Below are 234,422 nucleotides of genomic sequence, written 5' to 3' on the forward strand. Positions count from 1 at the left end.
AGGGAGTTTTGGACGAGAATACAGATGGATACAGGTCGGCAACTGTCCTAAATGAGCAGACTATGAGCAGACTATTCTGTCTGAAAGTTCGGAGGATATAAGGCCCATGTCAAAATTCCAAGAGAAATTTAACGGCTTCTGAAGCATCATGAGTTGAGAGAGCGCCGTTGCAAGATCCGAAATCTGCAGTCGACAGCTGTCCAAGGATGGAGACAGCAACAATCCTAGTTTGTGTTTTTGGGTACGAACTTATCATATCCATCCATTGGGCGACCATTGATTCCTATTGGCATCAATCGTGAGAAGACGGACTTCAAGCTTCCAGATCTGAAGAAAATGTCACTGCCCACTTGTCTGGTGCCCACCCCTGACGGCGATCAAACAGCCATCATCTAAGTAAAGCGTGCAGGGGCAGCTAGGGGGCCCCCGCCACGGCGAGTCAATACCCCGAGCCGGACCTTGCAATTGCTATGGTTTTCCTGTCCTTTTTTTTTTTTTTTTCTTTCCCTCCAAAGTATGAAGCCACCTTGTTCATACGTCACACGTTTTAGAATGTCTCTGAAGGTTCTTTTGCCATTGCTGGCGCTTGCTGGCACCGGCCTGGGTTGGCAACACAAGACGGATGCCGAAGTTCGTGATGCTATCGCAACTAACGAGTACAGCTTGATTGCTTGTAAGTTATACTTCCACGAGGCATTACTGTTTGCGCTTAGCTCGAGAGTTTTGTTAACGTTCTGTACAGTTGTCGGCGTAAGTTTCCCGCAACATTTACAGGTTTACCCAAGCAAGAACAAAATTACTCTTTATGCTAAGCAATACTGACCATAGTAGCCATCTTCGTAAGCTTCCCAGGGCGCATTTGGCAGCTTCAGCTAACACCCGTAGTGATGCAGTGAATGCCTTGGAGCCGCATTGGGCCGCTGTCGAGGATGCAGTTCCGACCGCCTTGTCTGTCAACTGCGAGGTGTCATCCAAACTCTGCGCCGATCTAGACGTCGCCTCGTTCCCTGCAATCCGCTTTTACCGCCCCGATGGAACCAAACATCACTACCGTGGCCCTCGTAAAGGCTCAGAGTACGTAATATTTTCAGTTAGACGCTGCAATTGGCTAATTACTGACACGGGGTTATGCGAACAGGATCGGCGCTTTCGTCAACCGCATGCTTCGACCTACTATCACTCCCGTCGAAAAGGAGACCCTGTCCTCCTTCCGAAGCAGCGACGATGTCGTCTTGATCGCCCACTTTACACTAGAGGAGACTTCGCTGCGCGACCGATATGCCGACCTTGCCGAGCGCTTCCGTGACCGATATGCATTCGGCTTGACGACCATTCCCGAATCACCCGGCCGAATCGCGTGTTATAACAATGGCATGGGGGCGATGCACATGTCTTCTGAGCTGGAGGAGCCGGACGCTATGGAGAAGCTGGCTAAGAAATGCGCTGCGCCGCTTGTGCCACGTCTGACCAGGCGTAACGAGGCGGAATACATGAATGTTTGTTGCTTTTACCCTCGCAACATACTGTCATGTTTGCTGACGTTCTCACTAGGCCGGAAAGTCGCTGGTGTACTTTTTCGCGAGGGTCGAGCAGTACCTTGATGCATGGACTTCGGCCGTGGTTCCCCTGGCGAAGAAATACCACCAATACATCACGTTTGTCACGGTGGATTTGTCCGAATACCCGGAGATGCCCGCCATGTTCGGGCTACCCAATGGTATTGAGGATGCCGTGGCATTGCAGAACCCGGCGACGGGTCAAGTATTTCCTTTTACGGGAGAGATCACCATTGATGCCGTCGAGGAGTTCATTACCGACATTTCAGAGGGCAAGGTTGAGCCTTGGGATGGCAAGACCGTGCTTGAACTGGTTGAGGTAGACGAAGAGGAGGCAGAGAAGAACCCTGAGACAACTCAAGAAGAGTCAAAACCCAGCACTGAGAAGACCGAAGCAAAGTCAGAAGAGCAGGAGAGCAAGGGTCATGATGAACTCTAAGAGGCTCAGCAGGACTGCCTAGAATTATTGGTGATGGCTGGTTCCAGCGAACTCCACACCAGTTATGCTGTGTTGGTCGATACATTGTAGACCTAGCTAGAGTATAGCAAGAACCCACACAAAAGTCAGAGCATAAGAACATACATTTCATACTCATCGAACCGTCAAATAGAAACTCAACCATGTATTTTGCATAAGGTATTTCTATGGTCATCGTCGATCGGTATCAACAGAACACTTCGATATCTTTCACATTTTGGATAAGCAAAGATTCCCCGCCGGACCATGTCGTTGTTACTCTACTCACTAATTGGACAACGATCAGGTTCCAATGGCTAGGCTTTGACGCATGACATTCTCAGTCACATTATCCGGGCGGCTGGTCCAAATGTGGCATTCCGTGTGGACACTAAAGAGTACAAAGATAGCATAGATTGCGACGGAAGCTGTATGCCAAGTTCGGCCCCATGCATAATGTTCATTCTTTGGACTCGCCTCTCCTCCGAGAAAGATGAGCCGCAGTTTGACGTCGAGTGAAACTTGGAGTGTGGCTACAGCTATCCAAACTGACCACCAACTGCTCTTATTTATAATCTCAATATTTTAGCAAGCTCTATTAGAAGTTATCATACGCCTAGAGACGACCCAAACATTTATTTCTCTAGTGTCGGAGCAACCGGACCAACTCGGACAACCGTGAGGGGAGCCCAGTGTCCAGCTACCCAAAAGTTCCAGGCAGCGTCTTGGCGAACACAAAAGACATGGTTGCAATATGAAAATCACCATCTTACCACGTGTTGTACGAGCAAATATCTCTTAAATCTCGCGTGGGGCGGGGTAGCAAATGTTGGGACAAGAAAACGTCATCATCGATTATTATCGCGAAAAGCAATATTCGGAATGCGGTCAAGAAGCGCCATGCATTTGCTAGCATAGAATGGGAAGGTGACTATACCAACTTACGTCATTAGCAACGGTCAATTGGAAAAGAAATTCTGTACGCTTTTTGCTCCTCATAGGAACAAAAAAAAGATCTTCAGACTTGGCTGGTGCCATCCTGGCCTGTCCCATTGGCAGCATCTAATAGCACGCAATCGTCGTCCCATTCATACCAAGCTTGGCACTTACCAGTGAATGGATACATGATGTGTACATGATGAATTGACATATATAAACCGTGATTCGGCCCCCCCAAACGATGTAAATGATATGAACGTGCGTTCTGGTTCCTGTAACTAAGAAACCACTCGGAAGCGTTCAACAAAATGAAGGCCGCTCTCGTCACTTCTCTACTGGCTTCAGTCGCCGTGGGTCTCTCTTTTCAAAAGAGAACCCCAGTGTCATATGAGGGTTACCAGGTTCTCCGCGTTAAGACCCTGAGCCAGTTGGCTTCCGTCCAAGAGAAGCTCGCGACAGTTCCCCACGAGCAATGGAACCATGACGTCGAAACCCATATCGACATCGTGATCTCTCCCGAACAGGTTCCCAACATTGAGTCACTTGGACTGGACTACCGCGTTCTTCACAAGGACCTCGGCGAATCTATCACCGCCGAGTCCCAGGTTAAGAGCACCTACAAGCGTGATGTTGATGATCTGTCGTGGTACGACTCATACCACCCCTACACCGACCACGTCCAGTACTTCAAGGACCTTCACGAGTCTTTCCCCAACAATTCAGAATTGGTGTACTCTGGACACTCATACGAGAACCGTTCTATCCATGGCATCCATCTTTGGGGGGACGACGGCCCAGGCAAGCCTGCTGTGCTGTACCAGTGAGTGAAATCTCCAAGTGTCTCGGTCGGTCGGGTTTCGGAGATGCTAACGATAGATTAGCGGCACTGTCCATGCAAGAGAGTGGATTTCAGCCCCCGTAAGAAGAAGTGCTTTAATGGGGTGAATCAACAGCTAATTTGTATGCAGGTTGTTGAGTACATCACATTGCAGCTCATTAACGCTCATAAGAATGCCACCAATGCTTCGGACTCGTGGTTGAACTCTTATGATTGGTACGTGCTTAACAACAACATTGAGCTCAACTCAAGATTCCCATGAAAAGATTTGCAACTAAACGGCAGCAGGCACATTTTCCCAATTGTCAACCCAGACGGATTCGTCCACTCCCAGGAAGTCGACCGTCTTTGGCGCAAGACTCGCACGCCTCCCCCTCCTCCCCCTCAGAACCAGTCCTGCTACGGCACGGATATTAACAGGAACTGGGAGTACGGTTGGGATGCTAACCCGCTTGGCGCTTCAACCAACGCTTGCGCTCAGGCCTATCGCGGCCAGCGCCCTTCCGACACCATCGAGAACCAGGGTCTTGACGCCTACGTCCGAAAGCTCCGTGATACTTCCGGCATCAAGCTCTACATTGACTGGCACAGCTACGGCCAGTACATTCTCTCGCCATTTGGCTCCAAGGAGGAATGGTATGCTCCTGAGCTGGGCAAGTGGACCAAGACTGCTTCGGTTCTGAGCGAAGTGATTCGCGACAGCTCTGACCGACGCACAACCTTCACCTTTGGCCCGAGTGGTGCGACCCTTTACACCACAACTGGTGCTGCTCCGGACCACGTCTACGCCATTGGTGGTGCCGATTTCTCTTACACGATCGAGCTGCCAGACACCGGTGACCACGGCTTTGTGCTGCCGCCTGATCGTATCAGAGGTGCCGCGGAGGAACAATGGGCCGGGCAGCAGGCACTGTTCCCTCTTCTGGATGAGGTTTTCTTCGACGGCATTGGCCCTGCGTAGGGTTATGACATAGGGTCTAAGTCTTCCAGATATTGACGGTCTACAATGGAGGTGTAATATTTAATACGATCTCTATACCCAGGAAGGACAAATAGATGCGTTGACCATCCTGACAACCGCATAAGTTTCTATTATCGCGTAATAGGTGAACAGAAGGGATGTGAATTTTTGCTTCCAGGGTACCAAAATGGACGAAGCAGTTCTAAAAGATTGTTTATATCTATTTTAATGTGACCACTACGACATTGTGTGACAAACATGGCACAAAAAAATCGGGCTAGAAAATTTGTACAGATTTACTTCATCCGGGGTTTCACTACGATCCCCGCCTCCATATGTTCCACTATGACGGTAGGCTAAATAAGCCACCTCCACAATCATCACCAACCTGTCGTAAACAATAAATCAACGACAAAATTGAGTTGAAAGAGGATAACCATAATTACCACCCCGTATCAGCATCTCAATGTATCTTTTGCACAGCTTCTTAATGTTTTTCAATACAAATATAGTCTCCTACAAACACTCTGCCCGATATTCCGCAATATCGTTCAGCTTAGTTTGCAACAGGCACATCTTGGCCCATTTTAAAGTCCACAATTCTCCAAACACTAACCACATAACATTCATCATTTGATAAAATGGCATTCTCAGGATATGATTGGCTACTATCCCGCATGCCATCTCCCTGTTCCTAACTAACCCTCGATGGGATACAATTCTAGTAGATCCCACCTATAGATAGGGTAGAATATGTTAGATTAGATGACCCGCAGTCTGAACCCTGTATAGAGCCAACCACGGGCTTAAGGTCCAAAGTCCCATCCGAAACGGGCAAGAAGGGCGTGAACGCCTCCACTGCCCAGCTTTAGCCAGGTGACTCAGGATTTTATTATCGAGGATTGAGGTTTTTTCTCCCCCTCTTCAACCTCCAGGAGGAGGAGACCAGACTTGAGCTCTCGTCATTTCAAGGTTTGCTTTCCACATTAATCACCGTCCCGTACTTCCATTTGACCTTCTTTTAGATCTTTTTCTGCCAAGCCAGTTTCCGTTGGCCGAGATGGGGGAACGATCTCTTACGGCCGGGGACTGCTCCGAACCCGCTCTTGAGCAACCCAGAGAGGTAGACCAAGTCATTCCGGAGAAGACGGACGGCAATATTCAAGACACCAAGCCAGTAACATCGGCAGTACCGACCATCTTTGCAGAGAGCTCCCCTGGCAGAGATGCGTCTCTCAACGAAAACGACCTCATGGGCGCATACAGCAAGTTTGCACCCACCCAGCGCATCATCATCATCACTTTTGCCAGCGCCATCGGTCTGCTGAGCCCCCTGAGCTCCAACCTATACACTCCAGCAATTCCAGCCGTCGCGAGGGACTTGAACGTCTCCACCGATGCCATTAACTTGACCATCACTTCGTACCTCGTGCTGCAAGGAATCAGTCCCACTCTCTGGAGCGCTATTGGCGACAGCACCGGCCGCCGACTGCTTTACATTATTGCCCTGACCGTCTACCTAGGCTCCTGTGTCGGCCTCGCCCTGTCTGACACTTACCCGGCCGTCGTAGCCTTGAGGGCAGTCCAGGCCATGGGCTCGGCTTCGACCACAGCTCTCGGCGCCAGCCTGATCGGCGACCTGATCCACATCAGCCAACGCGGCTCATACATGGGCAACTATAGTGCCCTAGGCGGAGCCAGCAGCGCCTTCGGCCCCCTCCTCGGCGGCCTGTTTGCCCAGTACACCGGCTGGCGAGGCATGTTCGTATTCTTGTCGGCGCTCGCCGTGTTTCTCCTGCTCTTCACCGCTCTGCTCCTCCCCGAGACGAAGCGTGGTATCGTTGACGATGGAACGGTGCAACCGCCGCGGTACCTGAGGGTGCCGCTGAAATGGCTTGACGCACCCAAGTCCAGCCCCGAGGCCGTCGGGCAGGCGGGGGCCAAGTTTCGGATCGATTTCGGCGCCCCAGTCCGTCTGCTTGTTGAACCCGAGTGTCTATGCATCGTCCTCTTCGCCGGCGTCTGCTTCGCCGTGTGGCAGGTCACAATGGTGGCAACCGCGACGCTTTACGCGGAGCGCTACGGTTTGAACGAGCTGAGCATCGGCCTGACGTACATCTCGAACGGCGTTGGCTCCATTTGTGGCAGTGTACTCACAGGGAAGCTGTTGGACCGCGAATACAAGCAACAACTCGTGAGGGAACGGGCAGCCAGACAGACCGCAGATGACGACAGATCACCTCCTGTCGTCGAAGTGCAGCATATCGAGCTCGCGCGTATAAAGCCCATTATTATCCCCACCATTGGTTATGTGGTGTCTGTCGTCGCCCTCGGGTGGATCATCGAGTCCCATGTCCACATTGCCGCTTCCATCACGATGGCGTTCTTCGTCGGAGGTCTAAACACGATCATCTTAGCCGCATTTTGTAAGTACTAGCTCTTTTGCCCCCTCGGTAACCCATTGACTGATGCAACACGCCCACAGCAACCCTCATCGTCGACCTCTTCCGGAGCCAGAGTTTCAGTGCCACGGCGTCCATGAACCTGTCACGATGTCTCCTATCTGCTGATGGCACCGCTGCCATTGGGCCCTTGATCCGGGCCGTCGGCGTCGGCTGGGCCTTTACGATCTGCGCGGTCGCCGCGCTAGCTTCGTGTTCTTTCGCTGTGATAGAGCTTTGGAGGGGTCCACGCTGGCGCGCAAAGCGAGCGGCGGCTGCGGAACGGGAGAAGGTAGGTTGAAGATGATTTCGAATGAACATATAGCGAGCTCCTCTGCCGGCCTTTTTGTGTCGATGTTGTTGCTCTGTCTTGCGTTGCTTTCTGTCTGACACTCACCGCTCTTCTGCAGACTTACACGCGCTGCATTGTGATCCTCCCGTTTAAAGAATCAAAAATGAATTTTGTCTCCATAGTTTATGAATAAACCATAGTTATCTCAAAGAATTGCTTGGATGGATCCGTGAACGTTTGGACAGCGTGACTTCTCAGAATAGACAAGTTGAATTGTAACGACGACTGAGGAAGATCTGAAGAATCAGACCTCACCCAGGGTTATCGAAGAGATACTATCCTCTTAAGCTACCTGGTAAACACTAAAAGAGTAGATAACAATAAGCCGCTCACTTGTTATTTAGGTGCACTTAAATAAGGGTGATACATAGACACAGCATCACGCCACATCAACTATGCGTAGCCCGTAACACTCATAAGCCGAGGTGTCATCGGGATTCTTCCCCATAAAAATAGCAAAGTCAGTCTCAACCACTATATATGTTTTTCAAGGCAATCAGGCGAAGATGCGTGTTTCCTGAGCCACCTGTATGCCTCTAGCACGGCCAACCAACCCTCTGATTCCTGGTTATGGCTCGCATCACAAATGTGAGGGGCTCCATTGACTAAAACCAGGCTAGCGTCGATGCCACGGGATTTCATCTCCTTAGCCATGCGAGCAGACTGCTGCCATGGGATGAGATCGTCTGCCGTCCCATGGATCAAAAAGGTTGGGACCTTGTACTTGCCACTTTTGACCTGGGCCAGTGGGCTACATCGCTGGATCTCCTCCACGGGAGGCTGCGGTAACGCGTTCCAGTCAGTAACATCCGGTCTCTTTGAGTATGCCTGTTGTCTGCTAGGCAGGCCACCAATGACGACGGGTAGTGTCTGGGCCTTCCAGTTCATGTGTAGAACAATACGAGAACGAGCGTCGGTACGGATTCGGGGATCAGAAAGAGGTTCCCAGGCTCCGATAGCACCGTAGTTGGTGATCTTCGTGAAACGACAGGAGTCAGATAATTGTTATTTCACAGTCAACGAAATCGTAAACTTACTGGATCATCTTGCACAGCTTCTAAAACGTCGTAGTTTTCTCCCAAGTCTTCTGCTCCGAGTGGCTGAATTGGGGATCGCCACCCTAGTTCATAGCTTAGCAACTCGACACAACAAGAGGGCACAAAGAACTCAACCTACAACTATCCTCGTAATCAGTGGGACAGTAGAATGCCAAGATAGCATTCGGGGGCCTAAGACCCCTCTCTGGTGCAGTCCATCCAGTCGATAAGGCTAGTTGTCCTCCAGAGGACCATCCCACAACTACAATGTTGTCAGGATCGGGTTTGATGTTGGTATTTCTCAGTGTAATAGACGGCAACGTCTTCTGGGCCCACTCAAGTGCATCACAGACATCGACCATAGGGCCTTCAGCAAGCCGAGACTCCGGACACAGCCGATGGTCCAGACTCACTGGCAAGAATCCCATCCCAAGCATGAGACGCGTTTGCGGTGGTCTAATGTCCTTGCGGGAAAAGATGACATGACTGCCTCCATGTATCATTAGGGCTAGTCTCATTGATTATTAGTTATCCAGCGAACAAGAATATGCTGGATTCCAGACCACCTACCGACCGGCATCTTTGTAGTCGGGTCCGCATTCCGAGGGCAGTATATATCCGCAAGGATCTCTTGGGTTCCCACCCTCTTATAGGCAACTTTCTGTATGTCAGCGTCAACCGGTCTGGCTGCAATCTCGTCGACATCCGTCTTCAGTCGAGCCGATCTAGCTTTTGGAAATCCACAAATCACTCTTACCGTCTTGGCTTCGAGTGATTCTCCATCGGACCATTGCACCTCACCGAAACCTGCTTTGATGAATACTTGGCCCCATTGCTCCACATTAGCCAAGGCGTGCGATCGGCCGTCATTAAACAGCCACCAACCCTCAAGGAGACCGACAATTATGTCAAAAACATAGAGCTGCTTAACAGGCGTCATTTCAATCAGAGCAAGCGCGCCATCCTTACGGAGCATCTTGCGTAGGTTTATCAGACTTGCCGTTAGGTTCCTGGTAGCATGAATACAATTCGTGGATATAATAATGTGATATGCCTCGGTGAATTCAGCCGGAGGCTCATTCTCAATGTCCAGCAGTCCAAAGGTCATGCCTTTGACTCCTGTAAAGGACTTTCTTGCCTTTTGGATAAGGGACGCCGAAATATCAGTGAAATGATACTCAAAAGGGATACCAGCCCTCGTCAGCGCATCAATGATATGGCGAGTCGTTCCACCTGTGCCAGCTCCGACTTCTAAAATGCGAAATGCCCCAGAGCCCTCGTTGTTCTTGAGGGCTTGACACAGGAACTCCACAAGAAGATGAGTGGCAGTCACTAACATGGGCCATTCTCGGTAGAGGTCTTCAAGCCACTTCTTATTCTCCCGGTTTCCGAAGAGAACCTGGAGGGCGTCATAATTTCCAACAAGGCATGCAGCTAGGTGTGGTCCGACCGCCCGCAGAAGGTGGCGAATTGGAGCGTTCTGAGGATGTCTGCCTATGATATACTTGAATACCTGCTCCCCTGATGTAGTTTCAATGGGATCACTGGTTCTGACGAAAGCATCGCGTGAACAATGGATCAGGTGTTTGTCTTCCAGAAAGCTGTGCAGCCGACGCAAAAGCTGCTGATGACGAGGCAAGATACCCGTCAAAATTGGCATAGTATCCCCTGGCGCCAAAGCCTGCAGGTCGCAGCCCAGTTTCTTGAAAGCTTCGGATACATATGCCAGTACTAGCCGATCATCGTCAGGGTGTATATCAGACCAGTAGTTGAGGGCGTTCGTTTTTGACCCTATTTGATCAAAGTTGAACCAGGTCTCATCGAAAGACTTGTGAATGGATGTGATAGTCGGCAATTTTGATCTCTCTACTTTTATCAAACCGTCTGTCTTTGACATCATGTTTGAGTTCGTCTCAATTCGTTTTGTCGATGTCTCATCTATCGTGTTCAAGGGACGTTGCACCTCTCTCTTCCTAGCTAGGGGTGGAGTGAGAATGCCATGCCCAGCTTCTTGGTTCAAACCTAGCTGGCCATCGACATGAGAAATGATGGCGTTGATATCGTGGAAGAGCAAGAATGTAGACAAGTCAATTGATACATTCAGTGCTGCGGTGATGTCCCCAATCATTTCAGTAGCTCCCAAGGAATCAACGCCTATGTCAGGCAAGGATTCTTGGCCAGTCAGAGTATCGACTGGAACATCAGCGATACTTGCGGCAATCTTCAAAATTTCAGCACGCTTGCTGAAAACTCTGCCGTCGCTCAATGGGCTGTTCCGCCCTACTATGTTTTTCCTACCTTGGAGAGTCGTGTCTGTCTCAGTGGCAGGTGAAGAGTTCACGCTTTTAAGAGACCCACTCATAATCCGTATTAGAGAGGCTCTAGTGATCTTCGTAAAAGCCATCCCAAAAGCAGTAAAGACTGTCTTTTTGTTCTGTGCCTCAGAGACGTAAACATCGACAGACACATTGTCATCATCTTCGGAGGTCATGATCGCTAGGATAAGCCATTCCTTGTCATCAGGTGAAAAGGTTGGTCCAAATTGTACATGTTGGATCTGGTGGCATATAAACATACTATCGATCGATGTTGATCTACTAAAGTAGTTGACTAGAAAGCCTCCAAATTGTAAGAAACTGTCAATCATAGGCGAGTCGGAAAGTCGTTGATCTGGTGGGGCTGAAATTTCGGGCGAGATTCTCACTACACCCGCGGCCTCATTTCCTAGGCTGGCAATGGCTTTGATTCCTTTGAAGGCGTCTGAGTATTCAACTACTTGACTGAATGCTCGGTAGATATGCTTTCCTTGCATTGCGTCCGCTTCCAGGTGCTCCGTGATTTGCTGCCAGCGATGGTCCTTGATCAACGCATCATACCGACGGTACTCTCGAGTCATTTTCGCATCATCACGCTCATGGAGATGTACAACACCGGTCGTTGTATCTCGTGTACCCGTAACATTTTCAGATGTAATTGGTAGAGACTCTACCATAAGAGAAAACGACCAAGATGGCGACAAGCTTTCCAGGTTTCGCATTGTCAAAATGATTCTTGGAGGCTCCTCGCTCGGAGACAGGACAACTGGCGTTTTCATATCCAACTCTTCAATTGTGGGAATCCAAATTGTAGCGGACAGGTCGTTTTGGAGTGTAAGAGCAGCTCTAGAGACAGCTTCTATGTATGCTGAGGCCGGCATACTCGCAAAGCCACACATGACGTGGCCCCTGACCAGGGACTGAAAACGCTCACAGGTAGTCGAGATTTGGAAAGAAGTCTCTGTGGGGTTTTCGCCTTTGATGATAGACAAGAACTCTTCGGGTTGTGGACCTTCTGTCTTAGGGCGAGTTAGGCTTCCTGGAGAATCTTTTGAACCGATATAGGGCAGCCAATGTCGAGTCTTATGAAATTGGTAAGGAGGGAGACTTAGAGGTTTGTACTGGTGCCTCTGACTTCTGTGAAAGGGCCAGTATTGTACGCTGTGTCCAGTCTTCCATAGTTTGATGGTGGCATCTACGAGAGAATCCTGCGCAGATGAGGTAGTCATTTGCGGCGCCATGAACGAGTGGCTGTCTGGCGTTTGTACACATGCTCGAACAAGCTGTGTGGCCGCAATCCCACGTCCAGCTTCAAGCCATGTAGCTTTTGGAAACTTCTGGATCAGCCTATCGATTGCATGTTGGAAATACACGGGCTGTCTCATGTGCTCCACGACGAGCTGGGGATTCGGTGTATGACCGTTTTGTATCTCGCTGCAAATTTCAAAGTGAATTATTGGGCTCTTCCAATCCAGACTTTCAGCGAGCTCACGCAGCTGTGGTAGCACTGGCTCTGTAAATGAAGAGTGAAATCCATGTGTAACATCCAAGTTTTGATAACGGATAGAGCCTTGCAGATTCTCGTCATTATTAATCAGAGTTTTCGCGTCTCGAACTGCCTTAGCAGATCCGACGACAACGTAGTTTCTGGGGCCATTGAAACAGGCAAATTCGAGACCTTCAACCTGTTCAAGTAGTTGATTGACTTGGTCCTGATGAGCCTGCAGTGCGAGCATCAAACCCGATTCAGACCCCCAGAACTTCTCGACAAGCTCTGCCCTACCAGCCACTAACTTGAGAGTGTCAGTTAGCGACAATGCACCACATATACAAAGAGAAGTAAGTTGACCGAAGCTGTGGCCCACAACTGCATCTATCTTGAGCCCGCAGTCCATCCATGCTCTCGCACAAGAGTACTGAATGCCGAATAAGGCAGTGTGTAGAGTAACTAAGTCAGGAAGGGGTGTTCTTTGGAATATGGCAGGAAAGACTCCCTTGAAGCCAAGGCTCAGCAAGGCATCCTGGCAGGTGTCAAGATGGTGGCGGAATACTTGTGAGGATTTGTACACGTCTTCTGAGAGGCCAACATAACGGCTATCCTGGCCACCGAAGACGAGGATAATGGGTGTCGGTGATGACGATGTTGATATTGAGCCACTTACTGAAGCTAATTCGGAGAGAACCGCTTCAAGTTGAGTGATTTCGGATACTTTTGTAGATATGATGCTTTTCAGAGCATGATTCGTACGATTGGCTAAGTTGAACAGAATATCTGGAAGATGAATACCGGAAAAAATTGTGGATTTGGCATGTTGAAGCCAATCAAGCATTTTCTGGGCATACAATGATAGAGAGTTATCTGTTGAAGCAGACAGAATGAGGGGCCATTTCGATGGCGTAGCTGGCTGCTCATTCATGACCGCAAGGTTGAGCTTATTGATGGGCAGACCGCGCATCATCACAACCGCGTTACTTCCGGCAGCACCGTAGTTGTTAACACAAGCGATTTTGTTATTTGCGTCCCATAAAGTAAGCTGCCGAGGAATCTCCATTCTGTCAGGACCTAATGCCGGGATGTTTGGATTCAAAGATCGAAAGCTAGCTTGCGGAGGGATACGTTCATTTTTGAACATAAGAAGTGCTTTGATCATGCCAGCAACTCCAGAAGCGGCCTCAGCGTGGCCAATATTTCCCTTGATAGAAGAGAAGTACAGTGTTGAAGTTCTTGAGGGCCCAGCGAAAGCTTCCCGAAGGCTGCAAACCTCGATCGGATCACCTACGCTGGTGCCGGTGCCATGCGCCTCGACATATGACACGTCCTCAGGCGCAACGTTTGACAAACTGAAGACTTTTCTCAAGAGAGTTGTCTGTGACCTTGCACTGGGTACCACAATAGGCCCTCCCTCATCGTTTTGGTTCGTGGCTGAGCCGATGATGACTCCGAGGATATGATCGTCTTCTTTGAGCGCTGCGGACAGCGACTTCAAAACAACGACACCTACACCCTCGCCACGGCAATATCCATCGGCGCCCGCATCAAACGGCTTACATTGCCCGCTCGGACTGAGGAAACCTGCAGCCTTCAGATCTCGGTAGTCATGCGGACAAGTTATAATGTTTGTTCCTCCCGCAACAGCACGACTGCACTCTCCAGTTGAAATAGCGCGGCAAGCTGTGTGAATCGCCACGAGTGAAGAAGAACAGGCCGTGTCAATTGTAAGAGCAGGTCCTGTCCAACCAAAATGATGACTGATGGCACCGCTGAGATAGGACCGCCCCGTGCCCGTCGTGGCATAGGCTGTTGGGGGGTGGCAGCTGAGGTTCTCGGCATAGTTGTTCATCACTGCGCCGATATAGCATCCAAAGTCCTTTGGATCTGAATGTGCCTCCGCGCTGAGCTGACCGGACGACGCAAGAGCCTCGTAAACAACCTCCAGTAATTTTCTCTGCTGCGGATCACAAGCCGAGGCCTCTCGGGATGATTTTTTGAAAAACTTATGATCAAAAGTATCTTGAACGTCTAGAAAGTTTCCCCACCATGTCACCTTTGACACCTCTTCTGCAAGCTGGTTTAGCCCGACTCGTTCAGGAGCAGGGATGACTGTCGATTGTCCGGTCGAGATCAAATTCCATAATTCATCGACAGAGTTCGCTCCAGGAAAGACTCCCGCCATACCTACAACGGCTATTGAATGAGGTGGAAAGTCGAGATCTGAAAGCCTTCTTCTTGTGCTTGAGTGTGACTTGAAAGCCCCATTGATTATAGCAGCCCTTTCACTTCCACTGCTGCTCGGTGGGGTGTTGGGAGGGGTCTGTAAAAGTGGTCGTGGAGTGTTCGCATTGTTGGCACACTTATTGTCATATGATTTCCCCGGAGGCTTTGGAAAGTTGCTTAAGCTTAGTACCAAAAGATTCAGATTCATGGCTAAAGATGGCGGAAAATGCTGCGATGTGCCTGCCACTGCGATACAGTTACGTCCGGGTGGCAATGAGTTTGTAGCCAGTTTCAGCGTTTTATACCACTCCACAGGTTCCAGTAAGGTATTGTTTATCATGTACCGGACTAAGTTGCCTCTCGTGATAAGTTGTCCGTTAGTCGCGGACCTGACGGGAACATGTAACTGGCCTGGATCCGGAAATCTAAGGCCCAAAGTCTGGTCAAGAAATTCGACAAGTTTCTCTGCTTCCGCAGCGTAGATAGGAGAGTGGAATCGTCCATTGATTGGCACATCTTGAACGAAAAACTCTGAGGCGGTCAAGACGTTTCTCAAATCCGTGAGACGATCATGACGGGTGGTAATTGTGAATGAAGCTTCGTCGGTGATAGCAGAGATATAAGTCTAATGATGTTAGCGTGGCCTGAATCTTTCATGAGAATTGTATGTAAATAACTCGTACCTGAGGAAAATCACTAATTATTTCTCCGATTTCTTCTTTGGGTCGAGCCAAACCTTTCCTACTCCATGCGGATAGACATCTTCCTTTGACATGATTATTATCCCTATCTGCATACACTCCAATACAAAATGCTAGCTGAAGAGCATGTATAGCAGCATTGATGAGTTCCTCTTGACTTCGAGAAGTCGCAACAGTGATGGCACAGACAAAACCCACGCAGAAGCCTTGAATTCCTCCGACTTGAAGTCGTCTAAGCATTTCCTTTTGGAAGTCGACGCCGCTAAGTGATTTCGAAAATACTACATACTGCACCATCTGTAACAGAAAATTCATTGGGAAAGAAATCGTGAAGGGAACCTCCCAGTGATCACACGGAAACGACCCAGTGTTGGTAAGCCATGCTACCAAGTCTCGCAAGTATGACTCTCCATTCACTTGTACCAGCTCAGGGTCAAATTCAACCAATCTATACCAGAGCTCGGATAGTTTGGGAAAAGACTCAACCAGCTTCGATAGCTCTGGCACGGAATGCAGAAGACCATTCAACTCGTCCAGGTCCTCTGGGGATAATCGGCCCTGAGGTCCAAAGACAAGCATAGAGGGAACCGAGTTGGAGGTTTTCTCAATTGCCGAGCTCATGGCTTTTGGCTGAAGCTTTACAAAAATCAATACTCGTAAGATTGCACAAAAGTGATCTACCCAGATAGGCTTGTTGTAGCACTGTTGTTCTTGTATCCCAACCACATCATAACCACATTCCGAGGTCCTCCACAACGTGTGCAAGGTCGCGCGACAGTGTATAAAATGCAAGTTGCAAAGGGCTTCAGTCAACGAGTAAAATTTTCGTCTAAACTTCACGTTGAGTTCCAACCACCTCGTACATGACCAATGGCAGCCACACGGCACGTTTCCGAGCATTAGAGCCTGACATCAAGTGCAACAGGATAGCTCACAAGAAGAGTAACACTCCGACTCCATCCCGAAGGTTGTCACAAACAACGCAGCTCCACTAACCCTTTGATTATGCAGATGTAACTTTAAGGGGGTAGCGGAAACCTTAAAATGTGTTCGTTTGGTTTTGTATTTTGGATTTTGTCGACGGAACTTTCTTCCACTCAAGTACAACGTAGTTATCATCTTACATTGTAAATGATTTGCTTTTATATGTAAAGTATCATGCCGAGTTCCCGTCTCGGCGGCAGTGGAGTGATGCATACTTCGGGCAAGAAGCATATGCCGTGTTGAGATTAACGTGCGAACTGTTTCACCGGCCAGACGAAATAAACATCTGCTGATGCCAACCACGCGATCAAAACCTTGTTATCTATTACGCAAGAACCCTATCGCAAATACGATCATAGTTTTATTAACTATCAATTTCAACAGCTCGTAACACGTGTAACAATATCTCGACCTGTCCCCGCAACAACCCCCTGTCGCTTAGGATGATGTCCTTCCGGAGCAATGTACGTAGTTACCTGCAGTTTGCCACTTCTGACCATCATTGAGAGCCACATGTGGGCACCGCGAGACTCTTCGAGAGGCCTGTGTGTAATAATCTCGCGAAGAGAGTTCCAGTAGGCGTCTACATATTGACCTCGCCCATTGTCTATCATCCATTTGGTCACGGCTGAGGCAATTGCCTCGTCGTTGACACCGTAGTGACAGACGGGAATGTAGAATTTCACATCAGGGAACTCCTGCTGACGAAGTCCTATATCAAAATAGTAAGCGAATGTGCCCCAGAGACCCGCAGTATCAACGCCGTCAGTCGAGGCGTTGTACTGAGGTGCTCTAGGGAGATCTTTATCTTGAGGGAAATCGGGTGGGAGGTTGCAAACTGCTTTCATTAGTTCCCAGGCCTTTTCAAGAATTTTTTCAGAAACGCGGGCTTTTCCGCCCATGGTCAGCACAGATTTGACGCTTGTAAATGATGTGCGAGCCTCGACACAGTATAGCTTGAGGCGCGCATCAGCCGGACGAATGACGTCAATACCCAGCCATAACGGCGTGAGTGTCAAGCCAAGGTCTGGCGCCTCCTCCTTGATGAAAGAGAAGACAGAGCCGATGGTTGGAGTGTCGGGCACTGCGGACACGATTGCGTCTTCCCAGACACCCATGGGAGTAAGGCCAATTTGACCAAGTTTGCGGGGAAAGAAGTATGCCTTGGGAAGGATTTCATGGCCAAGAAACTCAAATCCAAGACAAAGGTTTGTCATGATCGGCCGTTCATTAGTCTCTAAGTACATGTGCTGTGCTGCGTCGTAGAACTTCCCCATGAAGTGATTGAACAGACTCATGTCGAGAGATGGAATCTGCGGAATCATGGAGTAGAGCAACTCGGTAGCTGGTTTGATGTTCAAAGGGTCCATGTAGGTGCCCGCAAATCGACTGAACGGCTCCATGACCATTCGGATCTCGGGTTTAGTGTCGGGTTCGTTCCATCTCCAACTGTATTCAATATGTGTGCCATCAAGGGAGAGTCCACTGTCTCCGCTCGTCGACCCAGAAGCGAAAGTACGAGGACAGAAACCCAGTCTTGGAACCACATAATGATGAATGAAAAGGAGAAACTCATATTGGGATTCCAGACTGTAGTCTGCATTTCGAAAAAGGGTAGCGAAGTGAGGCCCGGCCATGCTCCACCAGAAGTCGCTGTGCTCGTCCCTTGGTGGCAGCCATTTTGATACCGATGATAAAGCGGATTTTGAAATCGAGTCGTTCTGTCGTTTGTTCTTTGCAACAGCAACAGCTCTAGTCACTCGAGACTTTGTTTTATCTTTGAAGGGCTATAAACCATGATTAGAAAATGAGTCTTTTGCAGCGATTGATACAACTTACTGAATCCCACTGGGGCATTCGGACTACTGCAGATGGTTCCATTTCCCTAATAGATGACGAAAAATGATTTGAATTAACAAAGACTTAGGTAGATAGGGACTCGGTCAATCTCAACTATGGCAATGGCATGCGGATGCAATGGAGAGAGATTGCAGCAATGTGAATTTCGATACCTGGACATATTATTGACGAAAGATCAAACCTCTGGCTAACTACAATTATCTCAGATTTTCCCCTCTCAAACTCCAGGTCATACTTTGTAGGAGCACTCTTGGCTCCTACATTGTACCACTATCCTCAAACTCACATTTGATCTCCATGTTGTTGCTCTGCCCACTGAGTCAACTCCGACCTAACAAGACGACTCGGCAATTTTTCATAGGGTTTATCGGGTTCAGGGAAGTGGTAACCTGGAGGTCTTCGTAAACCCCAAAAGTAGAAGTAAACTCTGTTGACATGCAGGGCTTGCATGGGGTTCCATCATTTTCCATGGTCATTCAAAGTTCATTTACCGGGGGCTGGTGGGCCAGGTTCATCCTAGGCCGTGCAAAAGGCATACCCCGGGCACGAAGCTGTTTCTTTTCAGTTGATCCCAGTGTGCATCAAAATTCGAAACGTTATTTTTCCTATCATAACTCCATATCGGGTAGAAAAGATTATCGCAACGATGGTCGACTAACGTGACGATGTTTGCCCAGAAGAAAAGCTTCGTCTTATACTCTGAGTAGCACTTCTCAAAGACTCACCGTATGTTCCGTTAATCTCTTTGTTACTCTACCAAGAAACCAATCATGGAATCTTTTGTAAGATGGCAGAAGACCGATGGTGTAGCAGTTTACAGCAAAACTGAACTAGGGAGCTACTTCAAGGATTCATCGTTCACTGCAACCCCTTCTTCAAGGCGAATTCGCTGGTCTTTGATCGGGTCAGCTACTACTATTTTTGTGTTACTCTTGTGGATTTGGTCATCTAAAATACACAATAACGGGCTCCTTGTGGATGAGGAACTACGTTCGAAGAGCCAGCACATCGAGCAAACAGTACGACGGTATAATCTCACAGTTGGAGCGCGATGGATGAATCTAGGTTCGTTCTCATGAGACTGAGAGCCATAGGTGAGATGATTCTGATAAAAGCAATCAGATGGTGGCGTGTGGAGAGGTATCTACGTTTGCAACGGAGAAACACCTTGTCCGACACTTTTCGCTGAAGAGGGAGACATCGTGGAGTTGAACGTTCACAATGACCTCTTTGCTCAGGTATCTGTCCATTGGTCGGGAATGAATCATCGTAGGTGAGCAAATTTCTATTTTAAAAGATGTTTTGGACTCGGCTAAAGTCCCGGCACAGGTTCGGTTTTTGGAACGACGGCACAGGGGGCTTAAACCAAGTATGTGTTCCCTCCTCGTTATACTGGTTTCTAGTTCGCTTACAAGACTGAAGTATGGCCTCCTACAACGAGGGAACTTTACCTCACGATATGATACCACAGGCCATTGGGGACTGAACTGGTATGCTGACCACACCGGTCTGGGTATAATGGACGGTGCTCATGGCCTGGCTTACGTTGCGCCATCGCCAAGGCGTCTCCGTCCTTATCGTCGAATCACATCATCCCCAACTGAGTTGGCCTTGATTCACGAGGCAGAGCGGAGCGTTCGACATATGCTGGTTTGGAACTATTACCGGCGAGATGCCGGCTGGCGCGTCCTTGAGTTGAAAGGTGAAGGAACAAGCTTGAATTGTTACGACTCTATCCTAGTTAATTCCAAAGGTCGACGACATTGTCGCCACCCAGACTACCCCTCAATTGACGGGAAAAGACTAGATGAGTCTGGATGCATGATTGAAGAAGGAAACGATGGCGTTCCTTGCACTCCCACAAAAGCTGACTATGAGGTGAATTCTTACACCCATCTCTCAATTGACCGCGTTCTCAATGTGTTTACAAGATTAACAGGTGATTGAGACTCATGGAAGGTCATGGATCATGCTCAATATTCTAAATATTGGATTTGAGCATGCTATCCATTACAGCATCGACGATCACAAGATGTGGGTAGTTGCAAATGATGGCGGCTTCATCGAACCACAGCTAGTGGATGTTCTCTATATCACCAACGGGGCCCGGTATACTGTGTTAGTGAAGTTAGACCAAGAAGGAAACGATTATACAATACGCCTTGTGTCAACGAGCAATCATCAAAATCTCTATGGATACTCAATTTTTAGATACCCAGTTAGTCCCTTTGGTCCCAGACACCAATGTGTTCCAACTGACATGCTGCGTCCAAGGCATTACGATACCCGTTACATGGGTCTCCAATGGAGATTCACGATCCCCCAAGCGGTTTAAGTCCATGTGTGGAACTCAATGGCTCCATACATCATTCATGCAATATAATGAGAACATCTTCTCTTGCACCTTATCCGCCCTTGATGCCCCCAAAGGCAAACCGTACCCTTCACTTTAAAATTGATAAACAGCCGTCTCGATACGAAAAATATGTCACCGAGTTCTTCCTCAATAAGAAACCCTGGCAACTCTATCATTCACAAATGGAACCGCTGATATTCGTTGACAATGTGTCAGCTGTCGAGCCTCCAGTCGTAGGCGACCTGCCATGGGGAACCACCGTCGATGTAATCATCCAAAACACAGTCGATGAAGTTATGCCATTCTACAAGCACGGCGATCCAATGTTTTTGATAGGCTCGAATCCCAACGAAACATGGAAGTGGGACACAGCCGAGGCTGCCCTAGCAGCCGGAACCAAGCACCTCAACGTGCAAGATCCCCCACTGCAGCTAGTACACGACGTGCCACCCCTGGGCTGGGCAGTGCTTCGATGGAAGATTCAGGTTCGTGGGGCTACTATGCTACACTCCAACAAGTTCAAATACTATGCGGTGAGTCTAAAGTTTGCCTAACATCCGTTTTCCAAGCTGACCCCGCATCTAGATGGGAATGTCCGTACCCTTGCTTGAGGGCATGGATTCAGACACGTGGAGGGAAGTGCCAGAGTATGTGAAGGGTATGCCGCATGTTGAGTTTAAGCCAAAGAATGATGGCGTTTTCGGTTAAGGTTGGCTTTCAAGGCAGCGGGGTTGCTTATTATTTTCTTATGTGGCAGCAAAATCCCAAACTCTCATTGCCGGTGCGCCCGTCTTGTTTAACATAAGCTTTCACTAGTTCAGAACGTTTGGAAGTGGTATCAATCAAGACTGAGAAAGTGGTGTAGTTCATTGCAACTTAATGTGGATTCATAAGAAAAAGGGGGGTAGTCTGGAACGCTGCGGTCAATCGATGTTTAATTTGATGTCAAGGATTGGTTGTGCAAAGTAACTGGCTTGCCAGAAAACAAGCTCAACAGAGTTTTGGATGCTAATATTTTGGCTCGTCATGGATGCCATGCTGTTTTGCCTCGGCAATATTTCTGCTGGACAGCACTCCATCAACGTGTATAAGGCATCTTGGTCAACCTAATATCAATGAGTCAGCTGTGTGTCAAAAGACTTGATGATGCTTCGCATTTACATGCCCAGAAACAGAGAATGTTAAGATCTTAAGAGGACCTCGGTCTCGCTTTACATATGTACCTTCGGCAGAAGTTATTGCAGTATTAATATGCTGTCACATGTTAAATGCGTGCTGCCACCTCGTTTGCATCATGATTCTAACATCCTAGGCGGACAGACGTACAATAATTGCCAAAATATACCCTTTTGCAGGAATGATACTTGAAATAAGATTAATCTGAGATGGTGTATCCACGCGTTATCCAACCCATCTAGACTCAGGACTGGGATTTTACTGAATTTTCAGGAATTAAGACATTAAACCTTCCTTTTTTACTGTGGTTCTTTCTCTGTAGGTATGGGTATACAGGTCTTTTAAGCAACTAAAGATCTGGTATTAATGACAACATCAAAATAGACCAGAAAGCGCACCGCTTGACCAGATTTCTTTCCCAGGTTGAAATCAAGTTACTGTAACGATCTCCGAAATGTCACCCACTGCAAACATGCTCCCCACCTATGTCCCTGTTCAGAAGGTTGCGGCAAACAATGGTATTGTCTATGCTTATCGTCGCCTTGGCCCCGCCGAGGGTATTCCCCTTGTGTTACACATGCATGTGCGTCGTCCTTTGCCTGAAGAGGTCATGGTGCTAACAGTGATTAGGTGAGGGCCTCCATGGGCTACTGGGATCCCGTATTCATACGTCCACTAGCGATGAAGCGCCCTGTCATTATGTTTGATCCGCCGGCAGTTGGGCAGAGCACCGGTAACACCCAACGCACACCGACTGACAGTGAGTGCCCCCTGTCAAGCAGTGAGGTCGCGAGCTGATTGGTGCTTTAAGTAAACACCATGGGAGAGGATCTGATTGCGTTCCTTGACGCTCTTTCTCTCGATCTCATTGACCTTCTTGGGTTCTCCATTGGAAGCATGGCCTGCCAAATGGCAACGCTCTCAATGCCAGATCGAGTGAGACGTCTCATTCTTGTTGGCGCGGATCCCTCGGGGCCTATTCCAGGAGATCACTTTTGGCCCCGGACCGATCCAAATCTTGATCGATTCCTGTCTCTTCAACGGAGTGCCTCTGAGGCTGACTGGGAGGCCGCTTACACCCTCACGTTCTTCCGCAATGATGATCAAGGCAGAGCGGCCGCCGAATCTTACTTCAAACGCTTGCGGCACAGTGAGTTCAATGAAAACGCTAGCGGTGGTGCACTACCAGCATTCAACAACGTAGAAAGCTTCATGATACAATTGGCTTGTATCAAGCATTGGTGTGCACCTGGTGATAGAAACAAACACTCTTATTACAGATTGCACGAGCTTACAATGCCCGTACTAGTCATGACAGGCGACGATGACTACCTGGTCCCTACGCCTAGGAGCTATGAGCTTCTGGATGGGATCCCAAACTGCACGCTAGTCATTTGGCCTCGTGCCGGACATGCATCCATCTGGCAGTATGCCGAGAACAACGCGGCAAGGGTCAACGAGTTCTTGGATAGTAATCCTGATAATTATGTTGAACCCCGTTTGTGATTATTAATCGATGTTTACCAGGTGTTGATCTGGTGAAAGTCTGAGCTTGGATGGAAACACTCCTCACTGTAAACTAAACTGCGGGCAACTTAAAAGTTTTTCCTTTTGCATAGTGAAACAATAAATTTGTGATGGTTACCTAATCTGTTGTTCAGCAACTCTCCTAGCCCCTATGTTGATGCCTAGGTTTCCTGGATACTTCAAAGCTTGGGAAATCGACATCGATGAACTTGGCATTACCCATGGACCCGCGGTACTAGTCGACTGAAAACGATATTGGCCCTCAATGAATCCGTAAGCACCCCTGAGGTTCGACCATTGGCCAAAGCCTGCTGTTGGGATGACAAAGACTAGACGTAGATTCAGGCTACTGTGAAAAGCCTGTTTATTTGTACCTAGTATATCATACAAATCGGCTTAAGCCGAATACAATAGTCCCCATCACTTTCTCGAGGAACATTTTTGTTTCATAAATGATGTCGAAAAATCTCATTTAAAATGTTGCAGACGAAATTGATCGGATTATTTTTCTTGTTAGCAGTCTTGGTCTTTGGGAAAAATGTTCGAAAGTACAATCTGACCTTGACATATGCCTGGGACAAACAAGGTGCCCTCTGAGAAGTGATCTTTCACGGTTCTCCACTCTAACTCCGTCCCAGATGGTCACGGCCGTCCAACCTATCTCATCAATGGAGATACCCCTGGACCCGTATTAACTGTTAATGAAGGAGAGACTCTGGAAGCATTTGTGGACAACCAACTGCCCATAGAAACCACACTTCACTGGTATGAACGCCTCATTTACTGTATCCACCTGGACAAGATCTGAGACAGAAATAGGCACGGAATTTATCAAATAAATGAACCATGGAATGATGGTGTTCCAGGCGTTACTCAGGTCAGCATGTCTATACGTATGCCTTGCCTTGATAATTGCTCATTCAATAAAATCCAGTGGGCCACTGAGCCAAGAGATAACTATACCTATCGATTTACACCTGAAGGCCAGTATGGAAGCTACTTCTATGATGGTCACTTTGGGCCTGCCTTCTCTGACGTGAGTTATAATGCTGATTTCGTCTACTTCAATGTTCCCTATCGTACTTAACACTGGTTGAAATCAGGGTCAAAGAGGTCCGCTTTGGATCGTGCCAGCTGAATGGCGACCTCGGCCGTATCGTCTTATAACCAACGATGAGCATGAAATCAGAGCAATGCGCGCAGCGGAAAGTAACCCGCGCCACATTATTGTTGCCGATTGGAATGATCAACCTATGGACATGTATCTGATTCGGTTCCGGGACACGGGATATATCCCAATCTGCGCCAATAGCCTCACTTTGAACGGACGAGGCGGAACACGATGCGAGTCTGCTCATGATCTTGAAGAAGCCGGTGGGCCTGGGCGTAATGAGAGAGGCTGTCGTTACATGATTCCCGGCCATGAGTACACTAACCCTGAATATTGCACCGAAACGCATCCGAAACTAGAGATTATTCAGGCTAATCCAGGAGAAGAATGGGTTTGGATTAACTTCATTCATTCCGGTGCTCACCACTCTCTCGCAATTAGCATCGATGAGCATGAGTTCTGGGTCGTTGCGGCTGATGGTGAATTTGTTCATCCGCAGAAGGTCGTAAGAACTCATGTTAACCTTGGCGAAAGAACGAGGTATTCTCCATACCATTCGCTTGATTCAAAAAAACCAGAGTTCAATAACACTTGCTGTAGCATTCTGGTCAAGATGGATAAGCCGGCTGGGGACTATGCATTGAGGCTCCATTCACTAAGATCTGAGCAGATAATTCAGGGAGCTGGCATCTTGCGATATGCTACAACAAAGGTGACTGCTGATGAACGCAGAAGACCGTTTGCTAAACGAGGAGTCAGTCTAGCTGATGGGTATTCTGTACAGGATGTTTCGAGCAACTCTAATCGGACAGTTCCCGACACAAAGCCATGGCTACATTTGAACGGAAGCCTTGTCGACACTGAGAAGAAAGCCATGGATGAAACAAAACTATATCCGTATCCTCCTCGGTCGCCTCCTGAAAAAGCTGACTTCACTCTTAAGTTCATGGTAAATAAGACTGGTCCGTCGACTTGGGTGCTTAACGCAGCACCACATGAGTTCTTCCGTCAGAATGTTCCTCCCATATTGTGGAACGAGAAGTCACGCGGCAAGACTTCGTGGGGAAACTCACAGGGCTTTCTCAAAAATGGATCTGTCGTTGACTTAATCATTGAAAACGGAGCCGCCGTTGACGCCAGCCACCCTTTTCACAAGCATAATCACAAAGTGTTCATCATAGGCCACGGGGACGGTGGGTTTCCTTGGATGAATGTTGATGAGGCTATGAGGAACGGGGGCGAGAAGTATTTCAACCTGATCAACCCACCTTACAGAGACGGGTTCACCTCACAGGCCGGAGAAGGAAAGTTTGTCGTAGTACGGTATAGGATCTACTTCCCGGCTGTTAGCATGCTACATTGCCACATGATCCACCATTTTGCAGTAAGTCTTAGTGCCTATCACATATCCTGATCACCTGGATTCTGAATAGCATCCAATTGTAGAGCGGACAACAAGTTATCCTACTGGAGGGAATGGAAGTTATGCCTCCAGTACCCGAGGAGCTAAAACGCAAACCTCATGTGGAATTTCAAATGCCCCTGCGATATGGGCCTTTGGACTAATAAGGAGCTCTGAAAATGTTGATGGCACTATGTATGGTTTCTTGGCAGAGGTCAATGCATATGTAATGCTACATAGTTGTTATTTCTGTTAATGATCAGTACCTGGTAAAAGAAGGAACAGGCAAGTCTGCTATAGTGTCGGCACTCGTTATCGCTCTTCTTTATGAAGAGAAGAAATAGTAACGCTAGTGGTCAGTATTGGAACGGAAACGTTGAATATTTGTGTTTTAAAGTTGATGGTAGCAAACTCCCTTCTCATATTATATGTTACTTGAACTATGGAAATAACAAATCTCAGGATGTGTGACTCGGCGCCATGTGTCTGGAACTTATAACACGAAGTTTGACCATATTTTGCCTGGCTATTCCAAAACACTGATGTCAACCCACCAAGTAGCCACAAATACAAGAGCAGCGTATGCTACAAACAGGGTGTATAGCTCAATGAACCCAATTGCAAAGGGTGTCCGCTTGACCTTTCCCATGACCTCGGGAATGGGATAACGTGCTCCATTCCTTCCTCTCTTGCCCAGCAACTTGTGTCGCTCAGGGATTTGTGGTGGGTAAAGGGCATATTTGATCGGGGTGAAGCAGGCCAACGCTGTGGGAACCCATGGATGTGTAGGCCAAGCAACCTTCCGAAGAAGCCGGACACATAGAATTTCGAACCCGTGTTCGTCATGAACCACGAGGGAATGCTCACGGAAAACCCGAGAGCAGCGCATATAAGCTCCAGTACCAAAAAGAACAACGATGAGCAAATGGACCCACGCACCGCAGCCAATAATTATATGCTGAAGGCGCTTAAGTAAAGGAGCCCTTCGGTCGGGATCGCGCTCGTGATATACATTTCCGATGCTGCCCGTTGGAGTAAAGGTGGTTGTTTTACCACCTAGACTCCTGGGAAGAATGAATGATCTGAACCATGCTACTGTTGCATCTGCGGTCACATTCATTAGAAGGGTTTTTAAACCTATTAATCCACATTAAATACTCACATGGAGCCTGATAAAAATATTGAGCGGATTCCCAGATAGCTGCACGATAGCCTGATAGAACGGCTTGGTGAACATCGTGCAACCAGCGAAAAACGACAATACCACAGTGAATCCGCAGTAACATCCGCATTTCCGCGAGATCACGCCAGTAGACGAGATCAGCATTGGTCATGGACACAACTGCGGCGAGAATAAGACTCAAGGTAGCCATCTGAGTGCGTAGATGCACACTCAATCCCTGAGAGAATCCGATTAAAACCTGCCTTGGTGTCTGACTTTTGGTTCGGGAGGGCAAAAGAAAGAAGCCAAATTTGATAGCCATCTGACAACCTCCGATATACTAGCTTCAACTTAGTATGAAAGCGGCAGAGGGAACGGAGCTTCATGAACATACCCATCTGACAATCTGCTTAATGTGGGCGGCGTATGTGTCAGGCACAAGACCCCATTGAAGGGCCTCAGGGACGTAGGTTGTCTTCCAGCCTTCGGCCATAGCCATCATTGAGCTGGTGATATCCTCAGTAAGAACATCGGTTGGGAATCCGCCGATGTCGTCAATTGCCTCCCGCCTCATAACCCAACCGGAGCCAAGGTTGAACCCAGAGCCAGCCAGGCCGCATACAAGGTCCCGACAGTACCAACTGAACTTGTTGCTCTGGAAAAGAGGATCGTCACTTGGGACATTGTAAAAGTGCTGAAAGATGCATTTAGTTCCGTTGAACCTCACCTTGTTTGGGAACGATTACTAACCTGGGCTGGACATACGACTCCAACTCTCCGGTCACGCATAATGTGAGCCGTGACGCAACGGAGCCATCTCGGCTCTGGAATCATATCCGCATCGAGGCCAGCTACGAGCTCGGCAGCGCCGCCTGGCAAAAACCCAGCAAACTTGACGGCTTCATTCAGATTACCTGCTTTCCAACCTCCAAGTCTGGAGCGAGCAGTGTAATAAAGGTTGGGATGGTCGTCGGACAGTTGGCACACCCATTCCTCTAACAACTTAGACCTTCCGTCATCGGCAACGATAACCCGGAAGCGACTAATCGGATATTCGACGCTCAGCGCAGCGCGCACGGTGTCTTTGACAATGTCAATTTGCTCGTTGCACACCGTTACTATGACATCTACGGACGGTACATTATCGCCTAGTAACCGTAAGTGAGGTTGCCATCGCCCTGTGAGAGCACCAGACTTGATGATGACTTGAAGAATGCCATCAACTGGGAAGGGTCGTCAGATTAATTCTTGCGAGTCTTGGCGATGTTCACATACCTGCCAAGGATACTTCCCATACCACAAAAACCCAAGCCAGGACAAGACGGCTCGAAGAAAGATTACTCTCATTTCCAAAGTGGTAGAGAGTCCGAAATTGGATATGAGTGCCCCAAAATGAAAGGAGCTGCGGGATGAGGTTTGTCATAAAGAACAAGCGAGCAACATGCTGACGCCAGGGAGCAATATACATAACATCTTGATCCTTGACGGCAGGAGTGCGGTCAATGAAAACCGAATCTTCGTCCACAATATCATTTCTGAAGCTATATGTCGTAGGTGAGTTTAGTCGAGATTCATGGTAGCTCTCTGATGCTTTGCTGGGAGAGGGACGTTTGAGAGACCCATCCTTCTCACTCAGTAAATTGTCAAAGTTGCTCATTTCTTTTAATGGTTTCGACATGGTGCAGACCTCAAATCTGTGACGTCGCAAGACAATCGAAGTGGCGGTAATACGGATGTATACCACAAGACCTTTGAGAGAGTCACGAGCACGCATTTATCATCTCTGATCGTTTGCACAGTCTCCGTTAAATACTTCAATAGCCATGAAGAAATTTTCTTCTACAAATGCTTATCAGCAGACACGCTACTGCTCATGTGTCATTGCCGATTTCGCTGGTGACATTGTTTCTTCAACCCCCACTGAGTGGTGATATGGAGGCTGAAGCCCTGCTCACAAATGTTCTGGACCTGAGGTCGTTGTGCCCAACAGACTCCCACCTTCCCAGCAAGGCAGTTTGAATCCGAGCAAGCGGCAAAGGACTTTTGCTAGATATTGTGATTGGTTGGATGCATGGTTTGCAACTCGGACTCGAATAAGCTCTAGCAACTTCAGTAGTATGTAGGCTGGAGAGTTCCACGAATGGGTTAAGTCGTGCAGGCTTAGTGTCTTATGCGCGTCTGACGTGTGCAAGAATCAGATCCGCAAGGCGACGAAGAACGTTTTCTGGTGGGGATGAAGAGGGGGAATCTTGTCTTACTTGACCAATCGCGGCTGAAGTATCGACATTAGCGAATCGACAACGGCTCAAGCAAGTTCATGCGCCGCACAGCTGCATATCGCACTGTGTGCATCGAGATGATACGATAGAGGCATTTCACTTCACGGTATCCACTGACTACTCAACTGCGAACGGCGTTGAGTCGCGATCGGATATTGCTCTTAACGTAGCTAACAAGCCCTCTCATTACCAGACTTATTCTAGGCAACAGACATTTTCGGCTTCTGTGACATCATTCATTAACTTGGTACTACTGAACAGAGCATCAACATGATCACTGGCCCTAAGACGTGCCTGGCAATATTCTTTGTCAGTTTTGTTGTTTTACTATTTTACTTCTCAATTGATAAGCTACCACCAAGAGCGAGGTTAGAATGGCACTCGTCAGAAAATCCTTCAGTCGTAGGAAAATGGGAGCCAAGTGTTCCTGTTCCCCTAGTCCCTGTCGCTGCGGCAGTTTTGGGCCATACAGGAGAGGTTCTTTTATGGTCAGCGGATAACCCAGGCTCATTTGGAAACCAAGACCGGACGGTCTCCGCCTTGTACAATCCGAAAACAAGACTGGTATCCAGCAAGATAGTCTCTGAGACCGGACACAACATGTTTTGCCCCGGTCTATCACTCAACGTGTTGGGTGATGTGTTTGTCACCGGAGGGAGCACATTCAATCACACAACCATCTACCGCTCTGCAAATCGGTCTTGGGAAGCCGGTCCAGGTATGACCACCGGCCGTGGCTATCATGCACAGGCTACACTCTCAAATGGAAAGATATTCACCATTGGGGGCTCTTGGTCTGGTGGAGTGTTGGACAAGAACGGCGAAGTATTTGATCCAACAACGCAAACTTGGGTGTCTCTACCTGGTTGCCGGGTGGAACCAATGCTCACGGCCGACGCCAGGGGTGCATTTTCTGCAGACAATCACCCTTGGCTTTTTGCATGGAAGAACGAGTCTCTATTCCAGGCAGGTCCGTCTACGGCCATGAACTGGTATGGAACCGGTAATGCAGACTCTCTGGGTAGTCAATCCCCAGCGGCTTTCCGCGGCCACAACAACGACGCAATGAATGGCAACGCGGTCATGTATGATGCGGGCCGAGGCAAAATACTCACGTTAGGCGGAGCGCCCAGTTATGCATACTCTTCTGGAAAAGCTACCGTTCATGAAGTGACAATCTCAGAGCCATTTGGGAATGTTAGCGTGGAGGAGCTTCAACCTATGCATGCTCCTCGAGCCTATGCCAACAGTGTGGTGCTTCCTACAGGAGACATTTTCGTGAACGGTGGAGCAACCTACGCGCTACAATGGACCGATGTCAACGCAACGTGGTATCCTGAGTTATGGAACGCCAAAACAAAAAGGTTTGAGCGTCTTGCACGCATGACAACTCCTCGAACCTACCACAGCGTTGCAGTTTTGCTTCCCGACGCTACTGTGTTAACAGGTGGAGGGGGGCTCTGTTGGGAGCCATGCGAGGACATACCTCAATGGGAAGCGGGAAGCGACCATTACGACGTTCAAGTGTTTAAGCCTCCTTATCTTTTTGAGCCAAATGGGGACACTCTAGCTAGGAGGCCAAGAATTTTGACTGTATCGAACACAGAGGTGGCATTGGGCGATAACCTTATAACGCAGACGGATATAAACGTGTTAGAGTTCACTTTAATACGTTATAGTTCAGCTACTCATTCAATCAACACAGATCAGAGGCGGATAGTACTGGAATTTCTGCCCAGAGCTAGTTCTCCAAAGCTCGGTTGGAGCTACGAAGTTAAGATACCGCTCGATCCTGGGATAGTCGTGCCAGGATACTGGATGTTGTTCGCGATTACGTCGGAAGGAGTGCCTAGTATGGCAAAGACTTTACTACTTCGTATATGATGTACATAAAACAGAGACAAAGTTTAAATGTAAATTTTCCATGTGAGAAACGGTTTAAATCCTTCTAAACATAGTTTTTAGTATGCTATTCCAATTGGTGGCACTGTCTGAAAGATCAAAGAATTGTAGCAGTAAAGTAAGACACGTATAGCTTGTTCAAGGTATCCAAGAAAAATGTTCTCCTTAAACTCTACTATTCATCTTGTTCATGAGATCCTAGTGTCCACTCCTCAAGAGGGACGAGTTTTGGCAATTTGACCTCCTTATCTCTGCCCCACCTAGGCGAAAAGACCACAGAAACGGTACTACTCCCAGAGAAAATGTCGATAGCTAAGACGCTGACACCCTCGTTTGACATATCTTTCAAATTGTCTTTTCGCGAATCACCTTGAGGAACGGGCTCGAGAGTCTCGAAGACAGCATTTACCGGAGACTGGAGTATTACATCCAATGTCTTGTTATTGAGGTCCAAGCCTAAGAGCCATTAGCTAAAAATGTCAACGTCATTTGTCTGCCACTTTACTTACGAGCCGTCCTTTGGTCCTTGCTATATGAGATACTGGCATTGGTATGCATTCGCCACTGGAAGCTATGCGGTGAAGTCCCAATTTCGTCTTGAATCAACACCTGTCTTCGTTTATTGAGCATTCTCAAGCCGCGTTGAATGCGTGTCCCATTATAAGCGGCAGCCATGTTGACAATCCAATACGCTGTGGTCTCGATGAGGTCGGGATCGCCATTCATCTCCGACGATTCGAAGCGGGTTTGCGGTTGGGAATCTGCGATTTGGTTTTCGCCATTCATCACCATCGTATTCTGCCCTTCAGTTCTGCAGCGGTAATAGTCCCACCGCCTACTATCCTGGCTCTCGCCTGAGAAGTAACCTTCAGCCAAATAGTCGTCCTGACAGAGCTCACCGGCCCATCGTTCGCCCATCGCATCAAGCACGAAGTCGCCGGCATCGAGATTACCATCTGCGAGATGTCATTAGCGTTTTGTCAACTCTTACTTTCCGTCTAACATACGCGCTGCGTGGCCTATCATGCTACCTGCTTTCATCGCAATGAACAAGCCCTCAGGGTCACTCCATGTCGACCTCATAGAAACCCAAGCCCCTGCGTTGTCCGGGAATTCCCGATCTAGTGGCAAATTGTAGACCCAATTACCAGTAACTTTAGGCGTATACCATAACATGCTCAAAGGGTCAGCTGCATCAAGGCGATCTCTTTGATACAACACCAACTTTGGGTCTGCAAACTCTCTGCCATAGTACAAAAGAGCATTCGCCGTTGCAGTGAGTTTAAGAGGGCCGCAGTCTCCATAGTTAAACTTTTCAGTCATTCCGTTGTTGTAAATGTGAAATAGGGATGTGTTTCGAAAACCTTGATTCGCCGTTAGGAGTTGGTATGTGCTGCCTGTGGCAGTCTGTAGTGCGGAAGTAAGTTGAGCATGGGCTTGTGTTCCAAAATACCTAGATTCTAATCAGTACACGATTAAGTATTAACCTGGAAAGTAGAAACTTACCAGTAGTCGGGAGTCTCAGCCCAAGTCCCATCAGACTCGACAGCCTGGGCGCAATACCGCCGAGCATTATCCACAGCAAGCGGAAGCAGCCGTCGTGCGATACCCGTTTGATCTTCATGATATATGGCTAGCGCACCAATTATCATACCTCCATTAGTTACACCTAATCACATGATTAGGATTTCGAAAACTTTATGTGTAAAACAGATCGAAGGTTGCCTTACAGTTCCAGTTCGATCTTGCTGAGAGGAACCATTCAGAACGATCATAAGCCTGCAGTCCCTTTGATAAACCCAATGAGACTATGGACCACATAATGGCCTCCCTTTGTTCGACACTCCAGACATCAAAGAGCCAATCATATGCGTAACTGAAAGCGACCAAAAACTCGCCAACATCAAGCCAATGTCTGAAGATTATATCGGACATTAGCAAGGAACTCAGACTCAGTGAAAAACTATACTTACTTAGTATTCCAATTGTCTCCTTGGGTACCAAAATACTGCGATGAGTTCCCCGAGGCCACGATCAACTCTTCCCAAATTCTTTCTTTCCATCTAAGGTCATGGGAGATGCGAAAGGCATATGCCCAATGCTTGATACGAAGCTGCAACTCCCTCGCCACGTCGAGCACTCCACTTCCAGTGAGGGAACCATCAATGGAGTAAGTAATCGACGGTTTATCATGCAATTCAACCGCACGACTGAGAATGCTGCTGTTCCACGCACTTAGATAGGGATCCTTTCGAATAAGACTAGGTATTCCGTTCCACTTTTTCCTTCCTGCGAAAAGTCTTGGATGTTCTGCGACAACTTCTAGTAAGTGCTGAGACGTACTGAACTGCCAGGCATTTTCAGGTTCCGTCTCATGTCCATGCAAAAATGCTGGAGGCTCGGGTTGGCGCAAAGGACTGTAGGAAGGAATGCCATATCTGTTACGAGAAGCAAAGGCGACACCGTCTTCTTTTTTGTCAGAGGCTGGGGGATGAAAATTGTTGTAAAAGCCAATGTGATACGTCGGATCTCGGAAGGATGACTGCAAAGCCGCAAAGAAAATCAAAGAGACGAGGCACAAAGCCAGCATAAAGCGTAACGGTCTTGCTGCTTTTCTATTTGTGATATACCCAGCCATGGCTACTTCGTAGATGATTTTCTTTATGTGCCTTACTACCTACATGCTCTGCTATCAGTAAGATATGGTGAAGTAGACGAAGACGTAGCGCGATTGACTGACCTTGTTTGGCGGAATTTCCATGACAGTGAATCAGTCAATTACTGTAGCATGTTTGCCCACCGAATGTCTAAATCTGACCTGCCGAAATCGGCGATTATTTCTAGGGTTCCATTACAGCTGCTGGAATCCTTTCTCGTCTTACACACCATCTAGCCTCATGGAAGGGTTACATGGCTCGCGTAGTTACATGATGACTACAGTTACCCCTACATCCCATAGGGAAATGAATCCACCATAACAGTGTGAGACAAATATGATTACGGTGCTGCCTTTCTAGCTCATAGACCAACCACCATGAGGTTACACAAAAAGTTGATCCATTTTAAAGCCCACAGTCTCCAGTCATTGCACGCTAGATACTGTAGCTTAAGCGCCCTTGATGGCAATGCAAAAAAAACCGCAATTTTCGAGCCCGACTGGAGCTCCACTGTACTAGATATGGTATTAATGCCAATTCCGGCGAGTTGGGCGCTGCAAAACTGAGCGTTTTATCGTTAAAGTGACCGAATGCACGTTGCCACCTAGATCGCTTAAGTGGCGACAACTTATGACAAAAGGTCCCTTGGCGCATGTTACGAGACATTTCGGCCTCAAACCCTGTAGAAAGCCGGTGTGCTTCATGACTGATTGCCGTATTCGACTAGTTCGCTGTCACAAACAGGGTATGATGGAGCGAAGTCGCTACTGTTGAGCCCCTTGCTTTGTGACTCAGTTATTTGCTCTAAGGGGGTCGTAAAACGACGAGGATGATAATAGCTCTCGAGAAAACTTTATATTCCACTACTTAGATATTATCATACCGTTACACATCTTTAAATAATGACTGGATGTCTTGGTACGCATTCACTACGAAACTTGTCAGAACCTTCGTAATATTCAGAGAAAACTGTACTTTAGGGAGGCATAAACAACTAGGAGAAAGAGATGCCTCGATGTTTAACAGCTCCCACGAAGTAAAAAACTTCATATGCTCCATACGATGAGGGAAAAAATTGGATTAGTATTAGGAACACTCGTGCGGTTGTAGGAAACGAAGAAACCGTTGGAAGGGGGTCTGAAGTCGGTGTAATAGATGAATCCCTGCAGAAATTGCGCATGTACCTTGAACAACATGTTTATTACCAATGTCTAGTTTGGAAGCAGATGTAGTAGTCTATAGACGCCCGTGATTCAAATATCCGTTACGGACCAAGCTGAACGAAATTTTACCTTCTTTTTCTACGCGCTGCCAAAGCGCACTCTTACTAATCGAAATGGAAGTATTTCAACCCTACTGTAGGCGCATCGGAATGTTCAGCATACAAGGGCTTTCTGAAGCTGATGAGGAGGCAGCAAAGGGTGCCCATTGACACATCATTAACAGCACTTTTACTGCCACTTGTCGGCTTTAAACAAATGAGCTGGAAGGCAATTCCTTTGGCTGCGCTCTATTTTGTGTAAATCATGACTAAAGATATACTGCCGCACCAACTATCCTCATCAACCCGGGAAACGTACTACCGAGCACGACACTATTGCGACTTGAAATATGGAGCGATCAACGTCCCCAACATGAATGTGCAAACCTTCCTCTCGACAGTGAAGCGTAAATTGACTTTACCCCCGACAGCTGTCTTGTAACATTCCTCTACTGTGCAACCATTTTGCTCCAGTAAATCGTACTGACTTACACCTCTGCGTTCTTATTTAAGTAGCACACATCGCATTTGCATGGCACTTCAAATTGAATGGGGACGAGAGTGTTGATGCGGTACAGAGGGCGACAAGTCTATTGGTATAGTTCATATATTCAGTCAGGGTCATAAACGAAACTATCGCATGAGTCTGGCTACAGTGCCTAGCAAAAAAGAATAAATTAAACCTCTGTAGAGATGCACCTAACAATAAGAGGGTCAAGGTTTGTTGTAAGGAGGACTAGCGATAAAATTTGCTACTATGTATGAGTGCAGAATCTCACAGCCTGCAATGCCTCTATTCGACAAATCTCTAGTGGCCGTGGTTGTATAGAACCTTTTTTCAGGCGGCATTCATTATATCAAGGTTGGTGCGCAATGAGAGCCGGTCTGTCAGTGTATGCCATCACTTAGTGAGGGGGGGACAATTGAATCTTGTATGATACTAAATGTATGTCTAAATGACTTCGATCAATAGACAGTAGAATAAACTTTCGTTCGAGGAGTATGATCCCTGAATCGGAAATAGAAATCCGGGACGGGGCCAATCCAGAGCGCCAATTGCCAATAGAAAAGCTCGTTGAGGGCAAAGAAACTCATCAATGTTTCAGTAGCCATTCCGCCATCCTCAAATCGCGACAAATTGGCTTGGCAAAACCTTCTTAGAGTGCTAGAGTGCTTCTAATGGCCATAACACGACAACTCTACGCCTAGTCTCACTGGAACTGGTTCTCTTGGCGAACAACGTAACCCCCGTCGGCATATCATTTCATTGAAGTGTAGAACGGGTCAATTTTCAGAGACGCCGTCCTGCTTCCTATTAATACGCTACAGCAGCACTTCCTTAAAACTGCCCTTTAAACTTTGATTTTCTGTGTCTGCTTCTAACGCGAAATCATCCAAATCTTGATCCATCTTGTCCCAGCAGATCCCCCAGACCCGTCGTCTGGTTATGCTGACCGGCTCTTCCCTTGCCGCGCTCATAGCGCTCTCCGCGCTTTTTTGCTACCTGTATCATGAGCTGCATTATCGCCGGATCAAGCAGTTTGCACATTACCCACAGATGAAGCCTTCGTTGATATGGGGTCATCTCAAGTTAATCAAAGCCTTCCACCGGAAACGTGGTGAGAAAGGGGGGCATATTGGCAAGTGTCCTCTACTACCTAGATATTTGCGTGTCGACCATGTAATTTGATCTAACGCAGGAAATCAATGCAGATCATGTTTTTGGAGACATATGCGAATCCATGGGCAATCCTCCAGTTTTGCTTCTTGACTTTCGTCCTCTCAATAGTCCTGTACTTCTCGTCCGCAGTCACGAAATTTCGGAGCAAATAACACGGCAATCGAAAATGTGGCCCTATAGTACTCCGAAAGCTGATACAGCGCAATATTTAACGCCACTGATAGGAGAAAATTCTATGATTATTCTTTCGGTAGGGCAACCGCTTGTATCTACCTAATATGCCTATTGTCAGTTTAATTAATATCTACTGAACTTAGGGCCCCAAGTGGAAGGATATGAGGAAGCATTTCAATCTCGGATTTGCTCCCCAGCACTTGATGACTCTGCTACCCCTCATTATGGACAAAACTCAGGCCTTCCTCTCAAAGCTTGATAGCCTTGCCAGCACTGGCGAGGTTTTTGATCTTGACCCGCTCTGCACAAACCTCACGTTTGACATCATTGGTTAGTCGCATTCGCCCTTCCAATCCCACATCAACGGGTGGTTGACAGTTATTATATAGGTGCCGTAACTATGGGCGTTGACCTTGACGCGCAACTCCCCGAAGAACAGCAAGGAGATTTCATCAGAAATTACAAAGCATTACTTCAATCTTATAAGGAACCTGGCATTCTAAAATGGAGGGGGAATCCACTCATCAAACGGCGGCGCAGAGTCCTCTCACAGGCAATTGACAGCTTCTTAGCGGAAATTGTTCGTCACAAATTCGATGATATCAAGGAAGACAAAGGCTTGTCCAGCCGAAGCATCCTAGAGCTAAGTCTCAAAGAGGCCCATGCTCTAACCAAAGAGCTGATCGACAACACCATCGACCAACTCAAGACCTTCATGTTCGCAGGGCATGACACTACAAGTATTGTTCTACAATGGGCCATTTACGAACTTTCACGAACACCTCATGCTATTCAGAAGCTTCGTTTGGAATTAGAAGAGCTCTTTGGTCCCAGCCCAAATCCCGCAGCCATCCGCAACACTCTGAAAACCCACGGGGGCGAGATAATTAACGACATGATTTTTACATCGGCTGTAATCAAGGAGACTCTTCGTCTATACCCTCCCGCGGGATCTGCTCGGTTGTGCCCTCCAGGGTCAAATTTCCACATCCAACTTCCCGATGGCAGCAACATCTGTGTCGATGGTATAGTTCTTTATAATTGTGCAACTCTTGTTCAGCGAGACGCCAATGTCTATGGCAACACTAAAGACGATTTTCTACCAGAGCGATGGTTAGACAATAGAGACACACCGATTGCAAAGAACAAGGATAAAGTCGACATCAGCGGAGCCGGAGAAGGCATTCCTGCTTCTGCATGGAGGCCGTTTGGGAGAGGTCCAAGAAAATGCATTGGACAGGAACTCGCAAACATTGAGGCTAAGGTTATCTTAGCATGTGTAATCAGCAAATATGACTTTGAGAAAGTCGGACTTGGAGAAGCAATGGTCGACACAAACGGGAAACCGATTGTTAACGAGAAGGGACAGTACCATTCCAAGACACAGCTATACAACGTGAGTATCTCTTCATACCCGATATGATCAATTGACCATACTAATGAACTGATTTAGACACAGCAGATCACAGCTCGGCCAGTAGATTACATGAGGGTCCGGGTCCGGCTAAGGCATGACTTGTCCTAAGGTAACTTACATCAAGAGGTTTATAGGAAAATGGAGTTGGGTTTTTTTTTTTTTTTTCTTTTTTGGTAAACGTAAATTCTTCCGAGTAAAATATGAGTTTAAAATGATTTCAAGGGGTGATACGCACTCAACGGTGGGGTCACCATTAAGGTACTGGGCAGAAAGTATTTAAAATAATCATGCAATTCATTTTACACCTAGTTCCACCTCATTCCAAGCCTAGTTACATAGAACCCAAAAAGCCAAATGAACAACATGGACTTTGAATTCGTCATTCCATAGCTTTTTCTTTTCACCCTCATCTGCTCGCATATTCCAGCTCAACCTAGCAGACCAAGTTCTTAACCGACCGGGCAAAAGGCCTCAGTCAAGGTGGAACATGAAATTAAATGCCAATACCTTCCTCGATACTGAAAGAGAGCGCATTTCACTTGCTAACCGCCAGCCAGAGAACACGTAATCGCTTTTCACTGCGGCTAGGGGCCACACAACCCTCCGTGGGCTGAAATAAACGGCTGCTGAGATGAATTGCTCGATGCGCCGGATCTTCAGACAATCGTTACCATAAATCGCGCGTTTCACCCTTCCATATCGTAGGCAATTCAACCCTCTTCAACGTTGGAAGCTTTCATAATTCCTGTGTCTCTATGTAATTCTTAACGAGTAAAATTTGAGACATACTCACAGTAAGGGGAAGTCATTTGAAACATTGACAGTCGAATTGTCTAATGATGCGCCCATGATGTCACTCATCATGCCACAACATGATGTCACTCCATCATCGTAAACTGCATTCAGCAGAAATTGCTTTTGAATGTCAGCATTGCATTTAAGTATCAACATTTTCTCACGTAGCACATGTTCTCATAACATAACACCAAAGGAGGCTCTATCACGGCAAGCTATTTCGCGATGGCTGGATCGACAGACGACAAACAACAATCAGAACACAATGCGAAGGAACTCTCGAATGGTTACGGCCCCAGCTTTGCAACAGCTGTTCCGAAATGCCCAATCACTTATCGGAGGCCGCCAGCAGTGAATGCAGACAAAATACTTGAATCACCAGGGGTTGCACATGCAAATTTTGCTCCTTCAATGGATGAACCCGATGGGAGCGTCGAGTATTCGGAAAAGTACAAGGACTATGTCAGTCTGAGCCCCAATATCTAAAGATATGCAACATTTTGCAGTGACTGACACTTAGGTCAGACTGTCTTGCAGCAACATGTACTTTTCTGGGACCGCGATAACGACGGTGTTATCACTCCGGTGGACGTATGGGTGGGCTTCCGCGACCTGGGGTTCAATATTCCGACCTGTATTCTGGCATCTACGGTTATTCCTTTTGCTTTTTCATATGGTACTGTTATGCAGTATTCGTATATTCCTGATCCCTTCTTCCGCCTCTACGTGGGCGGTATGCACAAAGCAAAGGTGGGCGTTTCTCCCTAGTCATTTCTCTTTGTTTCCAATTTTTTGATCCAGATTACTGATGCTTAGTCACAATTTAATAGCATGGCTCCGACTCTGGCATCTACGATGGTGAAGGACGCTTCATACCACAGAAGTTTGAGGATGTGTTCACAAATTGCAGTGCGAGAAAGGACGATACCCTTACGTTTAAGGAAGTCTTTGGCCTAATGAGTCGGAACCGATGCGCGGTTGATCCGTTTGGCGTAAGTGACCGTACTACCATCTTGCAGCTGTGTGAACTCACTTACATTCCTATAAGTGGACTGCATCGTTCTTTGAATGGGTTACGACTTGGATGCTATTAGCAAAGGATGGTAAGATCCATAAGGAAGATCTTCGGCGAGTGTATGACGTGAGTGACTCTCATGGGGTATTTGTAAGCTTAACCATTGACATCTCTGCAGGGGTCCCTGTTTTGGGACATTCGGGAGAAGCGGCAATCAGGAGAGGGATGGAAGCAGGGTTGGGGGCTTGGTGGAGATGGGTTCATCGGGTATGAGCAACGACTAAATCCTCGAAAGATTATCGCCTAGCCAGGCCTCTTTCCAACTCAGGGAGGGTTCTAGACTGTACACCATTACAATAAAAGCAAAAAAATGCTGGTTGCATATCAGCAATGGAATCAACAATTGTAAGTTTGAGGCTCTAAAACAGATCAACTTTTCTTTTCCGATGTTCCTTCTTAGTTGCAACAGACATACAACCAACAATCAACATTCACAAGCCCAATATGGACATGTAAACAGCCGTTATGATTGCCACGTATGCCTACAAAACCCTCGACGCACGTCGTGTACCTATTCAGAGGCAATAACTTTACGTTCACATACTCTTAGGCTGAACTATACCCACGTACAGCCTTCAAACGAATCTCACGCTTGTGCAGGAAACGAATGATGAACGCGATGGCAATCAACGCAACCGATAGAGCAATCATACTCGGGTAACCTTTGGGGTACGAAGGAGCCTCAACCTGCTGCCAAATGATCAACGGAAGCCAAGCTTGAAAGACGTAGGCCATTTGGTTCATGGCACCAGTGACCAGGGCTCTCTCCTCGTTGTCATCGCTGCAAATCTCGTGCGCCCACGCAAACGTGAGACCACTGATTCCTCCACCAAAGCCACAGAGAATGAAACAAGCCCACTTGAGGCTGTCGGGCACGTTCCAAATAGTGAGTGGTACGTATGCGACGATCTTCACAAGGCCCGAGAAAACAATGGCTGGCCATCGTGCGCCTCTGAACAGACTATCCGAAGTCCAAGCGTAAATCAGAGTGGTAACAATACTGACGACTTCCGTTATTGTGGGATAGATGTTGACCTCTCGCACACTGTAACCTTCAGACTTCAGCCAAAGTGGGAACGCTGGCTGGGAGTTGCCGCCATTTCCGTTGTTGAAGACAATGTAGAGGATAACGAGTGTCCAGATGTGCCAGCTGGAGAAGATTTTGATGAACTTTGCCTTGGTGTAGGGAGAGCGCTGGGCCCGACCTTCCAACTGCATTCGCTTCTTCGCCAGGGCAATCTCCTCTGGGGTGAAATACCAAGCTTTCGTAATCTCTGGCAAGTCTGGAAGGAAGAAGAAACCCGAAATGGCAATTGGGAGTGATACAACGGTGTTGGTGATGAAGAGCCATTGCCATCCGTGGTAACCATGCACACCATCCAGGTTATGTGCGCCGGCCATCAGGTAGCCTGAGACCATGGAGCCAACATTTCCCATGGCATGAAATAGACAAGATCGTTTCGCTATTTCATCTTTCCGATACCATGATCCCACGATGTACTGCATACCCGGGTAAAAGGTACTCTCAGCCAGGCCGATAAAGAAGCGCAAGACGTAAATCTGGGTAGCGGTGTTGCACTTCACCAACAAAATCGTCAGGACAGACCATGTTACCTATTGAATACTTGGTCAGTATTTTTGTTTCTTTTTTTTTTCAGTGCTTAGGTCACAAATATTAAGCATACCTCGCAAAGGGGAATCCAGATAGCGGGCCGAATTCGTGTGAGTAGCATATTACTTCACCGATGTTAGTATTATTGTGGATCGCTGATTGACATCAGTCTTGTATTTACCTTGGTATCTCGCCAACCACGTAGCCGACGGTCCAGCACACTTGCATATAGTTCAATTCGTTTCCCCACAGGCCTAGATCTTCCTTCATGCCAGATACAAAGGCATTGTTGATATTGACCTTAGTTGTCAGTCAGTACCATACAGCCTATGAAAGGGATTGCGATGAATATCATACCTGATCAAGGTATTTGATGAAATATCCAAGTGATGCAAGGGTCATCAAAGCAGCATCGAGCTTGAAAAGAAATCGACGCTCTTCAGGAGACTTATCGAGCGTGTCCCAGATATACGACTTCCATGTTCGCTTCGGGGTTTCTTGAAGAACATCGGTGATAACAGGCTCAATGCTGCCTTTTTCGTTATTTTGCGACGATGTCGAGGTCTTATCGTCGACGCCAACTGGCCGAACCTGGTTTACGGAGCCCGGCATTTCGCTGAGTTAGCGAAAGCTGTGTATGACTTCCAGTTTCAGATTTTTGACCACAAACGTCAACAAACGATGCCGAGTTTCCGACGGAGTGGGACAGGCTGTAAGTATCTTCTTTCCAACTATAGCTGCGTCCTGTAAGGACGTTATATCTCTATGTCTCTATTCGCCAAGGTATCGCCACCCCATATGGAATACCACTCCTGAGGCAATAATCTGTCGCAATAGAGGGGTGATAAGTCGTCAAACTTGTCGCCCTGGACATTGCTTACGGCGGGGCTTGAACTGCTCTTCTTGTTGGTCCTAATAGATATGACAGGCTCCGGCTGATAAAACTGGCACCCGATCAAATACATCTGTCATAAGCAAAACCAAAGGTTTGAAAACTCTGACTCGGAAAAAGGGTAGCATTTGTGCACTTATCTGGCTAGACTAGGCATCAGGAAGGTGGGCAGGCTACTCCCGAGATTGATCGAGCCAGTTTGGGAGCCAGGGCAGGCAAAGGCCAACCGCATGTATGACCCTTCGTCGTTGTTCGTACCGGTAGTTGGAACAAGCCTATGATTTTGACCTTAGGACGCGGGGATTGCCCGCGAAACTATTCAGTGCCATCCAATGAGCTTACACTTCACACTAGATAAGGTGTCGGATAAACCCCGCGATGGACAATGGCACGAATCTTTTGCATAGTCACGCCATCGACGGCGACCAGTCATAAAGGAATTTTTGGCCGGGTGGCCAGTAGACGCGGAACCTCTGCAGAAGTAATTAACCCGGATGTCGGCGGTTCCTCCGGATCGTTGTTGGTGTCGTCGGGCTTTAGTCCGTCGTTATCGCTTCTAAACTCTTGGCATTTTCTCCGATTGGCCTCGCCATTATATAAAAACAAGCACGTTATCATGTAATTGGGCCTTAAAAGAACAGAGACCTTCGTAAATACGCGTGGACCTATGGCAATTAAGCATATTTCTTGATTTACCCCGATTTCCCCGGTCCCCAGTGAGTTGTGCTGCGAATTGGGTTGGAGGGGTTGAGTCCCGCCATCTCAAGGGGTGCTCGCGTCATCGTGGGGGTGTCTGAAGATCATCGGGCTAAAGCGAGAAGAGTTTGGTGTCACCCTCGAGACGCAATTGCGTGTTGAAAAATTCGTATATTCTTGCAGCTGTGCAGCTGTAGATTTCGACTTTGTCCATGCAAACAGAGGATTCCTCGTCATGGAAAAGAAGTGCCAGAACCATCACATATTACCAACTCTCATTATTCCCAAAACTGTGTGTCCGGCACACTCTCTGCCAATTTCCACCCCAGGCCTATATGATCCTGACTTGCGTTGACCCATTGATTTACTAAAAGTGAATTGTCTTCAACTGGTCCCAATGATGTTATGGTGCATGGCATGCCTGGCTGCTCCCCCTGTACCGATTGACTTGCAACAATTGGATGCTCAAATTGCTCATTATACATCGAGCAGGCTTTTTGAGTAGGGTCTTCTTCGCCAGGTGCCTGTGCTAAGGGACTAAAGCTTGTCATGGCAATCTGGAATATTACGTTCATGTCGAGCCTCATGTACGTCAAGCCTCGGAGCTTTTGAAGTGAACCTTTTGAAAGTCAACCATGTTAGCATCGTGTAGCAGCGGGAAGGGAGCTGAGTGAACTGACATAAAAGTATGCGTGCGATTTCCCAGTGGCGAGATGCCTGCCGTAGCTGCGCCATTGTAGTATCCAAAGCATCTAACAACGCCAATTTTTCCGTAGCATCAATCGGCCCTGATCGCATGAGAGCAAGACATAATAGTGACGATGCTGTCCATAAGATTGGGACAAATGTGGTTGCATCCCCTTCGAGAAACATTTGGGTTGGCCAGTCTCCATGTCTATAGAGTGCCGCTATTTGAAGAGCATGTGACATGCTGTTGCTCCATCTAAATTCGTAGCTATCCCATCCTGGCCGACTAAATGTCTGCTGGTCGCATCTGAGAGTAAGGGGCCTCAGAGGTGGTATCGTCGAAAGTATCCCAGTCCTGTAGTTTGACAATCTATTATTTCAACCGCACAAGTGATTCAAGGTCCTCGGGGGCCTTACGCATGGATCAAATGAAGAACTTCTAGTCTCAGTCGGTAACCCTCACTGCTCCCATCAACGTCACAATACCGAGGAGAAAAGAACCACGTCGGCAGTCCTAATACCAGTGAATCCCATCTTCGCTCAAGATCTTTAACACGATTTTTGAGTTCAGATTCGGATTTAGACTCCTTTAACCTCAATAGGTAACCCGCCTCTCGCGCCAAGTCAATTGCCGATAGTTTAACGAGTTGCGTCCTTCCGCTTGGGGTCTCCCCTACTTGTAAGTTGTACCAATCCTTTCCTCTAGAGTCTTTCAAACTCCTCTTAGCAGATGGTGGGAAGCTTCCGAGACTGACACTTGATAGGAGACAGGATGGAAGGAAGGTGGTCGTTAATTGGTCATCTATGCTTGGCGGCATGAAAAGTATCTGGCTGGAGTAGGTATCCATAGCCCAGATGGCCCACCATAGACAGCGTTCTTCTTCAATGTCTGGCACATAGCCTGTCGTTTCTGTGTCATTCCACCTCAAAGATGTGTCCACTTGATGTAAGCTGCACATATACGCCCATCTAACAGCCCTCGACCACGGTTTCTCAGCGTTGTTCAGTGGCAGGTACGTCCGGTGATAATATACCATGAGGTAGGCAGCTTTCAACTCTGCAATACCTATGGGCGCGCAGTTGCGTTCCAGCAGATCCAGTTTGTCTGATGACCTTTTATAGAACCGGTGTGCAAGAGCAGCCAGATCGCCGTTGGCAAATTCCAAGATGTCATGTGAGGTGGCGAAACGGCACGAAAGAGCGTGCAAAGAATTCAGCAGAGACGGCGGAATGCGGCCTTGCTCATATTGGGCGTAGAACCTTGAGGCTGAAAACAGCGAAACAGGTAATGTGACAGCTTTGAAGTAGGTTGAGATCCTTCAGTCATACATTAGCAAGATCAGTATATGGATAAATCCTCTATATCCTTACAGTTGGTATTCGATACCCGGTGGGAGAGGTCCATCCATCAAGTTGTCTTGTGGAAGATTAGCAAATGACAGGTACTTGGTGTCGGAATCGCCCTCTTTTTCTGCACAGTCCTTCCACCTGATTGCATGCAGTATTGGCTCAACGGCGAATAGAGAAGTGTTTTCGTAGCATACAACTGCGGAAAATGGACTTGGCAATGTCGATGGAGGTATTGAAAATAAGGTGCTGTTTACCAGAGAGCCTGCATTCGAAACAGACATATGGCGATAAACAGACAACTTGTCGGGTGAGGAAGGAAATTGCATTTTCCTTGATCTTCCTAGTAGCTCTTCCATTCTCGCTATTGGTTAAATGCTTCATCAGCGGGACTGTTAGCACAACAAAGCGAAAGCCGTCTTACCTAACCGGCCGCAAATGAATGCAACGTTATTTGCGCGTTTTGATCCCTTCTTTGGACCCGGCTTCTTGCGCTCCAATGGGTAAACACACGCCCGCCTCAGGGCTGTACAAGTATTGCAAGATGGTGTTTCTCTATTGCCTGTGTAAAAACGCGTCAGTTATCTAAGCCCGTGGCATAAACGAAGAATGCCTCACGTACACCTTGACTTCCTTCTGATGTGGTTAAGATACGTCAGTATTGAATTTGCTTAATACGCACATATGAGGACCTACCTTCTACAGGAAACGCACGCAGAACCTTGGGCATCTCGGGTAGAGGATGAAGAGCTAGTCGAGCTCTCCATCATTTATCTATTTACTCGAATATAAGTGCGAACAGCTGTCTATTATAGGATTCGTTTATACCAAACTTGTAAAACTCGCAAACTTTCCAATTGTCAGGGTGAAATTACGGAAGGCCACAAGCCTTCAACTGTTAATGGCTGGGAAAAATTGGATACAATAGCAAAACTAAAAGTGATCTGGGTCTGCATGGTTAATTTATATCTTTGCAAATCCATCTGATGATGTTATTCTAACTTGAACCTTGTTCTTAAGCTTCATGATGCGAGTACCTCGGATGCGAAACAGAACTTACTCGGCTGCATTTGTGCAAAAGCATTGGACAAAACACGTCATCAAGCCTATCAATCTTGTCACAGTAAAACAACGCCGAAATGACGCCCCTAAATGCTTTCCAAGTTAGATTGAATGACTTTTCGCTCGTCATTGGCGGTGTGTGTATTGAGAGGCAAATCTCTTCCAGCGTTAAACTCTCAACTGGTAAAAGCAATCAAGTATCCGTACTTACTAAAGAAATTGTTCGATACCGGCAACGCAATTACTCAGTTAGCGGATGGCCCTTGAACTCAGGGATCTCACAGCAAGGGGCAAGACTTATGGTTTTGGGGCAAAAATTGCTAGAACTGGTGTTGCACGGGGATATATACTTCCGTCTCAATTTAAACTTTAAGACGAAGAAAGCACAGAACCGCGTCGTGCCTCAGTCGTTAGACGCAATGAGTCAGTTGTTACTCTCATGATACACACCATTCGTAACTACATTGTTCTTAAACCAGAAAATCAGGAAGTTCGAGGCTTTTGGAACAGAGTCAAAGTCTCTATTGCCAATGGCCTTAGTCTCTAGGCCGCCCCGTAAAGTTTCAATCAACCTTTTATGTGTGGCATTGCAGCCAACGTAGACCGTTGCCTCTCATGATGTCCCGTAACCTGGCCAAAGAATCCAATCTTTCCATCGGTGTACAGATCAATGGTTCTAACCAGCTCCTTTGCATTCAGAGTGACAAGGACTTTTGAGAGACTATGATTTATCTTGGTATTTTGTTGAGCATCCCGCAACACATTTGGACATACTTGCTCATGTGCCAAACTACGCGCCTCACCTTGGCCTATTCACCTCAAATATCATTGAATACAAGCCCTTATAGGTAATGAAGGCATGTTTCGAATTGCGACTCCGTGCAAACATAGATAGATTTCAGTCCAATGTGCCCAGGGCAAATTTAGCGGTAAATTCCAGTATAACGATTTGTCATTCAGCCATATGTACAAAATGAAGTCAAAAAATGTCCAAGAATCAAATAGTGTTACCAAACAAGCCAGTTCGCTCTGGCGGTCAAAAGTCGCATACAAGAACCTCCAAATTCATCTCTCGCTATAAAGCCAATTTAGGCATTATACACGGCAATATACTCAGCCTGTAGCGTGCCACCTGAGATGGTGTTTGCAAGCGGCGTCGCACTACCAAAGTTGTTATTGGGAAACGCACCGCCGATAGCCAAGTTGAGTAAGATGAAATGAGGCGAGTGAACGGCCTGATTCCAGACATCGGCAGGGAGGTCCGTCTCGACAACTTGCCAGAAGAGAATGCCGTCAACAAACCAACGGACAGCCTCGAGCTCCTGGGTACGGTCGACCTCTAGAGTGTAGGTGTGGAAGTTACCCTGGCAAGGGCTGTTGGGGCACTGTCGGCTGCCGACGAGGCCATCGGTCTCCTTGCAGGGGCCGCCAGGGTTAACACCGCAGTGCATTACGCCCCAAACGCGATCAATACCGTTCACGTTCTCCATGATGTCGAACTCGCCGATTGCCGGCCAGTTCCTGAGACATTCTCAGCAGGTGCTATCTCGTTCGACGGCGTAGTTTGACTCACCAGTAGTTCCCTCTGTAGGCGGTTCCTAGAGTCCAAAATGCAGGCCAATAACCGATACCATTGCTTCCGACAACAGGCAGGTTAAGACTAGCCTGGATACGCATCTTGCCTCCAGCACGAGCCATGAAGTCGCCGCGCTGGCTCTCAATGCGGGATGAAGTCCATCTCCCGGCCGAGTCTTTGAGGGCGGTAATCTGCAGGACGCCGTTTCCGTTGAGTTTGAGATTGTTCACGCTGCTGGTGTAGGTTTGAATCTCGTTGGTGCCCCAGTTGGCTGGTCCGCCGGGGTAGCTGGTACCTGTGTCGATGATCCAGTTGGCGGTATTGGGCAAGTTGTTGGCAGAACCAACAAAGTCATCAGACCAAGTTAGGCTGAATCCCGGTATGGACGGGACTGCAGCTTGAATTACTGGAATTCCGGCGGCAAGAACTGTGAGGACTTTGTTGAAGACCATGGCTATAATTCTGGTTAGAATTGATCGATTAACAATGAAGGCGGCGACTTACTGGCTAATCTTGGTCAATCTAGACGATGAATCAAAAGGGCAATGCAAGAGTTTTCTCCTTGGAAGAAAGGCTCGCTGTACGTTTCCCCCAAGAAAAAATGTCTGGGACGTTTGTCTTCTTAAGTACTTCAGACATCTGCAGCCTTGTTGTCCAGTCTGAAGTCGTTCACGAGCACGCGCTTTAGCCATGCTCTTCTTACTATGGGGTAAATTAAGGCTGCCTCGAATCGTGACCCCTGTATAATCTAGCCATTCACGTAGGCATGCCCGCCGTGAAATCACATGGAGAGCGTCGCTATCACCGGACGTCAAACCCACGATCCTTGTCATGGTGTTGCTTTCCTGGCTACCCCACACTCCTAAGTGATAATGGTACGCTACACGGGCCAAAAGACGGGCCTTTTACGAATGGTACCTTGTGACAGGAGACACCTAGAAGCCTCTTGAAGGGCGCTCACAATAAGCTTGTGATCGTATTTATGAGCTACCATGGATGCAACGACTATGTATCGAGTCGATGGTTCGTCCGATCTCAACTAGCAGCTGCATGCCCTTGTACTTGGACGTCTTAATGAGAAGCTTGTCATGTGTTATTGGCAATTGGAAATAGCTGTTACAATTAGCTATTGATAAACGGGTGGCCGCACGTTTCCCATTAATTAGTTCAGAGTTGCTAAAGGCTTTCGCTCATGAGCCCATATCGCGGAGAAGCCGAATACAATGCTTCAGGAGTGGGCTTTTGAATAACCCCTTTATACTCAGTCAGGAGTGTCGAATAAATTTCCCAATCAATTCTGCATGGTGATCTAGTGGCTTAGTGCAGAGGGGCCTTAGAGGCACAAAAGGCTCACTGTTCGATTTTGACCCGAATGTAACCCTATACCCTTGGCAAGCTCTTCTTCACTCGGACGATTGGTAGCGAGGGTGCCTACCAGGTTCTCAACAGCTTGGTCTAGCCTTCAAGCGAAGTACAGTTTATGACATTATCACAGAATGACCGTTACATTTGAAAAGAGAGGAGATGGGGACACATGCTGCACAAAGCTGATAAACGCTTTTTTTTAAGCTTGTTTTCTGTGCCTGGCGATCAATCCATCATCGGCTCCTCTTTCCCCTCCCTATGAGAGTTTGCTTCCTGGTCAGACCCATTCTTCTCCAGAGCGCTTCAACTGCCTGATTGAGTATCTTAGCCCGTCATGTTCGGTGCTTTGCCGGCTTCATTTATAGCGACCGTCTTGTCACGCATATATTGCATTTCTGTTCTTCCTAGCTACCTATCCTAATTTGGATATCCCCTGACTCAAGGTGTCAAACTTTGGGTCCAATGCAGGATGGGACCGACGGGACAAGCATCGGCGCGGGAGACAAAACACCTAGTTCGAAGATATAGTCTTCGGGCCCGACGACATTGGCCTTTCTGGGCCCGTAACGGACCGATTATCGACATTTTAAGGCCTTTTTCGCACGTCGCTTAGCAAACGGAGCCTGGGGTAGGTGATCATGGGTGAGACAGCCTGTTAAAGCGGTAGTCAAGGATCCGTGAAATCTGGGGTAAACCTGCTCTTGGCCAGCTCCTCACATAGATGCCTATAAAACTAGATCATCCGGTAAAAGTGTTTCCCGCGAATGAGACTGTAAATTCTCACGGAAAGGGTGTTGAGATTGATGCAACCTCCGTGCCGGGCATATGTCGGTGGGAATCGCCATCACGGCCGTAATGAAGCCGATGAGGCTATCTCGCCAAGGTCCTCATCTGCGAGCTGAGCTGAATTCCATAATTACTCATGTTGCTCTTCGCGTGACAAAGCCAGCGAAATGAGATATAAGTACTGGCGTTGCTAGTACTTAGGCTTATTGCTGAGTTCATATGATGGTTTATACTTCTCATACGGAGTGCATACCGACTGAATACAAACCGCAGCTAAGATTGGATGTGGAGACTTTTCGGTTCGTCCCGAGATCGATGCGCAGTGCAGCTAAGACGTGGCTCATCTCCAGCGAAGACCAAAGGTCTGGATCTTGAAGTTGCATGGCAGCCTAGAGATTGAGGAGTTGGCCTTAGCCATTTTCCCACAATGAGGCTTTCGTCTTGGCTGCTGTCACCAAGAGAGGACAAAAACAAAACAGTTGTCGAACAAAGGGCAGCCTACCTAAGAAGATTGTCAAACTTCTTTGTAAGCCCTTTGAGACCCAGCTTTTGGGGTCTATTCAGAGTGCTGACTGTCAGCCGGCACTTAGCTGTGCAGGGGTGGACTATTGCGCCCACCCATTCAGTCCAGAAATTTTCTTTATCAAAGTTAAAATTTTCTGTCCCTAATTTCTATAGTTTCCCTGTAGGGACTGTGATGCTCTGTACTCACAAGATGCCATACTCATCATGCAAATGAGTCGGAGATTGACTAAAGTCCGAATCCGGTCGAGTCTGGTCATGAATCCTAGCACCACCGCCCCCTGGGCCAAGGCTCTTGGATTAAACCAGCGGGCCCAACCGGCAGGATTATTCCTCCGGGTGGTCCAGACTAACTGGCTCTATACTGGTGGTGAATCTGGCAGAGCGGTGCCTCGGCATAGGCTCCCAAACACACAAATCCCACGGACAGATTCTCTTCCGCGATGTGGATCCTCCCGTTTCGTTTGTTTTGTAATCCGATCTTATCCCTATTGTGGGACCATAGCCGTGCGATGGCGACAATGGAGCAATGATAAGGAGACAAAAATTTCGTTGAAGAAAGTCGTGCAACCCGTTGTTGATAATTATTTCTAATTCAACAACGACATTGCCTAGAACTCAATTGTTATCACTTACTACTACAAATCTTAAGTAGACAGCAAGTAGACTGGCCAAATTGCAAATATGTCGTACGCAGCGATAGCCAAGCCGTTGACGCTGAAATGCGGTCTCACCTTGCCAAACCGCCTCGCCAAAGCCGCGATGGCTGAGAACTGGGCCGACAAGGACGGTTTGCCAGTCGAAGCGATGAATGCCGCTTATGGCCAGTGGGCAGATGGTGAATGGGGTCTGGTCATGACGGGTATGCATTTCACACGGGTTTTTTTTTCGGAACATAAACTAACTGAACACAGGCAACGTAGCAGTTGACCTCAAGTACCTCGGTCAGCCACATGACGTCGCGTACAACGACACAATTCCCTATGAGCGCATGCTCTCCGTCTGGAAGACTTGGGCCGCTGCTTGCAACCGTAACGGCACACCCACCATCGTACAGCTTAACCATCCTGGCCGGCAATCGCCTTTTGGTGCCGGCAAGCGCAGTTTCCTCGAGAAAACCCTGGCTCCTAGTGCCGTGCCTTTGCGTTTGGGAGATGGATTCATTCCGTGGCTGATCAACTCTTTGTTGTTTGGCACCCCGCGTGAGATGACCATCGCTGACATTAAGGACGTCGTGCGTCGCTTTGCGCTGACGGCAAAGCTTGCCTCCGAGGCGGGATTTGCGGGTGTTGAGATCCATGCGGCACATGGATACTTGCTTGCGCAGTTCATGTCTGAGAAGATCAACAAGCGGACAGATGAGTATGGTGGTTCTTATGCTGGACGCGTCAAGATTGTCGTTGAGATCATCCGCGCTATCCGTGAGGTGGTTCCTAAGGAGTTCTGCGTTGGTATCAAGTTCAACTCGGTCGACCACCAGTCGCAGGCTGAACTTGCTGGCTGTATCGAGCAGTTGAAGCTGATCACCGAAGCTGGAGTTGACTTCCTCGAGATCAGCGGTGGCAGTTACGAGGACCCTGTGGTGAGTAGAGAATCAAGGGATGATAGAGAGCACTTACTCATATATAATCCAGATGGCTACCGGCATCAGCGAAGAGAAGAAGTCCGACCGCACCAAGGCCCGCGAGGCTTTCTTCCTCGAGTTCGCCAAGGCAATCCGCAAAGACTTTCCTGAAGTGCCTCTTATGGTGACGGGCGGTTTCCGTACCCGTCAAGGCATGGAAGCTGCGCTGGCAAACAACGGCTGCGACCTTATTGGCCTCGGCAGGCCTGCTGCCGTCAACCCATTGCTGCCCAAGACCGTTATCCTTGCTGCCGATGTTAAGGATGAAGATGCGAAGTTGTACACCAGGAAGATTCAGACGCCGTGGATTGCTGAGAAGATTGGTATGAAGGCCATCGGTGCGGGCGCCGACTCGGTGAGTACTCCATGCTACCTAGGTTGCTTTCTTTGAGTGGTCGTAAGCTAACAATACACAGGCCTGGTACGGCGGCCTAATTCGCAAAATGGGCCAAGAATAAATTGTTTGCTGTTAGATCTTGATTTGAAGAGGGCGTAATGTAATACCACATTATTATAAAGAGTTATATTTGGGAATAGTAATACTCAAAACACTTTAAGCGGCTTCACTCGATAAAAACACGCTGCACCTTCATCTGCATGGTCTCTCCCCCCATAAATCCTTTGACATAAGCATCTCCAACCAGAATAAAGCTGTGTCTACGGTCTGGATTATACGTGCCAGTAACCTATCCAGATGGCTATCCAATCCCAAGTCGGGGCTTCATCTTTCTTGATGCTCTTTGCTCTTTCCATCGAGTTGTACAGGGACAAATCACTTACCGCACACTGAATAACAACCACTTTCTTAAGCTCTCTCATACGCTCTAGGCACTTTAATTCTCCACCAAATGGGTTTCGGTCTTGATATTTGCACAAACGTTACGAATAAGAAGCGAAAGGGGACTCAGGCGAGCTGACGAGCAATCTTCTCTTTGGACAACGAAGATACAAGACATTGCGAGCCTTAAAACTGCCTGATCATGCCAGTGATCTATCTGTGGAGGGTTTTCCATATCCGCAAATATGATAGAGAAAGTTCAAAAACCGATTGTCTCTCAAATCTCCCTCCTGGCTTGGCGGAGCTCCCCTGAGTGATTGATCACTCTCGGGCATATTTGTCGTCAGTTGCTTCCTTTTCTCACCAGTTTTGCGACTAAAAAGTGCGACAACTCTTTTCTCAAGAACCTTTGCCTTAACCAAAGCAATTGCTGTAAGAAGCAGGGCAATTACGCCAGTCCCAATCATACAAGCGAGCGTCACCCCTGAAGGGACGTCGCTCATACTGAACAAGCCGGTCGCGAAACCGACGGGAAGGAAGACGGCGGTAACATAAGTAAATAGGCGAATATCATCAGCCCCGCGAATTTCTAATTCGCTTCGAATGTCCTCTAACCGTTTTGTGAGAGATGAGTTGTAGGTGGCGATAATCTCTCAGCATCGCTTTAGTTCCCGGATTTGGTGGTTGTTCAAATCTTCCCACACATGAATTAGACTGCGGTACTTGTGCTCGTCTCTAAGACTCCATCGTGCGGTCTCTCCCACCTTATGTCGATCTGACCAGCTCTGGATCACGCTTAGGTTCTCGTCAAGATTATCCTGTATCGCCTGCAGTAGATATTGAATCTTGTGACACAACTTGCTGGCTGACAGGTAAGCATGGTTGCTGTCTGAAGGTAGCAGAGTAAGTCGTTCCTCAAGGCTTGGCGTACGAGGGTATGTTGACACAGTCGCCTGGCCCGAGTTTAGAGATAGCTGCACAGCCGTTCTCGCTTCCTGGAAAATGGTCTCTGCAGCATGGAGCATGTTTTTTAGAGTCCTTTCAACCATGACTAGTTCCAATACCCTGCGCTGCTGCCAAGCATGCCCTTCTCCTCGCAAGATGTTCCTGACGTCAAGACTTCTAATTCTAGTTTCTTCGCTTAGATCCTCAGAGAAGTGGGACCCCTCTGTCACTTCTTGTGACCCGGTGGGATTGTGCTCTATGAAATGGCACGTCCAGTAGCGGTCCAGAAAATCTCCTTCGAATCTGAAACTTGTCACCGTCCGTCGTACCATCTTATGAGAGGAGTGGCTGTGGTGGAATAATGACTGTGGAGATGGGAACAGGATCTCATCTGCTGGTGGAAAGCATCCGTCTTCTTGGGGTTCACATCCATCTTTCCGGTCAAGATCCCAGAAAGATAAGTGCAGTTCAGTCCACCATCTATTCCATTGTGACACTGCCTTGTCAAAAAAGTATGTCTGATAGTCATTGTGGCGATCGAAGAAAGAGGCTAAAGGCTCTTTCTCCTTCTCGCACGAGGCAAGGTAGCAGATCAGCGCAGTTGTTGGTGTGGTCCTGAAAAACTGCAAGAGCCTTTTCTTAGATGTTTCGCGAGTACGCTCAAAGCTCTGTAAGTGGTCCTGGAGTTCATCGGCGCTGCGCACAATCAACCCCTCGGGTTGTAAACCGGAAATATCTTGCTTGTCGAAGGCGACATTACCCCGCTTTTTGGAGCTGCCTTTCTGTCCAACGTCGACAATGATTCCATCGATAGGACCTTGGATGTGACTTTGGATTTGGCTCAGAATGCGGACGATTCGATGCTGACATTGTGATCCAGTTGCTTCTACGTTGGAGTTGCCGGAGGACCTTTCGCTTCGCGTTGGCGTTTTTTGAGACCCATCAATTCTTTGGATCTGGATGTTGACCGGCTTCAGGTCCTTCTCATGGCCATCGCTTTTGCTGCGGCTGTCAGGCAGAGTAGATGCGAGACTGTCACGTACTCTCTTGATTTCTTTGCCAATCACACCTTGGTTGGATCCTCGCCTGTCGTGCTGCCCGAAGCTTGTAATCTCCTCTTCGCTAAATTTTGGACGAAAAGTTAAAAAGTCTGGTTCATCATATAACCAGCTGTCAGAAGACTCTGTAATGTTTTCTCTGCCGGTATGATTTTCAAATTTAGGCGTCGGTTTTCTGTCGGGGTCTTCCTTACTTGCAGTTTGGTTTATGGATAGCCTTTGAATCATTCGCTCCAGCATTTGGGAAAGCTGGGTGACCTCAACAGTAGCGATCTCCTTTGACATAATACTAGTCTGCAGTGGCAGCTTGTCAGATGAGCCACTGGGTCTTGTGCCCGTCGAGCCCCGTGGAGGAGGTTGACACTTCCACAAGATAAACGGTATGTGAAAAATAGTGGACCAATACTGATCGTGATCCTCTTTACAATCTAAAGCCACAGGCTCCTGAGCTGAATTAAACTGGCCTGCTAGGAGCCCGTTGGATGAGGATGTTTTGAGCAAAACCGATCTTGCGTGGGCGTACATATGAGCAGGTGAGTTTTCATTGATTTGCTTTCCCTGCGAGCTTAGAATCACTGCTAAGGCGAACTGGAGCGGATTTTGCCAGTCAGATTCATCGTCGCCAGTACGGTATCTCTGGTAATTCAAAGTGTTTTCCCATGTGGCGATATTGCTTTTTGTGTTAGCGTTGGTGAAAAGCCCGCACTCTGCTGCATGCAAGGTGAAAGTATCGTCAACCTCCAGAAGAGACTTCGTCTCCAAGAGGCTGCGAAATGTTGCAATCATCCCTCTTTTGGACGTCTCAGTGGTAAACCTTTGAAGGACGTTGCATTGGAATGTTTGCGAGGTGGAAAGCTGTTTCTTTGACTTTTCCCGGGCGTCGAAATCTAGTTTTGGATCTAGTCCGAGTCTTTCTGATGACTTGATAGCCCACCAGATCAAGGCGTGATCGACCAAATGAAATTTGCTGGGCACCTCGTTTCTTGACCGGGGGAACACGTGTAAACCGCTCTTGGTGTTTCCAAGCTGCTGTAGCCAAAACGCGACCGTACTTTTGAAAGCATCAGTGAGCTCTGGTACCTCCTTCCCCCCGGCCGAATCCAACAGTGCTCCGACTTTAATGATTTGGAGGGCAACGTTTGTGTGAGGGCCATGAGAAAGCGAAGTGTTATCCGTTGGTCTGCTTATTACTTTGCCGTTGGCCCAACACTGGTAATTCGCTCCCTTAGCCTCGTTTTGAACTGCTTCCACGTCTTTCTTTCCCTGGCAACTGCTCATGTCTACCGCCCAGTTGTTGCACAACCACCTGATGTGGCCGCAACACACACGCCTGATGCGCCAGTAAGTTGTGCAGATGCTGTCTCTGCAGAACTCATCTCTGAGCATACAATGACACTTGGCCAACGTCTCGTTGCTACATCCTTCCTCGATCTGTTTCAAGGCTAGAAGCAAAATTCGGAATGCGTGACTAAGGTAGCTTCTGTTAGCAACGTCACTTCATAACTATCAAGCGAGGTCATAACACACAAGCTTGCTTCAATACTGATTCGATGACTTGCGATATCCCCGCAGGTAAGCGCAATAGCAGGGTGTTCATCTGAGGCTCTTCCCTTATGTTGAACGGGGATGCTGCAAACAGACAAGATGTGCTCCACGTTCCTCCATAACACGAAATTCAGGTGTAAGTCTTCGTGTAGTTGCAGAATTCTAAATGGCGCTGCGAGTATGCTCTTTGCCTTTAAAACGTCTTCCTCTAATACCGGGGGGGCAAAGTCTGTAAGCCGAAGATCCAGGGGGATTTCCTTCAACGTATAAGCTAGAGTAATCTCTAGCTTCTCGCTCTCTTTGGCCTCTTCCCAAAGCTTTTTCTCCACAGTGACATTGCAATTTCTCTCTGAAATATGCGAGATATGGTGAGGATGGTCACCCACGAACAGCGATATGAATAAGCCTACGTTATGCTCAAGCCCTGCTGGTTTGCGATTCGACCAGGAAGAAAGGAGAAACGTGCGTTCATTGTTCCCGAAACGCACTTCTGTCCATTGATTGCCGATATCATCCTGAGGATCATCTTTCGTATTATCTCCGATCATAGCGTCATATCTAATGCCGTCGCCAGTCGAACTTTGATCTGGGGTCTCTTCACTTGAGTTATCATCCTCCAACTGTTCTTGATGCCATCGCTCTTCTGGGGAGGATTTGCTTTGGAACCCATCGTCGTTCTTGGTGAAGTTGAGATCCAAAAGACGCATGTTAACACAAAAGCTTATTTCCGGAGGAGATCCAGTTATATCCTTCTGATCCAGGTCGAATGTGTAGATTTGGTACACCGTATCGTCGCTCACTAGGTGCTGTACACTGGTAGCACTGTTTGGAGTCGCGGATCGGAAGTATGGCCAACGGTTATGGACGAACGACATGTGTGGCACCTCGCTGCCATCCGCCCCAGCATGTTTGAATTTGAGACGAAATCCGTCGTTGGGGTCACCGGACATAGAATTATGCTGTTCTAGCCGCTCTACCGCGTGGTATGGAAGAGAGCGGTTGGCACGTTCTGCAAAATCAGCACATATGAAGCCTGAGGGGTTGCCTGGGGTTTCGCCAAAATAGCGGGTGATCTGCATGAGATTCCCGTAAGCGTTGGCGCTGGCTGTAACGCCTTCGTGGCCGTAGGAGGCATACACCTTGCGATGAATAGCCTGCGCGTCGGCATCATTGGGGATGAATCTTGAAGTCTATGTGACAAAGGTCATTAGTGTTCGTGGCTTAATGGATCGCTGAAAGCAAGGACGAACCTCCATTATCGGTATTTTTACTGTGATAGAATTGAATTATAATATTTTTCGAAGTATTTGTAGCTTGCATTTGGTTGCTAGAAAGGCTCGAGACGGTAATGGATGTCAAGCTCTGCCTGTCAATGAGAAGCTTTTGCCTGCTGGGGCCAGATCATGTTTTCGAAGTTCTAATCTGCCAGTATATACGCAACAGCCTAGGTTCTCTTTTTAGAAATAGAGTCCCTTGCTCTATAGTAATTGGTACGTGGAATTGCACCCATCACAGGAGGATTGTAGTTCTTCGCGCGGCCACGTCGCTACTAATCAAACGGAGATGAGCGTGGAGGTCGCATATCTTAGCCTTCAAACATCTCCCAGAGAGAGTTGAGCGGAAAGGGAAGGGCGGTAACATTGCAGTATTTATTTACATATTAGCTTATGTATCCAAATACGAGGACGGCAACCTACCTTGGATTCCAAGCTGAGTTGCAACTGCAGGGCTGGGCATGCAGGCGCAGCCTATCATCGGTTGCAAAGTGGCACGATCGCTGGACGAATAACCACTGGATTGAGGATCATGTTATCTCTAGAGTCGTGCCATTCGCAAACGCGAAGGTGCTTTGCGGGTGGACCTCAGTCTCTTTCTTAGACTGTCGTCCAAGGCACCGTCGCATGAATCGATGAAGCTTTGTAAGACTAATAAAGCCAGCACCAAAATGGCCCCAAGGGGCTGAGAGGGCTGCACCTCAATTGCCGAAGTAGCTAGGTAAAAAGGGAAGTAGCTCTTTTCTCAAAACAATCAATCTGGAAGGCAAATCAGTTGCTGCTCATAAGCTGCATGCCCGGCGATGTTGCTATTAATAACGGTTGTTTCTGGTGTTCGCGAGAATTGCAACTGAAAGAAGGGATTAGGCGGTGTGAGGTATACTTTGGCAGATCTTCCAAAAGAAGGTAATCTGCCCGCTCGTCTAACATGATCGAAAATCATTGTGTCTAAGTATATATATTTATAGCCAATTTCTGTAAGAGTAGTTTACAAAGGCCTAAGCCTTGTAGATTGTGTCTTTAACTACCTAGTATCTAGAGCAAGCCACCTTAACTTTATACAACATTAATTAACAATGCGAAAAAAGGATTGAAACCCCTGTGGATTTCCTTATCAGGGATCCCGGAGAAGGATGTAATCGAGTACTTTTTTATCGCTTTTTTGGAGAGACGTCGCCACTCAGGCTCGCATCATATGGCTTTGATCAGAGTGGCAGAATGGCAGGTGCCACACTCAATTGACTTCATCAATTTATTCAATTGTTCTCTGTTCATGTAAATAGTCCTTATCAGAGCCAGAACCTTCCTACTAGCAGCCGTCACACCACTACACAAGAACACGCTAATCAGGGCATGATCAGAGGGACCAAAAGGCACTACACTGCAAACCGCGTTAAATCCTCAGAGTGCTAGGGGACACACTCTCTCAACGCTACTTCTGATCAAACTTTTGAAGGCTCTCATCAGGAAGCCGCTAAGGTGAGCCGTGGTTGTGGTTGTGGTTGTGTTTGTTGTTCAACCGCTGCCGGCCCGCATGCTGATTTCCCCCAACCCCGCTTCAATGTATAACAGGTCATAAAATATGAGAAGATTCCTATAGTAATGCAATCCCCTGTTCGTGAGAAATGTTTATATTTCCATATCTGTTCTAATAAAATTATTACTACAGGCAGTAGCATAGATTCTCGACTGGAATGTCTTGGTGGATATTGACATTGACAATAGCATTAACGAGTAGCATCGCTCTATCAAAGTGACTGTTAAGAATATCCTCAATTTGTGGAAGGAAATCTGTAGAAATGGCGGTCAGGGTAAACCAGTGATATTGGCCCCCGAAAACAATCTTGAAGCTGGAAAAACAAACCCGAACTCTCAGCAAAGTCCATCTCCGCCACTGCCGTCCAACGATGCCGATAATCCCCCTCACTCCCTCCATATTACTCAATCCACTTTTCCGGTATTCGGATATTTATCCTTCGTCCAACTGCGTTGTTGATTTCTCCAATTGTTAGTGGGACCTCCGATTTGGCTACCACCTGACTACTGAATTGGGGTTGTATGTAACATCACATCCCTTCCGGGAAACTCTTCATCTGGGTGTCTTGGCAGATCTATAGAACCCCACTCCGGATGTGTTGCTATTGAGTCCAAAGAATCACGTAAAGAAGGCACCCTTGACGGATATCCAAGTATAAATTTAGGCCAGAAGCAAATCTGATGCTTAACCTTGTTGCCAGATGCCATCTTTGAACTGTCTGTCACCTAAAGCCGTCTACACAAAATGAAGCTCATCAACGCCGGCACTTTAAGTGCTCTTGCCTTATTGACAAGTCTGACTCAAGCTCAGTTGTCCGATCTTTTTAACATCACAACATTTCCCAACGAGCAAAAAGAGAACGTCACGAGATGGCTCGCTGAGGCACGCAACCTTGCAGGGGCAGATCTCTCCGCCTACTACGGCCACCGCTGCATCCTTGGTCAAGTTTACCCGGTCTTGTCTAATGCAGCTCAGACTCCAGGCTTCATCGCCCCCCGCGAAGTGTTTGACCGTTTCTACTTTATCGGCCAAAGCGCTGTCTCGGCGTGGGCATTCGACACTGGGGATGGCCTGGTGGTGTTTGACGCGTTAAACAATGCCGAAGAGGCCGAAAAGATTTTGATTCCCAGCCTCGAAGCCCTTGGCTTTTCCGGCAACGACATCAAGCACCTTATCATCACGCACGAGCACTTTGACCATTATGGCGGTATGAGATACATTCAAGACAACTTTAAGCCGGCCACATACGCCTCAGCTCCAGCTTGGGAGACTTTGAAACAGGTTGAAGGCGGACCCATCCTTGACAAGACCATCTCAGAGGGCGAGGAAATCACATTCGGCAATGTGACCATCAAATTCTACGTCACGCCAGGCCACACACCTGGCAGCTTGTCCTCCATTTTCAAGGTCTCTGACGATGGAGTTGAGCATATGGCCGGCTTCTACGGTGGCGTCGGCATACCAAGTAAAGCTGCCGATAAAGACGCCCAAATCGTCTCTCTGAACCGCTTCGCAGACTTAGGAAAGGAGGCGGGTGTCGACATTCTGATTGCAAACCATCAGACTCAGGATCGGGCTTTGTATCACTTCGACCTGCTGGAGCACCGTCCTGAAGGAGCAGAGCATCCCTTTGTTATCGGTTCAGATGCTTTTGAGAGGTACCTTCGTGTAAATGCGCAGTGTGTTCGTGTCAAGGCTGCTAGAGATGGTCAAGATTTACAAGTGTAGGCTGCAGACCTCGGAGGCACCTTGACATGTCACCAAGTGCAAGACAGCTGTTTGGGCAATAATAAATATGATCATATGTACACTTTTGAGCTATTATGGCTGTATCAAAAAACTGTTGAAAATCATTCAGAGAGCGCGCCACTGGTCGACCAGTAGACGTTGTAGTTGTACCCATGCGCATCATAGAACGGACTCAGGTTCACCGTCTTCCCCCCTGCGGTCGCAGTGAAAACCAATTCGGTAGTGCTGTTTCTCTTCACCGAAGCCAAGTCCAAACTTGGGATAGCCGAAAGAGTTTCACTACCATAGTTTCCACTCAAAATCACTGGACCGTAGGCCAGAGCCGCTATCTTGGGGTCATCATTAGCCGGCACAACTTGCAGCTTCATCGGCAACTTGACTTCGACCACGTCGCCATCAGCCCAAGTACGGTCAATCGATGCATATGTGCCCGAAGTCGTTGGCACGGCTTCTCCGTTAACAGTGATCTGGGCCTCTGATGTCCATGCGGGAATGCGTACACGAAGAGTCCATTTACCAGAGCCTGAAATCTTCAACGTCGTTCTGTCGCCGCGGGGGAAGTCAGTCGTCTGCGTGACTTGTACACTTCGTTCAGTCCATCGCAGAACGGATGGAATAAAGAGATTGACGTAAAGCGCTGAGTCGTCATGGAAATAAATCGAGTCCATGAGCTTGGTGTTTGTCTCCAGACCAGTCCCCTGGCAGCACCAGAAAGAGTCGTAGTCCGTACTCCACGTGCCACCTCCCCAAGCAGGACCAACGCCACGGCGGCCGCCAGGGTTGAGAGGTGTAAAGTATGTGACATGTCCATGGTTATCAGATGGGTCCTGCTGGCCTAGCAGATGATTGAGTAGTGCCCTCTCGTAAAAGTCAAAGTACGTCGTCGCACTCGGGTTCGTCAACCATAATTCTCTTGTCAATTTGAGCATGTTATACGTGTTGCATGCCTCGCAAGTATCCTGGGCCAACCTCGTTGAAATGGCATTTGGAAGTCGAAAGTGCTCCGCTTGACTGTTTCCTCCGATGGCGTATGAATGCGCTGCGACGGTAATGTTCCACGCGTTGCGGGCGATATCCTGGTATCGACTCGTTCCAGTCGCCTTGTACTCACGCGAAGCACCAATCCACTTGGGCACCTGCGTGTTCGCATGCAATCCGTTAAGAGCATCAATGTTCGAGGCCAAAGGATCAAAGATGGCAGCGTGGTCGAAACGTTGAGCGACAGTGAGCCATCGTTGGTCACCAGTTTGGTGGAAAATGTCCGCCATGACCTCATTCATGCCACCAAACTCAGTGCTCATCATATTCTGCATCTGAGCATATGTGAGTTTCCCAGTGCGCAGGTCTACCCACGCAGCCATATCGAGGAGTACATCGCGAGCGTTGGTGTCGCCAATGTGACGCCAGACATCAAGGAGACCGGCCATGGTCTTGTGAATAGCGTAGTAGGGTACGTTGCCGTTCGATAAGGTACGCTTCTCCACTGCGTCGATCTCGGACTCAGGGAAGCCAGAAAGGTACCCGGCATTGAAGTTGACGTTCTTGTTGTTGTCTTGACACTTCCTGAGCTCGGCCGAGAAGTAAATTGCTCGGTCCTTGCATTCATCGTCGCGCAGTTGAGCATAGCAGTACGCCCAAGCGTTAAGGAAGTGACCTTGGAAATGAGTACGGAAAGGGAAATCCGGAGCATCCCAGCCGCCATTGGCTTGCGCGTTGTTTGTAGACAGGCCATGATTCTTGCGGAAGTTGTAAAGGAGACGTTCGACGTCAACTCATTTGATGTAGTTCACAGTCCGCGCTTGGTTGTCGAAGAAGCGACCATTGCTGAGGGAAACCTCACTCATGTCGAAGCCCCAGGCCGATACGCCCTTTTCTTTGTTGACAGGCGGCACTGCTTGAGCGCTTGCGCCGAATGGCGAGAGGACCAAGACAAGAGCCGCCACGCCCTGGCATGTTGGTGATTTGAGCCACATGTTTCCGGCGATAGAGGCGCTCAAGCTGTACAGATCGCAATGCGCACCACTTGCAGGATTCTTCTCGGATTGAGAGAATATCACGAAACATCAAACTGAAAAGAACCCAGTGTACTATAAATACTTGATAACATAGTGTCAGCGGGCCCAGCCGTTCCCCGTGGGGAATACGAAGTAAACTTGACCTGCATCAAAACCCCTGACCTCATGATGGTTCAAGATCCACGATTCTCTTTCGGACTACTCAACTACTGGTGCGCATCATCAGCAGTGGAGGTGAGGTTACAACCGTTAAATGGTGGCATGTTTATCTAGTAATTATGCAGGCTAACCCTTAGTTGAATCTCCCCGCATGTTGGGGTAGATGCGGGCCATGACTCGATTGGTGCGGCACCCGCAAACTAGCATTGGCTTTGAGGACACTCATAGATGTGTGATCCGATGATCGTCACATTGCATGTGACCGTTGAGAGTAATCGAAGTGGACCTGCAGAGAGGGGACGCTCGTTTCCGGAGCTACCGTTCCTGTTGATGTCATTGAGTTCGTGACACTGCAAAACCTAATTGGGAGGGTTACATTGCTTTGAGAAAGCTCTTGCAATGACGAACATGGGACAACTAAGCTGAGCTAGCCTATGCGCATGAACAACTTGCGATTTTGTTCGCCGCTTTGGTGGCCAACCACAGGCATCCTTCGCATACCTATTCGCTCCATCATAACCCGACCCTTCGTATAGGAGTGTATCGAAGTTACCATTCACCAATTTTTTTCTTTTCTTTCACGTCTCATTACATTTAGTGAATTTCTTTTTTTTACTAACTGCTTAGTCATTCCAGATGTTCAACATTTTGTACAGAGTTGACGACTTGGCAACATCTTCCACAACAGGTTGAAAAGTCATAGGTCCTTCAACATTGAGACCTCCCAAACTCCGTCGTCAAGAGGACCTTCAATCCACCCGGTACTGTGTGTCGATCAAAATACCCATACCACTTACCAATATCCTCGAATTTGGCTGGTAGAGGACCGTTAATTAGCGTGACATGCACATGGATAAAAGAAAACGTACCTTCGTGTGTAAACATCCATGAAGGATCATATGTACCATCGACCACTAAGTTTAACAGAAAAGGGTGATACTTTCTTTAGATCAGCATATTGTAATTTGCAAGAAATATTCTTGATTCATCACTTACCTTCTGAGCCATCAATTGACCTCCTCTGAGAGTGATGGTCTTCTCCATCAACATGCCGATCGGGAACTGGTTCGTGTGGAAAAAGAAATCCCCAATCAGCGCCACATTGCCGCCTTTCCTGGTCGCTTTGATACATGCGGTAATTGTATCACCACTGTCACCCTCCAAACCCAACGCTCTCATGCTCTTATGCGCCAACGACCGGGCGCTGCGAAACCCACTTGCCTCAATGCCTCGATCTAGACCAAGCGGCTCGACAGAAAGAAGGTACTCGGCGACATCTTTGTGTTTGGATACATCCACAGGAATCATACCAAATTCTTCTGCTTTGTGCAGCCGTTTCGGATCTACATCCAAAGCGTATACTCTTTTGGCTCCTCGGAACTTCGAAAGCCGCTGAATCGAAAGTCCGACTGCGCCACATCCCCATACGCCGACGACATCCCCTTCACCGACCTCCGCCAGCTCACATCCATGCCAGGCTGTGGTTGTAACATCCGCTAGGCCAACAAGTTTCTTTGCGTCAACGTCATACGGAGCCTTGACGCAAGTAAGGTCTGCATTCGGTACTCGGCACCATTCAGCCTGGTCTCCAGGATACCCACCGGTAAGGTGTGAATATCCAAAGATACCTGACAAACGATGGCCGTATAGTTGTTCCATCTCCTTTGAAGGGTTGGTCTTGTCACAGAGTGAGTACTCTTGTCGCTGGCAATAGAAGCATTCCCCGCAAGCGATGACTGGGAGTATGATAACTCGGTCGCCAGGTTTAAGGTTCTCGACGTCGGGGCCGATCTCTTCCACGATCCCAATCGCTTCGTGACCCATAATGTCGCCTTTCTTCATGGCTATGTTCATCTCTCCAGAGTACATGTGCAAGTCCGATCCGCAAATTGTACAGTGTGTGATATGTACGATGGCATCTTTAGGAGCTGTGATCATGGGCTTGGGCACTTCTTCAACGGTTATAGATTTAGTGCCTTGAAACACAGCAGCCTTCATTGTCTCGGTGGGATGGGGCTTATAAGCCGTCGAAGCAATGTGACTTGATTTGTCAGTAAGACCAACCTGAAGAAAAGTGCTCGCTCATTTCAAACAGATATACGATGTTTACCTTGCTACACTCGCCATTTTAATCTGATAGCTAATTCCCTTTGAATTGAACAGCGAAAGATTCTCGTCGCGATATAAAACAAAGGTGTCTACTGCGGGTAAACATTCATATCTGCGTAACGTTAGGAAAACATTGGCTATATATCTTCTTCATTGTTCCGTTTGCTTCCAGCGTGATGCTCCATCGAGATGGGCGGACGAGTACTTGAAGTCATACTACCGTCACTCGGTGAACCGTGCTACCCTCTACTCTGCTAAGCTTTCTCGCATTCATATGATATCAGATTGAGCCGGAGCTTCACGTCCGGCTCTTCCTGATTTAAAGTCTAAACTAAAACAACCGAGACGAACCTCAAGTTGATCAATACGATTTAATAGGCTACTTTGACTATGCCAGTTACTCATCAAAACGTCACAGACAAGGATATTCAATTGGTGTTATATGCAAAAGCCAGCAAGATCGCGATCATCTTTCAAGCTGAAGAATTCCCCCAATCGCAATCGCCAAAGCACATATGTTCAATTAAGTTACATGATCTTAATCTAATGCCAATGCTATGATTGCGAGCAATACGACCCACCTGCTCATTATTATACTAGGCGAAAATGGCATCGTTGATGTCTTCAAGAGCTGAGAGCGAAATACAGTAGTCCAGGAGAGGTTGGTATTAAGAATTGCGGAAGGATGACACATAAATATGTACTTTGCCCTACATTGACTGTGTCTTAGTTCGGCAAATCTCTGGTAAGTTTCCATGAACGAGATGCATGAGCACAATATGCTGGTCCCAGATGCCAATATATAATACTTTTCAAGGGTTCGGGCGTAGTTTATCTGGGATACTGCATCTGCGGTAAGTAAAGCAAAATCTATTGAACAAAAAGCCGATGATCCAGATGCTGCAAGCTTCAGTCAAATCTCCTTTATGTTGGTGGCTACGTCCTAGAGCGTGAAGTGTAAAAGCACATTTTCCCCCAGTCTGCTCTATTTACCAAACCATGTAGGAATCTTTTGGCTCGGTCACACCGGTCAAGTTGGCGCTGGAATTGAGTTACGGCCAGAAAACATGTTCGCCCAAGCAAAATGGGAAACGGGCAACACTCTACAAAGAGCGTCAACTAACCCACGTGAGCAGCGACTCCATACCACCACTACACAAGACGTTAACTATGGGATCTGGCAAAGCCCATTACGCCTTTTACTGTATATGGTGATATCACAAGGTTACCCGTGGAGAGGGAGAACTGAAGGGAAAACTGGTTACTCGTCTTGTGTCTCAAGTCTACTGATGAACTTCCAGCAGGAAGTGATCGCAGAACTTATACCTGTTTGTCGGGCTGCCCGTCACATGGGTAGCCCGGGTGCGGCAGGTTTGCCGGCGACTGAGCTACTTCAACCCGGGGTTCCGGCTACTGCAACAGGATGATCCAGATACTATAACAAAGTTTAAGAAGTATTGAGAAACCGCCTCTCGGCAAAGGGAAGAAACAATTGCAGCTGTTAGGCTAAAGAGTCCGGCTTGAATCATCAAACCTCGTACAAAGAGGTTCGTGCACACGAGGTTGAGGAGAACAATCTGCTAAAAGCTCTTATCTATTACAGAATCTCTAGCGCGCTTGCAAAAGAATCAAAACATATCGGGACATTTGGAGCCTCAGTACAACTAAAACGCTTGTCCGCTATAAGTATAGGCCTCCATTCTAGTTTGGTGGGTTTGCCGTGACATCAAGTGCGAAAAATGCGAAATTCTGAGCATTTGTAATCTTTTCTTCGTCCTTAAGTTCTTCACAACTATAAACTCAAGGATCAGCAGATTTTCTTGAATTATAATCCGTTTCCCGAACCATTCTTCTGGTGGTGGTGAACTCACTCTCTGACTAAGTAGGCATGATCAATGCTGCGTCTGTCTGCACCTACAACGGCATCGAGATGCTGCATTTCATGAAGCAGAATCATGCCAGCAGACGGCGTATATTCCCCACGCTTCCAATTTGAAAGCATCGTCGACTGGCTAACCTTGTTGAAGAATGAAGGGCATAGGTAGAGCAGGTTAACTCCAAGGCCTTGGTCACCGGCGTTGACCACGGCGGCTGCCTCGCTTGATGAGCATACAATGTCATCTGCGGCGGGACAGGCGTACACTAGTCTCTGGGAATCCGGATTGCCCTCATTCACAAAATCAACAGTTCCAGATTCAGGCGCTCGCAGCTCGGAAATAGCCGCCTCGTAGTGGTGTTCTTTAATGGCTTCAAGATCAGACTCGTGAGCATTGCCATCTAAGCAGGCGAACGGTAGCGTCAAGCATTAGCTAATGTCCGAAGCCGGTAAAAACCAAGTTCTACAAATCATTGGATCGATTGAAATTGAACAGGAGTGCCGATTTTTCAGAACTTACCACCAAACCATCGTGAGTACGCCGATGAAGACGTGCCCGAATCATCCAAAGCCACTATGGCATTATTCGCTAGAATCTTGGCATACTCTACCGCGTTCTCGATTGCTTCGATTTTCTCTAGGGGGCAGTACCATTTACCCTTGTAGCTTACTGATACCCAGTTGTCCAAGGACCGTTCGTAGTTCCGCAGAGGTTGATTAGGGTGTTCTGCGCCAAAAACAAAGTGCACGTCCCAGAGACTCAAAGCAGAGACAGCGAATAGTGTGACTATCCAACCGGGGGGGAACATTCTGCTAAGATACAAAAGATTTGGATTTTCAATTGATAAAGAGCGTGATTCAGAGGTGGTCTTAAAAGCAATGCCAGATGCACACAGAATGGTCGATTTCATCAGGAAGTCTGGTCTATGACGGCTGATAATCTTTTCCTACTTTAGATCCTGGTGTCTGAATCGGATAGCTTTGCCAACTATTATTCTACTACAACGATGTTGATTACAATGTCTTCCGAATGATGCCGGAGTCTAATAGCCGAATTCTCACAAAATAGATGGAAAGTTTGTGGTCCGCTGTCGCCGTAATTAAGTCCATGTTGATTTAGGCGCACCTATGGGTTAGTGGAGCACTGGATTTCCATCTGTGCCGTGTAAGCGGTCTGGTGTGAACACCGGACACTTGAAAACAAAGATTGCCGCTGGTTACTCCTGAAAACTGCATTTTTCCTAGTATATCACGGTGCCGGGGATTAGGTCATGGCGCTATATGTCACGGGCCGGTCAGTGCGATCAGCTATCACACAAAGCAAACGCTTTGGTACTGACAAATCTGTTGTCATTATCCCCTATTCCCACCATATATTTACGCCGGCCAACAGCCCACTCCGCTGCATAGTACCAAGAGACCAAGTCGTACGTTAGAAAAATAATTGCGCTACAACTTGAAACGAAGGATCGCCCGGTAGCTAGTCAGTAGAGAGGGCTTGCCTACCTGACCTCGATTAGATAGTTTAGATAGCGTTGGCCTATATCATTATTATTATTACTAATTAAATATTGGGATATGATCTATAAAGCTTAGTCATACCGTTATATTATTGTTTGTAATTGAAAGTTGTGATGTACGATTGTAAAGGCCATAAGCTGGAGAGCTGAATAAGGTATACCTACAAATAATAACAGAAATTAGACTGGTTAATGTTAAGGTGGAGGCTCGCCTTCCAGGACACTACGACATGATACTACCGCCCAGGATTCTCCTCTAGCGTCCCTTCACCGTCGAAAGCCTGGTTTTTCGAATAGCGAATTCCCAGTACCGAAAAACACGTTGACGAAATGTGAGACACTGGTCATCGGTCACTTCCATTGCCCTTTTGAATAAGTGTCTGTCACTCAAGTGCTGTTTGCTAATAGGGAACCTATTGTTCCAAAAGTGCTGATAACAGTTATTTATTAAAGTTGCTCTCTTCATGAGATTCACAAGAATAATTGCGAAAAGGTTATTAATAGAAGCCGGAAAGAAGGCCCTTGGAACTATCATCGTCCCCAAGCGAGAAGGGGTGCCCTATTCAGTGAGGAAAGCACAAATGCTACTGTACCAGGGGGTTACTGGAAGTCGCAATTAAACCGAGTTTTATCACGATTGCGGTAGAATGACCGCCACAGATTTCAAAAGCCATCAAATCAAGTGATCAGCAGTAATTTATTGCGCATGAAATATTGAGTAGCCACCTCACACCTGAATTACCAGCTCTTCTCTGCTTACTACTCGACTGCATACTAACCCCAGGCATAAGTAAATATCACGTATCTGCCTCATTTTAGTTTACTTACTCCATGAAATCAATCATCTCTTTTTGTATTGACGTTCCATAGCAATGCTATTCAAGAACGTTCGCCTTTTACTAGGTTTTCTCTTATGGGAAGGCATAGCTTCATCTCTATTACCGCGAGGGGGCGACGACTCCGGCGGACACGAATGGATTGACCACGACAAAGTCGTCGCATTCTCACAAAATGCATCTCCCGGGTTGGAAGGGCAGCTAGAGCTTCGATTTAACCCCAATCTTTTCGTTGATGGAGGCTGTGATCCATACCCAGCTGTTGATGCAAATGGAAATCTCGGGTAAGCAAGCAGAGCCATACAGAGGACACTCGATGAACCAACAGCTAATACTTAACGTAGTGCTGGCCTGAAGCCAACCAATGGTGGAAGAAGCGGCTGTGATGGTGGCGGCACTGGCCAGGTTTACGCCCGACGAGGGGACAGCCAAGGTCGTACCGCCATTATGTACAGTTACTACTTCCCTAAAGTTCGCTGGGCTGGGGGAGACTCCGGAGGCCACCGTCATTATTGGGCTAGCATCGTGGTTTGGATCCACCGCTGGGGGTGCAAGGTTGAGGATGCGACAGCAACCTGGCCTGTTGGCATCTCGTTTACCTCCGACCACTTGCAATGGAGTACAGCGAACGCTGGAGAGATATCTTTCACGTCATCGACAGTTGGAGTCGATATGCCCACACACCCTAGGATGCAAATCCACGATAACGCCATTACGCCCTTTGTGAATGGTAACGCTAACCAGGTTTTTGAGCGAACCCTTGTCGGGTGGCAATCCCTCCCGAACAAAGCCCAGCAGGCACTGAATGACGTCAAATATGAAAAAACCGAGACGCCTGTTGCAGACGATAACTTTCAGACCCTCCTAGATGCTGCGTATAGAGAGAGCTTCTACGGTGGATTGTTGGAAGAAGCGGATTGTGATGCTGGCTACGATGGGAATGACACAAGGCCTTTGGTCTAAGTAACTGCTTTGGCATCTGTGCACCAAAGGGGAAAAAAACAAGAATAAAGTCACAAGATAGTCCCTAGAGGAAATTTAAGTACAGACAGAGATGTTATACGAAACATGGGATCGACCACTGCGCATAATAGCCATAGCTTCACGGCACTGCTTAACCGTGAAAGTTGGGACAAGCTGCCGACCTCCGACCTCTGAAAGTCTAAGCGTTTGGTTGTACATGCACTTGCAGTGTACGTTACCCAAGGCATAGTTAATTTTCTCGGACATGCCCGGTACCATGAGCTGAGCGAAATATTTTGGTCTGACATATGAGGGCTGTTTATATTTGTCTGTGAGGTTTGGAATGAATCATTCCCCAATGATAAAATCTAAAAGACGCAAGTGAGTGAAATCCCAAACGTAATTTGACTGGCTGAACCCTCATAGGCCTTGCAAAAAATCGCAGCCAGGAACAATGGTTTTCTCGATAAGGAGAGTAGATAAAACGCCGATGACCAGAATACCATGATGGACAGACATACCCACCATTCATCCCTGATAAAACCCACAGGAGAACTTACGATGCCGATAGCCGGCTGGCCAGTGCAGCAGGCCCTGATCAGGCGTGCAGCAAGGCGGAACTTTATAGATTCTCCCTTCTGATCCTTATCTAAGGCATCGTTGCAGTCGCCAGATTAGTTGCGAATGTATTGACCTTGAACTGTTAGACGAGTTGCTGGTACTGCTTCTGAGAATATCATACTTAGAATGGCTACTAGAGAAGCAGTGATCTTTAGCCATAGAAGCCTTCCTAATCGTTACGTGGCCAGGGTATCCCATCGACGGCAGTTGTGCCGCTACTCTCTAAAGGCATGCGCGTACAAGTTACGCTTGAGTACGCATTTGCAGTTTACAGTTTTCTCAACAAAGCGTATGTACACGTGCGCCCCACGTGTACTTGTACCTTCTACTACAGCATCAGCAAATAGCGTTATGTATCAAATGCGATCGCTGGTTAACTTAGTCATGGTTGCAGCAGAAGCTTTGTTCACGCATTACTGCTATCTACGTAGGCACTGCAAGACTACAAGCATGCAGCTTATATTTACACTATGGTTGGACTCTGTCAGATTTCGGCAAATGTACAGCCACTGAACAGAAAAGACAATTTGTTGATTTTGACCAGGGGCTAGAAAGGGGAAAGATCAAAGCGCAAATCCATGTTTAGGTAGCCAGCTCTTTGCACATGTCCAGAACCCACGATTTGATGATCTATGGAGACGTGTCACAAGGTTGGGGACAAATGAATACAGCGAGAGGGATGGAAAAGCCTGAATTTTTGATTCTCCCGCAGTACGTCATTGTTGCTTTGCGTCATGTCCGATACAACTTCGTGTCCCCTGGTGATACTCATTCTGTGTGGGAGGTACACGTACTCCTCTACGTTGTATAACGCATTAATCAGAGGGAGAAATTTCTTCTTCTCCTACCGATGCCCCAAGAAAAGTGGCGTCGGCGCTTTTGGTGTCCTCGATGGGGTGCAATGGCCTGCGTTGCTTAACAAGGTTCCCGTTGGCATCTATGGCCATAAGTAGACCGCAGCCTCCTGAGACGTGGAAGAAAGGATTGGGGCGGAGTTCGAGCTGGCAGTCTAGTCTAGTAAATTAGTTTTGGTTGAATGTGACGAATTGATAATCTTCGATGCAGTTGCGGCTATCTGAGCTGTTCTAGTCGCGTGAGAAGACAGAAGACATTACTACATGGAAAGCCGGACAGCCCAGAAGCGGGCCCGAATTGAGGCCTACTAAGGTACTGTGTCTCCCTGGATGAGTATAATACAATAAGAAACAAATGGGAGTTCGTCAGTTACGCAAATACAAAATGCAAGAATCCGAAGAAAGACGACTTCGCATTATGCTGAATGCTCCAAGTAGATCCCTTAAACTGCATGATCATGTTCATCTTTAGGAGCGCATGCTGAGGTTGAGTATCAAGTCGTTGAACTCAAGCTACTCAACTTACACAGCGCCTTTATTTATTAGATACGTTGCCTTAAGTAGACTTTTCCTCTGCAGCTTCGTTATTTACTTCAATACCTCGAGCTAAAAGGGCGTCAATTAGACGGACGGTATATCCGACAGTATCCTAACTTCCGGCGGAACTCGCTATAGAGAAGCAGAACTTCAAAGCGGCAATAGCTCTGTTTAGAGAAGAGGCAAACATATTAAATAACTTCTTGGCTCAGAGTGTTCTTCATGTTTAAACTGAAAGCAAGGGCGGCCAGGTTCCTGACCAGCATTTCGGATACTCTGCAGCACCACTATAAGATGGCGAGAAAGCCAGGGGGAACAAGGGCAGAAATTTATACCCCTTGAAAAGGAAATGCAACAGTACGGTTTCGTTTCATTCTAGATACGCCTCAAGTTGGAGACATTACTATACAATTGCAATCCGCCGCGTCTTGGGAAAATCTCATTTTACTACTTCCCATGTTTATTCCTTACATCTTTTAAAAGAAGTCTATCGCTAATGACATTGATAACTTTGAGTATTTATACAAGCTCTCCTTAACAATTTCGTATGCTCCCGATGGCAAAATTGTGCTAGGTTGCGAAACACCTTCCAGGGTCAAAAACAGCTCCCTAAGCCACAAAAGCATTTTTATATGCTTTTCTAACAATACTTGCAGGTTGTTTCCGGGAAAATTCCGCGACTATAAGCATAGCTGCAGAGATATACATCGTCATTATCCATAACCCCATCGAATAGACCTGCGTCTAATTTACCAACAATAGGATCCGTCTTCGGGGTCTCAGAATATTTGAGGCACTACCACGCCGATGGCGGACAATACCCATACTGACAATGAAAGTGGCACAGCTCTTTGTAAGTCCCCGTTGGACTTGCTGGGAGTCGCTGTGTTCGAAACGCCTACAGAGCCTGCCACCTCAGTTGTTGTTGGTGACTCGCTCTGGACTGTGGTAGGCGCCGAAGTGGTGGTAAACACCGCTGCGGTGGTAGACTGCTGTGGATAGACGTAGGGCGTCACAGTGGTTGACACACTTGACTTCGGGGGAGCTTCCCATTGAGGTCGCAGACAAGCCAAGGACAATCTTGGGGTCTTTCTGTTGGCCTTATCGACGACGGCGCTATAACCAAACACCGTGCCGACGATAAAGGTGCGGTTAGAAGCTTCGTAATACGCATCCATGTCGCCTTTAGCAACGGCACCAGTACCAATTAGCCACGACGAGTCGGTGATTTGGTCTACTGCTAGGACCTTGGCGGTGTATTCATCCTCGAAGGCCTCCGAACTCCAAGCTAAGCAACAAGACTCGTTAGAAACGAATGCCCAAGAATCACTCTTGGAAAGACGACGTTTACTTACCGATCACATCGCCACGAATCAGACCGAGTGTGTCTTGACAACTCACAGGAACTGGGTCGAAAGTTAATGCAGAGCAAGGTACGTCGGGATCCTCTTTAAACCAGCCCTTTGTAAGGCTATCCTCAAAGTCCGCTCGGCATTCCGCGGATAGGAAGCCGCAGTCGTGATCGACTTGTGCAGTGGGATCAGGCCGCTTGCTCACGAAATAGTGTCGGCAAATGTACCATGACGGATCTATAGCCTTAGGGACACCCTTCGCCGTATTCATCAAGGCCTCAGGAACGCTAAATGTAAGCGCTGTGACCTCTGTCGACCGGTACTTAGCGACACTCTCCGGCCACGGCACGTCATGGGCGATGCGCAGGTGAGCCTGGAAGCCTTCGATTGGAGAGCCAGGATAAGGTTTCGTCCAGTCAAAGCCGCCATAGCTAGACACGTCTGATGTAGAAGGGTGCTGGAAAGCTGCCTCGACATCTGGCCACGAGATTCGAGCAGCGTTAGATTTGTTGGCGAGGAATTCTTGGTTTTCAAAATATATATAAGGCGTAAACTCGTTGGCTCCAGCAAGAACTGCAGCCAAGGCGGCCAGAAGACTGTAATGAGACATGATGCGAGTGGATTCTTTCACCTGATGATCGAAAAGTGCCCTTGAGGATTGGACGTAGCTCGAGGAGGCTACGTATAAAGACCCGGGACTTGCTGCACCATGGACTGGCTACATTCCGATGCAGTGGCCCGAGGACAATCAGATGCTCTATCTATATCCGCAAGTAGGTTTGCTGTAATTATGTACTTTGTTTTTTGCCAGTGGATCCGTAACCACTAGGTAGCCATGAAAAGTCCCTGCAGCAAGGGTTAGCAATTTCGAGATAGTTTTGTTGGTTCAATGATCCACCGGCTAGAAGTGCGGCACAGCACGCCCGACGTTGAACTTGGCCTGCGTCCGGGTATCTTCCTGCAAAGCTCAGGTAAGGCAATTTAAACCACTTTTCTTGCCTCGGTACCCGCTTGGCAAAGCTTGTCTGCTCTTTGTCCCGTCCACGTTGGCTCTCTTATTCACGGCTCTCTATCGGAAGAATCCGGTATGCTCGGGGTCTTTTTGCCAAGATTCAATTATGACACAATGGTGATCGAGTCAGCTTTTGATATATATGGTCTAGATCATAGGCTGATTCCAATCAGTGAAGCATCACGAAGACAGAGGCTCTGGGCTACCGGAGTTTGGAGCTGAGCAAAATCGGCAGCGAACGAAGCAGGGCTAGCTGCCTATAGAGTGAGCTGTCACAAGCTTCAGCCTTGATATCTACTTGATCAAATTACAGTGATGGGATATCACCCAACGGACCAAGCAACCCATTTGCGTTGTTAAATGCTCACTTGATTCAGCCCACCCCTGCGTAAAACTCCCACATCATAGCCTTTCAGTTGTTCAAACAAATACATCTCGCCAAATGAAACATCCATTCTGTTCTGCCCTTTCGTTTTCCTATTAAGCGTTATAAGCAAACTCTTTGTCAGCAAAAGTGTAACCCAACTTACACCTCAGCTACCCGAAACTTCATAACCTCACTCTCTTTCATTGCCTCTCCAGTGACATTTTAAATTTTGAGCCATCAAAACGACATTGCACAGTCTAGTATAGATACTGGTTGTTCAGACTATGCTAGATGCCAGTGCTGTTGACGCCCCCGAAAATATCTAGGAATGACTGGCCCACACACTGGAAAAAGAATGTACGGATTCTTGCAACCACTGTTTTCCAAGGTTCTTTGCATGGATCGTATTGCAGTTTGTAAGTGTTCGCTGCTGTAAGTATAAATAGCAATCAGAGTATTTGGTTTTGGTTCCAAGCTACGTTGTGCTTGGTACGGTATTCCAGTTGCTAAAGTGCTAATGTTGGATCGCGTAACTATTTGTTCCCATCTACAAATTTTAGAGTTTCCGGACCATCACCAGTATAGCAGGCATCCGAGATGATGGCTCAAACCGAGGGTGCGCGAATCAGGCTTACGGAAATCAGATATTTCCGGCACCGTTTGGTATGCACTCTATATTGAGGTATTTCTTCCTGTTGGAGTCTTTCAACACGCTACAAAAGATCCCTGCCCCATACCTTATTTGATCTGTTCCTCCTCATTCTTGTCAAGTTCAGGAACCAACACAAGAACCAACATGCGCTGTGGGCCACGTTACGGGTCAACAATGTCCGCCTCTTTACACGATTGGTAAGTTCACACCCTGGTTTTTGTTTGGTTCCAACAACATCGACTGATGAGGCCCATTCTTTGCAACAGTGATGATAACCGTACCTGAACACAAGCATCGCCGGGCCGCACTTCCGAGATCAAAACCCTCTCCACCCGTGTCCTGAGTATATACAATGCTACAGTAATGGGTTTCGCTGAGCACAAGGGGGACATCGTTCCAGCTGTCACAATGTCAGCGTTGATTGCCTTGAAGTGCCGTAGGTGAAGAAGTCAGGAGTCGGAAAGGAAACGGACTGGGAAAAGCTCGTTTTAGATATACTCTCTATTGCTCTATCTGTCCTCCTGCTTTTTGCCGGTGAGATCGTTGGCGCAGCGTTTGGTGGCGCAGCGGCGATAGCTCGCATAGCAATGTTTTTCGGTGAGGTTCTTAATCTTTCACTAACAATTGAGAGCACCAGTAGGGAACCTAGCAGCACCATTTACGACGACGATAAGGGCTCTCATCTTGGGATCGCATGAAGATGCGTCTGGACGAACATCATAGTAGGCTTCAAACAAGCGACTGGATCCAGAGGAGCATTGTCCGCAGAGAAGCTGGACATTTTTGGCCCAAAAATTGAGGCGAAAGACGCTGATATGCAAAATATTGTTAATAAATGTGATTAGATAACGACAGTAGGCTTATATTAGGCATCACGGTAGTCTTTTGTACAAGACAAAGACGTCCCCTCGGTTGTGGCGTGGCAACACAGGTCAAGATCAGCTTACAACGGTCATGCACAGAGTCGCTCAGAACATGGGGTTTGTCGCCAGCTATTGATATTTATCCCCTTTTTTTAGTTTCTGTAAATCCATCGCATCTCACTGCATTGAGATTTTGAAAATCATTTAGATTTGTGAACTCTGCAGCGTAAACTAACTCGACATTACGGATATCCAGCTGATGTAGACTTGTCGGCATGTTTGGCTGGGACTGGTCAGAACCGGGGTCCCTTGTCCCGTCATATGACCACTTAGTGGACAGAAATTCAGTTCTTATCCCTACACACGGCCTGATACAGTGGAGTTAGACCTTTTCAGGTAACTGATTCCGGGGACCCTGGCATGATGGGTTGCTCAGCGGCGGCCCTCGCCGAATCCTTTGTGTCTTAAGTCCTATTAAGCAATGTCTTCCTTCATCCAACCCGAACAGTTGTCTGATCTCCAAGACAAGCTCCCCTGACCCTTCAGACCTTACAACCGCATTTAGAGCAGTCGACTGGGGTTATGTACTGCTGAGAAATCAATATTATCCGCACGGAGTATGCCACTCAACTTTCTCGCTGAGGGGTGTATAACGAACGCACAATGTTCAGTTCGTTCGCACGCCGCTGCACGGTCATCCCTCAAACAATCAGCGCTTTTTCTCACCGGTCACCTTATGTTCAGCCTCGGAAGACCCATTTGTGTTGCGATCTGAATCACTCGCCATCAAACTGCCTGCCAATATCCACTTCATCGACAAAGAATTTGGGTTATGGGTATGAACGTGCGACAGATAAAAGACAAGTAGAAATCAGAGATAATGTTGCAGCTTATCATGGAAAAAGGCTGCCGCGGTGGACCCAACAACACGCAATGGACTCCGAGGAATATTTCCTTATCCGGGGAATCCGACACAACGGAAGCTTCGCTAAATCACCCAAAGTCACCAAACTTTGCTCAGAAAAACAAAGGGATCGTTTAGCTCGGGCCCGTAACGCTCGCCTGATTATGAGTAACACAATACCAGACATTTCTTCCGAGGCAGTGAAGCCTTATTGTATATGGTACCCCGACACCGCCACAGAAGAAACATACCGGGCACTAGCCTCTCGGTATCCCGACATGCGATATCACGTTGGACGAGCATGTGCCGTTGCGGGATATAAAACACTGTATGACGAACTCGACTTATTGCCAGATGTTTCCATTGCGGAAGAAGCTCGAGATAATGGCCACGATGACATATTTGAAACAATCACCAGTCAACCTGCCAGGTATGCTGTCATGAATGACTACACCCGAACGGTCAACCTCGAATCCCCTACTGTTGTGGTCGGACTCAACGGCGATACCGCCGTCCGATCTTCGCTACAAAATGGTCCTCCCTATTCTAGCGGCTTTCCGATCTCCTACTTTAATGAGGACCTGCCATATTCCTATCCCGACGCCTATTTCGATATACAAGAAGACTTGCATGTTGGCCATACTGGGTGGCCCAGGCCTGACGGGGCGGCATTAGAAAGTCAGTATGCTTACTTGGCGCACACACCACTGCCTCGGGATTTGCCTCCTATCAACAAAGACGTTTTGATTCTTTTGGCGGCTTGGGATGGCAATTTTGAGCGCTATTCCCGCCTACGGCGACCGGTGCTCATACGCAACGAGCTAACGGCTGTTATTCGCGGTGCCTACCACCATACCCCCTTTGCCAGATGGCTAGAGACGTGTGCCGATGAAATCTTTCCAGGCTTCTGCGAGGACATCATGCAGGCTGTTCATGCACGGTTTATCATGAACAACGACCTCTCTCGGATTGATAGTGATACCGATGGTGATACCCTTCCATCCTTTTTCTGGTGGCCTCATTGTCCGCAGGAGAGGACTTTGCGAGAGCTGGCATGGCGACGTACAGATCTCAAGCACCAAGTCACTCTCGCCTGCATAGTTGGGAACTTTTATAAACTTTTCGACGAATTGCTAGCCACAATGAAGCCCACTCAACTGCAATGGGAACTTGCGATCCAGTCCCCCATCAGCTATTTCCGAAAGCAACTAATGAGACGCGCCGAGCAAGAGGGGGACGTTGAGTTCGAGGGCGACGAGAGTGACCTGAAAGGCTACTGGGAGAATCCGTGGCCATCTGAAGACGCATGGAGCAGGAAGTATCTGCGACCGGATAAGGAGATGTATGTTGATGGTGGCACGTACGATATTTCGAAAGCGGACATTTCGAACGAGCTCGGCAACTACCATGTTGACGATCGTGACTATGTCTGTTTTTCACCGCCGCCAGATCACGATCTTTTGAGTAAAGGTATGCACCGGCAGATCTCCAGATGGCATCGTATCATCAGTACCACAGATAAGACAAGGCAGGAGGCGGCGAAGAATGAGAGGCCTTCCGTTGTGTACCCATACTTTGGTAAACCGGATCGCTACAAGACCCCAGCGCCCGAACCCAAATATCCGAAGGACTTTACATATGAAGAGGAGGAAGAGGACTAGACCGGAAATGGAACTTCGCTGCCAACGATGAAAAGCTTCCGTGATAGCTCACACCTGTGTACATGTAAGATATAATATGTCGGAGTGATCCTAGACCTCAAGGTTAGGTTAGGAGTGCGTAAATATATCATCTCATCTTCTATGCCACCGATTACGGACTGCTAATAAGCACATGGCCTGCGGAGTCTGAGCTAATGAGACGCAGGTACTGTAACTTCTAATCGAATAGCGAGTACTGTGTGCTTATAAGGCTTGGAGAAATGGCCGGTCTGTAAATGGGCAGTCTTGTACCCCTGGCCAGATTGCAGTTGACGGGATAGTTGCGAATAGCTGTTTACCGGTCCTCTTACGGGCTTTCGGATTTATGCCATCATGAGCGGCAACCATCTTTCGCGATCATTCGTGAGAGGAGATTTCGGTTGGTCCGTCACGCCGCCAGGGAATGTACTTGATATCTGACGCCTTGGTCGGGGAGTTCGGTACCCCAGAACGCGGATCGACAATGCATCCCCGCTTGGCTCCTCACCAAACCCTTTCCGAACCGAACCGAACCGAAACGCCGGACCGGGCAGGACCACCCCCGAATGTGGACCGGCGTTTGTGCGCTTGAGTGCGGGGCCGGATGATGCTGAGACATCGGCAAAGCGTTTGGACTTGTTTGCAGTCAAACTGCGCCCAGTGGAAGGAAATATAATATAGCATATGCCGTGTCCCTACTCATCTCGAATTTTCAAACATCAATCTCTTTTTCAGTGCTCGACAGTATTTGGGCATATGTCAATCACCTGAAACCACCTGCATGATACTTTTTTGAGACCTTTACAACCCGCTTCAAAATGGCCACACAAACGCAGACTGTGAGCGAGACCGAGGTTACACGGACATTTGCTGCTCAGTTTGAGACCAAAGACCTCGTCACGTTTGACACCAGCAAGCATTACGGCGACTGGCGCGATGAGTTCCATAAGAATGGCTGCGTGGTCATTAAGAATGTGATCAGTCCAGAGCGCGCCCAGTACTACTGCGATAAACAAATCGAATGGCTCAAGAAGTTTGATCTTGGCTTTGATGAAAAGGACCCATCAACATGGACTGCCGATCACCTTCCTGTCAGCTTCAAGGGAGGGTACGCGTCTCCGTCTCACTACTGAAGTTCGTCAAGCTAACATGAGTGCTAGCATGTATTCGGCATACGGTGCATCTCATGAGAAGATGGCCTGGGAAGCCCGAATGGAGCCAAAGATTGTCGAAGTCTTTGAGAAGCTGTGGGGCACCAACGAACTCATCACTTCGTTTGACGGAATGAACATTTCCATGCCGAACCGAAAAGACATTACCTGGAGTCCGTGGCCACACTGCGATCAGAACCCCGAGAGAAAAGGGTAAGCACGCGGGTCTATAGATAATCTTCCAACAAGCTAACAAATTGCAGCATGCAGGCCGTTCAAGGCCTTCTTAACTTCGCCCCCAACGGCCCTAAAGATGGTGGCTTGATGCTCATGAGGGGCTCCGCCAAGCTCTTTGACGAGTTCTTTGCACACAAGCGAGAGTCCGCGGACCACGAGGACGCCCCGCCCCCGGAAATCAAGTTCATGGATCTCTTTCTCTTCAGCGAAAAAGACGTCAAGTGGTTCGAGAGCAAAGGTTGCGAACTTTTCAAGGTCAACATGGAGCCCGGCGATTTTGTACTGTGGGATTCGCGCACCATGCATTATGCCCGATTCCCCGAGGGTGATCAGATCAGACACGTGCAGTACATTTGCATGACACCCCGCAAGTTCGCGACTGATGAGGCTCTCGAGGCCAAGAAGTTCTGCTTTGAGAACTGGTACGGCACTACACACTGGCCCCACTGGTGAGTTTTCCTCGGTTCGTCTTCCGGCTGTGCATTAGTTAACAATCGGTAGCAACATCCGTCCTTCGCAAGATAAACCAAAGAGGAATGGCGAGGTGTGCCCTAAATACCGATCGGAGCCGTTCGAGAAACCTGAGATCACGGACAGGCTGCTGAAGTTGGCTGGTGTTAAGCCGTATTGAATACGACGGCACAAGTTCCAAGACCTGAATACTATAAATTAGAATAAATTGGGAATTGTACAAGAATGCAACATTAAAAATAATTAACCACTGCTTTCATCCTCCACAATGATGAACATAAAGGATTAACCAAAAACATGTCTTGTAATTGGTGGATTCACATTTACCGAGCCAAGCTCATCGGCCGATCGCCGGCCGATGCCCGCTGCAGTTGAGACTAGGCAAGTTTACAAAGCACACAGGAAACGGCGTGCCTGAAAGTCGCATTAATAATGGGAACACACGGGGGGGAGTCATGACACTTAAGTAATTGGCCGGGAATAGGCAAACTGTTGCGTAAACACGGTGGCCGGCAAGGTTGATTCTTGCCGATGGGTTCCTGGGCCGAACTCGGAAAATATGTCGATCTTGGCGCGGGGCCGGCCTTTAATAAATGAATCTAGTCCTGAGCGATCAGCAATGGAAAAAATTTGAGGATTCTCGTTGGTGACCACGTCTGGTGCTTTCTTGTTGTTACTTTGACAGTTTGTGTTGTTCTTGGAGATAGAGCTTCGATTTCGAGATAATATCCCTTGAACCAATTGACTTTTTTTGCGTTCCATCATGGAGGAGAAATCGCGTTCAACTCAATATGAATCCCAACCACCGGGCGCAGCACCCGATCGCCAAGACCAGCTTCCTGTTGATTCCGCAGATGCCCCCTCTGGTCGGAGCCTCAGCCGTAGCGCGTCTCGGCCGAGTGCCATTATCGATACGCCCCCAGATGGAGGCTTAAGGGCATGGATGGTTGGTTAGTATCGTCGTCTATGCAATGATTGCATCATTCGGGGGGGGTTAAACTAATTGGTAATAGTACTGAGTACGCATCTGGTAACAATGAATACCTGGTGAGTTATTCGGCCGATGGACAAATACAACCACGCTGACAAGTCAAAGGGGCGTGGCCAACTCATTCGGAGTCTTCCAACCGTATTTCACCACTTTATTCGAGCGCTCGCCGTCCGACGTATCATGGATTGGTTCATTCGAAGTCTTTCTCTTGTTCTTCGTGGGCACGTTCACTGGACGATGGACTGACATGGGTTTCTTCCGACCGCTCTTCATCGTCGGCTCCGCGCTTGTTGTGCTGGGGATGATCGGCGCCTCGTTCTGCACGACATACTGGCAATTCTTCCTCGCACAGGGTATTTGCCTGGGCCTTGGCAATGGATGTCTCTTCTGCCCGACTATGGCTGTTACATCTACGTACTTTGCGAAACGTCGCGCTCTCGCGTTCGGAATTACCGCGGCTGGGGCTACCATCGGTGGACTAGCATTCCCTAGTATGGTTCGACAACTGCTGCCGCAGATTGGACTCGGCTGGACAATGAGGACAATTGCCTTGATCCAGCTGGTGACGCTGGCCGTCGCCGGGCTCCTCATCAAGACTAGAATACCTCCGCGACAGGCAGCGCCCTTGGTTGAGTGGGGTGCGTTCAAGGAATCCGAATACAGCTTTTACGCTGTCGGTGCGTTTATGGTAAGAACACATTTCACATCGATCGAGTTTACAGCTCATGCTCATGTTTGACAGTGTTTCTGGGGAATCTACTTTGCATTCCATTACCTCGCGGCTTATTCTCGCGATATCATGGGGCTGTCTTACACAGACTCGTTGGACCTCTTGTTAGTCCTGAACGGTGTCGGTGCGTTTGGCCGAATCATCCCAAGCCAGATCGCCGACATGGTTGGCACAATCAACATTTTCGCACCCATGGCCTTCATGACCGGCACCATCATGTACTGCTGGATGGCAGTCACCAACACTACGGGCTTGTATGTGTGGTCGGTGTTCTACGGTTTCTCAGTGGGAGGTGTGCAAGCGCTGTTCCCGGCAGTTTTGAGTAGCTTGACCACAGACCCTCAGAAGCAGGGCACCCGTATGGGCATGGTGTTTACCATTGTTAGTTTTGCAAGTTTGACCGGCTCGCCGATTGCGGGAGCCATCATCGATGCGCAGGGAGGGAAATACTCGGGGGCACAAGCTTTCGCGGGAACTTGTCTTATCCTAGGCATGACCTGCGTTCTTACTGCGAGAGTCTGCAAGACGAGGAAGATGGGAGTTGGTGCGCTAGCTTGGGTCAAAGTTTGATCCGACGATAATAAATAGATTAATTGATCGTCCTCCTTCAAAGGGCATAAGGTCAACGTGTCTTGGAAATAGACAAGCTATAATTCTCAATGGGAAAAAAGTCATATGTACTACATTAATTATATACAGTAGAATTCGGTTTATCTATCCCTTACTCGACGCCGTTGAAAGCAATCAAGTTGGGAGAGCCACTGCGCAGTCCAGTAGCGGCACCCTCCGTAGCAAGCTCCAGGATGCGAGCCTTCAGAGCTGCGGGAGTTCCAATGTTCTCAACCACGGCAAGGTACAATGCAAGGCCAACAACGTGGGGAGTGGCCATAGAAGTACCGGTGTTGGAAGCAGTGGCAGTGTTGGAGCCAATGTACGCCGACAGCACTCCAGTTCCAGGAGCAAGAATGTCAACGGCGTCACCGTAGTTGGAGTAAGTGTCTTCTCTCCAGTTGGAGTTAATGGCACCGACAGTGAGAGCCTCGGGAGCGGACGCAGGGGAGCGGGTGGAGGCAGGAAGGTTCTCGTTACCAGATGCAACAACGCTGAGCACGCCGGCCTCGAAGGCAGCTTTAACGGCGTTGTTGTAGGCTACGGAAGAAGGACCACCTGGATGTTGTCAGCATAAATTCGGTGTGACCTGATTCGCGGATAGTCTTACCCAAAGACATGTTAATGACGGAGCGGCTCTCGCGGCCCTTGGCAATGATATCCTGAACAGCCCACTGGTAGCCCTGGAGGATGATGGAAGTCGTCGATTCCCGGCCGATGAAGACCTTGACATCAATCAAAGTAGCCTTCTTGGCAACACCGTAGGTCTTGCCACCAATGGTGCCAGCAACGTGGGTGCCGTGACCGAAAGTGTCGTCAAAGACACCACCGGCACCGTTGTAGCCTTGCTCGGCACGGCCCTCGAACTCGGTGTGGTTGACGTTGATACCACTGTCGACAATGTATGCGTAGGTACCCTCGCCGGCAGAGTCATCATAGCGGTACGTCCTTGAGCCAGAAGTGCGGCTCGAAATGGAACCGAGACCCCAGGTGGCGCCGGTCTGGCTGGTGACGGCCTCCAGAGTGAAGATTTGTTCGGGCTCAATGTCGGCAACCTAGGTTTGGTTAGAGGATTGTCTCTCATGTGCAGTTACTTGGAGGAATCATACATCAGGGTTGTTCTTCAGCTCCTCGATGGTAGCATCATCGAAGTGGCCAGAGTAGCCGTGGAACTTGCCAATGTCCCACTTGTTCTCAACACCTGCGGTGTCGCGGCGGGAAAGGCTGCGCTTGTGAACGGCATCAACCCAGCTCATGTGAGTGTCGATGTCGCGGGTCGAGATGCCCGTCTTCAGGGTAACGATGAATTTGCCAGCGACATTGGGTGCGGTCTCAGTCTGGGGCGTCGGAGCGGCCGCTCCGAAGGGGACCAGAGCGGCGACAAGGGCTGCGAAGTTCTTGAAGTTGACCATTGTGGCGGCTGGACCTTGGTTGATACGGTGCTAAGAAAAACTAGAAGTAGGAGACGTGAGAGACTGCTAGAGTGAGGGACAGCACACATCAGGATGGAGGGGCAGAGCGGCTCATATTTGTGTGTCTGGCTGAAAGCCTTGGTCATGACTAGGACGCCGTGAGGCGAGATACCCATGCAAGAAGCAAATAGACCAAAATCTCACATAAACTCACAGAGATCCGGGGTCGTGACGTACACCGCGGTACATTCCAGGAAAACCCACCGCGGCATTTCCTACCTGTCATCTCATGAAGGGTTCCTTCGAGCGGGAAGGGAGCGGCCAAGATGAAGCCAAGAGGCTCCACGAACTGGCGATGGATGCCAAAGTACGGGGGCAAACCCAATCAAAAGGTAACAACAACCAACAAGGCCCACTGCTAACTCGTATAATTAGTAGTTAATATAGAGAGCCTGCTAGGCTGCCGCATGATACGCCCATCGCCTTGCACGATTCCCATGTATTTCCATGTATGGCCGATTAAGGAAACCTTGGTGTTGGTGGCTTGTAGTGGCATTGTTCACAATGGGGTTCCGGAGCATTTTAGAAGTAGCTTAGCAGGGTTCTTTGAAGCGCGATGTCACCTCATCTCAAAAAGAGCTGCCTTAATGGGAATCGGGACCGAAATCGCAGCTGTCATGGACGCTTGTTCTTCACATAAGGCTTGGCGAGAGAAAGGGGGAATGCAGATTTTTGACACATGGAGAGAGAGATCGGCATTCAAGTCGTCGGTAGGAGAAGGCCGTGTGTGCCTTGCATGTTCCTGGCGATGTCGGCGGTGGCCGATGGGTTAACGGTTTTGACTCGGTAGTCTTGGCCCCGGCCTTTCTGTGCCGTACTAAGCTTAATAACCTTGTTCCTTTTAAGCGTGGAGCCTCAGAGGGCAGATCAAGCTGTTGGACATGAGAGATGCGCTAAGAGTGGGATTTAATATTGTACTGCGAATCTCGCCCTTTCACCTCGGTTCCACGTCTAGCCGTTTCACACAAATCTCGGCAACATCGCTTGCAGTTCTGTCCTTCAGTTGATTGTGTGACCTAAATAGCAATATAATAATGAGTTGTGTATTTGTTAGTACATTGGATAGATAGTAGACCGATGCGAGGTTCCGACAACTAGTGGCCTGTTGATGACAAACAAGAAAATGCGCACAGCCCGAAAGGACATAGAGGCTTAACAGCCACAGAAGGCTGTAGGATTCAGAGCCATGGCGATGGCGATGACAGGAACCTCATCCCGACTAGGCATCTTCTTTCATATTGTCAGAACTGTGGCAAAGCTCATATAGGAAGGAGATATTGACATATGCTGCATTTCCGTTCCACTCAAATTTAAAGAAAGATCATTTGTCTCATGTTGATGGCGGAGCAGGGCGAATAGGAAGCAAACTGGATACCCAGGGCATAAACATCCCCGTAAAATGGAGCCTCGGCAGCCAAGGACTAAGCCCACACACAAGAAATATGAGTGCCCCTGGGTGAAGCCAAGCACAAAATCAAGCTTCGAGGCTTGAGTGATTCCTTTTTAAATCCTATGTAGGAGTCAGTTCCAGCCAAGAATTCAAGCCACCAGAGGCCTGCTGAGTTCGGTTAGAGGTTTTTTGGTGATTCACCTGGCATTCTTCCGTCTTGACTATTTCAGGAGCGCCAGCTGTTGTGCCAGTCAACCACGCCCATTCATCGCCAAAAATAAGACTTCAATGCATCAACTTTGTAATTTGTTGTGAAAGTGTATGTATCTTTTGGATGTTTAGGCCGTCAAGTCTCCCTCAAATCATCCACCCACCGGGCTGAGATCTGCGGGCAGAAAAGTATAACCACAACTGAGTCAACAGGCGTAAACTGTGGGTGGCAGGCCTCGCCGGCCCGTCACGTGGGCTGACGGCCGCCACCACTGGTCTTAGCCAGCCTCCACAGCCCTCTAGCCAGTTAGTTAGTTCTTCCACCAACAACACCACTTTTCCCATTCTGAGCGTTCTGTGCCGGTTCTCGCCCACATAAACCTTGTGTTCCACGCCAATGGAAGATAAACATTGAGAATCCCGATAGAGTATAAACTCTAAATGTACGACTGGAATTTCTCTCCAAGTATATTACTACTTCTTATGTTGAGTCAAACGCTGCGAGCCTACATGTCTAGGGGCTGGAAGCATTCAGCTTGCTCCAACTGGTGAGCAGCAAAATACCCTCATGGAACGGACAGGAAGCGGCATGTTACTCGGGCTATGGAAAACGCAAAAACTACTGCACTGATAAAATAAAAATTGGCCTTATGACTCATGACTCTAAACGACATCCTATCGATTTGGCTAATTCTCTCGACTGCAACAACAAAAACGCGACCGCAAGGAATTTGAAAGGTTCGACAACGTGAGAACCATCGTATTATCACAGTGCTACAGGTGCCCAACAATTGGGCATTTCCAGGTTCCCACCCATGGCACTCCCTATATAAGCTACTCGAGTCATTCAATTAGGTAGCTTAGACTGGGGTTACCAGCTACGACTGCACCATAGCCGGAAGGATTGTGGCAGAGTACCTAGGTAGCGCAGCACAGCACGGGAGGATCACAATTGTCAGGATTCGTCTCCTGTACGATTTCCACCCGTAGATACAGGGATTCTCCGCCATCAGCGGGTGTGGCGTGATAGGCATACCCATACAACCGTGAGGAAGCCCAATGACGAAGTACTCTGTAAGCGCTAAGAAACTACCTTTACCGGATGTCGATTCCATAAATGACAGAATGTATGCTGACTGAGGGCCAGTGGGGACTCAAAGGATTCGGGAGCCTCAAAGGCCTTTATCTAGACGTATCGAAACGTCGCGGGTGATGATTGAAAAGCTATTCATCCAGCCCGACCCTCGCTCACGGTCGAGGGTGAAGTGCCTTCGCCAAATACCAAAGAACACGATGTACGAAACACGAGAAATTACAGTGGCTAAGCGTCAGAGAGAATCATAAATATAGTAAGTTTAAAATGGGTTCTGGTAGAAGATTAAATGATTAAGTCGTTACATCTCATAAAACCTGCAAGTCGCCTTGAAAATTACCACGCCATGAGGCTCGCGAGCAGGACTCCAATCACGATCGCCGCCTTCGAGTTGCCTCCAAGCCTCGGAGCAGCATTATCGTCCGAGTTGGGCGTGCCGGCGGTGTCGCTTTCCTTCGCCGCCGACGGAACTGGCGTGTAGTCCGCCGCGATACCTTCGATCGGGTGCGCGTAGGCCTGCGCAGGCGTCGTAGTAGCCACCCATGCGATTGTCGTCGAGAGTTCGACGGGGTTGTACACGGTGACGGTGGCGGTTTGGCTGAGGTCGAAGTTGCTGTAGCATGTACCGCCGTAGGCAGGACGGTCGCGATCGGCGGTCTTGGTGGGTGCAGCGAAAGTGAAGCCTCTGAGTATCTGAGTATTAGTCCTGGGATTTCCCTCATCACGTCGCAAGCGGAGATGGTCAAGACATACGACGCGCAACACGCAATGTAACCGTTGGACCAAGTACTGCTCTCCGTGTTCCAGCCACTGGGACACACGAGCGGGCTCATGACGGGTGCCATGGAGCTGGATTTGAACATGACCGAAGAGTATCCATTGACCCATTCCGTGGGATAGCATGATGTAATGGTTGAATTTGGGAGCGGCACAGGCTCATTGATCCAGATCTTCTCCAGGGCGCCAACCAGCATCGTCAGGTGGTTCTCGGTGCATTCTGCGGGCGGTGTAAAAGTCGTCGTGAGTGCTACTGTGGTCGCGACCTGCTTGTCGCGAAGCTCGAGCCCGGCTGCTGTCGCAATGGGTGTAATGGTCATGGGCGACGCCGGGACGACGGGAGTTGCGAGTACAGCGGCCATTTTGACAAACGTAGATGGTGAATTAACGTAGAACGAGCGTGGTAAGAATGGACGTAGTAAGAATGAGCGTAGGTTAAACGACGGGATGATTTTCAGGCTGATCGTCGCCGGTGTAAAGTTAAAAGAGTGGAAGATAGTTGGTTAAAGGAACGACTTGCGGTGATGCAGAAGGCCAAGGCGACGGGAAGGAAGAGTCAAGAAATGGAAGACATGGATGCAGGGTAAACACAAGAGTTTTGTCGAAAATCTTGCTTGGGATGCCATCCGCTTAGGATGCGACTCCGTTTCATTTAGATCGCCACATAAGTGGCTCGGAGCACCGGTACCCTCTCGGAAACCTCCCGCGAAGTTGGAATTCATGATATGCCCGTCGGGAGTTGCATGGAAACCTGCGGGGATGCTCCACTTCACAGCCATCATGGCAGCCATCATTGCTTCCAACATTCATGGGTTGATACTATGTATTGTCTTTGAAACAAAGAAACATCCAAGTGTGAGTAGTTGTTTGTTCAACCGCCAAGAACGAGATACAAACATGTCAAGCACAGGCTCGATTTTCTCGCCTTTCATTAACACACTCGCCATAACTTTCAATGTCCGAACAATCTTGTGCATTAGCGTCAGGAGTTAGACCGACTACTAGTGTTGGTAGTTACGCAATACCACGTGGAGACCTCCGAGTATTCCACAAATGACGATTGGTCCTTGGAATACCCCCTGGCGGACGCAACGGCAATTCAACGTTGCAATAGCGGTAAAAAGGGGCGAACACTGGGGATTTTGTGGGTGTCAACACATTTCAAGTATTGTCCGATCACCCGCTGCCAAAGGCCGCACGATCTAAGACGTAGTGAGGAGAAGTCCGTTGTATGAGTAGCGTGAGCCAACATAGCCTCTTCTCTGAGGACAGACTCATGAATGGGATTGTTTTACTGTAGACTATGCTGCTCCGTTCCCTGTGATACGCACATTTGTTTGTTTTCGGTAAAGAAGTAGTCCAATCTCGGTAGTCTTTGACTTTGCCAATTGAGCTTCTACTCATGCGCACTGTTGCTGAGCTGTTTTGTGGAGTTGTCATTTTTACTCTTGTTGTTCGTTTTTTTTTATAAAAAAAACCTAAAATAAAAAAGACTGACATTAAAATTACCTAGAAGTCGATAGCATGAGCCGTGTAATTTTCAGCCTATAAACATTCGCCGGTGTTCTCCCATCCCATGTCAAGGCACACTTGGACACTTCAGTTTGAGAGGCTATTGTCATCTCTTCACTGGCCGCCGCCGTGTGGTACGTGACGGAGTTATTCCCATTCCCAGCCCCAGATCAATCATCCACTTTTCCAACTGCCATTTGCGGAGGCAGATACTCCAACGGGAACTCGACTTGGCCATAGGCGAGCCAGCCTTTAGAGGTGATCTAAGTCGACCCACTGCTCGCTGGATACTTGAATGCCCATCCACCAATGGCAAAATTACCTTGGGGCATAATCAACTGGGACATTGGATCGTCATGTCAAGGAGTAAATCTTGGATAGAATGGAGAGGGCGCAGTCCTAAGATTAGAGCTATTTGAAATGGAGCGCTCGAGATTCTCCAGCCCAGTTTTCATATTCCAAAGTGCCCATAATTTTAGTGCAACAAACAACAAGAAAAACGAGAAGAAAAAGTTGATCTCACTAGACGTTAACGCTTACATCTTGATTTTGTTTTCATTTTTAACAGAGGTGCACATTTACACGTTCAGTACAATACCCGTGCCTCAAGACAATTGTCAAGCATAGTCAACAAGACTGAAAAAACATGGAAACAATTGTCACTCAGATCAAGCTACGGATGAACTCATGTTTGTCCTGCGATAGAGCATTACAGACGAACTCGTATTAATCATTTTCCTACTCTCACTTCATCCTTTCTTCCTCTCTTTTTTTTTTTTTTTTTTTTTTTTTTTTTTCCATGGCAAGCTCATTTGATCTGCTGAAGCACTTTCAGATGAATTCAAAAACGAACTATCTGAGTCCGAAGACAAATGGTTCCTCAAATGCCATGTTTTAGACATTGACAAGGTGTTTTCATTCCTTTTTCAACTGTATCCCAAGTCTCATCTACAAAAACAATTGATTGTTAAGTACCCTGAAACACTGCAATGTCAAAACCGTGAAATGTAACGCGGTGCTACGATACATTTCAAGAAAAACAAGTCCCGAAATGAATGACTTGAATTTTTAAACTACCAAGACTTGCCTATATCAATCGTTGATACCCCCGCGCACTAAATCTTGTGCCGGGGTTGAGACACCAGAATCAATGGATTTTATTTGCTTTCTAGCCAGATACTTGAGAAATTCCGAAACACTTTGAATGTCGTTTCCTTAGATCACCAACATCCTCAAGCTTATGAACGCTTTAAATCATCCAGGTTGCTTAAGAGACACGTCCAAAAGAGCTGCAGTACTCTATACATCCCTCTCAGGCCATGGCGGTTGTCCAGAGTCAGAATCAAAATAAAAAGAAGGCGCTCATATGTATATTCCAGGTCACTTGGAAAGAGTTGTATTACTGCTACACTCCAGTCTCTGTTCTCCAGGCTCTCTCCGCTTCTTCATAAGCGTCGTAGTCAAATAGCTTGCGCTGAGAAACGGGACAGAAGAACCTGATGGGAAAGGGAGCTTCTATTTTCTCTCCCAACAGCCCGACCATCATTTCATCTCTTTTTTCCTGCTCTGCGCCGTCGGAAAGATGAAATACGTCCCGTTGTTTGAACGTCTCGGCTTGAATCCAACTACCTCTTTCCATCCGCAAGCGCTGGTACACTTTGGCGACTTTTGGAAGCATGCTAGTCTTGTTCCCATCGGACACATTACCCAGCAAGTGGCCTAGTAGAGCGCCATCTTCAAGACTTGAATTCGCCCCTTGTGCCAAGTAGGGCAGCATGGGATGACAACAATCACCGGCCATGAAGAAAGTGCCTGAGGTGCTAGCCCATTGAGGCAAAGGTTCCGTCCACATCAGCTTCCACTTCGTCACTTGCTTGCTTGCCTGGAGGAGCTTCACCAGCAAAGGGTCCCACGACAATGCGGAGCTGATTTCCAGCAGAGATCCATTGGTCTGAGATACTCCTTCGGGCAGAGTATCAGGCATAAGAAAGACCAAGTTGAGAATCTTGCCTCCGCGAAGCGAGTATCCCACGACGTGAGATGACGGGCCCAGCCAAATATTCAACGCAGGCTGGCTAATAAACTCTTGAAGTTCGTTTCGGTAAGGACCATCAATTTCATCCGCATGAATTGATAGTCTATAGGCCATGTCGCCTGTAGCAAGTGGTGCATGCTCCCGTCCGGCAAATTCATCACGGATTGTGGACCACAAGCCGTCTGCGAGTAAAACCACATCTCCATGGACAGTTGAACCATCATTCATAGTTACCAAAGCTTCATTAAAGTCGACTGCGTCCACTCGGCGCCCAAGTTTAGTTACGACGCCTAAACACGTGCATTTGGCGATCATAGCCCTCTGTAGATCGGCGCGATGAATATGGAGGATTGGCGAGCTACAGCGGTCTCGCATCAATTGCTGAAGGTTGGGCTCATGAGCCAACAGTTTTGTCCCATCGTAGCGTCGCACACTCATCGTTCTGGGCACTGTCGTTGTTAGGCCATCTAGAATCCCCCATCGTTCTAGGAGTCGAGCCCCATTAGGAGTCACTTGCAAGCCTGCCTAAAAGAACAAGTATGTTAGAAAATGAGACTGTGATGAGCTATTGAGAAATGACCTACACCGATCTCTTTCAACTCATCCACAGCCTCGCATATTGTAACGCGATGCGATGGATTAGCAAGCTTGGTGGATAACGCCGCTGACAGGCCAGCGAGCCCTGCACCAACAATGACGAGGTGAATTCCGTTTTCATGTGTTGACGCTGGCATTGTGAATGTGTGTGTACCCATATATCCGTGCAACTATATTTGTGCTGTTCGTTTGAGTGCAAGCGTCTATCTCTTCCCATGAGATAGATGCATGGGAAAGGGCTGAGGAAAGCCGTATGGAATCGGCGTGGGGAAATGGATGATGACGAATGAACCTTGCCGACATGTGATACTTTGCGGACATGTGATACTTTGCGGGATAATTTGCGCCAAGATAATACCTTTCCTGAGATGAGACGTTCTAGAAGCAGATCTATAAACCATTGCCTTCGTTGGCGAAACCGAGTCCCTGGGTTGCAAAGTTTAAAGTCTGGTCCCCTCAAAGCTATCTCATCTTCTTGCCTTGTTTTCCGTCAACCGAAAAAAACAGTCAAAGTCCCCGAATAACGCGGTCTTTGTTTCCTTTCCGTTCACGTAAAGTTTTGGTGTTCTTCTCGCACGGAAGAAGTTTTACTCGTTGTGCCTGAGCGATTCCATCCACTAGATGCCAAGTTCCAGATTGTTTACTCTTGATACTAGAGCAAAGATCAAGATTCGTCATTAACTAGAGTTTCCTACCATTCTGTTTCACCACAACTCTGGTTTCACTCAAGAAGCACAGGCATGTCCCAATCGTTCAATATCCGACTTTGACAACCGAGGCTATACCCCACTGTCGCCAGAGCACATGCAACGCTCAGACACCGCTGTCAACTTTCGACGCCAAGAAAATATCTCAAGGGGGATTATTAAGTTGTCGTTGGACCCTATATCCTTTTTTTGGAAATCTGATCGTTGCGAGGATCGCCGCCGTAGGTCTTGTCCCGACTCGCAAACGGTTTTTCCGATAGTCCCTCATCCATGGACCCGTCACCACTGCTAAAATTATGCAGTCTTGGAGACACAGCTGGCCTCAACCTGCCATCTATCTACGGGCCGAAATGTGTCAGCCCCATCATGTGCATCCCCGCTTGTAACCTGACTGTCACGGAAACCCACCGACGAGCTGCGCAGCCTTAAACTTAAAATGACGCCCACCAAGCCATTTGTGCAACATGTAACATGATCGGCTTCGTGTTGCTGGACCGTCTTGTAGAAGCGAGTCACATGCCGCAACGTATAACCTCCGAGATACGCTCTCGATAGACTTTCTGGTCATTCCCCTACCGTGGTTCCGGTATAGACGTGCTGGCTGGTCCACTTCTTTTTTCCCAATGGATACAAACTCGGTGCTTTGTGTCCTGGCGTGATGACAAAATTGCTCTATATTTTACTTTCTCTGTTGAGGCACACCTTCCGCTGGTTGACATGGAGTCGGGGTTCTTTGACGGAACCATTTATGCCTCAGTTCAACCTGCGGTGTCAGCTTGTCTCCGGTTGTTACAAAGAAGCCAAGCATTATTGCTGACACTTGGGTGAATAATGTTATTTACCTTGAGGAAGTCATATCTGTTTTGAATATGAATAACATAATCGGTTGGACTCTAAAAAGTCTTCGTCCAAATTTACGAGTCGGCCAAAGTCATGAAGGCTATAGACAGAGAACAGTTTTGCTACCAGATGCACCACTACGTTCGAACAGGCTGACCAGCCTGCGTGGAACGTGCCATAAAGTCATCATAGAATGAAGGCTACCGGAAAGTCAGATATGAATTGTTAGCATATAGTCACATTGTCCTTCAATAAGGTACACCTCGATCAGGCCTTTCTGACACAGAGCAAAGCCCTAGCAGGGGCCTTGTAACCTGCTTCCTGGGTTGACCGTTGTAGTTTGGTGGCTTGATAGAATTTGTACAACACTGATGTATTTTTTATTCACTATGAATGAACCTTTGTGCTAATGCTGCAATGTTTACAAGGTCTAGCTTCTATTGGGGTCGCTGTTGATCCCCTCGGATTATAGAACCACCTCAACAATGCCCACCAGGCTCCTCACTGGCCATATTTTATTGACTCGTAGACCAGCCTTGGTGACCAGATCCTTGATTTGTGACGCAGTTCTCTCAATACCGTTATTCTCAGCCATCATGATCAGCCCGAGCACATGGTTGTATTGACACCAATACCCATAGTTGGCGGGCAAGGGTGCAGGGGCAGAAGGAATATCGGCAGACCCGCAAGTGGTGTTCAGCACACAATCCGCGATGAGGATCCTGGAATTGGGCCGCATAGCTGATTTCAGTGCCCTGAGGATCTCAAGACAAGGTTCGTCCGACCAATCATGACTAGGGTCGTCAGCTCGAACCCTTTCGGAAACAATCAGAAGGAGGCTTTTGACTTACAAAATGCGACGCAGCCAATAAACATCCGCACCGACAGTGGGGTTAGCTTTGAAGAAATCATGTTCCACAAAGCTGACCTGGTTGTTTTCCAGAGCCCATGGTGCGAGCTGGGGGAAAATCTCATTTCTCCCCTGGCTAATGACCTCTGGGCGATCTTGGACGACGAAACGGAGACGAGGGTGTACTTTGAGGAGTTGAAGTGCAAATCCACCTTTCCAGCGTTAGTCGAAAAAGGACTTGTAATGATCAAAGCGCAGATCCCACTTACCAACTCCACCACCGACATCAACAACGGTGGCGCCCTCTCCAAGCTCACCCCAAGGATAGTCAAAGGTATGAGGATGGCTGTTGACGGACCCACTACCGATCATGGCTTTACCAAAGTTACTTAGCTCCGGCCGATCGACCATCCCGAACTCATCTGGTTTCTTAAGGTTGTCTTCATGGAAACGTGAGAAGAAGCCAGGGTAGCCTACACCAAGGCCAGCCTCCCGTTTGAGTTCTTCGACTGTGGTTTTCTCAGCGAACCAGTCGAACTGTGTCTTGTTCGTGCCATAAGCGATTTGAAAGGCGGTTTCATCTTTTTCGTATGAGCCTCCTGTGGGACCCAGGAGATATTTGCCGAGATATTCAGAGGTAAAAGAGTGCATACTCCTGCAAATCATATTAGTCTAATTGGTTTTTTCCATAGCCATCTTCTGATGTATACTTACGCCAGCTGCACAAGAGCCTGCAGTGGCTCATTGTTAGCGAGGACCTGTGAGATCCGGTTGTTTGTAAAGTATCCGTCTCGCGGCTCTTGGAAAATATGAATAGTGCACAAAGTCCGCATCAGGCGAGCTGAAGATGAAGTGAGCATAAGTTCACAATCTTTGAAGTGAAGGCGTCTGGTGGTGTTTGGACGAGCATACCTAACTTTCGAGATTCAATGCCAGTCTGGTGGGACAGTTCATCGATGTGTAACCCCTGTTCGCCGGCGATTGCCAGCTTGTCCGGGATCTTCATCTCAGAGGCTAGTATCATAGCTCTAGCCTGAACTGCCAGCGTCATGACCTGCTGGATTCTGTGTGCAGGTTCCGCGACAAGGGCTATTAGTGCGCCAGCGGCCGCTTCAATTGTTCTCTGGGCATCAAAGAGGGAATGACTTGGCACAGTACGTCTTTCATCAGCCTCAGCTTTAGAAACGTTGCGTTCTTTGTCCCATTCCTGTGTAACAGTGATAACAGAGTCGCGAAGAAGATCAACCAGCTGCAACAGCTGCTGAGACTCTGATTCTGTGCGCAGTAAACGAGCCATGATGAGGTGTATTACTTGAGTGATTGGGGCGTATTATTGACTTTAAAATTCACTCAGGTGGCAATTGAGTGATGCAGAAACGTGTTGAAGATGTCTGGTACTGAGCTGGATAAGGGAGCGATGAATTGAGATTTCAGGATCTTTGATGGAGGGAGACAATCTCACCAACAGAACGCACATGCGAGTGAGGCTTTTGTAGGCAGGATGACCGCGAAGAACAAAAACTGACTAGCCTCAAGTGTCTATTTCCCACAGAGACAGACTCGAAACTTTTTAAGCTCAAAGTTCTTAGAAAATAACATTAAGGGCGTTTAGATGTTACATCCAAATCAATGCAGCTCTGGTCCCCGAAGATTGACATGTTGTCCCAGAGGCAAACAAACTAGCCGACCGAAACATACAGAGTTTCAATGTATATGGAACAAGATTTTGGCACCATTCTGTATCCACAATCAAGTTTCAAAGAATTTGATAGCAAGATATTCCTTGATAGGGAAATATATCGTGCACTTGGCAAATTGCCGTTCAACAATAACACAGCCAATCCTTTAATAGACATAATCTCTTCAATATCTCGACATTCATGATTGTTTTTTCATTCTCTCACGTTGCACTTCGTTTCCAGTCCTCTTAAGCATTCAACATATTGATCTTAAATTTCAACATGTCTCTAAAAGCCGTCATTTTTGGGCCCCAGGCTTCTGAGGGTCTTGGCAACCCAGCTTTGGGTGAGATCAGATCAGCGATGCGAGAACTTAGTCATCTTCAGCCGCTCATGGAAGCCGTCCGGAATCTACCAACTTTATTCAAATCTTTGGTCAACCATAATCCGTCCCTTGAGCAGACCCCTGGTGGGTGGAGTGCCATCCAAATGGTTCGTTGGATGAACCAGGAGTTCGACGACATCAGTGCCCACACCAAGTGCTCCTGGAATTCTATCGCAGCCCCAATATCAGTTCTTGTCAACATCGTCCAGTATAGTCAATATCTACATAACAGCGGCACTGCTCATGGACAGGTTCTTGATCAGATCAAAGAGGGCGGGTGTCAAGGGTTCTGTCTTGGGCTGCTATCAGCTGCCGCAACAGCAATATCCACGGACGAAAAGGCTCTTGCATTGAATGGCGCTGCCGCCATCCAGCTTGCTTTTTGTATGGGAGTGTACGCAGATTTCGATCAGATCTCGCTTAAGTCCGGAAGTACAACAGCTTTTGTTCTCCGACGACAAGGCGGGTCGGAGCTCGACATGAGCCGTGTAAGATCGATGCTGTCTGAAATCGACGTAAGTATACATTGGTGGCTTGAGTGGTTTAATTGCTAACATTAGAAATCCAGAGCGAAGCATATGCTGCATCTCCCACTGACCGAAAGAGTGATGCGACTGAATCACATGTAAGTTTACCTCATATTATCCGACTTGTCCTGCAAAGTGTTAATCTTCGCAAACAGACCAAGCCGTATATTGCGACTAGAATTGATCGCGAAAGCTGCACTGTTGTTATGCCAAATGCTTCGGCAGCACAAATCCAGAGATACATCCCACCAGATATGTATACTTTGCGACCTTTGAACCTCCAAGCTCGATATCATTCGCAAGCCATGAGCCAAAGACGCGATTGCCTTCTGCGCTTCTATAATAAAGAACAAGCCCTAAGATTTCCTGGGTCAACGCAATTACTGGCTCCTGTGTATTCCAACTCCGACGGCTCGGTTCTCGGAGATCAGCCAATACACGAGCTTATACTGGGGTGCATCATGACGAAGATGGCTGACTGGCACTTGGTTGTTTCTAAAATGGCGAAGAAACTAAGTGTCTTACCAGAACCAAGCAAAGTGCTCGAACTAGGCATTGTACGATCTCTGGCGAGCTCTCGACTGCCGGGCCTCACTGCAATCAGGCCATCTTTTGGTCTTTCGACACATTCTGGCTCTACATCAAGTCAGCCAACTACAAGAACATTTCCAGACATCGCGGTTGCTATCGTTGGTATGGGATGTAGATTCCCCGGCGCGGAGTCTTTGGAAGATCTCTGGGGCATCATCAACTCTGGGCAGTCATTATGCCAAGAAATTCCAATGGAGAGATTCGATACAAATGATCTTAGAAGAACGCCGAAGGTCAAACGGTTTTTCGCAAATCTCATCGATGATGTCGAGAGTTTTGATCATCGCATGTTCCAAAAAACAAGTCGTGAGGCGGCTTCGATGGATCCTCAACAACGACTCCTTCTCCAAGTCGCTTACCATACTCTCGAGTCTGCAAACTACTTTAACGGCCCCATGCCGCTCAATAAAGATATTGGGTGTTATATCGGAGTCTGCGCCAACGACTACGCCGATAACGTAGCGTCTCATCCTCCTAACGCTTTCTCAACCCTTGGGACACTCAGAGCTTTCCTTGCTGGGAGAATTAGTCACTACTTTGGTTGGACTGGAGAGTCCTCAACCATCGACACCGCTTGTTCATCATCAGCTGTTGCGATCAACAAAGCGTGCACCGACATCATCGCTGGGAAATGCAAAGCTGCATTGGCCGGGGGTGCGAACATCTTTACAAGCCCTAACTATTTCCAAAACCTTCATGCCGGAAAGTTTCTCAGTCCCACTGGGCAATGCAAATCATTCGATGCAAGCGCTGATGGCTATTGTCGAGGAGAAGGCGTGGGTTTGGTCATGCTAAAGAAGTTGTCAGAGGCACAAGCGGCTGGAGACGAGATTCTGGCCGTGATTCCAGGCTCCGCTGTGAGGCAAAATAGCAACGAGACGTACATCACCGTACCACACGGACCCTCCCAGTCGGATCTCTACGAGGAGGTACTGAAATATTCAAAGATGGCACCCGAAGACGTCACCTACGTCGAGGCTCATGGGACCGGTACACCTGTTGGTGATCCAATTGAGTTTGAGAGCATTCGTCGTGTATTTGGAGGTCAACAACTTCAGCGGAACCGCCAGAACCTCCTCCATGTCGGCTCCATCAAAGCCAATATCGGTCATACTGAAAGTGCATCTGGTGTTGCCGCTGTTATCAAGGCTGTGTTGATGATACACCACAAGCGCATTCCACCTCAAGCCAATTTCGTTTCGTTAAATCCTCAGATCAAGCTCTCAGAGTCTGACGGAATGGCAATCACCAAGACTGGCATGGAATGGAAGTCGTCAGGTCCTCTCACTGTATGTGTCAACAACTATGGAGCTTCGGGAAGCAATGCAGCTCTCATCGTTACGGAGCCGCCCCCTCGGTCTACAAGAATAGTCCATTCGAGTGGTGAAGCTGTTTCACAAGCAGTTTCTTTCCCATTCAGAATGACGGCTTTCAGCCAGGACTCTTTAGCAGCTAATATTTCCGCCCTCCGGAAGTACATAGATGAAAAATCGGCTGTGGAGAAGGGAATGACAGATCATGCCCTCCTCGCAGACATCGCATACAATCTGGCGTCGAAACAAAACCTATCACTGCCCTTTGCAACTCTCTTCACGGCAACGAGTGTACAGCAGCTCAGAGAAACTCTTCACACACATGACTCGTCAAATGTGTTACGTTTACCGCTTCCAGAAAAGGCCAGACCCATAATCATGGCATTTGGTGGTCAGACGTCAAAGTCTGTCGCTCTCGATGAAAGTCTCTACCGCTCTTGTGGCCTTCTTCGATTCCATCTCGACCAGTGCCAAAGAGAACTAAAACAACTCGGCTTCCCGGGTATCTTTCCTCAAATCTTCCAGGCTGAGCCGATTGAAGACCCCGTGATTCTGCATTCGGCCCTTTTCAGTCTTCAATACTCATTCGCAAAGTCCTGGATTGACTCAGGAATCACCATCGCTAGGGTGGTTGGTCATAGTTTTGGCGAGCTAACCGCCATGTGTGTGTCTGGGATTTTGTCACTATCTGATGGTTTGAATCTTGCAGCAGGAAGAGCCCGTTTGATGAGCGAGAAATGGGGCCCAGAGACGGGATCTATGCTCATGGTTGAGGCTGATACGGAGATCTTATCCGAGGTCTTTTCTGCGCTGAATGTCGAAGTGGCCTGTCGCAACGCTCCGCAACTGACGGTCATTTCAGGCTCGTTATCCGAGATTGAACAAGCACAAAACCTGATCAAGCAAAACCCAAAGTTGAGCCATTGCAAGACTCGGATACTCAACGTGCCATATGCTTTTCATTCGAGGTTTACGGAGCCAATTCTGGATGATCTCGAATCCCTGGCTGCTAGTCTGACTTTCCGTGAGCCGACTATCCCCTTTGAGACATGCCTTGACGAGGCGACACAGGATCTCCCCTGGGCCCAACGTATCAGAGAACATACACGTCGACCGGTCTTTTTTACCCAGGCTGTTCAAAGACTGCACGGTAAACTCAACGGCTGCTTTTGGCTGGAGGCTGGCGCAAACTCTGGCATTACTACAATGGCTAGGCGAGCACTAGGCGAGAAAGCATCGGAACACAGCTTTAGCGGCCTTAGCTCACGCGAAGGGGCAGCGCTAAGAGATTCCCTCGCTCAAGCTACTCTTGACCTGTGGGCAGATTCACACTCAGTTACATTCTGGGAGTTTCATCCTAGCCAGAAGGGGAGCTACTCATGCCTTCCACTGCTACCACCGTATCAATTTGAACGATCTCGTCACTGGCTTGAGTGGACCGACTCGGGAGTCGGCCAGGAAACGCAGTCTTCTAACTTGGATACGTCAAGCAGTGAAAACTCTCGTCGTCTATTGACTCTGAAGACACAAACCGAAAAGTCTCTCGAGTTCATTGTTGACCCCGAGCATGAGACGTGGAAGCGTCTAGTCCAGGGTCACGCAGTGGTTGGACAGCCTTTGTGCCCGGCTCCAATGTTCATGGAACTGGCATCTGAAGCAGCTCTCAAAGCCCTGGGGTACGACGTAAAGCCCGAGACGCTCTCAGTTACCTGGAGAAATCTTCAAATGGACGAAGCACTTGGAGCAAGTACCGATTGCCTGATCCATCTCTTCTTGCAACAGATTGAGAGTTCACGGTCATGGAGCTTCAGTTTTGTGTCTTGGCCTCGCAAGGATCCAGGCGCAAAGCCGGTAAAGCATGCGTCTGGCGAGGTTAGGCTTCTGGCTGCTGAGGATGCTAAGGAGACCCCTCGATTCGCTCACTACGAAACAGCGCTCCGACATACAATTCCACAGATCCAGACAGCGGACGCTTCTGAGACTGTAGGACTCAGAGGACCACTCGTATACTCAGTCTTCTCACGCGTTGTCACGTATGACAATGATTACAAAGGTATCTGGGATGTCGTCGCAAAGGGTAGTGAAGCAATCGGTCGCGTTCGACTCTCATCAGACTCCCAGGTTCAAGGCTTCGAGAATATGATCACCAACCCTCTAGCTATGGACAATTTTGTCCAGGTGTCTGGCATTCATGTCAACTCTCTCAGCGGCATGTGTTCCGACAACGAGGTGTTTGTGTGCACAAGAATTGGAAAGGTTGAGATTGGCCCCGAGTTTTCTACCGCTTCAAACAGGCGGTGGACCGTCCTTTCTATGTATCGTGATTGCGACGGGAAGAATATTGATAACGATATATATGTCTATGATGATGCCACCGAAAGAATCGTTGTTACTATCCACGGAGCTCGATTCTCTCGGGTGCTTATCAAGTCTCTTAATCGAGCATTAGCTTCGAGAAACGGAGAAGTTCGGAGCAACACCAACCAAAAGCCACCTACTCCTGAGCCAGCAAGCCCAAGGATCAAGCCGCAACATCAGTCTTTCAGTGCTGCAAAACCCCCTCAAGCGCCCAATGTTGACTCTGTCCGCGAAGATGAGGTCTTTGCTTTACTCGCTAGAGTGGCAGAAATAGATCTGAGTGCCTTGAGCAACGACGCATCGCTGGCAGACTTGGGAATTGACTCTCTCTTGTCAACTGAAGTGCTTACTGAAGTGAACGAAAAGTTCTCGATCGAGTTGTCTGACACCGAGTACCAAAATATGGTGTTTGTCCGCGACTTGGTGCAAGGAATACGTCGCCATCGACCATCAAAGGACATCAGCGGAACGCTGCCTAGCCCGCCATTGAGTGACTCCGGTTCATGCAGCGAGCCCGATGACCAGAAAAGCACGAGTGCATCGACGCCGACGAGTGTTTCGGGTGACGCAGCCGCCGGGCTCTGCATAACGAGCAATCCTCACGCTCATCACGGAAAGACTGCGATTCAACTGCATGACGCATACGAGACGTTCCAACATGTTAAGGCTGCCTCGGACGAATACACAAACTCGTATGGCGCTCCCGGATTCTGGGGTGAGGTGTACCCCTATCAGGCTGCGCTGGTCGTTCAATATGTTGTGGAAGCTTTTCCACAGCTTGGTTGCGATTTGTCAACTTTCAAAGAAGGCGATGAGCTTCCCCCGATTGAGTACTCTCAAAAGAATGCCTTGCTTGCATTGCAGCTCTTTGAAATCCTGGCAGACGCGTCACTGATCCGTCGCCGTGGAAAAACATGGGTTCGAACCAATAAGCCACTTCCGTCGAAGCCTTCATCAGAGCAGCTGCAGCAGATTCTCAAGCTGTTTCCCCGTCACGCATCTGAACATAAGCTGCTCGATGTTACTGCAAAGCCGTTGGCTGATTGCATGACTGGAGCGGCAGACCCCTTGACCCTAGTTTTCCGGAACAAGGAGAATGCCACTCTGCTTGAGGATGTGTATACAAATGCGCCGTTTTACCTAGCAGCTGGCAAGCAACTCTGTTCTTTTGTAGAAGGTACTTTGTCAAAAACGGCGGCCAAGGCCAGCGGGGAACCGATTCAGATCCTTGAAATTGGTGGCGGAACTGCTTCGACTACCAAGCATGTACTCCGAACGCTGTGCGATGCAGGAATCCCATTCGTCTACACCTTTACGGACGTGGCTGCGGCCCTCGTTGGGAGGGCTAAGCAAAAACTACCTGGGTTCTTGAGCTCGGCTTCAGGAAAGCTAGAATTCCGAACCTTGAATGTCACCAAAGAGCCAGCGCCTGAACTATTGAACAAATTCCATCTCGTTATTTCCACGAATTGCGTTCATGCCACCGCTGATCTTACAACATCACTTACAAACATTAAAAAGATGCTCGTGGCTGACGGAATGGTGTCGCTTGTTGAATTTACAAAGAACTTATTTTGGTTCGATCTCGTGTTTGGACGTAAGATATTGACAATACCTAGAGCAAGCTGATCGCATCGCTAACTTTGTTTTAGTCATGGATGGGTGGTGGTCAATGACAGACGGTAGGGAACACGTCCTTGCGGATGAGTATTTCTGGCAAAAGAGCTTCCAAAATGCCGGCTTTGAGCATGTTGATTGGACTGGAGGTGATCAGGCAGAGTCTAATATGCTCCGCATCATCACCGGATTTAAGACTTGTTCTAAGCCCAAGCCTGTTGTCTCGGGGAAGAGATTTGAGGTGGAAACCATCATGTTTAAGCAGACAGGCGAGAACCGGCTGTTCGCAGATGTCTATCTCCCGCCAGCAAATCACTCAACATCGAAGGTTTGGTCCGTCGGTAAGTGATCAACAAGTCTTTGGCATTTCGACTGTATGGAGGAAAGTTGAGCTAACTGAAGCATATTGAAGCTCTTTTATTCCATGGAGGGGGTTATATCACCTTATCACGACGTGACATCAACCTGAAGTATATCCAGCAACTGCACGATGACGGCATATTGCCCATCTCAGTCGATTACAGACTTTGCCCTGAGTCGAACATCCTTGAAGGTGCAATGGCTGACGCCTGTTCTGCTTTGGAATGGGCTCGACAAGAACTGCCATCCATCAAACTTGGACGGCCTGACCTCAAAATTGGACCAAAAGTGTTTGCAATTGGCTGGTCCAGCGGTGGCCATCTGGCAATGACACTCGCCTGGACTGCTCTTGAGCAAAGGCTGTTTCCACCGCAGGCAATTCTTGCATTTTATTGCCCGTCCTTCCTTGAAAGTGAATGTAAGCAAACCAGCACTTCCTACTTACTGTTGGCGAAGCATTACTAACATCGACTTATCAGCATGGACCAAGCCGAACTTCCCCTCTGATACTCATGGCCTTGCGAACGAACCATATGATCTGTTCGAGGGTGTGCAAAATTACCCAATAACAGAATATCGGGCTAAGAAGAGTAATCAACCCGTCATGCCCGGGAAATGGCTGGCCCCAAATGACCCTCGTTCGAGGATTATATTACACGGAAACTGGAAAGGACAACTACTTCCCTTGTGGCTTAACGGGGTGCCAAGTGAATGGCAACTTCTACATTCCGAGTCTCAAGGGATTTCACAATCGAAGAAAGACTACGAGGCAATGGAAATCCCATCGCCAGAACGGGTTGCATCCATCAGCCCACATGCTCAAGTTCTAAAGGGAACGTATCGAACGCCCACATTCATGATACATGGTACAGAAGACGACTTGATTCCCTTCCAGCAGACCCAAGCGATGAGTGAATTGTTGGTTCGCAATGGGATTGAATCAGAGCTCGCACTTGTTGAAAACGGCCAGCACTTGTTAGATCTCCAGGATGACCCGGAGAAAAAGATTGAAAAAGAAATTGGAAAGGGTTTTGCCTTCTTGAGAAGGTTTCTTTAGACATAGAATGGAGATAGACTTGGAAACATAAAACTATAATTGAGGACAACTCTGAAACAGTGCTGCTAAAGTCGTACCACATTCGTAGGGTGAAGGCCTGCAGCGATTTTGGTGCAAACTCAGTTAAAAAGCTAGGAGGTAGGTATGTAAAGTATAATCTAGCCTTATGGTAAGATCTTATCCGTTCTTAATGCACAATCTTGCAAGACAATTCTCTACGATCCCGAGTAAAGATGAACAGTTTAATGAGATATCTCCTGCTTCTTAATGGTAAGAAAGCTTGAAGCACGATACCTTGGCTCTCGGGACAGGACTGCCGGTCTCGCACTAATGCAAGTAGACCAAGCTCTTCAATGTCTTATCCTTGTAAAAGACGCGAAGAAGAGGAGTATATTCTTGCCGAGGCGTCCAAAGTGCATGTGCATTACACATAAACTTCACTCGCAGGTAATTGCATATGATCAACAATGCATGAAAACATGCAGGTTACTAAAGGTTCCAGGGAAAGCATTTGAATAACCAAAAAAAGAAAGAAATGTTCAATTTCAATGCAAAGTCGCCTAATCATAACATGCAATGCTATCCTATAACGTCCCACACCCACTTCTGGGCACCCCCCACATTTGGGCACCCCATTTACACCAAAAACGCCGTTTTTCGAAATTCTATATTAAACTAAATACTTTACTTATTAAAGAGAATAAATATATGTTAAATAGATTAAGACTTAATTATAATACTTAAGTAGCTATATACTAGTATTATTAATAATAAGTATTATAAATTCAAGGTTTAATATTTATAATACTAATTTACCTAGCCTATATCTTAATATATAAAATAGGTAGAGATATTTAACTAATATGATTAGAATTTTTAAGTAAGATATAGTAGATTTATATATTCTTATACTTAGTAAAAAATTCTTTAAGCTTAGAATAATATTTTAAAATTTCCCTTAAGAAAAGTTTCTATTATAGAATTTTAACCCTTAATTATACTATATTTACTAAAGTAATACTTTTAAATCTCTTTTAGATATAATTATATACTTTTAATAAGTATAAATATTAATTTCCTAGATTTTTTAAATAAGTATAACGTACATGATAAGCGAGTGAGACAGACAAGCGAGTGAGACAGTAAACCAGACCTTCGCGACAATAATATCGAAATCTATAACAAGAAATCTTAGATTGATTAATACTACTCGGATTCCTGTTCTTCGGATGTTTCCTCAATAAATTGACATGTTCTCGCGTTGTGGCCTGTATTCCCGCATACGCCACACCGACGATGAGTCGTCTCAGACCTCACTTTGCGACCACTACTCCGTCGCGTTTCCTCTTGTAGTTGCGTGTCTGCCTCTCTTTGCGACTGTATATCCTCTCCAGTAGATATAGTAAGACTTCCTCCTTTCTGTAGACGTGTTTTCTTAGCCCTTCGACGCCGACTTAATATTGCATTCTCCTCTCGAAGGATTTGAACCTCTGACTCTAGTAATGCTACCCGATGCCCTAGTCCTTCTGTCCCTCTGGCTAGCTTACTCACAGCACTATAAATTGATGCTGGAGAGCTGCTTCGGTGGCGTGAGATTCGACTCTTAATAAAAGTAGACTGTGATCTTGCTTCGCTTGGGTTGCTCGGCGTCCTAGAGATCCAAGGGTCTGGTGTCTGAGGGACCCCCTCCTCAGGCGTTGGCGTTCGGAACTTTACATCCAGCTTTGAGAGAACACTTTCTGCATTCAAAGGGACAAGTCCAGCTCCTCGGAAACCTCCCTGGATATTTTTCCTCGTAAAAGACTGCTTAAAAGCTTCGTGAAATGCTGCAAAGAAATCTTCCTTCGAGATATGGGTTATGCCTCGCCGCATCTTATTCTCAATTTGCCGACCGTAGGCATTCTTTAACGGCTGAAAACAACCAACATCTAAGGGTTGAAGTAGATGAGACGAGTGAGCCGGCATGCACAGTGTAATAATGTTGTTTTCTTGACAAAAGAGCTCGAAGGCTGCGGAGTGGTGACTTTCATGACCATCAACAACGAGGAGGCGATATTTCCCAGACGTACGTGGTTTTGTATAAATGTCGAAGTGTCTGATCCAGTCAATACCTCTCTCGTTTGTTGTCCATCCATTTTCAGACGTTGCAATAGCCCAATCGCCCGGAAGAGAGGTTTCTGTATACCAGCTTGAGAGGTGATACTGGCCTGCAACGATGATGTATGGCGGGATGCTCTCCCCTTGGGAATTAATAGCCTGGATAACTGTAACCCATTCCCTATTGCCAGGCTGTGTCATCTTCGTATTTGAACGCCTTTCAGCACTTGTAATAACCATTCCAGAAGCAATAACGCCCATCATAAAGCCGGTCTCATCAAAGTTGTAGATATCAGCATCAGCAATACCATACTTCGCAATTGTATTCTTCACAAGCGAAAACCAGCCACGAATCACCTCTGGATCTTCGTATTGAGCTCTCTTATAGTCATACTTGCGAAAGAAACGCGTCCTAAGCTGTGGTTGTCGCTTGACGAAATTAGAAGCCTAGCGCTTCCCAACTGGAGGCGCGTCGCGCTCTGCGAGAAGTCGATTGGCCATTTCTTCCACACCACTCAGCCGGGGAGGAAATGATCGCGCATCTAGGTCGAGAATATACTCAACTATTGTCTTCTCTTCTAAATCTGATAAATTCCGTGAATTAGGCATGCTGTCGCGTCGTGAGACTATTCCCTTTAGTCGCCGGCTTAATGTTGCGTGACTGACTGTATAGAGTGCACCTGCGGCCCGAGCACTAAGTTTTGGGTCATTTCTCATTGCTTGAAGGGCAATTTGTAACCTTCTTTCAATACTAGCTGATTCCATGATTTATTGTAGAGGAAAAGGTGCCGGTCGCGTCAAGGTGCGACGGTCGCGGTTTACTGTCTCACTCGCTTGTCTGTCTCACTCGCTTATCATGTACGTTATATGAGCGAAAATATATTTTTCTAATGTTAAGGAATACTAGTAAGTTACTAGTATCTACTAACATTTTAAAGCTTTTAGTTTTAAACTTCTATATTATAACTATTATTATATTTAAACCTTTATAAAAAATTAGATGGCTATAATTATACTTAACATAGTTTATATATATTTTCCTTTCTTAGTAAGTATAGTAGTTAGTTTAATATAGAATTTCGAAAAACGGCGTTTTTGGTGTAAATGGGGTGCCCAAATGTGGGGGGTGCCCAGAAGTGGGTGTGGGACGTTACCCAAAAAGTCCGATCATCATCTAAGTTTTAGCCAGTCTCCAGGGCCATTCCCATATTAAAAAGCAATTGCTTCGTCCAAGCACAACGGTTTCTTATCCTCCACTTGGTTCTTGTTCCTGCAGCAGTCGACAGCCGAGCAGAAGGCCTCGTCATCTTGACTTGCCTTGGCGGTCTTGGGAACTTGTTGCTGGGCGGGCCAGATCTGTGTGCCGAGCTCCTGCTCCTTTTTGAAGTGTTCAGTGACGTTCTCGCGCACTCTTTGTTGGAAGAAGAGGGGACCCTTCTCCATCTCGGGGTGCATCTCGCCGTTGACGAAGACGCCGGCGTTGAGGTTCTTTTGGGCGTTGTCGCAGAGGTACTTGTCTTCGGACATGATGCGCTTGTACATGTCGCTGATGACGGTAAAGTCCTCGTCGCTGGAGTTCTTGTTGCGGAAGACCTCGTATCTCATTACTGATTTCTTGGGGCCGCTGGGGACAAAGCGCTGAATGAAGAAGAAATGAGGGCTGTCAAGGTGTTAGATACTGTGTGTGGCTTCTATGGCTGGGAACCAAATACTTACGAGACGTTCATGGAAGCGTTAGGCCAGAAGTATGTGGCGGCAACGCGGAAGCCCTTGGAAATCTGTTCGGCAGTGGGCTGTCCAAAATGTTGGATGTAGGCGTCCTTGGTGTTGACGTAGTAGGAGTTGAGATCGGCAATGGAAGGAATGTCAGGGTGGGCAACCTTGCAGTGGTAGCACTCGTTGTAGTTGTCGGCAAGGATCTTCCAGTTGTACTCGCCCTCCATTTCCCAGCTGTGGTCGAACTGGTAATCCTCGAAGTTGTAGAACTGGAATCTCTCCTGCTCGTCGATACCGGAGAAGTCGTCTGTCCAGGCGACCTCAGGCTTGGGGTTGGCGTCCATGTTGATCCAGACGAATCCGTTGCGGTCGACGTGAACATGGATGGGGAAAAGACCGTTCTTGGACTTGTCGAAACCCTCAAGGTCCTGGTAGCCAGGGGCCTTTGCAAGGTTGCCGCTCAGACCATAGGACCAGCCGTGGTACTTGCAAGAGAACATGAAGCTGTTTCCGCCATCACCAGTGACGACGGGGAAGGCTCTGTGTCTGCAAATGTTGTGGAAGGCGTTGATGCTTCCCTTGCGGTCCTGGACGATGATGAACTGGTAGCCAGCGACATCATACTTAATCCAGTCACCAGGTTTGGGCACTCTGGCCTTGTGGGTAATGAGGAGCCATTTCCTGGAGAAGATGGCGCGGCGCTCGAGCTCGTACATCTCCTGAGATGTATACCATGAAGCGGGAAGGGCTCTAACCGCGTTCTTCTCATCCTGAGGTGGTACAGCAGCCCCACCAAGTCCGATGTAGTTCTTTAGGAAGGACATTGTATAATGTGGATAAAGATCTGATCAGGTGACCCTGTGATAAAAAAAAGGTGTATGATAAGAGGAGTTATAGGAAAAACCGATGGCAAACTTCAGATGAAGTTGTCTGGTATTCTTGGAAGCTTGGGCTTGCTTGTGTGTGAATTGCTTATTGATTATTATCCTCTCATTCTCGGAGACGACTGTCCTTCTATATACTCATGATGAATACGGTTGATCAAAGCCAATCTGTATCTGTCTCACACACCCTTATCGAATCTCCCATGACTCTTGCACCGCTGTCTCCATACCGGGAGACCGATCACTTGGCTTGGGCGCGGCATTGAGTTTCACTACACCGGCCGGACAAGCTGGCTATCACGATCTGGAGGCTGAAAGCTAGCAAGTGGCTGATTACACGGGTTGATCAACCCGATCACATGACCGGCATTTTCGAATCTCTTGGCCGCTTTTTTGTTATCAGACGCCCATGGTGCGCATGGTGCGGAGACAACGGAACTTGGGGGGGTTGAACGGGTGCGGAGAAAGCAGTCCGACCCCCCTCCGGTGCTGGGAGAGCTCTTTTTGATGGCGCCTTTACCCCGGAAATCCACCCCCATAATCACTTGATGTGATCATTCGTGTCTGGGAGCCCATCCATTTCGTGTGGCACACCCACTTTAAGGTTAAGCAGCGTCAAATATTACCTAATTAGTGGAGGATTCACGACCCGTTCTGCTCATCGCTGCATGCACCCTCTGGTGGCGTGGCACACACACACCAAACACCCAGATACCCTTTTCTGAAATCATCGTGACATTATCATGCCCACTTGCCTCCTCACAATGTTACAGTTACTGCACCGTCGGAGCAGAAAAGCCCAGACCGCTTCCTGTACCGGTCAGGCCTTCACGCATATGTACCTGCGTTCATCGACGATGACAGTCTGGCAGGATTGAGCAGGCCAGTTTTGGAAGACTGAGATTACACACCGGCAGTTACAAATTTGCAGACGGTAGTATTTTGGGCCGCTTTATCGTTGTCAGGCATGGGTATCGTCGTCGTCCTTCGTGCTTGTGTTACAGTTCGTGATTGTGGATGATGATGGTGGTGGTGTTGTTGTTGTAGTTGTGGGTAGTTTGTATTGTCAGTCCTTGATTGTTCGCAACCACCCCCATCTAGCTTGAATCTTCGCTTCAACTCTTATCGAAGAACCCCTACTTCTACGTGCTTTGACAGGGTGTATAAAGTTTCCTAGCAGATGCATACGAAGTAAACATGTTCTGATTATTTTCTATTATTGGACTGGATAAGATAAGCGGGTAACCCCCATTGGGGCTACAGACGACGTTGCATACCGTTGTCGATTCATGTTGTTTACCGTCCTCTTATCAATACTTCTGGTGATTACGGTCGCCGTGATTCGTCAATTGACGCCGCCAACGTTGTGCTTGGTGAAAGGGGCCTGACGCATCATGGTTGCATCCATGTGTCAGTGAAAAAACAACAGCACGGCACACGGCACACGGGTCACAATAGGGGTCCTCGGGGTTCTAGAACGCGGGACATGGGCCTTATCCCGTCCCTACTGCATGATGGAACAGAGGTTAATGGGATTCAGCATCGGTACTCCGTCCAGGGAGGCAGACAGCGGATGAAGGTGAGGGGGCCTAGACTATCTTGCTATCTGACACTTTGACATGGGTCTGTGGTTGTTACGATTCAGCTCATGCGGGGTTGGCCCCTCGCTGATGTGGGTGTCAAGCTCCACGACGAAACATATCAGCCTTTTGCCTGGTATCGGTGATAAAGCCGACCACTTCTTCTTTAAACGTCCGCCCCCGGACTAGATCGTTCGATAGCTAGAATCCTCTCCTGCGAGGTAAACCACTTAGATAGGAGCTAAACACAAATCACGTGATCGGCGGCGCCGGGTCGTCTGCCGACATCGGGTCCAGTTCCGAGGGCAGTCCCCTACTTTTACGCGGGGAACTGCCCACGATTCCGCTTCGTGACCAGGAATCACTAGATCACCAGTGCATCATTGAGAACATATCTTCTGCCGTCTTCCTATACCGTTTTACTGGCCAGTTGCCGAGACCGTTCTTGTTCAGTTGCGAAGAAAGGAAAAAAAAGGCGCTCCTCCAACGCCTTTCTCCTCTCCCCCCCAACAACCCTTCCACCAATCACTCCCCCCCCTCCACACCATGTCATCAGGAAAACCATCATATCTCATTGTTGGGGCGGGTGTGTTTGGCGTGTCAACCGCCTACCACCTTATCCAGAAGTATCCGGATGCATCGGTTACCCTGGTTGACAGGGATGCGTTTGACGCCGAAGAGCGTGTGGCAGCCTCTTGGGACTGGAATAAGGTAGTCCGCGCCGACTACGACGACTTTGTTTATTGCAAGCTAGCTCTTGAAGCGCAAGACATTTTCAAGAACGACCCCCTCTGGAAGCCCTATTTCCACCAGACGGGTGTCTACTGGATCTGCCGTAGCGACTACGCCCAGAATGTCATCAGCCATCACCACAAGCTTGGTCGCAAGGACGACATCATTGCACTCCCTATTGAAGAAGCCAAAAAGCTTTATAACGGATTGTTCGCGGATGCTGATTACACCGGTGCCAAAGAGGTGCTTGTGAACCGAGCCAGCGGCTGGGCCGCGGCTGGAGACTCTCTGAGGGCCGTCACTCGCAAGTCCATAGAGTTGGGCGTCAAATATGTGGTTGCTGAGACTGCATCACTCAACTTTGACGGCAAGGGAACTTGTACTGGACTTACTACAGCAACTGGACAGTCACTGACCGCCTCGCACGTAATTCTCTGCACGGGCGCGTATACGTCGAAACTGTTGGAATTCAGCGCTGAAAAGAGCGGTATCGCCAATCTCTCGGCAGGGGACAGGATTCTCGCAGCAGGCATCACTACCGGAATGGCACAACTAGACGAAGAGGAGTACAAGAAATACGCTAATATGCCTGTCGGTTTTCAAGGGTACACTGCGGTACATGGTAAGCCAAATCCCTCCCCCTTGCAAAAAGGAAAAAAAAAAAAAAAAAAACCCTACCGGATCGGCCGCTTAATAATTGCTACAGGCAAGCCGTTTATCGGCAGTATCCCACCCACAAAAGATAGGGAGCTCAAGTGGTGGGGAGCCAAGATCTTCTCCAACACACGAGAAGTGCTTCCTGGCCGCAAGGTGTCGGCGCCGCCGCCTGTGAAAGACTATGCTCAATGGAAGGTTTCCAAGCAACTCAAGCAAGATATTATTGACCAACGTAATCTGTGGTATGGAAAGAAGAGCGAGAACTGGAATATGACGAAGCACCGCATCTGCTGGTAAGTTATCTATCTTATCGCAACTGACCAGGGGTGGGTGGGAGCTGACTTGAAGATAGGGATGCCTTCACAACCAGCTCAGACTTTATCATCTCTCCCCACTCAGGCGCAAAGGGTCTGTATCTTGCAACCTGCGGCTCATTCCACGGTTTCAAGTTCTTCCCTGTCCTTGGCAAGTATGTAGTCCAGATGCTGGAGGGAGAGCTATCTCCTGAGCTGGAAGGACGGTGGGCGTGGGATCGGGAACGTCCGGACTCTTCAGACAACTGCGAGTATCCTAACTCTGAATTGAACGATCTCGTGGATACAGTCTCGAGATTGTAAGGTAATTTTTTTTTATAAAACAAAAAGAGAGAAAAAAAAAAACCAACAACCAAATAATGAGTGTTTCTCAGCGGCATTCGGTAAGGTAGAGGGTGCATCTAGATAGAGAGCCATATTATCGACAGACTAGAAACACTTTTACTCACATTGTCCTAGTGAATTATTACGTAACATACACGTGACTCGGATCAATCCTATCTTTGGACCATGTTTAGTGTGGCATTTGCCGTTTCTTATCGCATGGCCAGCCTTGCATCGGGACATGTATAGGGAAAGGTGTATGTGAAGGGGTGTGTGTGTGTGAGTGTGTGAGGGGTAGGGGGCCATTCCTCCTCCACTCGTTGGAGCGCCATGCATGCGGGGTTTGTGGCAAGTGATTAACTATTTAGTTGGAAGCACATACCTCCCAGTGGTTGTTCAATGACTTCACGTCGTCTTTTCTGGGTGAGAGATCCCTCCCAGTGCCGACATGCCACCGCCAGAGGAGGGTGTTAGTTCTATCAGTTCTCGGGGTAGACGGCGCTCGCATCATGCTTGCCTCACATGCAGGTCTGTTTAATCTCCATTATCTCATTCTGCCCCCGTCTTATCTCACCACGAGGGAGAGAGGGGGGCTGGGCCGAACGGGAACGGGAACGGGCGCTGACATATGAGAATCACAATAGGCGAAAAAAGACAAGATGTCCCGGGGAGAAGCCGGCTTGTTCGAGCTGCGTGCGGCTCCAGCAGTCATGTTCTTATCCGGCCATGAGGCCGTCCCAGAGTGGACGATCGGTAAGTCTCGGGAAAACCTCCCACTCACCACACACGTTCGGGATTTCGCGCCCTAAACCGTTATTAGGATGAGAGGCTTCAACACTTGGAAGAAAAACTGGATCTCCTCCTCAGTGGAGGCGGCTTGTAATACGACACCGCGTGCGAAATGCTACGTTTAGACGATCTGACCCGGTTCTTAGGATGAACCATCCCCCGCGGCAACGACAGCAGTCTCTCGAGGCCGTTACCGACACTTCAGAGAAGTCATATTCGGTAACTCCGCCGGCGCGGAAGCAGAGTTATCCCTCTGATAACTCTTCAACCGCCGTCGTGTTCGATCCCGACGACATGGAAACCGGCCTTGACTTGTACTTCAAGTATTGTCACAGGCAACCGATTTGGTGCTTCGAGCGAGACGAGATCGGCGACTACAGGACACTTCCAGAAGACCTTGCCAGCAGCATCTTGGCTCTCACTTCTCGGTTCTCCGATAGGCGTGATCATCTCCAGCTTTTCAGTAACAATGCAAAGACTCTCATCATGCTTCGAATCGCGAATGGCACAGTAGACATCACGACTATTGAGAGCCTGTGTCTCCTTTCATATTCTTCATTTATAGGTATGCGGTGCATGACTTACGTGAGATCAAACATGCCCCTAACTGACTGGTCCAGACGGAAACGTCCATCTTGGCCAGTTCCACCTAGGCCTTTCTCTTCAGCTCTGCCGGTCGGCGATGCTTGATAACGAATCTGTATATCTCGCCGATGATCCCACGACAGACCGGAAGAAGCGCCTTTTCTGGAGCCTCCAACTGCTTGAGCAATCTTACGGCCGGCAAGATGGTCTTTTGAGTGTGCCGACTGACATATGGCGGCCAGAGTACTCTACGGGCGGCGGAAGCCAGATGGAGCAGGAATCCAGGGCGCCGCCTCTACCTGTGGATAATCTCGGAACATCAACACCCAGTGAGCCGGGAATCTGGAACACGAGTGTCCGCTTGGGATGGGTTTGGAGCCAAGTGAGAAAATATGTCTCCGACTGCTCCCACAACATCCTGAAGGAACCTTGGCGACATGACTCGATGTATGCCAAAGTCCTCTCTGACTTCATGGAGACGGAAAACCGGATCCCGATGTGTCACCGATACGATTCCGTCAAGTTTTACGAGCGCAAGATCGATGAGTTGAAGATGAACCGTGATTACTGGGCCTGTTGGCTAAAGGAGCAGTTTACGTACCATGCAATTCCGACCGTCCTGAACCACCCATTTCTCTATATTGTCGGAGCACAGCACAATCCCAATCTGGGAATCCCAAACACTTTTTGGAGGAGGTCGTCAGAACAGGCCCTGCTTCACGCCACGTGGATCGTTCGAATGATAGAAATGGTTGTCGACAAACAAGTGCCTCTGGTAGACCCGTTCTTTGGACATGTTGCCGCGATAGCAGCCACGGTGCACCTATACTACTGCTGTGCTGCGGCTCCGAGGTTGAAGCACAAGTCCAACACGGACTTTGCCAAGTGTAGAAGGTTTTTGAAAAGTTTCATACCTTGTTCTGCCGCCTGTAATGCTCTTGTAAGTCACCCAACAAAAGCTCGTCGGGCGAATAAGCAACGAACAAAGTACCAACTGAGAATCTCTCCAGGACCGCAATCTTGATAAAATGACACGCATCGCTGCCGGCTCCGAGACGATGGACGTCGAAGACTGGATGCCGTCAAAAATCTATCTCAGCGTACCCCTTATGTGGGAAATTCTACAGTTCAACTCGACGACTGACTCGCAGGAGATCCCCAGTGCGGGTCTCCTCGATGCGTCTCTGACCCCAGCAGTTCCCCCCATTGACACCAGCGAGAGTTCGACTCTTGAGATCATCGTTGCGACATCGCCCGAAATTACGATCAACACTGCAGACGGAGGACAGGAAGCGCCCACGTTATCCTACAAACCATCCCACAAGCAAACCGTCTCCTCTTCTTCTACTTCTTCTTCGACAGCACCTACATCTTCACGGCAGAACGTCTTTGACACTCCCAACGTGGAGCAGATTGACAGTCTGACCTTCAACACCACGCCCTGGCTGTACGCGGACTCTTCGCAACTTATTAATATTGCAGAATTACCCGATCTCCAGTCGGAGCCAGGTAACGCGTGGTGGGAAGGAGACAATTTCAACAACATCATGTTTAATCAATTTTAGCGTTGCATTTTTTTGTTTGTTTTGTTTGTTTGTTTCTTCATGATGGCGTTTAGTGTACACAAAGATGTCATTATAGAGGGAAAGAACATGGACTGGGCATTGACGCCATGATGGCCTGTTTGCATGTTTTGTTAGTATTGACTGGGGGGTTTTCATGACGGCCGACAAGATGACGATCCTCAAAATTCAACTATAATTATCTGCTCCTCACTTTGAAAGTCCCAACATTGTGCGCTTTCATACCTGTTAACTATGTCCGATATAGGCTGACGAGTTCAGAGCTCCATTTCCAAACTTTCTGGGTCCTGAACTGCAACATAGCCTGGCTAGATCGTCGACCCGGAGTATTCATTAGGCAATACAATATTGGCTTCCTCCTCAGAAGGAAACCCAGCCCCATGCACAGAAAGCTCATTACGGAACGGCGCGCCTCTTGAGCCCAGGCTTCATGGGTGGATCCTGCGGAGTGAACAGGGGTTATCCTTCAGCGCCTGGCGTCTGCAACTGAGGAGTCATGGGAGGGGGACTACGGAGTCTAGCCGGGGTCGGAGGTGGCTGAGAAATGGCCGTTGAATGATAGGAGCAACGGTGAGGCAATGCGAGATGTATAGGGAGGAGTTCTAAAGACCATTACAACTTAGCGAGAACGGGTGTTCGTCTCGTCCCACGTTGCTAGCCATTCGTCTGCAGTTTAAAAAACGTCACTTAGCAGCAAATCATTTCTTGGTTAGCGTTGTTCCCCGGATATTTAGTCTCCTTTTTTTTGCCACATTCAGGGTCTACAGCAGCATGCTCCAAGCGCCATGGCATCCTGTCTGTACGTGGCTGGTCTCATATTCGTCTTTTGGTGACAAGGTTTTTTCTATTTGTGTGATGGACTCACGGACGGAGCGGATGGTGGGGTGGATGACAGGTGGCTTTCCCGCCTTGGTTTTACAGTAATCATGCTCGTTTGGTTGGATCCCGCATATTCGAGTTTCGCCCTCTTTTTTTTCCAACAGAGGAGGGGCGGGTATCTGATAATTTCCGACAACGGAGGTTGATACGATCACGATGGGTGGTGGGTTGGAAGCGTCAGCCGAGAGGGGGAGGCTTCGTCCCACGTTTTACGGCACCCTGCTGTGACGCACGGAATCCATCCATCCATCCAACAATGCCTGATAAGCCTTACTTACATTCGACTCGTGTGTCGGCAGAAAAGGTGGCCTAGGCCCTGGTCTACAACGCATCGACTACCTTTTCCGACGGCCAAAGAATGCTGGCCGCACCCGGGGGGAGGGGCTTCACAGAAGACAGGGTTCGGGAGCTACCCGGGTTATCAGCTCCTACAGGGGGAAATGACCGTATTAACGACCGAATTAGGTGTAAGTGATTGCTTAGTGGCGATGAGAACGTGGCATTGGGAAGCATGCGTAAAGGCCTTGGCCACGCGCGTCGAGATACGGTCGGCATCGGTTTCCTTATGCCGATCACATGACCGCTCGGCACCGACTTACCGGGGGTCAGCGTGTGGTTACTATCAATAGCCGACTGAGTTTCTAAGGGACCTTATCATAACATGATGCAACTAGTTGAATGCGGGGTTTGGAGACAAGAGTTGCGACGAGAGCTACATCGTCGATATAAGTCATCGTACAAGATGTAGAGAATTACATAGTTTGAGGTTGTTTTTCATCATCCTTTACTCCATCATTCATCGACATCGTGATATCATTCTATAGGTCCGCTGACCATGGCTTCTTCACAGCGTGTCGTCATTATTGGAGCTGGTATCGTCGGCACGAATATTGCTGATGAGCTGGTCTCTCGCGGATGGACCGATATCACCGTCGTCGAGCAAGGGCCTTTGGATATGCCAGGGGGCTCGACATCACACGCCCCAGGCCTCGTATTCCAGACCAACGGCTCAAAAACCTTGAGCTATTTCGCCAAATACACCGTGCAGAAGCTTCTGTCACTAGAATGCTTCAACCAAGTCGGTGGCCTAGAGGTGGCGGAGACCCCTGAGAGACTCGAAGACCTTAAACGGAAGCACGGATACGCCTCATCATGGGGTATCGAGGCACACCTAATTAGTGCCGATGAGTGTCGGAGGCTGTACCCCCTTTTGAACAAAGACATAATTCTTGGCGGCCTGCACATCCCCACCGACGGCCTGGCGTTGGCTGCCCGCGCGGTTCAGCTGCTTATTGAGCGCACACGGAAAGCCGGGGTTAGATACCTTGACCGAACCCCAGTGACCGGCATTGCCCAGAAAGACGGACATGTCACCGGTGTGATCACGAAAAACGGCACGATCGCCGCTGACATTGTGCTATCTTGTGCCGGCTTCTGGGGAGTCGAGGTGGGAGCAATGATTGGCCTTCCCATCCCCCTCCTCCCAGTTGGCCACCAATATGCAAAGACAACTCCTGTGCCCGTACAAAAAGGGAAGAATTCAGAGCCCAACGGCGTAGGTCTGCCTATCCTTCGCCACCAGGACCGCGATCTTTACTATCGTGAACACGGCGATGCATACGGCATTGGTTTCTATGGCCACCGTCCCTTGCCGGTCGTTGCCGCTTCTCTGGGGGAGACTCCCAGGCATGTCGACGAGCACAATATGCCGTCGCGCCTGGATTTCACCCCCAAGGACTTTGAGCCTGCATGGGAGTTGACTCAGAAGCTGCTCCCTGCGTTGAAAGAATCCAAGATCGCTTATGGATTCAACGGCATTATGTCGTTCACTCCCGACGGAGGACCACTCGTCGGAAGGGCACCGAACCTTGAGGGTTTCTGGGTGGCGGAAGCAGTCTGGGTGACACACTCTGCTGGAGTAGCTCGCGCCGTCGCCGAGCTCCTTACAACGGGCAGAGCCGAGATTGATCTCTCCGAATGCGACATCTCCCGGTTTGAGCAGGTTCAACTCACACCCTCCTATGTCAGCGAAACCTGCCAGCAAAACTTTGTCGAAGTTTACGATGTTTTGCATCCCCTCCAGCCCCGAGAGTCACCGCGCAACCTGCGCATCAGTCCGTTCCATGCCCGCCAGAGAGAACTCGGGGCTTACTTCCTGGAGGCTGGCGGATGGGAGCGTCCACAGTGGTATGAGGCGAACGCGAATCTGGTGAAGCAGTTGCCAGACAAGTGGAAGCCTAGAGATCGTGATGCTTGGTCTGCAAGATATTACTCTCCGATTGCTGCTGCCGAGGCTTGGAAGACTCGGACGGCGGCTGCCATGTACGACTTGACACCCATTCGTCGCTTGGAGGTGTCTGGACCGGGAGCGTTAGAGTTGCTTCAGAGAGCAACAACTAGCGATGTCTCGAAGAAGCCTGGCAGCGTTACTTTCACTCTGCTCCTTGATGGACGCGGAGGCATCAAGAGCGACATTTTCGTGGCGAGACTTCTGGACGATTTGTTCCAGCTTGCCGTCAACGGGCCAATAGATCAAGCTTACCTAGCTAGAGAAGCTCGCTTGCAAGCGAAGAAGAACCCATCCAACTGGGCTCAGGTACGGGATGTTACGGGAGGCACTTGCGGTATTGGCCTATGGGGCCCTCGATCCGCTGATATCGTGGCAGCCATCAGCTCAGACGACTTTACCAGCCAGGGACTTCCTGACTCTAGCGTGAAAGCAGCCGTCATCTCTGGTATTCCGGTTCTGGCAATCAGGCTATCGTTTGTTGGTGAACAGGGCTGGGAGATTTACACCAGTGCTGAGAACGGTCAAAGACTCTGGGATGTCATCTTCAAGGCCGGCCAACCTCACGGAGTCGTCGCAGCCGGCCGCAGTGCATTCAACGCCTTGCGGCTGGAGGCAGGATTCCGGAGTTACGGTTCCGATGTCACTTCCGAGAACAACCCGTTTGAAGCTGGTCTCGACTTTGCAATCGACTCCGGCAAGCAAGGCTACGTTGGTCATGATGCCATCAAGGAACTTTCCCGATCATCTCCCTCTCGGAGATTAAGATGCCTCACAGTCGACGACGGCAAGTCAGTTGTCCTCGGCAAGGAGCCGGTATTTTCCAATGGCAAAGCTGTGGGCTATGTCACCAATGCCGCATTCGGGTATACCGTTGGTAAGCCGATTGCTTATAGCTATCTGCCGAGCTCTCTTAAAGAAGGAGATAGCGTGGAGATTGAGTACTTTGGACGACGGATCAAAGCAACTGTCACCGCAGAGCCTCTCCACAAGTCTGGCTCCGGTGTGAGTGAAGCATCGAGGGTACCAATTAGGTCCCGTTTGTAATTATGATAGCATTTTTGAGCCTGTTTTAAGCATGAATCATGACACACGTTTACCTTTCGAGAGGGTCCCGTTGCTTATTGAAACACTGTTAGTTGTAGAAGTAGTATATATCATGATAACAACGTATGGAGCTTAGAGGTCTGGCAAGCCTTCGCACCAACTAACATGACAATGGTATGGGTCTACAGTAAAATTGCCACTAGCATTTGACAAACAATCGCAACCCGGTCCCCCATACTCTAGCTGCCGCAATCATAAGAGCGCAAAGGACCATGACCGTTCCGCCCCATATTTGAGCAAAGACATACCGGCCACCTGATCGATCAATGATTGCGCCGGCTGTAGGAGGTCCTGCCATTGTGGCAAAGGCTAAAATCGTGCATACCATGCCGAACCGAGTTCCCATCTTGCTGGGATCCTTGGTCAAACTTGCGAGGGCACTGACAAACATTCCCTGAGATGAGCTGACTGCCACGCCATATACGGCTGAAAAGGCATACATTGCTGCGCGATCGCGGACCCCAATCCAGCCATATAGCAAACATCCTACAGAGCTGACCAAAAGGAAGAACATGTTGACAGGTCCGATAAAGGTATCAGCCAGCCAGCCAAATATAGGGCGAGCGGGTATTCCGACGGCATTCGTGATAAGCAGAAGGCTTACGGATGATGTAGATGAAAACCCGATGATATCTCTAGCATAGCTGTTGATCTATAAAGGAATTTAGCAAACTCGAGGTTCCTTGACGATTTCGTGTCCAGTATTCTTACATAGAAGAACCCGAAGTAGAGGGCCCAAAAGTAGAAGAAGCAGCCGCATGAAAAAAGAACGTATGTGGGCTCTTTGAAGGCGCTCCACTCAATGAGAGGCCCTGATTTCCTTGGTGCCAGTCTCGGCTTGAGTAGAAGATTCATGACAATTACCAGAAACAAAGCCACAAACCCAGCGCACCGAACTGCCCACGGGAACCCAATCTTCGGCGTCAAGTACTGAACGGTAGCGGGAAAGACAGTACTCCCAGTTCCCGTCCCGGCTGCGGAGATGGTCAAGGCGATGGCTCTCCTCCTCTTGAAGTAGGAACTGATTACTGAAATAGTAGGCATGAACATCAGGCCCAGCCCTATGCCGGTGCATATACCCTGAGCCAAAAGAATCTCCCAGTACTTCTCCGTCAGGCTCGTCATAAACGTACCAAATATCGCAAGCAGCGAACCTGCGAGAACGGCCTGCCTCGGGTATCCTGCATCTGCAAGCCGACCGGAAATGGCGCATAGGGAGAAGGCGATGAAGATTTGGATGGACCCGATCCAGGAGACTTGGGCCTTTGGCAAGCCGAGGGTTTCGGTGTAGTAAAGCTGATACACGCCGTATGTCGAAGGGTATCCCCATGTCATCGCGCTAGGTTCGAATGGCATTAGATCTGTTCACTCTCATACGGCACTATGAGAAACCAACTTGACGCAATGGCCCGATATGACCTGGGACCATGCAGTCCAGCCGCCGTCCGGGTACTCGAATTCATCTTCTGCAAGCTGTACTGGGGCTTGAGCGGCTTCTTGGTCCCTGGTTTCGGGCTTGTCTGCCACAGACTGTTGCATGGTCGGGTAATAAATTCCTCTAATGGGGTCCCTCGCTCCGATGGAAGATTGAGAGGGCAGACATGAGAAACAGCATTATAATAAACCTATTCCAGGCGCGGACGACCTGATAATGTATTTTGAGCATTGCTGGCAGTTTATTACACATTTTCAGTCTAATTACCACTCAATGATGCAACCCGATATTGATGCAAGGATATCTGTCAGCATAAAGGAAGAGTATTAGGAGCCGCCGAGCCTTCGTTGGATGCTCAAAACAGTGGGTCTGTCGTACCATGAGCGCGCCCTTGGGTTGACAATGGCAACCGGGCAATTCCAACCGATCGCAGATCTCTCGACATTTACCAGTGAGCTTGGATATGAGATCAATGATTTGAGTCGCCGCATATGGCTTCTGCTACTTTACTCTTGGATGATAGGCCATGTTAGGCTTCGGGTAAGGCCACAAAAACGAGTCTGCAAAGGCTGTCATCCTTGAATCTTGCAGAATCCATCTGGATCAACTCGGCCTGGAAAGATAGTAGATTTCAACAATTGTAGTCAAATCTTCGGCAAACCCTGGATTATAGTGCAATTTGAACGATTAAACGTATGGTATTGGCACACAGAGTAGTAGGTGAGACGCTCCGCTGTTTTCAAGTGCTTGGTGGCATCCTTTTTCTTTCACTAGACAGCTGGTCTCCGTGGTGCCTTGGCTCATCTACGAAAACACGCTTGGCAGGATGAGATTCGGATATTAATATTACGTCATGAATCAGAACATTATCTGATAGAAAATTGAAGGATCAATTAAAATGATTGTGAGGTGAAAAACCGCACAAATGGAGAAGAGTTCAGACACTCAGAACAGACATCTCATCTCTTCATGAGCCACTAGTAAAATCATCACAATCTTAACACAACGCCGAGAGAGAAACCTATTAACATCAAGATCGGCGAAAGGTGTGCCATCATGTACGCGAACAATCCTGTATGAGTGATAGGTCTTGAGCGCCAGTCTTCTTGATGCACAGCTGTGGGAGACTGCTTCATGAAATAGAATACCGTAAGAATTCCTCGTTATTATCGCGGATTCTGGATAATCATTGGCTTCCCTTGCAGTTAAACGAAATAAATCGAGGCAACTTTTGAGTTACGGGTGTGGTTAAAAGAACGAACTAGTAAATTGAGCACCGTAGCCTCGGGGTATTTGAAAGCTTCCATTTGCTTCGGATCATTAACGGGTACCACGATCGCAAAACAGAGAAAAAAAAAAAAGATCCAAGCCTCGTGCGCAAATGAAATAGCCATGCAATACATTACTCCTTGAGAAAGTTGTTTGAAATCATCCGTTCGGCCACAACTGGGTTGATATTTATCCTGTACCGCCACTCAAAGTTGAAATGGGATCATCCAAGGCTGCTGCTCCGTGAGAAAGACATTCTATGGAACTAATGTTTTCTGAAGCAAACAATGCAGGAAATTTGCGTTTTAAAAGACAACTAATATCCCACGGTAGACTTTCACTCAATAAGCCGGACGAGTACCGGCCGTAATACTCCGGGCGGAGCATCGTGGAAACCAGGATGCTGACGTAGTCCCATTCCCAAGACACATGTTCGGATCGGGCAGTGGATCACGCGAGGTGCTTGGCTCGGCATTTCCATCAACCAAGCCTTATAGCCAATGCTTCTTTGCTGGAGCGCTTCCAATGGCATTCAAATACCATCAATGGCTAGGTATTCGTCTTTATGATGTCACCTCGATCATGGTCTATGTATAGCTACCGATAGATAACTAACCAGTTATTCTCAGGTCACTTATCAAGGTGCAAAGCCAATATTGACCCAAGAATTGGCCCTAACTCACTACGTACACTGGTAGAGCAACCGTGACAAACGCAGCGAACTGGCGGGAATACCAAGATAAGATAGGCACTCATCTTTCCGAGTCTTCGTAACGCAGAAGCTCGGCGTGCAAACTTTCATGGTCCAAGTGGTGTGATATCCTGGACAGCTATAGCCAGTAAGACAACGCGATTACAGCACATGCTCAACCAGCCAAGAGCTTCGAATGCCCCGGAATCTACTCCAGTTCTTCCGCAGTGAGACCCCTCCCTGAAGAAACCCCGGTTGCGCCTCTACTTACGGCCTCGCCACCTGATGTTTCGTCAATGCTGGCGAGACCGATACTGGCCGTCTACGGCGGGGGATCGGCCTAACCGCTCTCGGCAGGCGTTGTCAGTGGCTTTTCCTAGTGGTGTGCAGCCTTTGCCGGCGGTCCTGTCATACCTGTGTGATGCCATCAGCGTCGCACGCGCATCCAAGTTAGCACAGGCTGTTTTTACACAGCAGAAACATCATCCCGCTTGCGCTTTATTAGCGTCCGCTGGTTTTTCCATTCCACTTGAGCGGACTTGGCGGGACTTGGCGACTGACATCATACATATCAAGGCCTTTTTGGCAGCTGTTTCTTCTCGCGGCATTGCATTCATAATTGATGATAAAATCTAGGTGAAATTCCCGCCAAGGTGAGCCAAGAAGGCCAAGATGATCCTAACGCTTGATGTATGGATCCTTTCCCTCTGGCGCAGCCAGTTAAACATCTTACTTGGGCACATCTATGCCGCAACCCCTTCAGCTCGCAGGCAAAAGATATGCGGCATGAAGCAACGACGCAAGTGTGCTCCCATCGGTTGTAGTCTCGGTGCTTGACCGTTCGCTTGAGGGCTATCTGCGCATGGTAAGGACAATATGATGATCAACTCCCCTCATAAGCAGCCTGGCTCCCGGGACAAGGACGGTGTCTGCTTTCCACGTTTTATCTTCACTCCAATGATTGCTTAGTTTGCTACTAACCATTGTGTTGACATGCTAACCAGCCCTTGTTGACTTGCCTTCAACTTTGGTCTGTGGGCAATAGTCTGTCCCATTAACGGACAATTCTTCACAGCTCTTGTCTGTTTTTCGGGTTAACCCGGAAATATCATCATCATCTCAATCCTCTCATCACCTCCGCCGACTGGCTTGAAACCAATTCACTCTATCCATTTTAAAACGGATCTAGACGACATTCTAGAGTGCGGTGCCTGCCATGGGGAAATCCAAGGCAGCCAAGCCTGATGAAGACCACGTCTCTGGTCAATCAAATAAACCACTCTCTCAGCCAGCACACGCTCTGTCCTATCAGCAAGTCGCCGAAGAACTCCGCGCCAACGCCCTAGATGGCCTTTCCGCCGCTGACGCCGAGGCCCGTCTGGCGGAATACGGCAACAATGATCTCGGCGAATCTGAGGGCGTACAGCCTTTGAAAATCGTAATCGCTCAGATAGCGAACGCCATGACCATGGTGAGTCTCGCATAACAAGGGCAAGCCTTTCGTGGTCTAATGAGGCTCAGGTCTTGATTCTTGCCATGGCCGTTAGTTTCGGCATCGGGTCATTGATTGAAGGTGGTGTCGTCACATTTGTCATTCTTTTGAATGTCATTGTGGGCTTTTTCCAAGAATATTCTGCCGAGAAGACCATGGATTCCCTTCGTTCCCTAAGCTCTCCGACTGCCAACATCATCCGCGACGGTGAGTCACGGGTTGTGCCATCTGGGGAAATCGTACCTGGTGATCTTGTTGAGATCAAGACCGGCGATACTATTCCGGCTGATGTAAGGTGAGATGTTCCATCTTCCTTCACTTCCTGGAAGCAACTAAGAATGCCACTAGACTTATTGAGGCTGTCAACTTCGAAACCGACGAGGCTCTGTTAACGGGTGAATCTCTCCCGGTACGCAAGAACGAATCTGCTACTTTTCCCGATAACACGGGCCCGGGAGACCGTCTCAACGTTGCATACAGCTCCTCCAACGTCACGAAAGGGCGGGCCAAGGGAATAGTGTTCGCGACAGGCGTCTATACCGAAATCGGTGCCATCGCCTCCGCCTTGCGCAAGAAAGACTCCAAAGTCCGTGAGGTCAAGCGCAAGCCTAACGGCCATGCGAGTCCTCATAGATACCTCGAGGCGTACACACTGACTTTTACTGACGCCATCGGCCGGTTCTTGGGCGTCAACGTGGGCACCCCGCTGCAGAAGAAGCTTTCTAAGCTGGCCATACTCTTGTTCGGCATTGCTATTATCTGCGCTATTATTGTGTTAGCCGCCAACAAGTTTAATGCTAACCAGGAGGTCATCATCTATGCTGTTGCCACCGGCTTGTCCATGATCCCCGCGAGCTTGGTCGTCGTACTTACCATCACCATGGCAGCCGGCACCAAACGTATGGTTAAGCGTCATGTTATTGTACGCAACCTCAAGTCCTTGGAAGCCCTCGGCGCCGTGACAGATATTTGCTCCGATAAGACGGGTACCCTTACCCAAGGCAAGATGTTGGCCCGTGGCGCCTGGCTCCCAGGAATGGGAACCTATACCGTCGAGAACTCCTCGACGCCTTTCGATCCCACGATAGGTGACATTCGGTTCGATGAAAGATCACCGAGGCATCTGGACTTCAAGAAGGGTGGTTCCGCCTGTGGAAACATTGTCGAACCTGAGAAACTTCTGGAAAACAGCCAAACCGGACTCTCAGCCTTCCTTCACGTCGCCTCGCTCGCCAACCTTGCCACAATCACCAAGAAGGATGATCAGTGGGTGGCACGCGGCGACCCTACCGAGATTGCCATACAAGTGTTCGCCTCTCGTTTCGACTGGAACCGCCTGCGACTGACCACCGGCGACAATGCCGAGTGGAGTGAGATTGCCGAGCTGCCCTTTGACTCCGACGTCAAGCGCATGTCCGTCATAATGAAGCACAACTTTACGAACGAATACTTTGCTTACACCAAGGGCGCCGTCGAACGAGTGATTCAAACCTGTAGCAAATACACACCACAAGACTCCGGCGAGCTCGCTGACATGACGTCAGAATTCCGCGAGGAGATTCTTCGCAACATGGAAGCTCTCGCCGGTCTTGGCCTCCGTGTGCTTGCTCTCGCTAGCAAGCCGTACAACGGCAAACCTAACAAAGGCGACGAGGTTAATCGTGAATCTGTTGAAAGCGACTTGGTCTTCCGCGGTCTCATTGGCCTCTACGATCCGCCTCGTCCAGAGTCCGCACCGGCAGTTCGACAATGTCATGAAGCTGGCATCTCGGTCCATATGCTAACTGGTGACCACCCTGAAACAGCAAAGGCTATCGCTGTTGAAGTTGGCATTTTGCCGTCCCGTATGGAGCGTGTGGCAAGGAACGTCGCGGACGCGATGGTTATGACGGCCTCGCAGTTTGATGCGTTGAGCGACGACGACGTTGATAGGCTTCCGGTGCTCCCGCTTGTTATTGCACGATGTGCGCCCAGCACCAAAGTTAGGATGATCGAGGCTCTTCATCGTAGGAAGAAGTTCTGCGCCATGGTAAGTTCGTACTCGGATGTTTTCAGTTGCGGCAGATGGCTAATGGCTCTTAGACTGGAGACGGCGTCAACGACTCCCCTTCTCTTCGTCGTGCCGACGTTGGCATCGCTATGGGTCAATCCGGATCCGATGTGGCCAAAGACGCTTCGGATATCGTGCTGACAGATGACAACTTTGCCTCTATTGTTGCCGCTATCGAAGAGGGCCGCCGCATCTTTGACAACATTCAGAAGTTCGTGCTTCATGTCCTTGCCGAAAACATTGCTCAGGCCGGCACCCTTCTTGTCGGTCTTGCGTTCAAAGATGCCAGAGGACTCTCAGTCTTTCCACTTGCACCTGTTGAAATCGTCTGGATCATCATGGCGACATCAGGCATGCCTGACATGGGTCTTGGGTTCGAACGCGCCGTTCCTGACATTATGCGCCGGCCACCGCAGTCTCTCAAGACAGGCATTTTCACAAAGGAGTTTCTGGTCGACATGGTCGTTTACGGCTTATGGATTGCCGCTCTGTGCCTGTCAAGTTTTACCCTCGTGGTACACGGTTTCGGCAACGGACAGCTGGGAGAAAACTGCAACGAGACATACGGCGAGACGTGCGATGTCGTATTCCGGGCCCGAGCCACAACCTTTGCTTGCCTGACATGGTTTGCGCTCTTTTTGGCCTGGGAGATGATTGACATGCGCCGTTCATTCTTCCGCATGCAACCGGGGTCCAAGAAATACTTTACTCAATGGATGATTGATGTCTGGAGGAACCAGTTTCTATTCTGGGCCATCATCCTGGGATTCGTCACTCTTTTTCCATTGCTCTACATTCCGGTGATCAACACAGTAGTTTTTAAGCATAAGGGGATCTCCTGGGAATGGGCGATTGTTTTCGTGGCCGCAGCGATGTTTTTCGCCGGTGTCGAGTCGTGGAAATGGGCCAAGAGGATTTACTTTAGAAGGCAAAGCCGAAAGGCGCACGGCATCGCCTGGAAAGACATGGATATTGAGCAACGGGTATTTGGCGAATACCTCGGTGGTCCTTCAGACGATGAACATAGGACAGAAGTTGGGGATGATGATCACTACACTGAGAAGGAAGGTCTAGAAAAGTAAAGGATCAGAGGCCTGGTAACACCAGAGTCTGTGACATCAGCTTTAGGCAGCCGTAAATGCAAGCGAGAGTACATGTTAGCTTAGCAGGAATCCCTGCTCGAGAAGCAAATTAATTTCCTGCGTAGGGCACTTGGAACACGAGGAACATCTTCCAATATGGTTGGGCAGACTGACCTAATCCTACCCGTTTACTGGCAAAGGCTATGTACCTCAAGCGAAGGCGCCAATTACTAATTGAAGGGATTGTAGTAGCCTAATAGAGGAAATACAGGTCATTATCTTGCCAAGCTACCTATTTTGTAAGGGTGGAATCCTTCATGTATGCGTGAATGGCTTTTTTAAGTGGCGCAGGGCGGCCCGTAGGATCTACTTCTACTCCACTGCGGGTGTCTAAGTTGCCCAGTTACAATCTGTTTCAATAAACCAACGTTACATTGGCCCTAGATGGTTAAGGCATTTAGAGACCACGATGCCCGGCGGTATTCGTGAACCTAAAGAACTTCTTTTCACTCCGTAGGTGAACGGATATCACTCCCCAATAGCCGTGATAATGCGTTTACCATCGTTGCCCACCCTGCTCTCGGGCATCCTCTTCGCCCTCGAAGCGACAACTGCCCAGGCCGCACCAGCAACCAGACAGGCATCCGGCTCGCTCGCCTTTCTTCCACAACAACCCCTGTTGACATTCAAGTATTCAACCTCGAGTGCAAATGCAAAGAACTGGGTAGGCGTCTATCATGCGTCTGGCGGCGGCCCTGATAAGGAGGAATTCGTGGAACAGTCCCTGGCATGGGCCTACGCACCGCAGGGCGAGGGAACAGTGAAGATTTCGGCGACAGATCTGCTCCCGGGCGATTACAAGGCTTTCTTCCTAGCCAACGACGGGTACAAGTGGCTTTCGGAACCGGTCATCTTCCAAGTGCCCTTTGCCAACCGTCCGGTAGCCTTCATTGTTAACGAGATCACTTTGCCCAATGCACGCCAAGGCGACAAGTACGAGGCCAAGATTAGTGGACTGAGAATTGACGGCGGGAGCTCTACAGTCAAGTACAGCAAAGTCCAGGGCGACGACTGGGTAAAGGTTTCCGCTGATGGCACCATCTCCGGCACACCGAATGTCTCCAAAACTTCGAAAGCAACCGTCGAGATTACCGCGTCCGACGGATCCTCCGCTCGTCTGCAAGCAACCGTTCCAGTTCGCGCATCCGGCACTTCCCTGGTTGGTAACCTTGCCGTCATGACCTATAACCTCTGGCACGGAGGTACGCAGGTAAACGGCTATCACGCCAAGCAGGTACGATTCCTCGCCTCGAGCGGTGCGGATGTCGTAGGCGTCCAAGAAAGCACGGGTGGGCATGCCCAGCGCCTCGGTGATGCTCTGGGATGGTACTCCTGGCAGGGGAGCGATGTTGGTATCATCAGCAAGTATCCCATTACCACGACGCATGTTCACGATTCGTGGGGCGGGTATGTCGAGATCGCCCTTGGTGAGGATAAGGTGGTATTGTGGAACGTGCATTTGGGATACACCCCTTACGGGCCGTACGACTTCTGCTTCGACAAGATGTCAGTTGACAAGGTCCTGAAGAGAGAGGAGGAGTCGAAGCGCACACCACAGATCAAGTCTGTCGTCAAGGCTATGCAGACTCAGCTCGCGAACGCGGACAAAGTCCCGGTGTTGTTGGTCGGGGACTTCAACGCGCCCTCGCACATGGACTGGACGGATGCCTTGAAGGATAAGCACTGCGGCCAAGGATACGTTCCTTGGCCGACATCGATAGAGCCTACGAATGCCGGGCTGGTTGACTCGTTCCGTGTTGCTCACCCAGACCCTAAGAAAGAGTTGGGTATTACGTGGTCGCCTATTTTCTTGACGAATGAGGGGCGACCGGAGCCGATGGATCGAATTGATTTTGTGTATCACAAGGGGAAGAAATTGGCAGTGGCCGACTCGAAGCATTTGGTTGTGGGTAGCCCCAAGCCTGAACCAAACCATGCGGACAATGAGTGGACTTCAGATCATGCTGCTGTATTGACGAACTATTTGTTTTCGAAATGAGGTTGGGGGGTTAGCGATGCTGTTTGATGGGACCAAGATGAGCATGTTGAATAAAAGGAATTGGCAATATTGAGTCAAGGTGCAAAAAATTTAGGTGCCTCACTATCGTCAGTTTCTTACAATAATTTGTTTAGGCCTTGATGAACATTTTGAGTTTTATGAGTATATTTGGATTCCTGCCAAAACAGGAACGGCTTGTTTGATGCTCATCTCATTCCATCGTCGATCTCTTTCTACACTTATGGATCATCAGCATGAAATTAAGTGATAACCCTAAGTTGAGTAGGATATTTGAAAAGCGTCGACCAAATATGAACTCAGTCACATCGGAAAGAATGAGAAATTGGCTGTATGAGATGATACATATATAGTAATGTTTTGCTGCTGTTCAACTCGGAGCTGCGAAACTTCATGCTGCCAGTAACAACAAACCTATCTCTCACTCATCAGTTCATCAATTCAATTGACCGTTTCTGATCTTTGAGTTCTCTTCAAATTGAATGAATATGACGCTATCTAGGTAGCTCACCGAAGACTCATCGAAGAGACGTTCAACAACAGTATCGTCAACATAGACCATAAAAGCCTTCATTTAGGTCACACCAGTATTTAGATTGCTTCACGTCTTGGGGAAACCTTACTCGTATTGCTTAATGTTTTACTGTCAAAGCCATCTAGGTAGACAGACAGTAGCATGTGATCACAGTCTGCCATCCAATGAGATTGTGCATCAATGTTGGCTGATATGACGTATGCAGAATTTGTGGGGCAATGATGTAAACCTGAAGCCATCAAGTATTTGTACAACCTCATCTTCCAACACTCCCCATACGCAAATCAGCTGTATTACCACACAACAAGTCGAACCAGACCATCTCATTATCACAACCCCAAAGTAAAAAGAAAACCCATCATGCCTGTCTGGAGCTCTTCGTCGGTATCTTTCTCTTCCTCCGTTTCTTGGAACGGCAAGACGGAGAGCCAGCGCTACGCCAAGCAGACACAACGCACACCTGAAGGCACAACCATAAAGAGCGCCTCACAAAGATCTGGAGAGCCGGTGTACACTGAAACCCTCGAGTACGATTCTCACGGCCGTCCCATCGTTGAGGGCCGTGTTCTCCGTGGTGGACCACAGCAGGCCGGCCGTATCGAAGATGTTTCTGACCGAAAGTAACGGCGCCTCATACCCAAACTACTAAATGGAACTGAGGGATGAAGGGATGTTAGGTGGGAGGTTGTATGATACCAACAGGCGATGCGATTGCAACGCATAGTTGGGGCGGTCGGCGAAGTCATAACTACAATGCACATTACATATTTTACAATGGCGATAGTTCAATATCATTTTTCAATTCCAATCCTGTCTTGTGCTCAGATTAACGAATTAGTGCGTTTTCTAACATGATATAGAGTATGTAATGATAATCGTAACTGCATTAATATTTCATACGCTCATCCCTAGGACGAAACGGCTAATTAACATATCCTAAATCTTGACAACAACCTTGCCAAAGTGCTTCTGGTCCCACTGGTACTGGTACGCATCCTTGACCTCCTCGAAACCAAAGATCTTCTCGTCAACGACAGGATGAATCTTGTTGGCGTCAATGGCCTGGTTCATCTCCTCGAACTGCTGCTTCGAGCCGACGAAGATTCCGCGGACGGTGCAGATGTTGGACAGCGCATCCAGCAGCGTAGGCTGGTCCTTGGTGTCCTGGCCGTGCGACAGGAAACCAATAATGGAAATCACACCCTCCAACTTGACGGCCTTGAGGGACTGCGCGACGGTGCCGGGGCCACCGACCTCGATGATGTGGTCAACGCCGGCGTTGTTGGGCGTCAGAGACTTGGCCACCTCGCCCCAGTTGGGCGTCTCCTTGTAGTTGATGACGTGGTGAGCGCCGAGCTTCTTCAGCTTCTCGCCCTTCTCCTTGGACGAGGTAGTCGCAATGACTTGTGCGCCGGCAGCAAGGGCGAACTGGATAGCGGACAGACTGACACCGCCAGTGCCCTGCGTGAGAACAAAGTCACCAGGCTTGAGGGCCTTGGACTGAAGACCGTACAGCGCGTTCCAAGCGGTCAATGGCGCGCAGGGGAGGGTGCTTGCCTCGACGGAGTTGAGGGTCTTGGGGGCCTTGACAAGGCCGTACTCGGGGAAGACGGCATACTGGCGGAGGGTACCGTCGAGGGCACCACCGAGACCGCTGCTCACGGCGAGGGGCGTGATGGGGTTAGACTGGTGGTGCTGGTTGAAGAGAGTGCAGATGTCGTCGCCCTCGGAGAATTGAGTGACCTTGGGGCCGACTGCGAGGACACGGCCGGCGCCATCAGAAGCCGGGACACGGGGGAAGTTGACGGGGAAGGGGTAAAGGCCCTGGATACGGTTAGGAATGAGGCTGATATGGGGAAGTAGCTGAACGCACCTTGGGAATGGCGAGGTCACGGAAGTTAAGGGAGACGGCCTCGATCTGGACGAGGACGTCGTAGTCACCGATCTTGGGAAGGGGGACGTCCTTCTTGAGCTCGAGGGTTTCCCAGTTATCCTTGCCGATGCCGGTGAGGGACCAGGCGTTGGTGCTTGTGGGAGCCATTATGAATGTCGAGATTTTGGTCAGGTTGCTTCACACAGGTTGAATCCCAAGGTATCTTGAGTATGGTTGTTTCAAAAACGAACAAGTTGAAAGATGAGACGATGTCCTTTCTTTTGAATACATAGCCGTGGGTTCGAGCACCGAGCTCCCAGCACAGCAAACATGACGCAATGACAACTCATGCTGTCATTATGGGGTCGCGATGCGACACTGCTTGACTGTATTTTTACTGACTCGGCCGCTATGCCACCCCCTGTCGCGGCCCCATTCCGCCCTTTTGGCTTCTACGTAGTAGCTTTCGTTCGGACCATTCGGGATTTTATTCTGGGGGTGGTGGTTCGCTTTAGGTGAGCCGTTCGCCGATGTGATCAATCCGGAAACTGATCGCACGTGAAATGATCTGTCAACGCTTGTCTAGTGGCGTGCAGTACCGACAAGGTGTCGATGATCAGCTCATGGGGTGCGGAGAAGATTTCTTTATTTTCTTGTGAATGATTTGTAAACTTCTTCGGCCTTGAACTTGATTCCAGAAGCGTCCAAGTGCCGAGGCCAAAGGTTCCACCTGGGCAACAGAAAATGGCCGTCTGTCCAAGTCCACAGTAAAGTCGGCCATTTGTTCTGTTGCCCGCGTGGGGGTGTCTGCAGGTACATGCGTCTTAAGCTTGCGTCCCGCCAAGTTGGAAGCGGAGTACGACAAACGGGGGTAACGTGAAGATCTCGGCTGCCAAATGGCTCGCGGGTTTGCGAATAGCTTCATTCGAGCAGCCAAACAAAGGGAGCTTGCCGTGACATTGAACCATCACTTTAAAGAAACATTGAACTATTTCTTCCACAAAAACAGCATTGCACCCAACAGGCCGGTTGATCCCACCGTTGTCCTGTCCCACAGTTCTGGGTGGACTTCTGCACTAATGCAGTCTAGACTCTCCAATTCGTCCATGAACCGCGGGTCTTGAATCTCGCATCATAATCTGCCAAAAGTCAAAGTGGATCTTGTAATTTCTTCAAGAATGTTCTAGGGTATGGAGTCATAGGCTCAATCCATTGTTTCTTATCTAAGCTGAGTGGGTTGGATGACTTGAAAGGTCTGCCCAGGAAATTCTGCAGCCAATAGCTTGTGACTTTAACATTCCGGTTGAGAAGTTTGAATGGTCACATCTTCGATCAGACGTTGGCCTCCGCCAAAGTCTTTGGTTATTCTCAAATAGTACACAAGCTTAAACTCATTACCAAGGTATCGAAGTGTGCAATAGCGCCGTGTCTCCGATGCCATTGTGTGGGCTTTGAAGGGCAGGTCTGGTTTAACTCTGTCCCACGCTTGTGTGCAAATTGACTAAACTAGCCAATCAATAAATCTAAAGTACACAGATCCCGAGAGAATTCTACACTAAAGACTTATAGTCAGTTTCCACCTATCAGTCCCTAGACGGTTTTATACGATTATAAAGTTATCATGGAATAGGTAACATGGTGGCAATGTGGGGGCCAATACGCCGGAATAAACACTGAGGAGCATGAAAGGGATGAGAAGGATGGCTATCCTTGCGCAGATGAGCAGAGCCGAGATCCAGACATGGGCGGGATCGTTTTCCCATGCAACCTCAATATCGAGAAGATGGAGTTTGTGTGATCCCCAGTTGAAACTCAATCAAATTGCAGTGCGCTAGAATCCGAAGTACAGGACTGAAATTGCATGCGTACGATAACAAGGGTAACATCTGTCAACATGAAGCCGTCGGGAAGCTCTATAAGATGATTAAGCTGGGGTTTTCGCTCATTAGCTTGCCGCTTTTCCGTGGTGATTGGATCGGACCAGGTTTCAGATTGACGAGCAAATATGACCCGGTGTTTACAACGACTACGCGGTCTGCTTGTTCGATTACCCTGTTTCTCCACGGAAGTAATAAGACGTTCTCGGCAGTAGGGGATGAATCTGTCTAAAAGATAAAAAACCAGCAAAGGCTGGCCTGCAAAGGTCACCTGGCTGAACACTCATGTTGTAGTCGCTCGATATCAACGATCACATTTACAGTCTTTACCTCCAGCAAACGCAATGCATGTCGCTCGCTTCTTGATGCCGGCCGTGTTGGCCTCTGTGGCCGCGGCCGAGACAAAGTTCTGCGGCGCTCCCAACGACTTCGAGGTCCTTATGGGCACGCCGTGGATCGTTTACTCGATGAACTACAACTACAAATCCATCAGCGGATCGTGCTGCACTGGATACTACGGAACGTCAGGCGAGGGCGACGCACAGCGGATTAAATGGAGTAGCATCTGGGACATTAACCCGACCGTGAACAAGGACGTCGTCAAGGGATACTCCTTCATCGGACTCACCCAAAGCCTGGAGACGAGGCTGAGTGACATTAAGAGCATCCCTAGTACCTATGACTGGACTGTCTCCAACACTTCTGCCTATAAAGGTGAGCGCTTCGGCATACGGGCTCTCAAATTCAGTGCTGACTAGTGCTCAGGTAACGTCGTCTACGACTTCATGACTTCCGACACAAAGGGCGACAGCACGTCTAGCAATGCGCAGGAGCTCATGCTCTGGCTTCGTTACGAAGGAGGACAGGTCCCCATCGGCTGGGCCGAAGGACCGACTGCGACAATCGACGGGCTCTTCGGTAAGGACGGCTGGAAGCTTTACCAGGGCAAGAATACCGACACGGGCATCACGGTGTCGTCGCTGCTCGTGCCGCAGGACAGCCAGTTTGGAGATCTGCAGGGTGGCTCATTCGAAGGTGACATCAAGGACTGGCTCGTTGCGCTGGCAAAGCAGGGCGTCTTCTCCGAAAGCACCTACGTCAATGTTGGAAATGCCGGCATGGAGCCGTACTGGGGCACCGTCACGTTCAACAACACCCTCGGTTTGAGGATCAACCTTTAAAAGGTCGGAGAGTGTACACGCGTCTGTTATTTTCAACTTATAAGATTCCTATCACAATTTGCTTCCGTAAATAGCCTATTCTCTCACAGTAATGAGACCGCTCATGACCTTGGTCGCCTTTCCTCCAAGATGCAGGGTCTGCAGCTTGCGTGAGCCGTCCGATCCTTGGCTTACCACGGCGTCGACATAGATGTTGCTCTTGCGACCCATCTCGACGCCCTGGGTAATCTCAAAGCTGATGGACTCGCCCGATAGCTCGTGCAAGCTCAGGTAGCTGGACAACGCACACGCGGCGCTGCCCGTCGCGGGGTCCTCCATACCAGGTTCAATCAGGCGGGTTCTGATCTTCTGTACGACGCGCCCATCAACAGTCTCAGTGCCAAGGCGTACGAAAAAGTACCGTGAGATGAAAGTTTTGCGCCAGCCTTCATCTACTAGTTCATTTTGATGAAAATCAACCGACCCAGGCTTGAGCGACCCAAGAAGCTCAAGCGAAGGGAGCTCGGTGAGGACAAAAGTCATGCCGTTGACAATACTGAAGACGGGCGCGTTGATCTCTGCAGCAGCAATCTCATTCTTTGAGTCACTAAAAGGGCCAGGGCCAAGATCCCTTAGGCGCTTCTGATGGAGGCGAACATTATGCGGGATCTCTGCCCTCACAGAATCATCACCGGTCTCTTCGATGGAGATCGGCCCAGCTTTAGCGTGAAGCTTATTGACGCCCTTTACCTTCAAAGAGACGGCGGTGCCGACGGTCGGGTGGCCGGCAAAGGGCAGCTCCTCAGTCGGCGTGAAGATGTCGAATCGCCGCTCCTTGGATGAGGTGTCATCGACCTCGTGCACAAAGGTCGTCTCTGAGTAGTTGAATTCTCTGGCAACAGCTTGCTTCTGCTCTTGCGTCAAAGTGACACCGGGCGGGATGGTAACAATGGCCAGGGGGTTCCCCTCAAAGGGTTTGTCCGTGAAAACGTCGACAGTGGTGTAGGGTAGCTCCATGACTGTTAGCGTTGCAGTGGGTGTTTTGTACCGTAAATAGGGCTCAAATGACAGCTTTGACGGGGCGTACTCCGCAGAATAGGGGCTTGGGCGAGCGTCCTAGAGAGGCTACTGTTGGGGTCTTTAAGGGGTGTGTAACGAATGATTCAAGCAAGCTTCTCCAAATCGTAGGGCCTCTGCTGCTATTTGTACGTCGGTCACGCCTTATGCGCCTTTCGACGTCAACTCCACTCACGCTGTCGTGGTGACTCACTAGGGGTCTTGCATTAGTAAACGTCTACTATGGAGTGAAATGAGATACTGACATAGATTGTAAAAGAGATGCGGGGTATTTCAGCCCCGGGTTATTCTTCATGTCACGGCAGGGCGGAAATATGACGGTTTTCATCATGGGGGAAACTGTCCAAAACGCCTTTTCTTATGATAGTATTATCGTTAGCATCTGTGGCCGTGGCTATGATGTTTTTTGACCTTGAATGATATACATTGTTCATAAATACCGCATCACGCCATCCACATATGGAGATGCCGTTGGATTGACTCATTCATCGCGTCTAGCAACTCATATCAATCATCATGGCTACCGGACGGAGAAACGTTTACATCAATGACAGCACAGGACCAATTCGCCCTGTCGCCGACACTTCTCTGGTGCAAGCATTCCATCAACAGCTCCCCTCATTCGCACGGACACCGCTCGTCTCGCTCGACGATGTGGCCAAAGAACTCGGTGTAAAGGCCGTGTTCCTCAAAGATGAAAGCAACAGGCTTGGTCTTCCCGCTTTCAAGATCTTGGGCGCTTCATGGGGAACATACCGAGCGATCACAACTGAGCTGGGTCTGCCTGCCGATACGCCTCTGGCCGAAGTCGCGAAAGCTGCCCAGGAACACTCCATCTCGCTTTATGCAGCGACTGAGGGCAACCATGGCAGAGCCATTGCCGCAATGGCCAAGATCCTTGGGATTCCTGCGCACATTTATGTTCCCAGCAGCGTCAACGGCGAGGCCGTCACGCTTATTGCATCCGAAGGTGCGAATGTGATTTCGAGCGATTCCCATTATGACGACGCCGTCTTGGAGGCGTGGGAAGCATCGAAAGCTGTCAAGGGTGGACTCCTCGTTCAGGACAATGCATTCGAAGGATACGAACAGATCCCTGCTTGGATTGTTGAAGGATACTCTACCCTCGTTGTCGAGGCCGAGCAGCAGGTTGCCGAGAAGGGCCTGAAGCCAACACTGATGGTAAGCCCAGTCGGTGTTGGATCTCTGGCACACGCCGTTGTTTCTCACTGCAAATCCAATGGTCGGAACAATGCTGTTCTGACTGTGGAGCCTGATACTGCGCCGTGTCTATGGAAGAGTCTGAAGGCCGGCAAGCCGGTGTCGGTTCACACGTCGAGAACCATTATGGATGGACTCAACTGCGGCACTGTTTCCCTTACGGCTTTCGATGACCTGAAAGCGGGCGTTGACGCCAGTGCAACCGTCTCTGACTTTGAGGCACAACTAGCGGTTGAGTATCTCGAGACGAAGGGTGTAAAGAGCGGTCCTTGTGGTGGCGCCACTGTTGCCGCACTCCGGCGTCTTGCTCAGGTTAGCCCGCGACCAAACTGCCTCTCTGAGGATTCTGTTGTTGTTCTCCTCAACACTGAGGGCCAGCGAAAGTACAAGAAGCCGCTTGACGTATCGGTTGATGACCCAATCAAGCTGACCCAGATCCTTACCACCATTGACTCATCCAACCCCGATCTGTCCAAGGCATCAGGTGCCGGCGAGGCAGAGATTGCCAGTTACATCTCGGCTTGGCTACAGCACCGCGATATTGAGGCTCATTGGCTGGAAACAACGAAGCCGGGACGTCCTTCTGTAGTTGGTGTGCTCCGTGGCAAAGGCGGAGGCAAGTCGATCATGCTCAACGGACACATCGACACTGTCAGCCTAGGCAGCTACTCACCTGATCTCGACCCTTTGAGTGGCCAACTCAAACCGGAAGATGGTGGAAAGATCTTTGGTCGTGGATGTCTTGATATGAAGTCAGGTGTTGCCGCAGCCATGTCAGCCATGGCGCAGTTCAAGTCCACGGAAGGTTCATCGCTCCGAGGCGACGTTATCCTGGCTGCAGTCGCAGACGAGGAAAACTTCTCATTCGGCACTGAAGAAGTTATCGCCGCTGGTTGGAGGGCGGATGGTGCCATCATCCCGGAGCCCACTAACCAAGATATCATCTACGCCCACAAGGGCTTCATCTGGGTCGAGATTGACGTGCTAGGCGTTGCTGCGCATGGATCCATGCCGGAAACCGGCGTAGACGCCATTTTACTCGCCGGGGCGGTACAGACTGCTCTCCTTGAATACTCTCAGACGCTGCCTTCGGACCCTCGGCTGGGCAAGGCGTCGTTGCATGGTGGACTCATCCAGGGCGGCGAGGAGCCGTCGAGTTATCCTGACAAGTGCACGCTCACGGTTGAATTCCGGACCATCCCGTCACAAACGAAGCAGGCTATCCTCCGTGATGTTCAAGATATCCTGGAGCGCATTGCGGCGAACACACCGCAGTTCAAGTATGCGCCGCCGCGAGTGACTTTCGAGCGACCGTCTTTTGCGCTTGAGAAGAATGACGAATTTCTCAAGACGTTCGTTGACCACGTATCGGGCACACTAGGCAAGGCACCTGAGCCGATTGGATTGTCGTTTTGGTGTGACGCCGCCCTTCTCTACCAAGCTGGCATCCCTTCTGTAGTTTACGGGCCCAAGGGGGCTGGGCTTCATGGCAAGGAAGAATGGGTGGGTGTAGAAAGCCTTCGCGAAGTTACTGCTGTTCTGAGCAGCGTCATCAAAGACTTCTGCGCATAATGACAGTAGAGATGACCGAACAATCATGAGGGCGAGAAAGGAGAGAAAAGACTTAAGAAATAAATATGCTAGGGATAAATTATACAACTGGCGCTATTACTATGGAGTGAAAAAACAGTCAAATAGTATCTTTTCTCGCTTCGTAATTCATCATCGGCTTATCTCATAGGCTCTCTGGCGCGTTTCATCGTGTCGATTAACGAACATGGTCTCATAGGTTGTGGTAGTTGTGGTATATTCCGACCAGTTTTGTCCTCAGTCTTTCTTCCTTCCTCCAAAGTAACCATGCCGATACTGGTGGGCAAAGTGCTTTGAGAACTCGACTTGAGGTACTCTCCGCCTTCTCTCCACACTGACGTGGCGTATATCTCTCGAAAAAGGACGCGTAACACCGGAATAGAGGAGGCAATAATGGTAACGTTGGGCTCTGCTTGGCCCCAAATGAACAAAAGAGACAGACGATCTGAGAGGTCGGGTCAGCGTGAGCCACTCTTACTAGGGCATCACACTTACAAGGAATGTCGACTCCGTCAGCGACGGTTGCGATCTTGACCACCTTGATAGCTCCTACCACGCCGGCGGTGATGCCCAAGCTCATAGCGACGGCCACACCAACCTTTTCGTGGCGATTCAGCTGCAACTGCCATATGGTCCTCCATGGGAGCAGTGACAAGCTGAAATCAACCAATACGGAGTATCCTGTTCAAACTTTTATCAGTAGGAGTCGCGAGTGTAAAGTTGAACTCGTCATAGGATAACGTACCGTTCGAAACCATAGCCATGATCACTGAATCGAAAACGTTCCAGCAAGATCCCGGCAGTACAGCTTCATACGAGTCCATTGGTCGGTCGCACGCTGCCTTCCAGGTGGTAATTGCACTTGTCGCCAGGATGATGTTCATGGATATGACGAGGAACCATATAAATGATTTCTGCCAGCCGTATGAAACTCGCAGCATGGTTGCTGCAAATGATGTCTTGCTGAGCGCGAGTGATATCTTGTTGATTACATCGTTGAGGACGGTAAGAGTGTGCATATGTGGCACAAACACTATGCTCGTGCCGAAACCGAGCTTCATAAGCTCTGTAATAAGGCCGTTGGATATGAGGAGAAATACCTGCCAGGAAGTCGTCAGATAAGAGGTTGCAAACAATAAATCAGTCATACCCATGATAATACGAGTAGATAGTCATCAACCCACATCCCTCGTGACCTTATCTTCTTGCAATATACCCGGAGAAACAGAAACACAGTTGAGATTGCGATCATGGACCATATAGAAGAAACCACTTTTGATGCTGGGTCCTTGGATACATCCATCATAGATTGGACTGTGGCCGCCTCATTTCGTGTTGAAATAGGTATCAACATGCTCGATCCGATGGCAAGAGGTGACATAGTAGTACTATGCTTTGCTCTAGAGTCCGACAGATATCGAATTTGGTAAATCAAGCTCGAGATCGGCCATGGACTGCTTTGTGGTTCCAAAGACAACCGACGTGCCAGGTGAACAAGGCTTGGAGCGAGTTGAGAGTTAAGATGGATGAGTTATTGAGAACCCAGACCAATGGGCCAGGGACGGGAGTTTCAAGGTTAATAGTTGGCCGCATTCCTGCAAAAACACAAAATTTCCCGGTCCGGCACGAAAAAAAGCAAGAAAAACTTTCTGTCTCAACGTACTCGGTCTCCCACGGGTCGAGAATCGACGTGGTTGGTCGCCCATCAGGGAGGCTATTTGCCATCGTATGCATCTGCAGTGGAAATTCGCAACTCCAAGACCAGCTTTCCTCCCCTCAAATGAGACAGACCCCCATTTTGAAGGTAAGGGATGGATTTAGAAGGTCTCGAGGAAAATCTCTCAAGTTCAAAGCATTGCCCCCTCTCTGTCGCACCGTCAAACACATGGCTAGTGTCTGACTCTTCCACCGGAAGGTCAGATCAGAAGCCGAGGCATTCGAGAAACGACTTCACGCGTTTTCAACACGTTTTCGGGTATGTCTGGGTGACACAATGTCTTGGAAGGTTACGTCCCTCAAGGAAAAACTTTTCAAAAATTACTTGTGGACAGGTAAGAGCATAATGCTAACATTCAGTCAGAAATACTTCGTCACATAGGCATATGGTGGCTGGCTCATATTCGCGTCGTAGAAAGCATCAAACGGTTTTCTGTTTCGACATATCTTTGCATTTACAGATTTTGGTGAGATATGATAGCACGGTTGCAACCCGGCAGCAGCCCTTGCAAGCAGTTGTGTTCTGGTGTCATGATTGGTGTTGTTAGGAAATTCTTTCTTTGAAATAACCCGGCTGCTGGATCTGCGGCGATCTGCTTGGGGGCCAATAGCCGTGCCATGCTTCAATGCATCAGTGACGGGCGCCATAACAGTTTCTTGTTCATTACTTTGGGCTGATCATGAGCTATTCATGTGGTTTGGCCACTGAGACTGCTTTCCGCCGTAGTTTGACCTCAAAATCTGGTAATTGGGGGCGCAGCAGGCTATTTTAGCTGCATCCTGGTGTCAGTTGCGGGCATATTAAGCTGTTTTAGACTTGCAGTTGATCACCTACCAACCATTAGTCTGCTGCTGAGGGGTCATGCAGGACTGAGGAAAAGCTGAAAATCAGCATGGCACCCTGGCTAATAAACCCCTGCTAGTTCGAGTTGAAGATGGGCACACCAATTCAAGGACCGCACACCAGAAGGGAAAGGTTGAGAGTCGTGCCTCGAGGTTAAGGTTCCATTATAAGAATCAAAGAAGTTTCTCACTTGTTTTTCGGCTTGCATAATGAATGAGATGTGACAGTTTTAAAGTTGACGACCCGGGAATATCGCTTATGCAACACACAGTCAATGGGGGCTAAATAGCAATATAGTGCCAAAAGCCTTGACGTCCAGGAGCTTCCATAAGGATTGACACTGCCAGATGCTGTGCTGTGACAATAATCTTGATAATTTGCCCTTGGTTCCCGGTCACTTTGAGGTAGCTTGTTCTTGAAGCTCCAAAACTAGGTCCTTCAGCATGTCACCAGTTATTCGGCTTTGTCCTTTCCCGCGCACTGAGTTGTATATACAGCGTGACTATCATTTCTCGGGCTCTTCCTAAACATTTCGCTGCTTTCCCCAAAGAACCATTTATGGAATTGATTAATTCTTGTTAGGCCATTTTCGCCTCAATGTGGTTATCCATTACTCCAATTCATCTCTCATTCATTCTTCATACTTTGTAAAACAATGATTATTCTCTCACTTCATTTCTTATTGTTCTGCAGGACACCATCCATACAACTGACATACCGTAATCCTAGTATCAATCACTTTCCCACTACTTCAACCGTGAGGGGTACGACACCAGGCATCCTCTATTAGACAGCTTTCGCTCCGACACTTTATATTACGCTTGACGCTTCTCTGGGTACCATAGTGTTTTGGCCATCCTATGAAAATCCATAATCAAGTGTACTGTACTTTACACATGTGAATTGCGGCAGCCTATTGCCGTGTGACATGTTTCTTGGTATCTTCATTTGCCACAGCTTTCCATCCGTTCCATATGGCGACTCTAACCACCTAAACCCCAGCTAATCTGTCTTCAGATCTTGCTAGTAAAGCTAGGTGCCTAAAATTCAGCTTCTTGAGTTCAAGTCATGTCACCTTTTTTGAGTCATAACACGTAGGCTGCTTCGCATTGAGGAAAGCCAGATTAATTCTATGCGAACTTGCTGTGCCGGAAATGAATCTATCAAAGGTAATAAGTATTAAGGAACGGAGGCCTTCTGACTCATGATATGGATCTTCCTTACGCGAGGCTCAACTCCAACGTAAACAAAAACAGGCCTAGGTTCGCTTAAAGTTGTCATGTTCCCTTGCTTTAACGTCCAGGGCCCGAGCCGCCCGCATCACACCTTGCATTCTGCCACACACGGCTGGTTTTCACCCCTTTGGGCGCCCAATCATGCACTAGGGTCTTAGTGGATGACTCTGGGTGGTTCCCGAATGGTGATTCTCTCGCCCTGCGTAGGCAAACTTTGCCAAATAGGATTTTGACCATTGCAAGCTTCCTGCATAACAGATCTAGATGGTTCCTATTTCCCGGCCACCAATGATAACAGCTAATACTCATGGGCAGCTGCTAAATGTGTTGATCAATGCGTCCGGGCATATCCACCCGCGTCAGCATGCAGCACAACTTTCAGGTTCCGTCCAAAAGCTGTGATGGAACATGTGTAACCTCACCTATTTGGGAGATGTAGTTAGCTCCAGTGTCTCCTTTGCAGACCCTTCTCTCAGTACACTACGAGCCCTTGCCTATTCCGTTCAATGCTCTAGACGCCTCTTGTCTCGCCCTGAGACCTCCGCGTAAGATGAGGTGTCGCCCATACCCAAAATGGCCTTTACACTGCCTGACATCGTTTCCAACACCGCCATGACCAAAAACCCGCCACTGTCTCTCTGATGACGGATGTTGGTCCCGGTGCGTCCGCGTCGGAAAAGATAAGCCCGCCGTCGGAAAGCGGTCTGGACCATTTCACTGGTTGACACATCTGCCACGGTCCGAGTCACGACGAGAGAGTTGGCACGTTGTTGAGCAAAGTCTAGAACAACTCCATAACCAGTATGATCCCCGGAGAATGACCAGATCATTCTGTTGAGGAGTGTTTGGCAATTGCAGGCTTTGAGCTGCGCCGCCGGATGATAGGCTGCTTTACGAAACTCATATTCTCACGTTGAGTGGCACCTTTTACCATGGGCATTTGTAGCACATACGATCAGTGGCTCTTCGGCATCTGACATCATGGTGGCGTTGAACTTCGCGAAAAGAACACTAGCTTTGCGATGGAGCGTTTTTCATGGTTTGTAGAGACGCTTAATGGGACATAACTGCCTGTTTGTACGTGTGGCTAGCCAATGGATTATGAACTAGAAAGACTAGCAGTTCAGCCCCAGAAGGGCAACGATCTTAAATCACTGTCAGCGAACTAGTGTCCTCTCATACAAACTGTGACAGATCTGGAGGCGATCCTTAGGTTCACCTTAAACCCACTCAGATGGCCCCGTTCCGAATTCTGCCTACAAGACAACGAGACAAATCAAGATAATGTAGCAGAGATTTATGATCTCAACGTGACTTCGCAACGGTGCCCAGCCGGGCTGATCAGAAAGAAGTTCTGCATTTCCATCAACTCGTCCATCATGTCATCGGCAAGTCTCACACCTTGGCAATTTCTGAAGAAAACCGCAGTGGCGAGTCGAAGTTCCATACGAGCCAGATGCAGCCCAATACAGACACGTGTGCCAGCTCCAAAAGGAGAGAATAGTTGTTTCTGTTGCTTTGACAAAGAACCCTGGTCCAAGTAGCGAGTCTCATCAAATCTTGGTATTCCAGTCAGTAGTGTCCAGATTCACCTCCGCTCAGATGGCTCACCTCAATGGATTTGGGAATATGTCAGGATGGCGGTGCAGGGTGTAAGCCTGTGTCTCGACAACCGTTCCGCCAGGGACGAAAAACCCTTCGATTGTTGCACCGCTGGGAGGAACGGTCCTAGGTAGGTTCCCTGGAGCAGCTCCGTAAAGCCGGAGAGTCTCATCGATGACGGCATTGAGCAGTGGCAGCTTCTCGAGACTAGCATCATCGAACCCTGCGCCCACTTCTGCAAGCTCTGCTTCAAGTCTAGCTTGAAGATCCGGTCGCTTCAGAACAGCCCATATGAGATATGTGAGGGTGACCGAAGTAGTATCAGATCCGGCAACAATCAAGTTGCCTGCTTCCGCTTGTACTTTTTCTGGAGTCAGGTCGGATTTCTCGCCTGCTTCACATTCTGCGAGCATATTGCCAAAGAGATTTGCAGAATGCCCATTTTGACGGAGGTTGGCAGCCGCTCTCACAGCATGGGCATCTACAACTGTTTGGGCTTGCAAAACTGATTGAATCGATTTGACCGGAAGGAGCCGAGCCAAATGGTAAATCAGTGGCAACTCGGCGCGGAGTGTGCTCATGATAAAAACGGATTCCAGTGCTTTGATGTATTGGTTTTTCTGACACGTTAACATTATTCTCTTGTTTGAAGTTTGGGAAGATTACCTTGCCAAATTCCAACATATCAAACGACTCCCCAAACGAGAGGTGGGCGATCACATCGGTAGTCATCATTGTCCACCACTTGAACACATCAGCTTTTCCGTTGAGAGCATCGGTTTTTATCCGCTCTACGGCCCTCTCTACCTTCTGTCTCACGACAGATTCCCAGTTTTGACGCAGAGACGTGCTCGTAAAGGCTCGAGCAAAGAGTTTTCGACGAGCGGCATGTTGCTTTGGGTCTACCATTGCAAAAATACCCGGCTCGACGCCTGGTGCAATAGTCGAATACCATGGACCTTTCAGAAAGCCGGAACCAATCTTGTGAATTGTATTAAACCCATCCGGGTCTGCAACTGCAACATCAGTGGGCGATATGCGGACAATTGGCCCATAGCGGTGGTGGAGGGAATGGACGTAATGCATGCGCCGACCGGTGAGGTTGTAAAACTTGAGGACATGGTCAAAGAAGCACGTATACCAAGGCCCTGGTAGGTGACGGATGGGACACGTGAGGCCGAGAAATAAAATCTACAAACCTGTCAGGATTAAGGCTCCCGGTGACATATTATTGACTCCTCTGAAACAAAAAAAACGCTACTGACCCGGGCAAAGAAAACGACGATAATGGCGGCAAGGCCGTAACCAACGGTTGCAAAGTTTAACAAGAGCATTTTAGAGATCTTTAGAATTGAACCACCATGGCAGGATTAGAGCTAAGGATGGTGGTTATGATTAAGTACCTTAGCTACAGAGCTGCATAACGGTGTCTAGTACTAGCCAAGAGAGGGGCCGGATTCTACCCTCGGAACAGGTGGGGGATCGTCCACGTCAACCATGACTGCCGGCATCGAATAGAGCTCTGCTGGTTATTTGTGATTCCCCGCGTTTTGATGGATTCAATAAGTGAACGGGTGCTCCCTAGCCGGACGCGGGGTGTCTACTGAATCCGATGTAGCATACCTAGTTCCACTATGGACCTCAGTATTGTAACGGCCCGCGCCTTATTGTCCGAACACCGAGAAAATGTATTGAGGGTTCCGATCCCCACGAAATACAACGGCTTCCCACTTCCTCTCATCACACTGACTCTTACTGCATTGCGTTCTTCGGGTTCCTGGCATACATTCAGAGTTGACAGAAGCCCTGGTGAGTATCAGCAATTTTAAAGTTATCTCATTTCCCATAAGGTAGCAGACTATTTGCAGTAAAGCTGACCTACTGTCGCGGAATCCATGCGAGCGTACCGCCGTTGAAAGGTTTCACGCTTTTCGAGTACGAGTTGGACGACACCTTGGCATAATCCGTGCAGCAAACGCTGGAGCCCCAGCGGGAAGAAGTTATCTACTTTTAAAAAAAAAAAAAAAAAACTTGACACCTGCGTTGCCTTTCTTTCAGGCTTTACATCGCCACTTCTTGCTCTCATGAGTATTCAAGATAGGCAGATATTTTAGCGCTGATGAGTTCACTGTCATGTGTTCCATCTTATATGATGTCCTATTGCGGTTAGTGTATGCCTTTCGGTGACAAAGGTCATTCACAGGGCGTAATGCGAAGTATTAATAAGCCGAGATAACTCGAGTTTTCGTTGAGTCACATCTACAAACATAAATCTAGAACTGACAATTCCACAACAAGTGTAAAGCACAAGAAAGTTACGATCTCAATCATTTCTACTCCAGAATTCAACAGGTTCCAAAAAGCCCAAGTAGACATTATGCGTTCGGCTTCAAAAACACACACTGCTCTCCTGTTGATTGACATTCAAGAAGGCTTCAAACATCCAACGCACTGGGGCTCTTCTCGCAGTACACCATTGTTCGAACAAAATGTCAGTCAACTCCTTCATGCAGCCCGCGAGCACAACAGCAACATCGCCTCTTCAAAATCCACTGGGAATCCGGTATCCATAATTCATGTTCATCACCACTCCACTCATCCTGCGTCCGCATTACACCCGTCGCACTTCCTCGAAGGCTCGTCCGTACCCTCCGTAACGCCACTACCGTTCGCCGCACCTCTGGACTCCGAACCGGTTCTAGTCAAACACTTCAACAGCGGCTTCATAGGCACGAATCTAGAGTCGATGCTCAGGTCTGCCGGGATTCGTCAGCTTGTAGTTGTAGGATTGACTACCGATCACTGCGTGAGCACCACTGTCCGCATGGCGGCGAACTTGCAGGTTCTCGGTGACGAAGGCGGGCCTGATGGGAATGGGCATGATGTGCATGGGGTCGTTCTCGTTCGGGATGCTGTTGCTACTTATGAAAAGGGCGGCTTTGACGCAGAGACTGTGCATGCAGTCAGTTTAGCCAGCTTGCATGAGGAGTTTGCGCAGGTGGTGGGCACTCGAGATGTGCTAGATAAAGTGTTGGGAGGGGACGTCCAAGACTAACCAGGGAGATAATAAGCCAAGCATCAGCAATCGGAGACTTGAGGCATTGACGGACATTCTTTCGCGATACTCTGAATGCTTTTTTGTGATGTAAACCCAAAAAGGTTGACAATATTTCTCCAACATGTCCTTACCTTAGGGAACATATCAGTAAAGAACTTCAAGAATGGAGTTTAAGGAGCCAGAGCCACCCTTTGTCGTCGACACATGATGCTTACTAAATAACATTCACGCTGGGTCTTATGCGAATTATGAATGAGTCCAGGGCACGAGCATGCTTACCTTCCCAATCAAACCTCCAAAGGAAGCCTTACCACACAAAAGTACCAGAGTCTAGAAGATAATTTAGCGCTGTGTTTTTTGATTTGGAAAAAAAGCAACGCAGGGGAGAGAATAGATATCAATAATCAGGATCAAATTAAAAATTTCTTAAATACTGATTGATAAGTATATATTGGTTGAGTAAGGCCGACTGTCGTTTGGCTTGCTGAGTGGAGAACAAAGTCAGAAAGAATAGCATAAGATTCAAATACCGAGAATTTGAAGTGGTAACGGGAAAAGTAATCTGGTTGGTAAAAACCCCTGTTTAGTAACCTAGCTTAACGCATATTGTAAGGCCTTCTCAGACCTCATGGGATGAAAAAACCCAACCTATCAATACCCAACCCAACCTTGCCTTAGATATCCTTCTAGCTGACCTGTGCAGTCCGGCATCAGCCATCTATGCAGGAAGCAAGCATCTGATGCCTCTTGCTCGTCCACATTAAAATCCATTTGGTTTCCCAATTCTCAAAATGCTACTGACACCGTAGGCACCAGCAGTAACTACGGCTTTGAAGCACCCGTTTCCGAGATAGGAGAAGGCCATCCTAGAGTACCCAGGGCCTCCTGAGCTCGATCCAGCATTGCTCCAAGTAGCACCACTGTCCTTTGTGACCAAGAAGCTATAGCTCACAGGGCTTTTAGCCCCCCAAGTCTCAATCAAAGCATGGAAGCTTTTCTGTTCTCCGTTACAGTATGCCGCCGACTTTGTATCGTAGTTTGCTCGGACAGTAATTGTTTCTTTAGCGTCCTGGTGAATGCATCGAACATGGGTGCCGGTCTTTCGGTCGGTACTGGCACTACCATAAGAGTCCGAGTTCTCGCAGAAATAGTCGGCCGGGCAGGCAATAGCTGGCGTGTTTTCGTTGCGGCCTTGAAAGTTTTTGCAGTTCACGACGTAAGAAGCTGAAGAAGTGCAGTAAGAGAAGTAGGCCTGAGCATCATGACCGGCGTAAACATGATCTTTACAGTCCTCAAGTGTGTTTGGAGTGATGACGCTGTACCCAGCAGCCCGGCTTTCTAGTTCAGCGAAATTGGACGCGAGCGTGGTGTTGAGCGTTGTTTCTTCGACAATGGGGGCCGCATATGCAACGCTCGCATAGCATGTGACCGCAAGATCTGCTAGAATGTTAGCCTAATCAACAATGTGATGCCAGGAGCCATACAGAGGAGCTTCATCATGATGAGTTTAGGCTGGTAGTAGAATGCAGGTCAAGTGAAGGGGGAAGACTTAAGGTGATGCAGTTGAGAAAATACCCTATTGTGACTCTTTGAGAACAATTGAGGTTTATATATATATATAAAAATCAAGTAAGTTGAACTTCTCATACTCAAGGAGCAATCAAACCAGATACGAGATCCTAAAGCTTAGCAAATTGCTTTTGTTGGTCTTGAAAACCTTGTAGGCTTTATCACAGTGCACCTTCATCTGTTTACAAAAGTACTTACTTTTTGACTAGATGGAGCAATTTTCTCCATCTTGCAGTGCAAAGGGCCCTTCAGCAGATTTGTATGTCACTTGCATAGAAGAAGGTATTTGAGGGCGTTATTATATGAACTTTTAAGCTTTATAAATAAAGTAACTAGAAGGTAGTTCGCGATTTAATAAAGGGAATTGATAGGGACGCATCACGAATTGATAGGGACGCATCATCCTTAGGGACGCATTACATTCTAAGGTTGTGATTGGCTAGAAATTTTGGTGACCCATAGGTACAAGTCGGCGAAGGCGGTAAGGCCAGCGTTGCTAACGCCCCACCTTTTCACAGCTATAAGAGGCCTGCCTCCGTTTTATAGACATAAAGCCGGCCTGCCTTACTAGCCTACGTTTCTTAGCTATTCCTCCTATTTAAGATTTGCAAAACTATCTAAACAACCGCTTTTATAAATCTTAAATAGTAGGTCTTTTTCTTCCTTTCTAAAAAAGAATTAGGTTTTATTAAACTAAACTAAAACGGCTTTTATAAATCTTAATTAATTTCTACTTTTATTTCTTCTTATATAATAATAAAAAATACCCCCCCTACTTTTAACGTTTAAGACTCTTATTACTATTACTAAGTAGTTCCTATTAACTCCTTATCTTACGGATACTTGCTTATAATCTTCTTCTATTTAAACGAAAGCTAGTTAATTAGCTAGTACTAAGAATAGTTACTTAGCTTTATATCTACTACTAGGAAGAAGTTAGCGCCTAGCTACTAGCTATCTCTTATATAAGCCTTACTAAGGTAATCTTATTACGGCTTCCTAGTAGTTTGCTATGCTTACGCCTTGCTATTAATTAGCTAGGTTATTAACTTTATAGTTAGCTATATAATTATCTAGCTAGCTAGCTGCTTAATTAAGTATTATCCCTTAATAATAAGGATAATAAGACTAGCTATATTAAGTTCTTAAGTCTATTATAAAGGTTTCTTATAATCTTCGGATTAAGGATCCGTCGATATAGATCTTAGGAAGAAGACTTCTATAGCTATTATCGTAAGTAAACCTTATCCTTTATAAACTATACCCTATCTATAAGTTTAGAATAGATCTTATAATAGTATAAGATATTATACTTTATAAAGATAGTATAGTCTTCTATATAGTCTCTAAAAGGCGTTAGAAATAGATTTCTACTTATTAGTAAAGCCTTCTTTACTAGACGGTATTGCTTCGTAATCAAACCAAGACACTATAATAAAAGTATTATTCGAAGCTCCCTAAGGTACTTAGATCTATTCCTTATAAACTTATAGCTTATAAGGATCTTATCCTATATACAAGCTTGCTTAAAGCAAACTTCTTAATCCTTAAGTATATCCTATATTATATTAACTAAGTAATATAGGTAGCTAAGTCTATTAAGAAGATAGCCTTTAATATTATTATTACTTAATTCCGTCTTTAAGGTTATATAGATACCGAAGTTTCGGTACTAGCGAATAGAATAACATACTTACTACTCCCTTAGTAGTAGATATATTCTATATAAGTAGTTTAGAATAAGCCGTTAGTCTTTAAACTCTTTGCAAAGGTTTGCCTATACTTTCCTAAAGGCATCCTCTATCTTAGTAAATAGAACTAACTTCTATATTATAAAAACCCCCTAGTAGCTATATAGCATAGCCTTATCTACTAAAGTATAGATATAGGCATAGTCCTTATTACTAAGTTTAGTAACTAGTTATAAAGCTAGATCGTCTTCTTCAGACCTACTATTACTAAAATAGCTTTAAAGCTACTTCTACTTAGCTTTAAGCATAACGTTTAAGTTAATATAGTAAATATAAAGCTGTTATTATATATTTGGAAAGTATTTATTAAAAGCTACCTTTATCTATCTATCGTAGTCGGTAATAATAATATCTAGTTAGCAAATAGAGTTCTAATTAATAAGTTATAAGATACTTTGCGATAAGAACTAAAACCCTTCTAGTCTCTTATTATTAATAAGACTAAATATTATATTAATGTTACGGCCAGCTAACTGACAGTGGGTTTGTGTTAACAGTAAGCCAGGGATTGAGAGTAGTAACAGTCGTTCCGTGGTCCTGGTCGAATAGATCGTAGATCTTCAAAGGTCTTGGTGATCAGTCAAGGCCTCAACAAGAGTCGTAGAGTAGTCGTCACTTAGGTATAGCTGAAAGTACCGGTTAGGGTAATCACAAAGTTGATTGCTGAAGAGCTATGGAAGTCTGTCCTCGAGCCCGGCTCGAGTCCATCCTATATACAAGTCCTGAACGGTCCTCCTTATCTTGGCTATGTTGGATATTTGACATATCCAACATATCCGGGAATCGGTTGGATATTTGACATATCCAACATATCCGGGGATCGGTTGGATATCTGACATATCCAACATATCCAGCCCGGGTTGTCCCTACCCCGCGTTATCCCCGAGGCCACGTGACTTGTCCATAGTTCTTCCGTTCCGAGGATCCCTGGTTACACCTGTCGGCTGGGTTACATATGCCCTGCGTTAGCCGCCGGGATCCAGGCGGGGTCGTGTTGGCGACCATGTCCAACGGGTCGTAACAATTAAATACCGATCTAAGACATGTTTGCCTTATAGCTTAGAAGAGTAGAAGCTTAAAGCGATTAGTATTATAAGTATTATCAAAGCTAATAACCTCGGGGAACCGCTTCTATATCCGGAGAGAGTATAGAAACGTCTAGACAAGCCTAATAAGCCGATTCAGCTTATTATCTACTTACTTTATAATATAAGGGATCTCCTACTTATTAAAAAGCTTATTTAGAGCTATAGTTAGTATATACCTATTAAGCTTTTCGCGATTGATTCAGGCTTTAGCATTATAGATATCCTGCTAGGTAAAAATAGATTTAGGAAACTACTCTTAAATAATAGTACTTACGTCGTATACTGTTACGACCCGTTCGTTATGCCTAACAGAGGGTTGACAGACCTACCTAGGTTAGCGGCTAGAACAAGGCATTTATATATAAGACACGGGATAAGGTGATAAAGGAACCTTAGAAGGGAAGAACTATTATATAGGTTACGTAGAGATAAGATAATATAATAAGCGCCTAGCTAAGGAAGTAAGCGCTTACCCTTAGTAATAAGTACTTATCGTATACGACAAGCGCTTATTAAGATCTATTACGTAATTATTAAGGACTTATATATAGATTAAGACTTAAGCTTTACTTAAGACTTTTTAGATAGTTCTTTAGTAATTAACTTATAATTTATCTTTAATAACTTTTAGCTTAGCTTATAGTTTATAATATTACTATACCTTATTACTTAGTATAAAACTAATTACCTTACCTTAACCTTCGATCTACTAGTACGATATACCTATATACGATATAAAACCTATTATTAGTATCGTAGCCTTAACTTCTATTAGTAGAAACCTTACTATTACTAGCTAGCCGTAATACTTTAATTACTTCTATTTAGTAAGTTAACCCTATAAAACTAATAAATAATACCTTCGATAAGATATCTTTATCTAGTACTACTAAAACTCCTACTACTTCTCCTAACTCTTCTAAGGGGAAAGTACTTGTTAAGAACCTTGCTTAGGAACTTAGAGAAGAAGAAATAAAGGACGTAGAAAAAGAATCTAAAGAAGAAGAAGATAATAATAATAAAGAACTTTAGCGTTAGGTTTATAAGAATAACCATAACGTTAGGAGACTTTAAGAAATATTTAATTCGAATACCGTAGTCTTTAAGTAACTTTAAGCTACTATCTAGAACCTTAAAAGACGTAACTAGGAACTCTTAAACTAGAACTATACCTTACAAGGTATTACTAATATTATCTAAACCTTTATAGATAGACGAGAGAAGCTTTATTTTAATACCTTAAGTAAGTATAATAATACTTTTAATAAACTTAAAGGATTCCTAATTTAACTTAAGAATTATTATAACTTTTACTATTTTAACTTTAGAAATAAGTTTAAGAAAGTTTTATACGCTTCGACCTTCCTAGATAGGAAAGCCTTTTAATAGTTTAAACTATTTTTAGAAAATTACTAATAGAACAAAACGTTAGAAAACTATAATATAGAGACTTATAATATTTTCGATAGCTTTAAAGGATTCGAGTATATACTTAAATCCCTATTCTAAGACCTAGATAAACATAGCAAGGTAGAAAGGAAACTTAATAACCTTAGATAAACTAAGTTAGTAATTTACTATGCTACCGAGTTTCGATACTTTTACACTACCTTAGATATAACTAATAAGTCTAAGATATTTATCTTCTACTTAAGACTTAAAGATAAGGTTAAAGACGAGATCGTTAAGTTAGATAAACTAAAAGACTTTCTTAGCTATACTAAACTTACTATTAAGATAGATAACCGACTTTATAAGTAAAGAAGAGAAAAAGGTAAAAGATAATAACCTACTAATTCGGCTAAGAAATACTAATAGTGTTGGAACGGTAGGTAGGAATCTCGTAGATAGTACGATATCCTTATAACAGGGTATTAGAGTAAGGGAACTTGTACTTATGAAGTAGGGCTTTAATAGTAAAGAATGTATAGGCTTATATTGAAGCTGAGTTGGTTGAGGAACTAATAGCTAGCTAAGGGAGAGAATTAGGCTAGTTATATAGTAGTATAACGTCGCCTATAATAGCTAATATAGGAAGCTATAAGCTAGGTTTAGTATACGTAAGTATATACGTCAACTAGCTTATAAAGCAGCTTATAAATCAGACTAGAATCTTCTTTAACTAAATAGACTTTTAGATAAGGTTAAAGAGAGTATTCCATAGGGATCTGAATATCATATGTTTAAACTAGCAAGCAGCCATTCTTAGCTAGTTACTTTTGTAAGTCCTACTAAGTCTTAGATAAGACTAAATAGGATAAATAAGTAAAATAGAAGTATAATATACTTATACTTCTAACACCCCCTCTTTTATACTATTTAGTAGAAAAGATAAAAGGGTAATTCTAGTTAATACTAGAAGAAGGATCTAAACCTATAAGTTTAATAAACTTAATAAAGTTAGGTCTAGATAGAGGCTTAGTTAACCCGTCAGCCGGCATACTAGTAGAAGGAATATAGGATATAGAGATATTTCCTTTTTCTACTTCTTGCCTAGTATAATAATAGTATATCGCCGTGTGTTTTGTTCGATTATGATATTCTGGGTTATAGGCTAGGTTTAGGGCTCCGTTATTATCGGTTTTGATTGGTATCGGCTTATAGTTAAAGCCTAGTTCAGATAGGAGACCTTGAAGCCAAATAGCCTCTCGTATAGCCTCTTGAATGCCGTTAAAGTTGTTGTTTTCTAGGATTTGTTGAATATAGTGGCTTTGAGAGATTTGTAAAGACCCATTAGGTCTATCTCTAGTGATCTTGAGACCTAGAAAATAGCTGATTTCGCCTAGATCCTTAATTTCAACGAATTTAGAAACCAATAACTTAAGCTTCTTTATTTCGTTAAGATTCTTAGCGAATATAATAAAATCGTCGACGTGGGTTACTATGATAATAGGATTGTCCTTATTATTATTATAGTAGGTTGCCTCGTCGGATTTAAGAGGTTGTAGGCCTAGTTGTTTAAATATAGCCTTAACCTTAAGTTGCCACTGTCGAGGGCTCTGTTTTAGGCCGTATAGGGCTTTTTCTAGCTTTAGAACCTGATTACTAGTAGGATTATATCCTATAGTGTTTTGTTTAGGGTTCTGTTTAAAGAATTCAGCTAGAGGAATATTAGAGGGATCTAAATAGATATCTTCCTCTAATTCGCCGTTTAAAAAAGCTCCTATGATATCGATATGATGAATTTCCCAATCGTAATAGGCGGCAAGGGCAAATAAAACCCTATAAGTTGTAGGGTTAGACCCTATAGCGAAAGTCTGGAAATAATCGATTCCGTAACGTTGTTCAAAGCCTCTAGCCACAAGGCGGGCTTTATATTTATCGATTTTTCCATTAGGTAATAATTTCCGCTTAAATACCCATCTAGCCGTTATAGGCTGGGTTGAGGCTAACTTAGAATTTATAGCCTTAAAGGTGCCTTTAGAGATAAGTTGGGAAATCTCTTGATATATAGCTTTAAGCCATTTGTCTTTTTCAGGGCTTTTAAGAACCTGTTTAATAGTAGACGGTTCCTTAGTATAGTAACTAGAAAAGAGATAGTGAATAATATAGTTATTCTCTTTAATAGTTATATATTCCTCCTTGTTCTTAATAGAAGGAAGCCTGATTTCGATTTTGTTTTTAAAGTCTTTAGAGACTATAACGTCTTTAGAGACGTCTTTAGATGGTATAACTTCTTTAGCTTCTTTAACGTCTCTAGAGACGTCTTTAGAAATACTAGAAGTAATGGATTTAGAGGAATCTTGAGCCTCTTGTTCCCCCTCTCTTATAGTATTTCGTATAAAACGAATATGAGTAGCCCTTATGATTCGTGATTTATAAGGCTTAGTAGGGCAGTATATAATATGAATATTCGTTGCCTCTGTATAGAGGTATATGCCCTCTTGAGTATAGGTATAAACCTTATTCGATTTGACTTGTTTTTCCTTAGGATAATATATATAGACCGAATCTCCTATGTTATATAAGGAAGATAAATCAGGTCGATTATCCTTATTAGGAAATATATAGTTGAAAAATGCCTCGTATGGTGTAATAGGGAGTCTTGAAGTAGCTGTATAGTTTAATAACTTAATAACAGCTTTAAAGACTTCATCCCATAGAAATAGAGGTAGTTTTAAAGCTAGTAATATAGTTCTAGCCTTTTCAACTATGATTCGATTTGCTCGTTCAGCTATACCGTTTTGTTCTGGCGTGTATGCAGTAGTAAGCTCTATAACTATCCCTTTAGGTTTAGTATAGGCTTCTAATTCGCTTATAGCGAATTCAGTACCATTATCAATTCGTAATGACTTAGGGTACTGGTTATACTGCGTATAATAATATTCTAGCTTATTTTGTACAAGAGATAAGATTTTATCCTTAGTAGGACTGAAATCTATATCTCTATAGCTAGTATAATCGTCAGTATATGGGATAGCGTAGATATTCCCAGCTATAGTAGAAGGCGTAATCTTAATCGTATCGATACATAGTCGATCGAGAGGTTTAGTAGCCCTGTTATAGTTAACTATAGACTGTTGTCTAGTTAACTTAGCTTTCTCACAGCTAGGGCACTGTAAATCGTCCTTTTTAAGCTGGTTGATAGGAATCCCCTTAGTTATCTTAGTTGTCTTATATAGGTAAGAGTAACTAGGATGTCCTAATTTGTTATGCCAATCCATAGTAGGATTAGTAGGGTTATTACCCTTAAGATTAGGGTTATTTTGACCCTTTAGACCCTTAGGGTTAGGGTTACCTTGTAATTCCTCAAAAGCCATATAGTTAGAGGCTTCAGAATCGGAAAGTTCATCGATTCTAGAGGATAAATCAACCTCGTTATAATTAGAGGTAGTAGACTTTTTAGTCTTATTAGTTGAGGAGGACTTATTCGTCTTTTTATTCCTCAAACTATGAATATCAGGTTCTAATTTCCCATATATAGATAGGAAAAATCCCCTTTTAGGGATATTTAAGGCAGCAAAGGCTTTGTGAGACGGGGTATATAAATAATTCCCGTTAATATAGCCTCCTGAGAGATAGTGCCTTAGACCTGAAATAGTATTTATAGTGAAATCCGGTATATATAAGGCTTGTTCAAGCCTAATAGTTGACCTTTGACCTTTAAAGTAGAGCGGTAGGTCTATAGTACCTTGGCCCTTAGGTTTTATAGGTCCAGCGCCTGTTTTGACTTCTGGGAGGTTGTCTTTAGAAGTATAGGCTGTAAAGAATTCTCTACTGTTAGCTATGTGAACAGTAGAACCGGAATCATACAGCCACCAGTTCTTAGGACTAGAACTAGAACTAGGGCTATTAGGCCTCTTATTAAAGTAACTAGCATCAATCCCACTATAATATTCTAAATTATAGAAAGAGTAGGAGTTGCTAGGAGGCTGTTGGTTTTCCCTTTTATTATTGCCTTTAAAGGCATTAGGTCTATAGTTAGACCTCTTAGTCTTTTTAGACCGTTGTTGAGACTGTTGCCTATGGATATAGGAATTAGACATAGGGGTGTCCTCATCACGCCTATTTTCATCTAATATATCCGTAATAAGGGCTTCTAAAGTAGGTATCTCTTTAGAACGTAAGGCAGCCCTTTGCCTTTCAGCCCAAATAGGAAATGATTTTGATAAGGCAGCTATAAAGACCGTATTTTGGTCTATAGTCTCGATTTTTGCTCCTACAGAGGCTAATTTAGATAAATAAGCCTTAAAAGAGCTAATAAATAGATTTAAAGAGCTATAATCCTCGAATTTAATAGCGTGGAATTCGAGATATAGCTGTTGCCTTAGAACCGGCCCGGAACCTTCATAGGTATCCTTTAGTAACTTTAGGGCTTCTGCTGGGTCTTTATTATTAAAAACCAGGCTAAGAGGTTCTGGCTGTAAATTTTGCCTTATAACTAGTAAGGCTTGTGATTTTTGCTCTTCGGTTATAGCTGAATATTTCTCTTGATCCTCAAAGTATTGGGATAAATTCAGCAATTTAAAATAGATTTGAAGGGTAGTAATCCAGGTATTCCAGTTATCTATACCCTTTAATCGTTGATTTTCAGGCATTAAACAGCCTGTAACGGCTCTTATAGCAGTAGTAGTAGTCGTAGTAGTCGAAGACATATTGACTTTTAATAGGGTGCTTATTGCCCTTAAATATAGGGACTTATAGCCCTTGGGTACTTATTGCCCTTGAGATAGGGGACTTATAGCCCAAAAACTGCTTATAATATAGGGAATTTATCCCTTAATAGGCTGCTGAAGATACTAAGGAGCTATGCCTTGAGTAAATAACAGGTATTTTGCCTTGTTATTAAGTGCTAAGCCCTAGGATATGCCTTTATAATAGGGTATATAAGCACTAAAAGCAGCAAGTAATATCTTAGAATAATAGTTTCTAAGACGTAATCCCCTTAATAGTCTCGTATTTAGTAGTACTAAGGACTTACACTTCGTCTGCCTTAATAGTACTAGAATAGAGTTAAAGTTTTAGACTTTTCGTCTTAGGGGAATATAGCCGTTATAATAATAACCGTTATAATAATATACGGTTTAAAAGAATAATAAATATAAATTCCTAAAACTTATATTGTTTATAGGAATAAAATAGAGTTTAAGATATTTAATAACCGAAGAGTTGAGGATAAAAGAATAAGTAAAGTTATTACTCCGCTGGGCTCATAACCTGTTGGAACGGTAGGTAGGAATCTCGTAGATAGTACGATATCCTTATAACAGGGTATTAGAGTAAGGGAACTTGTACTTATGAAGTAGGGCTTTAATAGTAAAGAATGTATAGGCTTATATTGAAGCTGAGTTGGTTGAGGAACTAATAGCTAGCTAAGGGAGAGAATTAGGCTAGTTATATAGTAGTATAACGTCGCCTATAATAGCTAATATAGGAAGCTATAAGCTAGGTTTAGTATACGTAAGTATATACGTCAACTAGCTTATAAAGCAGCTTATAAATCAGACTAGAATCTTCTTTAACTAAATAGACTTTTAGATAAGGTTAAAAAGAGTATTCCATAGGGATCTGAATATCATATGTTTAAACTAGCAAGCAGCCATTCTTAGCTAGTTACTTTTGTAAGTCCTACTAAGTCTTAGATAAGACTAAATAGGATAAATAAGTAAAATAGAAGTATAATATACTTATACTTCTAACAATAAGGCATAGTAGCGTTATAACCCTTATAGATAATTCTAAATATATAGCAAAGATAGCGTAAATAAGTAACGCTACGTATAGAAGTTTCTTCTAATATCTTATTAGTAAAAGAAGGAAAGAAATATAAAAACTAATAGATTTAGTAAAACAACCTACTTATATTAAGTCTAGAAGCTAAACCTTCTAAGGGAGACTTAATATTACAACCTATTTGTTATGCTTAATAAAAGGTTAATAAACCTACCTAGGTTAGTAGCTAGAATAAGGTATTTATATATAAGATATAGGATAAGGTAATAAAAAAACCTTAGAAAGGAAGAACTATTATATAGGTTACGTAGAGATAAGATAATATAATAAGCGCCTAGCTAAGGAAGTAAGCGCTTACCTTTAGTAATAAGTACTTATCGTATATAACAAGCGCTTATTAAGATCTATTACGCGATTATTAAAGACTTATATATAGATTAGGACTTAAGCTTTGCTTAAGACCTTTTAGATAGTTCTTTAGTAATTAACTTATAATTTATCCTCGATAACTTTTAGCTTAGCTTATAGTTTATAATATTACTATACCTTATTACTTAGTATTAGACTAATTACCTTACCCTAACCCTTGATCTATTAATACGACATACCTATATACGATACAAGACCTATTATTAGTATCGTAGCCTTAACTTCTATTAGTAAAAACCTTACTATTACTAGCTAGCCGTAATATATACCTAAATACTAACCTACCGACTAATAGTCTTAACTATATCCTTAATAAGCTTAGTTAACTTTTTATAAGATAGGTATATAGATAATGCTAAGCTAGGGATATAATTATGCTAGCTATATATTAGGTTAGAATACTAACGTAAAAGCTATTTCCCCTCTTCTATTACTTTAGTAATAATTTGCTATTAGTAATTATACTTCCGAGATACGTAGGCTTAGATGCTAATACCTCTACCTTGCTTTAGTAGCCTAAATCGATCGTAACGAAGTATATAGCGAATTATACGTCTTTTACGATAGTATCTATTATACTTTGCAATCCTAAATCTATGCTTTTTTATAAATTTATTAACTCGGTCGAGGAAGGTTTTAATTATTACTTCTAGTTTGCTAGGGATTAGTAGGTTTAGAATAGTTTTGGGGGTAGGTGATTTCGACCTTTTGCTTATAGTAAGGAATAAAGTACTTAGAGAAGATAGTATCGCTATTACTTCTAGGCTTTATCGGGGAGGTAAATAAGGTAGAGGAGGAGGAGACTTACTAATTAAGGATATATCTAAAGGGTATAGTAAGTAGCCTTAAGCCTTACGATATCGACGAACGCGTTTATATTATTAGAGGAGAGTATGCATAAGACGTCGGTTTATCTTAACAACCTTTTAAATAAGGCTTAGAATAGTAAAGAACTAATCTAAAGTAGGTTATAAAGTATTACGGTTAGCTATCTAATAGTAAGGTCTGCTAATAGAAGCTAGGGATTAATACTAGTAAATAGTATTATCGTATCGTAAATCTAGTTCGTAGGTTATAAGCTATATCGTAGATCGGTAGTTAAAGGCTAAGGTAATTAGTCTTAGACTTAATAAGTTATTCGTAGTAAAGGTAAGTTAAAAGTATCTTAAAGATAAATATAAAGTTAATTACTAAAAAGCTATAGAAGTCTAACTATAAGCCGAGCTTAAGTTATACTATATATAAGTCTTAGACAATCCCTATATCTTATTACTAATTACTAATTAGGTATTAGTAAGCGATTAGTAATCGTTAGTAAGCGCTTAGTAGCTTTAACTAAGCGCTTAGTAACCTATACTACCTACTTAGTCTTATCTTATTATTACGTAACTTATACTATAGTTCTTCTATTCCTAAGTAAGTCCTTATTATTCCCGTAATCCTATAGTATAAATATCCTATTCTAGCTGCTTAACGCCTAAGTAAGTCGTTTAGCTATTATCCTTATTTATAAGTCGTAATATTAAGTCCTCTCTCTAAAGGTCTTATCCTTAAGACCTAACATAAGTAGGTCGTTAGTCTTAGGTTAGGGATCTGTTAATTATACTTCCTAATTTACTTATAATACTAATACTATATTAGGTCGCGTTTCTAAAAATCCTACGATTTCTACTTTTCGTCGTTATTATCGTTCCCTTAACATTACGGAGAACGGGTTTAAGGTTATACCTTATCGTCGCTATTAGTCTAAGGGATTATGCTATAAAATACTACCTAGTTCCTTAGTTTATAGAAAGTATGTCGCGGTAGGCAGTACTTATCATTCGTATAACGCTTTTAATAATACGATCTATTAACGTTTATATAGTTTTAAGTCTATTTGTTTTTTACTTATGCTAATTCGTATATAGTAAAACGTTTAATAGTTAAATCTTAGCGTTTAGACGATAAGGAAGAAGAAACCAAGGAATTATTTCGAAAAAGGATAAAGGCGTTATAAAAGGCGTAAGCTAAAGTAAATAAGGTATTTATAAAGTTAGATCGTATTCGCAAGGCTAAGCGAATAGTATTTAAAAAAGGTTATAAGGAGACCTTAGTAGTAGCTAAAGAGGGGGTAGTAAAGCCTTCTCTTACTAAGTCTTCCTTAGTTCTTAAAGCATAGTCGGTAAGTGCTTTTAGTATAGTAAACCTAGATGCTATCTTTAGTAATTAGAATCTAAGTATTCTAAACTTCTTATTAGGGGAGTCTTAATTAGGTTTAGGTATTCCTAGGTAAATAAATAGTTTTCCTTATCGCAGTCTGTCTGCTTCTACTAGTAGTCTAACATGTCTATATAAGTATCTAATACGTTAGTAACTAGTATTATCTATTAGGGTTAGTAGCGCTAGCGCTACTAGCGTCGTTTCTCGTTCTTAGTATTATTACTAGTAAGTCGCGAGTTTATCTTTTATATTAGTAATATTTTTAGCTAGTTCCTATATATTGTCTTCGTAACTATACCTTTTCTATTTGATAAGGTATTAGTATCCTTCTAGTTCTTTAATATAGTCGATAATTCGTTTTACTTTATACTTTAGTTTGTTATCTTTTATTATAATAAGATCGTTTATTTATAATCCTTATAAGGCTAGTTCGAGTAGCGAAATATAGAATGTTAGAAAATATTTTATTATGTTAGGTAGGTCGAGTTTATAGTTAACTAGTAAAACTTTTTAGAAGATTTTGAAAGGTCTAAGTTTCTTAAAATCTAACTTATCGTTTAGTCGTTTCGTTTTAATATTTCGCTATATAAGATAGGCGCTATCTCCTTCTTTTAAGGTTAGTCCCTTAATCCTTTGTTTATTACTAAATCGTATTATTCGTTATTATATAAATTCGAGTTCTTTTCGTATATTATCTTAGATTTCCTTGATTTAGTTAGCTATAGCGATAGCCTTAATTACTATAGACATGCCTAATCGTAGTTCTCCGTATATAGTTAGTTTAAATCCGTAGTTAAGGTAGAAAGGTGATTCCTTAATGCTTTTTCTTATTATGCTATTATAAGCGAATTAGGCTATTAGTAATAATACTACCTAATTATCTTAGTTATAGTTAACATAGGTATAGAGGTAGGTTTCGAGGATCTAATTAATTTATTTTATTTATCTATCGGTTTATAAGTAAAATATAGTAGATATTTTCTAGTCGATGCTAAGTTATATAGTAAGTAACTTCTAAAATTTAGAAGTAAAGATCTTGTCTTTATCTAATATAATTTCCTTAGGTATGCTATAGTTAGTAATAATATACTTAAGAATTATATAGGCGAATTCTTTAGCGTTGCTTACTTCCTTATACGGGATAAAGTAGGTATACTTCGTAAGTCTATCAACGATAACGAGAACGCTATTAAAGTAGACTTCCGTAAAGGGTTCTCGAGACTTTAGTAATTTAATAATAAAGTCGAGTAATATAAAGTACTAAGCGGTTTATAGTATAGGTAAAGGTTATAACAATCTATAAGGTTAGTATTAGGCTAGTTTGCTTTTAAAGCAAACCTTATAATCCTTAATCGCTATTATAATATGTTTTTTAATAACCTTTTCTCTATATTATTATTATAATCGTTTTTAAGTCTTTATAATTCCTTAGTAACCGTATACTAGCAGGCTATAAAACTTTATAATAGCTTTATTATCTAGTTTGCTAGGTAGGCTAACTATAGATCGTCTAGTTATTATAAAAGCTTTCGTAGTAGGTACTAAGTCTTTGTTATTATTATGTTTAAGAATTACCTAGGTTTCTTTCGGTATTAGGACGTCGTAGTCCGGTCGTCGGCTAAAGGCGTCGGCCTTGCCGTTCTTTAATCCTTTCCGATAGATAATTTAGAAATTAAATTCCGAAAGGAATTTTAACTATCTAATTTATTATTTATTAAGTTCCTTTAAAGTAGTAAAGTAGGCTAGGTTTTTATAGTCTATATATATAAATACTTAGTAGATAGTTCCTAAGAGTTAGGGTTGCTATTCCTTAAATGCTTTAATAATTATTATAAGTTCCTTATCATAGATCTAGTAATTAAGTTCTAATCCGCGGAGCTTACGTAAGAAGAAGCTATAAGGGTATAAGCGTCTTTTTAAGTCTTATTAAGATAATTATACTCCTAGCGCGAAGTCTAAGGCGTCTATTTCTACTTCGAATTATTTTAGTAGGTTAGGAATTATTAAGACTAGTTTGCTAGTAATATAGTCTTTAATTATCTAAAAGGTAGTTTCTTATTTTTCTTTCTATTTAAACGGTTAGTCTTTTCTACTAAGGTTTATAAAGGGTATATTGATTTTTTTATAAAGTCTAATAAACTTTTAATAAAAATTAATAAATCCGAGGAATCCTTAGACTTCCTTAAGGTTTATTAGTATCGGCTATTCTTTAATAGCTTAAACTTTTTTTTTAGATATGCTAATATATCTAGAAGTAATAATAAATTTAAGGTATTTTACTTTTTAAGTATAAAATATGCTTTTCTTAGGTTTAACTAAGAGTTTAGCATTTTAAAAGGCTTAAAGTACGAGGTATATATACTCCTTATATTATTCTATCGTTAGTAAGAAGATAAAGATATTGTTAAGGTAGACGATTATAAAGATATCTACGTATTTCTTAAGAACTTAGTTAATTATATTTTAAAAAGTAGCTAGGGTATTAGTAAGACCGAAAAGCATAATAAGGTATTCGAAATATCTTTTACGTATTCTAAAGGTAGTCTTCTATTCTTCTCCTTGCTTTATTTTAATAAGGTTATAAATACCTTTAAGGTTTAGTATTATAAAATAGTTAGCTTCGTAGAAAAGTCGTTATAATTCTTCGATTAATAATAGTAGGTATTGATTTTTAATTATTATTTCGTTAAGTATTTAGTAGTCGATATAAAGTCGTAGTTTTCTATTCTTTTTTAATATAAATAGGATTAAGCTTCTTATTAGTAATATTAATTCTTTAATATAGCCTTTCTTAAGGTTTTCGTTAAGGTATTTATTAAAGGCTTTTATTTCTATTAGGTTAAGTTTATAAATTTTATTAAACTTAGGTTCTTTCCCCTCCTTAATAAGGATTTCGTAATCGAAATTCGTATATTTAGGTAATCTAGTTTCTAGTTCGGCTACGAAGAGTTTTTTATAGACTTTATATTCTTCTAAGATAGATAGAAGTAGATCGTCTTTTTATTTAAGATCCGTTTGCTTTAATAGTCGTAATATAGCTTTTTTTGCCTTAAGGTAGTAGATATATCGTTTTGCTATTTTTTAATAGGTAGATCTATTTAAAGCTTAGGTTTTATAAGGCTGCTTAGGGACTAGATCGTTATTATCTTAATAAAGTTAGCTTATTTTCTAATCTATTTATAAGTTATTCTTTTCTAACTATAGTATTCTTAATATAATATCGTATATACCGAGTTTAGTAATATCGAATTAGAGTTATTCGTTTCGATTTAGGTAACTTATCTCGAAAGGCGTAGTCTTGTTTTTAATAGTTCCTCTTTTATACTAGACTTATTCTCCTTCTATATTACTAAGCTAGTATATATATTCCTTCTTCTACTATAGTAGTTATAGTCGGTTTATTATTTAAGGTAATATAAAATTTATTTCGGCTTTACTATCGATAAGCATAATAGTTATCGTATTGTTAATAGTAATTATAAGTTATAAGTATACTTTCTAGTTTAGGGATATTAGATAAATAGACTTTATCGTTATTACCTATCTTAGTCTTTTATTAGTAAGTAAGTCTAGTTTTTTAATTACTTTAGTTATCTTAGGTAGGTAATATACTTCCTTTCTTATTATGCTTTCGTAAGGCGGTTTTCTTAGAATCGGAGCCTTAGGAGGCTTAATCCTTTTTATAAGAGTCTATAGGCTTTTGCTTTTTAGGTTATATAGATAAGGTATTTATCTATTCGATATTCTTCTTACTTTATGTTTTTATTATAAGTATACCTTATAAGGTATTGTTAGCTAGGAGTAAATATAGCGATATTGCTATCGAACTTCCTAAGTTTCTACCTTATAAAAGTATAGGTAGTATAGACGTTTCGTAGGGGGGTATTATTATATTTCTTAAGTTAGAAGTAGTATTCGTATTTTTCTCTTATAACGTACATGATAAGCGAGTGAGACAGACAAGCGAGTGAGACAGTAAACCGCGACCGTCGCACCTTGACGCGACCGGCACCTTTTCCTCTACAATAAATCATGGAATCAGCTAGTATTGAAAGAAGGTTACAAATTGCCCTTCAAGCAATGAGAAATGACCCAAAACTTAGTGCTCGGGCCGCAGGTGCACTCTATACAGTCAGTCACGCAACATTAAGCCGGCGACTAAAGGGAATAGTCTCACGACGCGACAGCATGCCTAATTCACGGAATTTATCAGATTTAGAAGAGAAGACAATAGTTGAGTATATTCTCGACCTAGATGCGCGATCATTTCCTCCCCGGCTGAGTGGTGTGGAAGAAATGGCCAATCGACTTCTCGCAGAGCGCGACGCGCCTCCAGTTGGGAAGCGCTAGGCTTCTAATTTCGTCAAGCGACAACCACAGCTTAGGACGCGTTTCTTTCGCAAGTATGACTATAAGAGAGCTCAATGCGAAGATCCAGAGGTGATTCGTGGCTGGTTTTCGCTTGTGAAGAATACAATTGCGAAGTATGGTATTGCTGATGCTGATATCTACAACTTTGATGAGACCGGCTTTATGATGGGCGTTATTGCTTCTGGAATGGTTGTTACAAGTGCTGAAAGGCGTTCAAATACGAAGATGACACAGCCTGGCAATAGGGAATGGGTTACAGTTATCCAGGCTATTAATTCCCAAGGGGAGAGCATCCCGCCATACATCATCGTTGCAGGCCAGTATCACCTCTCAAGCTGGTATACAGAAACCTCTCTTCCGGGCGATTGGGCTATTGCAACGTCTGAAAATGGATGGACAACAAACGAGAGAGGTATTGACTGGATCAGACACTTCGACATTTATACAAAACCACGTACGTCTGGGAAATATCGCCTCCTCGTTGTTGATGGTCATGAAAGTCACCACTCCGCAGCCTTCGAGCTCTTTTGTCAAGAAAACAACATTATTACACTGTGCATGCCGGCTCACTCGTCTCATCTACTTCAACCCTTAGATGTTGGTTGTTTTCAGCCGTTAAAGAATGCCTACGGTCGGCAAATTGAGAATAAGATGCGGCGAGGCACAACCCATATCTCGAAGGAAGATTTCTTTGCAGCATTTCACGAAGCTTTTAAGCAGTCTTTTACGAGGAAAAATATCCAGGGAGGTTTCCGAGGAGCTGGACTTGTCCCTTTGAATGCAGAAAGTGTTCTCTCAAAGCTGGATGTAAAGTTCCGAACGCCAACGCCTGAGGAGGGGGTCCCTCAGACACCAGACCCTTGGATCTCTAGGACGCCGAGCAACCCAAGCGAAGCAAGATCACAGTCTACTTTTATTAAGAGTCGAATCTCACGCCACCGAAGCAGCTCTCCAGCATCAATTTATAGTGCTGTGAGTAAGCTAGCCAGAGGGACAGAAGGACTAGGGCATCGGGTAGCATTACTAGAGTCAGAGGTTCAAATCCTTCGAGAGGAGAATGCAATATTAAGTCGGCGTCGAAGGGCTAAGAAAACACGTCTACAGAAAGGAGGAAGTCTTACTATATCTACTGGAGAGGATATACAGTCGCAAAGAGAGGCAGACACGCAACTACAAGAGGAAACGCGACGGAGTAGTGGTCGCAAAGTGAGGTCTGAGACGACTCATCGTCGGTGTGGCGTATGCGGGAATACAGGCCACAACGCGAGAACATGTCAATTTATTGAGGAAACATCCGAAGAACAGGAATCCGAGTAGTATTAATCAATCTAAGATTTCTTGTTATAGATTTCGATATTATTGTCGCGAAGGTCTGGTTTACTGTCTCACTCGCTTGTCTGTCTCACTCGCTTATCATGTACGTTATACGTCTTATAATAGTCGAAGAAGTACTAGGCTTAAAAGAGGTAGCGATAGCTTAGGTTTATAATTCTAAGGTAGGGGTAATCTTCGATCCTAAGTTATAAAGTATAGTATATCTTAGGTCTTATATTTAGTATATTATAAAGTTTGATAAATTGCTTATTATTATGCTAATTTACTTACTTATATATAATACGTTCGGGGGTATTATCTTTCTTAGGTTCCTTTTTAAAGCTAGTATCGTCTATACTAAGGATAAGCTTATAAGCAATCTCCGTCTAAGTACGTTAGTAGGTAACGTTACGAGGTTTATCTGAGTTATAAAGTAAATCTTCTCCTTCTCCGAACGTCTAGTTGCTAGTAAGACTAAGGATTTGTTATTTAGTTAGGGGGTTATACTAATGTTTAGGTTCCTTATCTAAATCTTCTTTGTTCTCGAATTCCTTAATTTGATTTATTTCGTATTAAACTTATGCTTCGGAGTCTCTAATCCTTTATTAGGTTTCTTTATCATAACCTATAGGATTATTATAAGTAGCTTGCTTTAAGGTAATACGTAAGGCTAATAAGCCTATAGGTTTAAGTTATTATACTTATAGTATCTTGTTAAGTTGTTTAGTAGTTTTTCTAATTATCTTGCTATTAGCTTAGGAGGCTATTGTAAGGGTTTTGCTAGTAGGCTAGTATCTTATTATTTCTTTATTACTAAGGTATATAAAGCATTTATCGTTATAGCATCCTGTCTACGATAGGGATGCGTAGGGTGTCTTAGTTGCTATACTAGCTTGCTTAGTTTGCTTAGGTATTAGCTTCTAGTTAGGCTTCTTAGGTTATCTATAGTCTTTAGTAATATATCTTATTTTTTTATAATTATAATACTTAGGGTTTTAAGGTTTCTTATCGTTACTCTTAGTAATAGTACTAAGGTTTATAAGTTTACTATATTATCTATAGGAAGTATTTTGTTAGGTATTATTTTAGTTATTACGAGGTCTATTATTATTCTACTAGTTATTAAACTTATATTAAGGCTATTATTAATACTTACGTCTTAAGTTTAGGTTTTGTCTTTTCTCTCTTCGTTCTTTTCGTCGTTTATAAAAGCAGTTATCGATCTTAATAGTATATTTAACGTAAGTAAGGAAACTAAAAGGTATTTCTAACTTAGCTATTTTGTCTTTAACATTATCTTTAAGTCCTTAGTAGAAGGCGAAGACTTTGCTTTCGTTAATTATATAAAGTCTTATAACTAATCGTCTAAACTTAGTAGTATAAAGTATAGCTAACTTAGTTTATTATAAGTATAATAAGTCTTGCTTAGCTTGCTTTTGCTTATTAAGGTTAAGGAAGAAGGATTTTAAGGCTTTAATATAGCTTGCGAAGCTAAAGAAGATGCTTTTTACTTTTTCGCTATATTTTTTAACTAGGTTATTAAGCTATTCTTATTATAAAAGCTTAAACTAAGCAAAGGCTTTTCCTTGTAAGAAAGTAGCTATATATACTATACGTTCGGTATCGTTTTAGAAAGTATTAATATAGAAGGCTTAATAAGTTTATACCTAAACTAAGTATCTTTTAAGTTATCTTAAGGTCCTGTCGAAGGTAGAAGGGGTATTAAGCTTAAAGCGTTCGTATCCTTCGACTAGAGCGGAAATTACGTTAGTAGTAGCTTGAAGGGTATTGACTTCCTTCTTAAGTTCCTAAGTCTTGCGCGCTTGCTCCTAAAGTTCCTTAAGAGTAGTAGCGTTTTAGTTAAATATATCGCGTATCTCCTTAAAATCCTTAATAGTTTTATCAAGCTATCGCTTAAGTTCTTCGGTATCGTCTTCGCTTTCTAAGTCGTCCTTTATTTTCTAATCCTTAACTTCCTAGGCTGGCTTTAAGGAGCTTTTCTTCTAGAAGTAGACGAAGATCTAAGGGTAAGAGATTTAACAAAGGCGCGGGAAGACATTCTATACTATTTAGTAGGTATTAATAGTTAACTTACTAAATAAAAGTAATTAAAGTATTACGGTTAGCTATCCGATAGTAGGGTTGGCTAATAGAAGCTAGGGATTAATACTAGTAAATAGTATTATCATATCGTAAATCTAGTTTATAAGTTATAAGCTATATTGTAAATCGGTAGTTAGAAGCTAAGGTAATTAGTCTTAGACTTAATAAGTTATTCGTAGTAAAGGTAAGCTAAAAGTATCTTAAAGATAAATATAAAGTTGATTACTAAAAAGCTATAGAAGTCTGACTATAGGCTAAGCTTAGGTTATACTATATATAAGTCTTAGATAGTCTTTATATCTTATTGCTAATTACTAATTAGGTATTAGTAAGCGATTAGTAATCGTTAGTAAACGCTTAGTAGCTTTAACTAAGCGCTTAGTAACCTATACTACCTGCTTAGTCTTATCTTATTATTACGTAACTTATACTATAGTTCTTCCGTTCCTAAGTAAGTCCCTGTTATTCCCGTGATCCTATAGTATAAATGTCTTATTCTAGCCGCTTGACGCCTAAGTAGGTCGTTTAGCTATTATCCTTGTTTACGGGTCGTAACATAAGGGTTAATTTTTAAGTTATAATACTAATTAGCTTTCTTTTAGTTAACGTTTAGGTAAAATTATACGCTATATATATATTATCCTTTTTAGAAAGGAATATAGAAGATATAATTTATCTCCTTAAGGGTTATAGCTTATATCGGAATCTTACTATAATTATTTAGGTAGAATCTTAGAGATTAGGTTAGGTTAACCCTTACGATCGCTAGCCTTATAGAATTGACTAATAGTAGTATTACTACTAACTAAGATAGTATAGCGTTAGCGCTTAGGAGAAGGCAATTGATTATATATACTAGAGCTACTAGGTCGGCGACGCGATTAAGGCCTTGATTAACTTGTAGAGGTAGACATCTTAACGTTATAAAGGAGAATAAATTAAATATATCTAATACGCTTTCGTAGTTATGAAGGGATAGGCTAAGAAGATAAGAAAGATACTTTATTAGATGATGGCAGAATTCGGATGCACTAACAATAAAATTTTGAGCTAATTACAACCTTAGAATGTGATGCGTCCCTAAGGATAATGCGTCCCTATCAATTCGTGATGCGTCCCTATCAATTCCCTTAATAAATTGCAATTGGCGCAAAGTGGAAATCAGAACACACTTTCGCAGCAGATACTTGCAATTTCTGAAGGGTTAGGTTTACTAAGTGTGACTAAATTCTCTCCTTAATGTGCATTGCAAAGCAAATACAAGCAGAGATGACCACTAGCAACTTTCTTTGTTAGTGACCAACTGAGTTTAGATGTTTGATTTTTCCGGCAGTTCCGATGGCTAAGTTAATTGAGCACTTGATATCAGGGTTGATTCTAACAATTGCAATCAGCCTGCAGCCCTGACTAGGCTCGCAAAACTGAGTTTAGCTATCACAATCAAGCTCTCTTCGTAACAAGGCATAGACTGGTTTGTTTAATGACAAACTAAACGAACTCGGAGCCTTTGAGAGCTAGTTGAAAATATAGTTTTGATAAGTAGTCTCTAGCCCTAATCTAGCCTAGGACCATACTCCTCACTCGTGTATTAACAGATACCAAGTAGAAGCCTCAGTCTGCCAGCTTTCTGAAAACTCATAAATGCAAAGATAATTCTTTTGTCTCAACATCAGTTGCACGCCTTGGGGGTATGCAGGTAGGAAGTCGCGGCCAACCCATATCCGTTGCTTGTGACAAGATTGCATCCAATGCAGCCTCTTCCGACTCATTTGCTCGGAAACATCAAAAATAACATTCCGCGTAGTTCCAACACAATTCATCAATCTATTTAATGTGGACAAATCAAAATAAAAATCTCCTAGGCTGTAGTTGACTTCTAGATGATTACTAGCAGCACAGGGTCACGTAATGACTGTGTCGCGCGCCCTGCTACAAGACAATCACGACATATGTTCAGTAAACCAGTGGTTACATACAATGCATATTTAGGTGCCACCTTTTAGGTGGAACAGTTGGCGTTTGGTTGGTTAAGGGTTCTGGGTTGTTGATCGGCTTTGGCAAAGATGCCGCTAATCTGCCGTAAGAGCTACCCGAAGGATCTGCTTTGTAATTTGGATTGGCCCAAACCTGAGAATTGCAGTTACCACCAGAGGCGGACTGCTTATCAGTTTATGTCTCTGTTCAAAAGAACCTAAACGTTGTGTAGACATGCGTATTGTCGTCAAGCAATGGTTTGGGGTCTTGTTAAAATGCGACAGTAAACTTGGAAAGCAATTCGATGTTTTACAAATTGGCAAGATCTTATGGTATTATACATCCTCGTTATAAGAATGAAAAATATTTCAAAGAGCCATAAACCAACCATTTAAAAAATCAGAAAATAAAGCAGCGCGTTAACCTCAGTCAACCTCAGAGTACTGACCGGCGACAACCAGCGTCCGGAACAACGGACCACCGGCCCCACTACGGCAGCTCTTATCGATAAGGATGCGGGCCCGCCACTCCGGTGAGCCGCGGCAGAATATTTCCTACCTGACCCCGAACCCAGTCGCAGCATGTCACTCCTCGACCACGCAAATCACCTCAACACAAACCCATCCACTGATGTTGTCCACGTCAAGACACGCTTGGGCAAAGTCTCCTCTTGCGCCATGTGTAGCGCGGAGCTTCGTCAGAGGGGCGGCGACGACGACCCGAGCCAAGCTCTCCTATGCCCGCCTTAACCAAACGACACCCTTGGCCAAGGAGCTTGCGAAGACGGGCTTGTGGGACCCGAGGATAGAAAAAGCGATCAAAAGGGCGGCCGTAGGAGATGCTAAAACACGGCAAAAACGGCGCCCCGATCCAGAAAAGCGGCTTGTTCCCAAGGGCGACAAGTCGCGCGTCAACATTGTGGACGAGAAGCTATGTGGTACGGCCAATCCGCCCGCCTCCCCACCCCGAAACGCGAACGTAGTTGCTAATGATGAATTATATACAGACGATATTTTGAAATACCTCGGCCCTACCCTCCAGCGCCACGTTGGATGCGACCTCGTCGATATTAACCCCGGCGCAGGCCTCTGGAGCCGCAAACTCCACGACGTCCTGCAGCCGCGCTCCCACGTCCTCATGGAACCCGATGACGACTTCTACCGGCCCTTTCTCGAACCGATCCTCTCCCGGCCGAACACGCAGCTGATACCGCAGTCCGGAATCCTCTGGAAGGAGCTCAACCAGGTGCTCAAACATATACCGAACCAGACCCCGCAGTCGTCCGGGCGGGACGTCCCGCCGCAGCGCAACGACACGCTGCTCGTGACGGCAAACCTGTCCTTCTTCCCGAAGAGGCGGTACCGCCGGTTCGAGTCGGTCACGCAGCTCGTGCTGTTCCAGTTGCTGAGCAGCATCCGCTCGGCTCAGCTGTTTCAGAAATACGGACTCGTGCGTATGCTCATCTGGACGGGCGCGGACGACCACAAATCCTTCATCTCGAGGAATGTGCAGAGCCGGCGGGCATCGGCCTTTGACGCAGAGACATCGTGCGAGTGGATGGCCGAGGTGGCGGCCAAAGACGCGCTGCTGGACCCGACCACCAAGGACTGGTACGTCAGAGACAGGTGGATCGAGGTGGACAGCACGCTTGCGACGCTGGAGCGGATGAAGAAGAACGGGTTCGAGATACCCGAGGGCCGCAAGATGGAGAGCACGAAGCGCGCGGAGGCGTACGCGCGCGCGGACGGGAAGAAGTACACGGAGGAAATGATACCCGAGCTTCAGCGGGCGTACCTCGCGGAGCTGGAGGAGATGGAGCGCGCGTTCGCGGCGGGGGAGATTGAGCAGAACTACAAGTCAAAGGATTGGAAGCGCCTCAGTTTCCTGCGTAGCCAGCGGGCGCGTCACCAGGAGGAGAGCAGGGAGTTCAAGGTGCTCCTCGAGGAGATGTACGAGCTGGACAGGCTGCAGCGCGAGGGTTCGGTGCCGAAGGCGGAGCTCGCGGAGCGTGATCGGGCGTGGAACGAAAAGGTAAAGCTGCTGGGCAAGAACCCGATGGTGGACTTCCGGCTGGTCAGGGACAACATGCACGTCTTCCGGCAGGACCCGCCGGCGCTGCTCTGGGACAGGCGGCCGTACGAGCCGCTCGCGGTGAGGGCGGAGGAGTTCTACCCGACGGTGGAGGCGACACTGCTCGACATCCAACCCAAGGCGATGCACCCGCTGTTCCGGGAGACGGGACCGGAGTCGTCGCGGGCGGGGGACATTCTGGAGCTGATTCAGCGGTCGCTGATGGCGACGAGCCTGGAGCCGCTGAGCAGCTCGCTCGAGCGCATATGGCCGGGCGCGGGGGAGGGGATCCTCCAGCACTGCCCGAGCCTGCGTGACTCGGCGCGGGGCGGAATGCCGGGGACGGGCCAGGCGGAGATATGCGCGCGGGCGCTGAACGAGACGCAGTGGGCGGAGCTGCTGGAGGCGTTCATGCAGTGGCCATTCCGGCCTTCGTACGAGGAGCTGATTGGGCGGTTGACGGACGACAGCGATGACGCGGACGATGATGTCGGGGGCGGCAGCAGTTTCTCGGCGGATGCGGCGCTTTCGTGAGGGATGGATGGATGGTCCGCCCTCCCTCGAGGCACGCACGCACCCGCGGCCCCCGTTGTACGATACGGATACGATAATTATTTCACATGGAGAAATACGGAGTGTTACCTCCTCCGGTAGCGTACATACGGTGTAAGCAAAATGTATTATAGGAGTGGTAATTAGATTGGACAGGTTGGCGACCGGGGTCCGACGGTGCGCCAGTCCAAGTCGGGATGTAGAAAAAATGAGGGCAACTTCGTTTGCGGACAGTCATGTTTGAATCGGGAGCATATATCACTCAGCACCCCCCCCTTCGCCCGCCTCGTGTTGTCGCGTGCTGTCGTATTATGGATGCATTCTTATGGATGGATGGAGATGTCTATGTGCGTGTGTGTGTGTGTGCATATATGCTGGGCAGATGGACGGAACCAGCGAGGTGCATCTGAATCCCAACATGTGGAAATGAGGCTGGGCATCGTCTTAACCCATCGTGATTGTCAAGAACAGGGATACACTCGGCAAAACCGCGACAGCCTCCCGTAGGTATGTTGGACTCAGGCGGTCACCCGTGGCCGATGCCGTGTCCGGGATGCGACGGCCCGATGATGATTTGAAAAAAAAAAAAAAAAAAAAAAAAAGGTTTCAGTTTTCTTCTAGGAGTAGTCCGTTTCTTCACATTGATGATTTCCACGATAGGTGATTGTAAGAATGCCGGAACAGTGGGCATGAGTCAGCCGCAGGCCGTTTCGCATACGCTGGGCTCCCGAAGAAAAGAAAAGTGGTACACTAATCTATCTATCCTTGGCATACCGCGGCGGTCACCAGTCAGGGCCAGGAACCCCAGGTCCCTGGAGGGCCGTATGGGTTGCTGGTGATCTGCGGGACAGGGAAGAGGGGGGGGGTTAGACGCACGACGAGAACGGGGGTGGAGAGGGGACACGCAAGCTGGAAACGGTCTAGATGGGCATGACGACACTGATGGGCAGTTTGGACGGGGATGAGTGCTTGAGGATGAGCTTCAGTACAGACGTTGTAACATCTAGAGCAGATGCCCTCTTTTCCTGGGGTAGATGAAGAGGGCTGTTGGGTTTTGGAAGAGAAGACCGGGACACTGTCAGAGGTAATCTAAGAGAAAACAAGGTGAGTTGACACGGATCGACTGGGGTGGATAATGATTCGAGAATATGTTGTGATGTGATTACACGTGTAGAGTTGATTTGGGGCCCCAATTTCATCAGCACAGCCATGATTCATCTGTCTATCCATGAAGGGGGGGTCACGGCAGATCGTTCTCAAAAGTCGAGGTGCTTTGCCTATGCCCCCAAAACAGGCAAACATGAGACTTGGAAGACTGGGAAGTGGAGGCAGGACACAGTTAAGGATCTGAGCAGATGGCATTTGTTTGGAGTACACAGAGTATTATAGGGTAGTATGGCAATGTATATGGTTGTGTATATGTGTTTGAATTTCGGCCTACTGTAACATCTCTATTGGCAGTTGAGTGGGAACGGACTTTTAAGGTCCACCGCGAACCGGTCAAGGTTAATTAATTGGGGGGTTTGAAGGCAGACGGGGATGAGAGGGACGATGTTCATCTGTGTGAGATGAGATATGATGTGAGGCAGTGGATAACGGAACGGTGCATGTCACAGTATGAGGGTGATTGTCGCAGCGAGAGTGGTGAGTGAGAGGCATGAGAGAGGAGAGAAACTACAGTTACGTATTTGTATGTTCTGTATCTGTATGTACACGTAAAATGTGAGGGACTTTTACGGACAAGAAGACATGAATGATGATAGACTGCCGAGTGGCGTCAAGAGTCAAGAGGCCACATTGCCTCTACTAGGTAGTGAGTGAGGCTGATGATGTAAGGAGATGAGCTGAGATGAGAAAGCCACTGCAGTGAAGTATCGTGTGGAGTCTTTTTTCTTGTTTTTTTCTTCAAATGTTTGAACATTTATTTTTCTAGTCGTTCATTTGAGAACACTAGAGGCGTAGATAGTGACAAAAGTGTGGTGAGTGTTTGGTTTCTCAGTCCCTGCATCCAGAGTCCAGACCATCCGAGACCTGCAGATGCTTGGCCACGGACTGGCACTGGAGGCGCTGAAAGGTCGCTAGCAGCGGCGCAGGGACTAGGGAGCAATAGCGGTTGCGGAGAGGGGGATGTAGGAGTACCTTTACAACTCCGATGATTTAGTGACGAAGCGAGTACCTATACTTATGCCAAGTCCATGCCAGTGCCGGGTGTCAGTGTCAAACTGGAACCGCCAAATCGGCGCAAACGCAAAGCCCAGGCATTTCCCTTGCCGACTCCCAATTCCTCTCGTCTATCGACTGGCTATCGTGTAGTCTGTGACATAGTCTGTGACTATGTGAGGATAGTAAATCGAGTCTTTGAGGTGTTTGGCGTTCAGTTTATTCTGGCGCGGAGCTTGGCGGAAACGGCTACCACAATAGCCCAAGACGGCGTTGACAGAGGAGATGCCGGAGTATTTTCTTACCCCTTTATTTCTTTTTCCGCCTGTTTTGACCGTCTCATTTTTTATTTTATTTTATGTTTCTTTTCTTCTATTTGCAAGTAGGTGTAGTCATTGACTTATTTCGTGGTTATATCGTCGTCGTCGTTCTTGGCAATTCTTCAACTCTGCATCCCCTGCTCCTGTTATACTTTTACACTCTTGATTCTTCAACTCATCTCACCTTGTTTTTGACTCAATCTGTCACTTTACTCTACGTAGTACTCGTCACTCTCACTCTAGGTTAACCTCATCCAACTAGTAGATCTGCACGTCAACTCCTCTTTTTCGCCGAGCCCCCAATCCGCCGACTTCCCGTCTTTTTCGTCCTGGCCTGATCCTGTCCGACGCGACGCAGGTTCAAACTCTCAGTCGGTGGTGATCTCATCATCTCTGCGTCTCTGCCGTGCCGAACCACCGACTTGGTCATGGCCCCCTTGCCTCAGTGTCTGAATGCAGTTTAACTCACCTCTCGTGGGCATACGTGCTTTTTCTCGCTTATACTCACTCACATTCAACCGAGTCTCAATTTTTATCTTATTCTCGCAAATCCGAGCCTCTCGTTTTTTTCACAGAAGTTGAACCGAAGCAAGGAGCGTATTCTCTCGTCCGAGAATAAGAGACAGCCACTCCCTCCTTGGACCCCCCATGCTCATATGAAACTGGCCTGGCCTTTTCTTCTCCACTCCCCACCAATCGCTCGCCTCATCAGCATCCCACACCCACCGAATCCACACAGCGGCGCAGCTTTACCCCCCTGGAGCAGTACCGCAGTACCTACCTAGCACTACCTAGCAGACCACCTGCAGCATTGCCAGCATTAGCAGCAGCAGCAGCTCCAACCAACCCGCATCCAATATTCTTCTTGAATACATCATCACATCGACTCAGCAAAACCAAACCAACAATTCCCTTCTTTTGTACCTTTTTCGACCGTATTGCATCGGATACACGCCATCCTTTTTCCCTCTATTTTTCCCTCAATTACGACAAAAATATCCCATCATCTCCCTCGAATCATCCTCGTCAGGGCCGTCCTAAGAGAAATAATCCTGGCTTCCGAGCATCTCTTCCGTCTTCAACCTTGATACTTCTCTCCCACCAACGATCCCCATCTCTTTGACTCTCCGCTTCGACCCTCTTTGGCACTTTGATCGCCTTTACTAATTCTTCATGTACATCTGATCACTCTCCACCTCCTATTACTACACTACTCCTCCACACTCGGTTTCGTCTTCGTCTGTCTGTCTCGGAGGGCCAAGCTTTCTGCCACTCCGTCTCTCTTTTACCCGCCCATCCAAATCATCCGAATCTTTTCTCCTTTAACCTTGGACGTCTGTTCTTCGATCACCACCACCACCACCACCACCACCACCACCACCATCTCCACCACACCCACACGCATACAGCAAAACAGAAAAAGCGGCAACCAAACAGACATACATCTCATTTCCACCGACCGGCTACTACACCCCTTTCGACCCTCGACGATCCCCCGAACTTGGTCTCCCCGCCACTACCCTTCTTTCGAACCCCTGCGCGAGCCTAACCGCCTCTGTCCCGTCGAGCTGGCGACCCCCTGTCCGCCACTGCGAGCCATTACCTGAATAGGCCTGGCTGAGCCGGCCGCCAGGTCCATTCCCATCCATCTTCGAGCGAGTGTGTCTCCTCGTCCAACTTTCATCTCTCCGCGACCGACGAGCAGAGAGTGAAGTCTTCCTTCGCCATATCCTCCTTTGCGACCTTGCGAGCTTGCGACCGCGCGAACAACCCTCCACCTCTTCAACACAATGGTCAAGCTGCTATCGCCCGCATTCCCTCCGCGGCGGCCTTCGAGCCTGCTGCGGTATACTCTAGCCGCCGTCGTCGTCATGGCTCTCTTTTACTACCTCGACCCGCGTTCTCGTGGCTTCGCTACGACGACCCAGCTACACCCGGAGAAGCCGCAACCACCACCCCAAACACCAGGCCCTATCCCACCGGCACACGTTCAACAAGATGCAGAGAAACCCATCCCCGAGCCCGAGCCGAAGCCAGTACGCCCGATTGACGATAAACCCCCCGCTGCCGAGGGCGCTACCCCCAAGAAGCCCGTCGAGACGCCCGCCACACCCGCCTCCCATGCCTCAGGGGCATCTTCGTCGTCTTCGCCACACCCCATCGATGTGTTGATCAAGGAAGCCGACGAGACCTTCAAGGGCCTCCTCAACAAGGAGTCCAAGTCTCTGCCGGCCGCCGCCAAGGCCTATCGCGAGCGCCGCGGCCGCCATCCCCCGCCGGGCTTCGACGCATGGTTCCAGTTCGCACAGGAGCGCAAGGCCGTCATCGTCGAGGACTTTTTCGACCAAATCTACCACGACCTCCGCCCCTTCTGGGGTATGGAGCCGTCCCGCATCCGCAAGGAGGCCGCCGAGTACGAGATGACGATCAAGGTCCGCAAGGGCCGCGCCACACGCACCAGCGAATGGTTCTGGACCGTACACTGGACCGACATGCTGAAGACTATCGAGCACCTGCTGCCGGATATGGACATTGCCCTGAACCCCATGGACGAGCCGCGCATGGTTGTGCCGTGGGAGCAGATGGACCAGTACATGAAGGACGCCGCATTGACCGACGGTATGCCGGAACCGAAGAAGGTCATGAACACATTCCAGGCACTGCCGGAGAACAAGAAGGAGCTCGACCGGAATGTTAAGATCAAGAGCAAGCATTGGGAAGAGACAAGTACGTACCCGCTCCAGTCTACACCCAGTCTAAAATGGCATTGTGAATGAATGTTTCAGAACTAACAAATGACTTGCACACAGAACAATACTGGCTCATTGCCCGCCGCGGATGCGCCCCCGATAGCCCCGCGCGGCTCGCGACGACGCAAAAGACGTTTGATCACCCGCCGACCATCAGCACAAAGTACGCCAAGGCGCACATGCGCGATGGCTACGTATCCAACTACACGCTCTCGACGCAAATCTGCCACCAGCCGGACCTCCAGGGCCTCAACGGCATCTTCATCGAGCCCCTGAGCACGTCGGCCACGACGACGCTGTTCCCGCTGTTCGGCGGGTCCAAGCTGGCCATCAACAACGAGATCCTCCTCCCCGCGGCCATGTACTGGACGGAGGAAGAGCGCTTCAGCGGAGGCGGCGACCACGGCGGTCCCTGGAGCAAGAAGAAGGACCAAGTCATGTGGCGCGGCGTCGCAACGGGCGGGCGCAACCGCGTGAGCAACTGGAAGGGGTTCCAACGACACCGGTTCGTGGCCATGAACAACGCGACCAAGGTCTCTGGCGCCGAGGACGGCTCGCTTGAGCCGGTCAACTTCTCGCTGCCGGACAAGATGTACAACGTCGCGGCGCGGGCAGTGAACCGCCTCGGAGAGTGGATCAAGTCGTGGGCCGACGTCGGCTTCACCGATCTCATGTGCGAGCCCCAAGGCAAGGAGGGCCAGTGCAACTACACGAGCCCCTACTTCAACCTCACCCAGGGCGTCAAGCTCACCGACATGTACGACTCAAAGTACCTGCCGGATATTGACGGCAACAGCTTCTCCGGGCGGTACCTGGCGTTCCTCGGCAGCACGAGCCTGCCGATCAAGGCGACGCTGTGGCGCGAGTGGCACGACAGCCGGCTCGTGGCGTGGAAGCACTTTGTGCCGATGGACAGCCGGTTCGGCGATTACTACGGCATCATGGACTATTTCCTGGGGTACGGAGCCGAGCGGCGCGGACACGACGCCGAGGCGGAGAAGATCGCCATGGACGGCAAGGCGTGGGCGGAGAAGGCGCTGCGCAGGGAGGACATGCAGATTTACACGCTGCGTTTGCTTCTCGAGTACGCGCGTGTAGCGGACGAGAGGAGGGAACGTATGGGATGGGTGGACGATCTGCTCGCGGAGTCGAAGCGGTAGATTTTTGACGGATGAATGCGGAAGAGGGAAAGAAAAAAAATACCTTGACGAGTGCGGGAGCGGGATCTAGGGCATGGCGTTGAGGAGTCGACGGAGGGAACCTTTTTTTTTACACTACACTTTACATCATCATCATTGCAGATTTCCTTCACTTATTTCAGTTTTGTGGTTTGGTTACGAATAAATACCAAGGGTTTTCCCCAAAATGGAGGGGAATAAAAAAGAGTATCAGGGAAAGGAATCATCAGATACATCAGATACAATTGTACAACAGATACAAAACAAACCATTATACCAAGTTCTGCTACAACGTATACGTAGTATATGCAGACATGTTCACGTGAGGTTACGGACATGTGTGGCTGCAGCTAGTGAGGTGACACAAGAAGGAAGACTTGCAAAAGTTTAAACAAATAACTATAGTATACATGGATGATTCGGTTCCGTACCTCCGTCCGTGAAGCTCGGGGGCTGGGGTGGGAGAAAGCCGATCTAGAGCCGCCCCCGGTCGAAGCCGAGCAAAGCCGGTCCTGGGCGTCGGAAACCGTTTGTTTTTCGCGTGGTGTACTATTCTCGGAGCGAGATGGTCACTTGACGCATTTTTTTTACGTTTTTACTTTCTATCCGCCATATGATGGAGACGGCCACGAGGACGAAAATCTGCGGTGACGTCTCTTACGAAAAGAAGTTGAGCCACCCCTTCCCCACGTCACGTCTCAAGTTTCGATACAGTGCCGGGGGGGTTCTTTTACGTAAATGGGGATCCAGTTACAGGGGAGGGAGGGGGGTATGAGTCCCGGGTGGGAGATCTGATAAGTTGTGAAGGCATCGGTATATATATAAAAGTACAGTACACAAATGTGCGGAATCATAGAGGCAGACAGACGGAACAAAGAATAAATGCGTGTCCGGTTTGCGCCGGGTATGGAGATGAGGGATTGGCGTCGTCATGGGACCTTTTGGAACCGTCAAACTGATTGATAAACTGGGAATGGAGCTGCTGGTGGAGGACAAAGCTGCGGTGTGAGTGGGCTTACATTGGTTCTTGTTCTGGATTCGGTTTAGTTGGAGTGCTTGTCAGATCGAATCGATGGTGTCCGGGATAGGACCAGCATCTCGGGGTTTCGGAGATGGAGAGGTGAAGCCAGTGACAGACATAATGTGGGTGATGGATGGGAGATGATGTGAGATGGTGAGTTGAGGTGGGTTCGGTGTGGCCGGGCCTTTTTCTTGTTCCTTTCTACTGTGTTTTGGTTTTGGTGTGGTGTGGTGGAGGGCCTCAATTTTTACGAGGTGTAAGGGGATTTTAAATCGGTAAGCGAACCGATAAGGCTGGAGATAAGAGATAAGAAATCGATAGGGGGTGGGTTTGCTGTGAACCTCGAGAAATCGACATGTTGAATGGAATATTCACGTATACAACAGAAAAGTCATATACCAACAGATACAAAATGAAGGACGAGAAACAGAGAACAAGACTGGAAAAAAGGGATGGGGGGGACGACAAAACCCGCAAAGGGGGCTGATTCGTGTCCCCCCTCCCCCCAACAATTCGACCTTTTTTGTTGCCGAGTTGTCGAAGCGTAATGCCTTCGCGTCGCCCTGCCATTAGGGATATATCACCAACTTTCGAGGTGGACGTGGGACGTGGCCCCTACTTAAATAATTGCCTCGATGGCCTCGATGGCCCCTCGCAGCGCCCCAAGCTCGGCCCTCACCTGCCGTTAAGTGCCACTGCTCCGGGCGCGCCAGACCCCTAAGTGCAGGTGCTCCAGCGGCACTCCAGCGGGGTCGAGCCCGACGGGCGCCGCTAGTCCACCGATGGTATCCACTGATGTTCCCCTAAGTGCAGGTCTACCCGCGGTGGAGACCCCAATTTTTTTTCGGGTGCCTTTTTTCTCCACTACTGGAACACACGCTGGTGTCATTGCCGTAGTCCGTTCCGGAAGCATTACTTGGTGGTGTAGTGAAAGGAAGAGTAGGTATCTATGGCTGTGTTTTGCGCTGACGAGATACATGAGGGGTAAGATATTATTAGGTAGAATCTAGAAGAATAATACAGTAAAAAAAAAAAAAAAATCGCTATCAAAAATATCAAAAAAGTACCCCGCCAGAAATACCTTACACAAACCGCCGTGAGCACCTTGCGTCCCCCCTCCTCTTCTCAACCCTCACCCCCCCCTTCGGCCAGTCAACCTGGAATGCACTTCGGCGAAGCCCTCCGCAACCGCCACGAGCCGAGTCAAGCCCCAGTCGTTCTTGTTCCGGGTAAGATCAGGATCCTGGCCGCTGCGCTTGTCTGGTGCCATGGTTCTTGCCGTGGTCATGGTCAAGGCTGGCTTGCTGGCCGCGACGGAAAGGGTTTACATACCTTGACTTCCCCGTCTTCGTCCTCTTCTTTTTCTCTCCTTCTCATCTTCAGCTTCTCCTTCTTCTTCTTCGTCTTCTCTACATCTTCTCTCCTCTGCCCAGAGTCAACCACCTCCTCTCCTGTTGCATACCTCCCGTCTTACCTTTGTCCTTTCTTCACTCAGTCACGATGCATACGTCAATGATCAAGTCCAAGTTCCTCACCCACCCTGAGGACCTCGGCATCGTCGCCGTCGGCTTCTCCGGTGGACAGGTGAGTACCTCTGTCGTGTCCAGGACTTCTTTTGACCTTATCCGCTGACTTGGACTAGCGCAAAGCTGGTGTCGACGCAGGCCCCAAGGCCCTCATCGAGTCTGGTCTGCTTACCCAGGTCCGCGACGAGCTCGGCTACAAGCTTCACGGTGACGACCAGGTGCACCTCTACCAAGATCTCTTCCCCGAGTCCGACCCCCCCTACCGCAACATGAAGAACCCCAAGGCCGTGTCGGCCGTGACGAAGCGCATCGCCGAGCAGGTCTACGAGCAGTCGCGCCTCGGCCGTCTGACTCTGACCCTCGGTGGCGACCACAGCATCGCCATCGGCACCATTGCCGGCTCCGCAAAGGCCACGCGCGAGAGGCTCGGCCGCGAGATCGCCGTCATCTGGGTTGACGCCCACGCCGACATCAACACCCCTGAGTCGAGCGACAGCGGTAACATCCACGGCATGCCCGTCGCCTTTGTCACGGGACTCGCCAAGGAGGAGAAGCCAGAGTACTTTGGCTGGCTCAAGGACGAGCACATGCTCAACGTCAACAAGCTGGTCTACATTGGTCTCAGAGACGTCGATGCCGGCGAGAAGAGAATCCTGAGGGAGAACGGCATCAAGGCGTTTAGCATGTTTGACGTGGACAAGTATGTCATTCTACCCACCTAGCGGAGAACCATTACTGACTGACAAAACAGGTACGGCATCGGTCGCGTCATGGAGATGGCGCTCGCCCACATCGGCAACGACACCCCCATTCACCTGTCGTTCGACGTCGATGCGCTCGACCCCCAGTGGGCTCCTTCCACCGGTACTCCCGTCCGCGGCGGCCTGACTCTGCGCGAGGGCGACTTCATCTGCGAGTGCGTGCACGAGACGGGCAGCCTCGTGGCTGTGGACCTGGTCGAGGTCAACCCTCACCTGGCCAACGACAAGGACCCTGCCGCGAGCGAGACAGTAAGAGCAGGATGCTCGCTGGTGCGGTGCGCTCTGGGTGAGTCGTTGTTGTAGAGTTGGAGACGACGACGGAGGGAATAGACAGACAGACGTACAGACGACAAGAGTAGAGACCACAAGAGTAGAGGAGGTATTCGAGGATACACACACATGGGAGGGCGGAATCATTCGGCGCATGGCGAGGCCGGAATAGAGCCACCAGGGAACTCAGTCTCCAGGGCGGAACCGAGTTAGTTTATAATACCACAGCAGAGCATTGTTTATGATTACTACTCATATCAGAAATCGTACGAAAACATTCTACAAAGTAATCTGCGCATGTCATATGCATGTATAAGGGGGGTCTCTCTCTACGTGCATCAGCCCTCCGGACACGTGCAACAAGGCGGTGACGGCAACCATGGCCGGTTCGGAAGCGTCCCGGTAGCGGGGGGGAGTGGGGCTCGGTGGTCCGGCGCGGTGCCTGACAGCTGGTGTAGGTGCGGGGTGGATGGGTGGTGGGTGTTCCACTGAACCATAGAAGACTGATGGCCACCCGTCGCGCGTCGGGGCCCCCAGCCATGCCATTTTATGCGATGGCAGATGATTTGCCCAGCCACCTGAATGTCACTGACATTTTTTGGGATTTCGCGAAGAGGTAAATTTTTCTTAAGGATGGTGGTTCCCTTTATTTCTTGGCTTGAAGTTGAAGTTGTAGATGCGATTTCGACTTTGTCGGAATTTCTACTGGAATAAACACCAAAATCAACGCTCGAAATCCTAGTCGAAGCCCATCGAATTCCATCTTCCGCCATTAATTTAACCCCCCGCATCCAAGTCTACTGACGCGCCCGAACGCGCTCAAGTGCCAGTGCCGGTGCATTTCTTTAGCTGGGCGTCCCGCTATTTCTGCGCATCGCCCTGCAGGATCTTTGCGCTACGGCTTCGACGAGATTCTGAAGATCCTACTTCTCTCTCAGACGACTCGACTATCGCGGGAATCCCAGGCCTCACCGCTTACATCTTTACGGCGCCACGGAAAACAGGCGAGACAAGTGACTCTGATCGAACAAGTTCCCCGTCGCAGCCCGACGTGACATTGGAACCAGGGTGGTGGGAATTTCCGGCCAAGGTTGGAATCGAATCGAGCCTTACCGGCACGAATATAACTCAGAAACCACCAGCAGCACCGTTTGACGTGGCACACACGCACTAAACCGGGCCCAAGGCGCATCGCATCGCGCCGCATCATCCCCCTCCCACCCCCCTCTATTGCAGCGGACGATTGGTTTGGTTTTGGAGGTTGGGTTGTCCTGTCCTGCCCTTTTTTCTTCTTCTTCTTCATCGGCCAATCGTCGCTACACGCGCTGTTCACCAACAGCACACCACAGCTCACCCTTTGAGGGATAACGGGACTAACGACACCGACGAATCGGTTTTTGGGCTGCGAGGGATTACTTGTTTTTTCTCGGGAGGGATTGTACCTGCTTTCGACGTCCCCGTCATCAGGTAGAGGGGCGCATCATTATCGAATCACTCGCTCTAGTGCATTGGGTTCCCACGGACGGACCGACGGCTGGGCGATAGATCGATTCCCGACCCGACCACCCACCGAGCCTTGCATCGCCCTCGCCAGCCGATCGCATTTGTTGTGTTTGCATTGCGACTCTTTACAAGTTTCTACGCCTTCAAAGAGCCTCGTCGCCCCCGCGAAAGGTGCTCTTCGATTCGACTCGCAAAGCGATTGAATACCCCCGACGACCACACGATTAAGAAAGACCAAAAGACGCACTACGATACTCACCAACACCCGAAATGGCCGCCTCAACGCTGACGAGCAGCTCCTACTACGACCGCCGCGTCGTCGAGCGCGTCCACCGGTACCAGTGGCCCGGCATCCACCTCAATCTCTGGATCCTGATTATGCTGGTCGCCTCGTGCCTCATCATCGGCGTGTTTGCGTCTTTTATCGAAATCCAGCAGCGGCTTCTCCTGCCGATACCATGGTGCGTCTTCTGTTCTTGTTTTGTCCTACTTGAACCATCGCTGATGCGTGGATAGGTACTTCCCCTACTTCATCACCGTCGCCGGCCTCGTCGTCATCTTCATCGGCTTGATCCTCTGGCTCGTATACCAACGCCGACTTCTTCCTGCAATCGTTATGATCGGCGCGTTCATACTCTTCATACTCTGGTTCGTCGGGCTGGTCGTCGTGAGCATACAGCTTTGGGGACCTGATGGGTCGGTGTCGAGTACGTGTAATCTCGCCGTGTTCAACCGCGGCCCGACGGGCCAGAGTCTGGAGACCCTTGCGTGGTTGCAACAGAAGAGCATTTGTGAGTCTATCTGTGCTTGTTCTCGTGCTTGTAAAGGAGTGACGATGCTAACTGGCGTAGGTCAATCATGGCAGGCTGTCTTCTCGTTTGCGCTCGTCGGGGCCTTGTTCCTTCTTTGGATCATGGTTATGGCGTATCAGGTCTTTGCCGCGTCATAGGAAGACCTCAGGCCGATACACTGATGCTTTTTGGACATTGTATGGCCACTGTTTGGACATATGTCCGATACATACCTTGAGACGCCGGTTACTTTCGGCGGTCTTCTACGAGTACATGCGTGATGGATTAATGGGGAGCGTTTCCTTGGTGCGATGCATACACTGGCGTTATCTGGGTTGGCATTGATAGTAAAAGATGAGGCAGAGAGGCTGTGTCTCGTGTAATGATGAAAGACGAAAGATGAAGGATGAATTGACCATGTTTGATGCTCGCCTGTGCGCTTGTGCTTTTGCTATCGACTACGCAATCCGTCGACATCAGATGGCCCATCAGCCACCGTCAATATACTAAACCGACCGCATGAAAGGGTACCTCCGCAGTGGCACCATTCCATCATCGTCCCATGTTGCATCCTGGCCGACTGACGTAGAGGTCTCAGACCCCAGTGGCTCTCACGGGACAGTCCGGGGATGCCGCACATCCGGGCCAAGTCTTTTGACCAGGACGCTTCGTCCGGGGTTTATCTTGACATGCCAACATCGATTTCGGGGTCTTTACACGAGGGTGAGACCCTTTCTTGGCATCGTGTTCCTTGAAATAGAACCAAGCAGAAGCGATCCATGCGGTCTTGAGGAAGCTTGTCCGATGGGATGCAGCGATTGTGGGCAAGGAAATGCCTGGTTTCCTCCCGGGCTGAGCTTGTTTTCTCTTCGGCCAAGCTTCGACGAGGTCTGGATCCTGATTGCGTTGGTGTGGAACCGGTTGGTCGGACTGTCTCTTGAGGGTGTTGATCGTCGGTGTGTGCTATGTTTGGGTGAAGGAGGAAAGACGTACCGGCGATGACGTAGGGGGGTTTTTGCACCTGCTTTTCCGAAACTGGGAATTTGCGGGTGAGCCTCCCGGGTGGGATTAGGTCATGGTGGGAAGGTTCGATGGGGAAAGCGGGGGGAGGGGCAAGAGATATGATGCAGATGGATTTAGAGCGATGAGATGTGTATATAAGAGAGTGATTCCGGATCAGAAAATTTCAAGATTAGTACAAGATCATCTGAGTCACATCACATACACACACAAACACACAAGTTTTCATCAACACATTCAGCTATTCAATATGAACCCCTTCAAGAGCAACCACGCCCAGCCCGCTGGCCAGCCCAAGCAGGACCCCGTCGATAAGGGTGAGTTTGTTTTCACAGCAATACAATGAACTAGTGCTGACGTTTGAAGCTTTCGACTTTGCTACCAAGAAGGCTGGCCATGATATGCCCCGCAGCACGGATGAGAAGATCACCGATGCCGGCCGCAACATGTACGAGAAGGTCACCGGGTAAGTCGATAAAAAGTGTTTACATTGAGACACGGGGCATGGCTGACGTGTTGGTGTGCAGAAAGAAGGTGAACCCGAAGATTTCCAACTAGATTTGCCGTGCGTGCTGGACACAGCGTGGTGTTATGAGATATGGAGGTTATGATATCGCACGATAGTGTTTTAATCAGTGTACAACAATACTAGTGTACAACACAGATTTATTCACATTACTTGCCTGTTGATAAGTGATTTTGGAAAAAGGTGGTGAGTAAGTTATTGTGTTTTATGTTGTTGGCATGTCATTGTAAAAGCCGACACTTGCCCTCTTATCTGCACAAGCCTCAGTTGTGATTATAGAATCCTATGAACATGTATAGCAGCTGAAATGCTTCGACATAAATTCCTACACAAGTCATGTCGAAGCCTAAAATATGAGATTTATGTCTAAGTCTAGAACTAATGAAGTATTGTGCCTGATACATGATGTTTAGCCATCATAATCACAGGTAGATTGTAGCTGCGCACGTCTCTTATCTATAATGAGTTGGACGTATCAAAAATAATTCAATGTGACATTGTCTGGAAACAAGGCGGCACATCCTACTCATCACAATGAGACTTGTGGAAACTGTTAATTACATGTCTCGAGAACCTTGCCGCATTCCAAAGGCCAAGACGGCAGCTTATCTTATCACCAGCGACCGACCTGATGGGTGAGACGTCGGCAGGTGATTAAGTCATGGTCTTGGCACAATACCTCGCCGTGGTCTAGCTCACCACATTTATAGACATCCGGATATCCTCTCCGCCAGCCCTGCAAGGTCCAAGATGTCTGGGACGCCGTGTGGCATTTGGCGCATTGTTGGTGAGACGTGGACGCGACACGAGGGCTTGAGTCGCGATGAGTTTGAGCCATGTATGGAAATGAGATGAGCTTCCCGCATCCCGCTGAGGAATGCTAGAAACTGATAGTTACATTGGCTTAGTTCAGGAATGATGAGAATGCAACGGTGGCCATTCCATTTTCCTCAAGGCCATTGTATCCACGTACAAGGTACATTTGCGATTCTCAGTCAAAGTGGTGAGGTATTCGTATTCATCTTCCTTTCAAGTCCGGAGTAGTAGTGCCCCCTATTACCTGCGTCCATCACAGCCAGTGTGCGACATCACCACCACTATTACGATAGCCCACCCCACCGCCAATGGCGTGCAGCGGCTGTTTGCGGCAGGATGGAAGGCCTGCCGAGCAGATCAGGAGGGGGGAAAAGCACCGGAGGACGCCCCGTCATTGGCCCAAAGTTTTTCCGGCGGCGCCATCGCCTCAGTGGCTCGGGCGGGCCTTAAAAATCCAATTGAGGTGCTTTCGAGGGAAGAAGCCTCCACTATATGTAACCTAACTCGGGTGTCATAGCAACCACCACTGCAGAGACAAGGGGGCAGCCTACGGGAGGTGATCAGTGAATGGGCCTCGGGTGTTTTAGTGGGCTCCCTATGAAGGGGTCTTATCAGTGGTTGGAGCCACGAGGCTGGCAGGGGACCATAATGGGTGATACACACCCAAAGAAGCCCAAGCACTGCTGAAAGAGATACCCCCTCCAATCCCCTCCTCTCCCTAATTCTGGCCCCCCCGTTCCAAGGCCCGCCGCCTTCTGGCCAGACCCCCAGCATCACCCTTGGAGGAGCCACTTTCAGGAGCACCTCAGCAACCCCCCCCCCAAGCAGTAAAAACAGAGAAACAGAAAAGAAAGGAAAATAAAAAAAAAACAAAGACGAGGAGGTAAGAGAGAGAGAAAAGAACACACACGGCAGGAGGACCGAGCGCAACACCAAAAGTTGAAGCTGCATTTCTACGTTACATTCGTTCCCTCCCCCTCTTCGTCATTTTTGTACTTTGTACCTTCCTCGTCCTAGCAAAGAAGCTGCCACGCCACCTATTATAGTGCCTCCTTCCTTCCATTCCGGCTGCCGTAGCGCACCGTAAAGAACCACCCAAAACTCCAATTGGAAGGCAGCCGCCCTGCGAGTTCCAGGAACGCAAGGCAGGAACGGCCACCAAGGTACGTACTCATCACCAGACACACAGATATGGAAGTTGCTGTCAGTTTTGTGTCACTCTTGTCTGTCGCTCCTGCCGCTGAAGTCAAAATTCACCACGGACTCTCAGTACGGAAAGAGGGACAGGAACGACGAAAAAAAAAGAGAGAAGGAGCTGTCTGACATCCTTTTCCCCCCCTTCTAGCCACAATCTCGGCCGACCTCTCATATACATTGATTGATTGTACAATCACACCTCTGTACACATCGAATGTCAATTAATCGATAATATTTACCACCACCTCCGCCATACACACCGCTGACACACCAGCCGGAGTTCCTCGAGGACCGAGCATTCAAACAAAGAATTGTCACCCCCTCGACCCAGCCGGATGCATCCCCCGAACCGAACAGCCACAATCCACCATGGACGATGAGGGGAACCGGTCAAGGAGCCGCCTCGATGAGGATGCCCGTCCTACCACCGCACGCCGTATAGACGATCATAACGACGACGACGATAGCTTGCGCATCGACGAACCAAGCCCAGAAGACCAGAAATCTCGAGAGAAACCCGAGCTTCCTGAAGATAGAGAGGCCAGCAACACCACGCCCACCCCTGATCAGTCCCAGCGAACTCCCACAAAGAGCCGGCAAGACCATCATGATACCACAGAACCCGACCGCAAACCCTCTCCCAACCCCGTAAACGAACCCCACACCGCAAACGATTCCATGTTGCCTCCCCCGCGGCCTCAGACGAACGTCGTCCTCGACAGCAGCTTCGTCGATGGGCCCAACTATGACGACTCTCGCCATGGCGACTCCCTTGCCGAATCTGCCGTCCGCGCTCACCTGCAGGATGTCGAGTCCAGCTTCGTCTCCCGTCTATCGCCTATACCCACCATAACTCACGAGGGCGCAGACGATACCTACCTGTTTGACGGCGCCGCTTCGTCAAAATCTCCCGCCCCGAGACAACCCCCTGCGAGTCCTAGTCCTAGCCCGAGACCTGACAATGCGCAAGCTGCCGACAAGTCTGGGCTCGGAGACTATTCCGATCTCAGGCCGCAAGACTCGGCGTCTGTCGACATCTCCAATACCACGTCCTCCCTCGAGCAAATGTCATCGTCCCCCGCCGCTGCCGCCGCTGCACGCACAATCTCCCGCGCACTCTCTAGCGCGAGCAATAGGACAGATAAGCAGTGGTTGGATCCTCCCCCCGCTGAAGAGACGGATGAGGAGTGGTCGCTCTCTCGCGCAGAGTCTGCCGCCGAATCCGCCTCGGCAACCCTCCACAGCAAGTTATCCGATGGCAGCCTGCAAGGCGGCTCTGTAGATGCCGGCAGCACCCCCGGACACGCCTTACGCTACGGCAAGCGGCCTAAGTACCTGCGAAGCCGAGGCGCCAGCCAGCGCTCGTCCGTCTCCTCCTTCGTTACGAACCCCGATTCTCACGACGACTTTGAAAGCGAAAACACCGCCAACTTGGGCGCTGACTTTGCCCTCCAGACCGGTGGCGCTGCCACCACCACGAGCTTGCCCCGAAGCCTCAGTAGCATTCTGTCACGGTCGGTGAGCATGGGCAGCATGGTCTCAGGGCTCGACGACCCTGAGTCGTTGCCCAGCCAGCTCGAGACACTTGAGGAGGTCGAGGCCGGCTTTTCCCCCCACCAGACGCACAGAAACGAAGACCTCCTCGCGACCCCGAAACCTTCCAAAGAGAACCTCACCGCGCCTACCGATACCGTCATCGCTCGCCATGTCAGGAATGTCCAGGTGCCCGAGTCCCTGGCAAAGGAGTACAGGACAAAGAGTGGCTTCGTTACGCCTCGCAAGCCCTCCGAGGTGCCGCTCGGCGCTTCGACGCGCTCCGGTAAGAACCTGACGTTGAAAGAGCAGAGCAGCACGATTGAGCGCCTATCTAAGGAGAACTTTGATCTCAAGCTCAAGGTCATGTTCTTGAGCGACCGCCTTGATAAACTATCCGAAGAGGGTGTTAAGGAGATGATCTCGGAGAACGTGGAGCTCAAGACGAGCCTCGCCGTCATCCAGCGCGACAACAAGGCCCTGCGCAAGAGGGTCAAGGAGTTGGAGAAGCAGCTCAAGGACGACCTGGACCGTCCCGGGACCGCGAGAAGCGGCGATTCCTCCAACGACTCGTCCGACCAAGACGCACAGGATCGCGAGGAGGAGATCATGTACCTGCGAGAGCGCATGGAGGAGTACGTTACCGAGATCGAGAGGCTGCGCAACGAGAGCATGTCCAAGGAGGCCGACAAGCGCAAGCTGGCCGAGGTGGTTAAGTCTCTGGGCGAGAGATCGGGCGGCAACCTGGGCAGTCAGGAGGAGGCAGACGTATGGAAGGACCTCCTAGAGCAAGAGACGGCCCGTCGTGAGCAGTCTGACGAGGACAACCGCAAGCTGCGCGACGAAATCTTTAAGCTCAAACAGGAGATGAGCAGCGGACACGGCGGCATGCATCACACGACCAATATTTACAACATCACTAAGAAGCACAGACAAACATCGCCCAGTCGCCCGGTCTCTGGACTTTCGGGTGATCTCGAGACGAATGGCGGCTTCAGCGCCGCGAGCACATTAGTAGATGAGCTACGACGGGAGAGCGAGCAGTTGCGACACGAGAATGCCGAGCTAAGACGCGAAGTTGGTGCGCAAACATCCATGCTGACTTCGAGGAACCGCGAGAAGGAGCGGTTGTACCAGGAGATTGAGGATCTCAAGATGGCGCAACGACGTGGCGGACCTGCACCGTCAACCATTGACTCCCTCCTGGAGCGTTCTGCGTCCCGGGCCGGTGCGCACCACAGGTCCATGTCGCGAGTGAGCGCCAGCAGGACGCAAATGACCGAGATCGACGAGCTGGAGCGTGAAGAGCTCGAGACCAAGCTGGCCGATTCGCGAGACAAGATCAACGAAGTCAAGCTGCAGAACCAGGAACTCCAGCGCGAACTCGAAGGTTGCATGGCGGACTTCGAGACTGCCATCGAGGGCAAGCGACAAGCTGAAGAGATTGCCGTCGCCCTCCAGGAAGATCTCGATAACGCTATGAACGACCTCGTGGCGCTGCAGGCAGAAAGGGATGAAGCGCTCAGGGAGCAGGCCGACATGGAAGCAGAGTTCGAGTCACTACGAAAGGAGGCCCAGGAGGAGATCGACGCCCTCGAGGGCGAGGCCGATCAAAACACCAACGAAATAGAGAGGCTCAAGCTTGAGCTGAACGACAGAACAGAGAACTTTGACGCATTACAGGAGGAGATGCGCAAGATGAGCGAGGCGCTGGTCCGCCTTGAGGACGACCAGACTGCCAAGGTCCGGAGGATACAACAGTTGGAGCAAGAGCTCGCCGACGCTAACAAAGAATCGGAGGAGCTCGAGGCCAAGCTGCTTGAGTCCAACGACAAGTCACAACGGCTCAGTGTGCAACAGGAGTCGAGCCAGGGCGAGATTGCGTTCCTGCGCGAGGAGCAAGAGGGCGACAAAATCCGCATCGGCGACCTCGAGGCGGCGCTCGCCAACACGGAGCAGAGCCTGCGTGACGAGCGCGACAGGATTAGGGAGCTCGAACAGCGCCTCGCCACCGAGCGTCGGCAGCGTGAGATTGTGGCCAACAAGGAGAAGGAAGAGGTGCAGCAGTTCGTCAACGATCTCAACCGCGAGATGTCGGCGGCCAAGGACGAAGCCAGGAGGTTACGTAAGAGTCTTACATCCCGCGAAGTCGAGGCCACCGAGTGGAAGGAGCGGCTCATGGAGCTGGAGAACAATCTCAGGGAGGCACTGGGCGATCTTAACGGCACTCGCTCCAGTCTTCTCAAGGTAAGCAGCTTGTTCCTGTATCGCGATGGCGGTGCTAACGAAAGCAGTCGATTGCCAAGCTTCAAAGAGAGCTCGAGAATACGGTCCGCGAGCTCGACACGACAAAGGCATCACTGGTCGAGAAGGATCGTATCATTAAGCAGCGCGATGCTCTGCTCGAATCCCACGGCTTGGAGTCACGCAAGCTGGCGGTCGAACTGGAGAAGGAGATCCAGGCCCACCGCACGACAAAGAACCAGTTTGAGACGTTCCAAAAGACACATCAACACGTTTCGAGGACTGTCAGCACACAAGACCTACGCATTTCCGAGCTCGAGTCCTCGCGCACAATGGACAAGAAGAAGATTGCTCACCTCGAGTCAACGTTCAAGGACCAGCTCACGGAGCGCAACAACCTGTTGTTGGTGCTGTGGACGAGACTATCGGCCCTCTGCGGCACCGACTGGGCACACGATAACAGCCTCATCAACGGCCGCGCGCTGCCCTCGCTTGAGGCCGTCGCCACGATGCTCCCTGGCTTCAGCAAGAACTTGTTGGCGGCAGTGAAGACCATCGAAACCATGATGGGCAGCTTCTCCTCCCGCGTGAAGAGCGTTGAGAGGGACCTGTGGCGCGAATACCAGAGCCTTGAGAGCAACCTCGAGGCACGCACAAAGAAGTTGGAGCGGCTCGAAACCCTCGTGCGGAACAGCGCCGCGTCTGGCTCCCTAGGGGCTTACGAGCAAGCGAGAATGGCGCGGTTGGAGGACGCTTACCGCCAGCTCAAGGTGGAAAATGCGACGCTGCGAACAGCTCAAGATGTTAGAAGCAGAGCCGCGTACTCGGCGACGAACGACCCCAGCGCCGCCATTCCGGAGCCTGGCAGCGGCAGCCCTTCGCCCTCCGTGCCCACCGGTCCCCGCGAACGCGAGAGAAAACCCCGAAAGGCCGAGCGGACTTCACCCATGGCGCGCAGCGCATCCTCCCACACTATGACAACCCCCGGGTCAGCCAACCACAACCCCTTCGAAGCATCTCTAGCGGAGCGGGAAACCACGGATAACCGATGGATCTTTAAGCTGCGCGACCTCGAAAATAAGCTCAAAGCAGAGCGCGAGGGCAGATCGCAGGACCGTACGGCGGCGAGACAAAGGCTAGGGGGACTCGAATCAGAGAACCGCGCATTGCAGAGCGAAGTGGCGCGCATACGCAGGGCGAACGGAGCCATGGAGTGAGGATAAGGGAGCATCTCGAGTTTCCTTTGTAACAATTCACTGTCTGTATCACTAGGAGCCTGAAGAACGGAGTGGACGACTTTTTTTTTTTTCTAGTCTTTTTTATTCTTGCTTTTCTTCATCTTTTTTGCATCTCTAACGTCAGCGATGGATGGTCCAGCTGGGAATCTGGAGGAGTTTGCGGAGAACCGGGGCCGCCTTTTGGGATACTTAATACGGAACCTCACGTCTGCTGGCGTTTTTCTTTTTGTTTTTCAACGGCATAAAGTCTGCATATCAATGTGTGACGTGATGATGTATGTCTCTCTTCCGGTGAGGATGAGAAAAGTAGCAATGTCTCTCTCTCTCCAGCTACGGCAACCCGACGCGCCGGGCGGGCCTGGGCTCCATGTCGGACTTCCTTCCACGGGGGTCACACACATGACCATCTGCCCCGTGGTGATTTGACGGTTCAGCCCACACCCTTTCACAGCCTTCGGTCAGGATCCGGGATCGAGGAAGAGTGTGCATGGATGGGGCGTTGATGATGGATGGTGTACTTGCTGCGTGTAATCTGTGGGTGTTGGGTCTAGCGGGGCCCCGCGTTGGTTGTCCGTCGGAGCGTATTGTCGGATTACCCTTTTTGGAACCGCCGACTGTGCGGAGGGTGTATGTTCTGTGGGTTCCCGTCCCGGTATAAGAGGTCGACGACGACGAGTGTTTTGTTGATGGTGGATAGCTTGATTGTCAGTGCGGTTGAGTTTAATTCAAGAGTTTTCAGTGTTTTTCAGTGTTGTAGCAACCAATACTTGATCATATTCTGCATCAGCTTCTCGTCGAAAAGCAGCCGACTTATACGCATTTTTCATATTAACCTACTCCGAGCGACGGCACTCTACGATTATACGACGAACGACAACATAAAATGTCACGACTTCTCACTCTCTCCCGCTCCGCGCGGGTTTCTTCCCTCCCAGCTCATGTCTCTCAGCGACGAACCGTCATGATGGGCGCCATGGGTGCCTCGGCCACCCACGCGCCAAAAAAGGAGGGAGACATCTCCTCCGTCTTCGTCTCGCTCTCGGGCGAAACCAGAGAACCGCTGGCACCACGGTTCCGCGTGTTAAAACAGGACCTGGTGGCGGGCCACGAGGACGCCGTCGTCAAGTCCTGGGGCAGACTGCTCAGGTCGCTGAGGGAGGAGAACGAGATCATCGCCGCCAACGGGCCCGGTATCATCCCCAGTATCGAGTTTAGCGACTTGAAGAACGACTTGGAGAGGTTAAAGGGGGAGATTAAGAAGCGCGGTGCCGTTGTTGTCCGGGGGGTTGTTGATGAAAAGGAGGCTAGGGGGTATAAAGAGGAAGTCGAGAACTACGTCCGCAAGAACCCTTCCACAAAAGGTATGTCTTTTTGCTATTGGTTTTTTGCTTCGCAATTAAGCATCAGTTTTACTCACGAAAACTACAGCTTTCCCCGCGGATAACCCCCAAGTATACGAGCTCTACTGGTCTCACCCCCAGCTCAAGGCCCGCGGCCACCCCAACCTTCTCAAGGTGCAGTCGGCGCTCATGCGCGACCTCTGGAACAAGTCTCCCTCCGCCGCCATCTCCCTGCAGCCGCTCACCTACGCGGACCGCCTGCGCATCCGGCAGCCCGGCGACGCGACGTTCGCTCTCGGCCCGCACATTGACGGCGGCTCGCTCGAGCGGTGGGAGCGCGAAGGCTACGGCAAGACGGGCACCTACGACGCCGTCTTCCGCGGCGACTGGGAGTCGTACGACCCCTGGGAGGTCAGCGCCCGCGTCCACGCCGTCCAGGACCTGTACAACGGCGCCGGCGCCTGCAGCATGTTCCGCATGCTCCAGGGCTGGCTCAGCATGAGCTCCGGCGGCCCCCGCGAGGGCACGCTCCTCGTGAACCCCCTCGTGCGGCACACCACCGCGTACCTACTCCTCCGCCCCTTTTTCCAGCCGTTGAGGGAGGACGTGGAAGGCGACGAGTTCCTCAGGGAGGACAACTGGGCGTTCACCGCCGCCGAGAACATGACTTCCGAGCTGCACGGCGCCACGGCGGGCCACTGCCAGGAGCTGACGGGCAAGTTGCACCCGCACTTGGAGCTGGGCAAGACGATGGTTCATGTGCCGCCCATCAAGCCCGGTGATTTCGTGGCGTGGCATGCGGACTCGATTCACGCGGTCGATACGGTGCACGAGGGCAAGGGGGATTCGAGCGTCATGTATATTCCCGTGTGCGCGTTGACGGACCAGAACGTGTGGTATTTGAAGAGGCAGAGGGAGGCGTTCTTGCAGGGTCTGCCGGGACCGGATTTCCCCGGTGGAAAGGGCGAGAGCGAGCATGTTGGAAGGCCCGGAGAGGAGGCGATTGTTGGTGCTGATGCAAGGAGGGCGATGGGTTTGGAGAAGTTGATTGTTGCTGGGGAGGGCGAGGGTGAGCGGGCTCTGATTGAGAGGGCGAATAAGTATTTGGGTTTCTAGGGGATGTTGAGGTGGTGTTTGTGTAATAGTATGATTATAGGTGTAAAATTGGGTATTTCATGACTGTAGTAAGGTATATTACGCATGGAAGTTGGTCTGTATCTCGATTGGCCTAACATAATAGCTGTGATCTGATATTTTGTTACTACTGATATGTGATCTACCGTGATCGTTTCCTTGGCTAACTTCAAGTCAGAAGGCCATAAATGTTTCATACTTCAGACAGCAGAGCTAGTTCCTCTGTGGGCTACGGCTCCCGTGATGTCCAAACCAACTAGATTGGCGCCGAGGAATTGTCTTTCCGCTGAATTTGGTTGCCAAAAAGAACCTTTCATACTGATCAGCACATAGTTCTCCACACTTGGGCTTCGATAGCTGACCCGGAAATGTAGGTTCTTCCCCATATCAACCAAGGCGATTGACAGACCCCGTGAAACTAGTGTTAGCCACCTCTCCGCCATGTAGCCGTCGCTGCTTTTTCCTCTCCTGGAGGATGTTTCGCTCAACCTTGTCAGCCTCTATGCGGACCAGTACTTTTTCCTTCCGTAAGGCGTCTAGCTTTTTCTGCTCGGCTACCTCAAGAGCATATTTTTGTACGTCATTGAGTCCTTCCCTGGGGTCAAACTTCTTAACCTTTGCTCGGTCTTTTGGTACTAGCGTTTCTTGGATCTTCTGCTCCTTATCTGGGATGCGGAAGACACCAATACCGGCGAGGAATTCGGCAAATTGGTCGATCCGTGCACCATCCCAAGTTGTGGTTTGTATTTTGTATCCACCGTGGATGAACTTGTGTGGCGTATTAGTGATAATATTGTTGCTGATCTTTTGTGGCCTTATGGCTTCCTTCGATATCAGGGCCAAAGTTTTGACGTCACGAGTCGGTTGGCCATCTTCAAGATGCATTCCCACGAAGCCCCCAAGGCGTAATTGAGAGGATTGAGTCCAGGTAAGATGATAATTTCTTTTAATGAAAGCAGACATCTCTTTGGGGTCGCTATGGAGGTCAGTCCCACCCTCAGGGAAGGACGACATGGCTTCGTGCGCCGCCTCAGCAGTCTCGCCCTGGCCACCTAGAATAATTCGATCAAGGCCTCCCGCACGTTTGGCCTCCCGAAGGATAATCTGAGTGATGTAGGGAACAGCTCCCATTGTCATGCCAACTGCCTTTCTGTCATCTGGCGAGAGATTGTTCCACGGCCGAGCATGAGCTTTTCCGAATGGGAACACCCAACGCACTGAAGGAAACTGTCGACGTAAGGTCTTGTGATTTTTGGTCAACTTTTCGGACAAGACTTTGCGCCGAAGCTCCTCATCGGTTGTGGATTCTGGGAAGCGATGTAGAAAGACCACGGTATGGGTATGCTCATGGCCATGCCTGGCATTGACGACTATGGGTGGGGGAAGTTGCTGGCGGAGGGCCATTTTGATGGGATGATGGGACACAGCGATTGACTGAAGATACTATTTCCGAGTTGGAATTAGAAGTGAAAGAGAAAGGTCATGTTTTCCCTCGACCTTGGTCCCTTTTTACATTTAACGTCATTCTTGTCCCATGTCAAACCTTGAAAGCAGGGAAGACGAACCCAAGAATGTCCAGGCTGGGGGTTGCTTGCCAACCTGCAGCAGGGTCCGTGCCAGGTCGGCCTCCTGCAGGATGTCTCAGGTGGTGATGATTGATGGGCGTTGAAGTCACTTTCCTACTCAGTAGTCGATAGGTCGAGATGACAGAGATAGCATGGACGATTACTCCGCCGCTTGGAGGGCTACAGATACTGGAATTTAGCGGAATATCGTTGGCGATATTAGTGAGTTGATAGCGAGAATTTTTCGAACTCTATATATGGCGTTCTGAACCATATCGGATCTCGGTAAGATATAAAGTAGCTGGTGAATGTCGCAGGAAACAATGCAGTAGATTTCAAGCTTAACGCTACTCTCCACGTAGGTGATCTGGTTTCCCAGGGAACGTAACTCTGGTTTAGGATTTTGCTATTGTGGTAGGTTAACGAAGAGGGTATAGAATAAGAAGACAGCCCAAGGCATCACCTCAAGCTGTTTTTACAAGCTTTCTTCAAAAAGGTCTCTCATAGAAATTATGATTTCATTATCGATGGATTGAAAGAGCCAGCTCATACATCACGGCTGTAACCCAAGGAAGACCAGGAATCGTTATTCCAAAAGGATGACAGACACTGTTGGCGACAGTCTATGATGATTACTGTCCCTCGCGAAGGTACTTTTGATGAAATCTACTGTTGAGTAGTGTGACATTTGATCTCGTCAGATCAGGCTGCAATAGGGCATGAGAGCAGACTTCCTATTCCGTATGAGGGCGTCTGGCCAATCAGACAGGGTAGGTTTTGCTGATGTCAGATTCGAACCCAGGCAACTTAATCCAAACACAAGAACACCAGCCGACATTGCTCACTTACCCCGCTTTGTGCGCTTAACCATCCGATCAACACAAACTATAATCAGCAAAGACACATTAAGGTGAGTAGAACGGGCCGAGGCGACTTTTACCGTTATGGAGCCACATTCTCAAGGTCCGTCTGCGCCACTGAGGATCCTTTCACTGGGTGAGACTACCGATTCACGCTGTATTCTCTTTGCTAACAAGTCTAGATGGTGGTGGCGTTCGCGGCATCTCTAGCCTTCTTATCCTCGAGCATTTGATGGAAGAGATCCGCAAAACCAAAGGCCTTGAGCATGTTCCACGACCGTGTGACTACTTCGATATCATTAGTGGAACGAGCACTGGAGGGTAATACTATTCACAACTGTGCAGTCACTTCTTCTACTAATCCATCTCAGAATCATTTCCATCATGTTGGGAAGGCTCCGCATGACTGTGGACGAGTGCATCCGAGAATACCGGGATGTGGCTCAAAAGGCCTTCACACCGAAGCGAAAATCGATTCTGCCTGCCTCGCCAAGCGGTGTATTTTCCGCAACAGCACTTGAAAATGCCATCAAGTCGACATGCCGGAAATTCTGCCCAGAAGAAGTGTGTGCTGCTAGGCGGCAGCAAAGCAAACCAAGAACAGGGACCTGCCCTCACGGCGAGATGAAATTCCGAGATGGAACTTGTACCAAGACGTGCGTGCTGGGTGCTAACCTACGAAAACAGTTGCAGCAATACTAACAGCTTGCAGTGTCGTTCTAGCTATTACGAAGGATAATGTGGATGCTCCGCCAACCCTTTTCACTACCTACGATACGTCAGCCGACTTTCGAGATTGCGCCATCTGGCAGGTGGCCCGAGCAACTTCTGCGGCTACTACTTTCTTCAAGCCTATTGGGGTTGGCCGCGATGGAGTTGAATTTGTAGACGCGGGGTTTGGGTATAACAATCCCTGCGAAATTTTAGTCAACGAAGCCCGACGACAGTTCCCGTCGCGGACCAACCTTCAGGTCCTCAGCATTGGCACTGGGCTTGGTGACGTTGTTGATATTGGTGACACAAGAATGGGTATCATTCGCGCGTTAAAGAGCATGGCGACTAGCTCGAAGAAGGTGGCTGCAAGCATGGATGAGCAGTATGGTGGCAGCGATCAGTACTTTAGATTCAACGTGGAAAAGGGCCTCGAAGACGTTGTTCTATCCGACTGGGAGAAAGCGAGCAAGATTTCCGCTCACACCAAGAACTACATTCAAGAAAGGCGAAGGGCAATTGAGGCTTTCGTTCGCCACTTTACGAGAGGTGTTGAGAAACAGGAGGCTACAGTACCTGAACTTGGCAGAGAGATTGAAGATGAGTCGAAAAGTTAGTCTTGTGGCTTATCTTGCGAGCTTTTCTAATTCCATCACAGATAAAGTAATACATGTTCTACCTCTGAAACAAAATGGGCGCTTCGTAGAGCGACCGGAAACAGAACATCTCAGACGAATGCTGTTCGAGCACAAGTGCCAAACAGTCGCCCTCGTGGGTCTCGGTGGCGTGGGTAAGACTCAGATCGCGCTTGATATCGCCTACTGGGCGAAGAAAGAACAACCGCAGTTTTCGGTATTTTGGGTACCGGTTTTGAGTCACGCCAGCTTTGAAAAAGCCTTTAGAGACATTGCTAAGGAGCTCAATATCCATCCAAGAAACAAAGACGAAGATATCAAGGAATCAGTACAAAGTTTTCTGAGCTCAAAGGAATCCGGTTCCTGGCTCTTGATCGTGGATAACGCCGACGACAAAGACCTTATGCTTGGGTCTTCAGACGACAAGAAAGGCTTGGCTGACTATTTGCCGCAAAGTGAGAGTGGACTCACACTATTTACTACTCGCGTCAGGGATATAGCTCTGGAAGTTGCGGAAGACAATCTGATCGAGTTGCTCGCAATGAACAAGAGCGACGCCACAAGTCTCTTGGAAAAATCACTACATCGCAAGAAACTTCTTGTTGATGATACCGCAATAGGACAGCTCCTGGAATTTTTGACATATCTACCGCTGGCCATCACGCAAGCCGCAGCTTATTTGAATCGGAATCTGTCAACCTCAATTGCCTCGTATCTTAGATTGCTGCGAAGCACGGAACACAGCGCAGTTGAGTTACTGAGCCGGGAGTTCCGCGACACTTCTCGATACAAAGAGTCACAGAATGCAGTCGCAAGAACGTGGCTGGTTTCTTTCGAGCAGATTCAGAAATCAGACAGCTACGCTGCGGAAATCCTATATTTTATCTCGCGTATTGAGCCGAAAGCCATTCCGCGATCAATTCTACCCCAGGGAGAGTCAGACGAAAAGACAGAATGGGCAATTGGCACCCTCTGCTCATACTCATTTCTCACTGCACGAAATGATGATGAAGCATTTGATATGCACAGTCTTGTGTATCTAGCAACACGACTCTGGATAAAGCGTCAGTTGATCGAGGATCAAGTTATTACAACTGCTGTCTTGCATCTTGTGAATGTCTTCCCTTCCACTGACTATACCGACCGCGATATCCGGAGACAGTACATGCCGCACTCTTTGAGAGTTTTGAATGAAAGACAACATGTTGAAACAAATGAAGAGTCTGATCTTTGGTTGTATTGTGGGCAGTGCTACCTGGAAGAAGGGCGAGCAAAAGACGCCATTTTTTGCTTCGAGAAGTGTTTCAGTTGGCGAAAGAAGCATTGCTTAGAGGATGAAAACTCTCTACTTACCTCGCAACACGAACTCGCACGGGCATACCATGCAGACGGGCGAGTTAAAGAAGCAATCAAGCTCTTAGAGAATGTAGTGGAAATTGGAGCAAACACACCAAACGAAGAGCACCCAGACCGGCTTACATCCCAATACGAACTAGCAAAAGCATATCGATCAGACTGGCGAGTTAAAGAAGCAATTAAGCTCTTAGAGAATATAATGGAAATTCAAGCAAACATACTAAACGAAGAGCACCCACACCGGCTTACATCCCAACACGAACTTGCATCTGCATATCGATCAGACGGGCGAGTTAAAGAAGCAATTAAGCTCTTAGAGAATATAGTGGAAATTCAAGCAAACATACTAAACGAAGAGCACCCACACCGGCTTACATCCCAACACGAACTTGCATCTGCATATCGATCAGACGGGCGAGTTAAAGAAGCAATTAAGCTCTTAGAGAATATAGTGGATATTCAAGCAAACATACTAAACGAAGAGCACCCACACCGGCTTACATCCCAACACGAACTTGCATCTGCATACCTATTAGATGGGCGAGTCAAAGAGGCAATTAAACTACTGGAGAATGTAGTACAGATCAAAACGAACGTATTAGACGAAGATCACCCAGAGCAGCTTAGATCACAGCACGAACTTGCACGGGCATACCATGCAGACGGGCGAGTTAAAGAGGCAATTAAACTACTGGAGAATGTAGTACAGATCAAAACGAACGTATTAGACGAAGATCACCCAGAGCAGCTTATATCACAGCACGAACTTGCATCTGCATACCGATCAGAAGGGCGAGTTAAAGAAGCAATTAAACTCCTAGAACATGTAGTAGAAAGACGCGAAATAACACTTAATAAAACGCACCCATACCGACTTGGGTCACAACATCTACTCAGATTAGTATATCTAGAAGACGGGCAAGTAAAGGAATCAATCAAGCTACTCCAACAAGTAGTAGAAATAGAGGCTGAAATACTTGACGAAGGGCATCCAGACCGACTTGCATCGCAAGAGGCCCTCCTCGACGCGTATGAAGCTTTAAAACTGTTGGAATCATAAGATGTGCGTACATGCATAGGAAGAGATTCTTGTCAAACATCAATTCTGTATGTGACTGAAGGGAAAATTGCAGTAGGGTAGGTTAGAGTAGGTGAAAGGGAAACATCCTGTCTGATTGACCGTAATGTTGATAGACGACACCAAGGTGTCATCTAAGCCTGGGTGGTTAGGCATGCCAGGCTATCGCTAATAAGGCAAATAGTCTTACTAGGAGATTTTATAACGTCAGGGCGCGATAAATCAAATACCCAAGGCCGGCGTATCTCAGTAACTCATCCGTTCCGTTTTCGCTGATGCTCTTGCATGTTCCTAGGTTCCATCGAAAACGACTAAATATTCAGCGATGGGCTTCCTTTACTGGCTTCATAAAATAGGCTGAATAATGTTAGATAAATATTCAATTTGGCATGACTCCTGGAGATATATAGCTATTTCAAGATTCAAGTGCTATATCTGCCCTCGATTCAGTGCCTGGTAAATGCCCAGATTAATTGTTCAACAATTTAATTAGATTCCGGAGTTGCGAAAGTGGAAACTGACTCAGCGAACGTCATGTTCAACATCAAAGCTGCCTTGTTGGAGAAACAATTCTTAAGTTTCAAAAAGCTTCACGAAATGCAAAGTTGAGCGGGCAACATGAGTAGTATCTTATCATCATCAGCAAAGACCAAAATAAGGGATAAAAGGGTATGTGCCCTATATGACCTGGGAATATAGTCAAGATCAAAGATGGCCTATGAATCACTTGTGCCTAGGATATCGGGACTTCACTCTTCAGGAGAAATCCATTGTTCAGGAGTACACACCCCCTAATTTCGTAATCATCAGAATACCAAAAAAGCGTACCAAACACCGCCCATGCATTTTGTCTAACCCTCTACACAGCCCAACCCCAGCCCTCACGCCGCAGCCTTCTTCCGCAGGATAAAGCCGTAGTAGTCAAACGCGCTCTCGCCACCCGACAACACGTCCATCTCGAGATCCCACAGCCCCTCGCTGTTCAGAAGCGGTCTCATGAAGTGCGGCTGGCGGTACGTAATGTACAAGAACACACCATCGTCCTTGAGGGCGCGGTGGACCTCGCGCAGGTAGCGGCCGGTGTTGTCCTTGACGTCGTCGGGCGGCGACCAGGGCGAACCGTGGATCATGGCGTCCATGGTGCCCTTGTCGAAAGCAACATCAATGGACGCAGTTGGCGCCTCATTGGGCATGTCGCGGACATCAGCCCAGCGCCACTCGATACCGCCGACGGCCGAGTGACGCTCCTTCATGAGGTCTACGACCACGGTGGAGAAGTCCAGGCAGAGCTGGTTCCTGTAGCCCCGTTCCGAGAGGTCGGCGGGGATTGTCTGTGTATGTCAGTCCTGTCTCACTCAAGAGGCTATCGATAGAGGCACTGGTGTATGAGGGAAGTAAGCATACGCTGTCACCCGATCCGAGGTGCATGATCCTCGGGGCCGTCTCCGGGGCACGCTGAGAGAAGAGGTGCTTCTGGAAGTACGGCTCAAGGGCCGCGAAGGTACGGAACCATTCGTGTGTCGGGTTGGAGCCGTCCGACTTGGTGTACCGTTCGTTCCAGAACTCTGGGGTGGCCAGGGCCTCGGCCTCACTGAGCTCGGCGGGCATTGCGTGCGAGGTGTTGTTGGCGCTGTGGATAATATTGATAAGTGTTACGTGAGGCCGAGAGCAAGGGGTCTGTGAGAGAGCGTATGGGAGATGAGCCGTGTGGCTGGTGGTGATGATGGTCTCTCAGCTCCGAGGGGCTGAAAAAAAGATTGTTTGCGGTGCGGCGCCGGTGGTGGGGGCGGGGCATCGGCAGCGGCGATTGGGATGTGTTCCGATAGTGGGACCAACTTATGTCTTATTGGCTATGACTAATACAGCGGATGTGATATCTCTGCTTAGTCATTGGTATCCAAGCCTCCTGAAGAGCCACAGATTGAGCCACAGATTGAGCCACTTGATGAGCCACAGAATGAACCCCTCAGTGAGGGGTTGATGGGGAAAACAGAATGGAACAATCTGGTGGCTTCGAGGATCATGGTTTCATCCCTTGGAGATGTGACGGCCGCATCATCTGATGTGGTTTTTGAATTACGGATTCACATTGGGATCAATGCTACGTGATAATCAAGGGCAGGAAAAGTGTATGGCATTGCATTGAGCTGCATGCCTGGAACAGATACTCACAACAGAGATGATTGATTCGCCTTCATATGCATTTTCACATAATATCACATCAGTCTCGTAGCAAAAAGTCCAATGGAGATGAAAGTCATAAAAAGGCACTAAATTATGCCGTGTTTATTCAATTGATTACTTTTCCTATCCAATCATGCTCAATCCCGTCTATAGTACCGGGCGCCATCCTGTGACGATTCGCTCATCCTCTCACCAAAACCATCCCCTTACTGCTGCGACTTCTGGTGCTGCTCAACAAAAGGTCCCATGAAGGGGCCGAGGTAGTCGCCCTTGCCAATCTGGACGCCCTCCTTGCGCAGGATGCTGTAGGCGGTCTGGACGTGGAAGAAGAAGTTGGGCAGGCCGTAGGCGACGAGGTAGTCGCGGGCGCGGATCTGCATCTCGCCCTTGCCGAAGCCGAGTCCGAGGGGGACGAGGGCGTCGGTGCGGGCCTCGAAGGTCTTGGGGTCGGCGGCCTTGACGAGGGCGAGGGTGTGCTCGACGCGGGAGCGCAGGTCGGCGATGCCCTCGAACTTGAACTCGTACGCCTCCGGGTCGGTGCCCTGGACGCGCGCGACGATCTTCATGGCGCTGTCGGTGGCGACGTGGTACTGGAAGGTGAAGGGAAGCATGTCGTCGGCCAGCTTGGCCTCGAGGAGGGTCTTGACGTCGATGCCCTTCTCGGCGGCGTGAGCCTCGGCCTTGGCCAGGAGGTTCAGCAGGGTGTTGAGGCCTGCGGTGAGGAGGGGGACGGAAGCGTCGTAGAGAGAGTAGGTCATTTTGGCGGTTGAGTTGGGGTTAAGAATGGGATAAAATGTTGTTTGTATTATTTTTGTTTCAAGGATGGAAAGATGCTGATTGATGGCTTGATACAGATAGACAGATGAAGCTAAACTAGAATCTGGGGGGCTATCGCGGCGGCTTTATATATTGCTACGAGGCTTGTTTATTAAACATCTGAAGCACGATGCAACATTCCACCTGTCCTCAAAAGAGCGGTGGGAACCAGAAAGTGGTGATCGGGCGTTTCTGTCGAGTTCGACGAGCGGGTCTGGTTGACTAATGCGCCGTTACGGACTGGACAGCGCAGGACCGGCCCGTGAGACCTGGAGGCAAATGTCATGGCATGGGAAACAAACATGGGAAGGATGCGTTGGATTCCGACCTCACTGGGCACCTTGTGGCCCCCCTCCTGCGTCGGTCCCTGGGTTAGTCGGACCGCGGAGGCTTTGTCTACACACCTTGCCCCGGCTTCATGCCAGTCAACGGTCGTGGTCGTGTCTCGCTATGTCTCGTCTTACCATGTAGATCGCCGCTGTTTGTTCGCCAACCGAGAAGCGAGAGAAAGGGGGAATGTCACCGCCGTGGGGAAGAGGAGCACAGAGACGGGGCGGCGTTATTATGGCTGACAAATTGAAATTGCGGTTTTCTGTTCCTCCGCTTGCGGGATGCCCCATTTCTGCCTGCGGGGACTTCGCATTATGTTGAGCTCGGGCGATATTGCATCCGAGCTGCTGCAATTCTGACACTGGCATGGGGCTGAAGTTGATATCCCACCGGTCGAGCAAAAAAGTACGTGATGTTCAAGGTGAAGGATGGAGGTTCACCGAAATGTGAACGAATGCCACCCGACGGGACGGATCGCACGGTCTGGGGTAAAAAGAACGCCAGTTTAGGACTGAGTTCATGCCCAAAGGCGATCAACATCAACTCCAAAGGCTAAATGGCCAATCGGGCATTTCCATCTACAACAGCCCCAGAAGCTTAAACAGACAAGAAAGATATGTTATTGTCTCGTCATGGCATAAGGCGATTGCGTGCTCTCTCTGGTGTGGGAAATCAGGAGAGGAAAGGTGTCCTAGTGGCAATCGCTTGGAAGATGGTCCTGGCTGCGCTATTCCCGGGAGCCAGCTATGCAAGGGCGAAGATGCATCGGCTAGGGAGCCTACCAAGTCAAACGTGCATATCTGTACTTCCCACAAAGATGACGAACATGGAGACATTGTGTATGCTTTGTAATCGAGAGACTACGGGATGTTTGACGGCTCCAAGCCGTCAGAGCCTTTGCGCCTAAGCCATACAACAGTTGTACACGGTCGCTGAGGCGGATGTTTTTCTCGCATTTTAGTCCGCCAACACGGACGAGCATTTGTAAGCAGGAAGTTGACCTGCGGATCACGCCCTTGGCGAGTAGGCATTGTCTCACCGGTTGCCTTGGTGTTGAGACTTGATGTTGATCAAACGGGTCAACAATTGGCGAGGCCAGTCAATGCTTTTGTCGGCAATTTATGGTAGGCTAATACACATAAGCACGAAGTTTCTCCATTCACAGTGAGTTTTGGCGGAGGAAACCTATTCTTAGTTCAGACTCATCGTAGCGTCCACAGTAGACTGAACATACTTAATTATAACAAGGAGCATCACCCACTATCGTAATTCAACTGGTCTGGATACAATGTCTCCCTGTTAGTGTCTATTCCCGCAGGGTTTTCAACCTGCTTGTTCGCACGCAACGGCCCGCATTCCATCTCATCAAGTGCCCATGGAATATGTAACTCTGCATTTCCATAAGCTTCCGTGTTCCCCAAGGCCCGGACTCATGACTGGTCTTGCACTCTCAAAAAGTAGCTGATATATTTCGTGCCACAGAAGTATGCCCCTGACATTTGATGAAATATTCTTCCGATCAAGCCACGAGCCCAGCCACCCCCGCCTCCGTTGATTACAATAGCACGGCTGTCCCAGTCAAGCCCCTGTCGCAAAAGCTCTCTCCCCTGGTTCTAGCGCATCTAACCCCCCTGAGTCAGCGAGCACCCTCATGAAGGTAGCGCAACGTGGCCGCTGAACCAATCGGTGTCCCTTGGAAACGAAAGTTAGACCTTGTCGATCGCGAGGTCACCGGCCCAATTACCTGAATTTACTCTAACTTTACTCCCACCTTCATTTCAGACTGACTTTCTGTGCAAAAGTTTCCAACATCGATAAGGTGTGAATCTTCAACTTGGGCCCACCTCCGCGGTTCATTTCCCGAGTGAAGCGCCTTTACCAACCCTGTCATGGTTCGCGTCACTGACTTTTGACGTCTCTCGGCAGGTTCACATCCCGTCTCCAGCTCCGCGCTATCGGTTATTTGACCGAGCAAATCCACCAAGTCTATCCCTGTAGACAGTTCTCGTTATCTCAAACTCCTGCTAGCGGCTTCATATCACAAGCTTGATTGTTCATTACCGCGTGAACTTTGCTTCAGGAGAAGCAATGTCCAGCCTATCTTCCGTAGCGTCTTCCCCCACGGGGACGGTACCCTCCGTCTCAGGAGAGTTTGCCCAGCCTGTTCAATACGCCGCGATGGTGAGTTATTTTGATGAGCAAATATCCTTTCTCATATCTGTCAATTATGCCAAGCTGTGGTCTGGCAAAAGCCCATTGTTGCCGTAGTTTTGTGTTCTCCGTCCGATGTGACATTTATACCCGTCGATATCCTGATTTCATTGCCGGACTACATCGCTCACTAGTGTATTGAAATTCTCAGAACGACGCGCCCCAAATGTCGGTCCAAAGGTACTCCCTTCCCCAGCTTCCCTATGCCTATGATGTGAGTACCACTGTCCCTGTCAATCTCGTTTCCCGACCTGATCCTTCGTCTAGGCCCTCGAGCCGCATATCTCGGCTCAGATCATGACCCTTCATCATGACAAGCATCACCAGGCCTACATTACTAACCTCAACGCCGCTCTCGGTAACTACTCCAAGGCCGTGGCGGACGTCAACATCCCCGATCAGATCGCCCTCCAAAATATGATCAAGTTCAACGGCGGCGGGCACATCAATCACTCCCTCTTCTGGAGGACTCTGGCTCCCGCCAGCAGCAAGGATGCCTCGGACCCCGAGGCCTCCGCTCCCTCGCTCATGGAACAGGTCAAGTCGACATTTGGCAGCCTCGCCGGCCTGACGACTGTTTTCTCCTCGACACTGATGGGCATTCAGGGCTCCGGATGGGGCTGGCTCGTCAAGGCTCCCGGAAGGGATGGCGGTCTGCGTATTATCACGACTAAGGACCAGGACCCCGTCGTCGGCGGTGAGGTTCCCATTATTGGTATCGACATGTGGGAGCACGCTTATTATCTACAGGTGAGCACCTCTTGGATGTGAACATACGAGAAGACTGGCTGACCGTCGCAGTATCAAAACGGCAAGGCGTCATACGTGGACAACGTGTGGAAGATCATCAACTGGACTGCCGCCGAGGAGCGTTTCAAGGGCAACCGCGAGGAAGCTTTCGATATTTTGAAAGCTTCTATGTAGGATGGACATGACCAAATTCAGCCCAAGTCATGGAGTAAATACCCTCTTGAGAGGCACTGATAACAGTGTGGCGAGCTTCTGTACAAAATCTCCGTCCTTGGTGTCACTTTTTTAGCGTGCAAGGAACATTGTATTGGAGAATGAAGCTTAATTCGTTTTATGTTTAAGAACATCTGTGACGGCGTTACTGTGTCTGTCCGTGGCCGTTCAGCATTATGGTCGACATTTCGTATGCTGCTACCCTAGAGATGTCGCCTACTCAGTTTCTATTCCCCGCGACAATGCCGAGCAGCGGGCCGTTGGGCTCACCCGCCTCATTTGTGACGCTTGCCTGCTGAGGAAACGCCATGAAAAGCGCCTCCCAATGGTCATGATACTTGACAATTATGCCCCCATCCTGGTCCCGCCCATTGTACTTGGCGAGCGTTCCGAAATACCCTTGGTTCATACGAACTTTTACAACATGTAGGCCGTTTTTGCTTCCTCGCTCTCCCCAGACCCAGACGTCCGCCAACGCCTCGACAGCCGGGTCGAAGAAGGAATGCAGCACTTCAACAACGTCTTCTGCGCTTTCAGGCTCTTCGTAGACTGCGAATTTGCCCTGATTCATCGCAATGAAACCGTCCGAGATCATGTCGAGGGCTGGTACGTGGTGGGGGCTCTCTATCGCCGCGGGGATCTCGTGGAAGCCCGGACTGAGGTTTGCGAGGAGAAAACTATCCGTAACAAGGGGGGCAGTGAAGTTGCGGTCGATCCAGTAAACGATACGGATGTCGTCGAGGTCGGGCGCCTTCATTTCAAGGTTGACAAATATGTTCCGGGAAGGCAGGGGTGTAGGAGTGGGACTGATGTAGTATTCATTGCCGTCTTGGATGGTGAGTAGGGCGGAGACAACGGCTTGCTTTGAGTAGCCTCGGGGTGCAAAGAAACGGACTGGGGAACCTTTCCAAACACCATATATGGGCAGCTTGATAGAGGAAGTAGGAGAAAGAATAATGGCGAGGATTAAGGAGAGAAAAGACAGGATTCGGGCCATGACGTCTGCAAGTATTGACTTTGGATGGACTACGAACGATCCTTGATGGATTCTTCGTTGTTTTGGCCAAGGGAAGTGGCAGGCGCGTCAGAGAGTGGTGCGTTTAAATGATGCCAAATCCCCTGAGTGTTGAACTATGTGATACAATTTTCGGGCATCTGCATGTTTGTCGTCTTCGATCAATGGGGGCCGTTCCGCGCCGGTCAAATGTGGGTCCTACCGAATCTCGGCCGGCTGAGACAACAAATCTAGAGCATGTCTTTGACCGAATGGTTAAACGGATACGCAGGTTAATTTGATTAAACTATTCTGTCAGCCGCGAAACGAGATGATACTTTACAACCATAGTATCGTTTCAAGCTGACGCCCGTATCTGACAAATATTCAGCTGACTTTTTGATGCAGAAAGGATAATGAGGAACAGGAATTCAAATCGCCAAACCTCCTATCCCTAACATCGCGCTGATGATTCTACGAAAGAAGAGTACATGAGAAGAATTCATTCATGAACACCAGTCGATTTTGCCGTAGCTTTCTGCCAACCACGATGCCCAATTCCTTGTCAGCATTTTACCCGGCCTGCAGACATCAGCTCAAGAAGGCTGGCCGATTCCCCGCACCTGGTTGCAAAAGGGTGTTGTCAGTCCAGAACTGCCATTGGCCGTCAGTGGCTTGTGCCGAGTTCGAGGCGGTGCCCGGAACTCGATGACTGGTCATTTGCGTGTCCAGGTATCAATGCAATGCATTGCTGCCGTCTGTCCATGCTGTGCGACACAACGCCGACACACCAGGGCGGACGGACGACATCTTTGGGTGCCAACAATGGCTCATTGTTTATTCCTCCGCACTTGAAGAATCCAGTAGATCCCGCCGAATGTAGTCAAGGGCGAGATCACGACGAGGCTGCGTCGCGCGGGCATACGCCACCTGCAGAACGTGTGTGTGGCAGTCTCTTTTTTCTCCAGCGAGAACATCTTCTTTTTCTGTGCCTCATTGGCCTCGGAGCAGCCTCATTGCGGCCCAGGCTCGCCTGATACTGTATTCGGTGCATGATGGTGGGCAAGATGAGGCATGCGTTGGACACCGGTGAGCAACAATCAGGCTGTCTAAAGATGTCATACCATTACGAAGGTGAAGCGTTCACCAGACCCGGGGAGCACAAATACTGCCCTCGTGCCCCGACTTATCGGCTATCAGCGCCAGAAGAACTCATTCGGCTTCACGTTTTGGACAGGAGTTCAATCTCCTAGCTTTTACATGATGAGTATCGACGCCGTGGAAGAGCTGAGAAGCTCTCTCAAGAAGTAGGCGCAACGTAATGACAGCCCACAGATAAGTGAGCTAACTCAGCGACCAGTCTCTATAACGACCCTGAGTTTTCGGATCTTACCATCGCGACCGGCGAAACCGAGTATCACGTTCACAAGGCTATCGTCTGCCCAAGATCCGACTACTTTGCTGCGCAATGCCGTGAAGTCAAGTCCAAGGTCAGAAATTACTTTACCTCGTCACTTCGGCTGCATTGAGTAACATGACGTGCTTGTAGGCAGCCTCCGATGGCTATCTGAATCTTGCCGACGACGATCCCCAGGCCGTCGGGATGGTCGTTCGCTATTTCTACCACCTCGACTACCCATCTGAGTCCCCTACTGACGGCCCGCTTGTCAATGGCCATGCACACGTCAACGGACTTACCAACAGCCACGTCAACGGTCATGCCACAGACGAAGACGGCCTCAATGGCTCCGTCAAATCTGATGAACAGCCCCTTGACAAAGACAACAAATCAGAGGAGCCCCTAGAGCCTCTAGATGATTTCCTCCCGCCCCAGCCGCCGAGACTAAGCAAGAAGCAGAAGAAGCGCGCTAAAGCCAACGCCAAACAGGACGCCGGTAGAGTCGGTTCTCCCGACCCCCAGGGGGACCCTGTCTCGTCACCGATTGCTTCTGAGATGATTTCGATCAGCCAGACGCAGGATAACCATAGCGAGGGCGGTGGCGCTGTCCTAGAGTCCAAGCCGGCGGCTCCTTCGCGCAACAATAGCATTGTTCTCGACAAGAGTGATTCATCTGTAGCTGACAGCACCAAGAACCTAGTTCTGCATGCAAATGTGTATGCTCTCTCAAGAAAATACGGCATCGCAGGCCTTCGGTCGCTGGCATTTGCCAAGTTTCAAACCGAGGCCGATAGCCAGTGGCATACTGAGGATTTCCTCCATGCGGCAGAGAAGGTCTACACTTCTTGCTCCGATAATGAGGATGACCGCGAGATGAAGGATGTAGTCGTTGGTATGATTTGCCGTCATGGCGAGTTGATGGACAAGGTCGAGACGCAAAAGGTCATGCGCACATTGCCTAAGGACTTGATGTATGACATCCTGATGCAGGTTCGGCAGCAAGGCGGATTCGCCATCTGAAATGGAGTAGGGCTTTTTTTCTTTGTGTCTAATGATTTATGACGATGGTTCGGTTTTGGGACATTGCGTTGCTTATCAGGCTGGTCTGGTGCATATTGGTTGCCGGAAAACATGCAGAAACACGAGAACAGTACTTGTAGTAGCTACACAAACACGAATCGGCTGCAAAGCTCATTGTGTACAAGGACAGTGAGTTACACGCTTGCAAAATTTCCCAGTTACATGCGCTCGGCTGGCTGCATGAGATACTTGACATTGACAAAGCCTGTGCCCCATCAAAGAGTATGCAGCCATCTAGGCCGGTCAGCACCGGCCTTGCCCCTTTTGGAAGTCCGCCGCCAGCACGTTGTGGCGTCTGCATTTTACTGACATTAGACGATCCCAACCCTGTAAGCCATCGTAAGACGCGTTGGAACCAGGGCGAATGACATTGGCTCTGAAGATCAAGCTAAATTATCGCGTGTGTGCTGACCGTTGCTCCAAAATCAGTATTCTAGTGATGGTCCTCTGCGGGAGCGGCACAATTATCACATTCTAGACTACAAGATTGCTTCCAAAGAGTGCACTCATGAGCTTTGTATTGCAGATTAAATGGTCATTAACGCGTTCATTCTTAATGAATTTCCAGTATCAACTGCAGGAAACCTTTCATGTTATCCTGCCTGGAAATAATTCTCTATAAATGCTGGTATTCGTCCTCTCCCACTTCCATATTTTCGCCTTCATAGCCTGACCTTACTCTTCAGGACTCTTTATTGACTCTCCGGTCATGTAGTTTTCGATGCTCATGTCTTCAGAAGGCTGCTTGCCTGACATGCTCGTAATATCCGTCATAACCGTGGACAATTCATTATTCGATTCGTCAAGAGATGCATGGGACTGCCGCCGCGAGCCTGCTTCACTTCCCATAATACTAGCCAATATGCGGCTTGCGTCGGTTTGTGCTGGCTTCTTAGCTTTTAGTGCCTCATTTGTGCCTGCGCTCACTCGCGCTTCCTTCGCCGTTCTGCCTCTTGGTGTGCCGCCTCCAATTGTAGGCGGGCGGACATCTTTCGCTTGTGTCCTTGTGAGGCGTCGAATGATCCCGTTCGCACCCAATCGCTCAATGTCTCGATTGTGTGCGTCAAGTATTTCCATATACTGCTCCCTGTCACGTTCGACATGACCACCAAATGCAAAAATTCGATTGAAAAGCCCCGGAAACAGCCGATGAAGCATCAACCTGATCGCCGGTAGGCTTGTGACCGCAATACTTGTTGCTACCTCCACCCCGGTCCAGAGCAAGAGATCGACATAGTCCCATGTGATGTTGACCGAGTCTCCGTACAAGAGATTGAATCTAAGGCGCAAGCAACTTGCGATAATAATAACGATACCGAGACTGAACATGGATATGATGGCGATTTTCCGACGGGCCGTCGATTTGACCTTGATGATGAGCGGCATCGGCATGATGAGGATTATTGCGTCGAGTGTAATACTGATTACGCTTGATGTCCATGATAGAACATTCAAGTTAACGCATTTGACTTGCCCTTCAAAATCGCCTTTCCACCCTTCCCAGTTGTATGATATCGGCCTGCATTGGACGATGGCAAGGACCGCCCACAAGGTCGTGGTAGTAATCACAATGACTAGGAGTATGTGGCATAGTCGGCAAAACCCCTCGTAGGGGAAAAGGCGTAGATAGAAGCATAGTATTGAGACTTTGGTGAGCCCTAGAAGGATGAGATATATCGGCGCCTCAATATAGAACAACTGTACACCCTTCGTCAGCGTCAAAATGTCCAGACCACTACCTATATGGCGATGGCATTATTACCTTGAGGGCCCAAGTAAGAGTAGCCTCATCTGCCCACCAAATATCGATCCCGAATGACAGTTGATATACTTTTCACGTATCAGCAGGATTTCTTCTGCTCCCCAGAATCTACTAACTGTGATGCCCAATCGAGAACCAGCCAATGTATAGGATGCATGTGATCGTTATGACGCAGTCGTCGGTACCGAATCTTCGGATAATGCAAGACTTTGAATAGAGGCGGATTACGACGCATATCATCGCCAACAGATGCATCGGGAGAAACGGCCACACGTCTTTTTTTCGATCTCGCCGGGGTCTTTCGCACATGATGTCCCATTCTCGCAATGTTTCTACCAGACGGTAAGTAAATTAACCAAAATCCACAGTCCCGCGCGACGTACCAAATGTCGACAGCCGAGGGCAAGCCTTGGATATGCACTGCGTCACAGCCAAGTCAAAGTTGCCGTCTCGGCAAATGCATTGCGCATTCTCCCATGAACCACACATCGTCGGAATCGCCCTCTGCCAACAAGCCATCTAAAAAAAACACCACTCGCCGTTTAGCAATATCCGACCCAATGGCATGGTCTGCACCTACCGCACAATCCGGCAGCCTGCTCTCCCGCTGAGATAGATCAATCTCCCCCAGACATCCTACGAGGAGCATCGCGAAGGCGATCCAGGTTGCCAAGAAGGAGGCGGGCCCCATCTTGCACACATAGCGACAAGGTGGCATTCGACCACCAGCGGATTCGAGGAGGTTGAAGTCGGGCTTGTGAAAGGATGTAAGATCGAAAAAGGCTGATTGGTAGCCGCGGGGTCTAGAAGTTTAAGGAACACTCTAAACTTGAGCCGAATACGGCACTGGGGAGATCAATGACTCGCAATTCGAGCCATCGCTAGTGAGGCACGAGCAGCTTGCCGCCGATTGCAAACTCTAATTGATTTAGAGTGCTGGTTGGCGAGGTATAGCCACATCTCACTGGCTTTACGGACGGCCGTGCAGCCTCCCGAGACGTTTCGATGCGCCGCTATCCTTCGGAAACTGTCTGTGTGAAAATGGTGATGACCTGCACGTGCTCAAACGAAACGAGGAGCTGTTAGCGACCAAACATAATCAATGAGCCCGAAACCGCCGTACGTAGTGTTGGCGCTAACTGACTGTTGTTGATCTTACTTAATCCGGCTTATTGGTGATCTTTCAGCCCCCCGATGAAATATGTCAGCTAAACTCACCGAGAGCTCGGATGGAGCATGAGAAAGACGCGACGACACGTGGGCGACCTCGAATTCCCAAGACATATCGGGCATTACTCATCGAATTCACCACTTGGACATGTCGCTGTCTCAAGCAACATTGACCCCTTGGTCGCGAGGCCGGAGAAGCCCATCCATCTTCAAGATTTCGGGTGCGAGAAAAGTCAAAGTCAAAGACAAGCAGGCTCCTAAGATTTTCAAACACGCGTAGGCCATGACATCACACAATCGCGGATCGCAAGTTGGACAACTCATGAGGATTGTATACACACAATATGGGCGATGCCCTTGCTATTTATTTACAGACGAAAATTGAGTCAAATGACCCAGCTATAAACTGACATGAAGATATTTACTTAGAAGCGGTGAGAGCGGCGGAAGCGCTGGAGACGCTTCAGCTGTCTAGTAGAGCGCTTGCAGCCGGCCTTGCCCTCGTTGCCAGAGCTAGAGTCGGAGCCGGAGCTGGACTCGGATCCAGATCCAGTACCGGAACCGGAACCAGAACCGGAGCCAGAGCCAGAGCCAGAGCCAGAGCCAGAGCCAGAGCCGGAACCGGCACCACCCAGAATCTGCTTGGCGGCGTGCTCGGCAGCAACCATGACAATGGCCTGGGTGTTGCCGGTAGGCAGGTCGGGGTGGATGGAGGCGTCAACGACGTACAGGTTGTCAGTGCCCCAGACCTTGGTGTTGGTGTCAACGACGCTCTTGCCGTCGTTCTCGGTACCCATGATGGCACTGCCGACGTAGTGGCTGCCGGTGGTGTGCTCGGAGATGAGGCTCTCGGCGGTGACGTTGCCGGACAGGGTGAGAGTGCTGTTGGACTTGGAGGCGTAGGAGATGATCTGGTTCATGAAGGAGGTGATGGCTTCCTTGTCGCCGTCGGTGGTGAGGTAGGGCTCGGTGATGAACTTGGTGGCTCCGTCGGCGGAGATGCCGAGGGAACCGACGGAGGTCAGACCGTGGGTAAGGTAGACCTTGATCTTGATGGTGTTGTTGCTGGGGGAGTTGACGGTGCCCTGGACGTAGCGCTTCTGGCCGTCGGAACCCTCGACGCTGGTCCAGAAGTTGAGACGCTGGCCGGCCTGAGAGAGGAGACCGGAGCCCTGGGCGAACATGTCGACGTCAGTCTGGCTGGGGGAGGTGAAGGCGGTGCTGGCCAGAGAGTTGAGGGTGGACTTGGTCTTCAGAGTGACGGTGAAGATGGGGTGGTCCTTGAGGTTCTGGCCAACGGGGAGGTCAATCCACTGAGCCTCAGCAGGAAGGGTAACCTGGGTGGAACCGCTCTTGACGGTCTGGATCTGCTCCTTGGGGCCGATACCACTGTTGAAAAGGATACGGGGGGTGGAGAGGGCACCGGCGGAGAGGATGGCGGCACCACCGGCCTTGAGGTTGACGATCTGGCGAGTGTTCTTGCCAGTCTCGATCTCGACACCGGAGATGGTGGTGCCGTTGCGGACAGCGCGGACGACCTTGGCGTTGAGCTGGAGCTTGAAGTTGGGGAGAGCCTGGGCCAGGGGGAGGTAGTCACGGACGGGGCCGCCACGGAGACCATTCTCGATCAACCAGGGGGGGTGGGTGAAGACAGACTCCTTCTTGTCGGGCTCGGCAAGGGCGTCAACCTCGGACCAACCGTTGCTGGAGAGCCACTGGGACATGACATCGTAAGCGCCCTGGTCGTAGCGCTTGCCGTCCTTGCTGGGCAGAATGGTTCCGGGAGTACGCTCGTAGAGCTTGTTGGCAGACTCCTCAACCTCGCTCCACTTCCAGCCGGTAGGCCACTTGTCGTCGAAGTCATGGGCAGGGGGCTTAACCCACATCATGGCGTTGACCATGGTGGAACCACCGAGAATGCATCCAGCCATGCTGGCGGTGTCGGTGCAGTACTCGTCGGTCTCCTTGGCGGTTGAGAGGTAGTAGCCCATGGCGGGGACATCGTACTGAGTAACGGTGTTGTTCCAGTCCATGGTAGCCTTGCCACCGGTGGAAGCCAGAGAGACACCACCGCGCTCGACGAGAAGGACGCTGGAGCCAGACTCGGCGAGACGCTGAGCAACAATCAGACCGGCAGCACCACCGCCCGCAACGATGTAGTCGTAGGTGGCGTTGGAGATGGTGGTGGTGATGTTAGCGGGAGTCGCGGGGGCGGTTCCGTTGCCGCCGGTTCCGGGGGTGGTGACGGCGTCGGAGGCCTTGCCGGCCCAGGTGGCGTAGTCAGCGGACTTGGCATCGGCGAGGTTAGCGCCAAAGAGACCGAAGCCGGCGCCGTGGTAGTTGAGAGCAACGGAGGAGCTGGTGGTGTCGGAGAGAGCAGTAGTGCTGTAGGCCCAGCCGAAGGTGGTGCTGTCGGCAGTGCCAGTGAAGGAGTCAGAGTTACCAGTGATGCAACCCTCGCACAAGAAGGTGTAAGTGAAGGCGGTCTCGTTGACGGAGATACCGGACTCGATGGGCTTCAAGGTGATGCTGGAGTCGGTGACAACATCGGGGTTGGTGTATCCGGTAGCCTTGCGCAGAGAGGTCTGGACGGACTTTCCGTTGGGCCAAGCAACGACGAGAAGCTTGTTGGTCATGGGACCGCCGAGGGAAACGGAAGCCCAACCAGCGGTGATGGGGGCAGAGATCTGACCGATGAAGTCCTTGCCGACGGTGGAGGGGAGGGCGACACCGAAGGAGAAGCCCGACTTATCGGTGTAACGTTGGAAGCTGATCTCAGTGGCAGAGTCGACATAGGCCGACGTCTGCTGGGCCGTGGCCGCGACGGCCAGCAGTCCCGTGGTAAGGAGGGACTTGAACATGGTGAAAGGATCGTGGGGGGTTGTTGCTCGAAAGAAGGTGTGGTTGTTAAAAAAGGTTCGTGAAGAGGAAGAATGGGAGGAAAAGAATGGTACACAAGATTGTGTCAAAGAGAGAGTACACCCGTCACAGAGGGCAAAGAAAAGGTAGCAGCAACCAGCGCAAAAGAAGAAACAAAGTTTGTGGCAACGATGAAGAGGGAGAGCAAGAGAACTGCCATGAGAACAGAATCAGATATTAGTATTATATCTATCTCCCCCTGGTCTACATCGTAGCCCCCTGACTGTCAACGACCCAAATCGGGACAAACGGCGACGGGCCACGCAGCCCCGTCCCTGTTTGTAGACCCCATTGAGGGCCCAACAAGCTGAGATCCATGATGATCTAGCCAAGGACGTTGGCGAAGTCGGGTCCCGGCAACGTGGACAGTGGTAATGCTACGTAGTAATTAGTATCTCGTGGGCCGATGATGGTAGGCGTGATTGGAGCCGGGGTTGGAGCAACATACCAATTGGGGGTTGTATGATAGCAGGGCGAGTCAGGTAGACAAGCCGTGAGGGTCTATCGGGTGACGTCCGTCAGGACGGGAACCCGGAAAAGAGACCAGGACACATCCGTGCTAGGTAATCAGTGCCGCCGTTAGGGCCGGTACTGGAGGGCTGCCACGATGCTGACAGGACCCAAGAAGCGCGCAATAACGACCCTTTTCCTCGGGAAGACAGGGGTTCGCCGACTAAAAAGATGCATGGTCACAGCGTCAAGAATTTTTCTTGTATATATGATGGCCTAGGCGAGTGGAGTGGAACCCACATTGGGGGACACTGGACTGCGGATATATTAAAACAGACAAGGTTGCTTCAATATGCGAAACGCCAGGAAACGAACGGTCGTCCGAAGTTAATAAACATGGAGGAACACCACTGGTTGACGTAGGGGCCGATGTGGGGAGTAGCTTGTCCGGGTAACAAAAACAGCCTGCTTATCCAATTGGGCTGAGCCTGTTACAAAGATATATCATACGTGGTATGGCCGTCGATAATTTGTATACTACGAAAAGGGGATATGTCGCATGAGCCACACAGACTTGGGGGGGGCGAACATTTATCCACCTGCACCCACACAACGTGGTTGCACAGGGAATGAGGCGAGATCAACAAGATTGTCGATCCAACAGAGCACTTCTCCGTAATCCTACTTCTTCATGATGAAATCCGAAGTTCTCGCGTCCCCCCGCTCAACGACCCAGAATCGGGTGAGGGAGTTCCAGAATCTATTGTCATGATCCATCAGCCGCTAGGCATACTGGGGCTACCGTCATATGCCCTCCTTAATCTCCGACTTTTTCTTCTCGCCCCTCAATGCTGTATCCTCATGAATGCACCTGTTAATTCCGCTGAATCCACGTTGACGGCACACTCAGCCGTGTTTGGTTTTGTCGCAGCATGTTGGTTTTTTCGCTGCACGTAAGCCACATCTCAGCCACATGCCAGCCACGATACGTTGACAAAAATCCAGTCTGCTAACCCTAACATCCCATACAATAGAAATTGTGGTAATAATTGCAAGCCGTTACGATTCTTACCAAGTTCTTGAAACCATACTGCTGGCAAGGGTCAAAAGTCGTGATGCTTAGTTCGCAGTTTGCTAAAATTTGTGGCGGTGGAATACCAGCAAGCATCATTACCTCACTGTACCTCTGTGTGGCACTCAACTTTCGGCTCGAACCGTATGTAACCCGCTGGAATGATGCTGATCAATGGTTACTACTCTTGGGTGCTTCTGGGGAATGACGGAAGTCAACGGCGAATGGATAATGGTCTTTATTCCACCCCTCATTCTTGCAACCTTTACAAGCAGATCGCTGGACACATCATAGCCAAGAACCTCGATTGAAACCAATCCCCTCCCTTCAAAAAAATAATCATCCCTCTTCAATTGGCCGACGCGCGGCTTCAGTTGATATACTTGCCTTGGCACTCACCCAATATAAGAGACAATGCCCCGCCAATGTCTTGGGTGGAGAAATGATCATCATCACAGGGGATCTCACCAGAATTGCCCCACCACTATCCCTACTCAACCCCTTTGGCCTTTTCAAATGTGGCCCCGAGACCTAATCCACCTTGATCAAATGTTGGCTGGAGTTGGCGCCCAGCAGATTTGACCGGCATATGTCCGATATAATCGACTCCTGTCACGGATTTTTTTTTTTTTTTTTGATTCAAGGTGGCTCTTACGGACGGCAAAAGCCAACGGAACTACTCCGTAGTAAATATTAGTCTCTTCACTCCAGTTTGTTACCTTTCATTTAGAGAGCACGACCACGGGAAGCAAGACGTACGGATAGATATTTTTTCTTCCCCTTCGTGGACAAAGAAGGTAACCTTTCCTCACGGCAGGCATAAATATTAACTCTTACCTATGCAGCAACAATGATAATACTAATTGGAATTACGTTGTTGCTGCCTTGCTACTCAAGAGCCTGTCTGAATATTTCAAACCATGTCCAAGTATAGAGGGACTACAGGGATATTCTCTATCATGATTCAAACTAGTAGATACTCCTAGACCCCCTTTCGTCGAAGGGGGGTCATCTAGGATAGTTGTGGTGTTTACCACCGGTCTCAATTCAACAAACTCACTAACGACTATAAACTCAGTAGCAATAGCCACCCCAGTTGTCTCTGTTGGAGACCAGTTGTTTGACAGTCGCCTTCATTTCCTCAGTCCAAAGGCTTTGCTCTTAGAAGTCGGTAATAATAAATCACCAGAAATTGGAGTCAGCTGGAAAAAGACAAATATGACAGGCTCATACTAAGCTGAACGTTAAGGGGATTCTAGTGCGGATCACCATTGCCAGTAAGGTAGGTCTTCCTGCTGGCAATGCCGCACTGACGTACCTTAGTGCAAGTGTCACCTCGTCCGGGAGTCCGGCTGCCAGCTGACAGTTAGGAACAGCTTCGAAGTCTTTGTAGATTCAGCGACAGATAACACCTCCTAAGACTTTAGGATCAGCGAGTTTCTAATTCTTTTTTGTCAAATACGATGTTTCCTACGTCATTTTGGTTCATATTGAAGGCAGTTAAGAGGCGCCCAAGGCTAAACTGGCCGAAGAAGAGGGGCCAGCCAATCTGCTGCGATCATTCTCATAGGCTGCAATCGAGGGTGGAGATAATCACTGGGAGTGATGATGGTATGGTTGAGAGTTGTGGCAATGACACCAGCAGATGCTCCAAGGGCCAGATGAACGGTGTATCTCGTAACAAGACTCAGAAAAAGGTACAAATGATCAATGAGCTAAATGAATGGGTGATTGACATGTATTTATCTCTCAAGTTTGAGGTTTTTAGAAGATATTAATGATCGCCCTACTTATGTAGCTTTTGGTCGTCTGTGTTGCTCTTTCTCACTTACCAACTCTCGAGGTACCTCTCAAGATAACATTTGATAGTCTCCTTGTTGATCTTGAATCTCAAGAGAACTAAAAAAAAAAAAAAAAAAAGGAATTAAAAAAGTTATTCACTCCATTTTGTTAATCAGATAGAAGGATTTCAAGAACTGATTACGCAAGTATAATGTATCCTGCAAAGTGCCTGTATGAACATCCTCTGATTGCCATGGTCGAGTGTAATTTTGTCTATGCTGTGACTGCCCAACCTCGTTCACATTACACTTCCATATTGCGCGGCTTGAGTTGGTATATTTTGAGGTATTCTTACGTGGTTTTACTGGGTATTTGAAAATGCGACGGTGCATTATTGGGTTGGTCTTGGCACCCATTTTCAGGTAAATGACAGTAGAAAAGACTTCCAGTTGAAACTGACACACAATCTGTTCATGAATAGGGACGATATGCAATGAATGTCTACTTTATGTCCTGTTGAAATAGCGGTTTTGTTGGTTCTGACTCTGTGCTTTGGAAGTTTGTTTTCGGTGGAGAAAAAGGTTGGAATCTGTCTCCAAACGGGCTAGTTCGCTGTCCTCCCCTTGTCTGTCGGGCAGTAATACCCAATTTGAATTCTCTAACGATACAGGCCTTCCTCTTTAGACCAGCATGGCCGAGCACGCCATCAGTATTTGAGGTCGCTCATGGCTTTTCTACCGCTAAAGATCCGGTCAATTATGGGCGTGCTTAGCCTTTAGAAGGTAGATGGAGCCCAAGATGGCGGTAACTATCTTGGCGATGTGGATTCTGAACTCGCACCATCATGAGAATTGTGTTGGTCCACTCGACCAGTCCCACCAAGACGTTGCAGCAAACGGTCAAAATTCTTCTCCCAACACATTAACAAGTCTCGTCATGCTGGGCTTTTATCTAGACGACAAGAGACGCTCAGACGCCAATTGAAAAACAAACTCCTCCCTACAATTGTTGTCTGTTGTCGATCCTAGCTACTAACCATGTATTTTCCACTGCGTTCAACTTCAGCACACCAAATCACAATGTCTTCCAACATCAGCTGTCTAGACCCCTCTGCTCTACCCCCATTTAACAATGTGCCCGATTTGCCCAGAAATGTCAGCGTCGGCTTTGTGTCCGTCGGCAGGAATGGTTCGCACGAGGCGATGAGTAGCTGCTGTTCACCCCAGGCCGTCAATATCGCTAGCGACTGCTATTACTGGTGTGAACTATCAAAGGGCGGCCTCGAGGGCTTCGGCTCGTGTCTTATGCGTCATGGGATGGAGAAGGGCATCGTCGGGATGCATGTGAGCAATGCCGCTAGCCCTACGACTGGGCGAAATTTGGCAGGACTCTTACTATGGGTGCTATGTGTTACAAGCGCGCTGCGCCTGTAGTGTGGTCCCAGGAGGCCAGGGGAGGTGACGTTATGCCTATATGCGTGGGAGAATTGCCAGAACTCCAAATCACGACATGAATCTTTTCAGTTGTAAGTGGAACGAATTGTCCATGCTAACCACTAACTATATTTTTTACTGATCAAGCCTCGGTATAGCTAGGTAGGTGGGATTGGAAGATGAAAGAACCTAGATCAAACACCACGCAGTGCGTTTAGCATGGGACGGGCGATGGATTTGGGATTTTAATAAATATGCGTTGGAATCTTTATACTCCTCAAGGCATGGCAGTTTCGAGCAAAATCGGCGTACCATCCGTAGATTTCCTTCTGGCAAATTGACATAAAATCATCTTCGGTAGCTATTATACCCAGTAACTTATTGTCGTTGGTATTTCTTAGCTGGTCGTGCGTGGAACGAGCGAGGACCAGCGCTATATCGCGAAATTCTTTTGACAGTTCTGTTGACTTTGCTTATGAAACAACGGAAAGTGCTGAAGGTCTTTTGTGGGCGTTATGCCATAACTCATGTGAATATGGTTTCCCATCTAGTATCATCCGTATTCGTGTTAATTAAACAAATACCCTTGACAGTGCTGCTCTGTGCAAGTTCAATAATAAACACCCCATGAAATATAGGAATGTGTGTCAAATGCGCTTAAAGGTTAAATCAACAACACATCCTTTTCTTATTTATGTATAACTATTTATGTCGTGTTATAATCTGCGTCCAGTTGGCTATCACGTCCAGGTCACATCTTGTCGCGAGTGTATACCAGATCGGTGAAGTCCTATTACAGCAGTATTATAGACAGATAGAAAAACATTCAAATATTTCTCCTTCTATCAAGCATTTAAGATAGAACAGAGCATACTTATGCGAAAGCGATGTGACGTATGGCGGGTTACTATAAAGAACAAGTCTTAGCAAAGTCATATAATGCCTAGCTTAGTTAGAACTCGAGACCGTGTTCCTGTGTAGTAGGCATTAGTAGATTATACAATGATGACATTCCATCTTATGCACATTCTTGTGCAGTTTGTCGCCTCCTCGCCGTCTCAATTTAAAGATAAAGAGTATTCCATTCAACTGAAAGAATTATTCAAAAATCGCTACGTTTGAAACCACCTACACAATCCGATCCGCAGCAACAAAGCGTCTTGGAATTCAATCGCACAATGATCTATCCTCCGCCAGGGTATCTGTCACTCCCTAATTATCCCACATGACTTTCATGCTTGCAGGGAAAGGTCCAATCTTGCCCCAATCCTCCGTCAGGTATTGGTAAACACCACCCTCTCTCTTCACCTTGCTCAGTTTGCCCTGAGGTCCTGGAACGCGTCGCAAGTTCTTCCTCCGGAAAACAGCTCTGAACATCTCGATGATGGCGACCTTGCTTGCTTCATCACCCAAGCAGGCGTGCGGACCAAGTCCGTAGTGGATGTATTTGTCCAAAGGTCTCCGAGGGTCAACCTCAAGCGGCGACGGGAAGTGCACCGGGTCTCTGGCAGCGGAGCCAGTCTTTGATTTGGTTAGCATTGGCTCAGCTTTAGACATTTGGAGAAGAATGGGGGCTTACAAAGCTGACGAAGACCCTGTCGCCTCGGTCAATATCAACCTCTCGGCTCACAGTTTCACCGTTCTTGTCAATAACCTCGTCCATGATGGTTTCGCTTGTGGTAGCAACGCGGTAAGAACCGTAGGCTCCTGACAATCGGATACCTTCCATGGCATACCCAAGAAGCAGAGCATCGTTGTCCTTGCCCGAAGGGGACAGGGCGACTTCATGAATCTTCTTGACGAGCTCCGGGTGGTCAAGATAGTAGTCAACAGCCTGAGCAAACTTCATGATGTCAGCAAGAAAAATTCAGCCTCGAACGAGAGGTAGCTTACCACTTGGGCTTGGTTCGGTACCATTGCACCGGCTGTTGGCAGGACATGGCCCCAGGTAATGTCGTGAGCGTTTAGACCTGTCTTGGACAAACCCTTGATCATGTTGGTTCCGTAAGCCGCGAGGGGGTCTCGCTTGTCCACGGAACCGCTGAAGAAGCCCCTGTAGCCGATTGTGGTAGTGAGCTTCACATTCCTCTCAATCACCTTGCCGAGCTCTGTCGCCACCCTCTTGGCCTCCTGCCTGAGTGGGAAGGACTTGACCTGGTCGACGTTGAAGAAAATACAGTCAAAGAGGGCAGCCAGAATCTGATACATCTCGTGTTCGGAGTAAACTCCCTTGCGGTTCTTGCTCGTCTTCAAGGGCAGGTTGAACACCTGGGAGGCAAAGTGGACGTGTACAAGGTTTCCAACGTCACGAACAAGGTCGACATGAGTTTGCTTAGCGGTCTGGGCGCCAAGCTGGTATGACTTTTCCCTGAGCAGCTGTTCCGTCATATTGGCATAGAAATTCTTAATGTTGACGCTCCAGTCACCCTTGTACAGTTGAGCGTCCACGCGCTCTATCAGCGCCTTGTGGCCGTGGTCGTCCTCTGGCAGCTTGGAAGATTTGCCGTTCTGAGCCATGAGGTACTCAAGTCCTTCGTTCCAAATAACTCTGTACTTGTCCTTGCTGTTCAGAACATGTTGGGCACCTCTGTAGGATTGGATGTTGACGCGCTTGGGCATCCGTTGTGGTTTCGAGTAATCAAACTGCTCGTATCTTCCTAGGTCGTGGAGAATTTTTTGGTTCTCAGACGGGATGACCATAGGGTAATGAGCGTAAACTGAGTTGCCCTTGAAGTGGTTGGGGAACGCCCTCAGGAAGAGCTTATAGAATACGCAGCCATGGTTAACATTGAGATCGTACTCGACTTCCTTGTAACCCCAGTTTGTCAAATGGCGGGGGTTGTAGTCGATTGTATAGTATCTGTCACCTCGGACAAGGCAGACTGCGTCGGACAAGACCACACGGGAAATGGTATATGTAGGCGCAATACCCACACCTGGGGTCATTGGGCTCTTGGCCTCCTCGGCAACAAGGCCAGGGTAGAGTTCAACGTTATCAGGGTGCTGGTACAGATGTCTGAGGTGCTCGGATACTTCACGGTCCGAATTGATATCCTCAAACTTCTCGTAAGGCTTGAGGCCAAAATGCTTGCGGAACTCGTTCAGACCCGCAACATTCCAGTTACGAGCTTGAATAATACCCATGATCTCCACGCTTCTCATCGACTGAGGCACATTGCGAGCGCCGAACGAACCGGCGCAATCTTCGATGGCCGAACTGATGCATGCGACCAAGTCGTCATCGTTGAACGTGCCATCTTTGTTTCTCTTGTAGCCCCCAAACTCACGCTTACCGGGGTCTGCTTCGATCTGTTTCTCGAGCTGTTTGGCCATGTAGTCGAGCTTTTCCTTTGATTCAAGACTTCTGAGCTTGTCTCCGTAGGCCTGTTGGATCCATTTGTCGTCTTTTTCTGAGATGCAAGAGTGCCATCGGTAGCAAAGGTTGAACTCAGCTGAGTTGACATTGCCAGTGCCGGATTCGGCACCGTCGGGAGTTCCGGCGTTGAGTCCGGCCTCCTGTCGCGGATCAAGTGTCCATGTCGTATTAGTGCGGTTAAGATTGACAATGTTTCGGACATAGTCAACAAGAGTAATGTTAATGTACAGACCGCAAGTGACCAGTCGTGCTGTCTGGAACAATTCTTCGTCGAACTCTTTCTCCGCCTCTACATCGCCTGCGGCTGGTCGTGTAAACCTTCCGCCTTCGTTAATAGCAGCAAGGTTCTCCGCAACATGGTTGTGGAAACGGTTGAACATAATCAGTAAGACACATACACCTGGGGGCATGCCATTGAGTCGCTTGTCGGCAAAACTGTCGGGCTTAAGCATGCCATCCCTCTTTGTCCGAACCGAGTCTTGCATCTCCTGGTTGCTACCGTACAGGGGAGAGAGGTCAAGATAAGCAGAGGTCTTTGAGATATTCGGGTTGTCACGATCTGTCCAGAACAGGTCTAAGGAACAGTCAATATACGATCCACAAAGCCACATTTTAATCACACAGTGACCTACCATGAATGATGATTGTTGCCCAGTACCAAAGGATGCTGGATACGTTGTTCGGATGCTTTATGAAATGGCGTCGTCCCATGACGGAGTCAAACACTAAGCCGGGATCGGGCATGGCACCCAAGGTGACGAGTCTGGGTTTAACAGATCTGGCGTAGGGCTGGCACGCTGCGCCCAGTTTTGGCATCAAAGGGTTCTTGAGATATGTTAGATCGTGCCGTACTGCAAGGCCGAGATACTTACATTGTACGAGCCGTCAGCTTGACGGTACTTCAATTTCAGCTCCTTGGTATCCAAGTACAGTAGCGGCGGATGTTCAAGTGATCCCCATAACTCCTCGATGAAGGAATTTGTCAACATGTCGCGGAGTCGAGACTTGTGGGGAAGCTTAGCAACGACCTGAATGGTGCGCTCCATGATCATGGTTTTGTCGTCGTTGACTTTCTCGACCTGAAGCTTGTTCTTGATAATCTGCATGATCGTCTTGAAGTCTGGAAAGAAGTCAACGATAATAATTCCTGACCTTACCAAAGATGTTCTGCTTACCTTGAATAGTCAGCGGCTTGACATTTTGCATCCCAGTTGGACGCGTCTTGTCGGCGGGGTACGATCCATCACCAAAGAGTACGGGCAGTGGTCGCTTTGATTCCCGCAATGCCTTACGGAAGCCAGTGAGTTTGGTATCATATTTGCCATATGCTGGGTCGCCTCGACTGGGTCCGACAGGATTGACATCCTTAGGCGGAGCTCCATGATAATGTTCGACACCATTTGCGTGCTCGTGCTCCTCGACGTCGCCGCTTGAGTGGCTCCGACGGGGTTTCATGGTGACTGTAAGAGTTTTGGTAAAATATTTAGTGTTTGCGCGATCTCGCTAGGAAACGAGGCACACTGCAGCCGTGGCCAGGATGTCGTCGCGGTTTTATGGAAGCAGAACACCGTACCCGCAGATATTGACTACATAAGTCCGGCGGCATTAGCTGTCTAACTTCTCCTCACAGACACGGTGTCATAGCCGTGGCGCGTAAAAAAACAAATGAATATTTGTGGTAGACATGACCGCCGTGACGGCTCGCAACTGTCTTAGATGTGTCTAAGACAGCCCCCACACGGACGGCATATCGGCCGGATGTGCCCTGCAACCGTCCGTGGTGATCCCGTCCCGCAGCGCTAGAGGAGACCAATGTCCCAGCCCAAATGTCGATCAATGCTTTTGCCAGAAGTTGCGCAAATTTTTGATTTTGTCCGTTATGTAGGCGCCAGAACGCCGTTGACGAATCATGAAGCTGCATTTGGACCAGTCTGCATGCCAAGGCAGCCTCCACGACATGCATAAAACCAACCATCGCTATACTTACCATTCACGAAATGACAAACATATCTAAGCAAGGAATCCTATTGGTAAACGACAAAGGGCTCTAGCTGCGTGTATCTATGCACCTCTAGGTTCGTATATGCCGTGTTAACACCATCAGAGGTTCAGCTTAAACACAAAAACAAAGTGAGCCACGTAGCTTTGCGTTGCAGGTGAGATTTCACTTCATGTGAAAGCGCCTAGTTGAGGACGGGAAAAGACCGTTATTTCGGCAAGCGTTCGGCCGGCTCATTCAGGCCCGCGCCTTAGCCGCCCTTGCTAGACCAGGATTGTGATGTGAGATGTGTAATAACCTGGAACGGTTATAAGCCATGTCTCACCAAAAGAAACTTTCATGAGACAAAAGCTTTCAGCTCCGGATGATGTCACGACCCTGCGAACATTGGCGCCGCCTCTGAGGCGAGCAATATCACTTACGCCAATGGCTTTTGGTGTTGTCTCACATTCCCCATGTTGTGCTGACTCGCATCCCTGTGTTGCCCCGAGTTTTTGGAGGGGCTGGTAAATGTCAAGTTCCGCCGGCGATGTACGATCTGAGCCATACCCATGCCGTATCAAGGGCCAAATTTCGACCATTAGGCCTAAGAAATGTCTCTCCAATTCACACCGAGGCGCTCGAAATACGCATGTCTCGCTCACGGCCGAATGCAATTGCCCTGTTAGCGCTAGGCTTGACCAAAAGAGGGAGTTGCAGCTGGTCTGCTTCTGATAACAGTTGCAAGCTGCTGATCTGTTTCACGACCGACACCTCGGGCCTCTATCACTCTGCAGTAAAGACGCTGATCAACCGAGGCCGAGATCGGCAGTTCACGGTATAGCGGCAGGCAATCATCGGCAGCATCATGTGAGACAATCGTGGAAGGCTGGAGTTCCCGAAAACTGCGGAGTTGTGGTGCACAGAAAACATCTCAAGGGCATGCCGGCTCGTGACGCAAGTCTCACTCCAACTATGTCCGCTTGCATATCCCTCACGATTATTCGTCAAGGGCTAGCTATAACACTGATTTGTCTGAGGGGGTAAATGGAATGCAAAGATGTCCTAGAGGCACACGAGGGTGCCCCGGTTTGTATATGAATGAAAATCATCCACGTCCACGTTGAGACGTATCTGATTCCCCCAAACTGTACCGCGCTGCCGGGACTGAGAGACAACAGACTGTTACTGTTCTGCAAGCCGTCTTTTGTTTACGATGCATCCTCATGTGCTCAGTCACCCCAATTGGAGGGATGCCCAGCCTGCCAAGGATAGAGCAAGGGCTGGCAGTGGTGCTGATGATGCTGCATTTCGTGGCGGTCAGCTCTGTGGTCCTCGACGGAAGCTGATTCTTTGCTTCGATGGGACTGGAAACAAGTTCCGTGGCGATGATAGCGATAGCAACATCTTGAAGATCTTTCGCATGTTGGACAGTTCAGCGAATGACCAGTGTAAGTTGTCATTTCACAATCCGTCGGCGTGAATGAGGCTGTAACTAACAATGAAGACAGTCCACTATTACCAGCGTGAGTGTTGTAGTACACGATTACAGGTTGATAGATGCTCACAATGTCGCAGCTGGAATTGGAACTTATGTTGTCTCTGACACCTTAACACACAACGGCTTACGAGCCAAGTGCAAGTCATGGTATCAAATGGCCAAAGACTCGGCAATCGGTTCCTCTTTTGACCAACATGTAGTGGGTGGCTATCGGTTCTTGATGCGATATTACTCTCCAGGGGATGAGATCTACATGTTCGGCTTTTCGCGGGGAGCCTATGTCGCTAGATTCCTAGCAGAGATGCTAGACTTTGTCGGCTTGTTGGCGCATGGTAACGAGGAGATGGTCTCCTTCGCATGGAACTCATTTTCTCAGTGGCAGGCCAGAAGGAGTAACTCCACACCACAGGGCAAGGAAGACCGTGAGAAGATGTATCAGTTCCTTAAAGGGTTCCGGGAAACATTCTCACGGCCAATCCGTCGCATTAGATTCTTGGGACTCTTCGACACGGTGAACAGTGTCCCCCGCTTCGAGACTGCATGGATGCAACGCAGTAAATTCCCGTACACGGCAAGAAGCTCCGCCAAAGTTATAAGACACGCCGTTAGCATTGATGAGCGTCGTGCTAAGTTTCGACAAGATCTGATATATCAAGAACCCAACAAAACCCACAAGAAGCATGCAGCTAGGCGCATGATGGAACACAATCCCTTTAATGAGAAGGTGCAAGAATTTCAGGAAAAGTATCGTCCAGGGCGACGATCAACTCTTGCACCAGAAGATATAGTTGCCGCCGAAGATCGTGGCAGGCGGCGAGTGAGTGGTCAGGCTGAGGATGCTGACCACCCCGCGCCTTTCCGTAGTCGCTCTAGATCCAAGTCAAGGGCAACGGAACGGTCACAGCAGTATGGGACTGAGCATGACGCCTCATCGATCAACTCCAAACCGCCCATGGCCGATCTAGGTTATGACTCGGACGACGAAGAGCAAGATGTCGACGAGGTTTGGTTTTCTGGAGGACATGGTGATATCGGAGGTGGTTGGGACGCGATTGCAGGCCATAAGAACGCTAGCCATATTCCACTGGTCTGGATGGTGCGGGAGGCCATGCGAGCAGGTTTGACGTTTGACATTGAGCAGCTTGAGCAGCTGGGCTGTGTTGAGTCAATCACTAACCCCGGGTTCGATTACGATCCCTCACGTCCCACATCTCCCAAGTCGCCCATCAAGCCACAAGATGTTCCCACCGTTCCAGCGATCCACGTGGATGCCCCATCACCACTGGGTTCTCCGGTTGCATCCCCGACTGTGTCACCGACGGGATCGGCAACGGAGCCAGTCGATGAGGAAGCAGACCGTTTGACTCATTCACAAACTACCACTCTCTTCAGGGATATGCTTCGGACGGCGCATGAGGCAGAGATACACGATTCGCTCGATTTTCGTTGTGGAATGCACCCAGCCACTGTATTCATGTGGCGTCTCATGGAGCATTTGCCGTTCCGGCGACTCGATTTGAGGCCTGACGGGAGCTGGAAACCAATTCGTTGGCCTCTGCCGCGAGGTGAAGTCCGAGATGTCCCTGATAAAGTGAGAGTACACGGCAGCGTAATTCGGAGGATGGAGAGAGATAGCACGTACAGACCTGGTAACCTGATTGTTGGTGGAGGAGGCAGAGGGTGTAGGGTGGCACCCAAAGAATATGGTATGGGCCAATGGGTGTGCATCCAAGGCCAAGGTGACCCTATTGACGAGATTTGGGTCCGGAAGCCTGAGAAAGATCAAAATATGGCATAATGACGACAAAGACAGGACCCCCTCGGCATCTCTTCTGCTCTGCGTTGTTATCACTTGTAATAGCAATTTGGTCATAGTAAATAAAGTGTTATGATTCACACATCGGTGAGGACAGTTACGAGGACAGTCAGTAGCGCCTAGCCTACGTGAATGAAATGATAACATGTACATACCGATAGAGGCAGAAACACAGTATCATGACTGATGCATCAGTAGAGATAGGTATCAGAACAGCCCGTGACGGACATGGAGCTTGTGAAGAGAATTAATTCAAAAAGTCATTGAAATCAGTAGTATTTTTTAATCTAATTCCCTTAATCCTGCACAAAAGTGGCTTCAAATTTCAAGATGAGCTGTTCGTGAGATTCGCTGAAGCTCATTTCGTTTTTCGACCTCCTGTTGATGCGCGATTTCCCACTCCTGAACCTCGTGTTCGGCCCGAGAGACCTCAGTAATGAGCCACGTTTCGACGGATACATCAGTTGTCACATCAAACTTATCCTGGCGTTCCCGAAGGATTTTAAGAATGTCCATTATCATGCTGCGGAAGCTCTTCTCGGGAAGTTGCTGCCCTGTCATGTGGCATTGCCGCC

At 48.1% G+C, this 234,422-nt stretch overlaps 69 protein-coding genes across 69 annotated transcripts; 39 read left to right on the top strand and 30 right to left on the bottom strand.

The window, feature by feature from the left end:
• Positions 1 to 552: 552 nt before the first annotated feature.
• On the top strand, positions 553 to 1,995 carry CTRU02_207871 (protein disulfide isomerase; the record flags this gene model as incomplete). Its single annotated transcript, XM_036733139.1, has 4 exons — positions 553 to 754; positions 867 to 1,074; positions 1,139 to 1,496; positions 1,552 to 1,995. 4 exons carry the CDS (start codon positions 553 to 555, stop codon positions 1,993 to 1,995), a joined length of 1,212 nt encoding a protein of 403 aa, XP_036575180.1.
• Positions 1,996 to 3,260: 1,265 nt separating this feature from the next.
• CTRU02_207872 (zinc carboxypeptidase) lies at positions 3,261 to 4,751 on the top strand (the record flags this gene model as incomplete). Its single annotated transcript, XM_036733138.1, has 4 exons — positions 3,261 to 3,772; positions 3,834 to 3,870; positions 3,921 to 4,006; positions 4,079 to 4,751. 4 exons carry the CDS (start codon positions 3,261 to 3,263, stop codon positions 4,749 to 4,751), a joined length of 1,308 nt encoding a protein of 435 aa, XP_036575179.1.
• Positions 4,752 to 5,811: 1,060 nt separating this feature from the next.
• On the top strand, positions 5,812 to 7,493 carry CTRU02_207873 (major facilitator superfamily transporter; the record flags this gene model as incomplete). Its single annotated transcript, XM_036733137.1, has 2 exons — positions 5,812 to 7,177; positions 7,237 to 7,493. The coding sequence occupies 2 exons, from the start codon at positions 5,812 to 5,814 to the stop codon at positions 7,491 to 7,493; spliced, it is 1,623 nt and encodes a 540-aa protein (XP_036575178.1).
• A 525-nt stretch (positions 7,494 to 8,018) lies between these two features.
• CTRU02_207874 (beta-ketoacyl synthase) lies at positions 8,019 to 15,627 on the bottom strand (the record flags this gene model as incomplete). The annotated part of the gene is made up of 6 exons (XM_036733136.1): positions 8,019 to 8,519; positions 8,582 to 8,664; positions 8,721 to 9,089; positions 9,152 to 10,381; positions 10,403 to 15,236; positions 15,295 to 15,627. The coding sequence occupies 6 exons, from the start codon at positions 15,625 to 15,627 to the stop codon at positions 8,019 to 8,021; spliced, it is 7,350 nt and encodes a 2,449-aa protein (XP_036575177.1).
• Positions 15,628 to 16,673: 1,046 nt separating this feature from the next.
• CTRU02_207875 (dimethylallyl tryptophan synthase 1) lies at positions 16,674 to 18,153 on the bottom strand (the record flags this gene model as incomplete). Its single annotated transcript, XM_070204983.1, has 2 exons — positions 16,674 to 18,083; positions 18,136 to 18,153. 2 exons carry the CDS (start codon positions 18,151 to 18,153, stop codon positions 16,674 to 16,676), a joined length of 1,428 nt encoding a protein of 475 aa, XP_070061516.1.
• A 773-nt stretch (positions 18,154 to 18,926) lies between these two features.
• CTRU02_207876 (multicopper oxidase) lies at positions 18,927 to 21,220 on the top strand (the record flags this gene model as incomplete). Its single annotated transcript, XM_036733134.1, has 7 exons — positions 18,927 to 19,221; positions 19,279 to 19,429; positions 19,486 to 19,525; positions 19,579 to 20,034; positions 20,096 to 20,374; positions 20,431 to 21,045; positions 21,098 to 21,220. The coding sequence occupies 7 exons, from the start codon at positions 18,927 to 18,929 to the stop codon at positions 21,218 to 21,220; spliced, it is 1,959 nt and encodes a 652-aa protein (XP_036575175.1).
• A 940-nt stretch (positions 21,221 to 22,160) lies between these two features.
• CTRU02_207877 (peroxidase) lies at positions 22,161 to 23,194 on the top strand (the record flags this gene model as incomplete). Its single annotated transcript, XM_036733133.1, has 3 exons — positions 22,161 to 22,271; positions 22,319 to 22,448; positions 22,500 to 23,194. 3 exons carry the CDS (start codon positions 22,161 to 22,163, stop codon positions 23,192 to 23,194), a joined length of 936 nt encoding a protein of 311 aa, XP_036575174.1.
• A 498-nt stretch (positions 23,195 to 23,692) lies between these two features.
• CTRU02_207878 (multicopper oxidase) lies at positions 23,693 to 25,892 on the top strand (the record flags this gene model as incomplete). Its single annotated transcript, XM_036733132.1, has 8 exons — positions 23,693 to 23,801; positions 23,848 to 23,980; positions 24,035 to 24,092; positions 24,150 to 24,251; positions 24,319 to 24,866; positions 24,927 to 25,038; positions 25,123 to 25,710; positions 25,773 to 25,892. 8 exons carry the CDS (start codon positions 23,693 to 23,695, stop codon positions 25,890 to 25,892), a joined length of 1,770 nt encoding a protein of 589 aa, XP_036575173.1.
• Positions 25,893 to 26,254: 362 nt separating this feature from the next.
• On the bottom strand, positions 26,255 to 28,568 carry CTRU02_207879 (Cellulose synthase 2; the record flags this gene model as incomplete). Its single annotated transcript, XM_036733131.1, has 5 exons — positions 26,255 to 26,832; positions 26,891 to 27,230; positions 27,285 to 27,584; positions 27,641 to 28,113; positions 28,166 to 28,568. The coding sequence occupies 5 exons, from the start codon at positions 28,566 to 28,568 to the stop codon at positions 26,255 to 26,257; spliced, it is 2,094 nt and encodes a 697-aa protein (XP_036575172.1).
• Positions 28,569 to 29,439: 871 nt separating this feature from the next.
• Positions 29,440 to 31,053, top strand: CTRU02_207880 (galactose oxidase precursor; the record flags this gene model as incomplete). Its single annotated transcript, XM_036733130.1, has 1 exon — positions 29,440 to 31,053. The coding sequence occupies one exon, from the start codon at positions 29,440 to 29,442 to the stop codon at positions 31,051 to 31,053; it is 1,614 nt and encodes a 537-aa protein (XP_036575171.1).
• A 193-nt stretch (positions 31,054 to 31,246) lies between these two features.
• Positions 31,247 to 32,695, bottom strand: CTRU02_207881 (uncharacterized protein; the record flags this gene model as incomplete). The annotated part of the gene is made up of 4 exons (XM_036733129.1): positions 31,247 to 31,527; positions 31,581 to 32,027; positions 32,079 to 32,192; positions 32,578 to 32,695. The coding sequence occupies 4 exons, from the start codon at positions 32,693 to 32,695 to the stop codon at positions 31,247 to 31,249; spliced, it is 960 nt and encodes a 319-aa protein (XP_036575170.1).
• Positions 32,696 to 36,436: 3,741 nt separating this feature from the next.
• On the top strand, positions 36,437 to 38,369 carry CTRU02_207882 (cytochrome P450 52A11; the record flags this gene model as incomplete). The annotated part of the gene is made up of 5 exons (XM_036733128.1): positions 36,437 to 36,629; positions 36,703 to 36,920; positions 36,988 to 37,174; positions 37,234 to 38,240; positions 38,298 to 38,369. 5 exons carry the CDS (start codon positions 36,437 to 36,439, stop codon positions 38,367 to 38,369), a joined length of 1,677 nt encoding a protein of 558 aa, XP_036575169.1.
• A 912-nt stretch (positions 38,370 to 39,281) lies between these two features.
• Positions 39,282 to 40,378, top strand: CTRU02_207883 (calcium binding protein; the record flags this gene model as incomplete). The annotated part of the gene is made up of 5 exons (XM_036733127.1): positions 39,282 to 39,518; positions 39,582 to 39,806; positions 39,887 to 40,048; positions 40,105 to 40,197; positions 40,250 to 40,378. 5 exons carry the CDS (start codon positions 39,282 to 39,284, stop codon positions 40,376 to 40,378), a joined length of 846 nt encoding a protein of 281 aa, XP_036575168.1.
• A 299-nt stretch (positions 40,379 to 40,677) lies between these two features.
• Positions 40,678 to 42,355, bottom strand: CTRU02_207884 (major facilitator superfamily transporter; the record flags this gene model as incomplete). Its single annotated transcript, XM_036733126.1, has 4 exons — positions 40,678 to 41,745; positions 41,817 to 41,868; positions 41,925 to 42,043; positions 42,101 to 42,355. 4 exons carry the CDS (start codon positions 42,353 to 42,355, stop codon positions 40,678 to 40,680), a joined length of 1,494 nt encoding a protein of 497 aa, XP_036575167.1.
• Positions 42,356 to 47,515: 5,160 nt separating this feature from the next.
• CTRU02_207885 (carbohydrate binding family 6) lies at positions 47,516 to 48,455 on the bottom strand (the record flags this gene model as incomplete). Its single annotated transcript, XM_036733125.1, has 2 exons — positions 47,516 to 47,948; positions 48,001 to 48,455. The coding sequence occupies 2 exons, from the start codon at positions 48,453 to 48,455 to the stop codon at positions 47,516 to 47,518; spliced, it is 888 nt and encodes a 295-aa protein (XP_036575166.1).
• A 2,905-nt stretch (positions 48,456 to 51,360) lies between these two features.
• CTRU02_207886 (fmn binding protein) lies at positions 51,361 to 52,758 on the top strand (the record flags this gene model as incomplete). Its single annotated transcript, XM_036733124.1, has 4 exons — positions 51,361 to 51,538; positions 51,591 to 52,258; positions 52,311 to 52,655; positions 52,717 to 52,758. The coding sequence occupies 4 exons, from the start codon at positions 51,361 to 51,363 to the stop codon at positions 52,756 to 52,758; spliced, it is 1,233 nt and encodes a 410-aa protein (XP_036575165.1).
• Positions 52,759 to 56,361: 3,603 nt separating this feature from the next.
• On the bottom strand, positions 56,362 to 57,882 carry CTRU02_207887 (uncharacterized protein; the record flags this gene model as incomplete). The annotated part of the gene is made up of 4 exons (XM_070204984.1): positions 56,362 to 56,411; positions 56,470 to 56,549; positions 56,609 to 57,816; positions 57,877 to 57,882. The coding sequence occupies 4 exons, from the start codon at positions 57,880 to 57,882 to the stop codon at positions 56,362 to 56,364; spliced, it is 1,344 nt and encodes a 447-aa protein (XP_070061517.1).
• A 2,299-nt stretch (positions 57,883 to 60,181) lies between these two features.
• CTRU02_207888 (beta-lactamase domain protein) lies at positions 60,182 to 61,165 on the top strand (the record flags this gene model as incomplete). The annotated part of the gene is made up of 1 exon (XM_036733122.1): positions 60,182 to 61,165. The coding sequence occupies one exon, from the start codon at positions 60,182 to 60,184 to the stop codon at positions 61,163 to 61,165; it is 984 nt and encodes a 327-aa protein (XP_036575163.1).
• Positions 61,166 to 61,287: 122 nt separating this feature from the next.
• CTRU02_207889 (uncharacterized protein) lies at positions 61,288 to 62,613 on the bottom strand (the record flags this gene model as incomplete). Its single annotated transcript, XM_036733121.1, has 1 exon — positions 61,288 to 62,613. The coding sequence occupies one exon, from the start codon at positions 62,611 to 62,613 to the stop codon at positions 61,288 to 61,290; it is 1,326 nt and encodes a 441-aa protein (XP_036575162.1).
• Positions 62,614 to 64,068: 1,455 nt separating this feature from the next.
• Positions 64,069 to 65,358, bottom strand: CTRU02_207890 (NAD-dependent aldehyde dehydrogenase; the record flags this gene model as incomplete). Its single annotated transcript, XM_036733120.1, has 3 exons — positions 64,069 to 64,175; positions 64,230 to 64,302; positions 64,357 to 65,358. 3 exons carry the CDS (start codon positions 65,356 to 65,358, stop codon positions 64,069 to 64,071), a joined length of 1,182 nt encoding a protein of 393 aa, XP_036575161.1.
• Positions 65,359 to 67,170: 1,812 nt separating this feature from the next.
• CTRU02_207891 (uncharacterized protein) lies at positions 67,171 to 68,154 on the bottom strand (the record flags this gene model as incomplete). Its single annotated transcript, XM_036733119.1, has 3 exons — positions 67,171 to 67,261; positions 67,341 to 67,746; positions 67,866 to 68,154. The coding sequence occupies 3 exons, from the start codon at positions 68,152 to 68,154 to the stop codon at positions 67,171 to 67,173; spliced, it is 786 nt and encodes a 261-aa protein (XP_036575160.1).
• Positions 68,155 to 69,737: 1,583 nt separating this feature from the next.
• On the top strand, positions 69,738 to 70,664 carry CTRU02_207892 (npp1 domain protein; the record flags this gene model as incomplete). Its single annotated transcript, XM_036733118.1, has 2 exons — positions 69,738 to 69,985; positions 70,046 to 70,664. 2 exons carry the CDS (start codon positions 69,738 to 69,740, stop codon positions 70,662 to 70,664), a joined length of 867 nt encoding a protein of 288 aa, XP_036575159.1.
• A 2,791-nt stretch (positions 70,665 to 73,455) lies between these two features.
• CTRU02_207893 (uncharacterized protein) lies at positions 73,456 to 74,638 on the bottom strand (the record flags this gene model as incomplete). Its single annotated transcript, XM_036733117.1, has 2 exons — positions 73,456 to 73,964; positions 74,032 to 74,638. 2 exons carry the CDS (start codon positions 74,636 to 74,638, stop codon positions 73,456 to 73,458), a joined length of 1,116 nt encoding a protein of 371 aa, XP_036575158.1.
• A 2,947-nt stretch (positions 74,639 to 77,585) lies between these two features.
• Positions 77,586 to 79,487, top strand: CTRU02_207894 (uncharacterized protein; the record flags this gene model as incomplete). Its single annotated transcript, XM_036733116.2, has 1 exon — positions 77,586 to 79,487. One exon carries the CDS (start codon positions 77,586 to 77,588, stop codon positions 79,485 to 79,487), a length of 1,902 nt encoding a protein of 633 aa, XP_036575157.2.
• Positions 79,488 to 80,323: 836 nt separating this feature from the next.
• On the top strand, positions 80,324 to 81,524 carry CTRU02_207895 (uncharacterized protein; the record flags this gene model as incomplete). Its single annotated transcript, XM_070204985.1, has 4 exons — positions 80,324 to 80,613; positions 80,666 to 80,869; positions 80,920 to 81,342; positions 81,395 to 81,524. The coding sequence occupies 4 exons, from the start codon at positions 80,324 to 80,326 to the stop codon at positions 81,522 to 81,524; spliced, it is 1,047 nt and encodes a 348-aa protein (XP_070061518.1).
• A 603-nt stretch (positions 81,525 to 82,127) lies between these two features.
• Positions 82,128 to 83,655, top strand: CTRU02_207896 (MFS monocarboxylate transporter; the record flags this gene model as incomplete). Its single annotated transcript, XM_070204986.1, has 3 exons — positions 82,128 to 82,310; positions 82,423 to 83,043; positions 83,098 to 83,655. The coding sequence occupies 3 exons, from the start codon at positions 82,128 to 82,130 to the stop codon at positions 83,653 to 83,655; spliced, it is 1,362 nt and encodes a 453-aa protein (XP_070061519.1).
• Positions 83,656 to 83,806: 151 nt separating this feature from the next.
• CTRU02_207897 (Alkaline protease 1-like protein 3) lies at positions 83,807 to 85,106 on the bottom strand (the record flags this gene model as incomplete). The annotated part of the gene is made up of 3 exons (XM_070204987.1): positions 83,807 to 84,237; positions 84,272 to 84,749; positions 84,804 to 85,106. The coding sequence occupies 3 exons, from the start codon at positions 85,104 to 85,106 to the stop codon at positions 83,807 to 83,809; spliced, it is 1,212 nt and encodes a 403-aa protein (XP_070061520.1).
• Positions 85,107 to 88,195: 3,089 nt separating this feature from the next.
• Positions 88,196 to 88,956, bottom strand: CTRU02_207898 (CFEM domain protein; the record flags this gene model as incomplete). The annotated part of the gene is made up of 2 exons (XM_036733113.2): positions 88,196 to 88,544; positions 88,613 to 88,956. The coding sequence occupies 2 exons, from the start codon at positions 88,954 to 88,956 to the stop codon at positions 88,196 to 88,198; spliced, it is 693 nt and encodes a 230-aa protein (XP_036575154.2).
• A 2,597-nt stretch (positions 88,957 to 91,553) lies between these two features.
• Positions 91,554 to 92,917, bottom strand: CTRU02_207899 (FAD binding domain protein; the record flags this gene model as incomplete). The annotated part of the gene is made up of 2 exons (XM_036733112.1): positions 91,554 to 92,708; positions 92,768 to 92,917. The coding sequence occupies 2 exons, from the start codon at positions 92,915 to 92,917 to the stop codon at positions 91,554 to 91,556; spliced, it is 1,305 nt and encodes a 434-aa protein (XP_036575153.1).
• A 1,876-nt stretch (positions 92,918 to 94,793) lies between these two features.
• Positions 94,794 to 96,474, bottom strand: CTRU02_207900 (o-methyltransferase; the record flags this gene model as incomplete). Its single annotated transcript, XM_036733111.1, has 5 exons — positions 94,794 to 95,121; positions 95,179 to 95,389; positions 95,447 to 95,832; positions 95,892 to 96,018; positions 96,090 to 96,474. The coding sequence occupies 5 exons, from the start codon at positions 96,472 to 96,474 to the stop codon at positions 94,794 to 94,796; spliced, it is 1,437 nt and encodes a 478-aa protein (XP_036575152.1).
• Positions 96,475 to 97,138: 664 nt separating this feature from the next.
• On the top strand, positions 97,139 to 105,064 carry CTRU02_207901 (polyketide synthase; the record flags this gene model as incomplete). The annotated part of the gene is made up of 7 exons (XM_070204988.1): positions 97,139 to 97,756; positions 97,867 to 99,868; positions 99,893 to 103,627; positions 103,683 to 103,988; positions 104,060 to 104,425; positions 104,487 to 104,714; positions 104,739 to 105,064. The coding sequence occupies 7 exons, from the start codon at positions 97,139 to 97,141 to the stop codon at positions 105,062 to 105,064; spliced, it is 7,581 nt and encodes a 2,526-aa protein (XP_070061521.1).
• Positions 105,065 to 106,270: 1,206 nt separating this feature from the next.
• On the bottom strand, positions 106,271 to 107,770 carry CTRU02_207902 (transposase; the record flags this gene model as incomplete). The annotated part of the gene is made up of 2 exons (XM_070204989.1): positions 106,271 to 107,590; positions 107,624 to 107,770. The coding sequence occupies 2 exons, from the start codon at positions 107,768 to 107,770 to the stop codon at positions 106,271 to 106,273; spliced, it is 1,467 nt and encodes a 488-aa protein (XP_070061522.1).
• A 600-nt stretch (positions 107,771 to 108,370) lies between these two features.
• CTRU02_207903 (naphthalene -dioxygenase subunit alpha) lies at positions 108,371 to 109,701 on the bottom strand (the record flags this gene model as incomplete). The annotated part of the gene is made up of 2 exons (XM_036733109.1): positions 108,371 to 108,821; positions 108,878 to 109,701. 2 exons carry the CDS (start codon positions 109,699 to 109,701, stop codon positions 108,371 to 108,373), a joined length of 1,275 nt encoding a protein of 424 aa, XP_036575150.1.
• Positions 109,702 to 111,788: 2,087 nt separating this feature from the next.
• On the top strand, positions 111,789 to 113,347 carry CTRU02_207904 (sarcosine oxidase; the record flags this gene model as incomplete). Its single annotated transcript, XM_036733108.2, has 3 exons — positions 111,789 to 112,695; positions 112,780 to 113,023; positions 113,083 to 113,347. Coding segments are annotated over 3 exons (1,416 nt in total), but the record flags the coding sequence as incomplete, so codon positions are not given.
• Positions 113,348 to 113,816: 469 nt separating this feature from the next.
• CTRU02_207905 (C6 transcription factor) lies at positions 113,817 to 116,307 on the top strand (the record flags this gene model as incomplete). The annotated part of the gene is made up of 4 exons (XM_036733107.2): positions 113,817 to 113,896; positions 114,304 to 114,722; positions 114,778 to 115,682; positions 115,753 to 116,307. The coding sequence occupies 4 exons, from the start codon at positions 113,817 to 113,819 to the stop codon at positions 116,305 to 116,307; spliced, it is 1,959 nt and encodes a 652-aa protein (XP_036575148.2).
• A 1,732-nt stretch (positions 116,308 to 118,039) lies between these two features.
• CTRU02_207906 (FAD dependent oxidoreductase) lies at positions 118,040 to 120,538 on the top strand (the record flags this gene model as incomplete). The annotated part of the gene is made up of 1 exon (XM_036733106.1): positions 118,040 to 120,538. One exon carries the CDS (start codon positions 118,040 to 118,042, stop codon positions 120,536 to 120,538), a length of 2,499 nt encoding a protein of 832 aa, XP_036575147.1.
• A 199-nt stretch (positions 120,539 to 120,737) lies between these two features.
• Positions 120,738 to 122,137, bottom strand: CTRU02_207907 (MFS monocarboxylate transporter; the record flags this gene model as incomplete). Its single annotated transcript, XM_036733105.1, has 3 exons — positions 120,738 to 121,250; positions 121,310 to 121,937; positions 121,995 to 122,137. The coding sequence occupies 3 exons, from the start codon at positions 122,135 to 122,137 to the stop codon at positions 120,738 to 120,740; spliced, it is 1,284 nt and encodes a 427-aa protein (XP_036575146.1).
• Positions 122,138 to 125,209: 3,072 nt separating this feature from the next.
• On the top strand, positions 125,210 to 128,617 carry CTRU02_207908 (potassium/sodium efflux P-type ATPase; the record flags this gene model as incomplete). Its single annotated transcript, XM_036733104.1, has 4 exons — positions 125,210 to 125,464; positions 125,515 to 125,780; positions 125,834 to 127,514; positions 127,568 to 128,617. 4 exons carry the CDS (start codon positions 125,210 to 125,212, stop codon positions 128,615 to 128,617), a joined length of 3,252 nt encoding a protein of 1,083 aa, XP_036575145.1.
• Positions 128,618 to 129,167: 550 nt separating this feature from the next.
• On the top strand, positions 129,168 to 130,676 carry CTRU02_207909 (endonuclease/exonuclease/phosphatase family; the record flags this gene model as incomplete). Its single annotated transcript, XM_036733103.1, has 1 exon — positions 129,168 to 130,676. One exon carries the CDS (start codon positions 129,168 to 129,170, stop codon positions 130,674 to 130,676), a length of 1,509 nt encoding a protein of 502 aa, XP_036575144.1.
• Positions 130,677 to 131,589: 913 nt separating this feature from the next.
• CTRU02_207910 (cytochrome p450) lies at positions 131,590 to 131,853 on the top strand (the record flags this gene model as incomplete). Its single annotated transcript, XM_036733102.1, has 1 exon — positions 131,590 to 131,853. The coding sequence occupies one exon, from the start codon at positions 131,590 to 131,592 to the stop codon at positions 131,851 to 131,853; it is 264 nt and encodes an 87-aa protein (XP_036575143.1).
• A 312-nt stretch (positions 131,854 to 132,165) lies between these two features.
• Positions 132,166 to 133,270, bottom strand: CTRU02_207911 (alcohol dehydrogenase; the record flags this gene model as incomplete). Its single annotated transcript, XM_036733101.1, has 2 exons — positions 132,166 to 133,056; positions 133,103 to 133,270. 2 exons carry the CDS (start codon positions 133,268 to 133,270, stop codon positions 132,166 to 132,168), a joined length of 1,059 nt encoding a protein of 352 aa, XP_036575142.1.
• A 2,053-nt stretch (positions 133,271 to 135,323) lies between these two features.
• Positions 135,324 to 136,160, top strand: CTRU02_207912 (family 12 glycoside hydrolase; the record flags this gene model as incomplete). Its single annotated transcript, XM_036733100.1, has 2 exons — positions 135,324 to 135,693; positions 135,745 to 136,160. The coding sequence occupies 2 exons, from the start codon at positions 135,324 to 135,326 to the stop codon at positions 136,158 to 136,160; spliced, it is 786 nt and encodes a 261-aa protein (XP_036575141.1).
• Positions 136,161 to 136,235: 75 nt separating this feature from the next.
• On the bottom strand, positions 136,236 to 137,156 carry CTRU02_207913 (phenazine biosynthesis-like protein; the record flags this gene model as incomplete). Its single annotated transcript, XM_036733099.2, has 1 exon — positions 136,236 to 137,156. One exon carries the CDS (start codon positions 137,154 to 137,156, stop codon positions 136,236 to 136,238), a length of 921 nt encoding a protein of 306 aa, XP_036575140.2.
• Positions 137,157 to 137,732: 576 nt separating this feature from the next.
• CTRU02_207914 (diaminopropionate ammonia-lyase) lies at positions 137,733 to 140,009 on the top strand (the record flags this gene model as incomplete). Its single annotated transcript, XM_036733098.1, has 1 exon — positions 137,733 to 140,009. One exon carries the CDS (start codon positions 137,733 to 137,735, stop codon positions 140,007 to 140,009), a length of 2,277 nt encoding a protein of 758 aa, XP_036575139.1.
• Positions 140,010 to 140,167: 158 nt separating this feature from the next.
• CTRU02_207915 (uncharacterized protein) lies at positions 140,168 to 141,408 on the bottom strand (the record flags this gene model as incomplete). The annotated part of the gene is made up of 4 exons (XM_036733097.1): positions 140,168 to 140,472; positions 140,523 to 140,708; positions 140,773 to 141,127; positions 141,178 to 141,408. The coding sequence occupies 4 exons, from the start codon at positions 141,406 to 141,408 to the stop codon at positions 140,168 to 140,170; spliced, it is 1,077 nt and encodes a 358-aa protein (XP_036575138.1).
• A 3,711-nt stretch (positions 141,409 to 145,119) lies between these two features.
• CTRU02_207916 (cytochrome p450) lies at positions 145,120 to 146,758 on the bottom strand (the record flags this gene model as incomplete). The annotated part of the gene is made up of 4 exons (XM_036733096.1): positions 145,120 to 145,381; positions 145,434 to 146,044; positions 146,091 to 146,615; positions 146,690 to 146,758. 4 exons carry the CDS (start codon positions 146,756 to 146,758, stop codon positions 145,120 to 145,122), a joined length of 1,467 nt encoding a protein of 488 aa, XP_036575137.1.
• A 1,043-nt stretch (positions 146,759 to 147,801) lies between these two features.
• CTRU02_207917 (isochorismatase family) lies at positions 147,802 to 148,479 on the top strand (the record flags this gene model as incomplete). Its single annotated transcript, XM_036733095.1, has 1 exon — positions 147,802 to 148,479. One exon carries the CDS (start codon positions 147,802 to 147,804, stop codon positions 148,477 to 148,479), a length of 678 nt encoding a protein of 225 aa, XP_036575136.1.
• On the bottom strand, positions 148,162 to 148,536 carry CTRU02_207918 (uncharacterized protein; the record flags this gene model as incomplete). Its single annotated transcript, XM_036733094.1, has 2 exons — positions 148,162 to 148,375; positions 148,481 to 148,536. The coding sequence occupies 2 exons, from the start codon at positions 148,534 to 148,536 to the stop codon at positions 148,162 to 148,164; spliced, it is 270 nt and encodes an 89-aa protein (XP_036575135.1).
• An 18,346-nt stretch (positions 148,537 to 166,882) lies between these two features.
• CTRU02_207919 (transposase) lies at positions 166,883 to 168,382 on the top strand (the record flags this gene model as incomplete). The annotated part of the gene is made up of 2 exons (XM_070204990.1): positions 166,883 to 167,029; positions 167,063 to 168,382. 2 exons carry the CDS (start codon positions 166,883 to 166,885, stop codon positions 168,380 to 168,382), a joined length of 1,467 nt encoding a protein of 488 aa, XP_070061523.1.
• Positions 168,383 to 172,969: 4,587 nt separating this feature from the next.
• Positions 172,970 to 175,060, top strand: CTRU02_207920 (uncharacterized protein; the record flags this gene model as incomplete). The annotated part of the gene is made up of 2 exons (XM_036729296.1): positions 172,970 to 173,393; positions 173,463 to 175,060. The coding sequence occupies 2 exons, from the start codon at positions 172,970 to 172,972 to the stop codon at positions 175,058 to 175,060; spliced, it is 2,022 nt and encodes a 673-aa protein (XP_036579128.1).
• Positions 175,061 to 179,348: 4,288 nt separating this feature from the next.
• Positions 179,349 to 181,468, top strand: CTRU02_207921 (capsule associated protein; the record flags this gene model as incomplete). The annotated part of the gene is made up of 2 exons (XM_036729295.1): positions 179,349 to 180,285; positions 180,369 to 181,468. 2 exons carry the CDS (start codon positions 179,349 to 179,351, stop codon positions 181,466 to 181,468), a joined length of 2,037 nt encoding a protein of 678 aa, XP_036579127.1.
• A 2,539-nt stretch (positions 181,469 to 184,007) lies between these two features.
• On the top strand, positions 184,008 to 185,097 carry CTRU02_207922 (arginase; the record flags this gene model as incomplete). The annotated part of the gene is made up of 3 exons (XM_036729294.1): positions 184,008 to 184,091; positions 184,150 to 184,733; positions 184,785 to 185,097. The coding sequence occupies 3 exons, from the start codon at positions 184,008 to 184,010 to the stop codon at positions 185,095 to 185,097; spliced, it is 981 nt and encodes a 326-aa protein (XP_036579126.1).
• A 1,740-nt stretch (positions 185,098 to 186,837) lies between these two features.
• CTRU02_207923 (uncharacterized protein) lies at positions 186,838 to 187,516 on the top strand (the record flags this gene model as incomplete). Its single annotated transcript, XM_070204991.1, has 3 exons — positions 186,838 to 187,028; positions 187,084 to 187,358; positions 187,419 to 187,516. 3 exons carry the CDS (start codon positions 186,838 to 186,840, stop codon positions 187,514 to 187,516), a joined length of 564 nt encoding a protein of 187 aa, XP_070061524.1.
• A 1,112-nt stretch (positions 187,517 to 188,628) lies between these two features.
• On the top strand, positions 188,629 to 188,936 carry CTRU02_207924 (uncharacterized protein; the record flags this gene model as incomplete). Its single annotated transcript, XM_036729292.2, has 3 exons — positions 188,629 to 188,695; positions 188,745 to 188,844; positions 188,906 to 188,936. 3 exons carry the CDS (start codon positions 188,629 to 188,631, stop codon positions 188,934 to 188,936), a joined length of 198 nt encoding a protein of 65 aa, XP_036579124.2.
• A 2,350-nt stretch (positions 188,937 to 191,286) lies between these two features.
• Positions 191,287 to 195,911, top strand: CTRU02_207925 (Anucleate primary sterigmata protein B; the record flags this gene model as incomplete). The annotated part of the gene is made up of 2 exons (XM_036729291.1): positions 191,287 to 194,697; positions 194,745 to 195,911. 2 exons carry the CDS (start codon positions 191,287 to 191,289, stop codon positions 195,909 to 195,911), a joined length of 4,578 nt encoding a protein of 1,525 aa, XP_036579123.1.
• Positions 195,912 to 196,815: 904 nt separating this feature from the next.
• CTRU02_207926 (DUF1479 domain-containing protein) lies at positions 196,816 to 198,388 on the top strand (the record flags this gene model as incomplete). Its single annotated transcript, XM_036729290.1, has 2 exons — positions 196,816 to 197,293; positions 197,361 to 198,388. 2 exons carry the CDS (start codon positions 196,816 to 196,818, stop codon positions 198,386 to 198,388), a joined length of 1,506 nt encoding a protein of 501 aa, XP_036579122.1.
• Positions 198,389 to 198,793: 405 nt separating this feature from the next.
• Positions 198,794 to 199,810, bottom strand: CTRU02_207927 (uncharacterized protein; the record flags this gene model as incomplete). The annotated part of the gene is made up of 1 exon (XM_036729289.1): positions 198,794 to 199,810. One exon carries the CDS (start codon positions 199,808 to 199,810, stop codon positions 198,794 to 198,796), a length of 1,017 nt encoding a protein of 338 aa, XP_036579121.1.
• A 1,105-nt stretch (positions 199,811 to 200,915) lies between these two features.
• Positions 200,916 to 202,159, top strand: CTRU02_207928 (phosphorylase superfamily protein; the record flags this gene model as incomplete). Its single annotated transcript, XM_070204992.1, has 4 exons — positions 200,916 to 200,934; positions 201,014 to 201,152; positions 201,203 to 201,487; positions 201,544 to 202,159. 4 exons carry the CDS (start codon positions 200,916 to 200,918, stop codon positions 202,157 to 202,159), a joined length of 1,059 nt encoding a protein of 352 aa, XP_070061525.1.
• Positions 202,160 to 202,277: 118 nt separating this feature from the next.
• Positions 202,278 to 204,593, top strand: CTRU02_207929 (phosphorylase superfamily protein; the record flags this gene model as incomplete). Its single annotated transcript, XM_036729287.1, has 1 exon — positions 202,278 to 204,593. The coding sequence occupies one exon, from the start codon at positions 202,278 to 202,280 to the stop codon at positions 204,591 to 204,593; it is 2,316 nt and encodes a 771-aa protein (XP_036579119.1).
• Positions 204,594 to 205,492: 899 nt separating this feature from the next.
• CTRU02_207930 (methyltransferase type 11) lies at positions 205,493 to 206,219 on the bottom strand (the record flags this gene model as incomplete). The annotated part of the gene is made up of 2 exons (XM_070204993.1): positions 205,493 to 205,942; positions 206,016 to 206,219. 2 exons carry the CDS (start codon positions 206,217 to 206,219, stop codon positions 205,493 to 205,495), a joined length of 654 nt encoding a protein of 217 aa, XP_070061526.1.
• Positions 206,220 to 207,001: 782 nt separating this feature from the next.
• On the bottom strand, positions 207,002 to 207,553 carry CTRU02_207931 (3-oxoacyl-acyl-carrier-protein synthase; the record flags this gene model as incomplete). Its single annotated transcript, XM_036729285.1, has 1 exon — positions 207,002 to 207,553. The coding sequence occupies one exon, from the start codon at positions 207,551 to 207,553 to the stop codon at positions 207,002 to 207,004; it is 552 nt and encodes a 183-aa protein (XP_036579117.1).
• A 2,765-nt stretch (positions 207,554 to 210,318) lies between these two features.
• CTRU02_207932 (superoxide mitochondrial precursor) lies at positions 210,319 to 211,076 on the top strand (the record flags this gene model as incomplete). Its single annotated transcript, XM_036729284.2, has 3 exons — positions 210,319 to 210,366; positions 210,420 to 210,902; positions 210,954 to 211,076. The coding sequence occupies 3 exons, from the start codon at positions 210,319 to 210,321 to the stop codon at positions 211,074 to 211,076; spliced, it is 654 nt and encodes a 217-aa protein (XP_036579116.2).
• Positions 211,077 to 211,335: 259 nt separating this feature from the next.
• On the bottom strand, positions 211,336 to 212,112 carry CTRU02_207933 (uncharacterized protein; the record flags this gene model as incomplete). The annotated part of the gene is made up of 1 exon (XM_036729283.1): positions 211,336 to 212,112. One exon carries the CDS (start codon positions 212,110 to 212,112, stop codon positions 211,336 to 211,338), a length of 777 nt encoding a protein of 258 aa, XP_036579115.1.
• Positions 212,113 to 213,369: 1,257 nt separating this feature from the next.
• On the top strand, positions 213,370 to 214,528 carry CTRU02_207934 (BTB/POZ domain-containing protein; the record flags this gene model as incomplete). Its single annotated transcript, XM_036729282.1, has 3 exons — positions 213,370 to 213,416; positions 213,470 to 213,599; positions 213,659 to 214,528. 3 exons carry the CDS (start codon positions 213,370 to 213,372, stop codon positions 214,526 to 214,528), a joined length of 1,047 nt encoding a protein of 348 aa, XP_036579114.1.
• A 735-nt stretch (positions 214,529 to 215,263) lies between these two features.
• CTRU02_207935 (CFEM domain-containing protein) lies at positions 215,264 to 216,590 on the bottom strand (the record flags this gene model as incomplete). Its single annotated transcript, XM_036729281.2, has 3 exons — positions 215,264 to 216,289; positions 216,351 to 216,418; positions 216,467 to 216,590. 3 exons carry the CDS (start codon positions 216,588 to 216,590, stop codon positions 215,264 to 215,266), a joined length of 1,218 nt encoding a protein of 405 aa, XP_036579113.2.
• A 1,355-nt stretch (positions 216,591 to 217,945) lies between these two features.
• On the bottom strand, positions 217,946 to 220,381 carry CTRU02_207936 (linoleate diol synthase; the record flags this gene model as incomplete). The annotated part of the gene is made up of 1 exon (XM_036729280.1): positions 217,946 to 220,381. The coding sequence occupies one exon, from the start codon at positions 220,379 to 220,381 to the stop codon at positions 217,946 to 217,948; it is 2,436 nt and encodes an 811-aa protein (XP_036579112.1).
• Positions 220,382 to 224,822: 4,441 nt separating this feature from the next.
• CTRU02_207937 (uncharacterized protein) lies at positions 224,823 to 225,176 on the top strand (the record flags this gene model as incomplete). The annotated part of the gene is made up of 1 exon (XM_036729278.1): positions 224,823 to 225,176. One exon carries the CDS (start codon positions 224,823 to 224,825, stop codon positions 225,174 to 225,176), a length of 354 nt encoding a protein of 117 aa, XP_036579110.1.
• A 1,212-nt stretch (positions 225,177 to 226,388) lies between these two features.
• Positions 226,389 to 230,007, bottom strand: CTRU02_207938 (linoleate diol synthase; the record flags this gene model as incomplete). Its single annotated transcript, XM_036729277.1, has 6 exons — positions 226,389 to 226,697; positions 226,756 to 227,019; positions 227,070 to 229,126; positions 229,185 to 229,377; positions 229,425 to 229,672; positions 229,728 to 230,007. 6 exons carry the CDS (start codon positions 230,005 to 230,007, stop codon positions 226,389 to 226,391), a joined length of 3,351 nt encoding a protein of 1,116 aa, XP_036579109.1.
• A 1,739-nt stretch (positions 230,008 to 231,746) lies between these two features.
• On the top strand, positions 231,747 to 233,829 carry CTRU02_207939 (short chain dehydrogenase reductase family; the record flags this gene model as incomplete). The annotated part of the gene is made up of 3 exons (XM_036729276.1): positions 231,747 to 231,981; positions 232,042 to 232,056; positions 232,109 to 233,829. The coding sequence occupies 3 exons, from the start codon at positions 231,747 to 231,749 to the stop codon at positions 233,827 to 233,829; spliced, it is 1,971 nt and encodes a 656-aa protein (XP_036579108.1).
• Between the last annotated feature and the right edge of the window lie 593 nt (positions 233,830 to 234,422).

The sequence above is a fragment of the Colletotrichum truncatum genome (genome assembly GCF_014235925.2).
Source record: "Colletotrichum truncatum strain CMES1059 chromosome Unknown Contig_0004, whole genome shotgun sequence".
NCBI lineage: Eukaryota > Fungi > Ascomycota > Sordariomycetes > Glomerellales > Glomerellaceae > Colletotrichum > Colletotrichum truncatum.